Source organism: Schistocerca cancellata, chromosome 4 (genome assembly GCF_023864275.1).
Source record: "Schistocerca cancellata isolate TAMUIC-IGC-003103 chromosome 4, iqSchCanc2.1, whole genome shotgun sequence".
Classification (NCBI taxonomy): domain Eukaryota; kingdom Metazoa; phylum Arthropoda; class Insecta; order Orthoptera; family Acrididae; genus Schistocerca; species Schistocerca cancellata.
Window position 1 is genome coordinate 468,435,533 of NC_064629.1, and position 281,465 is coordinate 468,716,997.

Here is a 281,465-nt window from a genome sequence, read left to right on the forward strand (position 1 = left end):
TGGTGTGGGTGGATGTTGACTGCAGTCTAGGCACTTGACCCTCCCTGCCTGCCCTACAAGGGACAACGTGAAGTAATATTTAACTTACCTAATGTAACATAAATTCAGTCACCTGGTTTGTTTGGTTTTTAATTCTTTTTAAACTAGCATTCCTCATGTGCTGACCACAGTCAAGAATTTCATAGTTTTATAGCACGTTATTTACCTACATTTGGTTAATAATCTCTTAAAGGCTACATTACTCATCAATAAGAACAACTCTTACTGTAGAACCAACTTCGAAATTGTGGGGGAAAAAAGTTAGTTGTTTCATACATTTTGGTCAAGTAGATTAGCAGATATGTAACTTTTGAATGGAATTGGTGATTTTTTTCACAATTTTAAAGTTGCTCCCATAATAAAAGAAAATCTGTTTATATTGGCTGATGAGTATTATTTTAACCCCTTAAAGGGTTACTAGTCATTTTGAAATAACCTTGTAGAGTAGTTTTAAAGAGTTTGTTTAGTTGACAATGTGGGGCAAGTCATTTTACATTCACATCACAAATTAACTTGTACATATGGTTACACTCTGAACATTTATCAGTTTTTTGGATAAAAAGAAAGAAAAAAATAATGATATGAGTTAATAATTCCCACCCACAACCTTTTACACATTACAGTAATATGGTGATAGAAATTTTACTACAGAATAAATAGAGTTGTCAAGGAGAAACTTGCTCAGTTTGTTATCAAATTTTACTTTGCTGTCTGTCAGACATTTTACATCACTGGATAAGTAAGCAAACATTTTTTTCACAGCATTGTGCATCCCTTTTGTGCTAAACATAACCTTAATGTGGAGTAATAAGTGTCATTTTTCCTTCAGGTATTGTAATTATGTATTTCAATGTTCCTTTCAAACTGTAGTGGATTATTTCTAACAAACATACTGTGAAGCAGTAGGCAGAATGCCCAGCTTCTTCAACAGATATCTACAAGATGATTGTGGTTGTTCACCATATATTATTCTTATGGTACATTTTTGCACAATGAAGACTTTCATTCTTAAAGATTAGCTACCCCAGAACATTATTCCAAATTACATTATGGGATGAAAATATGCAAAATATGTCAACTTACTAATTTGTCTCTCCCAAAGATTTCCAATGATTCTAAGCACAAATGTGGCTGAACTAAGTTGTTTAGGAGTTACAAAATGTGTTTTTCCCAGTTTAAATTCTCATCAATAAAGACCCCTAAGAATTTTGAAGTTTCCACCCTATTTATTATTTCCTCACCATGTGTTGCACTTACCACTGGTGTAGTACCTCTAGATGTGTAGAACTGAACATGTTGTGTCTTTTTAAAATTGAGAGTGAGACCATTTACAGAAAACCAGTCAGTGATACTCTTACAAATTTTGTTCACCATTTCTTCTGTTTCTGTGTGTAGCTCTGATTGATGACAATACTAGTGTCATCTGGAAAAAGATTTTGCTTGCTGTTGTCACAGAGCCCAAAGCAGAGCTAGTGGAAATGGCTAGTACATACACTACTTGCACTGAAAATCATTTTTGACATTTCTTATGTAACAGAAAAAGTACTCAGTGATGAGTAAAAGTATGAACATCGAATAGAGTCATATCCAGAGCAGACAGATGATAGACAAGAAAGAGACTTCCAATTGGATTGGCTAAAGGAATACTCTTGGCCAGTCTATTGCCAACTACAGAATGGTGCATATGTTTTTCCACCTCTGGCCCTTTTGCAAGCAGTTGTTTGGCTAGGCATTGATTGATGGACTTGTTGGATGTCCTCCTGAGGAATATAGCACCAAATTCTGTCTAACTAGCACGTTCGATTGCCAAAATCCCGAGCTTGTAGGAGGCCCCTGCCTATAATGCTCTAAATATTCTCAATTGGTGGGAGATCCAGCAAACTTGCTGGTCAAGTTAGGGTTTGACAAGCACAAAGACAAGCGGTAGAAACTCTTGCTGTGTGTGGGCAAGCCTTATCTTGCTGAAATGTAAGCCCAGGATGGCTTCCCATGAAGGGCAACAAAAATAGGGTATAGAATATTGTCAATATACTGCTTTGCTGTGGGGTGCCATGATGACAACCAAAAGGGTCCTGCTATGGAACGAAACAGTACCTCAGACCATTACCCCTGGTTGTCGGGCCGTATGGCAGGTGACAGTCAGGTTAGTATCCCATTGCTGACTGGGGTGTCACCAGACACACCTTCATTGATCTTTGGGGCACAATTCAAAGCAGGATTCACCACTGAAGACAGTTCTATTCCAGCTAGTAGGATTCCAGGCAGAATGTGCCCAACAGCACTGCAGGCAGGCTTACTGGTGTACAGAGGTCAATGGTAGTTGGTGCAATGAGCACCATGAGTTAGGCCCCTTTTCTGTTGGCCATCTATTAATGGTCCCTGTAGTCAATGAAGCACCAGATGCATGTTGGATTGATGATAATGTTCAATTTGGGACTCTGAGTGCCTCTCTGATGATTGCTCTACCCTCACTTTCTGTCATCTCTCTAGGTCGATCACTTACTTCTTGACACTGTATTTGGCCATGGTTCACCAATCAAATAGTGGTATTGTTCCTATTCAAATGTTGAGCAGTTTGCTGATTACTCCAAATAGCTTCTTTCAGCCCAACTACACATTCTCTCTCAAATGCTGACAGCTGCGTTTGTTGTTCACGCACCCGTGTGCTAGGTATAGCTACTGTCCAAGTGAGTGCATGGAATGAAATTTGAAAAGACTTTATGTCCTGATATCAACGTGTCTGCTGTTTACTATCCTTGCCAGCTGTGCAGTGAATTATTTCTGCAGCATAACACATTCACTCTTCAGACAACAAAGTTTACAGTTTTGCATGTTCTGTCAATAACTGTATCAATATCAATTTCTGAGCAATTTGCATAGCTCCTTCATGAATTTGCCTAACTCCTTCATGATGCATAGTCTTTTGTCTTAGAGCATATAAAAAGGAACTATAAGTCTTCAGAAACCATTCTGCTAACAATTACCACAATATGGTAGTGTTAAAAAGTATACATTTCAAAAGTTCATATGAAAATCCTGGAAAGGCATTCAATATTGCACTCAAAACTGAGAAACTGAAGATGATTAAATTAAATAGAGAGCTGCTGATTCCTATAGCAAAGACGAACATGCTATGTGGTCAAGAAAGTATACCGTTAAGATGCCACCAAGATGATGGTACATTAAGTGAAAAAAATGGCCAAGGAAAATATTGAGCAATTTTGAAATTTTGCATTGACTCAGATGATTCATCTCTCGAAAATCATTTAGACACAGTGCTGAAAAATGCTACATATCTGAGCAAAACTACTCACAATTAGATGATTGGTTGTTACCATTCTGTCATAATGAGAAAAGTTCCTAACAAAGTCAAAGAAGAAAAATATTTACTGTCCTTGGTGACAAAACAACCAATGCCAGTGGTACAGAAGAATTCAGTGTATGTATCAGGTATTTGGATATACAAAATAGCACAGTACACGGAGATTTAATATGATTTCTGCATAACTGACTTCAATGCTGCTACATGAAGTGAACAAATCATTAAATAAAGTCAGCCTGCAAGTTGAAAATTTGAGATGCCAAGGTTATGATGGAGGTGCCAACATATCTGGAAAGTTTAATGGCATACAATCTACATCTACATCCATACTAAGGAAGCCACCTAATGGTGTGGCGGAGGGTACCTTGAGTACCTCTATCGGTTCTCCCTTCTATTCCAGTTTCGTATTGTTCATGGAAATAAGGATTGTCGGTATGCCTCTGTGTGGGCTCTAATCTCTCTGATTTTATCCTCATGGTCTCTTCACGAGATATACATAGGAGGGAGCAAAATACTGCTTGACTCCTCAGTGAAGGTATGTTCTCGAAACTTCAACAAAAGCCCATACCGAGCTACTGAGCGTCTCTCCTGCAGAGTCTTCCACTGGAGTTTATCAATCATCTCCATAACGCTTTTGCAATTACTAAATGATCCTGTAACGAAGCGCGCTGCTCTCCATTGGATCTTCTCTATCTCTTCCATCAACCCCATCTGGTATGAATCCCACACTGCTGAGCAGCATTCAAGCAGTGGGCAAACAAGCGTACTGTAACCTACTTCCTTTGTTTTTGGATTGCATTTCCTTAGGATTCTTCCAATGAATCTCAGTTTGGGCATCTGCTTTACCGACGATCAACTTTATATGATCATTCCTTTTTAAATCACTCCTAATGCGAACTCCCAGATAATTTATGGAATTAACTGCTTCCAGTTGCTGACCTGCTATATTGTAGCTAAATGGTAAGGGATCTTTCTTTCTATGTATTCGCAGGACATTACACTTGTCTACATTGACATTCAATTGCCATTCCCTACACCATGCATCAATTCGCTGCAGATCCTCCTGCATTTCAGAACAATTTTCCATTGTTACAACCTCTTGATATACCTCAGCATCAACTGCAAAAAGCCTCAGTGAACTTCCGATGTCATCCACAAGGTCATTTATGTATATTGTGAATAGCAACGGTCCTATGACACTACCCTGTGGCACACCTGAAATCACTCTTACTTTGGAAGACTTCTCTCCATTGAGAATGACATGCTGCATTCTGTTATCTAGGAACTCTTCAATCCAATCACACAATTGATCTGATAGTTAATATGCTCTTACTTTTTTCATTAAATGACTGTGGGGAACTGTATTGAATGCCTTGCATAAGTAAAGAAACACGGCATCTACCTGGGAACCCGTGTCTATGGCCCTCTGAGTCTCTTGGACGAATAGCGTGAGCTGGGTTTCACACTATCGTCTTTTTCGAAACCTATGCTGATTCCTACAGAGTAGATTTCTAGTCTCCAGAAAAGTCATTATATTCGAACATAATTCTACAACTGATAGACGTTAGAGATATAGGTCTATAGTTCTGCACATCTGTTCGACGTACCTTCTTGAAAATGGGGATGATCTGTGCCCTTTTCCAATCCTTTGGAACGCTACGCTCTTCTAGAGACCTACAGTACACCGCTGCAAGAAGGGGGGCACGTTCCTTCGCGTACTCTATGTAATATCGAACTGGTATCCCATCAGGTCCAGCGGCCTTTCCTCTTTCGAGCAGTTTTAATTGTTTCTCTATCCCTCTGTCGTCTATTTCGATATCTACCATTTTGTCATCTGTGCGACAATCTAGAGAAGGAACTACAGTGCAGTCTTCCACTGTGAAACAGCTTTGGAAAAAGACATTTAGTATTTTGGCCTTTAGTCTGTCATCCTCTGTTTCAGTACCATTTTGGTCACAGAGTGCCTGGACATTTTGTTTTGATCCACCTACCGCTTTGACATAAGATCAAAATTTCTTAGGATTTTCTGCCAAGTCAGTACATAGAACTTAACTTTCGAATAATGCAGCCTGAATCACTATCAATAGGCCTGCAGCTTGCCTGGTGTTCATAGTATGATGGGAGTTGTAAGTAATGTTACCAATTTTGTGTGTGAGTCAGCAAATAGGTTGGAACTTATAAAGCGAACTAGTCTTGAAAAACATCCTGAGGCAACGAAAGCTACAAAGTCTTAGTGATACACATGCTAGCTTGAAAGGGCTGATGTGCTCCTTCAATTGCTTTGGAACAGCTGAGATGTTTTTTGAGAGCATAGCACTCTTCAGTTCAAGACCTGTTCACCCTTATACTAAGCCCCATCGTAAAAACAGACAATCTGAACTCGATAGTGGCAGCTACACATGTTTACAGCAGCAACTTGCCTCATCCTATCTCATTATTGGGAGAAACAGCTCTTTGGAAGGAGCTATGGAGAGACAGGGAACACCTTCCCCAAGCAGCAGCAGCAGAGGTGCATCAAGAGACAAATGAGTTTACCCCAAACATAAAAATTCTTGCTACATTACCACTTAAACTAATGTAATTGTACCTTTGTGTGACAACGAGTAAATACAGGTTGAATGGTTTGGCTACCATGTATAATCACCAAGATATATCTGGCAGCCGAGAACTTGTAGAAGTCATTGAAGAATTTGCAAAAAGTTATCTGAGGAAACTTGCTATGCATTCAATGAGCAAAACAAAATTTTGTGTGCTTTTTTGGTGTTTATGTTGATAAAGCCTATATTTTCTCAGTTTTGAGGTTTCTTAATTATCTTGGCAATGCCTGTGTTAACTTGACACCTGGGTATTAGGTCATCTTTTGAAGAACTGATGATGAGGAGGAACATTCAACTGATGCAGCATTATGAACAAGCTGAAAAGTTGAAAAAAATCATTGTACAAATGGCACACGATTTTCAATGGGGCCCCTGTTTGTACTGAGTTTACTTGCAGCTTTAGAGTGCTTAATGTCAGGAGAAGCAAAAAAATTTCAAGAAGTTAGACTCCCCAACCAAAGGGTTTTTCTCATATCTGAGGCATGGGCCAGAAATGGAAAACCAGTGAAATAGAAAGGTTGGACTTTTGTTGCTTATTCATTAGCACTTAATGAAGGCACCAATATAACAGACTACATGCAGCTTGCAATATTTGTGTAGGATTTTGACTCAGAATTACAGGATTTTGAGGTGCTGTTGGATGTCATACCTACACTTTACACAACCACAGTTCATGATATTTTTGAGGTGGTGTGTGAATCTGTTGAAAACATGTGTTTGCCATGGGACAGGTTCTGGTCTGTGGTAACAGATAAAGCACCACAAATGATTGGGAAACAGCAAGGTTTGGTGTCTCACATGAAAGAAAAAATCGGGACCAACTTGCGAAAAAACATATCACATATACACTGTTTCATCCACCAGGAGGTCCTTTTCACAGAAAATGTGCAAATTTTGTAAGGCACCATGGAGTCAAGCACTGCCAAACCAAGGTATTGTTGCAAGATCTGGAAGCAGTATATGGTGACATACCATAACTCAGCACTGAAAAGCATTCTGTGTCTTCCTCCAAGTACCTGTATTTTGAGTCTTGTACTCAAAAATAAATGTCTTCTTTCACAAACGTAATAAAATATTAGTATGTTTCACTTTGACTGAACACATCCTGTTACAATACATTTGCTTGGTCATGGTCTCCTCACTACCTGGTTTGATATATACACTATGCTGATAGTCAAATTCCACCTATTTTCCCATCACTGCCCATATGCAACAGGCTCTGTAACTGCCACATGTGAGCAATTTGCACACCCCTGCCCAGCTGTGCCTGTGGGCACCAAGCTACTTGCAGGCAAGCACATTGGTATAGCTGTCTTAAAGTCTGTAAATGAGTCTGCAATCATGTTTGGCACTTTATTTATAAATAGGCTCTGTAACTGCCACATGTGAGCAGTTTGTACACCCCTGCCCAGCTGTGCCTGTGGGCACCAAGCTACTTGCAGGCAAGCACATTGGTATAGCTGTCTTAAAGTCTGTAAATGAGTCTGCAATCATGTTTGGCACTTTATTTATAAATGCCTGTCTTGAATGCATATTACACTTTCGCGGGATACCTCCTAATATAATGTCGGGCCTCCTTTTGCCTGATGTACTGCAGCAACTCAAAGTGGCATGGACTCAACAAGTTGTTGGAAGCCCCTGCAGAAATACTGAGCCATGCTGCCTTTGCAGCCATCCATATTTATGAAAGTGTTCCTCATGCAGGATGTTGTGCACGAAATGGATTCTCAGTTATGTCCCATAATTTTTCAATGGGATTCATGTCAGGCAATCTGGGTGGCCCAATCATTTGCTCCAATTTTCTAAAATGTTCACCAAACCAGTTGCAAACGACTGTGGCCTGGTAACATGACATTGTCGTTTGGGAACATGAGGTCCATGAATGGCTGCAGATGGTCTCCAAGTAGCCATAAACAAACATTTTCAATCAATTATTGGTTAATTTGGACCAGAGGACCCAGTACATTCCATTTAAACCCAGCCCACACCATTACAGAGCCACCACCAGTGCCTTTTTGACAACTTGGGTCCGTGGCTTTGTGGGGTCTGCACCGCAATGGAACCCTGCCATCAGCTCTTACAAACTGAAATCTGGACTCATCTGATCAGTCCACAGCTTTCCAGTCATCTAGCATCCAACCGATATAGTCACAAGCCCAGGAGAAGTGCTGCAGGCAATGTCATGCTGTTAGCAAAAGCACTCAAATCCATTGTCTACTGCCATGGCCCATTAACACCAAATTTTACTGCACTGTGCTAATGGATATGTTCATTGTATATCCCACATTGACTTCTGTGGTAATTTCTTGCAGTGTTGCTTGTCTGATAACTCCACACAAACACTGTTGCTTTCAGTTGTTAAATGAACATCATCAGCCACTGTATTGTCCATGGCAAGAGGTAATGCCTGAAATTTGGTATTCTCATCACACTCTTGACACTGTGGCTCTTAGAATATTGAATTCCTTAATGATTTCCAAAATGAAATGTCCCATGTGTCTAGCTCCAATTACAATCTGAACTCAAAGTCTGTTAATTCCCATGGTGCAGCCATAATCTCGTTGGAAACCTTTTCACATGAATTACCAGAGTACAGATGATAGCTACACAAATGTACTGCCCTTTTATGCCTTGTGTACACTATACTACCACCATCTATATATGTGCTTATCAGTATCTGTTAGTTTTGTCACCTCAGTGTGCTATATAACTCACAAAGACCAGTTTCAGCTTACTGCCATCATCAGATCTGTTACAGACCATTTAGTTGAAATTTTCATAAATAAACTAGACAATAAGAGTTCTGTACAAAATCCTGTCGTATGCATAAAATATTTACTAGAAATCCATGAGGAATGAGTGCAATGGAGGAAAAAAATTAAGTTTATATTGGAATTGGTGGAAGAGAGGAGCATAAGTTTTTTGGATCTCAGATTAACTAAAAAAGATGGAAGACACAAAATTAGCATATTTAGGAAGCCAACAGCTAATGACTTGATCATAAATGCGAAGTCCTGTTACCCTAAAAAGTATACAAGGACACTTTTGCAGCCATGATTAACAGAATGTTAAAACTGTCACTCAACTGAAATGACAAATCAGAAGCACTGTATGTTATTAAACAAGTGACCTGAGTGAATGGAAGTAGGGCCTGTGATGTTAAAACCTTATATAACAAACTTAAGTGAAGAATACATGACAAGAAGATAGTAGGTCAAGATGACAAAAGGTTTTTGACATGACAAAAGTGCACATTCTATAGAGCTGTGCAAGTTTTCAGAAAAACTAAGTTAAAATTGGATTTCAGACAAAAGGTGACAAGTGACTCTAGGATAAGCCACAAAGTTGGCAACAACAATAATAAATATTTGGAATCTGGGGTCTACAAGAACAACTGCCAGGACTGTAAAATGTTTTATGTTTGTCAGATGTGGAGGAATTCCTGAGTATACATGTACAGTCACATTCCATACACATTTGGACAAGTAAAAACATGTGGCAGAAAACATGCAGGATAATTTTGAAGCATTGCACACAGTACTGAAAGGATATCCCAACATTGTGGTAATTAGAGATGGAGCACAACCTTGGATTATGGAAGGCTGGGGAAGGAAGTCATCCCAGCATTTTCCTGAAGCAATAAAGGGAAATCATGGAAAATGTAAATCAGGATGGCTGGACAGGGATTGGAACCCTCATCCTCCCAAGTGTGCTAACTACTGCACCATTTCATTTGGTGCTTGCCATAGGATTGCAAACCTCCTGAGGCAGAATCACCACAGGAAAACAAAAAGTTCCAGAGTGAGGCCGCAAGGTGCCACCTCCTGGACAGTTCTCTGAATATTCTAGTCCCACTGAGACTTTTAGTTAAACAATTACTGTTTCATTTAACCACCATTCACACCATTTCATGTCTTATTTACTTTGTCATGCTATAAGGTTTTCTATTAGTAAACTGTGTACAACTTTTAACACCTTAGATGGATGGATGTATTAACAGACTGCTGCACAGTTTGGACACAGTGTATTGATGGTGTGTCACTACTTTCAGCAATGGTCAATAGAACATTCCCACACCCATAGACCAGGTTCTGGATATTGTCGTAGTATAGACGCATGTCAAGATAGACACATTGTGTGAGCAGTGATGGCTGGCTGAACATCATCCAGGGAAGAAATCTGGGACATGCTGCACTTTGTGTAAACTGTCTGTTTGAAGCAGGACTAAGATCACATGTTCCTCTGGCCAGGCTACTATTGGTATCACAACAACTTCAACCACAATTACTCTGGTGTCATGAAAGAGTTGACTGAAGAATGGAATGCTGCTATGCTGTCTTGTGTGATGAGGGTAGGTTCTATCAGTATTCAAGTGATCGATGTACGCATGTATGGCATAGACCTGGCAAGCGGCCTATTCTGGAGTGTATTTGCCCACAATAAACAGGTCCCATCCCTGATTTCATAGTGTGGGGGTCCCATGAATTACATCTCACAGTCCCATTTGGTGTTTCTTCACGGCAGAGTAACCAGTCCTCATTACATTACACTGGTTGTTATTCACCTGCTACTGCAATTTATTCAACATTAAGGTGATGTGCTTTTCAGGAGGACAATGCAGGTGTGTGTATGGCTGCTGTGATGTAACATACTCTTCATAGTGTACAACAACTGTTGTGGCAAGATCACTACATCTCTTGCCAATTAAATATGTATGGGACATGGTGAAGGGGAAACTTACTAAGAACCATTGTCAAACAGCAACAAAAGGTGCAAGATGCTCAGGACAATCTATTGCAGGATGCCATGTGACACCTTTATGATCATTTGCATGCAAGGATACACACATGCCTTGCTGCCAGAGGGGGGGGGGGGGGGGAGGGAGGGGGGATACACTGTGATATGATGCGGCTGTTGGGGTACCCTACACTGTGAGATGTGTGTTTCATTTGGTCTGAATTTGTTATCATATACTCATACAATCATGAACTACCAGCCACATCACTTGTCAGTAAAATGACCTTGTCTTTCAGGGTTTTGCATTTTTTTTTTCCAGCAGTGTATATAGTAATACGTGATCAAGATGGCCATTTCTGAATAAAGTGCGAAACATAACAGCAGACTCATTTACATACCTGTGTCTTCAGGCAGGACAGTAGTACAGGAGCAGCAGTAGCAGAACCTGTTACAATCATAATGGAGGCCACCCTGGATAAGGACAGTTGTGTAACAAGAATTTCTTTACATTTGTCCTAGGCATTCAGCACAATGGATCATGAAATATTTTTCCACAAATTATAGACACTGGGAATAAGAGGAGTAGCAAATAATTGGTATCAAAAATTTAGGAACACTGATTCTGTCTGTAAACAGGAAAGTACTGATAGATCAAGACTGTCAGATGCAACTGTGGAGCGTGTGAGGGAAAGTTTCACATGTATTCCAAAGAAATATACAGTCAACACAAGCCATGAACTGGGAACATCACAGCAAACTGTGTGGAAGATTTTACAGTGGTGGTTACATTTCAAACTGTACCATCTGCAGCTTGTGCAACAATTAAAGCTGGAAGATAATCGCCAGCACATTCAATTTCGCATCACATTGCAGGACACTTTTGAGAATGGGAATTTTACCTCCAAACTGATGTTCAGCAATCAAGCGCCCTTCCATTTATCTGGAAAGGTTAATTGCCACAATGTGAGAGTGTGGAACACTGAAAATCCTTGTGGCACACAGACAAGATTCACCAAAAATTAATGTTTTTTGTGCAGTGTCACAGATAAAGTTGTATGGGGTGTTTTTCTTTGGTGAGGAGACTGCGATGGCCACCTCTTACCTTGATATGTTGCTTTTGTGGTTGTTTCCACAACTGACCGCTGAGTCCAAAAATGCCAAATTCCAACAAGATGGAGAACCTCCTCAATACAGCATTGATTTTGTCGTTATGTAAAAAACAGACTTCTGCATCACTTGATTGGGCATAGTGTTGCAGATCATGTGGCCACATTCCCTTGGCTCCTAGGTTGTCTGTGACTTTTTCCTTTGGGAATATAGGAAGGACTGTTTAATACCCCTACTGCCAAGAACACTGTAACAGCTCAGAAAACACCTCACTTTCCCTGTAATGACCATTGATAGGATGTTACTACATAAGGTATGAGACAAACTTGAGTATGACTTGGACGTGTGTCACGAGACTTAAGCAGCAGCCACAGAACATTTGCAGAGTCCAAAATGCAAACTTGCTGAGTTTGCAGTTCTGTTCATGTATAAATCATGTTTGTATATGTAATTTTGGAAAAAATAGAGTTTTGCAAACGAATTAATCATTTACAATAGCTCTGCATATACCTGATGGAAACCACATCATTTAGATGATCAATGGTTGATACATAATTGTGAATATGAATGTAAATTGATAATTTATTGCTGCAGAAACTTGATAGTGTTGATATCAGAGGTGGACCTAATGACTGGCTAAGATCATACTTTATTGGCCGCAAGCAAGTGGTATAAATACTATTTCATGAATATAATAAATTAACTAGTCACTACTCTGATTGCAAAGGAGTAGTAATGTATGGTGTACTGCAAGGGTCAGTATTGGGGCCCCATTATTTTATTTACCGGTATGTAAATGATTTGCCATAAAATATAGACTGTGACAACACTATTTAGTTTACAAATTACACCAGCATCTTAATCAGTGGTAAGCCAACAGAGCTGCTTCAGAAAACACTATCAGAGACAATGAGTAGTGTAGCAAACAGGTTCAGACATTTTTCTTCTATCAAAAGACTAAACCTTGTCTCTGCAGCCACAGCTTCCTCTTTTCAGCAGTCCTCTCCATCTCTGTATATGAAGACCATCTCATCTCACTGGTCATATTTTTTTAATATAGGGTGTTCTCTGTTGTCCACTCATTTTCTTCCCAATAATCTCACCTTCAGAAATGTTTTGTAAAATGATATCATGTCTAATTAAATATCTAATGAATTTTGGTTTGAGATTGCCAACAATTTTGAGTAGTTTGTTCTTCTCTCCTATTTCTTGTCAAACAAACTCATCTGTTTTCTGGTAATTCAGGGGCGGGCAAATGCTGCTCGCGGCTCATGAGCACACAGCGCTGCACGTGTGCTGCTCGTGTGCTATCGTCGAGCGGGGCAGTGGCGACAGCCGGCAGGTTGCGGTAGTGTAGTACAGGCATTTTTTCTGAGTGCAAAAATGTGAAAATTTGAAATGTTTAATATCTGGCAGTATTCTTGCTGGTCAGTAGAAGTTTAGTATTGAACACCATTATAATAAATTTCACAAGGACGAGTACAATTTATTGTCGGATTCTGAGCAGATGGGGAAACTGACTGAGGTTAAGAAGAGCGATCTGACGATACTAGATGAATCTGACGTAGGGCTTACACATAGACAGTTTCACACATATTTATCTGAAATTGGGGAAGAGTATGGTGACATACCATACCACAGTCAAGGCTGCTGGCTTAGCCGTGGTAATGTAGTGAAAAGATTTTTTGAGCTGAGAATACCAATAAATCAGTTTTTAAAGGACAAAGGAAGTTACGACCCCAAGTTAGAAGATCCAGAGTGGGTTGCCGACCTTGCATTTTTAGTGGACATTACCGGACACATGAATGCATTGAACACAAGTTTGCAAGGAGACAATCAGCTAATCTGTGAAATGGCTGAAAACGTGCAAGATTTCACTAGCAAGCTTGAGCTGTGGGAACGACAGCTCTCGTCAGGGAATGCAGTGCATTTCCCTACTCTGTCTACTGTGCGAGAACAGAATTGCGAAAAATATGTTTCTGTACTTAATGCAATGAAAGAGGAATTTCTCAAGCAATTTGGGGATATATCATGTTTATCCCAAGCTTTTGAATGGTTCTCAAGACCATTTGCTGTTTCTGTAGATGATATTCATCCCAATTTGCAAATGGAATTAATAGATCTACAGTGTAATTTTCGTCTGACAAAGGCAAGTTCCTTTTTGGTAAGACGTGTAATAGACTTTCATGATGACTTTCCACAGCAAGAGTTTCCTCATCTCCATTGTGAAGCCACGAAGATAAAGTCAATGTTTGGCTCAACATACATTTGTGGGAGATTTTTTTCTGGTATGAAAATTAACAAGTCTCGGTTAAGAGCAAACATCAGTGATGAAAATTTACGTAACTGTTTGCATTTGTCTGTATGTATAAATTTTGTTCCAGACATTAAACGTATTGTAAACTCCACCTGTGATAATTAAATAAAACGTATCGTAGGTAATAGGTACTCTTTCAAACCATGATTTCTTTCAAGCACTCATACTAACCCTATTCCTTCATTCAATAAAGCAAGCTAGGAAACAAAACACATTACAGAGGAAGGAGCAGAGAGAGGGTATGGCTGGGAGGGAAGGGGAGAGAAGCGGGTGGCCAGCTTGCCCCTGTGTGCACTAAGAATGCCCGTTAACTGCACATGAGCAAGTGCACCGCACACGTGCAGGATTCCTACCCGCCCCTGTTGTAATTCCCTCCAGAACTACATTTCCATAACTTCAAGGTGAGCTTCCTCCTGCTTTGCCAACACTGACGTCTCACTTTCATATGTCAACACACCATACAAAGTTCCTTATTTATCTTTTCTTAGAGGGGAAACTGATGAGCTTGTTTGCAGAAGGTATTTGTATATTTATTGATGCACTCAATCATTCAATGTACAGAAGTGTACAACATGATATGGGACAATTCAAACAAATGGTATGAGAACATATATAGAAATAGCACTATTTCTTATGGTGTACTTCTCACAGAAGATATATTACATATGCATTCATAATAATACCAGAATAAGTTCAAATAATAATGCCAACCGTTAAACAGCAAAAGTTCATAATGGACAATAGGTTATTTCTAATGAAACAGTTTTATTTTGAAACGTAATAAAAATATATAATTTAATTTATGATATATCCCCTCCAAGAAAGTGTTGTATGCCATAAAAACAATGTTTTGTTAGAATACTTTCTACTTCTTCTGGGAGATGGCTGTAGAGTTTGATTCCCATACATTTAACACTACTGCTATACAGTGTAGTAGAATGGGGAACCAGTCTTAACAATTTTGTTGACTTTGAGTCATGATGGTGACTGTCCAGATTCCAGTGCAATCTACTGACGTTTTGTTTAATAAATCAGAGAAGTTCAAATATATATTGGATAGGGAGGGACAGTATGTTTAATTTTTTAAAGAGTGGTTCACATGTTTCTCTTTGCTTTTTGTACAGGATTATTCTGATTTTTTTCCCTTTATTCAGTATTATGACCCCAAAAAATAATTTCGCAACATAGTACTGAATGGAGAGCATAAAACATGCATGTCAATGTTCTGGCATTTAGCTTGTCCCTCACTGAGTGGAGCATAAAACCTCTTCTTATTTTTGAAAGCACCCTTGGCCAGAGCTGTTCTTCTTTTGATTTCTTTACACCTCTATTGTATTCTTCTACATTGCTACTGAGACAGCAAAATTCAATTAGTTCCTCAAGTTGCTCTCTGCTATTTCTTAAGTCAGTCTCACCTCCATCTCCTTTCTTGTCTAGAACCATGACTCTTGTCTTGTTGTATTTATTTTTAATTTCAGTACTGTTGTCTGTTTATTTAAGACCCTAAGAATTTACATTAGTTCCTTCTCTGAGTCAGCCACTATTGTTATGTCATGAGCAAATCTGGTGCAGCTAAATGCATACCAAAATTTTGAGTCCAGTCATTTCTTCTTTCATTGTTGTCATTGCCCCATCTATGAACACATTAAATAAATCAGGTGATAGATAGTACCTCTGTCTCTCTGCCCTTCAGATTATTACTTCTTTCTTGGCATCATTTGTGTCAAATTGAGTACTTTGACTTTTGTTTATACTCAAAATTAGTGCCTGTCCCTGCAGTCAAGTCCCACTTTTGCACATTGCTTTAATTAACAGGTTCAAATTAACAGCATTTTCTATCAAGGAATAAAATTGTATGATAAATTGTGCAAGCAGATGAAAAAGATTAATTTAATGCTTCTGTTTAAAAAGGCAGCTAAAAAATGCTTCATAGGTAATACGTACCATACAGTCAAAGATTACTCAGAGGTCCAAGAGTGGTTTTTAATCGCAAAACGGGATAACTGCAACACCTTGTCACATTACAATGCTTTTACAAGAAAATCATGTGCCAAGATCTATAGTGCATGATAGTAATCTCTCGTCATTCTCCTGCGTTCAACATCTCACTCATCGTGGGGGGACACTCAGTTTTTTTGGTGGACTGGGACGACATGAAGATGTGCATGAGACATAATGGTATGTTTATGGGCCTGGGGTCAGTTTTCCAAAATAAACTGGAGTTGGTACGCAGGGCATAAAAGCATGTTAATGGTTCAGGAGTCACCAGTAGCACCTTTCATGTGTAGAGCACTGAAGAGTATTATTATATTTATAACATAAAGTTATCTGGAGCAAATTGTCTGTATCTCAAAGTACATTGTACTGTAGGGACTGACCAAATGAAGCATTGCAACTGTTCATAGTCCTGAAGGCACCAGTGGGTGTCCTTAGGGTGTGCAGTGACAGTGTAGAGTGATGCAAAAAAACAGCGCAAAACAACTTATCTTGTGCAAGTTGTGTATGAACAAAGGAACATTGTGCAATAGGGTCAACTGGACAAGGCAGTGCAGATTTTCAGGCACTGATCTCATATTTAGGAGGCTTGGAATTTCTTCTCTGACTGGCCATCCTAATTTAGCTTTTTCCATGTTTTTCCTAAATCATTTCAGACAAATGTTGGGATGGTTCCTTCATCAAGACTGTGGCCTACAATCTGTCCTATTCTCACAAAGCATATTCATATATTCTATGTGTGCATAAATTTTTTGAGCTATTTAGTTTGATTGTATTTTGATGACAAATCTTATATCATTGTGATGATCCATTGATCATAAATAAATGAAATAAGATACTGACCTTATATTTGTAAGGAAAGAGTTTGCTCTGCCTGGCCATCCTGATTTAGGTTTCCTGTAGTTTCCCTAAATCATTTCCTTCATAAAGGCCACAACTGACCACCTGTCCTATCCTCAAACAAGTGTACTTGTATATTCAGTGAGTGTGTATATTTCTGAGCTATGAGGGTCGTCCACAAAGTAAGCTCCATTTCTAATTCTATCCGCAGCAGCACTATGATTGCAGTTCCGAGCATGCGCAGTAGTTACTCTGACTCAAGGAGAAGACGTGTACACCATTTTCAGATCGCTGCTGCTGACATGTGCTTTGTAGTGCTTCTTTATAATGTCAGCCGTAATTGAAAATGCCACCGTGTGTGAAATCAGATCTGTGATTCATTTTCTAAATGCAAAGAAACTAAAACCAATGGAAATTCTTTGGCAAATCTGCAAGGTTTTTGGACAAAATGCTAAGAGTGATTCAATGGTTAGAAGATGGCTCAGACTGTTCAATGAAGGACGTGATCAAGCGCACAATGGAGAACGAAGTGGACACCCATCTGTGGCCTATCTTGACACCTTGGAAAGTCATGTGCACCATTTTTTGGGACAGAAAAGGCATTTTGCTGATTGATTTCTTACCACAAGACCAAACAATCAATGCACATGGTTACTGCGAAAGCATTAAGAAATTGCACTTCGCTATACAGAACAAGGACCGAGGATTACTGTCAAAATGTGTTGTTTTTTTCTGCAATAATGTCTGACTTCACGCGGCGAATGCGACCAAACATCTCTTACAGAAATTTCACTGGGACACGTTTGATCATCTTCTGTACAGCCCAGACCTCGCTCCTAGTGACTTTCATCTCTTCTTACACCTAAAATCTGTCCTTGGTGGTCACCACTTCAATAATGAGGATGATGAGCTGAAAGAACATGTTACCACATGGTTGAACACACAGGCGGCAACCTTCTATGAAGAAGGCATACAAAAACTTGTTCCACGCTATGACAAGTGCCTACAAAATTTTGGAAGCTATGTAGAAAAGTAGTTTAACAGTTGTAGATTTTTGTACAATAAATATTTTTTCTGTATCTGTACACATTTGTTTTATATAACCAAACAGCACTTACTTTGTGGACATACCTTGTATTTACTTCCTGTTGTATTGTGATGATGAGACGAATGTCCTATCACTGTAAGATGATCCCTGGATGAATAAATAAATAAAGAGATGAGAGTCTATGCTTGAATATTTTAGGGATGTTTTATTCTTTAAGTTTACTTACAACATTCTTCATGGATTCCAGTAGATGGATTCCAGCAGAGATTAAGTGGCTTACACGGGATACACTAGTGGGGAGAGCTACATCAACTCACTGTTCGAGTTGGTGACCACAGAAACAGCTTTGTTTTACTTCAGATATAGTCACCAGATACAGAAGCATGGTACTTTCAGTTTGAGAGACTTATTGCGTTACCAGAAATTTATCTTGAATTAAATTTTGTGACATATTTGTATAATGTTCATTAAATGTACCAATCCATTTTGAATTTTAAACAAAAACAAACATTAACCACACAAGCACCATAAATCACTTTAAGACTCAGAAACAACACAGGCAACAGCAACAATATGAAGATGAGCATGTACATTTCATTTTTATCTAAGAAACTGCAACTGTAAGGTGGACTCTGATTAGATGTACTTTTTGTTCCAATTGATACATAGTGAGGAGATCCTAAAACCCTTACACATATTTACATTTAATAGGATATAAAACTTGTCACCAAATATTAAATGTTCAGTTCTCTTATATGCATGTGATAATTCTTAGGCTACTGTAGCCATGCATCATCAAATAAAAAATAAAATAAAAAACATTTTACAGAACATATTGGCAATGATTGTATTACTGCACAAAATTTGTGCAGGTGTTGGCTTGTACACAATATTCACATTATGTGATATTATTAATAACATACATGAATCACTGGCCGTGAAAGCCTACATTGTATGATACACAAATCAGTCGGTTCTGCTATGAAATTCATCATTGGAGAAGAAGGAATTGGCCACCAATAAATCCTTTAGATTGTTCTAAAACTAAACTTTATTATTAAATAAACTTTTTGTGGCTTCTGGCAGGTTACTGAAAATGTGTATTTCTGAATAGTGGACTTCTTTCTGAACCAAAGTAAGTGGCTTTAAATCTTTGTGAAAGTTATTCTTATTTCAAGTACTGATTCCATGAACTCAGCTGTTGGTTTGAAAGAAAGATATATTATTAACAACAAATTTCTTTAAGGAATAAATGTTTTGGGAACCAGTAGTTAGTATCCTCAGTTCCTTAAACAGCCCTCTGCAGAACATTCTTGAGTTCACATGACAAATAATTCATATTGCACATTTTTGGGCTCAGAAAACTTTATCAGAAAATAATCCCATATGACATTATAGAATGAAAGTAAGCATCTACATCTACATCTACATTTATACTCCGCAAGCCACCCAACGGTGTGTGGCGAGGGCACTTTACGTGCCACTGTCATTCCCTCTCTTTTCTGTTCCAGTCGCGTATGGTTCGCAGGAAGAATGACTGTCTGAAAGCCTCCATGCGCGCTCGAATCTCTCTAATTTTACATTCGTGATCTCCTCATGAGGTATAAGTAGGGGGAAGCAATATATTCGATACCTCATTCAGAAACGCACCCGCTCGAAACTTGGCGAGCAAGCTACACCGCGATGCAGAGCGCCTCTCTTACAGAGTCTGCCACTTGAGTTTGGTAAACATCTCCGTAATGCTATCACTGTTACCAAATAACACTGTGACGAAACACGCCGCTCTTCTTTGGATCTTCTCTATCTCCTCCGTCAACCCGATCTGGTACGGATCCCACACTGATGAGCAATACTCAAGTATAGGTCGAACGAGTGTTTTGTAAGCCACCTCCTTTGTTGATGGACTACATTTTCTAAGGACTCTCCCAATGAATCTCAACCTGGTACCCGCCTTACCAACAATTAATTTTATATGATCATTCCACTTCAAATCATTCCGCATGCATACTGCCAGATATTTTACAGAAGTAACTGCTACCAGTGTTTGTTCCGCTATGATATAATCATACAATAAAGGATCCTTCTTTCTATGCATAGTACATTAGCTTTTTTTATTTTTATATCACCTATGTCTAACAACATTTGCACAGCAAACAGATATTTGCTTAGGTGCTTCAGCAGTTCTGTAGCATGCTCTTCCTAGTTAAGGTGTGTTGGGCACCTGTAAGCTCCAAACAAACACATACTCCCAGTTAAATTTATTATAAAGCTGTAATCCCAAGAATTTAACACTGTCAACTTCTTCTTACATATTATAGGCATACACTAACAGGAAACTTTTTACAAGTACTGAACTGCATATAATATGTTTTTTCACGGTTTAGTGACCAAGACTTGGCTAGAAACCATTTATTGATGTCCATGAAAATTTCATTAGCCAAACTTTCTAAGGCTATACTTCACTGACTATTTATTGCAATGGTTGTACCATCTGGAGAAAAAAAAACACTTGTACATGTAGAAAGCCTTCTTGTATCTGTACCCTTTCACTTGGCAGAATTATTTTTTCTCTTTTCTTAAACAAAGGCTTAATTTCAGCATATTTCACTGATAAAAGACTGGTTCACAAATAACTTAAAATGTAACTTAACTCAGAGGCACACTGTTTAATCAACTTTATTGATATATTACCATAGCCACTAGAATTTTTTGATTTTATGGATTTTACGACTTCTACTGGTATTGTTAGGGTCCCACTCATATTATTTTAGATATTTGTAACGACTGGTCTGAGATATTCACAGGCAGTATCACCTTTTCAGTAAAAGTTATGAAGTGCTTATTAAAAAGTTCAGCAACACTGCAAACATCTGTTGCCTGTGTATCATTTTAATATTAATGGTGTGTGCTCCGCTTCATCTCTGGATCTACCAGTTTCTTTCTTCACTATATCACATACTGTCTTTATTTTGATATCTGATGTGACTATTCTTCCCAGATAATGCATTTGCTTTGATGTCCGTATTAGTATCATCAATATTTTTCAGTATGTTTTGTTATGTGGTATAACATCAACATCACTGCTGTTTCTGAGTAATAGATACAGTTTCCTTTTTTGTCTTAAAGAATACCTTTTTTCCTTGAGTAATCCATGGATTATTTATAGACTGCCCTAGTATGGCTTAGTTTTGGGGGAAAACAGTTTTCAAATAAGTTACGGATGTTTATTAATAAAGTGTTGCATTTCTCATTCACGCCATGAGAATTGCATACAATACTCAAATTCATGTCTTCCTGGAGTTTCCTAAAACAATTAATTTTTGCCCCACTGACTACCTCTTGAAGACAGATTAGGTATATTTTATATCCTGATCAGTATTAACACTTAGCAAATGGCATATCATTGTCTAAGTTTGTTCATTAGAAATTTCTATAAAGATATTATCAACGGCCGTCTTTGAGCCATTAGCAATTCTAGTTGAAAAGTTAACAGTATGAATTACGCTGAATGACATCTGGTGGATGTAAATGGAAAATGCCTGTATGGTCGCTCCTGCCAGCCACCGCGTCGAGTGTTGACTTAAAGTAGTTTATGCCGACAATAGCTACGTCATTTACAGTAATCTAGGTCCATTTGAGAACATGCGTGCTCCACTCTGAACAGGAATGTAACAAAGTGCTTCTCCTACAAAAAATTAGGAAAGGATCCGTTTCTTACAAGACCACTTGGGTTTTCAGAACTGGATTGGTACTTTAAAACGATTTGTTTTCTACATGAGTATTATGATTTTGGGAACTCGACTGGTACTTTTCTTGACGATGACGTGACTGGTCCCAGCGTGTTACAAACGTTCATCTAATGTGTTCTTCTGCTGCCTTGGTGGCAAAATTATTCTTCCGTATATAAGACATATCACGTGTACATAATTTTTGACAAGCCGTAGATCTTCGACCACATTGTCATACGCTTAACGTCTCGCTCATATGAGGAAGTTAAAAAACTTCTAGTTACGCTCTTATGCGTAATCGGAGATTAATGATGATCTTTGAGTTGTTTTGAAAATTTCATATTTATACGTACAGAAGACATCTACAAAAGGTAATTCTCGATTTTGTAAGTTAATATCAGGTAGCCATATATCCACGTTATTTAGACAATTTCGTTACAGTTGTGGACTGGGAGGTAGAAGCAATGTGTTTTTCATGAGCTGTGTTGCTGTTTATTTTGCAGGTACTACAACAATCGGCTCGTGAAGTTTTGAACTAGCTAAATAAGCTTTGTAACCACTTCTGACTGAACGTTGAGGATTATTAATAAGATAAAACTGCAACAATAAATTTATCGACAGTGTACACGAGTCAATAGTAATATCTTAGAATGTTTGTAAGTTGAATTCGTCTGTCATATGTTTTCAGTTTGGCTGCATAGAGCCGGCGTCGTTGTTAACGTTAGTAGTAACAGCGGCAATTCGAGATTGTTACATTCAGAAAGTTTGGTAAAGTGTGTATGTAAAATGTAAACATATGTGTGATTTTTTTCTACTATTACAAGGAATCATGGCAGAAATAAAATCGCTGTTTGTGCGAGTGCAATAATTGTCTTTGGTATACTGTTAGCTTCTACGGATTTAATTAAACAACATAGTCGACACAACGTTTCAGGTAAGACAACTAACTGTCAAGGAATAACAAAATCGGAAGCAAATTCGCTCGACACTTAGCCTTACTAAATTATGTGCGGTAGATGAAATGTTGAGAGTTAATGCATTGCCGTAGGTAAGGAGTCTGTAGAGAGACGGGTGGGGCGGACGGGTGGATAGCATGTCATCGTAACACTTCCAGTTTCCACCAAAAGCCACTTCATGTTGGGAAATACAAAATGCTATCGCTATATTATTAAACAGTTTCTTACTGTTGTATCAAGTTTTTAAATGCTGACATTAAAGCTGTGTAAGAGGAAGAGAGATCAATGTTAAGTGTTTGGCAAACCAACATTTGAAATTTCGCTTGGCAGTAAATTTTGTGAACGAAGAGAATCCAAAATTTGACGAACAACGGATTATGTGAGTTGTCGCAAACCTTTCTCTTGAATATCTTTTATGTATGACATATTTTAGGAGAAAATACAGTAATTTTGGGTTACCATATTATGGTAAAACCTTTCAGAGAATTCAAAGAAGCCAGGATTTCATTTAAAAATATCATATGGAAATGCAAGTTCCGTATTTTTTGGAATTGTATACCAAATATTGTAATCACTACTTCAATGGCTTAAATATAAACAAACAAACAAATTCAAACATGACGCTATCATTACTTTCTAGGCTAATATGTAAATGATTCCTGCACCCTTCCTGTAACACACAATTTGCTGTTCAAGTTTGTAACACGTTACAGCTTAAGGTAGCACTTCTTGAAGTAGTTGAGCACAAAGTTGCAGAGAATTGTGTCTGGGAAAATGCAGTGAATTATTCAATAGGAATGATATATTGTGTTACACTACATTGCCTCTAAATAATTCATTAACTATAAAGGTGTAGCAGTATATAGGGGGTGGCACAACTTTGCAGTGAATAAATTCGTGGCTAAGTGGAAGTGTACATATTGAAAATATAATAGTTGTCATATTAAGAAAAAAGTCATTTGCATGTAAGAGCATCAAAAAGAAACAAAAGGAAATATCAACATTGTAAGATGATGATTAAGAAATAATGACAATAACAGTGAGTTGTCTTGTCACATATATGTAGAAAGGTTTGCAGTCATCAGTTACGACTTGGTTAGAGGATGAGATTACATAGCTCTCCATTCACAATTACCTAACCTACAAAATTTCAATATCTGGCTGTAATGCTTTCTACCACAAGACTAGCCACTTTATAGAAGCACATTTGTCTCCCCAGATAGTAATTGTCAGCTGTGAAAACAATTATTTTCCTGTTTTGTGTATAATTAAATTAACATGTTTGTGGAAACTTTGCTGCTGGGACTCTTACCCTTGGAGTATATTGACCCTCTTTAACAACAAACATAACAGGCCCATTTATTATTTCATGGGATCAGTAGATTTTGCTGCTGTTGCAACTAACAGGGTTGATGGCTGTCATTTGTTTGTAGGCAGAAAACATTTAAGTTTGGAAAATTTTGTGCACTGTTCAGAATCTGCCCAACAAGTTGGATGTGGAATCCACTCTGATAGATGTAATAAACACTCTGTTGTCGAAACATATTTATTTCTCTTTAGTCATCCAAGAACCGTCTCTCAGTGATACAGAATTTGCGAGAGTAGCACAACGCAAATCAGTAGACAAAATTATGCAACTCACAATATAACTAACGTGCTTTATGATGAAAAGGGGGGGGGGGGGTAGGACAGGTAGTCAGCAATTGTAAAATTATTTTTGGAAAGTCCATGGGTCTCGTGAGAAAAATCAAAGCAAAAGCATAATTTCGATCTTCACCGCCATACACACTAGGACACCCGCTGATGACAAACAACACAACTGTTGTGCCCTTGAATCAACTCCATTCTCTCCACTTGGAAACTAAGTTAACGGACATGACTATAATGTATTTTAAATTTTGACAAGATTTCCTTGTGAAAGCAGTAAACCATAATCGTGCACTGAAAGGTGACAAGGTGCTGTAGCTAACCCCTTTCATTTATATCCGCTACTGAGTCTTCTAAATAATCTTTAATAATTGTGCAATATGCGTTCCTTGTGAAGAATGTTGTAGCTGCCTTTCTAAACGGATGTATTTTAGTAATCTTTTTTCACTTCATTTGGTTGTTTATTATTCGGTTTTATCCCCTGTTGTAAAATGCTGTTCTGAGAGGTTTTTTTTTTTTTTTTTTTTTTTTTTCCTCCCCTGGGAAAATGTAAGTCCAAACTGGCCTTTGTGACATAGTTATGTAGAGGATTATTAGTTCAGTATTTAATAATGTTTTCCCTGATATGCTCCGCAGATGGGAAGATGTACTCACTTGGTGAAGAAAGGATGCTCATCTTTTTAAATAGCTCTTGACAATGAGCCTGACTACTATTCCCAGTTGTTATTATTATGGCCTTTTTCTGCCGTTTAGAAACTGTGTCCATATGTTGTGCCTATGAGTCCCAGAAAAGAAACCCATAGTTAAGAACTGAGTGTATGTAGGCATAGTATGTTGCCACAAGACCGTAGCTATTACAGACTGATGATAACTCCCTAAGAGCATTACATGCTGGTGACATTATTTTTCCCAGTATGTTTTTATGTTTGTTCATGTTAGCTGACAGTGTCCATACCTGAAAACTTAGTTTTTGTTACACAGTCCATAAATTTATCATCTATGTATAAAGTGTCGGGGATGCTTCCCCTCTTTATGCTGAAGCCCATACTGTTCATTTTCTTCATGTTTGGTGTTAATTTACTACATGCTGCCCAATTGTAAACATTCTTGGGATGTGCTTTTTTTCCTAATAGGAGTTTTGATGTCTCATTGGTGACTATGACGTTGCTGTCATTGGCTACGAGAACTTTCTCTCTGTTTCTCACACCATCTGGGAAGTCATTTATACACTTATATGTTAAGAACAGAACTGGACCCAATACACTACCCTGAGAAACAACTATGTTTGTTCTTCTTGTTAGACAGTTGTTTTACTAAAAATTTACTATCAACAGATTTGTGAGCAGTCTCCACCTATCACACCCTGTTTTCCAAGTAAGACTGAAAGCACTCACTTGCTGTTCCTCTTATATCTGGCACTTCTAACTTGCCCAATAGTGTTTTACGCCTTGGTCAAGTTTAAGAAACTGCCCCTCTAATGGCCAATATTGCCATTTTCCACTTCTGAAACCAAATTGTGCTTCATTAAAGAGGTTGTATTTATTCACGTAACTTCTCAGTCTCTCTTTCGTGGTTGCTTCAGTTACTTTTTGAGAATTAGGACTACAGTGAAAATGGCTCGTAATCTTTAATTTTTTCTGCATTATCCTTCTTTTGTAAGGGCACATCTTGTGCATGCTTTAGGTACTCTGGTAAAACACTTGAACTAAATGACTTGTTTGTTTATGGGCATTGAATCACTCCTTCAGAACTGAGGCAGGAACCTCATCTATGCCTTCTGATGTATTTTTGGGATTGCTATACTGTTTTCCTAACTTCAAGCTCAGCTGTGAGAAGCAGCATTAGTGTTCTCCTTTTGTGAATCATTGTGGGTGCTACATGGGTTTTAGGCAGATTTTGCTGCAGCTTATTCACAGTACCAGAGAAGTAATCATTAAAAACTTTTATGAATTCCTGAAGACTTTGATTTGTATGTTGTTTATACTTCTATGCCTTTCCCCGTTTCTTGTTTTATAACAAACCCCACCTCTTTTCTTGTATTTTCTGCATTATGTATCATTTTGACATCGAATGATTTTTGCAAGCAGAACTCACTCACATGTTTTTAATGTACTTGTGACTGTACTCGAGAAACTGTGGATTAGTGCAGTGCTTTTGCAAAGATTTGAGGAATTTGTCATTGAGGACTTTCGAATACCCACAATTGCCTATCCATTTTCCTTAGCTGCTGCATTAGAAATGGTTACTTTTGGAAATGTCTCCTCAAAAATTAATTTAAACAATTTGCAGAATTTAGAGGACTTAGCATTGAAATTGCCTTCTGTATACACATGGTTGATTTGCCAATGCCTGTTAAGAGTTCTGCAGGTCTCACTGAACCTGTCTTCAGCTTTATCATCAGACAGTACTGATTCAAAATGCCAAGATCTCATATAAATAGTCTACAATTTTCCCTGTCAACATCCCTAAGTACATTTTCTAATGACCGAGCGAGGTGGCGCAGTGGTTAGCACACTGGACTCACATTCGGGAGGACTACGGTTCAATCCCGCGTCCGGCCATCCTGATTTAGGTTTTCCGTGATTTCCCTAAATCACTCCAGGCAAATGCCGGGATGGTTCCTTTCAAAGGGCACGGCCGAATTCCTTCCCTGTCCTTCCCTAATCCGATTAGACCGATGACCTCGTAGTTTGGTCTCTTCCCCCAAACCAACCGACATTTTCTAAAATTTAAGCCTTTTTTTAAAAAAATCCATTTAGCTGTGTTTATCATTTGTGCAATGCCAAAAGTGCTCAAAAGGTTTAGGAAGTTATCACTAACTGAACCCCCAACACTTGCATTAATATTCACATCTCCAAATATTATTATGTTAGTCTTTTTGGGGATGGGACACTTTTCAGGACTTAATTTGTTGAAGCAAGTGTCCACATTACTGTTATGTGAGACATACACACACAGAATGATTAATTGCTTATATACATCTAGCTTCGTTTCTTTAGTGGCTGCCAATTCAAAATGTTTATCTATGCCAGTTATTATCAGACTTCTCTAACTTTAAAATGTGTGCCACCCTTGATACAGATACGTAATCCCCCAATTTTTAAAGTTGACCTATAGTAGTGACTGGAAAATTCATATGATGTTAGCAGTGTATGCTACAGTTAATCATCTGTAACCAGTGCTCTGTAATACATACTACTGTGCTGCTCAAAGATTGTAATTCAGCTTCAAGCTGGTCACCTTCTTCTTATAATATGGGTCCACAGCCTCTACAGATCCTTTAAATGGTGTTATTTTTGCTTGTACCTGTAACTGTTCTATTGTGTCATCGCTCAAAAACTGAAATTGCAAGAGAACAATAAAACAGTAACTGTTGAAAGTGAAAATGATGGTGTTCTATTCTATTTGGAGATGGCTTGTAGTGGAAAAATGACGTGTGCAGTTCAGTTTTGGATTTTAAAAAGATGTGATTCACAACTACTTTCTTGCATTCATGTCTCACTGGAATTTGTGGTATATACATATGACTGTATTATAACCTGCAAAGGAAAATGTTACAGATCATGTAGTTGTTTGAGCTTTTTTAAATTTGTCAGCTGTTATGGGCCAGTAAAATTCAGATAGCTGAACAATAGTTCAGTTATTAGTGTGAGTATTGTAAGCTGCTGCTGTTAATATAGGACCGCACATCTTCACAGATTTTACCCAGTGAACTGAACTGTCATTTGTATTTCCCACTATAAAATTATATTTTATGTTGCTCTTAGCTGTCACACAGAGGTATTTGAGTGATGTAACTGACTTGTGACTTACTGGTTAACGGGCAGATAAAAATCAAATATCCCACAAAATCCCGCTTACCAAGTTTGAAGAACCAATCTAGGAACAGTCCTTAGATATTGCTCCCATACAGACAGCAAAAATAAAATTAGACTGCTTACAGCAGACACAAAGGCGTTTAAGCAATCATTCTACCTGTGGTCCATATGTGAATGAAACGGATAAAAACACCTGATATGTGGTAATGTGGTAAGTATCTTCTGCCATGCACTTAAGTGATGTGTGCGGAGTATAGATGCAGATATTCGTAAACAACAGACATTTGCACTTTCTTTTGCACTTGGTTATACTGTGTATATTTACATCTACATCCATACTCTGCAAGACACCTGACGGTGTGTGGCGGAGGGTGCATTGAGTACCTCTATCGGTTCTCCCTTCTATTCCAGTCTCGTAGTGTTCGTGGAAAGAAGGATTGTCGGTATGCCTCTGTGTGGGCTCTAATCTCTCTGATTTTATCCTCATAGTCTCTTCGCGAGATATATGTAGGAGGGAGCAACATACTGCTTTACTCCTCGGTGAAGGTATGTTCTCGAAACTTCAACAAAAGCCCATACCGAGCTACTGAGCATCTCTCCTGCAGAGTCTTCCACTGGAGTTTATCTACCATCTCCATAACGCTTTCGCGATTACTAAATGATCCTGTAACGAGGCGCACTGCTCTCCGTTGGATCTTCTCTATCTCTATCTCTGTAATTGTGAATAGCAACGGTCCTACGACACTCCCCTGTGGCACACCTGAAATCACTCGTACTTCAGAAGACTTCTCTCCATTGAGAATGACATGCCGCGTTCTTTTATCTAGGAACTCGTCAATCCAATCACACAATTGGTCTGATAGTCCATATGCTCTTAATTTGTTCATTAAATGACTGTGGGGAACTGTATCGAACGCCTTGCGGAAATCAAGAAACACGGCTTCTACCTGGGAACCCGTGTCTATGGCCCTCTGAGTCTCGTGGACGAATAGCGTGAGCTGGGTTTCACACTATCGTCATTTTCGAAACCCATGCTGATTCCTACAGAGTAGCTTTCTGGTCTCCAGAAAAGTCATTATACTTTAACATAATACGTGTTCCAAAATTCTACAACTGATAGACATTAGAGATATAGTTCTGCACATCTGTTCGACGTCCCTTCTTGAAAACGGGGATGACCTGTGCCCTTTTCCAATCCTTTGGAATGCTACATTCTTCTAGAGACCTACGGTACACCGCTACAAGAAGGGGGGCAAGTTCCTTCGCATACTCTGTGTAAAATCGAACTGGTATCCCATCAGGTCCAGCGGCCTTTCCTCTTTTGAACGATTTTAATTGTTTCTCTATCCCTCTGTTGTCTATTTCGATATTTACCATTTTGTCATCTGTGCGACAATCTAGAGAAGGATGCTGGCCTTTACCCAGACTGTGTACTGTTATGAATCTCCACTGATATTGCCTCTTTAAATAAGGTTTTTTGGCATTAATAAATATGTCATATTGCCTAGAATCCTCCAGTTGATGATCTTTGCGGGGCCTAAAATCTGTTAAGTTAGGTTTGAAGGAGATAATGTGGTTGTGGGTTGATGGAAACAATTAACGTGAATATGCAGCCTGGATTGCAGTGATGGACTGATCTGTAGTTAGACACTGAAATTCATTGTTATTAGTATTTCCTCCATATTTAACACACCTTTCCTAAGAGACACAAGATGAAATCAGTTATGTGTTTTGTACTAGAGAAATGTTACAATATTTTAGTAAATGTTATATACATATGTTGTTGTTTTTAAGTCCAATTGCTGGTTTGATGCAGCTCTCCGTGCTACTCTATCCTGTTAAGCCCCTTCATCTCCAAATAATTACTGTAATCCACATATATTTGAATGAGCTTATTGCAACTTCCTGGAAGATTTAAACTGTGTGCTGGACCGAGACTCAAACACGGACCTTTACCGTTTGCGGGCAATTGCTCTGCCATCTGAGCTACCCAAGCACGACTCATGCCCCGTCCTCATGGCTTTACTTCTGCCAGTACCTTGCTTCCTACTTTCCAAACCTCACAGAAGCTCTCCTGCGAACCTTGCAGAACTAGCACTCCTGGAAGAAAGGATATTGCGGAGACATGGCTTAGCCACAGCCTAGGGGATGTTTCCAGAATGAGATTTTCACTCTGCAGCTTATTGCACTTGTCTCTTAGTCTCTGAAATTATTATCCCCCACACTTCTTTCCAATACTAAATTGACGATTCCATGGTTTCTCAGAATGTGTCCTATCAACTGATCCCTTCTTTTACTCAAGTTATGCCACAAACTTCTTTTCTCCCCAGTTCTATTCAGTACCTCTGTATGTTACGTGATCTACCCATCTAAACATCAGCATTCTTCTGTAGTGTCACATTTCAAAAGCTTCTATTCTCATTGTATCTGAAATGCTTATTGTCCGCATTTCATCTCCATACAAGGCTACACTTAATCCAAATGCCTTCAGGAAATACTACCTAACACTTAAATGTATAATTATTGATTTAAATTTGTCATAGGTGTGTGTAATGTATACTGGTGACAAGTTACTATACCGTAGTAGTATATGCATTCAGTGCAGTTTCATTTGTTGAATGTATCACACATGTAATAAAATCACTCCAGTTCTTTTGTATGACTGTGTTGTGTGGACATTACCCATGTATGTCTGTGGAATTTTGCTTTGATAAGCACTTTCAGTGCAGGTCTGGTTTGAAAATGAACAGCTATGAGTAAAATTAGCCACCAGCATAAATTACACACAACTGTGATGAAAATTTAAATAAAGAATTATCAAATCTTAAGTTTCTGGTCATTCCCAATGGTATATTGTAACTGTACATCTTAAATTTATATTTGATGTTAACTAGCTTCTCTTCTCCAGAAATGCGTTTCTTGCCATTGCCATTTTACATTTTTTATCCATTCTACTTTGGCAGTTGTAAGTACTGGCCCCCAAAGCAAAACTCATATACTACTATTAGTGTCTCATTTCCTAAACTAATTTCATTAGCATTGTCTGGTTTAATTAGACTATATTCCATTATCCTTGTTTCCGTTTTGTTAATGTTCAACTTAAATCCTCTTTTGGAGACACTGTCCATTCTGTTCAGCTGTACTTCCAAGTCCTTTGCTCTCTCAGACAGAATTACTATGTCATTGGTAAACACCAGAGGTTTTGTTTCTTCTCCCTGAACTTTAAATCCGTTTCCAAAATTCTCTTTGCCATACATCACAGCTTGCTCAATGTATAGACTGTATAACATCAGGGGTGGAATGCAACCCTGCCTCACTCCATTCTCAACTACTGCTTCCCGTTCATTCCCTTCAATTCTGATAACTGTCATCTGGTGCCTGCACAAGTTGTAAATAAATGTCCAGTCCCTGTATTTTACCCTGCTACCTTCAGAAATAGAAACAGTGTATTCCACTAAATGTAGTCACAAGCTTTCTCCAAATCAACAAATGCCACAAACATAGGTCTGCCTTTCCTTAATCTGTCCTCTAAGGTAAGTCATAGGGTCAGTATTGCCTCACATGTTCCAACATTTCTGTGCAACCTGAACTGACCTTCCTCAGAGTAAACTTCTACCAGTTTTTACATTCTTCTGTAAATAAGTTGTCAGTATTTTGCAACCATGACTTATTAAAATAATAGTTTGGTAATATTCACACCTGCCAGCACCTGATTTCTTTGGAATTGGAGTTGTTACAGTCTTCTTGAAATCTGGGGAGATTTCCCGTGTTTTGTATATCTTGCACAACATGTAGAAGAGTTCAGTCGTGGTTGGATGTCAACAGTTCTAAAGGAATTTCGTGTACTCCAGGGCCCCTTTTTTTTCCCACACAGCCTAGCCTAGCCTAGCCTAGCCTTGCCTTTCAGTGTCCTGCCAAATTATTCTGGCATTATTATATTGCCCATCCCATCTACATCTACGTTCTCTTTTTATAATATTGTGTTAAAGCTGACTTCCTTTGTATAGCCCTCTAATATATTCGTTCCACATCACAGCTTTGCTTTTCTGTCTGAGCTCTTGATATTCATACAGCTACTTTTCTTTTCTCCAACAGTCTCTTTAATTTTCCTGTAGGTGGTATATATCTTCCCTTTAGTGTAATATGCTTCTAAATCCTTAAATTTGTTATCTAACCATTACTGCTTAGCCATTTTGTAGTTTCTGTTAATTTTGTATTTAAGATGTTCGTATTCCATTTTGACTGGTTCAGTTGCTACATTTTTATATTTTCTCCTTTCATCAATTAAATTCAATGCCTCCTGTGATATCTAAGGATTTCTACTAGGTTGTGGTTAACCTGTTTGATACTCTGCTGCCTTCAGTACTTCTCAAAGCTACCCATTCATCTTCTACAATATTGCTTTCCTCTGTTTGTTTCAGTCAATCATTGCCTACTGATACCTCTGAAACTCTCAACAGCCTCTGTTTTTTTTTAATCCAGGTCCCATCTCCTTAATTTCCTACCTTTTTGCATATTCTTCAGTTTTAATAAACAGTTCATAACTAGTAAATTATGATCAGAATCCACATCTGCCCTGGAAATGTCTTTCAATTTAAAATCTGGTTCCAAAATCTCTGTCTTACCCATATATAATCAATCTGGAACCTTCTGTTGTATCCAGGTCTCTTCCATGTATACAGCCTTCTTTCATGATTTTTAAACCTAATGTGAGTGATAATTAAATCATGCTCTGTACAACATTCTACCGGGTGGCTTCTTTTTCATCCCCCCCCCCCCCCTCCCGTTTTTGTACTATTGAATTCCAGTCCCCATCACAATTAAATTTTCATTTCCCTCAGCTATCTGAATAATTTCTTTTACCTCAGCATATGTTTCCTCTTCATCTGCAGAGCTAGTGGGCATGTGAACTTATACTGCTGGGCAAATGTGGGCTTCATGTCTATCTTGGTTACAATAGTGTGTTCACCTTCCTGTTCATAGTAGCTTACCTGCATTGCTGTTTTCTTATTCGTTATTAGACCTACTTCTGCATTACTTCTATTTGATTTTGTATTTATAACCCTGTACTAACCTGACCATAAGCCCTGTTCATCGTGCCACCAAACTTCACTAATCCCCACTATATCTGTCTTCAAACTGCCCATTTCCATTTAAAAATTCCAGCCTGTGTACTCAATTAAGGGCTGTAACATTCCATGCAACAATTTGTAGAATGCTAGTTTTGTTTCTCCTGATGATATCCTCCTGTGTAGTCCTCACCCAGAGTTTGAATGGGGAACTGTTTTACCTGTGGAATATTTCATGCAAGAGGATGCCATTATCATTTAACCATACTGTAGAGCTGCATGTCCTTGGTAAAAGTAACAGCTGTAGTTTCCCTTTGGCTTCAGCTATTCATAATACCAGCACAGTAAGGCCATGTTGGCTGATGTTACAAGACCAGATCAGTAAATCATCCAGACTGTTTCCCCTGCAACTACTGACAAGGCTGCTTGTCACTCTTCAGAAACCACATGTTTGTCTGAACCCTCCAAAGAAACCCCTCTGTTGTGGATGTACTCACAGTTGGACTATTTGTTATCGTGGAGGCATGCGAGCCAACCCACCTCGACAATGTCTGTGGTTCATGGGGCATATACCATATTTATGTGAATCTAATACGCCATTAAATGTGTTGTATACTTCAATTTTAAAAATTAAAATCATAAGAAAATTTGTTGGTGCATCACTGCTAGGCCAAATTTACTTTACGTAACATGAACTATCAAAATAACAATTATTGTTAAGTGATACAGTCATTATTAAAAAAGAATGCCTAACTTGATTACCTACATGACTAGCAAACAAACGTACCATAAATTACAGGCATTGGTCGTTATTATTCACTAATGTCATCATTACTGGAATCCTCGGAGGAGTCTGCATCACACACAGATTCATGTGCTCTTTCCCCATCATCCTTCACATCATTCTTGAGCACATCATCTACAGAGTAATTGAAATACAGCATTTCTTGAATGATTTTATGATCATTTTCTGCTTCAATGCTTTTCCAGGCAATCTAAAACCCAGTGTGCAATAATGTAGGGTGCAACAAATTAATTTCTCCTGTCGGAGTTAGTTCACAGTTTGGTTCACAAAAGCATGTTTTTTACTTTTCCTGAGCATAACCTTTGAAAGGTCCGTTTATACTAACATAAAGGTGTTGCAACACAGAAGTCATTCCTCCATTAATAATGAGAAGGTCATTGGCTAAGCTGTGGATCTTCTTTTGAAGTCGTCAGTGAGATGACCATGAAACACATCAAGACGAAGTTGGCAAAGCCCACTAGGACAGTTTCCCTACTTTTTGGAACCATTCAAGCATTAAAGTTTTAGGTATCCATCCCTTATCTTGATATCGAACAGTATCGTCATTATGGAACAGCTTTCCATTTCTTAGGGGTCTTGGGACTTGTTTTCCACTTGAAGAACAAGGGGAATTTACATCCATCTACTTTGATTACCAGCATACAGCTATGAGCTGCTTTTAAAACCCAGATATTTTGATGGTTTTGAAACCAAACTGATGTCTCATCAGCATTGCCTGTTTGGGTCATTAAAAAATTCTTCTCTTTCCAAGGTGTGGTGACATACTGCTGAAATTCTTGAGGCTTTTTTTCTCAAAATTGTGTGGAATCTTGTGGCAATCAACCCATCAATGACTGGCCTTAAGCTCTTGCCTTGGTATATTAAGAACTATAGCAACCCCTTTTGCTGTGTTTCTTTCGGTGTCACTAGGCACAAGTTGCCCATTCTTCTTCCTCTCACAGACAAATTCCAAAACTACTTCTTCAGGATGTCTTCTTTTGCAACGACCATTGAATTTCTTTCTGGTTGTGGTAGTTTCAGGAGTGACATCCCTGTAAATATCACACCTCATAACAGTCTCAATATGGTACAGGGTGAAACTTACTGGCAGTTTAAAACTGTGTGTCGGACTAAGACTCAAACTTGGGACCCGAGTTAGTCTTGGCCTGGCACACAGTTGTAATCTTCCAGGAAATTTCATAACAGCCCACACACCACTGCAGAGTGAAACTTTCATTATGGTACAGGATATCATCTTCCACCTCAGCCTCCTTCCGCAGGCCAATGATGAGCTCTGTGTCAATGTGGTGGAGCGACATGTGCATTTTGTCCATCATACCCAACTGGGACCAAAGAACAATAAGGTTTCTTCATGTTGGCCTTTCAAGACAATTCATTGCCTGAAAAAATCAATGTGATGGTGTATAGATATGGTGCAAAACCATATATTCCCCATTCCACGTGATGCTTCAAACGTCTTGAGATTCAGCCTCATGTCTTTGCATTGTAACCCCAGCCCCATCTCTAGGGATTGTGGACATCAGTTGCATTAGAAACAAACACACACACACACACAAACGAACAACTGTGTTAACTGCAGAGTGTGCCATTCCTCCTGTTTACCGGACTGCACCATCTTTCAAAGAGAAAAGAAAATCCAAGAATACAAGACTCCTGATCCACTCGCATATCTGGAGGCCAAGAAGAAATATGATTGAAACTTCCTGGCAGATTAAAACTGTGTGCCCGACCGAGACTCGAACTCGGGACCTTTGCCTTTCGCGGGCAAGTGCTCTACCAACTGAGCTACCGAAGCACGACTCACACCCGGTACCCACAGCTTTACTTCTGCCAGTACCTCGTCTCCTACCTTCCAAACTTTACAGAAGCTCTCCTGCGAACCTTGCAGAACTAGCACTCCTGAAAGAAAGGACATTGCGGAGACATGGCTTAGCCACAGCCTGGGGGATGTTTCCAGAATGAGATTTTCACTCTGCAGCGGAGTGTGCGCTGATATGAAACTTCCTGGCAGATTAAAACTGTGTGCCCGACCGAGACTCGAACTCGGGACCTTTGCCTTTCGCGGGCAAGTGCTCTACCAACTGAGCTACCGAAGCACGACTCATGCCCGGTACCCACAGCTTTACTTCCGCTGCAGAGTGAAAATGTCATTCTGGAAACATCCCCCAGGCTGTGGCTAAGCCATGTCTCCGCAATATCCTTTCTTTCAGGAGTGCTAGTTCTGCAAGGTTCGCAGGAGAGCTTCTGTAAAGTTTGGAAGGTAGGAGACGAGGTACTGGCAGAAGTAAAGCTGTGGGTACCGGGCGTGAGTCGTGCTTCGGTAGCTCAGTTGGTAGAGCACTTGCCCGCGAAAGGAAAAGGTCCCGAGTTCGAGTCTCGGTCGGGCACACAGTTTTAATCTGCCAGGAAGTTTCATATCAGCGCACACTCCGCTGCAGAGTGAAAATCTCATTCTAGAAATATGATTGTTTGCATCGTGACAGTCATCCTCTTTTGTGACAGTACTGTTGCCCTTCATGCCTTCTATGCCAACAAGCCCTTGGGGCCATTTGTCTACACCCACTCTCCTGGTGGTTGAGGGCCCTCTTCCTACTATTGTCGTGTCCCCCCCCCCCCCCCCCCAACCACTTCCCTTCCCAACCCCCAGAGAGAGAAGCAACACCACCTCAGCCGTCTCTCACCAGACCAGGAAGGGGTCCTTCAGAACATTTCCCTTCCAGGATCCTGCTAATCTGCAACCAGATACCAGCCACTGGCTGATGAAGCTGCAGGTTGCTGATCATAGGGCTTCACATTCTTCATTTCCCCCTGAAACTAGGGCAGACAAGCCCCCACTGATATTGAAATCATCGAAGGAGAAGAGGGGCAAAAATTGTGAAGTACACAATTTCACATTCCTGAACATTTAAAGGAAGTTCTCAATTTGTGTACCACTTTGAAAACTTATCAACATCTAACTGAATATTTGTGCAGCTTTTTCCCGGACATTACTTCATTATATATATCTGAAAAAGAGAGTGAGGCTACCATTAATGTTATCTGGTAGGTCATTAATATACAACATGAACAGCAACCATCACACTACACTTTCCTGAAGCTTGTCTAAAATTACTTTTACATCTGCCAGTGACTATTCATTCTAGATGACATGCACTCTCCCTCCTGAATCCAATTTCAAATTTTGTTTGAAAAACCACATCATGATATTTCTTTGATTATCAGTGTATCACTGAGTCAAATACTTCAAGGAATTAAGAAATTCTGCTTCTATCTTAATGCCTTCATTCCATGGTTTGAAAATGCCATGTGAGATGATGTTGGAATCTATGCTGGTTGGCATTAGAGAGATTATTATGGTTGAGATACCTCATTATGTTTGAGCTCAGAACACATTTGAAGATTTTACAACAGATGAATATCCAAAATATATCTGATGGTAGTTTTGCGAATTATTTCTGATACACTTGTAGGCAGTGTGACCTGCTTTCATAAAAGTACATGACATAGTTTGTTTCTTGTTCTAGGCATTTATAGTGAGGCACTCAGAACTAAAGTGGATAGAGTCCATAAATTATAGTTTGGTGCCAAGTTTACAGCTCACTGACACAAGCTGAATACTACAGTGATGTAGAATATAATTTCCTTTTTGTTGTCGAAATATGAAGACTAACTTAAATGTGGGTCATAATTTGAAACTTCAAAAACTACTACTAAGTGCCAATTCAACTGTAAACCAGAATTAACTGGACAGGATCCACATTGGCCCTGAAATACTTTTCACACAATGTCAATCAAATGAATAGGACACTGTGAAAGTGGAAACATTGTTTCTTATTTAACAGCTGTATCTTAAAATAGTCTAAATAATGCAAAATTAAGCTTTAAATGGTCTCATCAAAGAGAGATACATCATTATGTGATTCTGCAATTTCTTCATTCAAGTACTGGGTGATCAAAAAGTCAGTATAAATTTGAAAACTTAATAAACCACATAATAATGTAGATAGAGAGGTAAAATTTGGTACACATGCTTGGAATGACATGGGGTTTTATTATAACCAAAAAAATTGCTAGATACTTGAAAGATCTCTTACGCGCGTCGTTTGGTGAAGATCGTGTGCTCAGCCGCCACTTTCGTCATGCTTGGCTTCCCAGGTCCCCAGACCTCAGTCCGTGCGTTTATTGGCTTTGGGGTTACCTGAAGTCTCAAGTGTATTGTGGTTGACTGACATCTTTAGGGATGCTGAAAGACAACATCTGATACCAATGCCTCACCATAACTCCGGACATGCTTTACAGTGCTGTTCACAACATTATTCCTCGACTACAGCTATTGTTGAGGAATGAAGGTAGACATATTGAGCATTTCCTGTAAAAAAAAAAAAAAAAACATCACCTTTGTTTTGTCTTACTTTGTTATGCTAATTATTGCTATTCTGATCAGATGAAGTGCCATCTGTCGGACATTTGGTGTACTTTTGTATTTTTTTGGTTCTAATAAAACCCCATGTCATTCCAAGCATGTGTGTCGATTTGTACCTCTCTATCTACATTATTCCATGATTTATTCATTATTCAAATTTATACTGACTTTTTGATCACCCGGTATGTTTGTGACCTACTGACAGTTTCTGTATGTAGGCTTTTGAAATAGGTGTGTGTGTTTGAAGGAAGAAATGGTAAAAGTGAAAGTGTATTCATTTTATTTGCCTCGGTGTGACCTTTCTTGGAGTTTTGTACAATGAGTCTTGCTTCTTAACAGATTTAGAAATTTTTCATAGACATAGTTGCTTTTGAGATGACAATATCTGGACTTAAGGTGTGTGTTTTTTTTTATTTTATTTTTTTTTTTTAATAAAAAAGACACCTCTTGTGCAAACCTCGTGTACTTCATCTTTAACATCATGATGGGGATGACGTTCACCATTCTTCTTCTTCTTCTTCTCTCTTTCTCTCTCTCTCTCTCTCTCTCTCTCTCTCTCTCTCTCTCTCTCTCTCTCTCTCTCTTTTTTTGTGGGGGGGGGGGGGGGGGGACTATAATGTCTTCAATTTTTTTAGTTGGATGAAATTTCAGAGTGTGTTACTTTGACAACCATGAAAGGCTTTCTTGGCCACGTAAATCCAGTCCTCCGGACTAAAGATTTGAATACACTTTCATGATGCTGGTTCTATTACTCCATAATAATATACTATAGATGTTGCCAATTTTGGGTGATATCACTTATATTGTACTGCTGCAGAATTTAAACTGTCAAGATCTCTTTTCACATCCATCTCTTACAAAGTATAATTATTACAATCAGTTGCTGGAATCCCCACTTGAACTCCTTGGAATGTGCTTCCTTTTTTGCTGCCATTTTCCTAAGGGGTATCATTATTCAGTGTACGTTGGAAATGCCAACAATTAACAGACCTCTTTCTTTTATATCTTGCTGCATCCTGACGCTAGCCACAACAGGTGAAGTGTGTGTCACTGGTTCAGTTTTAATGGGAGACAGGGAGACTTGTTGTTTTTGGGGTACGGTGCAATGTAAGATAAAATTGTGAGAGTCGTATCCTGGCTGATGTAAAATGCTGCCCTAATTTCCCATAAGAAACTATAAAAGGACATCACGTGCCCTTTTAGTTACTATAGTGTTGCTATAATCAGTAATATCACAGTTTTATAATAAATCAACAGTTGCCATGTTGTGGTTGGCAGGAGAGCCAACACCGGGTTACTAGAGGAAGCTGAAAGGCACGCGTTTTAGCTCACGCAGGCTGGCGCGAGGTCTGGAACAGGACAAGGAAATAAGGAAATTAGAATTTAGAAAAAACGGACGTAGCTGGTGGAATACTTAACTTTAATCCATTAATGGTGAACGTCGCTCTTGACGGTACATGATTCAGTATCAATAGTAACTGGTAATGGCGCCTTGCTAGGTCGTAGCAAATGACGTAGCTGAAGGCTATGCTAACTATCATCTCGGCAAATGAGAGCATATTTTGTCAGTGAACCATCGCTAGCAAAGTCGGTTGTACAACTGGGGCGAGTGCTAGGAAGTATCTCTAGACCTGCCGTGTGGCGGCGCTCGGTCTGCAATCACTGATAGTGGCAACACGTGGATCCGACGTATACTAACGGACTGCGGCCGATTTAAAGGCTACCACCTAGCAAGTGTGGTGTCTGGCGGTGACACCACATTCCTCCCTCGCAAATCGGCATACGGTTGTGGCATAAGGCTTCCGCCCGCCATGGGGAGGACCCCATGTGGACGTATGCGACGAGGTGGGGAGCTTAACAACAGGCGAGGCTGTGCCACCTGCACCCTGCCATTCGGACCGCAGGGAGCTAGGAAACGCCTGAAAACCTGCTCCAGGGTGCACGCCAACATGCGGTGTATGCGCCCGCAGAGAGACAGGAGGGGCCGAAGGGTCGACCTCCATCGGGCCGGGGCACCCGACGGGCGAAGACGACATATGGTCCGGAACGGGCAAGAATTCCATGTCGGAGGACAACTGGTCACGGGAAGCGATCGGCGGCGCGTGACCCAGGGAGGCGCCCGGCAGTTGCAGCGACGCGTCTACTGTGGGCGTCGCCGGTGGGAGAACAGGCAGCGGTGGCGGCACGTCACCATGGGGCAAAATGGAAGGCAGCGTTGGTAATACCTGGGGCAGAGGCGAGCCAGTAGATGGGTCCCCAGGGCGCTGACCGGACGGCACCGTCGCTGAAAGCAGACGGGGAACGGCAGATCCCGTGCGACGACAGAGGCGCAGCTGATTGAGATGCCGACGCACCTCACAAGAGGCCCCCAAAACCAGATACATAGTGCGGCCGACGCAGCGAACAATGCGCCCTTCAAGCCAACGCCGTGAACCTCGATAGTGGCGGTAGTAGGCAATTTCGCCTGGGGCAAAAGCAGGTGTCTGCCGCTGCACAGGAACCTGATGCGGCGGATGTAGCAAAGACAAGGTTCGATGAGGGCGACCGTGGAGCAACTCAGCCGGCGAGCGACCATCTCGGGGCTGAGAGCGATAAGAGGACAAAAAGAGCAATAACGCGTCTTCCCGAGAATGTGACTCTTTCAACTTCAACATCTGTGACTTGAAAGTCCTGACCAATCGTTCAGCGGCACCGTTTGATGTGGCGAAAACGGCACGGACGTCAGATGTTGAATACCATTGGTCTTGCAGAATGACTGAAATTCTGCGGACATGAATTGTGGGCCATTGTTGGAAACAATAGTCTGTGGATGACCTTCGATGCAAAAGATAGCAGATAATGCTTGGATGGTGGCAGATGACGTCGTGGAAGACATCCGGACAACAAAAGGAAAATCACTGAATGAATCTACGACAACCAACCATCGAGCATTCCAGAATGGACCAGCAAATTCGATGTGTAAGCGTTGCCAAGGGGAAGTGGCTTTTGGCCATGCAAAGAATGTCCGTGGTGGTGCTGATTGTTGTTCGGCACACACCATGCAAGAAGAGCACATATTCGTAATCGCAGCATCGATTCCAAACCAAGTACAGTGCTGACCAGCAAGTTGTTTCGTTCTCACTATACCCCAATGTCTTTGGTGGAGAAGCTGTAAGACAGAGGACTGTAACGAACGTGGGACCACGGCCCTGGACTGATCATTATCAGAACGCAACAGCAGAACACCATGTCGTACATAAAGTCTCTTCTGGTGAGCAAAAAATCGGCGAACCAACGGATCCCCGATCCGTGACTTTGACAAGGGCCATTACGTAGCAACAAAACGCAGAACGGTAGCAAGGACAGGGTTGGCAGCTGTGGCTGTAGCTACGCGACGAAAATCAATCGGAAATGATTCAACCACGTCATCGGTTTCCGAATCAATGAAGATGCAAGCAAGTTCGGAGGAATCGAATGCTCTATCCTCAGCAACAGGCAAACGGGACAACGCATCGGCGTTTCCATGCTTAGCAGTGGACCGATACAAGATATCGTAGCGGTACTGCGAAAGGAAAATAGACCAGCGAATGAATTTCTGCACTGTACGTGGAGGTACAGGCTTGGTCGGATGAAAAAGCGATGTCAAAGGTTTGTGGTCTGTGATGATGGTAAAGTGATGAACATACAAGGAATCATGAAACTTTGTAACACCAAATACGAGAGCCAATGCTTCTTTCTCGATCTGTGAATAATTTCTTTGCGCAGACGAGAGCAATTTGGACGCAAAGGCAATAGGGCGATCGTGCGATCCATCTTTGTGCGCAAGCACAGCACCGATCCCGAAATCTGATACATCCACCATCAACAAAAGGGGCTTCTGGGGATCGAATGTCGTAAACCAAGTATTGGAAAGCAACGCCGACTTCAACTGGCGAAAGGCGCATTCACATTCCGTCGTCCAGACGAACGGAACACCTTTACGGCGTAAGCGATGAAGCGGAGCTGAAATGGAAGAGACATGTGGCACATATCTGTGATAATAGTTAATTTTTCTCAGCACACTCTGTAGCTGCTTCAAATTCTCCGGCGAAGGCAAGTCTTGTATGGCACGGAGGTTCTCGGGACTGGGATGTATGCCTTGGGCATTGAGTACATGTCCCAGGTAGGGCAAGTCACGAGCAAAAAACACACACTTGTCCTTCTGCAAGCGAAGACCATTTTGTCGCAAGACCTGAAATAATTTTCTGAGATTGGCTAAATGTTCTTCTTCCGTCTTTCTGGAGATCACAATATCGTCCAGATAGTTTGCTGCAGTAGGGACCGACGCACAAACAGTTTGTAGATATTGCTGAAACAATGCAGGGGCGGATGCACACCCGAATGGCAGTCGTTTGAATCGATACAAACCAAGATGCATGTTAACCCCCAAAACGCGCTGGGATTCTTCGTCCACCGGTATTTGCAAGTACGCATCTGCTAGGTCCAACTTCGAAAAATATGTACCCGGGCACAGTTTGTCAAAAAGATCTTCCGGGCGGGGTAAAGGAAAAGTTGCAATCACTAGTTGTGGATTCACTGTTGCCTTGAAGTCCACACAAAGTCTCAATTGTCCGGAAGGTTTTGGCAAAATTACTAAGGGTGATGCCCAGAGAGAAGCCTGCACACATTCAATTACACCTTGTGATTCCAAATCGTGTAATGTTTTTGCGATCTCATCACGCAATGCGTGGGGAACATTGCGCGCTCTGAAAAATTTCGGTTGCGCGTTTACTTTCAGTTCCAGATGTGCTTTATAGTTCTTAGCACAACCGAGGCCTGGTGCAAAAATGTCTGCAAATTCTTCACATAGACGAGAAATGCTGTCGGAAGGTACAGTCTGGTTCACTGATAGGACCTGATTTACTATAGACAAGTTAAACAACTGAAATAAATCGAAACCAAACAAGTTCACTGCAGAAGAACAACGAAGGACGTAAAGTGACACAAGTTTTGTTTGTCCTTTGTCTGTTGCAAGAAGGCTGCACTGTTCTAACACAGGGATCGCTTGACCTGAATAGCTAGTTAACTTAACATTTGCGGCATGCAACGGAGGTGTGCCCAGCAGTTTGTAAGTGTCTTGATTGATCAGTGAAACTGCAGCCCCGGTATCGAGCTGGAATGGTATCACTTTACCGTTAATGTCCAAGTCCACAAAAAGTTTATTGTCCTGCTGACAACAAGAACGACTGTCGTGTGCAACGTGAACTGACACTGGTACAAAATCACTTGCGACTTGACGGGATTTCCGGTGATGTCGACGCACACTATTTGTGGGACGAACACAATCACTGTTAGAGAGAGTGGCACTGGGCGGAGTGGAATGGACTATATGAATTTCCATGGGCAAAGTTTCGCGAGCCTGAGTATCCTTGGTTCGATTCCGATTCCGGCGTGAAGCAAAGGGCCTGGAACGATTTCGAGTTTCTGATCTGAGCTTTTTCTTGCAAACACTTTGAACATGTCCTTTTTTATTACAGTAAAAGCAAATAGCTTGGCGTGACGGGCAATTCTCACGCGAATGTCTAGTAGCACACCACGAGCATGATTTTAGCACTGCATTTGCTTGCCGGCATGGTACATGTGGCTGAGAGCCTGGTGGCAGCGGCGCGGCCGGGCGGGAGGGCTGTTTACTGTTCCGTGCAGCTCGCCCGGCGGGCCAGTTAACCTGACACACGGGTGGCGAAGTTGCAAGTGATTCCTGAGCAAAGTCAAGTGTGTCTTGCTGATCCAATATGTCCATCACTTGGTGGAGGGAGGGATTGACTAGTTTCAAAATCTGTTCCCTTATACGAACATCAGAAACGTTCTGTGCAATTGCGTCACATACCATAGTATCTGAATAAGGGAGTCCACATTGACACTCAAAAGCACAATCCCTAGTAAGGCCTTGCAAGGTTGCAACCCACTCCCTATTAGTCTGACCTGCCGTACGTTTTGTACGAAAGAAGGCATACCGTTTGGCAACTACATTGACTGAGTCTTTGAAATATGCATCTAATGCAGACAAAATTTCGTCATAGGACAGAGTTGCTACGTCGCGTCGGGGAAATAATTTGACTATCACACGGTATGTTTGTACGCCAACCGAAGACAACAAAAACGGCTGCTGCTCGTTACCTTGAATTCTGTAGGTGGCGAGATGGAATTCAAATTGGCGTGACCACTCCGTCCAGCTTTCCACTGCAGCATCAAACGGACGAAAAGATGGTGCAGCTGCGTGTTGTGGCTGCGTTAGCGGTGGAGCGGCAGCTGCCGCATTGTTTTGCATCGCATGTTGACCCTGGACGAGCTGCCCAAGGGCATCCAGTAAGGCCTGCGTCTGCTGATTCTGTAAGCGATAAAATTTGGACAGTACATCTGGAGATGGTGGCGAAGCCATTACACAAGTAAATCAGGGCAGTATAGTTAAGAACGCGGTATTGCCTCGTCGCCAATGTTGTGGTTGGCAGGAGAGCCAACACCGGGTTACTAGAGGAAGCCGAAAGGCACGTGTTTTAGCTCACGCAGGCTTGCATGAGGTCTGGAACAGGACAAGGAAATTAGAATTTAGAAAAAACGGACGTAGCTGGTGGAATACTTAACTTTAATCCATTAATGGTGAACGTCGCTCTTGACGGTACATGATTCAGTATCAATAGTAACTGGTAATGGCGCCTTGCTAGGTCGTAGCAAATGACGTAGCTGAAGGCTATGCTAACTATCATCTCGGCAAATGAGAGCGTATTTTGTCAGTGAACCATCGCTAGCAAAGTCGGTTGTACAACTGGGGCGAGTGCTAGGAAGTATCTCTAGACCTGCCATGTGGCGGCGCTCGGTCTGCAATCACTGATAGTGGCGACACGTGGGTCCGACGTATACTAACGGACTGCGGCCGATTTAAAGGCTACCACCTAGCAAGTGTGGTGTCTGGCGGTGACACCACATGCCATGTGTCAGTTCTGGAAATTGTGAATCTTGCAATCATTTTCAGTTTGAGCATAAGTTGTTATTCTACTCTAGGTAATTGGAAGCTACTATGCCAAAATCTCTTATACCTGAGTCACATGGTTCTACATATAATTCTTGACCAAGAGATGGTGTAAAAATCAATGAGCATCGTCATGTTGAAAAACAGCAACATGATACTGTCATATGAGAGGTAATGGATGATGACACGGGATGTCAGTGATGTACTGTCGTGCCTTTGGAGTTCCCACAAACCACAACCAGCCATTGCTTGAAGTTATACCCAGCGGTTCCCCTTACCATGAAACTAGGAGAAACACTACTGGGTTTTCCAGAACATTGAAACAAAGGGAACACAGGTTGCCATCATACTCACAAAACTATGGTCATTCAGAGTAGTGCAGAACTGTGGTTCATCATTGAACACAATGCTACGCTATTCATCAGCAGTCCATGCGTCCTGGTCATGGGACCACTTGGCCACTTGGGATGCAGCCATTTGTTTTGTGGTGTTAGCTGCAGCCAGTGCATGGGATGGTTATTCCCAATTTTGCATACTATTTGTCTCTGACCAATGGGGCACGATGACACGGAATGTTTCAGGGAGTCCAGTACTTAACGGATGGTAGGTGTAGATGAGAAGGGGTTACAGTGTATTTAGTGTACAATACGGCGGTCCTCCCTTGTTATGGTAAGTGGTCTCCCAGAACCTTGACGATGAGTATGCGTGCCCTTACATTCCCATGGAGTCCAACATTGGCTCACAGTCACATTCAGTTGCCTCACAAATCCAGATGTTGCACAATTTAACCAGCTGGCCATATGGAGACCCACAAATAAGCCTCTTTCAAACTGTCTCATAAGAGTATGCAGTGCCACATTGTGCTTCACAGTGATTACAAAACATGTGAGGCTGTTCGTGCCTGTTATATACCCTAGCATGTCTGGTAACAGCACTAATGCACACTGGTGACTGTTATACCTTTCACAGAGAATTACAACTCCAGTCATTTAAAAAATACTTGCAGTTGCAGTGGATATGTACAATATTGCATTGTCATCAGACTTAGTCCTCTGGGTGCTTCACTTTTATTTTCAGACAGTGTAATTTTTGAATTTGATCTTAAAAAAGAAGCCACATCAAACCTACACTATGTGATCAAAAATATCTGGACAACTGGCTGAAAATGACTTAAAAGTTTGTTGTGCCCTCCATCGCCAATGCTGGAATTCAGTATGGTGTTGGCCCACCCTTAGCCTTGATTACAGCTTCCACTCTTGCAGGCATATGTTGAATCACGTGCCGGAGGGTTTCTTGGGTAATGGCAGCCCATTCTTCACAGAGTGCTGCACTGAGGAGAGGTATTGATATCAGTTGGTGAGGCTTGACACGAAGTCGGCGTTCCAAAACATCCCAAAGGTGTTCTGTAGGAATCAGGTCAGGACTCTGTGCAGGCCAATCCATTACAGAGCTGTTATTGCTGTGCAACCAGTCCGCCAAAGGCCATGCATTATGAACAGGTGCTCGACTGTGTTGAAAGGTGCCATCGCCATCCCCGAATTGCTCTTCAACAGCGGGAAGCAAGAAGGTGCTTAAAACATCAATGTAGGCCTCTGCTGTGATAGTGCCACATAAAAGAACAAGGGGTGCAACCCCCTCCACAAAAAACACGACCACACCATAACACCACCGCCTCTGAATTTTACTGTCTGCACTGCAGACGCTGGCAAATGACATTCGCTGGGCAATCGCCATACTACACCCTGCCATCGGATCGCCACATTGTGTAGCATGATTCGTCACTCCACACAATGTTTTTCCACTGTTCAGTCGTCCAGTGTTCACGTTTGGCATTTACCGGCATGTTGTGTGGTTCATGAGCAGCTGCTCAACCATGAAATCCAAGTTTTCTCACCTCCTGCCTAACTGTCATAGTACTTGCAGTGGATCCTGATGCCGTTTGGAATTCCTGTGTGATGATCTGGATAGATGACTGCCAATTACACATTACGACCCTCTTCAACTGTCAGCGCTCTCTGTCAGTCAACAGACTAGGTCGGCCTGTACGCTTTTGTGCTGTATATGTCCCTTCATGCTTCCACTTCACTATCACATTGGAAACAGTGGACCTAGGGATGTTTAGGAGTGTGGAAATCTTGTGTACGGACGTATGACACAAGTGACACCAATCATCTGACCATGTTTGAAGTCCGTGAGTTCCGCGGAGTGACCCATTCTGCTCTCTCACGATGTCTAATGACTACTGAGGTCGCTGATATGGAGTACCTGGCAGTAGGTCATGGCACAATGCACCTAATATGAAAAAAAAAAAAAAAATAATAAAATATATATATATATATATATATATATATATATATATATATATATATATATATATATATATATATGACTCCTTACCCTCTCCCTTAAAACCCAAATCCTTTCGTCTTTCCCTCTCCTTCCCTCTTTCCTGACGAGGCAACCGTTGGTTGCGAAAGCTAGAATTTTGTGTGTCTATCGACCTGCCAGCGCTTTTGTTTGGTAAGTCTCATCATCTTTCATTTTAGATATATTTTTCCCACGTGGATTGTTTCCCTCTATTTATATATATATAAAATAGAGGGAAACAATCCACGTGGGAAAAATATATCTAAAATGAAAGATGATGAGACTTACCAAACAAAAGCGCTGGCAGGTCGATAGACACACAAAATTCTAGCTTTCGCAACCAACGGTTGCCTCGTCAGGAAAGAGGGAAGGAGAGGGAAAGACGAAAGGATTTGGGTTTTAAGGGAGAGGGTAAGGAGTCATTCCAATCCCGGGAGCGGAAAGACTTACCTTAGGGGCACAAGCAGGTCTGCTTGTGCCTGTATATGTGTGGATGGATATGTGTGTGTGTGCGAGTGTATACCTGTCCTTTTTTCCCCCTAAGGTAAGTCTTTCCGCTCCCGGGATTGGAATGACTCCTTACCCTCTCCCTTAAAACCCAAATCCTTTCGTCTTTCCCTCTCCTTCCCTCTTTCCTGACGAGGCAACCGTTGGTTGCGAAAGCTAGAATTTTGTGTGTTTGTGTGTCTATCGACCTGCCAGCGCTTTTGTTTGGTAAGTCTCATCATCTTTCTTTTTAGTTTTATATACATATATATAAAACATAGTGTATGTTAGTGCAGAACTGTGTGTAATCCTGTAGATGGTGGAATAGATTGTATATAAGCCTTGAAAGGAAGTAGCCAAGATGCATGATCAGCAAAACTAACTTGGCACTGTTCAGCCAGCTGGCTGTGTTTGAAATTCGAGTCAGCATCCATGAATGGGCAGACCTCATCACACATGATCCACTATTTCACTGACTTACCCATCCTGAAGTCAGGTCATCTTAAGAGGGCAGTCCATACCTTGATGGCATTCCAAGTCGCACATATGGCTCTGTGACAGTTTAAGTGGTGCCCCACTTTGAAGCCTTTCAAATAGTGAGAGCCAAAGCTTAGTGGATAATCAAAGAGAACTAGAAATTATCATACCACACATTCGTAGACCCTATCAGTCGTTCCAGTTGTTCTACAAAAGTATGGGAAGCCATTAGGAGAATTTCTGGTATATGCAGTCATTTACCTGTAGCAGCTGTGCTGAAGCAGGGGTGTCACCACACAATGGCCAGAAATGTCACCCAGGCAAAGACAGAGTATTTTGCAATAACTGCTGCCACTGACAAATACTGTGATGCTTGTAACATAAAAAATTTCGCCATATCACTATGGCGTATAACAGAAGGGGCTGTCTGTGGAAATAGGCTATTTCCCTATATTAGAAATATGGTTCAGGTTGTTGTTCCGAATTATTATGACATTCAAACATCATTTTTGTCAATATTCTCACAACTGCAGAGAGTCATCATGTTTTCCTTCAACAGCTTTATACATTGCAGTTTTACTCTTCATTCAGGTCATAAATTTAAACCACTGGAAAATGTTACATGTATAAAATATGTGGTGGACGCAGCAGAACCTTAAAGAACCGTGTGGTTATAATTAAAGTGCAGCTCCTCACAGAAGTCCAGTGTGGGCTGTAATTTCCGTATGGCAGTGAAACTTGGTGGATATGCTAATGCTTTAATGCAGAATTGATTTATGCTGGAAAAAAGTAAGTTCCAATTTTGGACACCAGATTCAAATCTGGCACTGTACACAGTTTGTAAGACATTGTGATATTCACACTTTCATTTGTCAAGCCAAAATATGGGTGAACTATTAAGAAGAGAGCATGCACTTTTAGTGAAACTGTTGTATGTGAATGGGAGCAACTACAATGCCACAGTCGAGAATACCACTGGCTGAGAGGTCTGAGGAGAGGCCCACTTTCATTTAATGGTTTAAGGATAAGGATGATGATGATGATCGAAAACACAGGTGAGCTGGGTGGCACCTGGAAGAGGATGGCATCTTATTGTGATGGAAGTTATTGACAAGGTTGCTGTTGCTATAACTGACCAAGCAGCACATGCCCCGTGTAGCGTTAGTGCTAGTGCTTGAGTAGTTTTGCAAGAATTGTCTATCCCACAGTCAACACTACAGAAATTTATATGGGCTATTTTACACTGGTACCTGTGCGAGATCTAGATAGTTCAGCAACTGAAACCTTATCATCTGCAGCAGCATTCTGAATTTTTTCTTTGGTTTATGGCACAGATCAAAGATGATTACTTGTGGATGGACAATATTCTATGAAGTGAAGTGACAAGGAACATTTTACATTACAGGGTACAGTGAATACACAAAACTGCCAAATTTGGGGGTGCTGTTAAAGTGAGTGTTTCACAAAGAACCATTGCATTGGCCATATGTGATTATGTGGTGTAGATTTACAAGTGCTTTTGTTTTTGGTCCATTCTTCTTTCTAGATAATACACCCACAGGGCCTGTCAGGTGTATTGTGAAATCTGTACATTATCAAGACCTCTTTGTACACCATGCTATTCCTGCTTTGGAAAAACACAACTATGTGGAAACTGCTGTTTTCATGCAAGATGGGCAACACCTCATGTTGCTTGCCCAGTGGAAGATCTGTTTAATGCAATCTTCCATGTATGTTGTTATCTCCAGAGGCTTTCCAGATGAATGGCCTGTAAGATCACCTGATCTGCATTCATGTAACTGATACTACTGTGAGCAACTGTTGATCACATTGTTTTATGGATGCAGCATCTCTGGTGCTCATGTTGAACAAACTATGTAAGCAGTGGTTAATAGTAAAATCAACTTTGCCTTTCTCACTTGTTTGATCTTTTCTGCCCACATCCCCTTCCTGATCCATCACATATGTAAACATTTCTATACATCTTTCATGCTTTCACAGTGCCAGATTTGCACCTTGTGACCAAAAATGGAACTAATTTTTTCCAGTGTAAATTGGTTCCACATTGATGCATTAGTTACATATCCCAAGTTTCGATCCAATACAGTAATTACAGCTCACACTGGACTTCTGTAAGTAGATGTACTTGAATTATAACCAGGTGGTATCTGTTGTTTTACTGCATATTTAACTGCTGCTGAAAAACTGATTCAAAAGTGTTTAAACAGGACCAACTTTCATTCTATCATAGTGCCCTGGTCTTCTTATTGCATTTTCTTGTAGGTTCCAAGCAGTGCTCATTTTTTTCTCTTTGTTGGGATGACACAGCTTTACAATGGGCTCAATACATTCAGTTGGGACATTGGTAAATTATTGTCTTAAATGACTTATTTGGGAAGAACAATGTGGCAGTAATTGTTAAAATGTTTCTCAGATTCTGTAAAGCAAGAGCTACATCAGCTATGAAGTACAGTTCCTTAACACCATCCTTGTGATTCATGTCATATTGATGAGATGTAAAATGAAGCTAATAAATGAAAATAGATGTTAAAATCTAATATGATGTAGAATTTATAGCTCTTAAATAACTGTATTATGAATACAGTAAACTTAAGAAGACAAGATGAAGTGGAAGAAAAAAATGAAACTTGCTCCAAATGAGGATCGATGTTACGAGCACTGCAAAAGAAGCCCAGCAAGATACCTATTACACTACAAGTGACAACATGTTTATATGAAGTATTTTCTTACAACAAAATGATCCTCACAGAAACACACACACAGTAATCACTGTCTCATTTGGCTATCTGTGGGCAACTTGCAACCACTTTCCGTGCGTCTTCTCATTCCTTTGAACACTCAGAAATCATTTTTCAGGAGTTTTTATAGGTTTATTTGTACATAGTGTACTATATATCATTTGTAACCCATTTTCCGAAACGTAAATTTGAAAACGAGATGTCACTGTGAATGAGCTACACAACAGTAGGAGCAGCATGCCATCCAATGATGTCACAGGCATCACATGACTCAACTGGAATGTTTTAGTGGGCTTTCAAATATTTGGACATAATTTCTGTGTTGTTCTTCTTTATTTTTATTACTGCAGGATTTATAATGAGAAAAGGAAAATTGAGCAGGTGGAGGTTATGACACACATACCGTATGATGAAGCTAAAAACAGCTTTCAAAGCTATGCAACCTGTAGTGTTTGCTAATTCTTTTGCATTGTCCCCATTAAGAAGTCAATCCCCAAGCACGATGCCTCAACACTAACCCAGACCACAGATTGAAGTAAGAGTGCATGCTCATGTCAGTGTGGCTGTGGGGGAAAAGCGCACTTGACCCCCAAAATGATTCAGAAGACTTGGAACCCTGGCAACATATCACTGCACACCACCACAGGCCCAGTAAGCAGTCCTCTCTATCAATGCAACCAACTCATCCCATAATTAAGTTAAAAGTCACACGACAAGTCATTCAAAATCAAAGAATGTGGCAGCAAAACCAATGGATCAGTGAGTACTCTTCCTTTCCGGTAGGGACTTAATAGTTGAGGGTACTGATATCCTCAAGGATGGACTGGAGAGCTGGGCATTATCTAATGTTTCCCCAGACTTCTTGGGTAAATCATCACTGTTGAGGTAGGAGGACAACCGTCACTAATCATTGGCTTCCTCAGGGACTTCCTTATTGCAGTGGAACTTAAATGGATACCAACCGCAGTTGGAAAAATTACAGTTCTTGGTACAGGAGAGACCATTCTGTGTCCACATACCAGAAACTCATTTTAAAGCCACCAACGCACCTGAATTAAGCAGCTACCACTCCTACGGGAAGGATGATTTTACAAGAGACAGGGCTATGGGTGGGTAGGCTGTTTCCATTGATAGCAGACACCATTCCTCTCCGGTCCCTCTTACCACAGTCACACAAGCTGTTGGAGTGGAAGTTCTCACACCAGTTCACATCACAGTTTACACTATATCTTCCACTTCACAAGCTGTTGGATCCAGATGCACTGTCAAAGTGCTTTCGGTTATTCTCTCGCCAATTCCTCCTCTTGGATGATTTTATTGCACACATTGTGCTGTGGGGCTTGGCTACCACTTGCTCCAGAGATCGTTTTGCTCCAGAGAACGTAGTGTCGAGCACTTCATCCATTTAGTGTGTATCTACCTTTTGAACTCTGGTCAGATAGTACAATTTTCCACTGCTACTGCTGCAGGGTCATCTTCCACCATTGACCTTTGTTTTTGCTCCCCAGATGCTGCAGACTTAGTTGAGTGGGACAGTCACATATTTGCATTTCAGTGACCCCTTTGCAGTGTAGATCCATCTGCTGACTGGGATGGTGGCCATCTGCTGACTGGGATGGTGGTTGACAGGAGACTACAAAGATGGATGCTTCAAAGGGCAAATTGGTTGTGATACAGTCAGCAAGCTGTCTTTGAACTAGAGGAATGCATCCACGAAATGGTGGACCATGTCACCTGTGTGATCTGATGAGATGCAGCTGATTCCATTCCCCAGTCTTGCTGCCACCTAAGATGAAAGTTTGTCCCTTGGTGGAATGAAGAAGGTTGTTCAGCAATTGGAACCAGTCGCACAGCTTTGCAGCTTTTCGAAAGTCGTACAGCTACGGAAAATCTTTGTGGCTTCAGGTCTGTGGGAGCACAAATGAGGCGACTGATAGAGGAGTGGAAGAGGAACTCCTGCAGGGAATTAGTGCTTTCCATTAATTGGCGCACATCCACTACACGAGTTTGGGACTCAGTTAGGTGGATTTCAGGCAAGGGTAGTACGCTCCCCTTAAGACCTTGCTGAGCACTGCACTCTTAGTTGAGCTTCAGATTAGAGTGCTGCAACGCTCCATGTTTGACCGGTCACGGCTCGCCTGTTGACGGGGGGACCGAGCCGCTCATGTCCGGCCCCATACGACTCGGCTCGGTCACGTACTCGCCCCATGTCTGATGTCCGGATTCCGGACACGCGGATAACCGAGCATGACCGGTCACCGCTGACGTCTCAACTCGCCTCGCCACGGCTCGCTGCTCTGTACTGTACAAATCCAACGCCTCTCTCTCTCTCTCTCTCTCTCTCTCTCTCTCTCTCTTTCTTTCTTTTAATTCAAAAGTAACGTTTCCAAGAACGGGTACGTTACACAGCTAAATTCACAGAGCACTTTCTTTTATAATATTTACTCCCGTCTTCCTAACGTCCGGGAATTTTGTTGTAAATAAAACATTGATCAGAAGAGACCAATCTGTGTTAATGTAATGAGATGTAAGTGTCAAATAGTGCACCTGATTATGCGAATCAGTCCACATATCAGCTATCGCAGCACATGTTTTATTAATAACTTCCGCAATAACAGAAGCCATTATACTGTTCCGTATTGCATCAGCTTGTTCTTTGACATGTCTGCTTATAGTAGAGGGATGTGGCATGACATCTGCCACGTTAACATTTCCATAATGCGCACCTAGATGTATTAATTCTTGGCCTAGTTCTCTGAAACCTTCACCGCAAACAGCATTAAAAGGTCTCATTTCTTTAGCACACATTGCAACACACTTTGCTGTAATACTATTTTTTATTACTGCCGGTTTTCCTGAAGGAGCTGTATCTTTGTGAGGTTTCTTGCAACTGTGTTTCTTTAAAAGAATGGTTCCCGATTGGAAACACAATAATGTGGAGCAGTTTATGCACGATACGTATCCAGTAGACGCACTGTTTTCGTCTACAACCACCAAAAATATGCTCTGTACTTTGCTTTTTAGACCTTCCCGTCTCTTCAGTGTGTAAACATTGATTTCAATCTTACGTTTTACTGCACTGGTTTCCTCGCACTGCATGATTGCAGAGAGAGAGAGAGAGAGAGAGAGAGAGAGAGAGAGAGAGAGACCACAAATGAGAAGCCCGTACTGGCTGCAGTCTCACAGGGATAATGACACGTGTAATGTGTTTGAAGTTGCGTGCTACGTATTCGGTCACGGCTTCTATGCTCGGTCACGAGAACTAGTGCGGACAGCCTATCCAGTTAGGGTGTGCTCGCCCCACCTCGTATTTTGTGCTCGCTTACTCGGTCATGCAGGACTCTACTTAAGATATTCAGTAGGCCTATGGAGATGAGGAGGCTCTGCTGCTTCTCGTGTAATGAGATGGCCAACAAGCTTACATTCCTCATGTGGGAATTGGAATCAGCCTTGTATGCAGCCAGACACACTGCTCGAGTACCGCATCAGATTCATTATCACATGTTCCTTCATCTGTGCCCTAGAGCCAAAGACAAGCTCTTTTCCTGTTTCAATCAGATCAGGTTTGATAGATAGTACATAGTCACTTGGAAGTAAGCAATATTAATTCCCTTATGGATACCAGGCAAGGATCATGCCAGCCCTAATCTGGATGTGTCAGACCTCTAGGATGGAACAAATTGCTGCCTTTATGTCTTCAGAGGCCAAAAGCGATTTAAAGCCAGACACAGTGCATGTAAACTTGTACTCCAGATTATGTTTTTACCACTCTGTTTTCTTCAATATTAAGTGCATACCACAGTTTTATTGTTGTTTTATAGGGATAGATCCCTGCAAGTAATGCCCTCAGTTATTCAACTGTTTTCTGTGACAGACATTTCCAAGTGCACCCTCTGGAACAATTTAAAAATTATGATGTGAGGTTACATGGCATTAGGACAGCCTTGGAGTGGATTAAAAGTCATCATGGTACAAGGTTTCTTGTGTGTGCTGCCTTGTTCAGTGTGCTACAAGTGGGCTACCAAATGTACCCAATAGACCAACTGATTCCGCTGATCCAGGACACCATACAGTGACACCAACACCAAGGGAGTTTTGCTGGAGGCCGGGGCACAGCAGGATACAGGGAAATGGCGTAGCCAACAAAGCAGCCAAAGAAGCATATCTGGATGACGTATGTTGATTGCTGTCCCCTTACAAGCCATATTCCCATTATCTGACAGAAGAATCGTGTCATTGGGAGACATCAAACTGTGGGGGCTCAAATCGAATGCAAAGGTGTGGTGGACTTCATGCCAGCCACACCAATGGAAGGTGGTGCCACTCACTGGGCTGCACATAGGACATAGCCCTTTAACATGTGGTTTCGTCGTCTGGCCAGGAAGATCTACCACTATGAAGTTCTTGGCGTGCTGCTTTCGGTTCAGAATATTTTGGCATTATGTGTTTTCTTTACTGACATCATGGCAGCCCTCGGTTTGGCTGAAGATCTGCTCACCAATTCTGACATCAGTGTCACAGGGGTTTTGAAATTTTGTTAGCTGTTGTTACATAATCCCAAAAGTGCTGGGGAGGGTACTTTACTTTAATGCTTTATAAAAAAACTTAGCCTGTGGGGGTAGCCTTTGTCTTTCCACAGTCTTTCTCCACCTCCCCCCCCCCCCCCCTCTCTCTCTCTCTCTCTCTCTCTCTCTCTCTCTCTCTCTCTCTCGCTCTCACACACTCTCTCACACACACACACACACACACACACACACACACACACACACACAAATCATTATCCAATGTGTGGTGCTTGTGGCGTACGGATCACAGTGCGCCACATTGTAGATGACTGTTTTGCACTCATCCAAGAGAGCGGCAGCTGATTTAATGACAGATTTGGCCACTGTTGTAACTGACATTCAGATGAATGTGGCCAGACTTTCAAGGTTTTGTGAAATTTTCCACTTGTTCCCTAAAATTTTAGGAGGAAGTTTTTAATGTGTTGTGAGAGTTTCTGGTCCATCCATGTTTTTTGTAAGTGATCAGCCAGTCTCATTTTCCTGTGTAATTATTTTACATTTCCTGTTGCATTACTTCTGTTTCTAATTACAAGTTTTGGAACATATGACCATTTTACACTATCATAGAGAACGTGAGATATTGCGATTGTGTGGGTGACTGAGTGTGATTGAAAGTGAGTGTAATTGTGTGTCTTTTTGTTACTTCTTTTATGATATTTGTCATTTTAACCATATTCATCCGTATATACTCAGTCATTTGGGTGAGAAAACCCACCAGTTTGCTGTGCTCATGATGTTCACATTTCAGTGGCACAAATTTTAATCCTATCTTTTATTTCCTGGTAAAATAAGATGCGCTTTTATTTGAGACTTAAACTCAAAAATTTAACTAAACTCTTGTGTGTGTTATATTTTGATAATGGATATGTTGTCACACTCTGTCACAAGGTTTTAAGGTGGTCTCATATGTGTGGTGCAGAGTTCCTGGAGTATCCATTTTTAGTTTAGGTTGCAACCAGCCACACACAGCTACTACATCATTTTAATAATTTTGCTGATGTTTTTGCTTTCTTTCTTGAATGTTTCAGAGTTGGTGGTGTGTCTTTAGTAACAGATGAACACCAATGAGCACCACTGTTCATAATAGAACATTGAAGTTGAGCCATATAATTGCCTCATTTTAGGAGAGATTTAACTTTCTCACACATAGGAAAACGAATTATTAGCTAAATAATTTTCCCTGTTTTATCAGCTTTCATCATCTTTCTTCAGTTTTCATGATCACTTGAGATACAATAACAAGTGATTCCTTTTTTTTTTTTTTCCAGATCATGTCTGGCATCAAGGGCAGCCAAAGTAATCTATCATCATCTTCAGCTCTGTCATCTTCCATGCAGCATGGAACATCTTTAACTGGTGGTGGAAGCAGTCTAGAGCATTTAAGTTGTGATGAAAGTAATACATCAGCAAGATCAGTAAGACATGCCAAAAGATGTCATTTTTTCCGTAATGCTGATGTATATTTCAAAGGAGTATCACTTGTTTTTCCTACAGAAAGGTATAGGTCATTTGAAAGTGTGTTTTCAGAGGTTACTCGTTCATTATCAAAGCATGTAAACCTACCGACTGGAGTTAGAAATTTATACTCCTTAACTGGAAAGAAAATCATGTCACTTGATGATCTGGAGGATGGGAAAAGCTATGTTGCAGCAGGATCAGGAGAACCATTCAAACGACTGAATTATGTTGGTGTCAGGAGAGGTGCTCATAAAACAAAGACAAAAAGTTTTCAAGCTAATGAATCTTTGCCAGTGAAACAGCATTTTCCTTCTTACATTTATCCTCGTGTTATAACTGTAGTGAGAAATGGTACAAGACCAAGAAAAATTGTACGTCTTCTAATTAACAAGAGGAATGCACCGTCTTTTGATCATACAATTACAGTTATAACGGAGGCTGTGAGACTTGATACAGGCCCTGTGTTGAAAGTGTATGCAGCTGATGGATCTCAGGTAAGTGTACTGTGATAACTTCATGTAACTATTTGAAATGTGTATCTGTGGTTCGGATGTAAATGCTGATTACTCCTCTGGTCTTCAGCAGTGTGGAATACAGTAATCTAATATCAGCAAATCTGCTCCTCTGTTGGTTACTGTTGCTCCATTTTATTTTGTGTAACCATTTAGTTGTGTTGTGGTGTACTGAGCAGGGAATGACTAAATGTTGTCTTCAGCTACAAATGCTTGGTGAAAAATAATGGCAGCCAAATGTGCTACCTTCAACTGTTACAAGAGTGTTTACCAGATAGCTTTGTTGCAAAACTTTTCAACAAATATTTCATAACTTTTACTGAAAAATGAGTTTGTCAGGCTCAGTATTTGTTGCCATAGAATATCTCAGACCACCATTACAAATAACAATATTACATTGCCAGGAGATGCGATGCATGCAGAGTGGCATAGTGGTTATCATTGCTCTGTGTTGGGCTGCAGGTCACCAGGTCAAACCTGTTATTTAGTACTTATCATTGCTGGAAGGTTCTTGAAATGTCTTATGTTTGTGTATTATGTGATATTCAGTGTTCATGTAAATAGTTGCTCTCTATCCAGGAAGTCAGTCCTGTTCTGGCTGTACATCTTTCATAATAAACGTGCTTCCAGTGCTAACGGTTGCACTTCACAGACTATTCATATTTGTACTGGAATGTGGTTATGACGTGACATTGTTCGGTGAAGATGCTGATTACTTCAAAACATCTTCGGCTCTGTGGCTCCAATTAGGCAGCATAAAAGCCATCTCCTATGCACAAACAGGAACCAGTATACAAGCCAACTGACAAATGTGTTAAAGTGTGTTCAGACAGCAGTTCCCCCCCCCCCCCCCCCCCCCCCCCAGGGGGTCCACAACTCTTTTGTGGATACGTGCGTAGCGAGCACGGGACCCCAAGCTAATGTGGCCCTCCTTCTTTTCCGGGCTGCATACCTTCCTTTTCCGCATCCTTCCCTATCCCCCATCTTCGCCCCCCCTCCCCTCACCTCTGGCTCTTTCCTTCCCTTTCTCCCCCTCTGGGAGTATGGTTTGTGCCTACGTCCGGAGACGGACGCTCGTAAATGTAATGCTTTCTTCGCCTTCTCTGCTTGTATGTCTTCAACCTTCCTTTGTCCTTCTCTTTTCCTTACCTCTTCTCTTTACCCTTTTCTCTGCTGCGGCATTTGAGACCTCTCTTCTTTCCTTTCCCTTTCTTTGTTTTTCCCTTTCTCTTTCTTCCTCCCTGTGCGTGTCTGAAGGCCGACCCACGCATTTTCGTGCGTAGCCGGTGACGGGGTAACGCGTAATTCCCCGCCCCGGTTAGACAGGTAGGACACGTACGTACCCCCTGGTAACATCCAGGCCCAGGGAGGGTTGATTACCCGAGCTGATACCTTCCGAAAGTGCCGATTGGTCCCTCCGTCCGTTTGTCGGGAGGTGTGACCTGAGGTGTGAACAATCACCTAAGGCGGGAGTGCCCTCAGAGAGGGCCCCCACAAGGGAGGAGCGCACCATCGGAGACGCCGGTAATCATGGGGGTTTCTTCCGCAAAGGTTTCATCACCTTCCACTATGTCTGCTCACAAGCGTAAGTTCACTGAGTCTCAGCAACAGACAGTTCTTCCATCGTTGCCACAGTTCCTTGTTGTTTCTCGGTCTGATGAAGGTCACGACTTCTCCACGGTCAACCCTTTCATTATTGAGAAAGGTGTCGACGCAATTGCAGGTCCTGTAAAGTCTTGTTCCAGATTACGGAATGGCACCTTGTTGTTAGAAACAGTCAGTGCCCTTCAGGCACAAAAATTGCTGCGTACTTCACTTCTCCACACCTTCCCTGTCCGTGTGGAACCGCACCGTACTTTAAATTCCTCGCGTGGAGTCGTTTATACACGGTCCCTCGATGGATTGTCTGACGACGAAATTCAGCACTACCTGTCTGACCAGGGTGTAACGGCTGTTCATAGAGTTATGAAAAGGGTTGACACGAACATCATTCCAACCCACACTGTCTTCTTGACATTTGACAAAGTTCAACTCCCATCCAAAATCAAAGCAGGCTATGAGATAATTTCCGTTCGCCCTTACATCCCAAACCAACGCGTTGCTATCGATGTCAGCAGTTCAATCACACCAGCCAGTCCTGTTCCAATCCGGCCAAATGTGTTACGTGTGTCAAGGATGCCCATGAGGGTGCTTGTCCACCTCCATCCCCTCACTGCATCAACTGTATGGCTGACCACACTGCTTCCTCTCGAGATTGCCCCATTTTTAAAGACGAAAAGCTCGTTCAGGAAATCAGAGTGAAGGAAAAGGTGTCGACCTTTGCTGCTCGAAAATTATTCGCCAGTCGACAGCCCACCGTGCCTCAGACAGGAAAATACAGCACTGTCCTTGCTTCTCCTCGGCCAACAAAGGAGGCAGCCACGCAGACTTGCGACCTCACCTATAGTGCCACGGTCGTCAGATCGGCCAGCGCAATGATCGCCCGTTCAACCTCACCACTTGAGCCTGCCCACTCTATGGCTCACCCTTCATCGGGTTCTGCTAAATCTCGAGCCCAAAAGTCAGACACCAAGACTTCGAAAAAAAGAGCATACTCGTGAAGATTTTTTACGTACCCCAACTTCACAACCATTGGTTCCTCCTTCATCTAAACATCATATTTCCAAGAAGGCTAATAAGAAACCCAATTCATCTCCTCCTCCGCCAAGGCGTGTCTCATTTACAGCACCACCTGGCGGAAGTCGCCCTCGGCCGTCTTCTGTGTCGCCGAGGCGCACTGCTGACGGCTGATCAACCGGCCGATCGCTGGTGGCAGGAGCTGCTCCTGAACAACCTATGGATCAGGATCTTCTGTCTTCGGCTGAATGCCATTTCATGTTGTCGGTCGCAAGCTCTGAGCAGTCGTTGAGTTGACGGCAACCTTGGTCACATTCCTCCATTTTCTGTTCACCCTATGTCCATTATCCACTGGAATATCCGCGGCATTCGAGCCAATCGGGATGAATTGTCGATCCTCTTACGATCCTACTCGCCGGTCATCTTCTGTCTTCAGGAAACAAAGCTGTGTCCCCATGACCGCTTTGTTCTCCCCCATTTTCAGTCCGTCCGATTTGATCTCCCCTCTGTTGAAGGCACTTCAGCCCATGGAGCACTTGTGATTCTTCTCCATGATACTCTCCATTATCACCCAATCCACTTAAACACTTCCTTCCAAGCTGTCGCTGTCCGTCTTTCCCTTTCTGGATATACCTTTTCTCTTTGTACTGTATACATTCAATCGTCCACACCAATGGCACGAGCTGATCTCCTTCATCTTCTTGGTCAGCTTCCACCCCCCTATTTGCTGGTTGGGGACTTCAGTGCCCCCCACCCGCTTTGGGGATCTCCACATCCTTGTCCACGTGGCTCACTATTGCTAGACGTCTTCCACCAAGCAGATCTAGTTTGCCTCAACACTGGGGTCCCTACATTTTTGTCTGCTTCCACGACAAATTTCTCTCATTTGGACCTTTTGGTCAATACTGTTCCGCTAGCTCGGCACTTCGAATGGTTCGCCCTTGATGATACACACTCGAGTGATCACTTTCCATGTGTCCTGAGCCTGCAGCCTCAACTGCCCTATATGCGCCCGCGACGCTGGAAGTTTGCCCAAGCCGATTGGACACTTTTTTCGTCTTTAGCGACATTCGATGACCGTCACTTTCCTAGCGTCGACGATGAGGTCGCACATATTACCAATGTTATTCTTACAGCTGCGGAACGTTCAATACCACACACCTCCGAATTGCCCCGGCGCCCCCCAGTTCCTTGGTGGAACGAGGCATGCCGTGACGCAATACGTGAGCGGCAATGTGCTCTTCGTGTTTTCCGCCACCATCCTACTTTGGCCAACTGTATCTGCTATAAGCAGTTCCGTGCGCGATGCTGTCGCGTCATCCGCGATAGGAAGAAGGCAAGCTGGAAATTCTTTATTAGGTCATTTAACACCTTCACTCCCTCCTCGGAAGTTTGGAGTCGGATTCGACGGTTATTAGGCGCGCCTAGTTTCTCCCCGGTCTCTGGGCTCACTGTCGCGCGTGATACGTTAGTGAACCCCGTCGCAATTTCTAACTCCTTGGGTAAACACTTTGCTGAGATTTCGAGCTCTTCAAATAACCCGCCAGCATTTCTCCCGAAGAAACGTGCAGCGGAAGTGCAACCTCTTGCTTTCTTCTCTCAAAATCGCGAAAGCTATAATACTGTTTTCTCCATGCGGGAACTCCAACATGCACTCTCTTCTTCTCGCTCCTCCGCCCCAGGACCGGATGGTATCCACATCCAAATGTTGCTGCATTGATCAACCCATAGTCTGCGTTACCTCCTTCGCCTTTATAATCGAATTTGGACCGACAGTACTTTTCCCAGATGATGGCGGGAAGCTATCGTCGTCCCTGTTCCGAAACCTGGAAAGGACAAACATCTCCCCTCTAGCTATCGCCCCATTTCTCTCACGAGTAGTGTATGTAAGGTTTTGGAGCGTATGGTGAATTACCGTTTAGCTTGGTGGCTGGAATCCCGCAGTCTTTTAACACCTGCCCAATGTGGTTTCCGAAAGCATCGTTCTGCAGTTGACCATCTTGTTTCTCTCTCCACTCATATCATGAACAATTTTCTCTGGAAACGCCAAACAGTAGCAATATTTTTTGATCTGGAGAGAGCATACGATACCTGTTGGAGGACAGGCATCCTCCGCACACTGTTCTCTTGGGGCTTTCGAGGTCGGCTGCCCCTTTTTCTTTGTGAATTTATGGCAGAGCGCACATTTAGAGTGCGGGTGAACACTACTCTCTCCCGTACTTTCTCACAAGAAAACGGGGTACCTCAGGGCTCCGTGCTAAGTGTTGTACTGTTTGCTATTGCCATAAATCCAATTATGGATTGTCTCCTTCCTGATGTCTCGGGCTCCCTCTTTGTGGATGATTTTGCGATCTACTACAGCTCTCAACGGACCAGCCTTCTTGAACGACGTCTTCAGGGATGTCTCGATCGCCTCTACTCTTAGAGCACCGAAACCGGCTTCCGTTTTTCTCCCAGTAAGACCGTTTGTGTTAATTTTTGGCGACGTAAGGAGTTTCTTCCACCCTCCTTACATCTAGGACCTGTCAACCTTCCGTTTTCGGACGTCGCTAAATTCTTGGGTCTTATGTTTGACAGAAAACTGTGCTGGTCCTCCCACATTTCCTATCTTTCGGCTCACTGTCTGCGATCACTCAACACCCTCCGTGTCCTGAATGGTACCTCCTGGGGAGTGGACCGCGTGGTCCTTCTCCTCCTCTATCGCGCCTTAGTGTGCTCGAAATTGGACTATGGAAGCATAGTTTACTCCTCTGCTCAGCCGTCTATTCTTCGTCGTCTCGACTCTATCCACCACTGTGGATTACGTTTAGTGTCTGGAGCTTTTTACACCAGCCCTGTGGAAAGCCTTTATGCTGAGACTGCTGAACCTCCGCTGTCCAATCGGCGAGCAGTCCTCCTGAGTCGGTATGCTAGCCATCTGTCTTCCATGCCTGCTAATCCAGCCCATGACTTTTTTTTCGACGCCTCCTTTGATGTAGGGTATGCAGGCCGCCCCTCCTCCCTACTACCACCGGGAGTCCGCTTCCATCAACTGCTCCATTCTCTTTCCTTCCGCTTTCCTAAAACCTTCTTGACAACTTGGGGTACAGCACCGCCTTGGCTCCGTCCCCGGATCTGCCTGCTCCGTTACCTTTGTCAATTTCCCAAGGATGGTACCCCTTCACTTGTGTATCGTCGGGCATTTGCTGCTCTATGTGCACAAATGAAGGAAGCCACATTTATTTACACTGATGGCTCGAAAACATCATTAGGTGTAGGGAGTGCCTGTATTGTTGGCGACACCCTAAATCAGTTTCGGCTTCCTGACCAGTGTTCGGTTTATACTGCGGAGCTTCACGCTGTTCTCCAGGCTGTCCACTACATCCGCCGCCATTAGCAGATACAGTATGTTATCTGCTCAGATTCTCTCAGCTGTCTCCTCTGTCTCCAAGCTCTTTAGTCTGTGCACCCTCTGGTCCACCAGATTCAGGACTGTCTGTGCTTGCTCCACCTGGGGGGGCGTCTCGGTGGCGTTCCTCTGGCTTCCGGGACACATTGGTATCTGTGGAAATGAGGCGGCCGATATTGCGGCCAAGGCTGCAGTCTCTCTTCTTCGGCCAGCTATTCAATCGATTCCCGTCGCCGATCTACAGAGCATTTTATGTTGTCGTGTTGTTCTTTTATGGCACGCACATTGGTCGACACTTCCCCATAATAAATTGCGGGACGTGAAAGCTCTTCCTTGTGCTTGGACCTCTTCCTCCCGAACGCGTCGTCGGGAGGAGGTAATTTTAACTAGACTCCGGATAGGGCACTGTCTTTTTAGCCATCGACATCTTTTAAGCGGCAATCCTCCCCCACTCTGTCCCCACTGCTCTCAGCTTTGGACGGTAAGACACCTTTTAATTGAGTGCCCCCATTTTACTCCGTTATGCGCCCGTCTACAGCTGTCGCCTGATGTATTGTCAATTTTAGCAGATGACACGTGCTCGGCCGATCGCGTTCTCGAGTTTATTAGTGCCAGTGAAATGACGTCAGTCATTTGAAGCTTTTTTTTTTGGGGACAACCAACCCCTTTCTGTAGTGGATTTTTAAGCCTTCCTTCTGCTTTTAGTTTCTCCAATTTTTTGAGTTTCGTTCCCACTGCTGCTGGTTTCCATTTTCAGTTTTTACTGTTTCCTAAGTCACGGACCGGGCGCTAATGACCATAGCAGTTTTGCGCCCTAAAAAAAAAGAGAGAGAGAGAGAGAGAGAGAGAGAGAGAGAGAGAGAGAGAGAGACAGCAGTCCTCCACCCAAATTCGAAAAAGTGCCTCTTTGCTGTCTAAGAAACAAACATTTTGGGTCATCTAATGAATGGCAATGGAATCCATCCCAATCTGTAGAAAATAAGAGCAGTCACAAATTTTCCAACTCCTCAGCACAATGATAATGAAAGAGATTTTCTCGGAATGTGTTCATACCACTGGCAATTGATAAAGGACTTTTTACCAAGACACATCTCTTGCAAGGAGTACTACTGCAGGGAGATACCAAATTTTCCTGGAATGAGTTGCAAAAAAAGATCTTTCCTTGTCCTTAAGGAAGCACTAACATTTTCTCCAGTCCTAGCATTGTATGATGAGAATGCTGAGACAACTTCACACTGACCTTAGCAGTTATGCAATAGATGCAGTTTTAGTGCAAATTCAGGAAGGTGCTCAAAAAGTGCCAGCATACTGTGAGTCTGATATACTCAGCAACCAATAGTGTGTGCCTTGCAGTTGTTTGGACCAATATCAAGTTCCAGCTGCATTTATTTGGCAAACCATTCACCATTTTGATGGACCACCATCCTCTATGTAGTCTGACTAGCCTGAAGGACTCATCATGTCGACTCGCAAGATGGGACCTGAGGCTTCAGAAGTACATCACAATGGGATATACAAGTGGGCATAAACACAAGGACCCTGACTGCCTTTCAAGGAATTCTTTGGTGGAACACAGCATAAGGGATGAAACCTGTCACTGCTACATTGTATGATATTGCTGCTGAACAGAGGGAAGAGTCAGCATTGCTGAAAACTATAGCAGCTTTGGAGGAGGAGGAACCAACCAAAGGAGAATTCCAATTCATTAATTAAGCATTGTATAGAGGGAGCTGTGATCCAGTATGCTATCCTGAAGTTCGTCAACGATACTGTGTCTTTGTGAAGATATAGATGTAATCAGATGCAGGAATCAGACTGGCCCAGATATCTACCAATCCATTAGACCCTCATATGCAGACTTGGTAATTCTGAATGCCACTGTCCTGTTTGCATCTGATCCTGAGGTCTATACTAGGAATTTGATCTTGCCCAATTCTTCTTTAACTGGTGTTGCCCAGACTGCAGAATCACATGAGCTTGCGGTTGCAGTAAGGGACTTTTTTTGACAGTTGGCAGGTTGCGCAGTTAGGTGTGCATGGTAAACAGCCCCTGATGCCCCGAGGGGTTCCCGAGGCAGCGTGAGTCGTGAGTCACCATGTGTTGATGCCACTAATTCCGTTGCATTGATGTGTGCACATTGCCTGCCTTTGACTATGTTTGTTGACCTCAGGTGGTTTGTGTCATCGCATCGTCCTAATTCCCACCCATGGTGTTTTTTCGGTTCTTGGTGGCACTCTGCTACTGCTTATTGGGCGAGCCAGTGGTCATGCCCTGATTCTCATTTGCTGCATGTTCAGTGAGATTTTCCACCCATGGAAGCCATGTGTGAGTTAAGCCATCAGGTAAGCCATTTGGCAAGTGTTTGGCAGTCAGTGAGCCACCAGTCAGTCTGGTGACCCTTTGTTTTCACTGGACTTCGGAGATGTCTGTGATGCCACTCACATGTCACCTCAGTGTGTTTTGCTGATATTGGTAATAGATGGGCAACAATTCAAATTTCAAATAAAAACGGGAGCAAAGTCAACCGCGTTAATTTGGACACATACAGGCTCGTGGGCTGCGACATCAAGTTGTCTTAAAGTAAACAGTATATTCCTTTGAGGGGGGGGGGGGGGGGGTTGTTGCCATCTCTGCACATAATACGGTAGTGGTCAGTTCACTGTTGGCACAGTGTGTTTTGAGGTTAAACAGTTTCACTGTTTTTGATTTCCACATAGTTGAAGTACATTTAGTGTCTCAATTGGTCCCTTTTCAAGATTTTGATTCCTTACTGCAGTCGTACAGACCGCTGCTTTGAGAATACATTGGGCCGGGCAGAAAATTGAAGGCACATATTTCTCTCAGCGAAACCTAAATTTTGTCACCCCCTCCAGACTTCCTTCTCCATGGATGAGGAGGGAAAAGCCAAGTTGCAGTGTCGGAAGGATGAAAGCATTGTTTCTCCTATTTTGTCGAGTCAGTGGGCCACTGTTTGGTGGCAATTCAAAAGCCTTACAGTGCAGTGTGCCTTTGTGGTGACTTTAAACAGATGCTTAATGTGAAATATGTCGTGGATTCATACCCCATTCTGCGGCCAGAGTTGTTGTTGAAGTTGTCAGGGACAAGTACTTTCTGTGCATTGACTTGGGCAATGCATACCGGCAGTTGCCTTCGGATGCATCTCCTTTTGGCTTTACTAGTTAAATCGCTTGGTTTTTGGAATCTCATCTGTGCCAAGAACTTATCAATGATATTTGGAGCAGTTGATTCAGGACATTCTCTGCTGTGTAAACTACCTTGATGACATTTGGATTGTGTTTTGTACTTGAGAGGGGCATTTACAAAACCTACAGTTAGTTTTCCAACATCTTCTGGAAAATGGCCTTTTTTGCAAGCTGGAAAAGTGCAGTTTTTGCTCCCCAAAAATGTGTTTCTTGAAACATGCACTTAGCAAAGGTGGCCTTGTCCATACAGACATACATATCAAAGCCATCATAAAACTGCCGGCAACCAAGAATCTGAAGGAGCTCCAGTCTTTTTTGCATATTACGCTGAGTTCATCTCCCACCCTGTGTACTTCTGCCATCCTCTTAACCGGCTTTACCAAAAAGTCATTAAGTTTGTCTGATCTGCGAGTTGTCAGTGGGCTTTAGAGTCCCTTGAGCAGTGTTTGTGTTGCTCCCTGTGTGGATTTTTTTATGCTAGGGAAGCCTTTAACCCTGGCCTTTGACACATCTGAGTATGGCATTGGTGAGGTTCTGTCTCATTGAATCCCCAAATGGCACCTAAAACCGAGCATAATTATTCACAGGTGGAAAACAAGGTGCTGGCCATTATTTTTGGAATTAAGAAGTTGTACTTTTTCTTGTATAGGGCAAAGTTTGTTCTCATCAGCGACCACAAACATCTGGTTCCCTTATTTGGCTCTTGTTCCAAACTCCGAGATAGGACTGGCCGCCAATTGCAGTGCTGGTCCCTTTTTTTCAGTAATTATTGCTATTGCATTAGTTACAGCTTCACTGCCCAGCATGCAAATGTTGGTGTGCTATCGCTACTGCCAGTGGAGCTCAATCCGGAATTCAGCAAGAGGCTCTCATGTTCATGTTGAATGATTGCTTGCAGTAAACCTTGTTGAATTTTCTGCTGACTCTGCAAAAGATTGCAGTGTCCACAGCCACCAACCTGTTTTTCCAGAAAATCATTTCTCTCTCTCTCTCTCTCTCTCTCTCTCTCTCTGTCTGTCTTCCATGATCAACTCACTGTTATTTAGGGCGTCATCTTGCTTGTCATGGAGGTTGGGTGGTGCCCCCCCCCCCCCCCTCCCAGCCCCCAATGCTGCATGTGTTGCGCTGGGGTATGACTCATGTGAAGGCATTGGCACAACATCCAGTCTGTTGATCAGCAGTCTTACCATGACATCAAACATCTGTTGAGAACTTATGGGTCCTACATTTTTGAGCAGCAGGAGGTTGTTGGTGGTCGATGCCTTGTCAAATTTACTGTATGTAGCCAAGTGTTCCTCCATTTCATTGACTGTCACTGTTTGTGTATTGTCAATCATTTTTGCCATCAAGGGAACCCCCAAGGACCCTCATATCAAATAACAATTGGGAGTTTGTGTCGCAATAGTTTGAAGACTTCCGTGTTTTCAACAGTATAAACCATTTGACTACTGCCCCATTTCACATGACTTCTTACTCAGAGGTAGAGCACTTCATGCATTTGTGCATATGTTCTGAATCAAATGAAGTGGTCCATAACTGCCTCTTCCCATGATGATGTGTTGTCGAGTTTTCTGGCCATGTATTAGGCGATGCCAGTTATCAGATGGCAGAATCTCCTGCATTTATTGCAGCCTGAGTTGCATGTTCTGGCACCACCCTGAGATTGCTCTTTGGGTTGGTCTTTTGACTGGTACCAGGGGTGGCTGCTGCATGCTATGACTGCAAAGGTCGGCAGTTATTGCTGATTTATGGGGGTCAGGAGCAGCTGACCCGTCTTGCAAATCAGTTGTAACTGCAACCTGTTGGGTTGTCACTGCCAGTCTTCTTCAGCCTGACAACAGGGTTGGTCGCAACATTGTTCCAGGTGTGGGCTCCTACTTACAGCAGTGTGCTTCCCCATTGCTGCCCCCGTCTCACCCTCTGCCACCCTCCCTTCACATGCGGCTTTGTGCCCCAAGCAGAACTAGCATTCCTTGAAGAAAGGATATTGCAGATACATGGCTTAACCACAGCCTGGGGGATGTTTCCAGAATGGTTTGCAGGAGAGCATCTGTGAAGTTTGGAAGGTAGGAGACAAGGTACTGGCAGAACTGAAGCTGTGAGGATGGGTCGTGAGTCGTGCTTGGGTAGTAGCTCAGTGGTAGAGCACTTGCCCACAAAAGGCAAAGGTCCCGAGTTAAGGATCTCGGCCCAGCAGACAGTTTTAATCTGCCAGGAAGTTTCAGGATTTTACTGGTCAGTCTGTGTCCGGGTCTCCTGTGCTCTCTCTGGTTTTGCACATGAAGTCATGACCCAAAGCTGGACATTTCCAGTGCTACATAGCCTTTTCACTGTGGAGGGACTCATACTGTCAATGGACATTACAGTGGAGGCAGATGAGCTGGCATGGTTACTGCAGCAGAATGGTGTGGGCAACTGTCCTGGAGGGGTACATCTGACATTTGGTATGGGTAGACCCACCGATGGAATGTTTACGTACCGGCAACGTGACAGTAAGCTGGATGAGGCAGTTCTGACTCTGGACCTTACCTTGTACTTTCTGCCATGCATTGTTGCTAAGAGTTTGGTCGTCAGCTGCCTATGTCAGTTGTGTGTTATGCTTATTCTTGTGCTTGTCTCTACATAGACTTTCTGTTTCCCCGTAGACTGAATCATACAGTGAATTTTCGTTTCCTCATATGGGGTTCATTTCCCCAGTTGTAGAGCAGCCATCGGCTGGTTCAGTACCTTGTGCCAACAGTGTTGTTTAGCAACATTGTCACGCCTGGGCAGATACTAAACTATGAACCATGTTCTGATATGCACTTTCCATCCCACCTGGTGTCTCGCAAGTTTCTAGTGCAGTGGTCAGAACTGGTTACAACACATTTTCCTCTGTCTCTACAGGAGACTTGTAGCAGGGCACACATTAAGTAATATCAGGTGACCGTCTGACGTAATGCACATCATCCTGTGTAATCTATTGTGTACCAGCAGACAAGTACGCATTACACATCTGAGATGAAACCATCGTAGGACGGAAACGGTACATTTTCAGACATGGGTTTCTATTCAAAATATTACATACTCGCTCTCCTCTACAAGTTGTTGAAGTTTGTAATGGGAATCTCTGAACATCCTGCATATGATGCATACAATCACTGTACACAGTGTAATACTACATCATCAGTGTCTAAGTGTTACAGAAATAATTTTTAGTTCTCTGGACCCGAGGCTAACATGTGTCAGTCTCTGGGAACTGTATCACATTTATCAAATACCTTTACCTTTTTTATTTCGCAAAGTCGTTTTCCTTATTATCTTTGATTTGCCTTCATTCAAGCTCATTTTTATTGTATTATGTTTTTCTGCCTCGTTACACACTGTCTTTTGCCATATATAAAATATGTGGAGCATGGTATTACACTACTTCAGATACTGAAATTTTTTTCAAGAACAGTGGAGTTTGTTGCAAACTGTGCTTCTTGATGTAATTGTTGCAAGACTTCTTTACATTACAGTCGAGACTATGACAAATTTCTTCTCACACATTTGTGCATCTGACATAGCAGTCAATCTGCAGTCACACCCATGTAGTTATTGTCTAATGTTAATTTTTTTTTGTTCAAGGTCACATCACATGAAGACTTTTTTAAAACAGAAGATATGTTTTTTGCTTACGGATTGGAGAGACCGAGTAAGAGAGATTTTGAGTTAGATTATGAAGGTAACTAAGAGTTAAAATTTTGTTGAATCATTTTCATTGTAAATTTGGTTTCCTGTGTTTTATTCTGTGTACTTTCTTTACATTTTTATTGTGAATTAGGCATATTGTACCATTCCAAAAAGTGTGAAATGTAGCTTCACAGGTGCAAACACTTAATGCATTGAAATGTTACTGATGATGAAATGAAAGCCTGCAAATGAAATAATTTGTTATTCTCACTCTGTAAGCTCCATCTAAAGTTTTAAATTGCTACTTATGGAGAAAAATCTGGAATTTTTTATCTTAAACATTAAAAAGAAGTAATACATTTCAACACTGCGTATTTGTTAAAGAAAAGTAAATATTAGTGTTGCAGTAGCAGGTAGCCCAATTACTTATGCTAAGGTGTCATAATAATTTGTTATTAACAGCAACAGTTTCTTTATAATAGTGAGAATGGGAATCTCATGGCTTGCACCACAGTGATAGGAGTTTGTCTGCTAATTATTGTCTTTGAGGAGGAAGATTGCTCAGGTAACTGAAACAAAATTTCATTCAGAATCATTATGAGCAAATTGTGTGACAAATATAGCCTAAGCAGTTGGCGAAATAGACCACTCAAAATGATAACATCTTTGATTTCTGGACAAATGCCATGATGTGGTGCACTGGGTAAAACACTGAACTTAGAATGAAGAAAAGCTGGTTTCAACTCTCCCACACACCCCTACCCTCCAATTGGTTTTACATTTTATGTGATTTTGTAAATGATCCTTTTAACAAAACCATGGGTAATTTTGTAACCCATTCTTACATCTCTTATAATGAAGTCCAAACAGGTAGCCAGTTTCTTACACCTGGCATTGTATTGTTTGGCATTTAAGTCATCAACAAGCATGATACCTACTTGCAAGATCTTAATTTTGCTACTCAAGGTAGCTGCAGTGTGATTTATTTTGCCAGGCTTGTGTGTGACTGTGTAATCATATTCAGACAATCGGGTATTCACTGAGCTCGAAGACCCACTGAACAGGTCTGCTGCTGAGATTGTTTAAGCTTAATAGTCAGTATAAAGGAGCATAATTCATCGATTCTGTCACAGTCTTGGCTGCAGATTTCTAGACCTGCATTATTGCTTGGGCATTTGTAGGACTCCCCTTGATAGGTCAGGGGTGCACTACCAATGGAAGCAGCTACTCAGGTAGCAGAGTATTTGGGGAGTGTACATGAGGTTTTTTTTAGGCTGTGTGGTAGTTTGAAGTACTATGATGAACACTCACCAAACAGTATGCAGCAAGGGAAGTCTGACAGCGTTCAGAGTAAAGATACTTTGACTGTCAAAATTGTATCAGTAAATTGTCAAAGTATTTGTAACAAAGTTCCTGAATTTACTGTCCTCCAGGAAAATTCTTGCACTCAAACTGTTATCGGGACCAAGAACTGGCCGAAACCCGGAGGAGGAAGTTGAGAGATAAGGTAGCGAGTTGTGGAAGATATATTGGAAAGACAGATTAGAGGCCATAGTAAGAGGAATGTTAATTGCAGTTGACAAAAAGGTAAAATGTGCTGTGACAGTTAGTCATTCAAAGTGTAAGTCAGTAAATACCCTGATCATGCAGTAATACGTGGAAATATCTTAGACCTTGTAGCTACAAATAGGCTGGACCTCATTGACAATATCAGTATAGAAACAGGGATTAGCTATCATGCTGTCGTCATAGCAACTATGGTTACAAAAGTTAATAAATGAGTTTAGAGTGCTAGGAGAGTGTTTCTGCTAGAAAGGGCAGATAAGCAGTTGTTAGGATCTCACTTAGACAGTGAATTAACATCACTTAGTTCCAGTAAGATGGAGGTAGAGAAAGTATGTTCAAATTTTAAGCAAATTGTAAGCTGTGATCTGGAGAATTACCTGTCTGGTGAGTGGATTACAGACAGGATAGACCCACCATGGTTTAATAATGAGTTCAGAAAATGCCCAGGAAGCAGAGGCTGTTGCCCTCTTGATTCAAAAGAGAATGCACAAATGACAAGCAAAGGTTAGTAGAGATTTGTGTGTCTGTGAAAAGATCAATGTACGAAGCATACAACAACCATCGCCATCATATCTTAGTAAAAGATCTGGCAGAAAACGTGAGAAAATTCTGGTGTTATGTAAAGTGGGGCTACGGCTTCCATCCAGTCACTTGTTCACCATTCTGGTGCGACAGTAGAAGATGGCAAAATGAAAGCCAAAATTTAAAATTTCACATTTAAGAAATCATTAATGCTGGAAAATCGTACAAATGTACTCTCTCATTTGACGATCAGTCTTCCAAATGGACACGACATAGTAATAAGCATCCCTGGCATAGAGAAACAACTGAAAGAGTTGGAAAAAGGAGTCACCATGTTTGGATTGAATAAAAGTTCGGTTTTTCAAAGATTACTCAACAGCATTGGCCCCTTACCCAGCTTGCATTTATTGCAAATCATTCGCCCAGCACAAAGCCCCAAGCGACTGGAAAAAAGCACGGGTGACCCCGCCATATAAGAAGGGCAAAAGACAAATATCCCTAACGTCGACTTGTTGCAGAATCCTTAAACACATTCTTAGTTCGAATATAATAAATTTTCTTGACACTGAGAAGCTTGTCTGCAAATCAGCATGGTTTTAGAAAGCATCACCCATGCAAAACTCAGCTTGCCCTTTTCTCACATGATACACTGGAAACTGTGGTTCAAGGGCAACAGGCAGATAATACATTTTTAGATTTCCAGGAAGTGTTTGACACGGTGCCCCACTGCAGGCTACTAAAGAGGGTATGAGCATACAGAATAGATTCACAGATATACGAGTGGTTCTAAGTTATAGAACCCGGTACATTGTCCTTGGACGGCAAATGTTCATCAGAGACAAGGGTATCCACATCAGGACTGCTGCAGGGAAGTGTGATAGGACTGCTATTATTCTCTGTATGAAAAATGATGTGGCGGACTGGGTGGGCAGCAATTTGTGGTTGTTTGCTGGTGATGCTGTGGTCTACGGGTAAGATGTTGAAGTTGAGTGACTGTAGGCCGATACAAGATGACTTACGCAAAATTTCTAGTTGGTGTGTTGAATTGCAGCTAGCTCTAAATTTAGAAAAATGTAAATTAATGCGGATGCGTAGGGAAAGTAAATCCATAATGTTCACATGCAGCATTAGTAGTGTCCTGCATGACACAGTCACATTGTTTAAATATCTGGGTTAACTTAGCAAAGCAATATGAAATGGAATGAGCATGTGAGGATTGTGGTAGGGAAGGCAAATGGTCAACTTATTTTCATTGGGAGAGTTCTAAGAAAGAGTGGTTCACCTGTAAAGGATACTAGTGACCTATTCTTGAGTATTGCTCAAATGTTTGGGATCCGTACCAGTTCAGAGTAAAGGAAGACATTGATGCAGTTCAGAGGCGGGTTGCTAGATTTGTTACCAGTAGGTTTGAACAACATGCAAGTATTGAGGTGATGCTTTGGGAACTTAAATGGGAATCCCTGGAGGGAAGGCGACATTCTGTTCAAGGAACACTACTGAGAAAATGTAGAGAACTGGCATTTGAAGCTGACTGCAGAACAATTCTTCTGCTGTCAACATGGCCTACATTGCACATAAGGAACATGGAGGTAAGACATGAGAAATTAAGGCTGATACAGAGGCATATAGCCATTCGTTTTTCTCTTGCTCTGTTTGCGAGTGGAACAAGAAAGGAAATGACTAGTAGTGCTGTGGGGTACCATCTTCCATGTGCCCTATGGTGACTTGCGGAGTATCTATGTAGACCCAGGTGGAAATGTAGACTGGTAGTTACCATTAACTGTAGTTCATATAGGTTGCACCAGAAGTCATGAAAACCAAAAATAAGTGACGGAAGTTCCTTTTATTGTGGTGCTTTAGTTTTGCTCAACTTGATTCAGCTGATGGATGTCCCTTTGATTGTCACCCATGGAGAGCGAAATAAAATGACAGGATGACAGTTGATTTGTTCATTTAACTTCTTTGTTCTGGCTCTCATCTGTAGTACATCTGGAACAACTTGGTGGAGCCATCCAGTGCCGCTCAGGCAAACCAGTAGACATCTGGCATTGCTGACAGCACAAAGAGTGAGGCTTAGCATGGTGTCACTCAAATGCCGCTTTCAGTGGGCTTGTGACTCACGGCAGGCTGCCCTGTCCCATGGTCAAACAGTGAACCCCATACTGCATTTCAGGATGTTTCTCCAGTGTCACAGGCTCGTGGAATACGTTGTGATACTGAGACAAGAATAATTTAGTACCTGAATGGTTGAGTACTTATACGCTCCAGACTATGTTCATCTTGGGCTTAAGCCACTTACTCTAAACACTTCAGTGGTGGCAGTATCGGCTGTTGCTACACCATGCCCAGCTAGCTGTGCTGTGCAATGCCTGTCGGCCGTGTTTTGCTTCGCAATGCGTAACACTCTCTCACCTGCCTGCAGCAGACTCTGTTGGAACTTACTTTTGTTATGGGGTATTTTTTAACTGAATACAGTCGATATGCTACATTACCCTCCTTTTTATGAAGATCTCATCCCAAGGATGTACCAAACTAGATTATCCTTTACACTAGAGTTTCTGGCAACCAGCCCTTCTGTTTTGCCCCTTAAGAATTATACTAACAATTGGTTTCATTAATTCTGTCATTTAATCTTACTCATTTCTACAGGGCCCCTTGTTCTACTCCTTTACTCAAACACCATGGACTTCATTTCATTACTAGGCTTCTTGCATAATAGCTTCTGTCTATTCCTATTTTACAAGTTAAAATGAATCAATTATCCTTAATACCACCCTCTTGTGTGTTCATCTCCCTTCTGCTGCATTTAAGCTTGGGGTATCCAATCCATTGCAGTCTCCAAGCTTAGCAAGTGCAACATTGAGTGAAGTGGAAGAGAGATGGCGTTATGGTACTGCAAAACAGACGAGTAGTGTTAAAACTCCCTTGTGCCTTCTTCTTTTCCCCTCCTACAACATTATTAACTGTCCGTCTAGTCACTAAAATATTTGTTCTCTTTCTGTAGTCTTGGCAGTTGCCGTACTATTCATTGGTTATAGAACATGAGTCATGTGGTAAGAATAATTTAAAGTCACAAGTAAATGTGATTAATAGTGAGAGCAGGCAAGATACCACATAGATGTATTACAGAAATGAAAACAAGAAATAAACTTGTGTGAACAGTATTGTAACAAATGAATTCAAGAATCAAAACTTCCAAAATGAAACACAACTTCAAATATGTTATAAATACTTGTTCTGATAGAGCACACAGATACTGTGTAATTGTGAAACTTTTCTTTAAATGCGAACATTTTTAAGGTTAGGCTTTACCGTGACTGTTACTGACATTAAATGAAACAACAAGTTCACTGTTACCGGTCACTGTTTTATTTATTTCCACGACGCGTTTCGAAGGTTTAAACCTCCATCATCGTGTGGATTTACATTAGTAAGTATTACATTTGTGTGTGTGTTGTGTTACGATTTTTGGAGGAACTTGTGGCACTGCCTTCAGTGATCACAGGTTCCTTTTGCTGTCGTAACACATCACATGTATACTGCCACATTTGTAAATGTGGCAGTATACATGTGATGTGTTACGACAGCAAAAGGAACCTGTGATCACTGAAGGCAGTGCCACAAGTTCATCCAAAAATCGTAACACAACACATACACAAATGTAATACTTACTAATGTAAATCCACACGATGATGGAGGTTTAAACCTTCGAAACGCGTCGTGGAAATAAATAAAACGGTGACTGGTAACAGTGAACTTGTTGTTTCATTTAATGTGAAACTTTTGCCTTCATTTGTTGCTGCATATGTGACAAACTACTATGTTTTCATCATTTCCTTGGGAGTGAGTACATTCACATTCATATGAACACCTAAATCGGGCCAGGAGGCATGTCTCGCTCACTCACCAGGCGTACAAATTAGGTGTGTCGATAAGCGATTCCTATCATATGACACACATACTGTCACTAATGTCATGTGTGACACACCAGACGTGTTTTCCGGTGGGAGGATACTGTTGAATTGTCGCCTTGTCATCAAATGTTTGCGGTTCCCATCTGAAAGCCATTTCCTTTCAGATTCTAATAGAGTAGTTGTGCAGAATAAGCTTTCATTATCGGTCCCTTCCTCACACCTCACTGTTGCAAATGGACATTACAACATGTCACAGACACAAATTTGAATACAGTGAAGAGCAAAAAAAGAAGGTTTTGAACATTACTTAGTTGTCAGTGACCATTTACAAAGTAAAATTAAAGCAATAACAGCCCCCAGTTGCAAAAATGAAGTCTTTTGACCTAGATTTCGTGACTATGAAGAGTGCCTTCATCAGAATCAAAACAGTCACTGGCATGTCATGTATAAAATAAATATCAAGCGATAAAGCTTTAGTCACAAATTTTTAAAATAGAAAACACAGAAGGCAAGCCACTACAGGCTGCTCACACATGTCAAGCTGCGGTACCTTCAGCTCGATTTGTGAGAGCAGCCCATAGTGGCTTGCCTTCTATGTTTTCTATTTTAAAATTTTGTCACTAAAGCTTTATCGCATGATATTTATTTTATACGTGACATGCCAGTTTGAGTGTTTGTCTTCTCATGAAGGCACTCTTGGTAGGTGCCGAAACCTAGGTCAAAAGACTTCATTTTTGCAACTGAGAGCTGTTATTGCTGTAATTTAAAAAGAAGAAGAAGAAGAAGAAGAAGAAGAAGAAGAAGGCGTGAGGGTGCTTTGAACACGGCTCGGCAGCTTTATGGTCCAGCTCTCTGAACACTTGACCATGGCATTGTGACTTTTCCCTGTTGCTCTATATTGCACTTCATGTGCTTGGACTGTTTATTGTTTCTGTTTTGCTTCTTCTTCCCTCCCCCCCCCCCCCCCCCCCCACCCCACACAGTTCAGTACTCCTCCTTCTTGTTTTCACGCTAGATCTGTGTTCAGTTTTTGATGGGCTGTCCACTTGGCCCTCTTACCACTAAATCTGATGGGGGTGCAATGGAGAGTTTCCCTTGTCAGCAGAACAAGTGCCACTGCAGTAGTTGGTATGACAATAGTCCATGTTGTCTCTTTCTAGTACTGATTTTCCTGTTACATGCTGCAATAAGGTTTCCAGGGAGGCTCGTCCCTCCTGCTGGTTCAGAAGCATGTTTATAGACTGCATTAGTTCTGGCCCTATAGTTTAAGCTGGATAGATATGTGGCAGGTAGCACTTCCATGTGCTCCTCTGGCCAATACAAATGAGGCTGCCAAGCATTCAGGTGAGTTACCTCTGAAATCCTGGTTGGCAGATGGAAAGTAGGCCCCAGTATCTCGCATGCTGTTCCATTTAATAACAAATCACTCCCGTTTAATTCGAACCTCTTCGTTGATGTTTGCTCGAAACAACTAGCTGCTACGACCATCTTGTCGAAGGTAGAGTGCAACCAGTACGCCTCAGCATGCTGAAGAGTACAGTTCCAGCTCAATGACTCCTGTAATGCATTCTCTTACCTCGTTTTGTCCCATTAGCAATTTCACAGCACATGAATCCTACACCTCTCTTATTACCACATTCGAACAGACAGCAATTTCCTCTTGGTGGCATTTTTGTAACTTTGCTTCCTCATTTTATACATAATGTTCCTCGTCTTTTGCCACTAACGATGGCCACTGTATTTTTATAAATTTCTTCCATATCCCCCCCTTGACAGAGCAACGTTGCTCTTGTAACGTACTCGTTTCCCCACTACTTTAATAGAAATGGAAATGTAAACTTTCGCACCCTCAGTAACTCTGGCATACCATTTCCCCATGTGAGACTTCTACTTTGGTTTGTAGATCCCTGATATTCTGATTAAGGAGAGACAGAAGGCAATTTTTATCCATATTCTGCTCATTCTATTTTATCCTTTGAATAGATACACTTTTCAAAAGAAATGAACTTAACAACTCTTATGGTTTTGAAGAAAAAATTTTTTTTATTCTTCACTAGTAAAGTGTACCTTTTTTTGTACATTAATTATTATAAAACAGTTCCTGATTGTTTGGTGGTTCCCAATTTGCTTGTAATAACTTATTACCACCTGCAGTACAAATTGAGCAACTTTCATGTTTCTAACCCCATTAGTTTATCAAATAATGGTACCTGAAAGTAAAACAAGAAAAAAATGTAATTTTGAGAAAAATCCATTTAAAGTTTAATATTGCAATTCCAGTATAATTATTGATGAGTATTACCTACCACCGCTATTTTCCTGGACCATACTGAGCATCATCTGAATCACAATGATCTTTTCTTCTCTTGGTTCCTCTTCTTTCCTATCTGGCTGCTTTTGTGCATTTTAAATTAGCAATATCTGCTTTGCTGATTCTCTCTTTATCTATTTGCACCAAGGATTTTGTGGTATTACCACTAGATTTTATGCCCAATAATTCCAAAACATCCAGTTTTCTAATTACACCATCATTGTAGCATAAAATAGCATCATAAACACCAAATTTGAGGGCTGTTAGCTGAACAAATACAGTTTTGGTAACCAGTTCCAAATGACATAATTCACACATTCATTTAAATTTTGGGTTTTCCCATGAAGACATTTCTTCAACAAGGTATCTTTACAAAGGTCTCTAAATATGGGTTTAATTTCATTCATTACTGATGCAGGTCAAGAATGTTTTTGGTCATAACTGGCACTTTTCCTGTACTTGCACAAAGTGTCAGGGTTATTCGGGCAAAAACCATGCACTGGATTTTCATTTGTGGAAATCTTACGGGAAAAGATAGCCCATACAGCTTTTTTCATGTTTTCTAAATTCCCTACTTTTCTTCTTATGGCCAAGCCATAATAATTCTGTAATCTTATCTATTTCAACATTTGTCAGGCGACCTTTACCACCTATCTTCTTACCATCTTCCAATACTATTTTTGACTTTTCTTTCGATAATCTTCTCAACCTGGACCCCATTCTCTTCCGGACATGCCCAATGCACTGTAAATTAGAAATTCTGACATTAGGGCCATAGGGTTGTTCTGCGCATACCCGGGCATAAGCCTTGCTGTCACCGTCCCCTAATTACTGTGTGTATCTGACACCTCTGTTTGCCACTGAACGATTACAAATCCCAAGAACTCCTGCTACTTCCATCCCACCACTTGGACCAGTATAATTCATCTGACAGTTACACTCATGCTCTTTCTCAGTTCCACTGCCACAAGTTTTACAGTACTTACTTAGAATCACTGCATCCATTACCTTGCCAGTATCAAATGATATAGCTGTCACGACACCATTTAGTGAAGTGTGTCCACATTTCTGCCAGTGGCCATCAAAACATGCACAGATATCACCACTGTCACTGTCATCAATTTCCTTTGAGTGCTTCTTCAGCTGCTCCCTTCATTGAGATGTTACAAACTTCAGCAACAGCAGTACCAATAACATTACTGTAAGTCATAAATTTTGCAGGAGGATTTGGAATGTCAAGTAATGCACATACGAGTTTGCTTACCTCCATCCCTTTACCAATAGATATGGGACCATAAACACATATAAATTATTATTTGCCATTTTTGATGTCATTGTTGTAGCAACTGCACCACATTTTGTACAACTCTGTCAGGTTTGACACAATGCCTTTACGAAGGTGCTGATTCTCACCCAAAGATACGTCACCACCACATATTCTGCACACAGTGTTTTTGGAAATGAAATCACAGAGCATGCCAAGGTTCATCATAATGTTTCCAAATGAATGTTCATCTCCACAAGCTGACTGGGAGAAAATGCCTTGAAGACACTCCAGTTTCTTTCTTGATGTGCTGATTTTCTTTATGTCTAACATTCTTGGGTCCTTTGACCCACTATCCTCATTTACCTTTACATATTTATTTCCTCTGAATCTTAATTTAGGCGAGGATTTCTTTATTCACGGCATTTATATGAAAACAAGTGGAACCAAAGAAAATAAAAATCAACACATTCTTCACTCACTACAAACTTCACTTAGTATAACCATTAATGCTTGAAAACAATAACAAACATGATTGGAAAACCGAGTATCGATAGTAGATACAGGGTAGGAAACATGAAACGATAAAACAATAGAAACATGAAATAATATACAGGGAGTATTATCTCTGCATGGCGCAAAAAGGAAGGCGTGGCATTTAAATGCCAGATTGCACACAGCGCCAGGAAAACCATCATATCTCATGAAAAAATTGTCATATTTATATAAAAAAAAACTGTTTCATGCAGGAAAGACCAGGCATTTCTAATATGCTACAGTCCAAAAATCGAATTTTTGAAGCCGACTTGCCTTCCGTCTCCCCTTAACTGCCTCTCTGTAGCTCTGGCATTACTTCTCCAGTCAGTTATCATAGTTGTCTTGTGTTACTCAACATGTCCTTCTCTAAACTTGCAATGTGCATCACTTACAGCCTTGTTCCATTTTGCCTACTGCTTAACCTCTTCTGTGGTGTCATTCACCCTGCAAATATCTTCATCAGCAGTGCCATATATTGTTTTCATAAGTTGACCTCCAGTATCGATCCAACGCCTCTTCCTTCGCATATTTGAAATAACCCCAAGTACCTGGGTCATCTCACTCTGAAATTTCTTACATTCTCCATGTAACCTCGGCACTTCCTTTCAGTATCCCATGCCTTTCCGTTTCCTGACGGAATTTGTTGAATGCTTCTTCCAGTCTTTTCATCTCATTATGCCTCTCCCATGTGTTGAATACTATCTATTTAACCTAGCGAAGACTGGTGATTACTACATCTACTAGCTTGGCGAACAGCAGCCCCCCTTCCAGATGCTAGTTCTGTAACCTTTGCACACCGACAAAGATCTATAGTCCCATTGCAAACCACGTCATCTCGCCTTCTCTGCACCTCACCTAAGCAAGAATACCTATTACTTTCCTCCCTCTTAAATTCATTGCTGCTTTGCAGCTGCTTATACTAACAACACTAAATTGGAGGAGTCAGCTGATAGGTATATCTGCTTAATGGAAGTCCCTCTAACTAAGGGCTCACCTTCAGAGGACATCATGTTTCCAAGTAGAGAAGGAATTAGCATATATCATCAAAATATAATAGGCATTAGAGATAAAGTTAGTGAACTGCTTATAGATGTTTACTCTGAAATTATTGGTATATTGGAGCACCACTTAAATAATTTGACAATTCAGAGGCTTCCTTTACCAGGATACAGATTAGCTGGCTGTTTTTAAGGAGTTTCTTCCACGGTGGGGGAGTGGTTGAGTGGCAGGATGTTCATAGCGCCGATAACACAGATGACAAATATATTGCTTTCCTTAACACATTTCTCATGTTCTTTGAGAGTTGCTTTCCATTAGAATGTTCTAAATGGGGTACTAGCAGTAATAGGCAACCCGGGTGGCTGACTAGTGGGTTAAGGATATCATGTTGAACAAAGTGGGAATTATATCAAAATGTTAGAAGTAGTCACAATCAAGCAACAGTAGCCCATTACAAACAGTATTGTAAGGTGCTTAAAAATGTTATTAGGGAGGCAAACAGTGTGTGGTATGCAAATGGAATAGCTAATTCACAGGATAAAATTAAAACAATATGGTCAGTTGTAAAGGAAGTGACTGGTCAGCAGAACAAGGTCAAGGATATGAAGTTACTGATAAATCAGATATATGTACAGTATTTAGCAATAATTTTATGAGCATTTCTGGTGAATTAAATAAAAATTTAGTTTCTATAAGTAATCATACAACTTTCTTGGCAAAGGCCTTTCTGAGATTGATGTCTACCGTATTTACTCGAATGTAAGTCGCACTCGAATCTAAGCCGCACCTGAAAAATGAGACTCGAAATCAAGGAAAAAAATTTTCCCGAACCTAAGCCGCACCTGAAGTTTGAGACTCGAAATTCAAGCGGAGGGAAAAGTTTTAGGCCACACCTCCAAATCGAAACACAGTTGGTTTATTGTAATATGAGAGAGTATTTAGGTCGAATAAATGACGATACAGCTACAGTAGTTTGGTTCGAGTCGTAAGCTTAGCAGTTAAGCTTTACCAGGTAGCCATTGCTATGCGTCAGGCGCTCCGTCCGTATTTATTCGGGTACCCTTCCTTTTTCACGTGCTTCGTCTGGTTTGAATTGATTGCTTATTTTTCTTTGATCTGATAAGTGCCGTTCTCTTCGTTATAGGTGTTTACGTCACTCTAAGCTGAAAATGCATTACTGTACCGTGTCATGCATTGTTTGTCGCATTCTGATAATGAGTGTTTACGGCCTGTCGCCGCTCGCGGCATGACTTGCTTTTGTGCGCACTACCGCCGCTTACAGTTTAGAGAGAGAGAGAGAGAGAGAGAGAGAGAGAGAGAGAGAGAGAGAGAGAGAGAGAGGAGTCGTCTCATTATCGAAACAATGGCAAGAGACTGCTATTTGTTGTTACTTACACTACTGCTTTCTTTGATAATGATCAACAAGAACCAAATAATAGGCTGCGTATGATAGAAGATGTTCTGAACGAGAGTTTAACGAAAATTTTTCTCCGTTTGAAAATCTTTGCAGATGCCTCTTTAGTACATTATATTCAGCACAGAAATTAGTCATCTTAGATTTAAAAATCTAGTCAATTGCCGTGCTTCAATTCTGACTGTATCACTATTAGGCATAAGAATAATACGAATATAAACATGACATGATATGTATATTCTTCCACGTTTGCTGTTGTCTCACTCTGGTTTCGTAGTTTATTAGGCAGACAGGATTTAAATGAGATAGCAGCAAACACGAAAGAATTCATGGCAAAATGTTTATATTCGTATTATTCTTATGGTGAAGATAATAATGTGTGTGATTCACAATTCATGAAAGTTCCTATTAGCAACCATCTTTTCTCACAGGTAGGAAAAAATTCAGAACGTAGAGTTGGCCATATTGACAAAGATCCCAAACGATCTCGCCAGTCGGATTTTCGTAGTACATTGAAATGCTGCTACATTCGAAGATGAACAATACGGAATTTGTATTTACTTCGTTGGATAATGTATGAAAATGAAGTGGTCGAAATTCGGGGCGGAGAAAAAAGCTCGTCTTCCACCTTTTTTTTTAATTTTTTTCACTGACGCAGAGGTTTTGGCGCCAGTATTTATCTTTGTGCCTGCCAAGCATGCCTGTGTAGCGCTACATATATTCGACCACAGAAGTTAGGTGTGGTGGCACCTACCAACATTTTTCAGAACTTCCGCTTACTTTGCACTCAATTCTAAGCCGCAGGCGGTTTTTTGGATTACAAAAACCGGAAAAAAGTGCGGCTTGGATTCGAGTAAATACGGTAAATACTCCTCTGTGATACAGACAAGGGGGAGACTGAGTCAATAATTAAATCACTGAAGCCTATGAACTCTTATGGATATGATGGAGTGCCTAGCTGTGCTGCACATGTTAGCCCCGTATTGAGCCATATTTGTAATTTTTCCTTTAGGAATGGTCAGTTTACTGAATGATTAAAGTACTCAGTAGTAAAGCCGCTTTATAAAAAGGGATAGAAGGATACTGTAGACAATTTTAAACCTATTTGTATGCCATTAGTGTTTCCTATAGCTATTGAAAAGACTGTGTATGTAAGGATAATTGATCATTTTATATCACACGATTTGCTATTAAATGTACATTTCAGCTTTAGAAGTCAGTTTAACAACTGAAAATGCTATAGTCTCTTTTCTCTTTTAGGTACTGGATGTGTTAAACATAAGGTTTCAAACGCTAGGCGTACTTTTTGATTTAACTAAGGCATTTGATTGTGTGGATCGCAAAATATTGCTCTAGAAGTTGGACCATTATGGCATACGTGGAGTAGCTCACAATCGGTTCACCTCTTACTTTAGCAACAGACAGCAAAAGGTCATTATTCACAGTGTTGAGAATGGCTGTGATGTGGGGTCTGAGTGAGGTACAGTCAAGTGGGGGGTGCCCCAGGGATCAGTGTTGGGGCCACTCCTGTTCATTATTTATATAAATGATATGCCCTCTAGTATTATGGGTAACTCTAAAATATTTCTGTTTGCTGATGACACTAGCTTCGTAGTAAAGGATGATGTATCAGGGTGTATACGATCCGGGAGATCCGGGAAAAACCCGGGAATTTTTTCGTTCGGGAGAAAACCGGGAAATACCCGGGAATTTTTTGGAATTCCGGGAACTTTTCCTTGTTTTAGTTACCAGTTAAATTTTTGTTATTTTAACTGGTAAGAACCAATACTCCAACAAAGGATATTACTGTATTCCACGTCTGCAGGATAATATTGCAGCAACAAAACATTAACAAGAGGAAGAAAAACGAAAATAAAACTAAAGCGGCAAAGGAATTGCGCCATATACAACAAAACACAGTGCTCATACAAGTGTCTGCCAACCAAAGTGTGTCAAAGGCTTTAGGAAGAATATGCAGTGCTTCCTAACAACAAATTGCCTCCGATGAGTGTGGCATGACAGCTGTTTACATTTGATTCATTTGAGCAGTTGCGGGCGGGCTCTTGCACATGCGCAGTTGAGTCGCCTATGGGTAGTACCTTCTTCCGCTTCTGGCTACAGATGTGTGGCTGAGCGCCACTATCTATCTAAATTGCTCCGGTTCGGAAATATCGTAGATCCAGGGCTGATGCACAGATTAGTCTGAGTTGTAGTGGAGAGGTGGGTAGTCTCCACGTGACCTGTGTTTACGTTTAGTGATTTTGCTGTTTCCTCTTCGTTTATTGCTCTCACATTAAATGAAGAAAAAAAAAACGGATTTCTGTGGCTGGGAGCTACCAAATTAATTAAAATACGTTCGCATAATTACGGAAGGCTAAAATACGTTGTTAGTTCCAGGTTTTATTTCCACCTTTCTGACAATCGAGCATTAATCACCTTGCAGAACAATGAAGTTATTTTGGTCGGTTTGCTAAAGAGATTGGGCTTTTATTAATATTTTGCGCTCAGGAAGTCAGTTTATTTTAAATGAAATGTTTAATCTCACACTGTTGGCTAGTTTCAACTACTCGCTGCATTTCAAGTGCACGTTTTCCATCTTCTAGCTCGTATGACATTATGTCATAATAAAGATCCAAACATGAGATAATACAGTACTGGTACTCTAGAAAATTTACTTCCGAATCTGGACATACGATTGTGCACTTTAAGCCAAATTACGCATTTTAGTATGGTTCACGAAATTACGATGCTCCTGAAGTATCCTTTGATGTCTTGTTTCTTTTATGACATAATGCAAGATCGCACGTACGAACATACGGGCTTCCTGCTTCATCGTAGCTGCGCTGGCGCGGTGACACCTGTTATCTGGCGCTCTCTGGCAACTGCTGAAACGAACCAGTTTCTAACAGGTCACGTGAAAATATTGTGAATGGTGGTTTGATCAGTGTTACTTTCAAAGTAAATTTCCATTTATGAAAGATGAACTATGTGCGAGAATGTACGATGAATTTCTTATCACAGAGCGTTTGACTCTCATTTAAAAATCAACTCTTTGAGGACGACCATCTAGGAGAATTTCGAGCCCAGAAGATCAGACATTTACATTGTTATTAAAAATTTTACTGGCACATTAGTGTGATGTACCTTAAAGTGTAGAACGCGCAAAAAAGATCATTATATGAGGAAGCTTAGCTTCTCTTGCAACTTATTAATTTTTGGGACCAATAATATATGTGAAAGCTTTGTTTTTCTTGTAGCAACACTATGTATATTAATTTAAACCATTAACTTTTCTTATTTGTGTGTTCGCGCTAGGTAAGAGTGATGTTGCTATTGGCCGACTAGATCAAGTGTCCAATGCTGTCATCAGCTGGCAAGATCACGTGACATGAGCTATGACTGGCTTACAAAACTGCGTCACAGTCTCGATTTTTATGCTTCGGATAGTAACATGCGGTGTTTGGTGGAACACAGAAATATGCAGCGTACATGTCGCTGCACATCAAAGATCTTTCCAAAATGTCGCCCCCCCCCCCCCCCCCCCTTCCCTCCCCGAGTTTCGTTTTCTAAAATGTCGGGAAATTCTACGTCGGTGTATAAAACCATAAACGTTCAAAGAATTAATAAGTTTTACAGTGCCGAGGAAAAGCATACTGTCACTTAACACGGAAAAAGTGTATTTTTGCCCGGGAGAGAGTGTATTTTCAACCGGGCAATCCGGAAAAAATCCAGGAATCTTTTTTCCTTGTCCATGTATACACCCTGAATTCTGCAATATACTGGTTTATGTCCGTCTGCCTATTCCTCCACTAATATCTTTCTGTTACTCTTCTGTTGGTAGATCTGCAACCTCCATGACACACTAGTATGTGATCATGAGATTCTTGTAGCACTCCACTCCTTAGCTTCACCAGTACCACTACCCACAGTCCCAATTCAGTTTCTTTGCATAGCAATCCATTGTGCATACAAAACTGTGACTCCTGAAAATACAGCTTACATTCATCATCAGCATTCATTTCCTGTGTACGGGCTTGGTAACCACCGGGTTCCTGAGCTGGGCACTGGTAAGCGCCACCAACCCTCTGTCACCGTATGCTCTGCACATGCTCCAGCGACCACCATAGGTGTAGCGGTGGAATGTTGTGTTTGGGAGAACGGGTGTCCTGGCTTCTCTGCCTGGACCGCAAGAACGCTACACACCTCTATAAAAGCTGCTCAACCTCAAGGTGTGCTACGTGCTGATGAGGTGAATGGCTGTTGAGGTAAAACAGTCTCTAGCGTGCAACCTCTGGGGCACCTGCCACACTCCAGTTGTATAAGGCTTGATCAGGCATGCAGGGCTCTGCCTGGATTGACAGTTGTTTCCCTAGCATCTTGTGGGATCAATATGGAGCAGTCTCTTGAAACTACTACTCCTGATGGGACGGGTTTAGCATCAACTCACTCACTGAAGAGAGCTCGTTTGGTCAGTCTTCCCAAAAAGAAGTCTCAGAATCATAGTAACAGGGTATTAGTGCGCCATAACACTTTCATTGTAATCAATCGAACAGGGAGACATTTGAGGTGGTCTCCCATTTCTATATTCACAAGGCATTGGAAGATATTGTGGGGTCTCGAAAAAGTGTCAAGCGACTTTGTAATGGAACACTTCTAGTTGAAACTGCTAATTCAACCCAAATATCTAAGCTCCTGGGCTGTAACGCAGTAGGTGACTACCCAGTCGAGTGTGAGTTGCATAACATCCTTAACTTTAGTAAGGGCATGGTTACCTGCTCTGATATAATGGAGGTGGACCCAACGGAGTTAAGTGAAGAATGGAAAATGGAAGTGCAGAACTGTATGAGGAGAGTCAATGGCAAATTGGAAAAATTGGAAACATTTATTCTAACATTTAGTACCCTGAAATTACCTGAACATATCCTTGCAGGCTATATCCGTTGTAAGGTTCACCCGTTTGTTCCTAACCCAATGTGATGCTACAAATGTCAAAGATTTGGCCATACCGTTAAGGAATGTAATGGGTGGACTATGGTGGCATTTGTGAAGGTTCAGCTCACGAATCGGGCAATTCTTCTACACTTCCTCCAAAATGTGTAAACTGCTCCAGGGATCACCCAGTGTGGAGCAGAAAGTGTGAGCTTTTCAACAAGCGAAGGAAAATTCAGGAGTTGAAAGTCAAGAGACACACAACGTATGTGAAGCTAAAAAAGCTTTCAAAGCTATGCAACCTCCGATTTTCGTTAGTTCTTTTGCATCAGCCCTTAAGACACCAATCTCCACATGTGATGCCTCCACACAAACTGAGACCACAGATTAAAGTACAAGCACGTGCACTTGTCAGTGTACCTGTGAGGGAAACGCTCCACTTGAAACTGAAGTCATTCGTAAGCCGTCAGCAATGGGCTTATCACCTACGCCAAATACCACTGGCCAGCATCAGAAGCCAACTGAGCCATACCTGCAACCCAGGCAACCACCTCCTCCCATCAGTAAATAAAAACGGCCTTCAAAAAGTAGTTCCAAGTCCAATGAAGCTGTACTTAAGCTTTCAGATCGGCGAGCTCTCTCCCCTCTGATGGGGACTATGCTCGCAGCCCAGTTCTGAGTCTGTGTGCAGAGGCTGGTGAACTACCACCCTGGATTCGGCGATACATACTTTTGACACAACAGGCACTGAAAATCTCAGCGTCACTACAGTCATTGACATTTAGTTTAGTGGTCCAACCTACCTTTGAACAGCTGTTCAGGAATCAGCTGCATGCGACCAAGCTATTTGTGATACGTACTACAGACTGTCTCAGGGATGTGGATATATCAGGCATGAAAATACACAGACAGGGATGGAATGCATTGCTGCCTTGGTGTCTTCAGAGGTCCACGCAGTACAAGAAAACTTGTACTCCAGATTATGTTTTTTACAACTTCGCTTTTGTCCTTTAAGTATTTACCACAGTTTTATTGTTGTTTATATGGGTGGATCCTGGCAAGAGAATGTCATCAGTTGTTTTGCTGTTTTCCCTGATAGGCCTTTTAAAGTGTGTCTTCTGAAACAATTTACAAATTATGATGTGGAATTATATGGCATTCTGATGGCACTGGAGAGGGTTCACGGACATCACCATACAAAGTTTCTTGTCTGTTCGGACTTGTTTGGTGCACAGCAAGCACTTCACCAAATGTATCCAGTAGACAAGCTGATTCAGCTCATCCATGATGCCTTACAGTGGCTCCAACACCATGGCAAGTAGGTGATCTTTTATTGGGCACCTGGCCACATCGAGATACAGGGCAATGGCATGGCCTTTTTGTATAGCCTCTCATGGTATCTGGAGGCTGTACAGCGAGGCCATAGAGATTGTGAAACACCCCAGAAATTTTAATAGGAAAGAGGAGGGCATGAAATTGAAAGAAGTGCAGAAGTGGAGTTTTTCTGTAGTCAGTAGCGAGCCAGGGTGTGGATCGGACATTCAACAAAGCTATGATCCCCCTTGAAAATGTCCTCCACAGATTTGGACGAAAAATTGGGTTTTAAAGTGAAATCCCTTCGACCGCAGTCTAATAGCTCAGAATATTTTATTAATTGCGAATATGCATATTGCTTCCGGCTCTGACATACCTCGCGTCTCTGGTTCTGTCAAAGCTTTGCCTTTAACATTCATTTTAAGGACTATCACTCACAAGAAAACAAAATACATTAACGTAATTCTTGTGTGTAATCGTGAGCTATCTCGACTACCAGCATTGCCTACCCATATGCCCCCAATGATTAAATGTGTAACATTCCATCACCTCTAAAACTAGACAAATCCATTGGTTCTCTACTCTCAATAAAATCTACTTTGACGGTCAAACCTTTTCTCCATGACCAAAATGCAATCAAAATCTTTTGTACTCACAGTACCATAGCTGCAGGTTCAGATGTAACTCTAAGAAGGCGTTGTCAGTGATTTGACACCAGTGTTGGATGATCCGTGGATAGTCACCCATGGAGAGTGAAATAAGACAGATGTATGGCGTTGCTGACAGCGTGAAGAGTGGGGCATTATTGAACACTGCTGTCAGCGATGTCTCAAGCTGTGACCTTGATGACAGCTCGGTAGCACTGCTGGCAATACTGCGGAGGCAGCTGTGATCTCCTTCCGGAGAGCGGGTGGCTCCATGCTCTGGTGGCGGCTGGTCTTGTGACTCAGGGCAGGCAGCCCTGTCCGATGGTCAAACAGCAGACTGCCTTCAGAGATGTCACTCCGCAATGTGTAGGCTGTGATACTGAGACAAGAATGTTTTAGTACAAGAATGGCTGAGTACTTATACGCTCCAGGCTATGTTCATTTTGGGCTTAAGGCATGTACTCTAAACACTTCAGTGGTGGGAAATGAGGAAAGACTTACATGTTTCTGCTAGAGTATTGCAGCGTTGGCTGTTGCTATACCACGCGCACCTGGCTCTGCTACACAATGCCTGTCAGCCATGTTTTGCTTCACAATGCATAACACTTTTGCCTGCCTACAGCTGACTGTTGCAGCCCACGTCTTCTCTGGCATATTTTTTGACCAAATACCATTGATACGCTACACACCACACACATGTGTAAGCAATAGGTTTTTCTTTGCCTTCTAGTATGTGCTTACATTGAAGTTGCTACAATCATACAACAAAATAAAATGTTGTCCAAAATCTAGATAAATCAAGGCAGATTAACTTTTAAGAATTTCTTTTAATTTTAAAATGGCACTCTTGGAGTCCACTGACGAGACAAGAGTAACGATTCTTCCTGGCAGATTAAAACTGTGTGCCGGACCGAGACTCGAACTCGGGACCTTTGCCTTTCTGCAAGGCTCATAGAAGAGCTTCTGTGAAGTTTGGAATTTAGGAGATCAGGTACTGGCGGAATTAAAGCTGTGAGGATGGGTTGCGAGTCGTTCTTGGGTAGCTCAGTTGGTAGAGCACTTGCCCGCGAAAGGCAAAGGTCCCAAGTTCGAGTCTCGGTCTGGCACACAGTTTTAATCTGCTAGGAACTTTCATATGAGCACACACTCTGCTGTAGAATGAAAATCTCACTCTGTAGACAAGAGTAATTCCCTTCTTTAATAATTTTCTGAGAGATTTTGTGGTGGCTGCATAGTTCTCCACAAAACATTGATGATAATTCGCTAACTCACGAAATGATTACAATTCTTTAACCAAGGCTCTTGTCTTACACCACACCATCAGCTGAAGTTATGTATCTTAGTACACTTGTAATTGCGAAGGTGAGCCAAAGTGTGATTGAGCTTTGATGTCTACACAAATGTAATACACCTTTTCTTGATTACTGGTTTTCTTGGGGGGGCTATGACTGTAGGTAAAACCAAGGGTTTGAAAGAAAGTTGAATCACTCCGGCTTCTTATAAATCTGAAATATTTTTCTCTACCATTGGCTGCAAGTGATAAGGTATGTGTGAAAGTTTCTGGGCTACAAGCCTAGCATCACATGTAGGAATTTCATGGTACATTTGCTGAAAGTCATTTCATTCCTTCACAGCAGATCACAAATTAGGCTAGAATGGGGTACAGTATATCCGAATCTGCCTTACAAAGATGTTAAAGTTTAGTTTTAATTTCTGGTTTCATAGTTGATGTAACTGAGGTGGAATTATGTAAACAGTTTTTTCAAGCTGTTCATTTGATCATCATTGACATTTGTTTTGAGTACTCTTCTGAGTATGGTATCGCAGAAATGTTAATGTCTCTGCTTCCAAAATGGTCTACACTCTGTGGCAAACGTGTACCTTCTTCTGACAGACTCATTTTAGGTAAACCACATTTCACATTCCTCTGCTTACCATTTGAAACATCATTCCTTGTTAATGGACACACTAAAAAAATATATCCTTCTAAATAATCTTTCTTCACCTCTATCCGATAGATTTTCCTGTTCCACCTGATATTTTCTCAGCTTCAGCCTCAGCATTGCAGTACATGGGTTAGTGGATTGTTGGGATGTGGCTACTCATTCTGGATTCCCTCACGTCAGTATAGTGGGAACATTGTCTAAAGGGTGAAAATTTAATTTGGACTTCTTATGTTTGGAAGTTAACTATGCCTTGGAAATGGCACAGGAAGCAGTTACCTAAGGTGGCATCAAAGTTGTGGTTATACTGCTATACCACTTAGTGTGAACCAGTACTACCATCTGTCTATTTCCAGTTGCACATTTTGCAAACGTATTGGGTAAACCACTTTTTTTCTGAATCCACCAGGTCTACAACATGGTGTTTGATTGTCTGCATTTGGTTTTACTGTGCAAAGTTAAGTTTGTCACCTGGGTGAGTCCTCTCTCATACTGGATCGCTTCGGGGAAGGAGAAGAAGGGGCGGTATCAGAGTCGCTCCTGTATTCACAGTCCTATATGCATTCCCCTTAGCACTTTAGTAACCTATTTAGTTAACCAAGTGATGCCATAAAGTCACAGTTCGCTCTTTCGTGTCCAATCTTTCTACAGTAGTTGCATGCCGATTCCAAAAATTCAGATGCCTTGCAAAAAGTGTAGCGCAGTTCAGCAGGGAATGCACATGTAATGGAGTTTACCATGGTGAGGCAGAAGCCAACTTGCTGGGCCTCCTTTGAAACCCAAGTCATATGGCATCCCTCTAAATCCTTCCCAGAATTTTGGTGTAGAGTAGAAAGCTTGACCCTGTAGTAGTTACCGCTATGCTTATCTTGATATCTAGACACTAGTCCTTTCACAGTGCCATCAAATACCTTGGGATTTCATAGTACTTCCACTGAATTTGCACAAATGTAAGCCTCTCCTTGCAACTTGACTCATGCTAACACTTCATCATCCTATGCCAGCATTTTGTAAGAAAATGTAGACACTTTTACCTGATTTACCCACAAAGGTGGGAACTAGAGGAAACAAGGCTAGTTGCAGCCACAGTGGTGCTTCATGGTGTCTTGTTCAGTAATGCTCCATTGAGGCACCTTTGCAGGCCTTCTTTCTCCACCCGAAGTTGCTCCGTTCTTGCTTGCACTTCTGTATCCATTTCTAGTGGGCCCTGTGACCTGGTTGCGGCCATCCCTTTAAACTGTCCATAATAATAATAATAATAATAAAAAGAGCCTTTGGCAGCAGCTCTCAGCTACATCGTTGGTAGAATTGGCCTGGCGTCATCTCCCTGATAGGTAAGCTTGTGACTTGCATCTGCTGATCGACAAATGGTGTGTCAGTGACAGTGAGATGGTGGTGGCTCCAGCGTTGGTGCAGCACTGGGTCACCATATTCATGATGTGGCATTGTACAAAGGCTGCAGAGGTGGCAGGCTAGTGCAGTTTAATGCCTGTGGCTTGGTATATTTATGCCTCAAGTGTACTAGCTGAAAATAGCAGCATTGCTCATAGGTGTAGGTGGATTCGTGAGCTGCTTAATGAAGAAAAAAGACATGGGCATGATCTTGTTGACACCTTAAAAATGGAGGATGGAATGGGATTCAGAAATTCCTTGCAGATGACTACAGGAGAAATCAGAATTTTTTCTGACACCCCCCCCCCCCCCTTTCCTATCCAGATTAGCCATAGCACTTTACACTCATAATTTGCTGCAAATTTTTGAACAATGGGCAATGAGTTTCTTAACTATGAAGTATTGTAATAAATATACCACTAACAGAAAGCCAGTTACTTCATCATGAAGCTGCACTGTGAGACTATAAGATGTCAAAGAATAAAATATTTTTACCAAGTAGTATTCTTGCAGTTGTCTCAGAATAATTGCATAGCAAAAAAGCAACATGCAATCTGAAATCTGTGGTTTCTTAATTTTTATACAAAAAGTAAAATGTTTTCCAAATACTAGTACAGCAAGGAATGCAGCTTTACTTTGTTTTTGTAAAGAAATTTTCACATTATTGTAGCAGATGATTTGACTTTCTGCTTTCCTTGAATCAAACCTAAATGTGGACATGATTCTTTGTGTGGTAGGGCAAGAAAGTCTACCACAAAGTGTAAGTGACAGAGACTAATGGGAATGATTCTGAACAATGACTCAATGCATAATAAGCTTTACAAGAGGAATGCTGTTGTGGGCTGTACATCTAGATTAGGTGTGTCCAGGAGGTGGTTTGGCAAGCATGAACATTGTGATAAAATGGGGTAGGCGGACAGTGGTATGTATTGTGAACTGTGCACTGTCTTTTGAGGCATAACCAGGTGTTAAATTTGTTGCAGCCTTTCTTGCAAGCAAAGCTGCCCATCACACTGTGAGGAAAGTGAATATTATCTTTAAAGGAAATATTGTAGCAAACTAAGTCTTGTAGCTTCCTATAAGGATTTTCGTCACCCTAAATTTCCTCGACATTACAAGTTTGCAACCACTGTACCCATATTTGAAATCATGACCTGTGTGTGCAACTATTCTTCTGCAATGAAAATGCTGGCTTGAAGCACACCTGGAATTCAGGTCTGTTCTTACTGTCAAGTAATTTTTAAATTCTAACTGTGTACATCATTTATGGGGATCTTTTTATGTTTGCTGTTCAGTGGCACCACAACTACGAATAAAGAACAAACTTACACACTTTCTTAATCTTACAAACTCAGAAATTTATTTCCAATAGTAAATGAAAGACAGTGCTGTAAATCAGCAATTTCTCACCCAATAGTCGGCACTGGGATATGAAAAATTTCCTTACCTACTTCTGTTTCTCACCTAACAATAGGAATACATTGAGAAAGCAGTGAAGTCAGAAGTACCAACAATGCATTCAGTTCATGTGCGTAAGGACTTCATTGGTGAGCAAATGACTTACTAACAAAAGAGCAACAATAAGTGAGCAGATCACTCTGTGGAGTGAATAATGAACATTCCACACTAAGCAAGTGGCTGGTTATGAATAATTTTCATTGCTGACTGCGTACGAATTTCAAATAATGTTAATACATTCACTGGCCTTCAGTGCATCACATTGTGTGTTAATGCTCATATTTTACAACTTTTGAATTTGTTACCTATCTAAAAATTGTCTGGTGTGGTAGTGATACTGATTTTTTTAAAGCAATTTAGTTTTGTGATTGAACCATAATTGAATCGTTCCTGGTTTTACCCTCCAGAAAATTTCATTTTACTCTTCAGCGGGTGATTACCCCCTGGGTTGGGGATCACTGCCCTAAATGATGCTTTCATTTTATTTAGGCCTACACTGGACCACAAAGTTCATAATTCTAGTGACCTTTCCTCTTAGCCCAGCACTCTCTCATCTTGGCGCTATGGGTGGTTTCGTTCCAGAATCCAGTTCTTTCCATTTCCCTGGATAGAAAATTAGCCTCCTTTCTCTCATTGCTGTTGAAATACACTCTAGATGTTGGCAGAGTTCCATGTTGTGTCTGACTGCATACACCATATTCGTTGATATGGCCCAATACTCTCCTGAGAATCTTTTTGTCCTTTGGTTGTAGTTTTCTGTGTTGTCCCTTCCTATCCATGTTTGGGCATTCCGAGGCGGACAGGAGTGAAGATGTCACTATGATAGTGTTGTCAGAGTTACAGATTGAGGAAAGGATGTAGACCTGTAATCATGCTTACAGAGGAGGATATGTTTTGTCCAGTTTGCTGCCTCTATTCATGGCAAGGCCCCCCTTGATTTGTGGCAGTGGTATTCAACCTGTGTGCTGCGGTGTCCTGGTGTGCCATGAATGACCACTTGGGGTGCCGTGGATTTGTTTCGTAGTTAGTGTCAAAGAAGATAGTTGTGCGAAATTCCATTACTGGTGTCGCATATGTGGTGTTAGAGGAATCCCACTCAGATTTTGGCCAGCCTGCGTAATCGGTTATAACTTTGAAGCCAAACTATCATGCATTACTCTTGGGACCAGTTGAGATTATTGTATTGTCAACTTTTTTTTTGTTTTTGCATTATGACTATAAAAAAGTTGATACAGGCAGTAAACTGTGGAAAAGTTGTTGAATTTCTCAAGCTGAAGTAAAAAGTGAGAACTTTTGGTAATGAAGATAAGAAGCAGGTATAGAAAATACGATGACAGCTACTTAGATTTTTGTTTCATGTGTACTGTTGTGAACAATGAAGAGTATCCACAGTATGTTTTCTGTTTGAAAGTACTTTCTGTTGAATATTATGCTACCTAGCAAATTAAAGCGCCATTTAGAAAGTATTCATCAGAATGACATGGTCAAGCCAAGAGGATATTTTCCAAGGAATCTGAGTCAAATAAAAAAACAAAATTTATCATTTTCTAAGCAGGCAAAAATCTAGAATAAAGCACTTCTAGCATCCTGCAACGCAGCTTACCAAGTAGCAAAATGTAAGAAAGCCCATAAAACTGCAGAACAACTAATTCTATGGTGTGCTAGTGACACCGCATCCATTATGCTTGGAAAGCCCCTGTCAAAACAGCTTTTGCCTATGCCTTTGTCTAACGCTGCAATTAGTTGTCAAATTCCAGATAAATGAGAGGATCATCATGAATAGATTATGGAAAAATTAGAGGGAGGAATTTTGGTTTGCAGCGTGATGAGGCCATTGAAAGCAAAAGAGCAGCTCATTTAATGTGCTGTGGTTTTTATGAAAAAGTAATGAAATGATGAAAGATCTCCTTTTTTGTACAGAAATAAATGCAGGTACAACAAGAACAGATTTGTTGGAAATAGTGGACAACTTCATGACAGAAAATCAAATTAAGTGTGACTTTTGTGTTGGTGTGTGCACTGATGATGCACATCCATGTTACAATGGTCTACAATCACTTATCCACAGAAAATCTCTTGATATTATGTGGACCCATTGCATTATCCATAGAGAAGTACTTGCTTCACAACATTTGAATGAATGATGATCTGAATCAAGTACTTCAAACAGTCATAAATGTGATGAACTTGTCTTCAGAAAGCTAGGTTTTTTAGACAAATGTGTCATAATATGGGGGCTGATCATACATCGCTCTTATTTTTACAGTAGCATTCATTAGCTTTCTAGAGGAAATGTATTATCATGCAGTTTTGAGCTTAGGCGAGAAGTCTATTCTTGCCTGGAAGCCGAAAATCAAATTGGTGCATGCTGAAAACTTTCCTGAAAACTGTGATAGGTCTCAGTGGGTTCAAAATTCCTTCAATGGTGATTCATCTCCTGAGTTCAATACTGCAGACGAGTAAGAGTTGATAGAACTTCCATCAGATTCTTCACTAAAAGTGAAGTTTTCTCCAGTGGCATTGCCAATGTTTTGGTATTCAGTAAGAAAAGGGCTTCTGAGTGTGAGCAAGAAAGCACTGAAGATAGTAGTTACTTTTGCAACCTCCTACCTTTGTGAGAGTGGATGTTTAGTAGTAGCTGTCATTAAAACCAAGTACGGATCAAGAGTTTATGTGGAGAAGGAAATGAGGATAGCTATATCTCATTTGGCGCAGATATTTCACAAGTTGTGTAACACAAAACAAGCTCAGGTGCTGCATTGAGGTGAGAAATACTTTATTGATACCTTTTTTTAATTAATTATTTCAGTTTTTACTAGGTATCTTACAAAGGAGCCACAGAAAAAACATAAAGTAAAACTTCAGTGATAGAGGTAACTGGGACTGAGTAGAGCTCAAATTTGGGAAAACTGGGATTAAACAAAGAGTGGCAATTTTAGAGAGATATTTTATTTGAAGATGGTTTCAGAACTTGATGTTCACACTATTATTACAGAAACAAAGTTATTTCCTCAGTTAATGTGTTACTTAGTTTGGTTTAGAAATTAGGTTGTAGCAGAAACTCAAACATTTACTGCAAATACATACCTATTATGTAAACTACTTTACAACTGTTGCTACTGTACATAGTTTATTTTCGGGAAAAGAATGTACAGTTTTTTTGTTTTGTGAAGAATGTCTGTTCTTAGCAGCTTAGTCCTGCCATCTTCGTAGAAGCATAACGTCGGCAAATGTCACCAGGTTCTGTTGCTCCATGTAGTGCAGTGCTAATTCTAATGCCACCGCTTCCTCACTATGACACACTTTGTTGGCACCAACATTGTCTTCTTCACCACTAAAATCTCTGTTCCCTTTATTTACCTTCTCCACAGTGTCCCTGTTGGTCCTTTCATAATAATATTATTTTGATTATTTTAACATAGTAGTCATCCCCTCAGGATTGCCGGAGCCTGAATTGAGAAGGTTTTATTGTAGTTGGTCAGGGGAGCCACAAAATCAAGAAGGTTGAAAATCACAGATTTATGGGATTATACATTCTCCAAGGTATTTGAAGGAGCTAGTCTTCTGCATTGGTGTGTTACCCAGTGGGATTGTGAAAACTGCATCCCTGATGATTATGATGCACTCTTGTCTTGTAGATGGTGATCTTCAACTGCCATGTGGTTGAGGTAGGCGGGTTGACAACTTGTTTCTCCTGCACTGGATGCCGTAATGCAGGGTTATCTGAAATAGCTAGGCAATTACCTACCAACTTGTCCTTTGAGTAACTTATTTTAATCAAGTCATCTGCATCTTTATCCATTTATGGATAACTTTCTCCAGCAGACAGTTGAAAGCAGATTGATTATAGGCTGCCTAATTTCCTAACACCAGTTCTGCTGTTGAAATTCGTTACAATTCTCCTCTGAACTTTACTTTGGGTGTCATATTAGAACATGTTGTTTTCGCAAGGTTCAGGATCTTGCTGTCTAGACCCAGTTCAGTTAATGTCTGGAAAAGGGAGCGTCTGTGCAACAAACTGTTGGTCTTTTGGAAGTTGATGAAGGTTGTTACATAAGATGAGACTCTTAAGTTGTAGGTGGGAATGGTTATGAGGTTCAAAGTCTGTTCTGCTCATGATCTAGACTTCAGGGTTTTCCTTCACTTCCTTTTCCCACTGCCCAATTCCAGTCTACCATTAGAATTAAATTTTCATTTCCTTTAATGATCTGAATAATTTCTGTTATCTCATAATACATTCTTTCCATCTGTGGAGATATTAGGCTTTTATATTTGTACCACAGTGGTGGATGGTGTTACAATGGGACAATTCCAGGAAAATGTAGTGCAGCTCAGAAATGCAGTATATTGGATGCCAAAACTTATGTGCAACATGTACATACATGAGCAACTGAGTTACAGATACCTAGTACTGGTAGCACCATTTCACCCTGATGTTAGTGGTGCCATGTTGTGGCTTGGACTCGCGCATCCAGACCACTGGGAGTCATCCTTAATCACAGTCCAGAGCTCCTAGATATTGGTTAAATATAGATCATAGTAGTTTCAGATGTCGCTGTATTAAGATTGATGGCAGAATGGTGTTCCTCAGGGCAGTGTTTTAAGTGTTACCCTGTTTGCCATGGCCATCAACAATATCACTTCTACAGTAAGGAGTCCTGTACAGTGCTCCTTATTTGTAGACGATTTTGCTGTTTTCTGTTCCTCCTCCAGTGTTGCAACAGCGAGCTGTCGGTTGCAACTTACAGTGTGGAGGTTAGAAGAATGCGCTGCAAAGATGGAATTCCAGTTTTCTGCAGGTGTGTGTGTGTGTGTGTGTGTGTGTGTGTGTGTGTGTGTGTGTGTGTGTGTGTGTGTTCATTTTAATCATTCTCGTCATCTTTTCAATTTGCCTGCCTTGAATTTGGGGGACACCATCCTACATTTTAGAGACACTGTGTGGTTTCTGGGCCTCATTTTTGACTCCCAATTGTCGTGGTTAACACACCTGAGAGACCTGAAAGCCAGAACCTCGAAGGCACCGAACATCATCAAGAGCCTTAGCCACAGGTTTTGGGGAGCAGACGGAGTGCATCTCCTTCAGTTTTATCGGGCTTTTGTGCATTCGCGGCTATGGTTCCAGTGTGTATGGGTCAGCAAGACCCTCTTACTTTTAGATCATTGACGCTGTCCATCATGAGGGGATTCAGCTGGCCACGAGTGCTTATTGGACCAGTCCCATACCTAGCGTCTGTGCTGAGGCGGGGAAACTGCCACTTACCATCCATCGCCAGCTCCTCATGGTGCATCAGGTGTGTAAGTTCCTTGCAACTCCAATTCCACCCGCACTCCATACTGTTGCTTGTCCACCTCTGGAGCACCTGTTTTCCAACTGTCTAAGAGCCATGATGCCATGCAGCATATGCTGGAGTCACTTGGTGTGGAGCCAGTACAATCCCAAATCCAAGGTTTTAACCATCTGCCACCTTGATTACTACAGAGGCCCAGAGTGATTTTAGATTTTGTGCGGTACAGGAGAGATAGCACCCCCTGCTTCCATTTTTAATGCGATATTCTCTGATATTTTATCTGAGTACCATGACCATATAACTGTTTTTAAGGATGGGTCTAAGCAGGGGGACTCTGTTGATTGCTCCGCCATTTTCCCACATCGTCTCCTCAAGGTCAGGCTGTCTCCAGAATTTACCATCTTCGACACAGAATTATGTGCGATCTTGCAAGCAGATGAGACATTCTCCTGGTGTTAGATTTCTCATCTGCTCAGATTCTCTGAGCACCCTTTACTCTTTCCAACGTTTGTATCCAGCAAATAGAGTAACCCAGAATATCCAGGATGCCTTCTTACAACTACAACAACTGGGGAAGGAGGTGTTGCTGGTTATCTGGGTACACTGGAACTGCGGGGAGTGAAAGAGTGGATTGAGAAGCCAAGGAGCCGTGTCGTGATCCTCTGGTATTTCGGTGTGCTATCACCCTGCATGCTATTATCTCGCTGTTGAGGTACAAAGTCTTGTCTCAGTGGGAAGACGAGTGGCTGGCAGTGACTGATAACAAGCTCCGTGTCATCAAGCCCACAACTTGGCCATGGAGTACTTCCTTCCAGCTATGTCTGCGAGATGAGGTCCTTCTTACTCATCTTCACATAGGCCACAGCCCTATGACACATGGATTCTTACTCCGTCAAGAAGAACCTCCAGTGTGTAGTGCTTGTGGCGTGCAGGGTACGGTGCGCCACATTTTATTGGACTGCATTTTATTTGCCAACCAGCGGACTGCGGCGGATTTACTGGCAGATCTGCCATCTATTTTATGTAATGATCAAATGAATGTGGTTAGGGTTTTAAAGTTTTGTGACTTGTCCAACGTTTTTAAGGTGATTTTAGGGAGATGTTCCTAATGTGTCAAAGGATGGCTGGCTCACCCTAGTTTTTTGTAAGTGGTCAGCCAGTCACCTTTCCCTGTGCTTTTCTTTTAGTTCTTCTGTGTTTTGTTTTCTCTGTGTTTTAATTTCTTGATTAGCACTCTTCCCTCCTAATTGGTTTTAGTGCATGTGAGAGTGATGTGATACAGAGTAAATGTGTGGTCATTTCGAGTACATGTGTGTACAACACTTTTAGTTCATCTCCACATTCATTTGTTTTCATAAGTGTAAGGGGGTGATGACCTCACCATTGGGTACCCATCAGATAAACACACACACACACACACACACACACACACACACACACACTGTATTTTGTGGACCTTTCTCCAAGAAGTCCTTGTTCTTAGCTGCCTTTCCTCTGATCGCTTGGGCTTAACACCTTTTTTTGTATTAGTGTTCTAAGGTTCTGACATGGGTGTGTATGTTCTTAGATGTTTTTGCGGCCTAAAACAAAAATAAACATCCATGAATGATATTATCGGTGTGCGTCACCAAGCCACTGTACATCCATTCTAATTTCATACCATTTCAGATGACATCCTGCTTATTGGCAGAGAGAGAAATTCTGGGTTCCTTTGCCTGTATTATACTAAAAAGATTAATGCGGGTGTCAGTAAGTGTAATTTGAGCTGAGGACAGAACCCTCTCTCTGACTGCAATAATGCTGTTGTGAGCAGGCCTAGAAATGTAACTGAGGCAGTGGCAGAGCATCTCTCCCTAGCCCAGCCAGATGGACTTAATATTTGATGACTTCTTTGGATCCATGTAGATGGAAAAGAGGAAAAAAAATTACAACACTGAAAGATAAATAATGTAGAGTAATGAAATTTTGAGAATACATTTGTCTAGGTAACATATTTCAGTGATTAATATGGCAAGATCACAGGTTAATGTAAGAGTGAGCTAAGTCATTTCAAATGTGAAATGCTGTTACATTAAAAATGGTGTAACTGCCAGAATGTTGAATGCAAGCATGCAGATGTGCATGCATTTTGTTGCGGTACAGGTGCTGGATGTCTGCCTGTGGGTGGGATAGAGTCCATGCCTGTTTCACTTGATTGGTCAATACAGGGATGGTTAATACTGGTTGTTGATGATGCTGGAGTTGTCCGATGATGTCCCATATGTGCTCGATTGGAGACAGATCTGCTGATCAAGCAGGCCAAGGCAACATGTTGACACTCTGTAGAGCATGTTTGGTTACAACAGTGGTATGTTGGTGAGTGTTATCCTGTTGGAAAACACCTGTGGAATGCTGTTCATGAATGGCAGCACTACAGGTTGAATCACCAGATTGACATACAAATTTGCAGTCAGGGTGCACGTGATAACCATGAGAATGCTCTTGCTGACATACAAAATTGCATCCAAAGAACATAACTCCAGGTGTAGCTCCAGTAATCTGGCACATAGACATGCTGGTTGCAGGCCCTCAACCGACCTCCTAACCAATGCACACCCATCACTGGCACTAGAGCAGAATCAGCTTTCATGAGAAAATGCAATAGACCTCCACCCTGTCCACCAGTGAGCTCTTGCTAGACACCACTGAAGTTGCAGATGTCAGTGGTTTGGGGTCAGTGGAATGCAAGGTACAGGGCATCTAGCTAGGAGCTGTTCTTGAAGTAACTGATCTGTAACAGATTTTTGTGTCACTGTGGTGCCAACTGCTGCTCAAATTGCTGCTGCAGATGCAGTATGATGCACCATAGCCACACGCCGAACAAGATGGTCTTCTCTCTCAGTAGTGCCACACGGCCGTTCGGAGCCTGCTCTTCTTGAGATCATACATTCTCGTGACCACCACTACCAGCAATCATGTCCAGTGGCTACATGCCTGCTGTATCTCTCTGCAATATCGCAGAAGGAACATCCAGCTTCCCGTAACACTATTACACAACTTTGGTCAAACTCGGTGAGTTGTTGATAATGGCGTCTTGGTCACCTTTAAGACATTCTTGGCTAACATCAACTCATTACATCCAATTTCATAGGTTACTAACGTTCACATCTGTTACAGCATCTATTGAAAGCAAACTTTATTTTCATCCTTATAGTGGCGCTACTTGCGCCACCCTTATGCGTCTAGTGCGAAATTTGATTAGACATCATCTTTCAGATATAGAAACATGCTTACCAACTTTCGTTTGTCGCACTACTCCTTCTTGGTGTTATGATTTTTTTGTCAGTATATGAAAGCAGGTGGTGATGGTGGTGGTGGTGGGGTGGTGGTGGTGGAGACATCACCATGTGCTGTGTTAAACAAGCTGTGTTCAAAAACCAAAATATTGTTCTCCATTGATCCAACAGAATCTAGTCCGATGGACAGTACCTTACACCTGAAGAAAGCTAGTAGTAATCCTCAGTCTGAAATGTGGTAGCAGATAGTTATCAGAGCCTCTCTTTGAGTGGCAATGTTTAAAAGACTTTTGAGGTGTCTGGTGAACCACCACTTCACATGAATAAACAAGAAAGAATTATTCAAAATTTGTAAAACCTGATTAAAGTGGGAAGAAAACATGGCCAGAGCTATCATTCCGCTTGATATTAGGGCCTGACATAGAATGTTGTAGCCAATTTAGTAGTAAGAAGTAATAATATGTTATGTACTAAGTAGTGTGACATGGTTTGATAGTCTTTTATGTTATTACTTCAGTATTGAGTAGAAAAATTGTGCCAATTACTGTGCAGCCATGTGGCTTATGCAGACATTTTCCAATAATTACTATCGTCTCGGAACTTCAGAACTAGGATTTTCACATAACTCTGGTTTTAAAATTCCTTCAATATCAGCTTTAACGATCTATATTTGATTCAAGGTCAGCAGTGGTGTAAGACATTTTCCAATGGGTCCTGTGGCACAGACATAGATAAAATTGTTCCAAATGGGTATGCTACTCTATTTTAGTTAAGAAATAAAATTAATTCTTTGTAAACAAACACAAAGGGAAAGTAAGAAAAATATCAGCTATTCATTAGTGACATCACTATTCAGATTCACTGCACATCAAAACACTCTCAAAGAACTCCTGAAAACCTCTTGGAACCTAATTTTTTTTTTAGAATTTATGACCCAAGCCAATTGAAGCATGAAAAGATTCAGATATTCCTTTTATTTTTAAGATACATTTAATAATTAAGAGTTGATTTCAGAAATAGGGAATTCAGATTAGATTTTTATGATGAAGTATATGTTAATAATTGTAAAGATAAGAAAAGTATTAAATGAGCCTTGCAAAGTGAAATGAGTTATTCAGTGACCAAAGTTATGGAAATTGGCTGTGTTTGGTTGATAGCAAACAGTTGTGTGTTTATTAACTTTAAAATATCTGAATGTATTGAATAATGAAGTTTTATTAATTTTAACTGTTAAAAAATTAGTGGCTTGCATAAAACATTTTCGTGTAACTTGGCTGTTTCATGTAAGTGTTAAATGACAATTGTTTTTCTGGAACTTCATTAACATTCTTTTATTATGCACATATTGTTCTTATGTTCACTTCTTATTTTTGAGTGTAGATTTTACTTACTGCAGTTGGTCTTTGGCTAACCAATTAGCCTCCTCCAGTTTCCTCGGTCCATGTATTCATCTTCAAACAGCCCCAGCGTACTCATATCCTCTTTGACCTGATCGGTCCATCAGAGTCGTGGTCTTCCCATGGTCTTTTGCCTCTGATATCTTCCTCCACTACCTGACTGATGATCTGGCTTTCTCAACACATTAATTCAGTCTTCTTTCTTTGATCACTGCCACAATGTCCACCAACTTGTATAGCTCCTGCAATTCACAGTTCTTTCTTTTCCTCCATTCATCTCCATCCATTACTGGCCCAAAAGTCTGTCTGAGGATGGCATTCTCAATTTTTGTTTTTATTTTAAATTTAATAATAATAACAATAATAATAATAATAATAATAATAATAATAATAAAATTCTAAAAATAAATTTGTAATTTATTAATTTTCTTTCCACTTATGTTATTTTGGTACAAATTGTATACGTGTGTATGAAAAAACTTATTTATGTCAGTGAAAATTAAAGACAGGTATGTGTGGTTGATCTAAACAGTTAATGGTGATGGAAATAGAATGTTGATATTTTTCTCTCTCTTGTATAAATCACTTTGAGGATTATTGTGAAGAAAGTTAGTAAAGGGGTGTGCACCCAGATGAATAAAAATGAAGATCTTGTTGAAAATCCCAGAACAGTGAATATTCAATTCTGCCTTAAGTGACCACCAGGAAGGTTGAAGGGTGGGGGCAATGAATGTAGTATGTATCCAGCATCAGAACTCTGAACTGTGACATGTACTCTGTAACTTCCCTAATGAGCCACTGAACTATCTGTTCATGAATTTTATAATCTTTTCCTTGATTAAAGCTCCCAGTGTAAAGGGGGGGAGGGGGAGAGAGAGAGAGAGAGAGAGAGAGAGAGAGAGAGAGAGAGAGAGAGAGAGAGAATTGGAGGGGGGGGGATTATATTGTGGAACAATGTCCTTTATTGAGATCTTGTATTAGCTACAGTTACTGGAAAAAATGTGGAATATTTCCAAAGGAGTTAGTTTTCTGGCGTTCTGAAAATTGTGGATGATCAGATGTTGCCATATTCAGATCATAGTGCATGAGTATTTTTGTATCAGATTTTGCACTTTCTGATTCCCTGTGTTTTGAAGCAAAGTTTAGTATTCAATAATTTGTCTATAAGGTGCATTTTTGTACATATTTTTTGTTAAATCCTCAAATTGAAATGTATCAAGAAAGTGCAATTTTTTTTTATTGTTGTGCAAAACCCTTGTAAGGCATTTGTCAGGAAGGAATTCAAAATACACCTTTTATCCACTGCATTTCAGTGCCAGATTTGTTTCTAACAAAGGTGAGGTGGAAAATAACCACAATTGACAGACTGATTTCCATCTGTTACAATAAATTCCCTAATTGCACCTCCCAAGATCTGGTGTAAGAAGTGTTGCAACATGTTGTGTTTCTGTTATGAGCCATATCAATTCCAGGTGCATCTGTGAGTGGCAGTTAACACCTATGTAATGCTTGAGGGGCAGAGAGGATGGGAGGGGGATTGATTTTAAATTTTGATGTTTCTCTGATTAATTTAGTTTTCTTTTTTCCTTTTTTTTAAGAACGAAAGTGTACTGAAAGCATAAGGAGACACTCACGACGTGCTAATATTCACCTGAAAAGTGAGCACGAGCGGAGCAGCAGGAACGTGGGACATGGTAAGTGTTTCATATTTCACTGAAATTTACTGTGCTTTATGGATAGTTGTACATGAAGTTGTCCTGTACACAGAAGCGTGAAAATGTTGAAGCATATTGTGCAGGAACGGGAGAAGTGGGCCCTGAAAAATAAACTGATCCAGTGACAGAATGTTGTTTGGGATCCCATAGTGAAATACTTTTACAGTATGATTTCAGAGTGCAGTTTCTCACTTTCTGCAGCATTTCTAAGGAAATGTAAATTTACTCGACAATTTCATACTTGGACACACTGCTGGTTTGCTTTCAATGCTCCCATTTAAAAGTGGAGGAGGGGGCGGGGGAGGGGGAGTAGTAGTAATAACAGAAACAGAAAAATCATAATTCTGATGCCATTATCTAATCACTTGCTGGATTGTATGTTGGCTACTCTGGAACTTGTATGTTAAGGTATCTGATGCCTGTAGGTGCAATAATGAATAATTAAGACTATCTCAGAATTACATCTGGATTGTTGCTTCACCTATTGTGACCGTATATCTATCTTCATATTATGTTACTGTAGCATGTTAAATGCACCCCTTAATAGTTTCATAATTTTGGCAGCCATATAATAAATAAATGTAATAAAATTTTGTCATTGCAGAATGACCTGACAAAACAATAGCTTTATATATTAGTGTCAGAATTTCATTGATTGTGATAAAATTAGATTGCTGTTAAAAGGATGCATACGTCATTCATAACGTGTTCCCAAACACAGTGTGTTACTTCATGTGTGTAGATTGCCAGTTTCTTCTGGTAATGATTTCTGGTATCCTTTATCTTACATATTGTGAATAGTTCCACGAAATTAAAAGTCAACACAGGTATCAATGTATATGACCAGTGGCAACCTCAGTGTGCTTTAAAAATATCTCAGTCATATAATCAGTGTTACTTTTAAGCAAACGAGGTGGTTAGGCTCATATTGGAGTAGACTAAGTTTAGTGCATGTCTGTCCTTCATGGTTTAGAATTTTTATGCTTTATGAAAATCACTGGATACAACCTATAAAATATATGCCAAAATCCTGAATTCAAGACTAAAAAATATGATGTAAAAACTAATATTTGAAGAACAATACGGTTTTACAAAGGGATGGTCAACTAGTGACAGTGTTTTCACGCTACAAGAAGTTATAGAAAGGAGATGAGAATCCAATAGGGAAACAACACATCTTGCTTTTGTAGATTTTGAATAGGCATTTGATAATGTGAACAGATAAATATTACCGAATATAATAGCTGAATGAGATTACCCATTGCATCACCAAGATTAAGTGATCAGTAACAAAAAGTATTTTTATATAATGACACTAGACAAAGGCTTCACAGCCAACATGCTCCATGAGTAGATGCAAGCACGGGCCTGTGAGCAGCAATTACCATACCCTTTCCATTCAGTCATCACAGCACAGGATAGGGAGGAGGTAGTTGTATGAAGACGTGAGAGAGGATACCAGGGGAGTGTGAAAGTCATTGTAAATGAGGTTTCACTGGTATAAATGAAAAGAACTAAAAACACAATCCTGCCACATCATTTCATTATTAAGTAGGTAGATATTTATTAATTAGACATTACACATACAATGATTTTTAATCAACTCTTGCACTCAAGATGTTCTTGCTTTTTTTCCCTTCTACAAGAGCATTGGTGTGCATTGTAGATGTTACATGTAGTTTAGGTTATGGTGTGAAAATGATTTACTCAAATGAGTTATAGTTCCTCATTGTTGAAAACAGTTTTTCAGACATAGGTGGAATGCAACATTGATATTACACCAGCAGCCATCTTGTGTAATCGAACAAGTCAATTCTATGGGAAATGCTTCTAGAAATCTAGAATGTTCCTCATTATTGAATTTCTCTCCTTTTCACGCTGCTGGTAAGTTACTGCGAACTGCAGATTGATGAAATTCACTTTAATGTTCACTGAATATGGAGAGGAGCACAGAGGAAAATCACTCTGCAGTGTTGTCATGTTGTTAAATGAAAACTGGAAATCTTCCTTAAGATTACGTATAATATGTGGATAGCATCTAAAATCTGTTAATATCAGAGTTGTTCGAAGAAGACAGTTTTAGAAAATGAGCTGCATTTCCATTGTCCAGCTGATTCTTACCCGAGTCGCAGTTTCATTTTGAAGCTTGAATGTGGCTGATGAAATGCAGTATCAACTGATCCTTATCCTGGAGTGTTAAGGCATTTGGATGATTATATGTAAGGGTAAGGAATAAAAGGGCTCTGTTTCCATGAAGACTTTCAGTTCAGGAACACACACATATCTATCTCATCTGAAAGACAAAAAATTAGATTTAACTAGCCCTTATTAAGCCAGTACGCCTTGTTGTAGTAAGGCAGACTTCTTTGCTAACTGTTGATATCTTCAAGAAAGTTTTTTAATTGGCACTGTTGAAGTCTATGCTCTTGTACACTATTAACTATGTGAATGAGTTTTCAAAGTGACATCTCTGTACGTACATTCTCCTCGTGAGTCATGCAGAGAACACCTCTGATTGAACGAGGGACTGGAAGTTTCTTCAAGTCCCGATTTATTTGCAACATGACTGGCGCTCCATCTCTAGGAACAAAAACTAATAATTTCCATGATAAACCTGTAGTTTTAAAGTTTCGTCATCGCTGTTAAGATTGTTCTTCATAGCTCCTGATAAGCACAGGAGCTCTTCTTGACCTCATGTCCAGTGTTTACACATCTGATAAAAATGGACAGCTGAGCAATTATGAACTCTTTGTAAAGATTTACAAGGTGACTGAATGTCATCTTGCCATATCATGTGTGTGTTGCATGATTCGTGTTTGATAACAGTACCTTGCAAAACTGAAGATTCCTCCCCCTGCAGATCAAAATGCGAAGAAATTGCCGGTGTTACGTAATGACGACTAACCTTTGCTGCTTAGGCGGACCCACTGACCATCCCTCATTTCACAGTTAACACTGTTCCTGTGTTATTTCGACCACAGTGTGCATGTGCTTTCCCATCACTCCCCACCACACCACAACTGCTCTACCAGTGAGCAGGAGCTTGGGCAGGCACAAGTGCTCATGCATAAAATTGTCAGGTTGTTCAGCCACAATGAAACTAAATGTAATCCTATATGCAAATGACCTAGTACTGACTACAGAGAATGAAGATGACCTTCACGTTGGAGTCTTAAAAGCTACAACAGATAGCCTTAAAATAAAAACTAAAATTGTCTGTAGAAAAAACAAAAGTGATGGCATTTCTGTGTATACAGCTAGTAAGATCAAAAGTTTTCCTTAATAATAAAATCTGGGAGCAAGTTAAACATCTTAAGTAGCTAGGATGGGATATATACATGAATACAGCCATGACATGGACCAAAAATTAAATAAATTTACTTCAGTATATGGAATGACTGAAAAAAATGCAGAATTAAGTCTGAAAAGAAACCCAGCTGAATTTTACAAAATCATAGCAGTACCAGCGCTTAGTTATGGCAGTGAATTGTGGGTGACAAGAAGACACCAAGAAAGTAGAATACAGGTTCAAGAAATGTTTCTTAGAAGAGAAAATATAAGGAAGGATGTATAAATATATTATCAAAATTTAAAAAAATGAAAGAACATAGGAGAAAATGGAGAAACACACATACTTTATGGATGGAGAAAGACTCCCAGTAGAGGCTGTGTGAGAAGAAATGTGGGAAGGCCGTACAAGAGAGAGAGAGAGAGAGAGAGAGAGAGAGAGAGAGAGAGAGAGAGAACTTCAGACAATCATTCTTTCCTTTCCACATCCTTGGTCAACTGAACTAGTTTGCCAGTGTTGATCTCATTGGTGGTTATTGCAAAACTGACATTCTGTCTTTGCTTGCTTCCTTGTATTGGTTGGGAAATTATAAAAGTCATTTTGTACTTAATTCACTGTGTTTCAGTATGTCTTACTTCTTGAGTTTGATAAGCAATCAGTGGCATTCTTAGGGAGCTTGCAGCATCTGGCATCTTTCCTTGTTGGTCACATATTCCCATTTATCGGACTATGTATGAAGAATTGATTGAATTTGGGAATGACAATATCAGAGGTCATACATCAGAATGTTTTCATATCTTCCACTGCACGTTATAACAGACCAGAATTACGGGGATCTTTGATCAACAGTAGATTATGATACTAAGCCTGTAGGACAAAATCTGCAATCCCATTCTTTTCTCAGCTAAGTTTTACTTCAAATTGCAAGTCTGGTGTACAAGAGGTGGCCTATGACATGGTAGTGTATTGTATGGAAATATTTATTTAAATTTCCCATGTATCCAGATTTTTCTGTAATGCTATGGAACATTATTTTTGTTTTTGATTTTAAAGAAAATATATTGTTGTACAAAATTCCATTTGTTTTGTTGGACTATAAATGGCATAAATTTCACACTTTGCAATATTTTGGGTTCAGAATTTCTTGTAGCATTTTATTATCTATTAAATCAAGAAGTGTTATAATTTTTTCAAAAGTTAATTCAATTTTTTGTAAAAAAAAAAGTCATATAATATAAAATGGTTATTATTTGAGCAATGTGGCATACACTGAATTTTTAACGAAATTCCATTTCAAAATTATTTACAATAATATTATTATTATCATTAATTCCCCATTAAGGAGAGCATTAAAACACAATCAGTATTCACAATGACAATATGGTACATAAATTGGTACATTTCAAATTCATGGCACATTTTTCTCTCTTTTTTTTTTCTCTTCCCAAAAACCTCTCATAAATTCACTGTGTTTCTTCTTCCTCTCTTCTGTCCACTTCTTTCCTGATTTCTTCTCTTTTGGTGTTTCTTCGAATTTCTGTTTGTTGATTTTTTTCTCTGTATTTTCCTCTGTTTGATATTTCTTCTGTGGAGATGTTTAGATTTTTGAGGTCTTCCATGGTTTCCTTTACCCAGTTAGTTTTCACCTTATTCGTCACCACTATGTTAAAAATCTTCTTGGTCAGCCTATTTTCATTCATCCTATGAGTGTGCCCATAGAATTTTGCCCTTCTTCTTCTGATATTGTATGTAATTGTCTCTGCCTGTTTGTACAATTCCTTTGTTGGTCTCTTTATCCAGGTCCCCTGTCTCTGAACAGGCCCATAGATCTTTCTCAGAATTTTCCTCTCTTGCTTTTCCATTTCCTTGATTTTAGTTCTTCCTCTGATTACTGTTGTTTCTGAGGCATACAAGGCCTCAGGTAAGACTACTGTTTTGTAAGGTCTTAATTTGGCATTGATGGAAATATTTCGTGTATTGTAATGGTTCCATGTAAGTCTGTATGCTTTTTGTAGTTTTGTAACCCTTTCTTCATTGGCTGTTGAATTCAGTCCTGTTTTCTGTATAATCTCTCCCAGGTATTTGAAACTTTCTACTTGTGTTATCTTTCCGTATTTTATCGATGGGCTTCTGTCTGTAGATTTTGTGTCCACGTACTGGGTTTTTTCATATGATATTTGTAGTCCTGTTCTGGTTGCGATTTCATGCAATATCTCTAGGGCTTCTCTGGCTTCTTTTCTGTCATTTGTAGTGATGGCTCTATCGTCGGCAAAGGCTAGACATTTTATGTTGACGGTTCTATTTTTCTCTCTCCCCATCTTTACCCCATTGACTCCTTTGTCCCACGTCCTGATTATTTTCTCTAAAACAGCATTAAATAAAATGGGTGACAGGCCATCTCCCTGTCTCACTCCTGTCTTGATTTCGAAAGATTCTGATATCTCGCCCATGAACTTCACTTTTGACTTTGTATTTGTTAATGTTTCCTGAATTAGTTTTCTGGTCTTATTGTCTACCTTCATTTCTTCTAGTGTATTAAAAGTGTTTCTCTGTCTATGGAATCGTAAGCCTTCTTGAAATCAACAAATGTTACTGTGGTGTTTCTGGACTTTCTCGTTGTTAATAATGTTCTCAGACACCAGATCTACTCACTGCGTGATCTTCCCTTCCTGAACCCTCCTTGGTATTCTCCGATCTGAGGTTCTAGGCGATTTAACAGAGCTTTTGATAGAATTTTGTATGCCACCGGCAGTAACGAAATTCCTCTATAGTTGTTAGGGTCTGTTTTGTCTCCTTTCTTGTGGAGGGGGTGTATTAGGGCTGACTTCCATTGTTCTGGTATCTTTTCTGTTTCCCAGATGTTTTTGATTATACTATGAATTTTGGGTGTAATGTTTTCATGGTCTAATTTCCAGATTTCTGCAATCAGTCCATATTCACCTGGTGCTCTGTTATTTTTCAATGATTTTTATTATTTTTACGATTTCTTCATATGTTGGGGGTTCAGAGTCCCGGTTGGGTTCTGGTTTTGTAAACTGTAATCTCTGTTTTGGTTTATCACAGTTAAGTAATGTGTCAAAGTATCTGGCTAATATTTCACAGTTTTTCTTCGGATTTGTCTCCAGTGTTCCATCTTGTCTTTTGAAGCATAAGCTTGGCGGCTGTTATCCTGTCATATTTTCTCGGAATACTCTGTAAAAATTTCGGGTGTTGTTTCTGGTGAAGTCTTCTTCTATCTCCTTCAACCTGCTGTTTTCGTAACCTCTTTTTTCTCTTTGGACTATTTTTGAAGTGTTTTTCTGTATCCTGTTGAAGTCCTCCCATTTTTCTTGTGTTTTATGGCTGTTAAATTTTTTCCAGGCTTGTATTCTGTCTTCTATGGCCCTGTCACATGTCATGTTCCACCATCGGTGTTTCCTTTTTCTCGGTGGCTCCCCCAATTTTATCAGTTCTTTTATTTTTTCTGACAGTTCTGTCCAGTTGTTGGTATTGATTTTCGTAATTTCTTCTATTATTTCTTTCTTGTTTATTTGTAGGTACTCTGGATCTGTTCTGAAAGGTCTGTTGGTTCTCTTGATTTGTCTATTGGGTATAAATTTTACTTTAATTTGGAGAAGGTGATGATCAGATTCGAAAACTCCTTTCCTTGTTCTTACGTTCAGTATTTCTCTGGTGTTTTTTGTGGATATTGCTATGTGGTCTATCTGAAATTCTCCTAGAGCATGGTTGGGGGATTTCCAAGTTACAAGTTTTCTGTGTGGTTTCTGGAATTGCGTTGACATGATTTTCAGATCAAAATTTCTGCAGAAGTTTATCAAGTTCTCTCCATTTTTGTTTGTTCTCATGTGGGCCGTGTGTTTCCCAGTCGTGTCTCGGAATTTTCTTTCCTTGCCTAACTGGGCATTGAAGTCTCCTAGTAACACTTTTATGTGATTCTTGGGGATTTTGCTGGTAGTTTCTTCCAGATCTTCCCAGAATGAATTTACAATCATATATAATTACCTTTATTTTTATAAATCTTGCTAACCTTAAAAGGCACGTTTTCGTTGTAACTGTTCACTCATCTATGCAGAAAACTATGTACATAAGTTTATTTCTGCAATTGCCAGTTGTATAACAATCTAGATCTTCATGTTGTAATAATATTGTTTTTCTTACATTCCAGAGGTAGGTAGTCATTTTCATGGGCTCGAGTAGTACAGTCATTCTCTAGATACGGACTTGTATCTTAATCTTTGTGCTGTGGTTGTAACAAGTGTGAAGTATGACTTATTTATCCTGGGAATGGTAATTCGTATTGAAAATCTATTCGCAATGCTTTACGAACTTGTTGATTGAGGACAGTGATAGATATAAAATCTGTGTGCGCTTGAAATAAGACTCTCTTTAATGTTGTGCAGAATACTGATGCATAAATTTCATTGTCTTGTCATACCTGGAAGGGAGATAAAAAGCTATTGTGATGAAAATGTGAATGAGTATCTTCACTAACGTTAGACAGATCTGTACTGGTACATCATCCCTAGACATGTAGTAGTTTGGAGTCAAAACACATTTTCTAAATAAAATGAAAAAAAGCACTGAACACATACAAGTACAGTATAGTATTACCAGCCACAAGCCAAGATCTGCTATTTCGCAGCTACCATGTGACTGTAGAGAAGAGCAAGTTGGACTTCAGATTCAATGATTCTGCAGCCTACAACTACATTTTCTCCATGTGGTAGTTGGAATTGGCACTGTCTGAGTTTCGTGATACTGCATCTGGTTACGACCAAATCCGGTACACTGTGTGCTTCAACGTATGCCAGCAGTGTCAAAGGAAATCCTCCTTGACTGTTTTAGTATGATGCGGCAGAAAGGTCACTTCCCCAACTCGTGGAGGGAGGCAATTTTGATGCCTCTCCTCAAACCAGAAGAGGACCACACCTGTCCGAGTAGTTACTGGAGTAATGCCTTGAAGAGCTGTGTAGGAAAAACAATGAAGTGAATGATCAACTGTGGACTGGTCTGGTTATCAGAGATCAAGCAACTCGTTAGCCTCTCTCAATATGGATACTGGAGATTTAGTGTTCTAAGTGTTACCCTCTTTGCCATAGCCATCAAGAGCATTGCATCTACCATACAGAGTCATGTACAATGCTCCTTATTTGTGGACGATTTCGCTGTTTTCTGGTCTTCCTCCAGCGTGGCAATAACAAATCATCACGTGCAACCTAGAGTGCGGAGGTTAGAGGAGTGGGCTGCAAAGAAAGGTTTTCAGTTTCCTGCAGAAAAGGAAGTGTGTGTGTGTGTGTGTGTGTGTGTGTGTGTGTGTGTGTGTGTGTGTGTGTGTGTGTGTGTGTTTCTCATGTTAATCATGTTCATTTTAATCGTTCTCATCGTATCCTTACTTTCCCTGACATAAGTATGAGGGAGACTATTCTACATTTTAAAGACTTGGTAAGCTCTTATTGTTTACTCCAAACTGTTGTGATTACCACACTCGAGAGATGTGAAGGACAGAAGCCAGAATGCACTGAATATTATAAATTGCCTTAACCATGTCTACTCCAGTTAAATAGGACTTTTGTGTGTTTACACCTAGACTGTGGATGCACATTGTACAGGTCAGTGAGGTCTTCTTACCTGAAGATTATTGATGCTATCTGCTATGAGGGGGTTAGACTGGTCTGTGGTTACTTATAAGACTAGACATGTGCCCAGTCTCTGTGCTGAGGCAGGGAACCGCCGCGTACCCTACTGTTGCTCGTCAGCCTCTGGAATGCCTTTTCTGCTGTCACCCACAAGCAACAATGCCATTTGGTATCCACATGCAACGTTTGCTGGGGTCGGTTGATCAGCAGAACAACCAATCCAAATCCAGGGTTTTAACTGCCTCCCGTCGTGTCTACTGCACAGGTCCAGGGTAACTTTACATTTAGTGCAGTACAGGAGAGACTGCACTTCTGCGTATGTTCTTAATTCATTATATATTCCAGCAGATAAGATAGTCCAGAATATGTAGGATACACTCCTCCAACTACAATGGCTGGGAAAGGAGGTGGATGTGTCTTTCCGTTGGGTACCAGTGTACATGGGTATTGCAGGGAATGAAAGGGCAGATGTAGCAACCAAGGATGCATGTCATGATCCTCAGTAGTTCACTGTGCCATCCCTCTGCATGCTATCTCGTCACTGCTGAGGTACAGAGTCGTGGGTCAAGGGGAAGACAATTAGCTGGAAGTGACAGCTGCATGTATTAAAGCCCACTACACGGCTGTGGGATACCTCCTTCCATCCTCAAAGATGGGATGAGGTCCTTCTCACTCATCTTTGCCACAGTCGTTTGATGTGTGGCTTCTTGCTCTGGTGCAACAACCTTCCAATGTGTTGTGCTTATGGCGTACGGATCACAGTGTGCCACATTTTACGAGACTGTGTTTCATTCTCAGAGCAGAGGGCAGCAGCAGATTTGTCGGCGGATCTGCCTTCTATTTTAAGTGACATTGAAATGAATGTGGTTAGAGTTTTAAGATTTTGTGATCTGTCCAACTTGTTTCCGCAAATTATTGTAAGATGTTCTTAATGTGTTAACAAAGGGACTGGCTCACCCATGCTTTCTGTAAGCAATCAGCCAGTTATATTATCCTGTGAGGAAGTGACAATGTTGTGAATATCACACACAATACTCTACAACACTAAAACTGCATAACCGATAGCATGTGGTAGTGTTGCTATCTTGTTTAGAGGAGCTAAAGCTCAGTTTGTTTGGCTGTTGCTAATGTATATTCTACATACACTATACACAATAAATTGGGTTGACTTATACAGTACTGTGTTCATGCTTTTCATTTATAAATTAAATTAATATTGTATATATAAAACACACTATGCTCCCCAGTAAACTGTATAGCTGAAAACATAGTTCTTGTACATTAAAAGAAAAACTGGAAGTGCTTTAAGCAGGTTGACAGTGGGAAAAGTGCTACAAAATCAGCTGTTGAATTTGGCGTCGGGAAAGCCACTATCAGTGACTGGAAAAAAAACTGTAGGAAAATCGAAAGCTTCTGCAATACAGTCAATGAAAAAAACTTTTTGAACAATGCCATAACATCACCATGTCATTGTATGATAAAATTCATGATACCACTTTCTTGTGGTTTACTCAGGAAAGACAGGATTCAAGAAAAGGCATTACAACTGAACAAACTTACGAATGATGCTCCAACATTTACTGCCAGCAATGGTTGGTTAGATTGTTGGAAGAAGACACATATTATATGACAATGATAAGTGTTGAAAAATTATTAGCTGTTGTTGCCACAGCAGATGCATTCTTAGATGAATTTGCAGACTTGATATCATCAGAAAATTACTGACAACAGCTGATGAAAACACTGACAAAACTGGACTGAATTTCAAAGCAATCTCTACAAAAAGTCTTGCTTGGAAAGAAGAATCATCTGCACCAGATTTTAAACTGAATAAATAATGTCTTACTGTTTTGGCGTGTAGCAATGCCGCAGTAACAAATTACTGCTCATGATAATTGAAAAGACTGCAATACCATGAGCCCTGAAAGACATGAATATGAATGCTCTCTCTGTTTATTACAAAAATCAATGTAAAGCTTGAGCTGTGTTCTGTTTAGTGAGTGGTTTGAGAACAAACTTGTTCCCTTTGTTAGAAGATTTAGTACAGAATATGGACTGCCACCTCAAGCTCTACTTTTGGTGGACAATGCTCCATTTTGCCTTTCAGAAATGCAGCTAGTCAATGGAGACATCCAAGCATATTTGTTGCCACTAGATGTAACATTTATTGTGCAATCAGTGGCTCAGAGTGTGTTACAAAACCTGAAATTGAATTAGAGGAAACAGCTTCTGTCGTCGTCGTCGTCGTCATCATCTTCAGCCTGAAGATTGGTTTGATGCAACTCTCCATGCTTCTCTATCCTGTGCAAGCCTCATCATCTCTGAGTAACTACTGCAACCTGCATCCTTCTGAATCTGCATCCTATATTTTATCTCTTCGTCTCCTACAATTTTGACCCCCCCACACACTTCCCTCCAGTACTAAATTGGTGATGTCTTGGAATATGTCCTACCAACTGATCCCTTCTTCTAGTCAGTTTGTGCCACAAATTTCTTTGCTTCTCAATCCTATTCGCTACTTCCTCTTCAGTTACATGATATACCCATCTAATCTTCAGCATTCTTCTGTAGCACCACCTTTCAGAAGCCACAATTCTCTTCTTGTCTACAATGTTTATCATCCATGTTTCACTTCCATACGTGGCTACACTCCACTTTCACTTTCACAAAAGACTTCGTGACACTTAAATCTATACTTGATGTTTACAATTTCTCTTCAGAAACCCTTTTCTTGCTGTTGCCAGTTCACATTTCACTCTGCATAACTCGATTTAATTCAGCTACATTCCATTATGCTTCTTTTGCTTTTGTTGATTTTAATCTTATATTCTCATTTCAAGACCCTGTCCATTCCATTCAGCTGCTGTTCCAAGTCCTTTGCTGTCTCTGAGAGAATTACAATGTCATCGGCAAACCTCAAAGTTTTTATATCCTCTCCCTGGACTTGAATTCCTACTCCAAATTTTTCTTTTGTTTCCTGTACTGCTTGCTCAAAGTACAGATTGAACAACATTGAGAATAGGCTACAACACTGTCTCACTACCTTCCTAACCATTGTTTCCCTTTTCTGCCCCTTGACACATATAACTGCCATCTATTTTCTGTACAAGTTGTAAATAGCCTTTCCTTCCCTGTATTTTACCCCTGTAACCCTCAGAATTTTAAAGAGAATATTCTAGTCAACATTGTCAAAAGCTTTCTCTCAGTCTACAAATGGTATAAATCTAGGTTTGCCTTTCATTAACCTGTCTTCTAAGAGATGTTGTAGTATAAGTAGTGCCTAGCATGTTCCTACATTTCTCTGGAATCCAAACTGATCTTTTCTGAGGTCAGCTTCTACCAGGTTTTCCATTCTTCTGTAAGGAATTTGTGTTAGTATTTTGTAACCATATTCACATCTGTTAGCACCTGCTTTCTTTGGAATTGGAATTATTGTATTCTTTTTGAAATGCGAGGGTATTTCGCCTCTTTCATACACCTTGCTCATGAGATGGAATAGTTTTGTCATGGCTGGCTCTCCCAAAGCTATCAGTAGTTCTGACAGAATGTCATCTGCTGCCTGGACTTTGGCTTAGGTCTTTCGGTGCACCATCAAATTCTTCTCGCAGTGTCATATCGCCCATCTGATCTTCATATACATCATCTTTCATTTCTATAATACTGTCCTCAAGTACGTATTCCTGTATGTACTCTTTACACCTTTCAGCTTTCCCTTCTTTGCTTAGGACTGGTTTCTGTTTGAGGTCTTGATATTCATACAGGTGGTTCTCTTTTCTCCAAAGGCTTCTTCAGTTTTCCTTTAGGTTGTATCTATCTTTCCCGTAGGGATATATGCTTCTAAATCCTTAAATTTGTCCTCGATTCAGTACTGCTTAGCCATTTTTTGCTTTCTGACAATCTCATTTTTTAGATGTTTGTATTTTCTTTCGTGTGCTTCTTTTAGTGCATTTTTATGTTTTCTCCTTTCATCAATTAAATTCAATATCTCTTGTGTTACCCAAGGATTTCTACTAGTCCTCGTCATGTTCTTCTGTATTCTTTTCCCCTGTTCTTGTCAATAGTTTGCCGATACTCTCTCCGAAACTCACCTTCTTGCAATTTCTTCAGCCTCAATCTACAGTTCAGTACCAATAAATTGTGGTCAGAGTCCACATCTTCTCCTGGAAATGTCTTACAATTTAAAATCTGGTTACTAAATCTCTATGCCATTATATAATCTTCTTTCATGATTCTTAAACCAAATGTTAGCAGTGATTAAATTATGTTCTGTGAAAAGTTCTAATCAGGCGGCTTCCTCTTTCATTCTTTTCCCCTGGTCCAAATTCACCTACCAGTTTTCCTTCTCTTCTTTTCCCACTATTTAATTCCAGTCCCCCATCACTATTGAATTTTTGTCTTCTTTAACTATCTGAATAATTTATTTTATCTCATCATACATTTCTTCAGTCTCTTCGTCTGCAGAGCTAGTTGTGTTGGGTGTGGGCTTTATGTCTATCTTGGCTACAATAATGCATTCACTATGCTGTTTATAGTAGTTTATGCACATTCCTATTTTCTTATTCACCCATTTGTATTTATAACCCTGTATTCACCTGACCAGGAGTCGTGTTCCTCCTGCCACTGAACTTCACTAATTTCCAGTGTATCAACCTTTAATCTGTCCGTTTCCATTCTTAAATTTTTTAATGTATGTGGCCGATTAAAGGATCTGGCATTCCAAGCTCCAATCTGTAGAACACCAGTTTCGTTTCTCCTGATAATCACGTTCTCTTGAGTAGTTCCCGCCTGGAGATCCAAATGGGGGACTATTTTCGCCAAGAGAGTTCCATCATCATTTAAGCATACAGTAGTACTGGATACCCTTGGGGAAAAATTAAGACTGTAGTTTCCCCTTGCTTTCAGCTGTTCACATTACCATCACAGCAAGGCTGTTTTTGTTGGTTTTAAAAGGCCAGATCAGTCGATCAACCACACTGTTGCCCTCACATCTACTGAAAAGGCTGCTGCCCCTCTTCAGGAACCACATGTCTGGCCTCTCAGCAGATACCCCTCCATTGTGGTTGCACCTACAGTACAGCTGTCTATATCTCTGGGGAATGCAGCAAGGTCCATAGTTCATTTGAGAGGGGAAGCTTCTTTGATTTCTAATGGAATGAGAAGACTGTTCCATAAGAGAAAAAATGAAAAAGTAACAATAAAGGACTTTGTCACATTTTGACTCTGCAGATGCCCTTGAATTGCCATTGTGTTAAGAACAGCAAACTGTTGCCACACGAACCAATACTGGCACAACATCGCATCATCAAGCATGTTTAGTTCTTTATGGCAACAGAAGATAACAAATTTTACAAGATAATGTAAGTGGAAATTATAGTACCGCCTCACAAACATTTCATACAGTACTGTAGTTACCAATGTAATAAACGATTCGTTCCTATAAATTGCTATTCAGTAATGAGTTCTTCAGTCCTACTGTATAATAAAATCCTTTCTTTAGAGTGAAAATAGGCTTTTGATTTACTTTTTCCTGCAGCCTGGATTTTGTTTGGAATATCTGAAATTTTGGATTTGTGGGGTTTGGATTAATGGGGTTGTATTGTATTAAAATTTTTGCGCATTACATAATTTATTTTAGAACTGTTATTTAACATTCTGTTTCCATTACTATACAACTACACATTTACATAGCTATATGATTAGTCTGGTGTGGCAGTTGAAGATAGCAAAACGAAAGCTGAAGTTGTAAATTTCACATTCAGAAATTGTTCACACTGGAGAATTGTTCAAACATACTGTCATTTGACCATTGGATGGACTGCCATATGGATGACGTAGTAATAAGCATACCTGGCATAGAGAAACAACTGAAAAATTTGAAAGCAAATAAATCACTAGGTCCAGATGGAATCCTAGTTTGATTTTACAAAGAGCACTCTATGGCACTGGCCACTTACCTAGCTTGCATTTATCATGAATCTCGTGCCCAGCACAAATCCCCACGTAACTGGAAAAAAGCGTAGGTGACCCCAGAATGTAAGAAAGGTAAAAGAACGGTCCTGCAAAATTACAGATCAATATCCCTAACTTCTGTTTGCTCGCAGAATCGTTGAACATATTCTCAGTTCGAATATAATAAACTTTCTTGAGGATAAGAAGCTTATGTCCCCAAATCAGCATGGTTTTAGAAAGCATGACTCATGCGAAACTCAGCTTGACTTTTCTCACATGATATACTTAGAACTGTGTATGAAAGGAAACGGGCAGAGTCCATATTTCTGGATTTCCAGAAAGCATTTGACTTAGTGCTTCATTGCAGGCTGTTAACAAAGGTATGAGCATATGGAATAAGTTCACAGATATGCAAGTGGCTCAGAGACTTCTTAAATTATAGAACCCAGTGTGTTGCTCTTGATGCCAAATGTTCATCAGGAGTGCCTCAGGGAAGTGTGATAGGACCACTGTTGTTCTCTGTAAAAATAAATGATTTGGCGGACAGGGTGGACAGAAATCTGCGGTTGTTTGCTAACGATGCCATTGTGTACGGTAAGGTGTAGAACTTGAGTGACTGTAGGAAGATACAAGTTGACTTAGACAAAATTTCCAGTTGGTGTGATGAATGGCAGCTAGCCCTAAATGTGGCTAAATGTAAGTTAATGTGGATGAGTAGGAAGATCAAACTGGTAATTTTCGGATACAGTATTAACAGTGTCCTGCATGACACGGTCAAGTCATTCAAATATCTGGGCATAATGTTGCAAATAGATATGAGGTGGAACGAGCGCATGAGAACTGTGGTAGGGAATGCGAATGGTCGACTTTGGTTTGTTGGGAGAATTTTAGGGAAGAGTGGTTCACCTGTAAAGGAGACTGCATATAGGATGCTGGTGTGACCTATTCTTGAATACTGTTAGTGTGTTCGGATTCTGTACTAGGTTGGATTGAAGGAAGACATTGAAGCCATTCAGAGGGAGGCCACTACATTTGTTACCAGTAGGTTTGAACAACCTGTGTTATGGAGATGCTTCAGAAACTCAAATGGGAATCCCTGGAGGGAAGGTGACATTCTTTTTGAGAAACACTAAAAAAAAATTTAGAGAACTGGCATTTGAAACTGACTGCCGAACAATTGTACTGCTGACAACATACATTGTGCATTTAGGGCCACAAAGATAAGATAAATGAAATTAGAGCTCATACAGAGGCATACAGACTTCTTTTTCCCTCACTCTATTTGCGAGTGGAACAGGAAAGGAAATGACAAGTAGTGGTATAGGGTACTCTCCGCCACACACCATATGGTAGCTTGTGGAGTATCTTAGTAGATGTATATATATGTAGATGCAAATTCAATTAACTATCATCACACTCCCACTCACTCTGAATTAGCGCTATTTTCACTTCTGTTGCCAGACGGTCTTTCAGTCATCAAATCTGAACCTAAACATATGATAAGGGGGCAGAGTCACATACACCATGTGTTAATAAATAGCATAATTTTAGTTTTGTGATGTATTTTAATTATTGATGTATTGTTTCTGTGGCAGAGATGGAAACTAGCCTAGTATTTGTGTAAATACGTTTGGTGGAAGCATCCTAAATGGGGTCACATTCAGGCAAGCTTCTGAAACTGCTTGAAAAAATATAGTCTGGAATGTGGATTTAGTAATGATCAGTAATCAGTTATTCTACTTGGAAATGTTTTTCACATAGTGCCCATTCAATTTATAACAAGGTTTTATGTAATTTATTTCCTGGTGCTTTGGCTGTCAGACTATATCATTTCCATTCTTCCGCACAGTATTTCAATAACTGACTAAGCTAACTTGCTAAGATGCTGCAAGCAGTAATTCTACATGCGCACTTGCTTTCTGCGCTCCATTCAGACTGTGAAGGAATGTTGGCAATGTCTCACTGTTTATATCAGAATTGGCTCAGTTTTCAGATAGGGTACTCATTTCATGACCTCTTATTGATGGAGAATTTGAAGTCAGTGTGACATCAGTCTCTTATTTAGGTAATTACTTGTGTAGTTGGAGGATAGGCATGTTAAGTATCTAGATTATCTCTTACATGTATGCAATATTGAGATATGGAAATTAGTGGGATATATATTTTAGGACTTTTATATATTCTTTCTGTACTTGACGAGACCATTCCAGTGACAACTTAGTATATGTCCTGAACCAAATGGAGTTTCTTAGCAGTGAAACACTGTTCACTTGTGAGTTAAATTGTGCTGAGTATTTTATACAGGTTAGTGGATCTACTAAATATGGTTATTACAGCAATATAATTGAATAAGTACACGTAGAATAACCACTATAATGTGAACACGGTATGTAAATTCCGTAAAAGTCTGTGTACATAGCTAGGCAAAGTCCAAACAAGTAACAAGTGTCCCAAGAGCAGAGTCAACTGAGCATATACATTAACAATAACAGAAAGCAGAAGAGAGCCCTTCATTCTGGGATTAAAATAGATAAGTTGCTAGTCTGACTTGTAATGTGACGCTGTCCTTTGGCTTTGTGTGCTAAACCTCAATGTGATGTTGCTGTGGCTGTTTGAGCATACTGCTCCTTTGCGGCCAGACCCGTGCTGCTAGGTGCTGGCGTGAGCAAGTTGAATCGTAACAGGAGCGAGTCAGCATCTCGTGCAGCAAGACACAGATGCAGTAGATATGGTAACATGGTGTCTACCTCTACCATGGGCTAGGCAACTGTGAGACAGTGCACCTCTGGTGTCTCTCCCCTGCAGTGTGGGATAGTGCGTGGTACCCAGGAAAGCGGCATCCATATCACATGGGGCACTTCGACAGGGGCCTTGACAGAGCCAGAAGTTCCTTGTCAGCTGCCACCAGAGAGTAGGGCCAGAAATGATCCTGAGGGTGATGACTCTGTTGCGGGTAGAGGCCAACAGGCATGACTATGACCCCAGTTGCGGGGATCATTAACATTGGAGCTGGGTCCATGGGGATGTTCAGGGCTCAGGGGAAGGAGCAAGAACAGGAACTGGCTCGTATGGCGTCTGCTGATCATCCAACACCACAAGTTGTTGCTGAAGCTCATCCACACCCGGCCCCTGATGTTCTCGTGAAGGGCTAGAAAAATCATTGGAGGAGGATGAAGTAAGCAAGTTTGCACTTGGTGGTGGAAGCAAAAACTGAGAAATGAGCTCCAAGTATGGAGTAGGAGGAGAGGGCCTGGTTATCTGGAGGGAGGAAGGCCAGGGAGTTCAGTGCAGGGGTGGAAGAGGCAATTTCCCCACCCATTGGCAGAGTTGATCGCCAGCTTGTCCTCCATCTGTAACGTGAAGATTCTCCAACCCCACTGGCACTGGATGACCACCTGGTTCCAGTGCTTGTGGCGGCCAAAAGTGAGAGACCAGGTGGGGAACCCTGGTGCCTGTCTCTTGTGATGGAAGTGCGTGGGATGGCCAAGGTGCAGTGGGTAAAGAATGTCTCACTGGAGAGAGACTGGAGCAGCCACCCATGGCACAGCATGTTCTGTATGTATACAGTAAATTGACACCATTAACAAGAGTCAGTCTGTGGTGCAGCACAAACCAATTGTGGATGGGATCTGAAGCTGTAGCCAGAGTCTGCTCCGGCCAATCCTGCTGAATATACAGGGAGCATGGACAACTTGAAAAACTGACTGATTGTACTGGTGGAGGCTTTATGTCGTATTGACAACAAGGATCTCTTCATCAAGCAGTAACTGTAAATATTCTGACAAATACACCTCCCAACCCCCCTCCCTTCCCTGCCAGTTTTGTCATAAGTTCTTCCAGGTGGGAAATGGGGTATGTATCAACCAGGCTACAAATTCACTGTCACCTGGCGGCACAGGCCTGTCGTAATAGAAATGAGGTCACATTGTGGGTTTGAGGCTGATAAACACTGCGTAATCTGTGGCCTTGCCTAGCCATGGCAAAAAAAAAAGACTAAATATTTGTGGCGCAGGCCATCAAATTCTTGATACAGTATGAGGTTGGGCACTAAATGTATCAAATCTGTGACCATGAATCCAAACACTGTGGAAGCATCCAAACCAAACAAATTTTTGATGAAGGCACTGTCCACCACTAGGAATGTCAGTAAGCACGCCACTACATTGGATATCAGCTTCACCGTAAACAGGCCAAGAATTGGTTTGTTCATTTATTTACACGTCAAGTTCCATGGGACCAAATTGAGGAGCGAATCTCCAAGGTCATGGAACGTGTCAATACATGAAATTACAACATAAAAGTAATAACAGATAAAAATAAAATGTTTATGAACCTGAAAAAGTCATTCCATAAGTTTAAGTAAACGCAGTCAACAATTCAACAGGAATCAGCTTAATTTTTCAAGGAACACCTCAACAGAATAGAAGGAGTGACACGTGAGGAAACTCTTCAGTTTCAATTTGAAAGCGCATGGATTACTGCTATGAGTTTTGAATTCGAACCGTAGCTTGTTGAAAATGGATGCAGCAGTGTACTGCACACCTCTCTCTCTCTCTCTCTCTCTCTCTCTCTCTCTCTCTCTCTCTCTGTGTGTGTGTGTGTGTGTGTGTGTGTGTGTGTGTGTGTGTGTGCACTCGAGCACGCGCGCGCACACACACACACACACACACACACACACACACACACACAGGGTGGTCCATTGATAGTGACTGGGCCAAATATCTGACGAAATAAGCATCAAACAAAGAAACTACAAAAAGCGAAACTCATCTAGCTTGAAGGGGAAAACCAGATGGCGCTATGGTTGGCCCACTAGATGGTACTGCTGTAGGTCAAACGGATATCAACTGCTTTCCTTTTTTTTTTTTTAAATTAGGAACCCCAATTTTTTTATTACATATTTGTGTAGTACGTAAAGAAATATGAATGTTTTAGTTGGACCATTTTTTTCACTTTGTAACAGAGTCGCTGTAATAATCACAAACGTATAAGTGCATGGTATCACGTAACATTCTGCCAGTGTGCACAGTATTTGCTTTGTGATACATTACCCGTGTTAAAATGGACCGTTTACCAATTTCGGAAAAGATCGATATCGTGTTGATGTATGGCTATTGTGATCAAAATTCCCAACGGGCGTGTGCTTTGTATGCTGTTCGGTATCCTGGACGACATCATCCAAGTGTCCGGACCGTTCACCGGATAGGTGCATTATTTCAGGAAACGAAGTGTTCAGCGACATGTGAAACGTCAACGACGACCTGCAACAAATGATGATGCCCGAGTAGGTGTTTTCGTTTTAGCTGCTGTTGTGGCTAATCCGCACACCTGTTTCATTATGCGAAAATGTGAACTCCAATGTATCCCACTCTCTTGAGCATTCACTTAAGCCTCTTCTTAAGGAATGCAGTTAAAACTTGTATTCATTCAAACCATGACCATGAAGAAAATTTACTTCCTTATATATGTCAGTAGCATAAACATATGCACTGTCACATATTCTACTATTTTAAACAATCACTTAAACTGTTTTTGGCATAATGCAGGCTTTAATACTGCATGCAAGTAATTGTTATTCTAAAATAAAGCAATGTCTGTGCAATGTTATATAAATATGTTACTGTACTACTGTAATTGCATCAATTGACTTGTCCTATATTACTTGTACACTAGCTGTATAATATGTAATCAACAGGACCAAATAAATAAATAAATAAATAAATAAAAATAAATAAGTAGGAGACAAATTGCGCGAGAGTCAGGAATCTCAAAAACGTTGGTGTTGAGAATGCTACATCAACATAGATTGCACCCGTACCATATTTCTATGCACCAGGACTTGCATGACGATGACTTTGAAAGTCATGTACAGGTCTGCCACTGGGCACAAGAGAAATTATGGGACAATGAAAGATTTTTTGCATGCGTTCTATTTAGTGACGAAGCATCATTCACAGACAGTGGTAACGTAAACCGGCATAATATGCACTATTAGGCAACGGAAAATCTACGATGGCTGTGACAAGTGGAACATCAGCGACCTTGGCGGGTTAATGTATGGTGCAGCATTGTTGGAGGAAGGATAATTGACCCCCATTTTATCGATGGCAGTCTAAATGGTGCAATGTATGCTGATTTCCTACGTAATGTTCTACCGATGTTACTACAAGGTGTTTCACTGCATGACAGAATGGTGATGTACTTCCAACATGATGGATGTCTGGCACATAGCTCACATGCGGTTGAAGCGGTATTGAATAGCATATTTCATGACAGGTGGATTGGTGGTCAAAGCACCATACCATGGCCCGCACGTTCACCGGATCTGACGTCCCTGGATTTCTTTCTGTGGGGAAAGTTGGAGGATATTTGCTATCGTGATCCACCGACAACGCCTGACAACGTGCGTCATCGCATTGTCAATGCATGTGCGAACATTACGCAAGGCGAACTACTCGCTGTTGAGCGGAATGTTGTTACACATATTGCCAAATGCATTGAGGTTGACGAACATCATTTTGAGCATTTATTGCAGTAATGTGGTATTTACAGGTAGTCATGCTGTAACAGCATGCGTTCTCAGAAATGATAAGTTCACAAAAGGGAAATGTATCACATTGGAACAACCGAAATAGAATGTTCAAACGTACCTACGTTCTGTATTTTAATTTAAAAAACCTACCTGTTACCAACTGTTTGTGAGCCATATGTTTGTGACTATTACAGCACCATCTATCACAAAGCGAAAAAAGTGTTCCAACTAAAACATTCATATTTCTTTACGTACTACACGAATATGTAATAAAAAAAATGGGGGTTCCTATTTTTAAAAAATGCAGTTGATATATCCGTTTGACGTATGGCAGCACCATCTAGCGGGCCAACCATAGCGCCATCTGGTTTCCCCCTTCAAGCTAGACAAGAGGTTCGTGAACTTACACCACTTATTGTCTGAACTGCCCATTTCTGAGCCAAAAATATCCTTTTAGAATTGGAAGAGTTAGCCCAAAAAACAATACCATATCACATAAGTGAATGAAAATAAGGAAAGTAGACTATTTTTCGTGTCGAACGCTCACTCAGTCCAGATAAAGTTCGAATAGTAAAAATGGTGGCATTAAGTCTTTGAACAAGTTCCTGAAAGTGGGCTTTCCACAACAGTTTACTTTCTATCTGAACACCTAGAAATTTGAACTGTTCAGTTTCACTAATCATATATCCATTCTGTAAAATTAAAATGTCAGGTTTTGTTGAATTGTGAGTTAAAAACGAAAAACTGAGCCTTACTGTGATTTAGCGTTAGTTTATTTTCTACAAGCCATGAACTTAGATCATGAACTGCACTATTTGAAACTGAGCCAACGTTGTACACAACATCCCTCACTACCAAGCTAGTGTCATCAGCTAACAGAGATTTTTTTGAGTTAACCGCAATACTAGAGGGCACATCGTCCATATGTGACTGCCCTGCGACGGACTCTTCAGTTACCAGAATTGTTGCCATTAATTTTAGCTGACAATGCCTCATCTTCTAATTTAGTTTTACATTTTATACATGATGGTGGGTTTTAGCATTCTGTATTAGTTTTAGTGCATGTCCTTTGCCCTTTTGTGTTCTGCACGCTAATGCTTTTAGGGTGGATGTTTTAATGTGTTGCAGAGTTGCTGGCTTTTCCTTTTTATGCTCGTGGACGGCCAGCCATGGTCATCTGCTCTCTTGTTTTTACCCCTTTTACCTGTTTCTTGCTTCCCTCTGTGGTTTTGTTTAGGGCTGAGTGCACCCCACTCACCAACGGCACTCTGAAGACTGGATGGTCACCCTTCCAAGTGCTAGCCCAGCCTGACAGCGCTTAACTTCGTTTCTCTGATGAGAACCAATGTTACCACTGCAGCAAGGCTGTTAGCGGGCAGGCCAATTGGTCATATTTAATAAAAGAAAAATAAAATAGTTTGGCAGGAAGATGGCCGTGTGGAAGTTTGTCCTCAATTGCCATGTTTGTGTGGAGGGCTGGGCTGTTGCACTGCCATGACTTCTGGCTGTAAAGGGATGCTGGAACGTGTACGTCTAGTGTAGTCTAAGTAGATAGTGGCCGCATCAGCCCAGGAATTTGATGGGCCTACGGCCTGAGAAGCTTCAAATGCTTGCGCTACCTTAAGCACATTGAAGGAGGGGGTTTCAAACTGCAGTGTTGGGATGCTTGGTCATCCCTCCAAGGAAACAAGCTCCGGGCAGTAAAACCGCTCCCAACTGCTTGGACAACCTCCTCCCGACCATCTCGGCGAGAGGAGGTCCTTCTGACCAGGTTGCGGATTGGGCATTGCCGGTTTAGCCACCGATACCTGCTCTCCGGTGACCCAGCCCCGCAGTGCCCTTGTGGTCAGGCATTAACAGTGCGCCATGTTTTATTGTCGTGTCCCCGCTTTAGTCAATCTCGTGTTGTCCTGTCCCTGCCATCTACTTTACCGGATATTTTAGCTGATGACGCTCGAGCAGCTGCTCGTGTTCTGCGTTTTATAACTTTGACTGGCTTGTCCAAAGACATCTAACTTTTTTACTTATTTTATCTGCATCTTTGTCAAGCCTTTCTGACTGCAGTGTTCATTGGTGGACCTTGTCGTGAATGATGGTGTCTGTGTAAGATTCCATTGACTGAACAGTAACAAAACAACAGTTTCAACTACAACCTTGCAACCCTGCAGCCAAAGTCCAATAACATTGATGGGGCTGCTTCGTGCACTGATAAAACTCCACTCTCAGGAAAATTACATTAGTATGTTTATGATAATAGGAAGTCAGCAAATGACACATTTCCTCATATGATAGTGACAGGACCTTGAAGGGGGGCTAACTTTCATACAAAATTGTACATTTGGGAAGAGATCCATAACAGAAAGAGCACTTCAAGAGTGACAGCACCAGTTTCTTCATAAGCTGCAAAGTGTGTTGCTGTAGGCATTTCTCACACGGTCCACTGTCTACGGCAGCTTCATTGTAGGTGGTGGATAATCTGCTAAATACTGAGGCTACATTAACAGGCCTGTCGACACTCTTGTCTGACATGGCCATGTATTCCTGCTGCTGCTGCTTTCCAGCTGGTGCTGCAGTGAACTCGGAAGAACAACCTTCAAGAATGTGCAGTTTGACATTGCAACTTCGAAAAACGCATGAAAATAATAAACTGAACTTGTCATCACTTACTAGTAACACACACGTATAAGTATGCATAAAATAACTGAATCACTTTAATGAGAACACAGTTTATAAGTTCCACACAAAGTCTGTGTACATCATTAGGTAGAGTCCAAACAAGTAACATACATCCTGAGTGCTGAGTCAACAGAGCATATGAATTAACTACAACAGAATGCAGAAGAGTGTGCCCTGCTCCAGGATTATAATAAATGGGTTACTAGTCAGACTTGATAAGTGAAACTGTCTGTTAACTGCATGCACCGAACACAGCATGCTGATACTGTTGCTGTTTGATTGTACCACTAGGTGCTGGCAGGAGTGAGTTGAATAGTAACAAGATGACCCGCCGCCTCGCATCTTTATCTTCACAGTGAATAGGTGCCGGTGCAGTATATATGGTAACATGGGGTTACCACAGTTATCACGTGTTATGTCTAGCCATTACACATTCTCTATTTTCTAAACATTAATATGGTCCTTTGTCTAATAACTGGTGTGTGTGTAAGCCAGTGAAGTGAAATATTCTTTTTATTACACTGTTAACTTCACCAGAAAGCAGGCATAGACCATTGATTCTGTAAGTATTCAAGGATGTCACTCAAAAAATTTGTATGTTCTGTGTTCTGTAGGAAAATGAGTATAACATGTAGAAACAGTGTGCACACATTAAAATATTAATGTGGCTTTAAGGCCCAGCTCCCCACCAATCTGGGTGTGAAATTACTTATTACAGTCTTCCTAGTTCACTAAATCCAATCTGCTGTGTTCTTGGGTCACAGTATATGTCTGTCTCATGTTTATTTTAATGGTCTTTTGTTTTACCTAATAGACAAGCTTCTGTTAAGCACATTATATGACAGCTCTTAGGCCCAAAGGGCCGTTACATCAAAATAAATACAATATAACTGCTTTGGTATAGATCGTGGTTGTGGCGGCGGCGGTATACAAACTTCAGATTCTAATTGGTTCAGTAGCTCAGGTTCACTTAAGTCCATGGCAAGCTACATCAGTGAACCCTCCACTTGTGCAGCTGATACAGGCCTTGATTGGCAGTCAGTATTGTGAATAGATAATATAGGGAAACTTAAACCAGGGCTTCATAAACAGCTGATAGATGGCTGTTGCTGAGATGTGATTGTGTCCATGGGCAGAGCTCATTGTTGTAACACCATGGCAGATGAATAGCTACATAGGCAAGCTGGACCACGCTGGTGGCTGTATGCCCCCAGAAGTCTCATTAGAGGCTGTTGTGCCAACAGTTATTACCAGTAGAAAGGGTAACTAAAGTAACTAGAAAGATGTAGGTGTTCAACAATCTAGATAAAGAGGTAGTTGTGTCATCTATCAGTTAGGAACTTGACACATTTCTCTCTGGACAGGAGTACATAGAAGAGCTGTGGATTATGTTTAAAAGAATAATTAATCATGCATTGGATGCAGAGCGATTCATGACGAAAGGGTGGGGTCCTCCATGGTGTAAATTCACTGTAAAGGAACTTATAAAGAAACAGAGGCTGCTACACAATAGATGTAAAAAAAGGCATAAGAATATACAGGGTATTGATTGGCGATTCCATGTTGTCTTGTGCACTACGACCAGATAACAGGTATACTTGAAAAAAGAGACAGCATTGGTTGTATATTTTTTACTATCGCAAAATCGATTTTCTGTCACTGAGTGACCATCTTCAGTGCTATGTTGTATAACTTAAATTAGGATGCACTGTTGTCACTAAGCTTACGGCAATCACATAGACTCAGTGTATAACTTAAATTAGGATGCACTGTTGTCACTAAGCTTATGGCAATCACATAGACTCAATGTGATTGCCGTAAGCTTAGTGACAACAGTGCATCCTAATTTAAGTTATACAATATAGCACTGAAGATGGTCACTCAGTGACAGAAAATCGATTTTGCGATAGTAAAAAATATACGACCAATGCTGTCTCTTTTTTCAAATATACAGGGTGTTACAAAAAGGTACGGCCAAACTTTCAGGAAGCATTCCTCACACACAAATAAAGAAAAGATGTTATGGGGACATGTGTCCGGAAACGCTTAATTTCCATGTTAGAGCTCATTTTAGTTTCGTCAGTATGTACTGTACTTCCTCGATTCACTGCCAGTTGGCCCAATTGAAGGAAGGTAATGTTGACTTTGGTGCTTGTGTTAACATGCACTCATTGCTCTACAGTACTAGCATCAAGCACATCAGTGCGTAGCATCAACAGGTTAGTGTTCATCACGAACGTGGTTTTGCAGTCAGTGCAATGTTTACAATTGCGGAGTTGGCAGATGCCCATTTGATGTATGGATTAGCACGGGGCAATAGCCGTGGCGCGGAACGTTTGTATCGAGACAGATTTCCAGAACGAAGGTGTCCCGACAGGAAGACGTTCAAAGCAATTGATCGGCGTCTTAGGGAGCACGGAACATTCCAGCCTATGACTCGCGACTGGGGAGGACCTAGAATGACGAGGACACCTGCAATGGACGAGGCAATTCTTCGTGCAGTTGATGATAACCCTGATGTCAGCGTCAGAGAAGTTGCTGCTGTACAAGGTAATGTTGACCACGTCACTGTATGGAGAGTGCTACAGGAGAACCAGTTGTTTCCGTACCATGTACAGCGTGTGCAGTCACTATCAGCAGCTGATTGGCCTCCACGGGTACACTTCTGCGAATGGTTCATCCAAAAATTTGTCAATCCTCATTTCATTGCAAATGTTCTCTTTACGGATGAGGCTTCATTCCAAAGTGATCAAATTGTACATTTTCACAATCAACGTGTGGGCTGACGAGAATCCGCATGCAATTGTGGAATCACGTCATCAACACAGATTTTCTGTGAACGTTTGGGCAGGCATTGTTGGTGATGTCTTGATTGGGCTCCATGTTCTTCCACCTATGCTCAGTGGAGCACATTATCATGATTTCATACGGGATACTCTACCTGTGCTGCTAGAACATGTGCCTTTACAAGTACGACACAACATGTGGTTCATGCACGATGGAGCTCGTGCACATTTCAGTCGAAGTGTTCGTACGCTTCTCAACAACAGATTCGGTGACGGATGGATTGGTAGAGGCAGACCAATTCCATGGCCTCCACGCTCTCCTGACCTCAACCCTCTTGACTTTCATTTATGGGTGCATTTGAAAGCTCTTGTCTACACAACCCCGGTACCAAATGTAGAGACTCTTCGTGCTCGTATTGTGGACGGCTGTGATACGCCATTCTCCAGGGCTGCATCAGCGCATCAGGGATTCCACGCAACGGAGGGTGGATGCATGTATCCTCGCTAACGGAGGACATTTTGAACATTTCCTGTAACAAAGTGTTTGAAGTCACGCTGGTACGTTCTGTTGCTGTGTGTTTCCATTCCATGATTAATGTGATTTGAAGAGAAGTAATAAAATGAGCTCTAACATGGAAAGTAAGCGTTTCCGGACACATGTCCACATAACATATTTTCTTTCTTTGTGTGTGAGGAATGTTTCCTGAAAGTTTGGCCGTACCTTTTTGTAACACACTGTAGATAATAGAGAGGTGCTGAATGCAGCTTGTTTGGTTGTTAAGAGAGGAATGTGTGAAGCGATCAGTAATTACTGTAATGGAATATTATCGAAAGATGTCTCTCAAAACCCAAAGAAATTTTGGTCATTTATATAGGCTGTTAGTAGCACCAAAGTTTGCATCCATACACTGTTGGATTACATAGGAACTGAAATTTAGGGTAGCAAAGCAGAAGCAGAAATGCTGAACTCCATTTTTATGTTCCTGTACAAATGAAAACCTAAGAATATTACCCCAATTTACCTTGTGCACCACTGCACAAATGAGGAGAATGTGCAGCTGAGTTAGCCTCTTTTTGTACTATAATATATTGTAGAATCTCTTGAATAAAAGACTGTCACCAGGTCACACCCATCTTCAAACTGGGTAGCAGAAATGATCGACAAAAATCTTGTCCAGTAACTCTGACATCCATCTGTTGTGGAATCTTAGATCATATTCTGAGCTCAAATATACTGAGAGGTATCTTGAACAAAATGACCTCATCCATGCCAACCAGCATGGATTATGAAAACACCAGTTATGCGAAATCCAACTTGTACTTCTCTAACATGCATCCATGAAGCCATTGATTGAGGTAGTTGGCATGACACAGAATCGCTATACTTCCAAAGAGTATTTGACTCAGTGTTACACCTATGCTTATTGTCAAAAGTACAATGTTATGGGATATCAAGTGAAATTTGTGACTCGACAGAGAATTTCTTTGTACACTACAAGTTTATGTGGATGCTGTGTCATTGACATACATAAAATTAAGACAAGACCCAGGGAAGTGCATTTGGACCTCACTGTTACATTGTATATTAGTAGTCAAAAGACAGTGTTAATAGTAACTTCAGATTCTGCAGAATTTGCAGTTATATATAATGAAGTACCGTCAGAAAAGAGCTGCACAAATATTCATTCAGATCTTGATAAGATTTAAAATTGGTTTAATTTGATCTCCCAGCTCCCCATGCCTATTCTTTTACTGTGTGATTTTAATGCTTGTAACTCTTTATGTAGAAACTCTGAAGCCACTAACAGTGATGACTTCTTAGAGATATTGTACTAAAGTCTTGAAATTTGTATACTGAATAACAGCTCCCACACTCATTTTATTACAACACTTGGATCATTTCCAGCCATCGGTCATATGGTCTGTATATCTAATTTTTAGTAATCTAGTTAACAGAAGGTTGACCATGATCTTTGTGATACTGATCATTATATTATTGTTTTATGACCCCCACACTGATACTCAGATGGATATCCCATGTTGGATTTTTAAGAATGCTGACTGGTACACTCTCAGCATTTCCCTAACAGTGGATATGCCTCTCCATGTGTCTATTGAGGATGCCATCAGACACAAAACCACCAAGAAATAACTTGACAAACTAGCAATGCCACGTTTGTCAAAGTTCCCCTCCCCAATTGGAGGCCAGCCCCGTGTGCACATACATCACCCGGACCATTAAATGCCTCAGAAGGGTACTTCAACAATGTAAGCACCATTTGTTGAAAGACACTCTTTAAAAGTCTCTGAGCCAGAGCCTGTTTATCAAAAGGGGCTGCTGGAAAAAAGTTTCATATCCACCATTGGAACTTGTACTTACCTCCCCCCCCTCCAAACCCTTCTCTCTCTCTCTCTCTCTCTCTCTCTCTCTCTCTCTCTCATGGGCCAAACTCCAGTGTACTCATGGTCAGCACAAAGAAACTGGTATTCAGGTATGTGTAACACTGGAGTAGTGAAGGCTTAACTTAGTGTCATAACTGATCAACTGGCGTACTTCATTAGAGCATCAGATCTTGACAAGTGTTGATCATCTCGTGCACCAGGAGTTCACTGTTAGTGTGGTTTTTACCTGTCATCAGCACCCCATCAGATCCTTTTCAACCTTTTAACCCTATATTAGTTAAAAGTTAATTTCCCTGTGCGTGAAAGTAAGTTACTTAAATTCTCCTCCTTGAATCTGGAAGGACCATATGCGTTCAAGTAACTTGTGTAGTGTTTCTCCCACCAGCTGCATGGGAAAGATCTTGGAGTGCCTTTTCTTGCTGTTTAAATCTGTACAGCTCCTCAATCATTTTGCATGGATTTAGAAAATATCTTTCCAACATTAATAACCTGATACTATTGGAAGCTGTGTGTACAGCAGTATTTCCTGCATGGGCAATACCCAGTAGGCATTTACTTAGCTTTACAGCAGGCTTACAGTACTATTGGAAAGCACAAATTGATGTGTTGGCAAATGTGCCAACACCTTGTAGATAGAGGAGGCCGAAATGCACGCTATAATCTAACGCAGACGGGCGTGAGGTCAGAAACAGGATACGTTATGAATGCTATAAAGAAAAGTACGTAGCTGCGGTTATACTTAACTTTTAATCCATCATTTGTATACAGCATTCTTGATGATACAAGTGAGACTCTCTATAGAAATGGTTAATGGTGCCTTGCTAGGTCGTAGCCATGGACTTAGCTGAAGGCTATTCTAACTATCTCTCGGCAAATGAGAGAAAGGCTTCGTCAGTGTAGTCGCTAGCAAAGTCGTCGTACAACTGGGGACGAGTGCTAGTACGTCTCTCTAGACCTGCCGTGTGGTGGCGCTCGGTCTGCATTTACTGACAGTGGCGACACGCGGGTCCGACATGTACTAATGGACCGCGGCCGATTTAAAGCTACCACCTAGCAAGTGTGGTGTCTGGCGGTGACACCACACAAATCTTCACAGCTTCATGCATGAAATTTCTAGGGATGTTCTCTCTTGTGTTTTTATGAGCCTTCATAGTTCCACATTATTTTAGATACAAAGTCATGAATGCCATGTTTAATCACTTCATACAACAAAACTGCCTGTCAAGGTAATGTTTTAAGTGTGACTGTTTCGCAGTGACTATCATCAGTAACACATCCATGGTTTGAAGCCTGCAATTGTTCCATATTCATAGATGCCTTTTCAATTTTTTATCCATACTCCATCCCTGCAGCAAGCATGAAGCGTCTGAAGGTAATTAGATTGTATGAAGGCCAGACAGTGAAACACTTTTTACATTTTTGAAACAGGTTTTAAATTCTTGACAGAAAAATCCTGTCCATTCCTTTTGACCATTCTGTGAATTTGTAGTATTGTATGACTTGGAGTGAATGCATACCACTTCAAATGTTAAAATTTCTGTGAGGTTATTGAGCCTACTTTCGATCAGAAAGTTGCACGGTACCATGCCAGTGTGACTGCTGAACTTGGTTCCTCGAAGTATTTGATATTTTAAGATGAATTGTGCATAGGTCAGGGAGAGGAGACCAGTCTTGCTTGTTTCCGTTCCATAGAGCATTTGAATGATCCTGATTTCATTAAGGAAGCATTGTGTCTGACTCCACTCCATCATCATATGTGAAGGTACTGGACACGGTCCACCATGAGAAAATTAGACTTGCAACAGAGTAATTTTAGGAGTAGCTCTATTACCAGCTTCTTTGCTGAGACTGGCAAGTCACCATTTCAAATCAGGTGGTTAACTCTTTATACAGCAAAGAATATAGAAAATATACTCCATACCCCAGGTGCCTGTACACTATACTACTGCTTGGTCACCTAAGGAGTAACTTTATGGTAATTATCATCCAGCACTAAGGGCCTTAAGGATTTATTTAACAAGCTATCTGATAGGAATGGATGTGGCAACTATTGATATTTATACCAGGATGGAATAATCGCCACCTTGATTTTGTAAGCAGCTTAGATTTTTTTTTTTTTAATTTGCACATTTTTAGAAAAAAAGGTACTGTAAATGTGATTTTTAGAACTGTTTTATAATGTTGCAAATGAACATTGTCATTTTAATGTTAAAACAGGATGGATCCCTTTGTTCATCGTGGCTTTCCATGATAGTGGCGAAGGATCTGCCTACCATATCTAGGACACCCTTTTACCAGAACAACATAGAAAAGAGGTTGAATTCTGCTGGGCAAGTCGAAATTAGGGGGAAAAAGTTGATTTACTTAAGGAGGCCTGGGAGAGTGACGACATTTGCTATACAGGCAGTAATCTTAGTGTTGAATGTCCTGCACCAGTGAAATGAAGTAGTATGGTCAGAGGTGAGATAAGAGAAATTGTCAACTTTGAAACCCATTATAAATTGTTGGACTTCCACCTAAATTGAAAATTTTAGTGACTGTGTTATCTGGTTTTTCAATTAGTGTCCAGCCAGTGATGCATTTGTACTACAGTTGGTTAGTATTTCCTGTTGAAGTATTATCATCATAATAATATTTAGTACTTGGCATAGTTTTATCGCAAGTCTGAGTTTTTGTACATATGTTTGATCATATGTCTTCTATTAATTATAGTGAAATTTTAAACTTCTGCCTCTCCCAATCAGACAGTTCTCCATGAACTTATTTGTGCTAAGGACCTCGATGTTGAACATACAAAAGCTTAATCAGCAGCACCACCACCACCACCACCACCACCACCACCACGAGTAACAAGAAAGAAAAACTGCCCGTATAACCCCAAATAATTTTTTTCTTCACGGAAAAACTACGATTGATATGTTAGCCTGCTGGTATGTGTGATAACACATTTATTTGATTGACCTATTGCTGTGAGCTGTGGTGAACTCGGTACGGCATAGTGCCTATTGTCGTTGGCATGTTATTGGTTGCCAGTTCAAATCCAATCACCAGCAATTTTTTGTTATTTAGGATTTATCGTTTCTGAAATGTTCTTGAAATATCTTATGTTTGTAATGTTTGTATATTCTAGAATATTCTATACTTTTATAAATATTTACACACTCAGTCCAGGAGTTCAGTTTTGTTGTGGCTGTACATTGGTTTCAGTAAACGTGCTTTGATTTCTAAGTGTTGTACTTTACTGATGACCTTGCTTTGGGCTTTGGACTTGATTGTCTTTTCAGCATGATATTGTTATTTCACGTTTCCTCTTCCTGTTTTCCATCCTGCAAGATTTATCCACTGAAGTGCCAAAAAAACTGGTATAGGCACGGGTATTCAAATACAGAGATATGTAAACAGGCAGAATATGGTGCTGTGGTAGGCAATGCCTATATAAGATAACAAGAGTCTGATCCCCTATATTTAGATGAGTGTGAAGGAGCTCTTAATGTGGTACAGTTTTTAAAACCTACAATGATGTATTCCCATTCAGTTAAATATCAGATGAATAACACCAATACTGTGAAAATATGGAATGATGGAACATCAAGATCATTCATTGATATATACTGTCATTGTGAATAAATCTACATTAGTCTGTAATTTCTACCAAATTAATAGCCAGTTGCCAATTGCAATAATACATTGATAACTTAAATTTTGTTCTGACCTCATGGCATTTTCTATGTACTAATGTGAAATTCTTTTACAGTATGTGAAATGCCAAACCCCATTCGCCAGCCTCTAATAAAATCTAAGAAACGGAAACAGCCATTATCGCACAATACTGAATCAGGACCAGTGTATCCACCACTGATTGAATCTACATATGAGATGGGACCGATAATTGGTGAAGGGAATTTTGCCATTGTTATGCAGTGCCGAGAAAGGTATCTGATTTAACTTAGCTGTAATTCAGAAAATTGTTATCATATGTAAATTTAACTTCAAATGAATTTAGACCATAATTAAGATCTATGTTACATATTGCTAATATCACTATTCAAATAGCTTATCATCTTCATTATAGAAATACGATTTATACAAGTACTTTACCTTTCCCGGTTTGTGGCTTGCAGGACAACTATTATTTCTGTACAAATAAAAAATGAAAGTGTTTTCTGTAAACACAGTTCAATTTTGTTCAAGTTTGTTAATCTTCCAGTAATATTCATGAGATTATACAGAAAAACTGTACAGCTTGTACCCAAAAGTATTTGCCACTTACACTGTTCTTTTTGTGTGTTGTATTCCTAGCAACCTCTTAACAATTTTATTATTTTCATAAGAAAACTTATTCACTTTATTCCAGATAATATTTGGCGTTTGCTTCAATTTTAGCCATGTAATCCAGTTATTTTGTTATTGAATAATTGATATATGTTGATATTTAACATATTTGATCTCTCTTTGTTTTATGTCATTATCCTTGTAGTTTGTGAAGTGAGCTAATAACAGTAGTTTAAATAAGTACAAAGAAATGTGTGATGTAATGTTTGGTAGCTAATTTTTGAGTAAACTGAACATATGGCTGTTAAAAGAAACATTGGATGGGTAAAATATGTGCACATGTTAAAGCAGTGAATAATAAGGGTAACTATAATAACAGGGACAGCTGCCAGATTCTGGCAAACTATCCCCAACAATAGCACTTCACAACCAAAGTTTGTGTTTAAACAAACCATACTCAGAACTTCATGCTCATGTCCACACATATAAAGTATGAAATGAGGGAATTCATCTAGTAACTAGAAAAAAGGGAGTGGGGTCTGGGAGGGGTAGCAGGAGGAGGAAATGACCTTAAACAGAGTTAAATACTGGAAGCAGAAGGGCAAAAAGGTGCTTGATGAGGTAGTTAAGATCGTTCATGAAATTTTGGTGTCGGATAACTTGAAAGTTGATAAGAGTCCATTCTCTGCAATCGGCCTATAATACAAGTGACTTCTACTTTTTTTTAACTAAAGAAGGAATCAAAGTAAATCTTTTTTCACATTATTTATTGATTCTTGGAAAACATTGAATTTTTTTTTAAGTCACCATTAAGCCCTCAAAATGTGAGGAGTTAAAGTTGCTCTGGTCAAAATGAGGTGTATCTGTGATGGAAGTCCTGCAGTCTGCAGATCTTATCTGAAATAAAAAACACACAATTTGCTTAACATATAAAATACTTTGTGTGGATCAGAAGCACAGTTCCTTTTCTTTTTTTTTTTTTTTTTTTTTCTTCCAAGTTTATTGAAATAATAAAATGGCAGGTGTATCAAACAAAGATGTAGTTTTGTTGTGTGTTTTTGGTCACATTTTTTGCAATAATTAATGAAAAAATTAGCCTATTACTCCTTGTAAACAAGCCCTAAGAGTAATTCACCCAAATTTCAGAAAGATATCTTTATTAGAGAGCCCATAATCCATTCTGTTATCCTAGATATGGCGTATTTTGAGCTGAACATGCATCAGAGCAGTGTATGTATACACAATTTTGTGTGTAACCCACAGTTGAGGCCCAGTTATCCTGTGCTTTCCAGTATGGGTTGTTTTGTATTATAACACTTAAAGATATCTCAGATTGTGCACAATATTGCATTTTATGATGTCAATCTATCAAAATCACCCATTAATGGTGTAGGGAAACACAGACCCCATAGTGGAAAATATTTCATTTTCCCCTCTAACTGTATTGCTTCAAAAATATGAGAATTAGAATGAGATTCAGCAATGCACCTTTTGTTACTGTGTGATAACACTCATATTTGTAGCAAAAACTTTTGTGTTGCTTACTTAGTTGCTTCCTCTTTTGTATGCCGGTATAAGTTGCCAAAGATTGCTACAAAATAAAACAGTGGATCAAATAGAAGTGCTCCCTTATGAATTCTCTTACCTTGCCATGTTCCTTCCCAACTATTCAGTCGTTGCCTGGGAGTGGTTTACCATTTTATGTTCAATTATCTATTTTAATAGAAACTTCTTCATTTAATGAAGCTCTGTGACTAATTACTCTTCATGAATTTTGAGAAGTTCCACAACGTATATTTCCTAATAACTATATGTTATTGCTGAAGTAAAATATACTGTAGTTGTGCTGTCCTGCATAAGTTCATAGCCACCAAGTGACAACAACCCAGGTTGCTTGTATTGCTCTTGGATGTCCAGCCAGGTTCAGTTGTTGTTGAAACAAATGAAAGAAATGTATCTTTTGCTCATCTTCAAGTGACACCTGCAGACTAAGCATCTTTGGCATGTCATGCTGCTTCTTCTTCTTCTTCTTCTTCCTGTTATCGCTAGCCACTTCTTCCCTTGCTGCCCAACCACATGCAGCATCTGGTAGAGTATTGCAGGGGACTCGGGATCACAGAATGCTGGGCACAAACTTGGTCCATAAGTGCTTCTACAGTCGCTATATGGCATGATGGCATGGAGGCCACTCTTGCCCAGTGTTATGAGTACAGTTCACATAGTGCTGAGCTCCACACTTTACTCAGAGTGAAGCCACTGTCCCTATCAATCAGACTGTTGGCCTCTCGTACTCCAATAGACTCCTTCAACACACTATTGAAAAATATTTATTTAACACTTCCATTTGTTCATATTTTATTCAGTCCCCAGTAGCTGTATAGTTTTATGCAACTGTGAGTTTGGCATATCTGCTGTTTTTCTGACACCTTCGTTAGACTAAGTGCCCAGTCTGCCCAATTTATGCGGTATTACATTTACATTGAATATGGAAGATGGCCAGTTTACGAGATCCCAAATCACAATAGTGCCTTCTAGTGCTCATGTTTTTGGAAGTGGGTGTTAAACACATTTAATGTTATGCTGAGTCAAGATTTGGCCAATTTTATTCAATATTTTACTGGCATATGGCAAGTGTGCCATTGTCTCATTTTCAACATTGCATTCTGTTTGTTAGGCCCCACCCTCTGCCTGGAGGTACATTGGATTTGTGTTTCATTATGTATGTTTTTCTTGAATACATCCTGAAGGTGTTTGAGCTTTGTTGGTAAACTTTCTTTTTTGTCGGATATTGCATGAGCCTTGGGGGGCAAGTGTACATAGAACACACTCACACTATGAAAGATGATGGCAGCTGCAAGTGTATTAATACAAATCTGTGTGTGTGAAAGGGGGAGGGGGGGTTCTGTACACTCTGTGTCCCATAATGCCATCCACTTTGTGCTTGATCAGGATATCCAAAAAGAGAAATTTGTCATTCTCTTACTGGAAGTTCAGATGTTGGATGAACTCTTGAAATACTTCACACCTTTGTGGCCACACAACAGATGTCTCATCGACATACCTGAAGAAACTTGGGGGGTTCAGTGCAACTTCTTTCAGACCTTCCCCTTCAAAATCCTCCATGAAGAAGTTTGTCGGTACCTGTTATAGAGAGCACCCGTGGTGATGTCATCCACTTGTTCATAATAGCCACCATTTGAGAGAGAGAGAATGTAGATGTGTGGACAGGTTTGAAGAGGTTAATCATTATGGGGCTGAACTTACCCCAGATAAGCTTGAAGGGATCAGAACATGGCACCCTGGCGAAGAGTGAGACTGTGTCAGAGGTATCAGTCAGATCCTGATTACAGAAGTGTAGTTCTTGCAACCATTGAATGAAGTGTACTGAGTTTCTTATGTGGTGCTGACATTTACTGACAAAGGCACTTAATACTGCTATTACAGCTTTTGCCAGCTGATATGTAGGTGTGCCTTTGTTGCCATGGAGCAGTAAAAACTGTTGATTTTCTGGGACAGCTTAAGATCACACAACAACCAAAGTTTCTTTCTCAGTGCCAAAATATGTGGGCAACACAATTAATGTACAGATGGTCACTATTGCACATGGAGCATACACTGCAAATTGTTACTTTCTGTCAGTCCTACATGCGGAACTACTTTGATGTGTATGCAGTTCGTATGTCCCGGAGTGAAGGATCTCACAAGATACAGTTTAAACACCACTTGGGAAGATCCTCTGTGTTTAAACTAAACTGATATTTTATAATGCAACACTGTGTGTGTGTGTGTGTGTGTGTGTGTGTGTGTGTGTGTGTTTTTCGGTGCTTGGTAAGGTGTTACTTTGTCAGTGGGTGTAAGTAAATGGTTCTTTTCTGTCTCAAAGACTGGTAATAATCATTTTTAATTTAATTTTAGTAAATTTAATGATGTGTAGTAATTTATGTTGCATTTTTATCATAACTGATGGTACTTCATATACAGTCCTTTCTAATATTGAATATTCTGTCATCTTTACAGGGCAACAGGCCAGGTGTATGCACTGAAAGTTATTGACAAATCCAAATGTGCAGGCAGAGAACACATAATTGATAATGAAGTAGCTGTTTTGCATAAGCTATATCACCCAAACATAATACATCTCGTTACTGAATTCTTCACTGATTCATTCTTATACCTTATCATGGAATATGTTGAGGTAATTGGTTTTTACATTGATTTACAAGAACTGTTCATTTCAGTTGCCATAAGCTTGACACATTTTCTTTCTTTTCAGACCAAGAGTAATTACAATTAGCTGGCATAGCATATGTGCTAACTGTAAACGGTGTGAGTGAGTGAGTGAGTGAGAGAGAGAGAGAGAGAGAGAGAGAGAGAGAGAGATTCTTGAATATTAACAACTGTGAACTATTTCTCACCATAACTTTGTGACTTTGGCTACCTTCATAGAGTGCAATATTACAGTTTGCTGAGTAGACTAAAACCGAAGGATATAGCTCTCAGTGATTTCATATACAGAAGTCATTTCTAGCAATTTTTTGTACATACATGCCCAAGAAACACAACATGGCCTCCTTAAAGTGTGGTCTTCTGATTAATGCTATGGTCTCCAAAGTGTAAAGCGCATCACAGTTATGTATTTAGTACCATTTTCCACGGGAAAGTTTGTAATGAATGGAGTAGTTGTAATTGATGTTCTGAATGGAAAGGGAAATAATGTTAGTAGGACCTATCCACCATCCATACTCAAGATGAAGTGCTAATATTATGTTCATGGGAGAGTCAAAATTTGTTAGCTGTTCTACAATGTATCTACATAAAATGATGGGTGGACAAGTACATTATTTTTCACCATGTTATTGTACATCAAGCTTGCATATTCCTACCAAGAAACTGTTCTTGCGAAGCCACTTTTGACAACTTTCTGCACCTCCACATCTGAGGAAAATAGATCACCTCACAAAGCATCCATGAGTAGTTCAGGCAAACAAGCCATTTGCGTCTTCCGACATGCAACATCTGAACTATATGGGTTCGCAAGCTTCTGGGTGAAGGCCAAAAATGGGAACTGGTTTAATGGCTGCTTCCTTGTGCCTTAGCAACAGGTACGAGGTACTACTCAGTGTTGATAACAAAGTTAAATCAGCATGTCATGCCACTCTTGTTGAGCTAGTGCCAGATTTTTCTGCACAGTCCAGACAAGCACAGGCAGTGGATATGCTGGTCATTGGAAACACCAATGTCAGGCAGGTAATGGAGCCAGTCAGCGAAACTGCAAGCATGTCAGAAAAGAATGGCAGTGTGCACTCGATATGTTTTATGAGAGGACTTGTCAGAGACATGGAGGAGGCTCAGCTGGTGGGTGTCAAATGCACTGGGTGCAAATCTTGGTTTATTTTAGCACAAATGATGTCAGCTGCATGTGTTCCGAGGCTTTCGTTTCTTTTGAAGTTGACTGGCTTGGTGAAGGCAGCTGTTGGCAGTCCTCTGGTTTAGAGCAGAGTGAAAGGTCTAAACCAGAGGTTTAGATGATTCTGCGATAATATTGGATGTGAATTTCTAGGCCAAAATCCAAACTAGTTCAGCCACATTATTCCCAGAGAATGTTTGTTCTCATGATCAGAAACAGAAATGGTTAATACAATGGAGGATCGGACAGTAATGCACAATGGTGTTTTTTGATAGAAGCAAAGTGTAGTTTGATGTTTGTAGGCCAAAGTGCATAAACAGAGTGAAATTCACAAGGACATAAGGGGCATGTATGGGGATGACTGTATGGACCGTAGCAATGTCTCCAGAGGGCCGTATGATGCTTACTGATTCACCACGCACTGGGTAGCCGGTCTCAGCTGCAACTCTGCAGAATGTTGGAGCAATAGACACGGCAATTCTGAATGACCAGTGTGTGCAACTGCAAACATTATTGCAGCAGTTAAACTTTTCCTATTGTACAGTATTCAATATTGCTCACAACATTAATTCTGACAGTTTTAAACTTCTTCATGCTGATGCTCACCTCAGTGTTGCTGCTCCTGTTCATGAGAAAATTGCCGAATCTTGGTGGAAGTTGCTCCAGCATCCACTATACTGTCCAGATCTTGCACTATCAGACTTTCATCTCTTTTGATCCCATGAAGAAATTCCTGTCTGGCAAATGCTTTGCAACAGATGCGGAAGTGAAATCAGCAGTCTGCAGATGACTATACTGCAACCAAATGGACTTCCTATGAACAATGCATATTGACACTGGTACCACGATGGGAGAAATGTGTTGAGAAGGTTAGTGACTGTGTGGAAAAGTAGGTAAATGATGTACACTATGTGATCAAAAGTATCCAGACACCTGGCTGAAAATGACTTAAAAGTTCGTGGTGCTCTCCATCAGTAATGCTGGAATTCAATATGGTGTTCGCCCACCCTTAACCTTGATTACAGCTTCCACTCTCGCAGGCTTATGTTGAATCAGGTGCTGGAAAGTTTCTTGGGGAATGGCAGCCCATTCTTCACGGAGTGCTGCATTGAGGAGAGGTATCAGTGTCAGTCGGTGAGGACTGGCACAAAGTCGAAATTCCATAACATCCCAAAGGTGTTCTATAGGATTCAGGTCAGGACTCTGTGCAGGCCAGTCCATTACAGGGATGTTATTGTCATGTAACCACTCCGCCACAGGCCATGCATTATGAACAGGTGCTCAACCGTGTTGAAAGGTGCAGTCGCTATCCCCGAATTGCTCTTCAACAGCGGGAAGCAAGAAGGTGCTTAAAACATCAATGTAGGCCTGTGCTGTGATTGTGCCACACAAAAGAACAAGGGGTGAAACCCCCTCCATGAAAAACATGACCACACCATAACACCAATGCCTCCGAATTTTGCTGTTGGCATTACACGTGCTGTCAGTCAACACACGAGGTCGGCCTGTACACTTTTGTGCTGTACGTGTCCCTTTACGTTTCCAGTTCACTATCACATCAGAAACAGTGGACATAGGGATGTTTAGGAGCGTGGAACTCTCACGTACAGATATATGACACAAGTGACACCCAATCTCCCACCACGTTCGTAGTCCACATAGTGCCCCATTCTGCTCTCTCATGATGTCTAATGACTACTGAGGTCACTGATATGGAGTACCTGGCAATGGGTGGCAGCACAATGCAACTAATATGAAAAATGTATGTTTTTGGAGATGCCCAGATACTTTTGATCACATAGTGTAAGTTCTTTTTTAATTTTTTTGTTTTGTTTCCTATTGAAGTTTTTGGTAATAAAATCATTGTGTGTTACTTTCTGATCTCCCCTTTTATGATATTAGTAAACTGCAGGAGTATGTATGGGAAGGTATCAGAATTGTGCCTCTTATTGAAGTTAATATTGCTGCAGCAGTATTAGGAATAGATAGTTGGTTTGAACTGGTTGTGGATAGCAATGATATTCTAAATACTGATTGGAATATATGTTACAAGGATACATTAGATGTCATTGGTGGCAAAATATTCTTTGCAGTAAAGCGTTTGGTAATATCTACTGAGGTTCTTAGGGGTGCTGAATATAATTATCTAAGTGAAATTACGAAACAAAGATGGGGCAAATGTGGTAATTCAGTGCTTTTATAGACTTCTTTCATCAGGAGCTGCAGTGGCAGAGTGCCTCAAAGAGAACTTACAGAATGTTGTGAATTAGTTCTCTGCTCACTCTATTGTAACAGAGGGAGACTTCAATTTACCATCTATAGAATGGGAGAAACATGCGATCATAACTGGTGCCTGACATGTGACTTCATTGTGAATGTTTGAGCAGGCATGTAGTTAGACATCAAACTTGTGAGGCTAACATCTTACACTTCCTAGGAACAAATAGACCTTCAATTTTCAAACCAGATGATGTACAATAGGATATTTTTTATCATAATTAAGCGTGTTGTAAGGAATGTTTAGAAAGGTAGGAAAATAGTTTTCCTTAGCAAAAGCGACAAAATACTAATGAGTATCTGAAGAGTCAGCATCATATATTCAGTTCTGAGGATAATGATGTGGAGCACAAATAAATAAAATTCACAAGCATTAGTTACTACACCTTAGACAAATATGTTCAGAACGAGGTTTCCAGGCATTGGAAGACCCACCATGGTGTAATAGCCATCTTAGATAGCCCTAAAGAAACAAAGATAACTTCATCACAGGTTTAAGCAAAATCAAAACCTAGTTGACAAACAAAAGCTGAACAAAGCAAAAAATGAACGTAAAAAATGGGGAAATGAGAGACGTGTTCAATCAATTTGAAAGTTAAATTTTGCCAACCAATCTGACGAAAAACCCTAACAAGTTTTAGTGTCTTGTAAAATTGGTAAGCCTATCAAAATCATCGACTCAGCCACTCAGTCACCACACAGGCACTGAAACAGAAGATTAGAGAGAGCAGGCCGAAATACTGAATTTGGTCTTTGAAAACAGTTTCACTACAGTAGATCGTAATAAGGTCCGTCTTTTCACTAATTGCACAAATGTTGAAATGGCACATATTTAGGTAAGTAACTGCAGAATGGAAAGCAACTTTAATTGCTTTGTAGTGGAAAGGCATCTGGATTAGATGAGACACCTGTAAGGACACTACAGAAATCATGCAAAAGAACTTCCTGCCCTTACAGCAACACTTCAGCATTGGTCAGTGGAACAATGAAGGGTATTAGGGACTCGGAAAAAAAAAAAGCACAAGTCATTCCAGTTTTCAGGAAGATTCATAAAAGAGATGAACATAATCACAGGTCTATATTGCTTACATTCATGTCATAGATTAAGGGAACATCTTTTGTGCTTTTGGAGAAACAAAATCTGCCATAAAAATAGACATTGGTTTCACAGATACAGATCTTGCGATACTCGGCCCTGTGTCTGTTGTCAATGAAATCCATAGTGCTGTTGATAATGGTGCTCATGTTAATGCCATGATCCATGATTTCAGGAAGATATTTAGTACAGTTCCGCACTGTTGTTAAAGTTGGGGTGGGGAATATGAGCTTACCGAGTATTTGACCATATTTGTGAATGGATTCAAGACTTCATAGCAGATAGAATTTAACGTGTCGCTTTTAACAAAACTAAACAAAACTAAATAAAAATATATGAAGGTAATTTCAAGATTACCCCATGGGAGTGCAATAGATCCACTGCTGTTTACAGTTTAAGTTAATGTTTTAGAGGATAATGTTGGATAATGTTGAAAGCTCCGTGAAGTTGCCTGCAGATAATGCAGATGTCTATAACAAAGTATCAATGCCAGAAGACTGTAACGAACTGCAGAACTGGTACAGGGACTGGCAGTTGTCCCTAAATGCAAATAAACTAAATGTAACATATTTTACAAATGAGAAGAAATAAAATTAAACTCCACTATTGGAAAAAATTCCAACACCAAATAATACCATATTTACTCGAATCTAAGCCGCACTTTTTTTCCGGTTTTTGTAATCCAAAAAACCGCCTGCGGCTTAGAATCGAGTGCAAAGCAAGCGTAAGTTCTGAAAAATGTTGGTAGGTGCCGCCACAACTAACTTCTGCCGTCGAAGATATGTAGCGCTACACAGGCACGCTTTGTAGGCACAAAGATAAATACTGGCGCCAAAACCTCTGCGTCAGTAAATAAATTTAAAAAAGGGTGGAAGACGAGCTTTTTTTTCTCCGCCCCGAGTTTCGACCACTGCATTTTCATACATTATCCAACGAAGTAAATACAAATTCCGTATTGTTCATCTTCGAATGTAGCAGAATTTCAATGTACTACGAAAATCCGACTGGCAAGACTGTTTGGGATGTTTGTCAATATGGCCAACTCTTACATTCTGAATTTTTTCCTACCTGTGAGAAGAGTTCGTTGCTAATAGGAACCTGATGAAATGTGAATCACATACAGTATTCTCTTCACCATAAGAAAGAATACGGATATAAACATTTTGCCATGTATTCTTTTGTGTTTGCTGCTATCTCATTTAAATCCTGTCTGCCTAATAAACTACGAAACTAGATTGAGACAACGGCAAACGCGGAAGAATATACATATCGTGTCATGTTTATATTCGTATTATTCTTATGCCTAATAGTGATACAGTCAGAAACGAAGCACGGCAACTGACTAGATTTTAAAATCTAAGATGACTAATTTCTGTGCAGAATTTGATGAACTAAAGAAGCGGCTGCAAAGATTTTCAAACGGAGAAAAATTTTCACCTAACTCTCGTTCAGAACATGTTCTATCATACGCAGTCTATTATTTAGTTCTTGATCATTATCAAAGAAAACAGCAGTGTAAGTAACAGCAAATAGCAGTCTCTTGTCATTTTTTCGCTAATGAGACGATTCCTCTCTCTCTCTCTCTCTCTCTCTCTCTCTCTCTCTCTCTCTCTCTCTTTTTTTTAGTTGTAGGCGGCGGTAGCACGCACAAAAGCAAGCCATGCTGCGAGCGGAGACAGGCGGTAAACACGCACTATCAGAATGCGACAAACAATGCATGACACAGTACAGTAATGCATTTTCAGCTTTGAGTGACGTAAACACCTATAACAAAGAGAACGGCACTTTTATCAGATCAAAGCAAAATAAGCAATCGATTCAAACCAGACAAAGCACGTGAAAAAGGAAGGGTACCTGTATAAATACGGACAGAGCGTCTGACGCATAGCAATGGCTACCTGGTAAAGCTTAACTGCTAAGCTTACCACTCGAACCAAACTACTGTAGCTGTATCGTCATTCATTCGACCTAAATTGTGTATCTTATTACAATGGACCAGCTTTGTTTCGATTTGGAGGTGCGGCCTAAAACTTTTCTCTCCTCTTGAATTTCGAGTCTCAAATTTCAGGTGCGGCTTAGATTCGGGATTTTTTTTTTTTCCCTTTATTTCGAGTCTCATTTTGCAGGTGCGGCTTAGATTCGAGTGCGGCTTAGATTCGAGTAAATACGGTAATTCATATGGAGTAATGAAGTTTTGAGAATACATTTGTGTAGATAACAAATTTAAATGATTAATATTGCAAGATCACAAGTTAAAGTGTGCCTGAGATAAGCCACTGCAAATGTGAAATTTTGGTATACTAATAACCAGTGTAACTGCCAGATTTTTGAACACAAGCATGCAAATGTGCATGCATTGTGTTGCATAGGTGCTGGATTTTATTTGTGGGATGGAGTTTCATGCCTGTTGCAGTTGGTCGGTCAATACAAGGATGATTAATGCTGTTTCTGGATGACACTGGAGTTGTCGTCAGATGGTGGTGTCACATATGTGCTCGATTGGAGACAGATATGGAGATTGGGCAGGCCAAGACAAAATGACACTCTGTAGATCATATTGGGTTACAACAGTGGTATGTGGGGAGTTTTATCTTGTTGGAAAACACCCTCTGGAATGGTGTTCCATGAATGGCAGCACAACAGGTCCAATCACCAGATTGATGTACAAATTTGCACTCAGCGGACTGCGGCGGATTTGCTGGCGGATCTGCCATCTATTTTATGTAATGATCAAATGAATGTGGTTAGGGTTTTAAAGTTTTGTGACTTGTCCAACGTTTTTAAGGTGATTTTAGGGAGATGTTCCTAATGTGTCAAAGGATGGCTGTCTCACCCTAGTTTTTTGTAAGTGGTCAGCCAGTCACATTTCCCTGTGCTTTTCTTTTAGTTCTTCTGTGTTTTGTTTTCTCTGTGTTTTAATTTCTTGATTAGCTCTCTTCCCTCCTAATTGGTTTTAGTGCATGTGAGAGTGATGTGATACAGAGTAAATGTGTGGTCATTTCGAGTACATGTGTGTACAACACTTTTAGTTCATCTCAACATTCGTTTGTTTTCATAAGTGTAAGGGGGTAATGACCTCACCATTGGGTCTCTCTCTCTCTCTCTCTCTCTCTCTCTCTCTCTCTCTCTCTCTCTCTCTCTCTCACTGTATTTTGTGGACCTTTCTCCAAGGAGTCCTTGTTCTTAGCTGCCTTTCCTCTGATCGCTTGGGCTTAACACCTTTTTTTGTATTAGTGTTCTAAGGTTCTGACATGGGTGTGTATGATCTTAGATGTTTTTGCGGCCTAAAACAAAAATAAACATCCATGAATGATATTATCGGTGTGCGTCACCAAGCCACTGTACATCCATTCTAATATCATACCATTTCAGATGACATCCTGCTTATTGGCAGAGAGAGAAATTCTGGATTCCTTTGCCTGTATTATGCTAAAAACATTAATGTGGGTGTCAGTAAGTGTAATTTGAGCTGAGGACAGAACCCCCTCTCTGACTGCAATAATGCTGTTGTGAGCAGGCCTAGAAATGTAACTGAGGCAGTGGCAGAGCATCTCTCCCTAGCCCAGCCAGATGGACTTAATATTTGATGACTTCTTTGGATCCATGTAGATGGAAAAGAGGAAAAAAATTACAACACTGAAAGATAAATAATGTAGAGTAATGAAATTTTGAGAATACATTTGTCTAGGTAACATATTTGAGTGATTAACATGGCAAGATCACAGGTTAATGTAAGAGTGAGCTAAGTCATTTCAAATGTGAAATGCTGTTACATTAAAAATGGTGTAACTGCCAGAATGTTGAATGCAAGCATGCAGATGTGCATGCATTTTGTTGCGGTACAGGTGCTGGATGTCTGCCTGTGGGTGGGATAGAGTCCATGCCTGTTTCACTTGATTGGTCAATACAGGGATGGTTAATACTGGTTGTTGATGATGCTGGAGTTGTCCGATGATGTCCCATATGTGCTCGATTGGAGACAGATCTGCTGATCAAGCAGGCCAAGGCAACATGTTGACACTCTGTAGAGCATGTTTGGTTACAACAGTGGTATGTTGGTGAGTGTTATCCTGTTGGAAAACACCTGTGGAATGCTGTTCATGAATGGCAGCACTACAGGTTGAATCACCAGATTGACATACAAATTTGCAGTCAGGGTGCACGTGATAACCATGAGAATGCTCTTGCTGACATACAAAATTGCATCCAAAGAACATAACTCCAGGTGTAGCTCCAGTAATCTGGCACATAGACATGCTGGTTGCAGGCCCTCAACCGACGTCCTAACCAATGCACACCCATCACTGGCACTGGAGCAGAATCAGCTTTCATGAGAAAATGCAATAGACCTCCACCCTGTCCACCAGTGAGCTCTTGCTAGACACCACTGAAGTTGCAGATGTCAGTGGTTTGGGGTCAGTGGAATGCACACTACAGGGTATTGGGCTTAGAGCTGCCCTTGAAGTAACTGGTGTGTAAGGGTTTATTGTGTCACTACGGTGTCAGCTGCTTCTCAAATAGCTACGGCAGATGCAGTATGATGCATCAGAGCCATATAACAGAAATTGTGGTCTTTCTTCTTAGTAGTGCCGTGTGGCCATCCAGAGCCATGTTGTGACCGTACATTCTCGTGATCACTCCTGTCAGCAGTCATCTGCTGTGTGCTACATTCCTCCTTTCTAAAATATTCCAGAAGGAACATCCAGCTTCTCGTAGCACTATTACATTAGCACATTGAAAGTGCGTGTGGTGTTGATAATGGCATCTTTGTCACCGTAAAGGCATTCTTGACTAACATCAACTCAGCATGTCCCTATCTCAAAGATAACTAATGCTCGCAATCGTTACAATGTGTATTTCAAGCAAACTTGATGTGTATCTTCATAGTGGCACTACTAGCTCCGCTCTTATGCAGCTGGCGTGAAATTTGCATAGACATCGTATTTCATGTGTAAAAACACATCTAACAACTTTTGTTCATGTCGCACAACTCCTTATAGGTAGTGTGTTTTTTTCCGCCATTTTATTTGTAACAAATTGCTGGAAACAGTAACTACTGCTAAATACCTAGGTAACCATCTGGAGTGAACTGATGTGCAATAACCACATAAAACAAATAGTAGACAAAGCAGATGCTAGGCTGAGATACACAGGTAGATTCTTCAGGGAATGTAATTAATCTTCAAAAAAAGTGACTTAAAAAACTCTTGTTTGACTATTTCTGGAGTATTGCCGATCAGTCTGGGACCCTTACATCATTGAATTACTAGAAGGGACAAGCAATATCCAGTGAAGAGTAGCACATTTGGTCACAGGATCATTTAGTCAGTGTGGGAACATTATGGATGTGCTCAACAAGCTCCAGTGGCAAATGCTACAAGAGAGGCATTGTGCATCACTGAGAGGTTTACTATTGAAATTCTGAGAGAGTACATCCCAGGAAGAGTTGGGCATCATATTATTTCCTTCCACATATGTCTTGTAAAAAGACCACAATGAGAATATCCAAGAAATTAGAGCTAATACAGAGGTTTACCAATAATCATTCTTCCCACATGCAATTAACAAATGGAACAGGAAATGGGGGATTATTAGTGGTACTAGAGGTGCCCTCTGCCACATACTGGAAGTGATTTAAGAGTGTAGATGTAAGTATAGGGAGTAAGATCTGAGCTGTGGGGAAAGTGTTCCAACAGCTCAAAACCCAATTTCTTAATAGTTTCAATGGTACGGTGGGCCATGGGCATTGTTGCGCAACAGCAACATTTTCTTTCACAATATATCTCATTGTTTGATGTGAATGGCTGACTTAAGCTTCCAGTACGGGTCCATTTGCATCCCAAAAAATGATTAGCATAACCGACCTTGTTACCTGTTGAAATGGTCAAGCAGTTGTTGGCAGATGTCGGCATATTTGTCATAGTTCTTAAGTAAGCTGGCTTGGTAACTATAGTGCAGAAACTTTATGGAAAAAAGTTCATTATGATTAGTGTGATAGGCAGAACCAGGACTGATGTCCAGAGAAGATGCTACTGTATCAGTCGTAACTTGAGTCTCCACTAAAACCATCTCTTGGGTGTGCTGAATCTGGTGGTGGATGTTGATGGGCATCCAGCTCTCTCTGTATGTGTCAAACTTCTTTTGCCATCTATGTTATGTGATACAGCAATAACCCCGTATAAAGTCTATGATGAATTTCAGCCCCTTCATCCCTTCTGACCATATAAATATAATTAATACATGTTGTTCCTCTTTGGTGCAAACTACTAGTGGAATGTACATGTTAATTCTTGACAGAATCCATCTGAAGTGGTCGGGGTTGAATGGTGTGTATGTGACTGCAATATGCATGTGCAGAAGGAAGGTTAAGGATTTAAAGGTGTTTTCTGATGAAAGTTTAGCTTAATTTTTGACTCTTCCTTGTACATTTGTGTCACCACACTCAATTGTCATCATACTCCATATAATACTGTATCAAGGATAATGAATTGTTGGACCACATGTTAGTACTACAGGCTTCCTGGATGAAACTCACCAGCAGCAGAGATTTGTACTCCAGTGTTATTCATGGTATGATGAATCCATAGTGCAGCTATTGCTAGTCACCAGCCAGCAGTGCGAGTTAAACATTGGCTGTTTTAGAGAGATCTAAGTTGGACCTTCTGTCTGCAGACAGTTTTAGCCCATTGTCTGAATGATTCATTTCAGCAGTACGTATTACTAAGAAGTAATAATAAGTCTAGAACATTCACAATGTTCATGTGAATGGTTTGTTTTTTACCAGTGCATTCATGTTATGTGTTCAAGTGAATAAGTCCTGTATGATGGGACAGATCAAGGTGGGGAGGGGCAGGGGTGGCACTTGTTAGAGGCACCCAGCCTTCTCAAGGACAGCAGACAGTGATGACAAGTAAATAGGTTGTGGGGATCTTGGGGCTTAACTGTCCAAATCAAAAAGATGGTAGACAGTTCTATATATAAAAAGAACCTCAACTGCAAGTACAAGTGGCATTCCATATTGTTTTACACTTTATTTTATCCATGGTACGTCATTTGACTCCTCATTACAGTTGCAAGTACGTAGTAACTCGGTCTAACCATAGATGGCAGTACAATTACTAGAAGTGTAATCCCCTGCACAGTACAGCCCATTTTCAAAACTGTGTCATTACGTGAGTGGACAACATGCAGTATGATAAACAAAAGAATGGAACTGGATGATATAGTTTCTGTGGAAGGAGGATGTAAACAATGCAGATACTCACAGGCAGTTGGTGGCAGTGTATGGAGATTATTCCCCATCATGTAAAGTGCTCTTGCAGCACGACAACACTTGTCCCTGTATGAGTTGGAAAACCACAGCTGCCATCACTGAAAAGGGATTCCATGTACGCCACACCCACCTTATTCTTCTGACTTGGCCCCTTCTGATTACCAACTATTGGGGGCCATGACAAATCTTCTGCATGGACATGATTTCACAGACTTAAAGGAACTGTGAGCAGCTGTGTGTAATGGGTGTAATATGATCCATAGTAGTAGTTCGAGGAGGGCCTCCAGAAGTTAAAGGGGTCAAGTCAGGAGAATACAGTGGGTGTGGCAGTACCTGGAATGCCATTTCATCAATGGCAGCTGCAGTTTTCTGACTCATATGGGGAAAAGCATTGTCATGTTTACAGAGCGCTTTTTGCGATACTGCATATCCACTGTGTTTGCACCCTCGTCCTGCAGAAATCACGTTGTTCGGTGCTGTCATTTACAATCACATCCCATGTTGGCCCCTCATACAATGACAGCAGTTTGGAAAATAGGCTGTACTGTGCAGGGATTACAATTTTAGTAATTGTGCTGCCACTTACTGTTAGACCTTAGACCAAAGTACTACGTACTCACAACTGTAATAATGAGTCAAGTGACAAACCAAAAATGATGAGAAAAAATAAAGTGTAAATCAGTATGGAATGACCCTCGTGTATACTTTCTGATATGACTGTGAAATCAATAATGTTTCTTAAAGAAAAGTCATAATTCATCACCAAGAGGTGACAATAAATACTGCTTTATTACAGCCAGTCCATCTTCATACCATTGCCATGCAGTTCATAATTGATGCCATATCTTAATAACTGTGCTATCTTTTGTTACAATAAATAAACAAACACTGTCTGAGTAACAGCATCTTTTAGTAATGACTACTGGTTTCAGCAACCACTGTTGACAACCTGCACTTTGTGGCAGCAAAGCTAAAGGCATTCTGCAGCCTAGATTGAAACTGGTTGCTGTCAGTAAAAGAAGTTAAAATCCAGACAGTATTTGTTTATTCATCGTTAGGTATCCTGCATACCAGGACAGAGAATACGTTAAATGCATTTCTTATTTAACTGTCAATATAATGCTATCTGGTGTACATGCTCATGAAGACTCACATAAATTTCACATGCTCACATAGTGATGTAAAAACTCTTTCATCAATTAACGTACCAGCCATCATAAACCACTGAAATGAAGTAATAGGACTGACATAATGAAATATTTATGTACATTGCATTTAACAGTGGTAACTGTCATCGTGCAGTGAAATATATTACATTAGCAATAATAAAATGCACCAAACACTGTAAATATCCCTTCTGCAGTAAAGTCTGGTTACAACATTCCATTTGGAGGCACTTGGAATACCGACATCTAAACAGCTGATTAATGTTTACAAGTTGAACCAAAGATGATGCAGAGGCCCTGCATACATCAATATTTACACAAAAATCCCAGTGAATAATATCCTTAAGAATGTATTTTACGTACTATACGTACTGTAATATGACCATTTGTGACTGTCGTACATAAATTTAACGATCTGCACGTTGTATGCAGTAGCATATTATACTGACAATTTATTTGGATATAATATGCAAATAGTAACTTTCTACATTTTTTATATGATGTATTTTCTGTACCATTAAGTAGTTTTCAAGCCACTGCAGGATCACCGGCAGATAGAGGCATTACAAGAACGTAATCTGGACCATGTGGGACTAGATGCTGTGGTGATGGTGCTGGTGGCAATAATGGAAATTTAGTTACTAGTGACAAAAAGTTACAAAAGAGAAACAATTGGTATGTTTTGAGTACTTACAATGCACTGCTTCATCCAGAGAAAATCCATTCTATAAATGCACATTTTACATTTCGTACAAACAACCTGATTTAGCTGTGAAAATCATAGATATCACACTTTGCTATGTCACGATCTTTGACTTGAGATGCATTGCATTGCAGAGTAAATATTTGAAAGGATAGATAATGAATGCACATGAACTGTGCAAGCTTCAAATGCATTCGTATATTGACAGTACCTGTATAATATGGAGTAAACATTACACAAAAGATAAAGAAAGTGAATTATTTATGACACAAAGAATTGGCTGAGAGTGATGATTGATTGAAATCAATGGGGAAAGCTGATAATTTGTGCTAGACTGGGAGTCAAACTTGGTTCCCCTGCATACTAAGGAGACACACTGACCACTAAATCATCTGGGCACTGTGATCATTGCAACTGCACAGGCTACTCTAGCACGGCTCCCATCAGACAAATTCTGAACTTGTCCACACACTACTTATGTAGTTCTCCTTGCCCATTATCTTCATTACTCATGGCATTTTTCTGAGTCTTGTAAGAGTTGAGCCTGTTGTGCATTCACACTGAAGAGATCATTGGCCGTTCTCATCTGAATTTTATATATGTGGTTTCTGTTCTTTTGGACAAGTGGCGTGTCGTCTTTTGGACATGAATGAGTTACTACCATGTGTGACCAAACTTTTCTTCATTGGGCCATGACAATAAAAATAATAAAGAGCAAAACAGTTTTGAGTAAACAGAAAGAATGCTATAACTGTTACATGAATTGGAGAATATTAATTTATACAGGAGGATGAGCATGTATTCTTATTGTCTTTTTTGGTATTTTGTGCCTGGATGTCTTAGAAATTCTGGAAGAAATAGTTCTGTGTCAATTCACTTTGTTAAGGACTTTTTGTGGTGATTTTAGCTTGTGAATGTAAATCTCTTACTGTTTAGAGATCCATCTGCAATCTTTTGTGAGTAATATGTAACATTGAAAAGTTATCGTTGATCTCACCTGCAGACTGTTTGATGGGCCATGTGTTATGTATAACTGGACTTGGTCAAGAGTTTGAGTCTGAGGGCAGCCATATATTCTTTGTAGCACTTTTCAAAGTTTCTCCCTGTTTGCTCATTATAGAAGCAAGAACAAGAGCATGAACATTTGTGTGTCAGACTTTGGTGCCACTTTGCAGTGGGTATGTTATTGAGAACAATTTTATTTTCTGGTTTATGTGTATGGAGGATATTTTTATATTGTGCAATCTGAAAAGGTTTACAAATTCGATGACACTTTATTGAAGAATGGAGAACTGTCAGATTTTGGCATTAATTTTTTTAGCATGCAATGATGATGGTTGTTCCTTTAATGTACATCGAATTTGTTCAATTAGCGTGTTTGAGGGGACGGATTATATCCATTATTTGTGTGCTATAGTTTTAAGTATTTTCATTTCATTACATGCATCCGCTACCCTGATGAGGATGTGCAGTGTACGTATCACAGATGACCTAAAAAAAGTGATCTTACATTGTTTGGGTGTCAGGAGATTTTGTTAATGGCAACTTCATTGGTTGTGGGTTTTCTGTGTATTTGGAAGTTATGCTTGTTATTGTGACTGGAAATAGTATTATTAAGGAAGTAAATTCCTTCTGTTGTTTGATGTTTGATTGAATTTGATTCTTCGGTGCATTTATTCACTTGATCTGCTAGGTTACGTAGTTCTTCTTGTGGGCTATTGAAAAATACTACTGTCTCATAAACATATCTTTTATAATATAAGGGGCATTCAAAGAGAAACAAGCCAGAGGCATAATTACAGAAACCAGTACCTGTATGTTAGAGGCATTGACCGTGGCTGTTGAGACACTTGTCGCACTGTGACACAATGCAGTGAATGGCTGTCTTATAAAATTCCTGGAGCTGCCATGTTAACCAGTTCTGCACGTACAGCTGGACGTCTTCACCCGAGGTGAATCATTTGACCAAGATGGCTCCCTTCTGATTCATTTCCTGCAGCACGGGACAACAGTGAATGCCCAGCGTTACTGACAGACCTTGACCACCCTTCGCCAAGCGATCAAATCAAAACAACCAGGCAATCTCACACGTGGGGTCATTCTGCTCCATGACAATGCAAAGCCTCATACGGCCAGCACAGTCGTGGCACTCCTGCAGAAATTCAAATGGGAGGTTCTCTGCCACCCTCCATACAGTCAGGACCCCTCTCCCTGTGATTAAGCCAATTTTGATCCCCTTAAAAAAGCTCTAAGGGGCAAACAATTCACCTCAGACAACGACGTCCGACTGTAAATGCGGAACTGGTTAACATCCCGGGAATTTTATGAGGCAGCCATTTACCGCCTTGTGTCATGGTGGGACATGTTGAAAACCAACTGCAGGGTGCCGTACAAAAGGTGCAGTCCTGGTCTCTCATTCATGGCTTCCATACTTCCATATTTCAGCCATCAAGTTTTGCATCATGCTCCTTCTCTTAACAATTGTACTTTCTGACCACAACCAGAACTCTACCTCGAAAACCAATTGCACAATGTCATGGAGTCTTATAGCTTTTTGGGGCTGGTCTTCAATACCTCTTTGGCATGGCTTCCACATCTTTGCCAACTTAGACATACATGTTCATCATACCTTAATACTCTTTGCTGCCTTGGTAACAACAAATGGGATGGGGACTGCTATACTCTTTTGTGACTTTACAAAGCTCTGATCCTGTCCTGTCTTGATTATGGGAGTCTGGCAGATCCCATGGTATTGCCTTCAGCATTGCAGATACTGGATCCAGTAAACCATTGTTGGATCTGACTTGAGCAGACCAGCCTTGTGACCAGCTGACTCACGGAGGATCCAATCTCTTACCGAGTTGCCAACAACTGCTGCTCAAGTATGTGATGCACATTCGCTGCTTTCCTGAGCACCTGCACTACCAGATCCTTTTTCCTTGTAGGACGATTCCCCACCCACAAGAGAGACCGAGGGCTGGAGACACAATCACAGTTTGCATATAGTGTCTCTGCTCTGCACTCCGATCTCCCCCAATGTTGCCTTCTATCAAGGAGCAATTGTCTATGCCTTCATGGTGTGTACCCCATCCTAGGATCTGTCTTGACCTATCCTTTGGACTGAAGGACTCTGTTGAACCCATGGTTTTTCACTGCCTGTACATCACCGTCCTTGATGCATTTCCGGGTTTCGGAACTGGTATGCACTGATGGCACCATGGCTGAAGGTCAACAGTTGAACCAGTTCTGCCTACACAATGCAAGGTGGAGTGAACTACGCACCTTGCTAAATGAACACAGTGTGTTCATTTTAAAATTGATGGTCTGGCTTGAGCCCTCTGTCTTGTTCATTCTTGCACTGGCAAGACCTTAATTAGCTTCAGTGACACCAATCAGGTGAAAGATGAGATCCGACACTTCTTCAGTAGCATGGTGGCAGGATGGTATGATATGGGCATGCAGAAACTGCTACAGTGTTTACAAAAATGCATCCATTGAAATGATGTTTACATGAAAAAATAGAAAAATTTTCAACTTTCAAAACTATGTACAATTTATTGTAAAAAAACATTTCTTTTTATTTTTTAAAAATTGGAGACCTTGCTTTTGAGATCACCCTCGTAGTAACTTCATGTACAGGATGACAGTTATTGAGCCATATGAAATAAAATCGTCATAACTTCTGAATAGTTTGCATTAGGGTGTTCAAACTGCACAGTTGGCCGCGGGGAATGGTGGGAAGTAGCATGCACATGCATGGTTTGGTTTAGCAGTGAAGCCCACTTTTATTTGGATGGGTTCATCAATAAGCAAAATTGGTGCATATGGGGGACTGAGAATCCACGTTTTGCAATCAATAAGTCTCTTAACCCTCGACGGGTTACAGTGTAGTGTGCAGTGTACAGTCACGGAATAATTGGTGCAATATTTCTTGATGGCACGGTGGTGAAGGTTTTTGAAGATGATCTCATCCCCATTATTCAAAGTGATGCTGATTTCGACTAGAAGTGGATCATTCAAGATGGAGCTCGACCCCATCAAAGCAGAATAGTGTTCGATGTCCTGGAGGAGCACTTTGGGGACAGCTTTCTGGCTCTGGGGTACCCAGAAGCCACTGGCATGGGCTTCAATTGGCTGCCATATTCTCAAGATCTGAACACATGTGACTTCTTTTTGTGCTGCTATATTAAAGATGAGGTGTACAGTAATAACCCCAAAACCGTTGCTGAGCTGAAAACACTGTTCAGGAGGTCATCGACAGCATCGATGTACCGACACTTCAGCGGGTTATGCAGAATTTCGCTATTCATGTGCACCACGTCATTGCCAATGATGGCAGGGATATCGAACATGTCATAACCTAAATCCTAATATCTGTAGTGATGTTTACATGTTGAATAAAGGGTGTGCACACCATAGTTCGTAATTAATTTACGTTTTTTGTCATATAGTTCAGTAATTGTTACCCTGTATTGTAAGTCGAAAGACATCTTGTATGTACCTGTATGTGTATTGCATTGTGGTTATCTGATGATGGGCCACATCCAAAAAACGTTATGAAAATAAAGTTGTTCGATTAACATCTAGTGACTACTTTTTATGACCTATCAGCTGTCTTAGAATCACAATAAAAAAAAAAAAGAATGAATTAGACATTTAATTTGTGTAGTGTCGTTGTGTGCTCATTGTCTATATAAGCAAGGAAACAGCATCTATTACATTTTAAATTCTTCAGTCAATTCACATTAGTTGTACACCATACCCAACTGTTGTTTTAATCGGTAAGTGCAGTAATTTCCAATGTGTGTGCCTATTACCATTAACACTTTGCTGTCCACATGTCTCATACAAATTTATTCACTTGGTGCTGGCAGCACTAATCCGGACTACTTGCCTTGGCACCGGCTGTTCTTGACATTATCAGGAGATTATAAATTGTTATGTTTTACTAATCTCATCATTAGTTCTCACAAGTTCTCAACCCCATTCCCCTACTTTCATGAAATTTTGAAGATATACATATGTAAATAAATACAAACTTTGTTTGTTTCATATATTTGTTTATTTGCATTGTCTTTGGTACTTAGTATTTCTCGTTCACATGATATGCAGACAAACAGTCTCCAAGACGTAATGTAACTGTGCAAGACTTGCACATTAAGTTTTGTTTATTCGTTTCGGAAATACATAGACCTATTAGTTGGTGTTGCTTTATGTGACAGGAAAGTTTGTCAACCAGATCGTGATGAGACGTATGCGATGTAGCGGCAACCTCCAAGTTTTGCTCTGTGCATTCATTGTAAATAATCATATCGTCTCTTTCATCTGCCATGATGAAAGGGCACAAGTACTTATAAAAACAAAAAAACTTGTTGATGTGTATAACTTACTGTTACCTAATCAAAACACCAACAGAATGCAAAAGATACTAAAGTGCTGTCGCCGGCCATGGCGCAACACTATGCTCATGACACCACTATGGTGTCGCAGGCCACTGAGCGATACCATGCTCACGACACTACTTTGGTGTTGCCGGCCGTTGACCGCTATTTCGCGCACAACACCACTGTGGTGTCACCGGACAGCAGAGTGTTAACAACATACTATGCACGTACATATTTTCCTGCATATTGCATATTGTCAGCCTACATATTATAGGTTCACTATGTTTCATATTTCCATTGAAGAATTAGAATGTGACTGTTAATCCAGGCACAAATTATGCTAAGCTAACGACATCCCATACATATAAAAATACTTTCTTGTATTCCACTTATATTAAAATTGAAGTGTATTGTATTCCTCGAAGGTCACTGTAAATTGAAAACAATGTGCACACAAAACATAAGGTGTGGATTACTTCAAATAAATGAAATGCATAAATGTAAGTCGCAGCACTTCATTACAGTCAATACTAATGTTGTTGTAATACATATAATATGCTATTTCATGCAACTTATAAATCATTAAGTTTATATATGATTTTCATGTATGCTCGTAGTTCCATATGATACATAACTTGTACAATCCAAAGGATATTATTCACTGGAATTTTAGTGTAAATATTGATATTTGCAGACCCTCTGTATTATCTTCGGTTCAATATATAAACTTTAATAAGCTTTGTAGATACCAGTAATCTGTGTGTCTCCACAAGGAATGTTAGAACCAGACTGCATATGTAGAAAGAAGATTGACAGTGTTTGTTACATTTTATTTTTGACAGTGTGAATATTTTAGCACATGACAACAGGTAACACTTTTACATGCATTATATCTTTTTTGTTGTATGTATGAACACTATAAGTGGGGCACCACTCTCATAAAATACTATTTCTGTAAGATGGGTTACTGCTTAACTTTGAATTTAATCTTAAGGTGTGCTACAATGCCAGAAATCATTGATCTTGAAAATTACACAGTGATCAACATGCTGAAAAAATATTTCTTCCACTAGAAATGCATTTCACTAATAACTCCTTAATTGTGCTTTACAATGTTTCATTGCTGCATAAATGCCCTATGGTATGAGGAATGATAATATTGCTTCAGAGGCAAAGTTTTGGGTAAGTTACCAGATGCATATGTTTATATTGAGGAAAGGCAATGATAACATAGCTGTTCTGTTTCCTAAACCAAAATAAATGTCCAGGAAGTATTTAACAACAGCTGTCGTGTGTGGGGAGTCAGTGTGTTATCAGAGATTTTATAAAGCTTCATGACCTACAAGAATTGTATAGAACATGAAAAAGTTATACTTTCTTTCAAAGTTCCTCCAGTGTGTTTCTCACTGGTTCCTTAATAAATAATCATATTGCTTGTAGACGACAGTGTTCTGAAAAGGATAGATTGCTACTCACCAAAAAAAGATGACAAGTTGAATTGCAGAGAGGCACAATAAAAAGACTTTTACACATTGAGCCTTCAGTCCAAGCCTTCTTCAGAAAAGAGTGCACACATATGTACACACAACTCGTACACACAGGACTACAATATCTGTCTGCTGCGGCCGAAATATGACTATTACGTTACATAAAATCAGCAGGAGTGGAATGGGGAAGAGGGAAGGATAGCAGGGTATGTTTGGGGGAGAGGAGAACACTGTATTGTGTGGTAGAGTGTGCAGGGACTAGATGGCAGCAGGAAAAGGCTTCCAGGCACAGCATCTGGAGGTTCTAAGGTCGGGAGGGGGACAGAGAAGGGGAAAAGACAGGTGTGTGCATTGGCAGAGAGCAGTGCACAATGAGGGTAAGGGGATAAGAATTGTGAGGTGATTAGACAGAGGGAGCAGAAACTGTTGGGTGGCAGGTGTGGGGGCAGTAGGTTACTGTAGGTGGAGATCAGGATAATTTCGGGAGCAGGGAATGTGTTGTAAGGATAACTCCCATCTGCATTCAGAAAAGCTGGTGGTGGAGGGGAGAATCAGAGTGGCCCTGGTTGTGAACCAGTCATTAAAATCAAGCATGTTACATTCAGCTGCATGTCAAGCCACATGGTGCCCCATTTTGTTTTTGGCCACAGGTGGTAACCATTCACTCTGGAGGACAAGTGGTTGGTAGCCGTACCAATATAAAAAGCTGTGCAGCAGAACTGGTATATGACATGGCTGCTTCTATGGGTTGTCCGGCCTGTAATGGGGTAGGATAACCCTGTGACAGGACTGGAATAGGAAGTGCTAGTTGTTCCAGTTCGGTGTGCTATTGTGTGACAAGACACATTCCTTTGTAGCTGGTTCTTGGCAGTTTGTGGGGTTATGGCACAACAAATCTCTGCGGACTAGGTCTGGGGGAAAATGGCTGTTTGTGAAGAACTATGTGAGACCCTAAGCATTCTGGGCAAGGGAGTTCTTGTCACTGCAGATTTGCTGTCCCCAGGTGGCCAGGCTGCGTGGGAGGGATTTTTATGGTGTGGAAACGATGGCAGCTGTCGAAATGCAGGTACTGTTGGTGGTTGGGAGGGTTTAATGTGGACAGAAGTATGGATGGATCCATCACAGAGGAGGTGGTCATTGTCCAGGAAGGTGGAAAGAGTTCAAGAGGACCAGGTGAAGCAGATGCGAAAGAGGGTGTTGAGACTGAGGACTGAGGATGTGGTATCTTGGGCACGGGTCCCAATCATGAAGATATCATCAATGATCCTGAACAAGACCAAGAGTTTGGGGGTTTTGGAGGCTAGGAAGGTTTCTTCTTGATGGCCCATAAACAGGTTGGCATAGGAGGATGCCATGTGGGTGCCCATTGCTGTGTCATGGATTTGTTTGCATACCTTCCCTTTGAAGTAGTAGTTGTGTGCTAGGAGAATGTTAGTATGGTGTCTGAGTAGTGAAGTAGTGGGTGTGGACACATTTTTCGACCTGCCAGTTCTGCTACAAAGAGTAATATGATTAAATTTTTTCCATCCTTTTGGTTACATTCAATAAAATGAGGATTGGTCAAATTGGTTATGGAATTTAGCAAGTTGCAAGAATCCACTTATGTAAGTAAACAGATGTTATGTAGGGCAGACGGCTAGGGCAAGTAAGTGACTGTTGAACACAGGGCTGTTAGCGTTTGCTGTACATCTTCCCTTTCAGTGTTATAAGTCTGAACCTCAACTGTTCTCTTCTCCACTCAGGGACCCAGCCAATGATGACTGGGTATGGGCCTGGCAATCACAGGGTTCCCAAGTTGTTGCAGTTAAATCCAGTGGAATCCATACATGGAAAATGTTCACTGTCTGCCATAGAGTCAAAATGGCACCATTACTATACAATGACTTTGATTTTATAATAATTCTGTGAAACGTATGAAGTCCAGTCACGATGTTGAATGATCGCTTTTAGCATTTGTGGGACTCTGTCAATTGCACAGTCGTTAATACAAACAAGAAATTCTTTTGAAGATGAAAGATCGTATTGATGCCCAGCAACCACCACAAAAATGTGTATTCAGAGAATTCTTGCACTTGCACATTTAGCATTCTCTTGCAGTTGTTTTGGTGGCCATATCTGAAATCTAACTTAAGTGCTTGTGTGTCAGGAAGGTTTGCAGTGCAAATATCTCACCACATAACCCAGTAACAGAAGGATCAGTGAATGGTGACCTGTCAAAAGATATTTTTAGTTGTAATTCTGGCTCTAACAACTGATATAATTGTAACACACAACTGTACTACATCAAACAAGAGACTGAATGACAGTCATTTGTAAGTATTTTTTCCAGCTATGCTCATTACAAATGAACAAAAAGAGTGAGGAGATTAAGGGGTGTGGGTAAAAGAAAGGTGTGAAATTTCATTGTGTGTGGTTTCACTATTACAATCATACTTAAAGAAAGTAACGTGATACCCACTGATATGTATACTAGAGTGTGCCATACAAATTATACTTGAACAGTCCGTGAGAAGCAACCACATAAGGGCCTGAGCGAAATCTCGTTAAACCTTGACAATCGACATGCTAATAAGGCAGTGACAACAGTTTTGCGTGAGGGGTCATGAATACAATTTCTTACCCTTACATATTATTGTCCTGAATGGGCCCCTTATTTATTACTCTCTGCTTTTTAAAATAAGAGAAACTATTGTTGTGCAGTTGATTTGAGTTCTCAGAAGTGGCAGTATATACTTCCAAAGCTTTCCTTTAATGCTGCTAGGAGGCGTGTTACGGAGTCTTTAGTGAGTGGTTTGCAAGTCTGTGTATGACGTCAAGAGTATGAGTTGTGAAACCTTTAATTTAATGGTAGAACTTGTAAGACATCCTGATTGAAAGTAAACTATGTAGTAGATACGTGCAACTGACAAGAACACTTCTCAAATATCAACAAACCTGGAATCTTCCTGAGAACTTATTTAAGGACACTTAACACTATGCTATGGATAATCTTAATATAGTAGCAGAGTTTTGTACTGGTCTGGGGGAGATCTTTTGATAGAACTCTGCTACAGTAGTGATAGAAGGTTTCAAAAATTGAGCTTCTGTTAAGGTACGTACAGGCAATGCATCATTCTCTCATCTGCAAGTGCAGACGCAAGGGAACAAAAACATTAGTCAGAATTGGCACTGTAATCCATATGGAAAATGTCCCATCAAGATTTTTATGTTTTGTTTGAAAAATTGAGTGTTTGTATTCAAGCAAGGTATGGCTGTGCTGAATCCACTTTCTCCAGAGCTAAGACTGACAATAATGCTTTATTGCGTGACAATTGATGATTCATATGAAAGGTTGAGCTGTGTACTGTGTGTTTCAAAGCAAACCATTTTAAAAGTCAGACAGCTACCCCACATAAATGAGGGATGAGACTGTTGTTCTTGGACAATTATTTGTATAATTTTCTTGGTGTGTAAATTTTCATCTTTCAATAGAAGCTCAAGGTTTTGAGGAAGATTTGAACCAGAAGAAAGTTTGCATAAAATATGTTCATCTGCTGCTCTAAACTTTCATATCTATACTACAGTAGTCACATTTTCTAATTGTGTGCTTTTTAATGTTTTTAAGAAAGTCTGAAGGGTTCTGTCTTTTGTAATTTCTATTAAGCACATGTTTTCATGCCATGTAAAGCACGGAAATTTGAGATAAACTCTTAATTTTTATGAAGGTAGCCTCAAGAAATACACAAAATGTTTGGAAAGGGAAGGGGAAACAAAATAAACTTCAGACTATTGGGATATTGCTACAATAGTGTCTGTAGAGAGATGCATAACCATGCCTGAGCAATTGGTTCTGCGCAGAGAGGCTGAGAACACAGTGTGGTATTACTAGTTTGCTCCATCTCTCTCTTGCTGTCATAGTCTCACAGCACTTGCTTCACTGTCCTCTCGTGGCAATCAAAGACACTGATGCAAAATCCATATGTAAATTAGTTGGTATTAATGACAGTCTTGAAACAAGCAACCACAATGCATTACACAAGAAATGTATTCTCACAGTCACCCATGGTGAATACTGTACCAAATAGCTCCCATCAAATGCATACCAACATACAAATTATTGTTAAATGTTGGACCTACTCTTTGAAACACACAACACATGGAAGTAATAAAGTGATGCTGTTGGCTGACATGACACACAGTACACTTACATCTGTCACTTCCCAATTCCCCACCATCCGCCTACTTACGTGCACATTGTGAATGCCCTTTGATAATATATTTATGTAAAGATTTGTTGAGAAAACTGTATAGTGTTAAGGCTTTGTACTGTAGGTCTGAGCTAAAATAGATCATGCCAAAACTAGTTAACAAACATTATTTTATTTGTAATTTAGAGTAAGCAAGTACTTTTACTTGTTGTTTGTTTTTAGGTCAAGATGTTTGTAGCCCAAACTCTAAATATTTGAGCCCTGCTTTTCATTTATAGGTTTGATTACTTTGTTCAGTTGTATTTGATCATTTACATTTGTCCTGTGTTGTTTTCAGGGAGGTGATTTATTTGATTGCATAACAGCTCAGAGAAAATTCAGTGAAAAGGAAGCTAGCTTCTTGTTAAAAGATCTTGCCAGTGCTTTACATTATATCCATTCAATGAATATTGTGCATAGAGATATAAAACCAGAAAATTTATTGGTAAGTTGTTGTTTTATGTACATAAATAATAAAGGAATTTATATACTGTTTATGAGGAATAAGATAAAAAAAGTAATAGTAGGTTACTTTTCTGTCCAGTTTTGGGTGACAGAAACATTATCATGGATTCTGAGGTGTGGAGTAACAACACATTTTTCTTGTACACAGAACTGTGTCAGAGTTAGAAATCATACCACCAAAATGTTCTGCCCAGTTAAAGACAGAACCCCAAAGCTTTGTACCCTGATCCGACACAGAGTTGTCAAGTCACTTCGGAAACAGAATACTGTGTCATTCTGAGAACACTAGTGATGGTCAGAGAACAGTGTGCAATTTGGAAAGCAGGAATTTTAGGTTATTTTGATTGTTAAAATGGATTGTAACTTATAAAATGAAAGAACTTTCCAGTGAAGTGGACATTTAAACAGTCAGTAGTGGATGGATACAAGTAATTGTATCAGATATAACTTACATTTAGAGGGGGCTTTCAGAAAATATATGTAGTGATTACAGTCAGCTAGTGGGCACAGCCAACACTCATTTCATGAACTTCCCAAGTTCAAGCTTCCTTTAAACACATCAGCTAAACGTATATCAGACAATTGAATGGGGACACAGGTTGTATAAGGGGTAATCAAATGAAAAAGGGCAGGTGGAAAAAAGTAAGTAAACTGTTTATTATTTCAAAAGTAATTGTGCTAATTGTTGTTACATTTATCCCACTGTGAACCAAGATGGTCAGTGCATAGTGGGTGGGTCCAAATGTTGCCAAAATCATATTGAATAGGTTGCAGACGTTTCACTGGGAAGCTCTTACACATCCTCCACCCAGTCCCCATCTCTCCTCATTCAATTTCCATAATGACGGTGTCCTGAAGAACATCATTTGTAGCCATTGATTTGCTTTGGATAAAGAGGTGCGCACCTGCATACAGTCTTGGTTTTGTAGGCTACAGCAAACATTTTGCACTATGATGTCACCATTTTCTGTCAGTGGGATAAATGTATTAACAGTTATGGCTATTACTTCTGAAATAGTAAACACCTTACTTACTTCTTCCATCTGTCTTGTTTTCTTTTGACTGCCTCTTGTATTTGTTAGAAGAGAAGAAATTTTCAAAACGTTGTCACCTTTTCATCTTCAGAAAGACTCACTCAATATAACAAAAGTTCTAAAGTTGCTTGAAAGGCTAAGGATGAGGCTTTCCTGATAAAGACTGAAACTTTGTTCCCAGCTACGTTGCTTCCAGTCTTGAACGACCCAGTTGATACAGAGTTAAACAGCTTAAAATACAGCAAAGTATTTGTTACGTACAAAGATACATTAGTATCAGTGTTGCAGTAGAAGTGGAAGTTTCAGGGAAAGTGTTACATTACTGGTGATGGTGCACCTTCACTGATCCCCTTAGTGGAAGTGGATTACTGATTCCAGCTTTGCCAGACAATACACATTCACTAGCGATAGTGTACTATCACTAGTCAAGGTATACCTTCACTGCTGAGAGATATGGAATGTGAACCGTGGATGCAATAACAAAAGAGAATCATATTTTGAAAGTTGTTTTTTTATGAGCTGCTATTTGAAAACATAGTCATATTACACAAAATTCCTTCATTGCAGCAAGGACCTGCTCCATGACACTTAACAGTTGCACAACACATTTTTCTTTCTGCAAAAAGCTCTTCATAGTTTGTTTGTGCTGGCAGTTGCATTTGAAGACTCACTGGCCAATTTCCATTGGCTGACAAGGGGAGGCCACAACGTTTGGAACGAGGATTTACTGCAAACTTCGTACACTCGTAGCACTCCATGATGACAACAAAATGTGTAAATTTTTACCATGAAGCGGTAGCAGCCGAGTGGTTTGCGTTCAAGCCCCGTAATCGATGGATTGAGTCCCATTCGTCAGTTTTTTTTTAACAGTCGTTTTCTTTACTATTTATATTACAATTGACATAATAGGAAAAATACGTGTAATTGGATGAACTTTTATTAAATTTCAATGCTATTTGGCAGTCTACAAGTTTTTATTATCCCAAATAATATAATATTCATAACTATCGACTAGTAAACGACCAAACACATAAAGTGATACTGAAAATGTATGCTTGTTTGTGTTTTGAGAAGTCCCTTATACCTGGAAGGAGCCTGAAACGACTTGTTACCTCCAAGTTTTGACTGGCACAGATGGCTTTCGAAAGATGTACAGTTAATCGTCACTTTCGACATTACGAGTACAAGTTGCAGGATGGTATTTTTCGTAAAAACGTGGAAAACATAAAGTTAAATGGCACCAGCTGCATTGAATAAATGCTATGTTTCCACATACGCAAGGTCTTTTGAGGTTTTCCCTGCAAAAAGAAACCTCTCTTTCTGACAATAATTTGCAAGCAAACCGTGCATAACGAAGCATTTCCTTAAATATCGGCACTGATAATTGGTCATGCAGTATCCGCTGTATTTTAATAACGTCTCCACGAGAAGCAATTTCTCATTCTCTTTCAATTAAATATGAACAATTTTGAAGACATTGACAAGCATACATTTTCAGCATCACTTTATGCGTTTGGTCGTTTAGTAGTCGATAGTTATGAATATTATATTAATTATGATGATAAAAATTTGTAGACTGACAAATAACATTGTTAATTTAATAAAAGTTCATCCAATTACACGTATTTTTCCCATTATATCAATTGTAATATAAATAGTAAAGAAAGTGACTGTTAAAAAAAAAGACCTGATGAACGGTACCTGATCCAGCGATTATGGGCTTGAACGCTAACCACTCAGCTGATGCCACTTCATGGTAAAAATGGCCACACACAGGTATATATTTGATGACCAAAATTATCTTGTGACTTTCTCAATAACGCGTGAGAAGTACGTGCTATGGCGTAAACATTTTGTTCTCCTCGTGGAGTACTACTGGTTGTCGGTTCGGTCGCCACATAGCAGCCGTCAACTCGGCGCAGCACGCTACAACACGCGTGGCACACAGCGAGTACCACTTGCGCCGCACACGATGTCAACAACTGGCGCAAGTGAACGCGTCGTCGCGGGGTTAGCGGCAGCGTACATACCACTCTCGATGCGGATTACCCTGGCGGCACTGCCCTTGCCACCAGAGTGAGCATCCGTATAAGGGTGCCATCTACCAACACACTGATTGGTTGGACCTGCAGATTTAAGCGAGCTCCCTGAGCCCGTTTATCCAGTTCAATCTTCGCCGATGACTGTGTTACTACCTGGCTACTGGATTCACGATGACCGAACCGTACTGTGGCCTCCCTGGCTGGAAACTTGCAACGCGTTGGTATTGACTGGTTGGCAGTGGTTTGGACTTGTATTCTCTACTAGTGACTCTGATTTCTCCTTGGCGCTACAGCCAACGAAGTGTTGTTTAGTCGAACTTAAGTTTTGTTTTGAGTGACAGAAGGTCAAATAAATTTGGTTATCACGGAATATTTGTTGTGTTATAGTGCGGTCATAACACTAGTGTACGAAGTTTACAGTAAATCCGCATTCCAAATGTCATGGCCTCCCCTTGTAAAACATCACAACTGTCTTCAGGGCAACAGTTTTCTTTACTGGAACTTCCTCCTTGAAAATTATTCTAAGAGGGTGAGTACTGAACTGGGACTGGAAACAAAATGTTGTTACAGTCACATATTGTATCGTCTCATTCCAAAATACTTAAAAACAATCAGTTTATTACCTTGTGTAAAGCTGGCTCATCACACTATCTCTCGACCTGATGTGGTAGAAGCCTTCAACTATTGTGTCGAGGACAACACCCAAGATCGATCTTTCATCACCTTACTCAATTGAAGATGGGAACTGGAACTCTAATTGTACATCCTTCTTCCACCGGTGGCAGATGACGATCTGAGCACTGCTGCATTCTTTGTGCTTGTTCTTCTAAGCACTAGTATGTATCAGTGGTGTGTCTTTTAACTCATCTAAATTAGTCAGGCAGTATACATTATTGTCTGGAACACATTCTTTCTCTCTGTTCTCGACCGCTGTTCCAGTTAGTATGTTATCCTCTTGCACAGGTGATCTGCTATGATCATTGTCCTGCAATGTTTCAGTCCCTTTCTCACTGCTAATGCTCACTTGATTAATTCTATTTTCAAGATCTTTCTCAGAGTGAACATTCATCAATGTTTCAGGTGATAAACTTGAAGAAGACAAACCATATTTAGGAGGGTATCCAAAAATTCCTTCAAATGGAGACCTTTTAATTCTGAAATGTACAGTGCTGTTCTTTGTTAACTGCACAAACCTTTGTGCACAGCTGCACTCCATAATGTTGTGCTCTGGCATCCCTGTAGTTACGATATTTTGTGTGTCTTGATTTGCTCCCTCTGTGCTGCCTTGACTCTGGGTATATCTAGGTTTACCATGAACATTGTTAAAATTGGACAATAGTTCAATTCAGCTGCTCATTATTTTGTTAACAAATTCTCAGCCATTGTCTGACTGAGCAAGTGCCTAACAATGTAAAAAGGTCAATAATGTTATTGCATACCAACGCAGCAGTTTTGGGGTTCAGTGGCCTGAGAACAAAGAATTTAGTGAAATGATCCTGATAAACCATTATGAATTTATAGTCTCCATCTGATTGTAAGTTGATGAGATAACTTGATATCTGCACTATAACTCTTTGAACAGCATGGGCTTCTCTACTATTATGAACTTTTTATTTTTTATAAACAAGGGTCACATAAGCTAAGGTAAATCTGGAGGTCTCTGTATGTTATATTATGGTACTTTGATATTAAACATTTTGTTATTCGGTTGCATCCACCGTGGCCAGTCATTACATGAGCATCATGCAGAATATCTTAGGTTGTTTTTTTTTTTTTTTTTTTTTTCATTGTAAGCATAGTATTAATCTTGCCTTCTTCAGTAACATGTTGTATTAATTCCATTATTCCATTCATTTGAAGCACGTCCTCTCTCTTCAAAAACTTGCGGTCATTACCGTCCCTCATTTGTTAAGATTTTTGTGATTTAACCTTACTGATCAGTGACTCATACTTTCTTTGTCCACTAAGACAACACTATAATTAGGGTATCCCCATTCCACTCTAAGATGCTCGTAGAACTTCAGTGACCCAACCGTAGCTGCATAGCTGTATAACATAACACTAACCAACTGACAACAATTTCATTCATGGTACCATTGCCGGACGCACCATTAATAATCTGCTCCTCAACACATCCATTAAGTGTGGCCAGTGATGGTACACGTTCATAATGCGTGTATGGTTTGTTTTTCCAGTGATAAGCTTTCACAGGTCATTTTAGTGATGGTATATATTGAAGTGACAGAAGTCATGGGATACCTCCTAATTATCATGTCGGACTGCCTTTTGCTCGGTGTAGTGCAGAAACCCAATGTGGCATGGACTTCACAATTCATTGGAAGTTCCCTGCAGAAATATTGAGCTGTGGTGCCTCTGTCACCACCCATAATTGCGAAAGTGTTACCAGCGCCATATTTTGTGCACAAACTGACCTCTCGATTATTTCCCATAAATGTTTCATGAGATTCATGTCGGGCAATCTGGATGGTCAAATCATTTGCTCGAATTGCCCAGAATGTTCTTCAAACCAACCATGAACAATTGTGGCCTGGTGATGTATGCTGTCATCCATAAAATTTCCATCATTGTTTGGGAATGTGAAGTCCATGAATGGCTGCAGATGGTCTCCAAGTAACCTGCACACTCATTTTCAGTCAATGATCGGTTCATTTGGACCAGAGGACCCAGTTGATGCCACATAAATACAGCTCCTGCCATTATGAAGCCACCACTAGCTTGCACAGTGATAACCTGGGTCCATGGCTTTGTGGGGTCTGCACCAGAGTCGAACCCTACCATCAGCTCTTACCAACTGAAATTGGGACTCATCTGACCATGCCAACCAGTATGGTCATGAGCCCATGAGGATCGTTGCAGGTGATGTTGTGCTGTTAGGGAAGGCACTCAGGTCGGTCATCTGCTGCCATAGCCTATTAATGATAAATTTCACCACAATTTCCTAACGGACATGATCGTTGTATGTCCCACATTGATTTCTGCAGTTATTTCACGCAGTGTTGCTTATCTGCTAGTACTGACAACTCTATGAAAATGAAAATGCTGCTGCTTTTGGTTGTTATGTGAAGGCCATTGGCCACTGTGTTGTTGAGGGTCTGAAATTTGTACTCTGGCACACTCCTGACTCTGTGGATCTTGGAATGTTGAATTCCCTAATGATTTCCAAAATATAATGTCCCATGGGTCTACCTCCAACTGCCAGTCAACATTCAAAGTTTGTTAATTCCCATTGTGCAGCCAGTGCACTGCCCTTTTATAGCTTGTGTACATGATACTACCATGATTGGTACCTGTGCATATTGCTATTCCATAACTTTCATCACCTCAGTGTACATGCACTACTGAAGATTGACCTTCCCTGATCATCCACTTCCACTATAACACCAATAGCAACAAATTTTATGAAGACTGAGATGCTGATTGTGTGACACATGTGGAACAATATTGTGGAAAAGGTGAACGGTAATCTTCAGGAAAGGCAAGTTGACTTTAAACAGGCTCGTACTTTACGATTACACACTATTGAGTAATAAAGTTAGATGCAAGAGGGTTGACTGAAAAGTAATGCCTCCACTTTCATAACTCTTTTACAGTTGGCAGCATTGGTATGTGGCAGGTACTGGCTTGTTGCATAGCCTCTTCTCTACAGCTCCAGGTGGAGGAATCCTTAGCATTGAATGGTTGTGTTGTTACACTGTAAAGTATGGAACCCTGCGCAGATGGTTGGTCAGTGTGATTTAAGCAACATGCAGTCATTGAATTCTTGACAGCAGAAGCTGTCACCCCGAAGGAGATTCATCAGAGAATGAAAGCAGTTTATGGTGATTGTGTTGATGTAAGTACTGTGCATCGATGCGAGTACTGTGCATCGTTGGGCGAGTAAGTTTAAAGATGTTGAGACGGGAACATCTGACCTGTGTGACAAACAGAGTGTTGGACTGCCTGTGACGGCAACCACCGAGTTTCACAAGCAAAATATTGACAGATTGATTCAGGAAAATTGTCATATCACCCAGAAAGAAATTGCAAGCACAATTGGCATTTCACAAGAACGTGTATGTCACATTATTGCTTTGCTTGGCTATCGGAAGATCTGAGCACGATGGGTACCCCAGATGCTGACTCCTGAAATGAAAGTGCACAGACTTGAAATTTGCCAGGAACTCCTCTCACGTTCTGAGAATGAAGCTGATGCCTTTCTCCATTCAATTGTGACATCATTATGCTTCTGACGAAGACATTGAGAGAACTGTGAGACTGTGGTAGTGGAAACAGTGTGTCGACTTCTTCCGTGACAGCTTCAGAAAACTTGATCATAATTGTCTGAAATGTATTCAATTGGCTGGTGATTATCACATTCTAAGGATTATTTCTGCATTTGATTTATTAAAATATTCCCATCCAAATCCAATTAACGAAAGTGGAAGCATTACTTTTCATTCAACCCTCATAGCATGTAATACCTTCTTACTCCCTGAAGACAATGACAGCATGTTGTGGCATGGATTTCGTGAGATACTGAGTGTGTTGGGGAGTCATCCTGATTCATGGTAACTCAACCGCTACAACCCGTGGCTAACAGTGATTACTCAAAGATCCATCTAAAGTGCATATATTTGGGTTCATTGATATTCATTAATTTTGTTCCATTGCATCCCATCTTCAGGGATGTGAAATGAGTCAAGGTGTGCATAAAGAAAAGACAAGGAAACTATAGGAACTTTACTGCTTAAGACTATTCATGTCATGCATATGCCAGCTAAATTAGAATCTAGTTCATTAACAAGAAACCTGCTATTTTGAAATTATCTTTTGCGGCATGAATTGTATCTGATAGTTGCTGTTTAATGGTCATCGATACATTAATATTTGCTTGATTCCATTGATATTTTGTGGATAAAATAATTATCTACATCTCTGTATAATAAGTGTTGTTTACAGTATATTATTACTTGTCTTACAGATTTACAATGAACATTGCTACTTACCATGTAACTAACAGTGTTTTTAAATTCTTTGATCTAGATATTTAAATAATTTGTAGAAAGAGTGGTGTATGAGTTATGTTTTTAATTGTCCACATTTTGTTGGCCTGTCCCCTTTTAACTGTGCTCAGGCAGACGTTTATGCTGCCTGTTACGCTCCCTGCCCTTTTAACAGATGACACTGCTATGGCAGGCTTAGTTTTGCGTTTTATTTGGGCAGGGGGTTTTATCACTTGGTCTAAGTGTTTGTCGTTTTGTTGTGTTGAGTCTGGCCTTTGGCCTATGATTTTAGACTGGTTTCTTTTTAGTGTGTTTCTGGGCGGTTGGCTTTTCCTTTTTTGTCTCTATGGTCGGCCAACCACTGTCACACTCTGTGTGATTTTAATTCCTTTTGTCTGGTCTCTGTCTGAGTCTTTCTTGACCTGTGTCGTCTGTTGTTGATCGTTTTTCTTCTGTGTGGGTGATTGAATTTTTTGGAAAAAGGGACCGATGACCATAGCAATCTGGTCCCTTCAATCCCACAAACCAACCAACCTAGATATGCAGCATGATTCCTATTGAGAAATCCTTAGTCTAGTCACAAATTTTGCTTGATACCCCATACTGTCATACTTTTGATAATGAGTGTAGCTGTGGAACTGAATCACATGGTTTTCTGCCTCTTAATTCCTTCCAAAAAATGCCACCTTTTCTTAAGATGCCATTCACAGGGCTCATTAAACAAGCAACTTGTCCCATGACTACTTCACTTGCTAATTGTATGCTATGATCGTCAGCCGCTCTTCACCTTGAAAACCCCATGAGGCAAGTGATATCAACCTTCTAGACTGTCTTAGGGCCTCTGATTACATTAGCCTAGAAGATCAGTTACTTGTTCATTGAAATGGAGAAGTGCAAGGAGATTATGAACTGTCCACAGTTAAACACGTAAAATCTTAAGGAACCAAGAGCATGCACTAACTGCTGTGGTGGAAACACATGAATAGAGATAAAACAGCAAAATAAGCAATATTTACTGTAATCTAACTGGTTTATCACCTGCTTCCCAATCCCTACTGTCAAAACCACAAAATTCTCAGCCCCAGAATAGTTACTAACAATGTTCCAGGATTTATGTCAATGTTCACCTTCTCTGCAAAACTTTGAATATGTCAGCTCATCAAGTTATCTTGCCTTACCCTTTATTTAGGTCCTCCTGACCATGAAATTTTTGCAGTGATGTGGAAATGGAAAAGCTACAGTAACCAAATTATCATGTCGTCTGTTATCATGTTAGAGCTCTCTGAACTTGCTAAGCTTCCACAGTATGCTGGCAGGAACATCTGCAAGCCCTAAGAGTTCTTATGTATTCTTCACAACAGCAGCCACCTGCAAAAAATATGGAGCCAACCTCCTCTCCAATTCCTGTCAATAGTTTCCTCTCAGTTCCCCAGACATCAGTTGCTTTGTCTCCTATGTGGTGAATCATGTATTACACTGAGAGTCCTCTAATTGAAAGAATGGATGCACATGATGCAGAAGTAAATTCTTGCATTGTCAGATGGCAGTAGTCAATGGCAGATGTATCAAGGACCCTATTTCATCCCATGTAAACCTTCTACCATGAGAATATCTCCTGCTGCTGCCTGAACCAAGCTTTTCGGTAAGCAGGTTGCATCACCTCATGCGGTGTTTCACATACTCTCCCACCCTGCCATCAGCATGTACCAATATGTACTGTGGCTCATTGGTGTAGGCAATCTTTCTCCATGCTTGGAGCTTCTAATTAAGATATTCTGAACCAAAGCCAATTTCTGTCACCTGTGACATGGTGTTCAGAGATACCCACGTGAAAAGCAAGAAAATAAAAATTTAATTTCCTGTCAACAACAGAGTCATGAGAACTGGTGCACATCTAGGTTGAGAAAGGATAGAAAGGGAATTGGCTGTTTCTTTATCAGAGGAAGTATCCTCGAATTTGCCTTTGTAGATTTAGAAACATCATAGAAAACTTAAATCTGGTTGGCTATTTTGAACTGCTGTCCTTCAAAATGCAAATCTAATATCTTTCCACTGCATAAGCATATGAAATGGTGGCTTCTGTACATCATAGTGGAATGTTGCCTAATGATAGGGATGCTCGCCGGCTGTTGTAGCACAGCATAAAATTTGCTAGTAACTTGCTATACTGTGGTCCATCTATTCAGTAGAGTAATCTGTGATATGAATATTTGACAGTGACCCATCTTCAGCACATTGTTGTCCATTACAGTGAATTCTGATGAGATGATTTTCTTTGATTCAGATGGTGCTACATGAAGAGCCTAGTGCCTGTATGACCTTGGTGAGGTAATGTTTCATCTGTATGGCACTCAAGGCCCTTGACTTACTTACTTGACTTATTTTCTTTTGCTCGTATGCAGAGCTTAGGGCTTCAATGAGGCTCCACAAGTGCTCTCAGTTGTGGATGGAGGATCTTCAACTCTGAAAATGTTTCACCTTCCTTCCTGATGTCCTTGGCCTTCCACATTTCCTTCTATTCTGTGGGTTCCAGTAGAAAGCCTGTCTCTTTAGAGCATCCTGGCATATTTGAAGGGTTTGTCCGATCCAACACCACTTCTATCTCTTGATTTGAATGGCAATAGGTTCTTCTCTCACTGCTTCAAGAAGTCTTAGTTGTGTATAACATTTGACCAAAAGATTTTAAGAATTTTCCTAAGACATATATCGAGGGAGACTCGCAAGCTTTTGGCGATTCTAGAGGTAATCTTGAAAGTTTCACATCTATGCAGCTGCATTGCTTTCATGTTTGCTCTAAATATTTGCAGTTTCATAGGTATGGATATCTCTCTTGCTCTCAATAATGAATGAGGCTGGATGTAGACCACATTCACCTTTGTGATTCTTGCTCTGGCGTCGGCAGCTTCTCCTCTGTCTTCAGTAACTACACTCCCAGTGTATGTGAACTCTTTCACCTTTTCAACATCCTCATTGCTCACTCGTAGCTTTGTCATATCTCGTGTATTTATTTTCGTATTCTTTGTCTTGATGGAATTCAATTTCAGCCCAACAGTTTTGGCTTCGTGTTAAAGATCCTGCAGCTTTCCTTGCATGTCAACATGGTTCTGCAACAAGAGGCAGATATCATCGACAAAATCAAGGTCTTCCAGTCAGTCACACGGTCCACATTACGTCCTTCTCTTCTTCTCCACCACTTCACTTCATTCAGTACCAGTAAGACTGTAAGTCTCCCTAATAACCTCTACTATGTTTTGTGGTACTGTGTACTTTCTCGAAGATTTCCGCATATGACTTGGAGTCATAAGTTGGAGACCTTTACAAAGTCTACTATAAGATCTAAAGACTAGTGGTGGGATTTATTTGCATGTTCGTTTGTAGCTAAGAGTGTTTATGTGACCTGTACAAGAATGGTTACTTCTAAAACTGGCTTGCTTCTTTCTTACCTGCATTTAAGCTTGCACTATAATTTTATTAAGGATTATCCGTGCCCACACTTTGCTTGGCAGTTGACAATGTCTCCGTTTTTGGACAGTTTGGCATGGAGTCCTCTCCACTTCTGTGGCACGCTTTTCAAGGTCCAGATCTTTGTGAAAAGAGGGTGAAGAAAATCAGTGGTTGTGTATGAATCAGTTGTCAGAAGTTGTGGTGCAATGTTATTTGCCAGGCCTTACCATTCTCTTAGACACTAGACTCGCATTCGGGAGGACGACGGTTCAATCCCGCGTCCGGCCATCCTGATTTAGGTTTTCCGTGATTTCCCTAAATCACTTCAGGCAAATGCCGGGATGGTTCCTCTGAAAGGGCACGGCCGACTTCCTTCCCAATCCTTCCCTAATCCGATGAGACCGATGACCACGCTGTCTGGTCTCTTTCCCCAAACCAACCAACCAACCTTACCATTCTTTAGATGCTTGATTGCTGTCTTGATCTATTCCTTTGAAGGTAGCTCTGAGCTAATCATATTTCCTACCATTTTGAGATCATCTTCATTTTTGGATTCTCTTTCTTGTTCAGACTTTCCCTCATCATCTGTATCCAGCCCTTCCATAAAGTGCTTATGTCATCTTGGAAAGTTGTGCATCATCATTGGTGAGGAGATGCCCTTGTTTGCTTCTTTCAGGTCGACTGCAGGTGACTTTCTTTTTGCCAGAGGTCATTGTGACATCATAGATATGCTTCTGTTGCCAGAACTTGCTGCTATCTCTGCCTTCTCAGCCAATTCTGAGACCCACTTCCTGCAATAGTTTTAGTACTCTCACCTCTGTGTCTTTAGCTTTATATTCATCCTGTAGATTAATCATCTGGAGCCATGTTTTGCTACACTTCAGTTTGTTTTACTTCTCTTCATTGTTTGATACAATTCCAGGTTGCTTCTGACATCCATTGCTTTCCTCTTGGGTTCATCAATCCAACAATTTTTTCAGCTGTGCCTGTAAAGACCATTTTTGCCTTCTCCCAGTGTTTGTTGATAACCAGTTTTTCATCCACGCAAAGGCCCTCAAACCAGTCCTACTTTTGTTTTTCAACTTTTCAACATCAAATGCCTTTCTTTGAGTGTGGAAACATTTTCTCATTGCAGCTTTCTTGGTGTAGTTGTGTGCAGTCATATTTGGTAATCACTGCCTCTGTCTGCTCCCCTACAGTTCCTCACACCTATAAGGGATTTCCTCCACTTCATGCTGATAGCTAGATCGTAAATTTGATTCTGAGTGTGAAGAGTTGGAGACAGTCATGAGATGTTCCAGTGAGGGAAGACCGTGCACCAATAATTAGATCATTATTGGCACATAATTTACAAGGAGTTATCCATTATTATTAATGTTGCCTGCTCTGTCTTAACATTTTTCAAATTGTGGCACGTGTAGAGCCTAGTGCCTGCATGACCTCAGTGATGTAATGATTCACGCATTGGGCACTCGAGACCTGCTCATGATGAAGTGTGCTGATTTCCATCTGCCTGGTCTGTTTTCCATCCAACCGCCATGCTGATGGCCAGCGCACAGTCTGTCAACATCGGTCGTGTAACTTGCTGTACTACTCCATTTACCATCGTGACAGGAGATGCTCCAACACTGACTATTTTGTCAGTTCTATTGCTCGCAAGTGTTTATAGGATGAATTAATCTGTCTGGCCCTTAAATTGTTTCAGGTCTGAATGAACTGTTGTGTTAGCCACCCAGATTTGAGAGAGAATGGCCCTATGTATTGAGGGGGAGGAGGAGTTGCAAGGCAGTTACCTTAACAGTGAAGTTAGAAATATTTAAAGGATGCAAGAGATTCTTACTCTTCAACTTGTTTCCAGCAGTCTGGTGATCAGTCAGTCATGGGAAAGCAACACAAGCACCACCACATGTAGTTACTAATGCAGTTCTAAAGAGGCACCTGTGAGGGTTGTACCAAAAGTAAGGTTCCCATATTTTTTGCAAATAGAAAACATTGTTTATTGTTATTAATGTGTACATCATTGAGAAGTGTACACTTTTGTCTATTTTTCAACATAGTCTTCATTTTTTCCGACACACTTTTGAAGACGGCACTCCAGCTTTTGTATTTCTAAGTTGAAGAAGTCTCCCACCAACACATTGAGGAAGCGTGTGCTAGGACTTCATCATCACTCTTGAAGCCACCTGAGTGTTCCTTTAGCTTGGGGAAGAGGTGATAATTGCTGGGGGCTAAGTCTGGGCGGGTTAAGTCTGGGCTCTACGGGGGATGGGGTATAACAGTCCACCCAAATTTCTTCAAAAGCTCCTGTGTTTGACAAGCAGTGTGGCGTCGAGCACTGTCGTGAAGAAGCACTACTCCCTCATGCAGTCATCCTCTCCGGTGATTCTGGATTGCTTGGCAGAGTTTGGTCAATGTTTCACAATATCTGTCTGAGTTTATTGTCATCCCAGGTTGCATGAAATCAGTGAGGAGTACCCCCTTCCGATCCCAAAACACAGTCACCATAACCTTTCCTGCCGACTGCATTTGTTTGAATTTTTTTGGTGGCAGTGAACCGAAGTGACACCACTGACGAGATTGTTGTTTTGTTTTGGGGGTGTAATGAAACACCCACATTTCATTTCCTGTGACAATAGAGTCCAACAACTTCTCCTTGTTGCCTCCTCCCTCACATTGTTGAAGAAACTTGCGAGCACAGTCAATGCATTGCTTCTTGTGTCCGTCAGTCAGCAGCCAGGGCACCCAGCAAGCACACACCTTGTGATAACCCAATGTTTCAGTTAAAGTTCTTTCAATTGTGCTGTGGGAAGCTTCAGGAATGCATTCAACAAGTTCACAGACAGTGACCCTCCAATCTCTGAGCAGCTCACTGTTGATCTTCAAGAACAATCGAATCCGAAACAGGTGGTCTTCCACCCTGTTGTTCATCGTGAACTTCTGTGCGACCCTCAGCAAAAGCCCTGCACCATTTGCGGACGTGCTGAATGGACATGCACTCTTCACCATAAACCTCAGTCAGTTGGCGATGAATCTTCACGGACAGTAATTTCCTTGCGTGGAGAAACTGGATTACTGCTCGAACCTTGCACTTGTCGGGAGTGGCAATCAACACTTCCATCTCTGATGGCTGTGAAGCCAACACTGAGTGATGTAACAAATCACAGACAGGCAGGCTTGAGAGTGGGGGAACCACTGTGCATGGCGCTGTTGTCGGATTTAGCCTAGCACCTTCCCCTTAGGCTGTTGCTCATTGGGAACCTTACTGTTGGTACAACTGTCATACTACAAAGCCTAAAATCCCCTTCAGACTGTCAATTGTAGATGTTATTAAAGGTGCTACACATAAACTTCCCAGCCGATGGATATTGAGTTTATAAAGAATGAAGAGATCGGGTGCAGTGCCATTTGTGTTGAGTTGTGAAGTCGTGCACAGTCTATGGGTATAGATGTCTGCCTGACACAAGCATCACAACATTGAAGCAGTTCAGTTCACCACAGTAATAGGCTTTTCCACCTTACTGAAAACATAATCTGAAGAAGAATGTTGTCATCAGTCTGTAGTAGTGTATAATGAATCTAGGATTTATGTGATGGAAGTGAAGCTTCGGGCACTGGAAAGACCTGTGTGTGGGTTTATATAAATAACATTTGAAGAATTCTTGTGCCCCTTTGTGAAGGGATTATAATCTTCACAAAAAAGATTACATAGGGTGAAACGGCTATATTTGTAACCGACCCACGCCATCCTCTCTTCCGCCATCAGTTTCACAGCATTTACTCGTACAGTGTTTATACATGCACAGAGTGGTAATATGATCTCTAGATGCCCCCCCCCCTTCCCCCTCATGAGTACATTTACTTATTTTCTTCTTACACAATTCACCTTGTAAGAGATTTTAACACACACAGTGTGTTTTGGGTTTCTGTGCGCCACCCCCCCCCCCCCCCCTCCCTCCCCCACCCCTCCTCCTCCTCTAAGGGGTTGGATGGCTTTGCCCCCCTACTTTGTGATAATATTTGTAAAAAGGAATGAAATTAACATTGTAATTTAATATCTTGCCAACAGTAAGATATTTAAAGCCATAAGAATATTACGTTATCAGGAGGCACTTCAGAACTGTTTCTGGCTTATTCTCTGCCGATTATTATTCTATATTTTGCACCAGAGTCTGTCACAAACTACTCAGGTCACACTTGCAAACCACATAGCATGTGGAAACAAAGATTTACATGATTTTAAAAAGAAACTAACCAATTTGTGTGAATTGTTACTAAGGGTGAGATGCAGGTGTAATCCTTTGTGTGAAATACAAAATAGCTAAAGTGTTTTCTGGGCTGCAAAAGAAGTTTTCTTCTTTATCACTTTGAAAGGATAAAACGATGAGTGATAGCTGAGTGGTAAAATTTGAAAGAAAACCATTAGACTTCCATCACATTTCAACAGGGCGATGCATCTGTTCACAAAGTTGTTTGGGGAGTGGGAAAACTGGGGGATTGGAAGTACTAAATATCCAAGCGGTTCTCTGGATTTGGCATTCTCTCCCTTTCATGTGTTGGGGAGGGGGTGGGAGCAGCTGGAAAACACTTTGGAGGCTTTAGACAGTTGCAGTTCAGTAATTGCATCTACTCAGTGCAGAAATGTGAAATGAATTCATTGACCTACTAGGAGGCTGTGTAGAAAAATAAGTGTATTTTTCTCCTGAAAATCAGACTTTCATTGTCTTTTTCACCTGTCCCAAGTACACACCACAATCTCACTGTTGAAGGTAGTCAGACTCGAATAAGTAACTATAAGTGAGGATAAGTAAAGTTAGTAAGAAACCTTACACATTCCTGAACACTCTGTCTTCATATAGGACACTATTTTGTGGTGGATGGGTTTGTGGTCAAGTTAGGTGAACCTTTGCCATGAAAGGTAGGTGTAATAAAAGTAAAGGTTTAACCAGTTATGTGTAACTGGTGGTTTTAATATTTTCTGGCAGTGCAGTTAAAGTACTGGATGTTTCTTAATGAGTATTATTTGATTTAAATGTCCCATTGAGAGTCACAGTAACAGAAGTTGATTCATATCCTCACACATCTGGGAAAATCTAACACAGATGAAGTTTAGCAGATCTCCAACAAGAGTCATATGTAAGGTATTCCCAAAGACATTTTCTTTTAAAGAGAGCTATCTAATGTTTGTCACTTAACTTTTATTCATATGCTGCATATGCCATTCAAGTGGTATTAAATTGTGAACACATCCAAGACTTCAGTATGCAGTGGCAGAGTTTGAATTGAAGTTCGGGGAACTCGTGGTTCCAAAGCTGGGGCCTGATCAATGTGATCACTCCGAATATGTTTCAGATGCCACTGTGGAATACAATGGGAGTACATTAGGTGTGTCAGAGAGCAGGGAGCTTCCTTTAACTGCATATATCACAGTGATCATACAGAACTATCTAAAACCCCCAAGTCAAAAATTAGCTATGCACAAGTGAGATAAAATAACTATTTAGTTGAAACAGTCACTAGTGGGCAACATCTGGCTCGGCCCGAAACACTAGAATTGTATAAGATTTGCTCAAGTATTAGAGGCTGTTGTCTGTGTCAACTTTATCTACATAGCTACTCACAGAAATAAAATGTATGATGCAAAAGTAGGTAACTATGTGTGTTGTAACTATATACTCTACCAAATCTCAACTTTAGGGAAGGTGTTGTGTCGTGCAGATACACTACCTGATCAAAAGTACCTGGACACACATTAGTGGACATTAATACAGGCTTGTGTCTGCCATTCATCTTGACATCTTGAACTCTGCTTGGGACATTTTAAGTGAAGTTTCTGAATGCCTGTGGCGGAATGGCAGACCTTAGTTCCTCAAGAACCAAACCCAGAGAAGGTAGTGACGTTGAATGCTGAGGTCTGGAGTGAAGTCAACATTCCAACCCACCCCAAAGGTGTTTTACTAGGTTCAGGTCAGGAGTCTGGGCAGGCCAGTCCCTTTCAGGTATGTTCTGCCCACAAACCAGTGCCTCATAGATGATGTTTTATGACAGGGTGCAGTGTCATGCTGATACAATTGATCATCATCTCCAAACTCTCTCTTACTGTACGCGGTACACAATACTCTAAAATGTGTTCATATCGTTTTGCATTTAGCATTTCCTTAACAACAATAAGGCGGACCACACACTAACCACAAAAAGCACTCCCATACTCGACACCACCTCTGTACTTCACTATTGGAACTACACATAACGGCATGTAATGTTCTCCAGGCATTCGTCAAACCCGAACCCTACCATTGGATAGTGTGATTCATCACTCCAAATCACTCGTTTCCAGTTATCTGCTGTCCAGTGGTGTTGTTCTTTACACCATCTTAACTGTCATGTAACATTGACTTCAGAAATGTGTGGCTTATGAGGAGCTGCTTGGCCATTGTACCCCATTCTTTTTAACTAACTACACACAGTCATTGTGCTAGCTGGACTACTGTTAGCACTTTGGAACACACGAATGATTCCTTCCTCTGATTTCACATGATTTTGTACAACCACCCACTACAGTGCATGAGGTCTGCCAGATCTTGGTTTAAGTGGTTTCTTCACATTTCCACTTCAGTAACATCGCCAACAGTTGACTTGTGCAGCTGTAGAAGACTTGAAATGTCCCTGATGGATTTGTGCTCAGATGACATCCAATGACTAGTCAGTATTTGAAACTACTGAGTTCTTCTGACGAACCCATTCAGCTGTTACTGCTTTTCTACTGACAACATATGAGGGTCATTTTTAGAGTAAGAACCGATTGGTAATGGAGTAAGAGAAACTTTATTGACGAATGTAAATTGTATCACAATTTACAGTAAGCGAATATTTTCACTCTTCAACTTATTCACCATGCATATTTAAACATTTGTCAAGTTGTGGCACCAGCTTTTATGTCACAGCATCAAAGAACTCTGCCGACTCACTATTAAACCAGTTAGTAACAGTTTCTGCCAACATGTCGTGATTTTCCAAGCGCTTTCCACCAAGGAATTCCTCCAGTTTTGGAAACAGATGGGTTTGATGGTGCTAAGTCAGGGCTGTATGGTGGATGGTATAGTAATTCCCAATTAAACTTGTCCAGCTGCGTCTTAGTTCTTGCTGCAACATGAGGCCAAGCATTGTCATGAAGTAGAACAATGCCACCAGGGAGTATTTCCCACTGGCAATTTTGAATAGCTTACCTGAGCTTTAATAATGTTTCACAGAACCTCTCAGCATTTATTGTCATTTCTCTTGGCAAAAAGGCTAACAGAGGAATGCCTTTTCCGTTCCAAAAATCCGTTGCCATGATTTTCCGTGTTCAAGGTTCTTGTTTGAATTTTTGTGGTTACCTCGGGGAGTTTGAATGGTGCCACTCACTGCATTGACGTTTATTCTCTGGAGTGTTGTGCACAATCCGTGTTTCATCACTGGTTACAATGTAACTCAAGAGCTCGTCACCATCCTTGTGATAGCACTCCAAAACAGACAAAGAATGCACCATTGACTTTGTTATGCGTTCTTCTGTCAACATTTTCAGCACCCATCTCTTACACATTTCTTTGTAGTGAAGTTTGTCACTAAAAATGTGAAAAACAACTGATCTTGAAACTTCTGGAAATTTCTGATGCAGGTTGTCAATAGTGAAGCACCTGTTTTGGCAAATTGTCTCATCAACTTTTTCGTCAAGCCTTCATTGATGACAGTAGGCCATCCATATCATTGTTCTTTATGAACATACGCCCTTCCTTCATTAAACAGCTTACACCATTACCGCAAATTTCCATCATTCATTACACCTGCACCATAAACTTTGACAAGCTGTCAGTGAATTTCAGTGGGACGAACCTGTTTTGCATTTAAGAACCGTATAACCGAGCACACTACACAGTCGGTGGTATTATTGATTGACATAGCAACAAACAAAGCAGTATAACCATACAACCAACATGGGCAGAGACATGAAACATAATGTCGGTGTAGTGAGAGACTGGTCAAGAGTGGCCAACAGTGAAGCGAAGTCGCATTACAGGATGTGCGAGCGTGGTGCACTATCGATTCTTACTTTAAAAATGACTCTCATAATATGTCCTGCCTTCTTTTATACTGGCGGGTCTGCCTCTTGTGCCATATAGTAGTCAGTTACACATTGCATATGGGTGTCTGGATTCTTTTGATCAGATAGTATACTTACTACTTACTGCACATTGCCTTATAACTATTTCATGCAAGGGATAGGTGCCTTTTGAAAAATTGGGAGAAATGCAGAAAAAATGCACACTGTACTTGGCAAAAAAAAAAAAAAAAAAAAAGGGGGGGGGTTAACTGTTTGGGCACACAGTCAGTCTGTAGTCAAAATAATATATATTTGGGAGAAGGGCACAAAGCAGGTATCCTACTCCAAATCCAGGAAAATTCACCAGCTCCAAAAATATTATATGTTTATATCCTTAAATCCGTGGTCAAAAAAGATGTACGATTGCTCAACATGAACTGTACAATATGAAGCTTTTATGAAAACATACATATATAAGTGTTCTTACAAACGTGGACTTTTGAGGTAAAACATCCATTAGTTAAAAAAATAAGTCATGAAATTATCACAGCTCAAGGTTTAAGACATGCAGGCAGACGGAGAACAAGCAAGTTGATTACCACGAGTTGCAGAGATACCACAATGCCCAAGGGGAAAACAAAACCTAATCATAAAACAACTGAGCACAAAAAGAGCCAGATTCAAATGTTGACAATTATTCAGTGGTCTTATTAAAGTTAGGAGAAGACCAACATGATAACATGGAGTGTGAAGTCTGCTACTTCCTCCACCAATCCTTAAGCCTTCACAGTGTAACCACCTCAAGGAAAAGAGGTTTAAAAAACGAATAAATAAATAAATGCAAATCCTCAATAAGATGGCATTCATCATTCAGTGTGTGCATCCCCAGAGTTGTCATCCCCCACATTAGAGAGACCACTCTTGAAGTACTTGAGAACATGATTTGCAGTCAGTTGAAAATCGTACCTTTTGAGGACACCAAAAATTCTGTTGCCTTGGATTGAGACTGTTCTCAATTTATTCTGGAGAGTTGTGGAAATGGTGAAGGCAACTAGTCTCACTTGTGACATCATTCTGAGGACTGATTCGGGTCTGACAAAATACCATTCGGTTTCCAGCTGGGAGGCAAAGTTGTGATACCATGACCCAAGTGTCTTACTTTGGATTTTTTATCAAGTTGATAAATAGAATTTTTCCTTTGAATTTGTTGAATGCTTCATGCATGGCTCTTGATATGCTAATTTTGGTTTTATTCAGCTTTCGTTTGTCTCAAAGGCTTTGTCACACTTTAATGAACAATGAGGTTCTCATTGCTTTCATAGCAGCTTTGTAACACATCTGTTAAACCATGGCAGGTCTTTGCCATCTCTCACAACTTTGCTCAGGACATACCTGTCTAAAGCATATATAAAATACTCTTGAACTTCATCCATTTATGCTCAATTCAGGATAGGTAGTAGGAGTAATCCACTTAATTACTGGCCCATATCATTACTGTCGATATGCAGCAGGATTTTGGAACATACATTGTGTTCAAACATTATGAATTACCTCAAAGAAAATATTCTATTGACACACACAGTCAGCATGTGTTTAGAAAACATCGTTCTTGTGAAACACAAGTAGCTCTTTATTTGCATGAAATATTGAGTGCTATTGACAAGGGATTTCAGATCGATTCTGGATTTCTGGAAGGCTTTTGACACTGTACCACACAAGCAGCTTGTAGTGAAATTACGCACTTATGGAATATCGTCTCAGTTATGTGACTTGGTTTGTGGTTTCCTGTCAGAGAGGTTACAGTTTGTAATAATTGATGGAAAGGTATCGAGTTAAACGGAAGTAATTCCTGGTGTTCTCCAAAGTAGTGTTATAGGTCCCTTGCTGTTCCTTATCTATATAAACAACTTGGGAAACAATCTGAGGAGCCACCTTAGGTTGTTTGCAGATGACGCTGTCGTTTATTGACTAATAAAGTCATCAGAAGATCAAAACAAATTGCAAAATGATTTAGAAAAGATATCTGAATGGTGCGAAATTGGCAGTTGACCCTAAATAACAAAAAGTGTGAGGTCATCCACATGAGTACTAAAAGGAACTCGTTAAACTTTGGTTACACGATAAATCGGTCAAATCTAAAGGCCCTAAATTGAACTAAATACCTAGGAATTACAGTTATGAACAACTTAGATTGTAAGGAACACATAGAAAATGTTGTGGGGAAGGCTAACCAAAGACTGCATTTTATTGGCAGGACACTTAGAAAATGTAACAGACCTACTAAGGAGACTGCCTACACTATTCTTGTCCGTCCTCTTTTAGAATACTGCTGCGCGGTGTGGAATCCTTACCAGAGAGGACTGATGGAGTACATTGAAAAAGTTCAAAGAAAGTCAGCACGTTTTGTATTGTCACAAAATATGGGAGAGTGTGTCACTGAAATGACACAGGATTTGGGCTGGACATCATTAAAAGAAAGGTGTTTTTCGTTGCGACATAATCTTCTCACAAAATTCCAATCACCAACTTTCTCCAATGAATGTGAAAATATTTTGTTGACATCAACCTGCATAGGGAGAAATGATCACCACAATAAAATAAGGGAAATCGGAGCTCGTATGGAAAGATATAGGTGTTCATTCTTTCCGTGCACTATACGAGATTGGAATAATAGAAAATTGTGAAGGTGGTTCGATGAACCCTCTGCCAGGCACTTAAATGTGATTTGCAGAGTATCCATGTAGATGTAGATCCTGAAGATGTATTTGTCATGTTGATTGTTCAGGTAACGTAATCTGTTTTTTATCGCTCTTCCTGAATGGAAATATCATATTATCTTTCCTTAATTTATTAGTTACAGCAATATTCACTGTTGCTATGATGGCCTTATGAGCTCCGATTCCCTGATTTGTGCCAACTGAATCTAAAAGTTTTGGTCTGTTGTTGACCAGGAGATATAATATGTTACCTTCAGAACTCATTTCTCTGGCTATCTGATCAAGGTAATTTTCAGATAAGGCATTTAGAACAATTTTACATGATACCTTGTGCCTACTACCCACATCAATTGCTCAAGTCTCTCAGTTTTAAGTGGGTAAGATGAAATCTCCACGTAATACTGTAACATGACCAGGAAATTTACACATGACCTTTCCCAAGTTTTCCCTTAAATGTTTCGCCATTATTGCTTCTGATTCAGGGGATCTATAAAGATGTCTGATGACCGAGTTTTATACACCTGTAACATTTACATTCACCCACATTATTTCGCATTTCTAATATTTACTAAATGATGTACATTCCCTTCTTAATTCAGAATTTCATTGCTATTAATATCTGATTCCAGCCTGCTTCCTATTCCTGCTATTGTGTGTTCATAGTTACCACTTATAAGCAAGACCCATTTTAGGACTTTTTCATATACACTCCCACAGTTAACTAATACTTATTAACATTTTTTGTCTGTGATGTCCAGTGATGCACATTATTCTCTTTAATTATTGGAAACAGTATTATTCCCTGTTTGAAATCGGTATATATCTTATCAGGCCTGTGGAGGGATTTCTCTAACCCAAAACACCCGCAAGTGTGTGCCACATGTATTCCACTGCTGTAGTAGCCATTTCCTGTGTGTAGTGCTAGCATGACCTATTAAGAGGGTCCTACAAATTATTCAGACATAGCAGAGGTTGAGAAATGTGCATCCAGGGTAGTCACAGAATTATCTGAGCCTCTAGTACAAGCAGTCCAATTGGTTGCAAACCAGAAGCCTTACGATCAGTTCTGGGAACAATTCTGCAGAACACTAGCTGGGTTTCCATCCTGTGTGCGAGACTAGCAGTAGCGGATCATGGGCCTAAATTCTGGAGAGACCAGGAAACATATTGGAAAATCCTTTTTCCATCCCTTTTAATGTACATATACCCAGCATTTCTAACAATGACAATGTCCACCAACAGAATCCTTGCTACTACTACTACTACTACTACTACTAAGATGATGACATTTATTACTACAGTGACTGTTTACTGCTAATAATAATAATAATAATAATAATAATAATAATGACGATGAGGATTACTACAATGACTGTTTATAGATGATGATGATGATACTCACATTTATTTACAAATGAAATGGTAGACTGGGCATTTGAGCATTGTTACTTGAAAACAAGTTAACTTGATGATCTTTCTCCTTTCTGAAATTTTTAGATGACACTGTCAAACCATATGTCTCAGCTTTCAAGTAAGCACAGTAGTTGTTTTTCAACTAAGGTACAAGCTAGAGCTGATAAGCAATCTAGACCCATACTGTTCCTCATATAAATTTTTACATGTCTAAGACAAGAAAATCTCCTTTCAACTAAGGCACTTGGTGCAGGAATGATAGCAATTAGACAAAATAGTTAGAAAGCTTGTGGAAGAATTTAGTCTGTTTCATTCTCGGTTATTCTTTTGATTACATATTCCAAACCGACAAAGTGAAATGTTTCTATATGCTGGGTAGAAAATAAAGTCTCCAGTTCCACACACAACTGCTAGCAACTGAAGGACACACCACATGTTTGTGGTAAGATATCCACACTGGCTACAGGAAAATGCTGAGAGTAATTAGTGAACTGAGTAGTATCACATAATTTACGGAATAGCAATTTACCACAACGTGAAAATCTTGTGTCCAGTTGTGTTATAGTATTATCCAGTACGTTGGTTTGTATTTTGACATCAGTGGACTGCCAGGTGTATTCAACTATCATCTCAGCTCTATTCAGGGAAGCTTCAGGTTGCATATTAGTTGAAGTGTTTCATGTAAGTTATGCACTCTGAGACGGCATTGTTGCAAAACTGTGCATCATTGTTTTTTTTTTTTCTGAAGAATTTTGAACAGCAGTTCAGTCTTTAAAAATGTGATTTGAACATCAGAGAATAGGGGGGAAAAAGTCAAAGTCAAGGTTAGGGGGCTAGTTTTGAAACCACAGGCTTCTCTTGTAGTCATTGCACAAGAGTCTGGACTTTCAATCAATTAGTTTTCGTGGGTGGCAGATATTATTTTGGCAGAACAGTTCCATTTCATTTCACTGTTTGAAGGAGTGTGTTTACCAACAATACTGTCAAGAATTACTGTGCATTTGGAGGACCAGTGGAAGAAAGCAGGAATACCTGGAAGCGTGGAGAGAAAATCCTTATTGGTTTTATGCAAGAACTAAATTTAAACAATGTGTGAAACAGTAGGGCAATTTCATGGACCAGAATGGAAGCATAATCACAGTTTTGGGCCACCAGCTTGTTCTTCATATCATAATTGTGAAACACATGACTCAGCACAGTGAATAAAATAGCAGCAGTTCTATCTTGGCTAATTCGTGGCAACCAAGAAAATGTTCTTGAAGGTTGCCATTGTAGTCCACTATCCTCTAAACAATAGAGCATTGCGACTTGTCTGAAATGTCTGTTGCTTTGTCTGTAGTGCATGCCTAAAATGAGGTTCTATCCGAACTTGAATGTATATATTCACAAATATTCTCGTTTATACATTCAGTCAGTTTGTTCTGTGTAGGTTTTGAAAATCCCTGGAAACAGCCCATTTTCTTTCAGTGTGCTTTCAAATCCTTATTTCTGTTTATTGCAAGTTTAGAAACGGCTCTGAAATTTCCAGGATTCAGGGAATCTTCTGTCTCATGATGATCTCTGAAAGTTAACTCTTGCTTTCACAAAAAATTTGTGATGCAAATTAGAATTTTCAGGATCTCTCTATTTGGTTACACTTCATTGATGTGTCTAGTTTTTATCAGTTTGTGATGCTCATTAAGTAGCTATAAAATACTAAAAACTTGTTTGGGTAGTTCTTTAACCCTCGAGCAGACGTGCCTATTTATAAAGTGTGCCATCCACAAATAACATTGTCCTGTACTGTTGTTGTTGTTGTTGTTCAACAGTGAGCCTGTAACTATTCCTTCATTGTTGCTTCAGGTAACAGAGTGCTAAGTTTTGCTGTCATATGTCCAAGTGAGCAGCAGTAATATAAAATAGAGAGAAAGCTAGGTGAGAAAAAATTCACAATCTGTGCAAGAAAAGACCCAAATTCCAAGCTACCTGCACAACCCCTGATGGGGCAGTTATCTAAGAGATAATTAGCAGTTAAATGAGCATTTTGTTCAATGTTTTGAGTAGGCCATTAATGTGGGGTAACACTTGTGCTCACCAGTAGTGATGTAATGAAACACTATTTTAGTATCGTTTGATTAAAAAGTGATTTAGCTCATAATGTAAGTTTATTTTACCACTGTTTAAGTAAACCAATATTAAACTGCTATTTTGCCCGTATAGGTTTACCTTGGTAACATAAAGACAGCATATTTTATATGTGCACAAAGTACACTGTGTGCTCGCTTGTGATATAAAAAAGACGTGCTCACTCTAGAGTTAAATGAAATAAAACAACTTAGATGATCTTCAGAAGAAGCAAGCCATGCTAAACCTTTACACAGATAATCGATACCCTCAGCTGACCATACAGTTTTTCTTGCACTTAAGAGAAAATATGGCCAGTAGAATAATTTTCCCCTTGTATGGCTAGCAAAAAACCATCTGTGCTGCACATAATATGAACTTTTGAATGCACATGTTTGAAATTCATTAGTGTATCTTTTTTGATTGACTCAATTATTTTCGAGAATGTAGATAGTAGTGAAACTGATCTCTTTTTTTCCAATACCGTACGCATTACCTTTCTTAAGTAAAGCACAACTTGTGTATGCTTTAGGCACACTGAAAAATACCTGAATTCGAGTACTCGTTTATTATTTTTGTTAATATGGCTTGTATCTCCTCTGTGCACACCGTCATAACAGACATTTTAACATGTCTGTGCCTGCTGGCTTCTTATTTCTTAATTTCTGTATTTTCTTCTTGACTTTGAGCTGTGTTATGGGAAATATCATCATTTGGCTTACTGAGTAAGTCATTATGGTGGCTACATGTGTTGCAGGAAGATTTTGCTGCAGCTCCTCTGCAGTACAATAGGAAAAAATTCAAAATTTGTAAATTCCTGAGGATTTTCTAGTGTTTTACCCTCAGCTTTGTTTTGTATGTTTTTACACTTTTCTACCTTTTCCAGTTTCTTGCCATGTGACAGCCCACACTGCTTTGATTTTATTTTCTACATTATATATTATTTTTCACTGAATGATATTTTTTGGCAGCAAGCAGTACCTTCTGGGGTATATTTTTTATATTTGTGATAGTAATCCAAGCACTGCGAATTAGTGCAGCGCTTTAGTAAAGAATAGAGAAATTTAATTTTGTGGGGAGACATTTTAATACCTGCAGTTAACCATCTATTTTCGTTAGCTGCTGCTGTTTAAGTGGCTACTTTTGCAAATGTCTCCTCAAAAATTAATTTAAATGACATCCAGAATTTTGAGAATTTAGCACCTACATTCTTTTGTATATACACTTTTTACATGTTAGATTTGCCAATGCCCTTGAAAAAGTATGTATTTTTCATTCCGGGAAGATCATACTGTAGGCCTGCAGTTTTGAGAGTTTTACCAAGCTTGTCTTTAACTTTGTTATCTGACAGTAACGATCAGAAAGGTCAAGGTCCCTTAAATATTTCAGTTTTCCCCTGTAGAAATCTGCAAGTACATTGTCTGAAATGGAAGCTGAAATCTCGTAGCCGTGTTTATCGTTCGTGTAATGTCAGAAGTGTTCAAAACATAATTACAAATTTCACTCTTGACACCTATGTTAATCCCCCCTGCGGGTCCGGGGGTTAGAATAGGCCCGAGGTATTCCTGCCTGTCGTAAGAGGCAACTAAAAGGAATCCCTCCCCCTCAAGGGGGTAGTTTGCACCTGCATCCAGAGACGGACGGTTCCACGACTTATATTTGTGGTCATTTTGGTTTTTCACTTATTCTGGTTTCTTCCTTCCTTTGTTTCGTTCCTTTCTTTGTCCTTCTCCCTCTCATTGTCTTCCTTACTTTTTCCCTTGCCTTCTTCTCCTTGCCTTCTTGTCCATCCTCTGGTCTCCGCCTCGGCATTTGAGACAGTCTGTCCTTTCTCTCCCTTCTTTTTCCTCTTCTTCTTTCCTCCCTGTGCATACCTGAAGGCCGACCCTCGCGTTCACACGCTCAGCTGGTGACGGGGTAACGCGTAATTCCCCACCCTGGGTAGACAAGTAAGGCACACACGTACCCCCTGGTAAAGGCCAGGCCCAGGGAGGGGTGATTGCCTGAGCTGACACCTTCCGACCATGCCGATTGGTCCCTCCATCCGTTTCTCAGGAGGTGTGACCTGAGGTGTAAACATTCACCTAAGGCGGGAATGCCCTTACCTCCCCTACAAGGAAGGAGTGCGCCATCGGAGATGCTGGCAATCATGGGGGATTCCTCCGCAATGGATTTCTCTTCCTCTCTCTCGACTTCTGCCCAAAAACAGAAACTTGACCAGCCACCAGTGACAAAAGTACTACCGCCTGCCCCAAAGTTCCTCGTACTTTCTCGATCTGAAGACAGAAAGGATTTTTCATCTGTCAACCCTTTTGTTATCCAGAAGGGCGTAGATGCCATAGCCGGATCTGTCAAGTCTTGTACCAGGATGCGTAATGGTACTTTGTTATTAGAAACTGAGAGCGCCTTTCAGGCACAAAAACTGCTTCGGGCAACACTCCTGTACATGTTCCCTGTCCGGGTGGAGGCTCACCGCACTTTGAACTCGTCGCGTGGTGTGGTATATACTAGATCACTCGGCGGATTGACTGTCGAGGAAATTCAGTCGATAGTGTTCAGCTGCCGTCACGCATCAAAGCAGGCTACAAGGTTATTTCTGTTCGCCCCTATATCCCGACACCTACGTGCTGCTACCAGTGTCAGCGTTTTAATGACACTCGCCAGTCTTGTTCTAATGCGGCTAAATGTGTCACTTGTGGCAGGAATACCCATGAGGGTGACTGTCCACCCCCGTCTCCTCGTCAGGGCGACCATGCAGCGTCCTCTTGCGACTGTCCCATCTACAAGGATCAACGCTGTATACAGGAAATTCGGGTCAAAGAGAAAGTGTCCACCTTGGCTGCCCGCAAGCTTTTTGCTAGTAGGAAGCCCACGCTGCTCCCAGCGGGGAAATACAGTACTGTCCTTGCCTCTCCTTGGACTACCAGGGAGGTGGCGACGCAGACATGCGATCTGACCTTCAGCACTACGGTCGTTCGTTCGGCCAGTGCTAAGATCGCCTGGTCAACGTCTCCTCTCCCTCCCGTCACCCCTAAGACACAAGCACCTTCATCAGCTTCTGCCAAGACGAAGACTCGGAATTCAGATGCACGGGCCTTCAAGAAGGAACCGTCCCATGCAGACTTCCTACATACCTCAAACTCCCAGCCATCGACCAGTACTTCCACTAAACGACCTTCCAAGAAGGCTCATGGGAAGCAAAGTTCTCCTTCTCTGCCACGGCACGTTTCTTCTCCTGCACCACCCAGCGGTTGCGGCCCCAGGCAGTCATCCATTTCACCTGGCCATTCACCGGCGGAGGAAGAGCTCCCCCTCCTGACCATCTTCACAAGATGGCCGACGAACCTATTGAACCAATGGACGATAACTCTCCGCCTATTGATAGCGGCGGAAGTGCTCGCTCAAAGCCAGGCCCTCAGCGGCCTTCGAGGTGACCCTTTCTTGCTTCTCCTTTTTCTTTTTATTCTCACGATGGCACTTCTTCATTGGAATATTCGCAGCATTCGCTCCAACCGAGGGGGGCTTACAGTTGCTGCTCCGCTTGCACTGTCCGCTCGTCGTAGCTCTCCAGGAAATGAAGCTACGCTCATGCGATCGTATTGACTTGGCACACTATACCTCTGTGCGTTTTGACCTACCGCCTGTGGCAGGTATTCCAGCTCATGGAAGGGCTATGTTGCTGGTCCGGGATGATATTTACTACGATCCCATCACATTGCACACCGGCCTGCAGGCAGTTGCCGTCCAAATTACTCCCCCCACTTTTACATTTTCCATTTGTACCGTTTACACTCCATCGTCGTGTGCTGTTACTAGGGCAGATATGATGCAAATTATTGCTCAGCTACCTGCACCATTTTTGTTAACTGGAGACTTCAGTGCCCACCATCCCCTTTGGGGCTCTCCAGCATCCTGCCCGAGGGGCTCCCTGTTAGCAGACCTTTTCAACCACCTCAATCTTGTCCACCTCAATACTGGTGTCCCTACTTTTCTTTCGGACACAACTCACACCTATTCCCATTTAGACCTCTCTATATGCACTACCCAACTTGCTCGCCAGTTTGAGTGGTACGCACTTTCTGATATGTATTCAAGCGACCACTTCCCGTGTGTTATCCATCTCCTGCATCATACCCCCTCTCCGTGCTCAACTAGTTGGAACATCTCCAAAGCAGACTGGGGGCTCTTCTCTTCCAGGGTGACCTTTCAGGATCAAACCTTCGCAAGCTGCGATACTCAGGTCGCACACCTCATGGAAGTCATTCTCACTGCTGCTAAATATTCCATCCCTCACACTACTTCTTCTCCACGTTGCGTACCGGTCCCCTGGTGGACCGCAGCATGTAGAGACGCTTTACGTGCTCGTCGACATGCTTTACACACCTTTAACCGCCACCCTATGGTGGCGAATTGTATCACTTATAAAAGATTATGTGTGCAGTGTCGTCGTGTTATTAAAGAAAGCAAGAAAGCCAGCTGGGCTGCTTTCACAAGCACCTTCAACAGTTTTACTCTTTCTTCTGTTGTCTGGGGTAGCCTGCGCCGGCTACCTGGCACTAAGGTCCACTCACTAGTTTCTGGCTTGACGGTCACGAATGACATCCTTGTTGCCCCTGAGGATGTCTCCAATGCCTTCGGCTGCTTTTTCGCAGAGGTTTCGAGCTCCGCTCATTACCACCCTGCCTTCCTCCCCCAAAAACAGGCAGAGGAGGCTAGGCCACCTAACTTCCAATCCTCGAAACGTGAAAGTTATAATGCCCCATTCACCATGCGGGAACTCGAAAAATGCACTTGCCCAGTCACGGTCCTCTGCTCCAGGGCCTGATTCTATCCATATTCAGATGCTGAAGAACCTTTCTCCTGCGGGTAAAGGTTTTCTTCTTTGTACTTATAATCACATCTGGATTGAGGGTCATGTTCCCACATGCTGGCATGAGTCTATTGTTGTCCCGATTCCTAAGCCGGGGAAGGACGAGCACTTGCCTTCCAGTTATTGACCAATCTCGCTTACCAGCTGTGTCTGTAAGGTGATGGAGCGAATGGTTAACTCTTGTTTGGTTTGGCTGCTCAAATCTCGACACCTACTTACCAATGTACAATGTGGATTTCGTAGGCGCCGCTCTGCTGTTGACCATCTGGTTACCTTGTCGACCTTCATTATGAATAACTTCTTGCGGAAGTGCCCGGCCACGGCTGTGTTCTTTGATTTGGAGAAGGCTTAAGACACCTGTTGGAGGGCGGGCATTCTCCGCACCATGCATACATGGGGCCTTCGCGGTCGCCTCCCTCTTTTTATTTGTGCCATTTTAATGGATCGACAGTTCAGGGTACGTGTGGGTTCTGTCCTGTCCGACGCCTTTCGCCAGGAGAATGGGGTGCCACAGGGCTCAGTTTTGAGTGTCGCTCTCTTCGCCATAGCGATCAATCCTATAATGGATTGCCTCCCAGCTAATGTATTAGGCTCACTTTTTGTGGACGATTTTACCATCTATTGCAGCGCGCAGCGTACATGTTTCCTGGAGCGCTGTCTTCAGCGTTGTCTTGACCGTCTTTACTCTGGGAGTGTCGCCAGTAGCTTCCGTTTTTCTGCCAAGAAGACAGTCTGTATTAACTTCTGGCGCTACAAAGAGTTTCTCCCACTGTCCTTACAACTCGGTGCCGTTGCTCTCCCATTTGTGGAGACAACAAAATTTTTAGGTCTTACGTTTGACAGGAAACTTAGCTGGTCTCCACATGTGTCATATTTGGCTGCCCGTTGTACTCGTTCTCTAAATGTCCTTCGTGTTCTCAGTGGCATGTCATGGGGAGCGGATCGAACCGTCCTACTTCGCCTATATCAGTCAATCGTCCGCTCAAAGCTGGATTATGGGAGCTTCGTATACTCCTCTGCACGACCATCCATCTTAGGCCGCCTCAACTCCATACAACATCGGGGTTTACGTCTTGCGATCAGAGCGTTCTATACTAGTCCCGTCGAGAGTCTTCATGCTGAAGCCGGTGAATTGCCACTAACCTACCAGCACGATATACTGCTTTGTCGGTATGCCTGTCAGCTATTGTCACTGCCTGACCACCCGTCTTATCGTTCCTTTTTTGACGACTCTCTCAACCGTCAGTACGGGTTGTATGTCTCTGCCCTGCTACCCCCTGGAGTTCGCTTTCGTCGCCTCCTTCAGCACCTTGATTTTTCACTCCTTGCAACCTTTCGAGTGGGCGAGAGCCAAACGCCACCTTGGCTCCAGGCTCAGGTTCACGTTCACCTTGACCTCAGCTCGCTCCCAAAGGAGGTTACCTCCGGTTCGGTATACCGCTCCTGTTTTGTCGAACTTCGTTCGAAGTTTATTAATACGATTTTCATTTATACGGATGGCTCTAAGACCAATGACGGTGTCGGGTGTTCTTTTATTGTCGGGGCACACAGTTTCAAATACCGGCTCCATGGCCATTGTTCGGTCTTCATAGCTGAGCTATTTGCCCTCTACCAGGCTGTTCTTTACATCTGCCACCACTGACATTCTGCTTATGTCATCTGCTTCGATTCCCTGAGCGCCATCCAGAGCCTCAGTGATTCGTATCCGGTTCACCCTTTCGTGCACCGGATCCAACGCTCTCTTCAGCAGCTGGTGGACGACGGTTCTCCGGTTACCTTTATGTGGGTTCCTGGCCATGTCGGTATCCCTGGGAACGAAGCTGCAGATGCCACGGCCAAGGCTGCGGTTCTCCAGCCTCGGACAGCTTCTTGTTGTGTCCCTTCATCAGATTGTAGCAGGGTCATTTGTCAGCGCATTTTATTGCTGTAGCATGCTGATTGGGCTGCGCTTACGGACAGCAAGCTTCGGGCCTTGAAACCTCTTCCCACGGCTTGGACGACCTCTTCACGCCCTTCTCGGTGGGAGGAGGTCGTTTTGGCCCGGTTACGAATTGGACGCTGCCGGTTCAGCCATTGCCATATGCTGACGGCTGCGCCGGCTCTGTTCTGCCCATGTGGGCAATTGCTGACAGTACGCCACATTTTAACGTCCTGTCCGAATTTCAATAGACTGCGCGTTGATCTTGGCCTGCCACGTACTCTGGATGCCATTTTAGCGGATGACCCGGGAGCAGCTGCTCGCGTTCTTCGTTTTATCAGCTTGACAAACCTGTCTTAGGACATTTGATTGTGCTGTTTTTTTTTTTAATCCTATGCCTGTCTATATCATTTATAGTATTGTCCCTTTTAGTTGCTGTTTTAACCCTGTGCCTCGCGGTGCATTCCTAACGTAGTCTGGGCGCTCATGACCATTGTAGTTGTGCGCCACAAAAAAAAAAAAAAAAAATCTATGTTAATATTCTTGTTTCCACTCACTCACACTCACACACACACACACACACACACACACACACACACACACACACACACACACACACAATGATCACTTGTAGTTGTGTAGTTTTGTTAGCTAAATGACTGCCAACCTAAAATATTTATCTGCACTAATTGTGATCAGATCTTCTCCAACTTTAAAATGTTGTTACATCTTAAATAAATGTGTGATCCCTCACTCTTTAAGCTCAGTAGCAACATGCAACTTTATATGATGGTAGCACTATATGCTGTATTTCATTGTCTCTACACATATACTCTGTAATGCATTCAACCACACTGTTCAAAGGCTGTAATTCAAATTCTAGCTGGTGTACTTTATTTTTAATAGACTTCAAATTTTGACTAACAATAGATAATTACAACCAAATTTCTGCAGTGTTTGTGCAGTCTGGTGTGGTACACTCTATCTTCTGTGTACTAGTTGAAGGAACATCTGAACTGGTAGAGATATTTTAAGGGATTGGAGCCTGTTGTCATGGATTGTCCTGAAAATGGCCTAGTTCTCCTGCCCAAGACGAGTATTTGACCATGTGTACAGAATGTGGAGTGGGATGGGTGAGTGTTGGAAGGGAGGTGGCAAAATAAGAGAAATAATTAAAGAACACTTGGAATATATTGTCAGTGATAGAATAGATAGAATACAGAAAGGTGTCACCATGGGGTAGAGGAAAAGATTGACTGCCAATCAAGGGATTTTGTTAAAAACAGTGAAGGGATGAGAAACGAGAGGTGGAGGTTCACGTTCACGTGGCTGGGGGCTGGTCCTGGCAATAAGAGGCAGAGGCAGAGGCAGAGGCAGAGGTGAAGGCAGACACCAGGCATCATCAGCTCTGACTGAATGCTACAATGGAATAGAACATCTCCTCTGTCTCAAGGCTAAAAACCAAGAGAGCTAAACCACTGTGCTGTGCACCTAATGATCCTCCAGCGACAACACATGACGTCTCTAGACGTCTCTTCCACTTTCCCTTTTGGTTGAAACGATGATGTGTGTAGGCCAGTCTACTCAGCAGACACACCAGTAAAGTGGTGTGATGTATTAACATACTGGATTGAAGTGACTCTGTCCTGAAAGGCAGGCTGAGATGTTATGTAGGCATTGTTGAAGTTGTACGGGGAGAGTACTTGAAAGATTCAATGAAAAACATAGTTAGAAATAAATCCCTAAATATTCCTTGACTGTCTGTCACCCTGTATACATGTGTGGTCTCACATCCATCTGCTATACCCTCGCTACGAGTACCAAATTCCCTTTCCCAATACTATAGAGGTGCTGATCATGCCTAGTATAGCCTCATTTCGCGGTAGTCCCCAATGGCACCAGTGCAGAGGATGCCCAATCAGCAGTCATCAACAGTACCTCCAGCTTCACATTGGCTAGCAATACAGCACTGTGAAGATGAGGTGAATCATGCTGCCACAACATCTCAGTCGTGCTCACATTGGTGCCACCAATTAGGGAGGCTATCTTACTCAGGTCACCACCTGTGTAGTAAGCCCTGTTTCCTATCCAAGCTGTTTCCTGTCGCACCTGCTATCAACTTTCACGAAATCGTTATACAAAGACCTTAAGTTCTCATATAATGTGATTCAGCCCACCACTCAGCTTTAAAATGCTGGTGACTTGTTACTCCTATTGTCATGTGTCTTGTCACTGAAGCCTTACACCTCTGCCATGACTGCCACTTAGCATCAGTACTATCTTCTCCCTAACATTTGTGCTTTTCCTATTCTTCCTACTCACGGGCAGAGTTTGTTGCACATTTCCCCTACTCCTACACTATTGTGAGGCACTTCTCTTCTCAATTCTGGCAGCTGGAACCTGTTGCTGATGAACGCAACAAAACTGTGAGACCTGCGAGACTTCTTACCAACTGCCAATTCCCAAAACGGCCGCCCCCCCCCCCCCCCCACCACCACATCGCTGCCTTCCTGCATCCTCATTAGCTGTCTCCTAGCTTGATTCAGTTCTACCTAAATGGCACAGACCTTCCTTTCCATCTCCTCTATTACCCTATTCCCACTGCATGTTTTGTGTTCTGAGGAGAGGGCCTGAGTGACCACTCCAGTGTTCTTCCCCATTACATTCTCCCCAGCTTACAGAACTCTACATATTTTCTAACTTGGGGAGATCAGTATGATATGTAGCCCCTATGTACTGCAATCAAAACATCTAAACATTGTGGTGTGGAATCTGTGTGTGTCTATGCATTGCTAGAAAATCTCCCTATGTACAAATTTTGAGAGTCCAGAAAACAAAAGTAGTTCCTGATGGACCACAATATGGAAATTGTTGACGAACTTTATTGTAAATGTGTTTCATGGGTAGTCATATAAACATGCAGGTCTGATAAGTTGGCTTGTGCATTCCTCAAAGCGCCTGGGTATTGTCCTGCTGAAATAGGGCATGTGGATTTGCCTATAGTTTTGACAGTACTTAGGATTATTTAAGCTCCTTAATGTTGTTGTTGTTCTTGTAGTTGTTATTGGTTCAGCTTGGTATCAAAATAGAGGAGTGAAGATGATATATCCCTCCAGTCAATGGTCCGTTTGTATTAACAGAATTATTTTTGCTGCATAGTTTGATATTGACGTGTTAGAAACTTTATAGTACAGGAGGAGATGAAAATTAGCTATGGTGAGTGTATGAGGTATACTTGGACAAAATATTGTGTTAATGTTTATTTGTTCCTGAAACACTGATAGAAAGTTAAAAACAAAATCAGAAACTTATTATTGTATTAATTATTTTACAGTCTGACTTATTGAAATATTATTTTTGTAGGTGGCAACAAATCCCAGGGGGGAAAAGGTACTGAAATTGGGAGACTTTGGACTGGCATGTCACGTTTCTGGACCATTGTACACTGTTTGTGGGACACCAACATATGTAGCACCAGAAATCCTTGAGGAAAAGGGCTATGGATTACAAGTAAGTAATGTCAAATGATTATTGAGGTTAATTAGCACAATAACATTGTTTGTTGAAATGTGGTGCTGCAGGTGTCACATCATCAGCCACTGGAATGTTTCAAAACTGTACGATTGATTGAAGTTTTTAATATTTGTAAATCTTGTCTCTGCTCTTTGGCATGTGTATTGAATAAAACTTTCTTAAAAATACTTCAAAAAAAAGTAAAAGGGCATCTGGTAGTAGCAAGCTAACAATTTGAAGTCAGCGTGGAATACTAAAAGTGGTGCGCACAAGGACTCTTTCATAGTAGGCTTCTGATATAGATACCTCTGTCCGAAGACCCGATGTGAGTTCTTTTCTATTCTGTGTGTGGATAATTGTCAAAAATATGTCTGCATTGTGAATAAATAAGCAGTTACATTGCAACTGAGGAAACATGCATCCATGGCCCTCCAGCTTGTGCATTTCTATATTTCTATGGCATTTTTATGGGTTCCAGACTATGTTGATAGAGCTTTCAAAATGACGACAACCTAAAGTTAAATAAGAAATGACCTATTAGAAGTGTCTGACATGGCAAGGGAAGCTTTCTTTGAGGTCACTGAAGGACTCTTTTCAGCAACAATTTTATGATCCTCAGTTGGGTTTTAATCTAAAGTCACATGAAATATAGATTGAAATACAATGAAACTAAGCAAATTTTAAATGTCCTTCAACTAGCCAGCATGTTTCAGTACGATACCTTTTACTCTTTTTGTCTCCTATTTGTCTCAGCATCGTTAGCAAGTTTCCCTATTCATTATATCATGTGTTAAAAGGGGGGAGAGGCTATTGTTAATATGCAATATTTAGGGAAGCCTTAAGTGAGCATAGGGTTTGTTATTCATATGTTAACATCAGTTTATTAGATAACTGGTTCTTGAACCTTGATCATTATGTTTAAAAACCCAGTTAGTCAGTCCTCTGTAACTGTGTGGTAGCTGTAGGCGTGAGAGTCATTGATTTGCAACTGATGTCTATTTGTTATGTTTGTATGATACAGTTTGTGCAAAACTGTGATTTAAATGGATATGTTTAGTGTACTCATGTCTGCTAGTAAAGTTTAAATTCCTGTGAATGTCACATGTGAACACTATTTCACTGACACTTGCACAAATTCTTAAGACATTCAACTTGTATGCTATCTTGGTTATTGTGTGTGACACACAGTATTTAAACCGAGCGAGGTGGCACAGTGGTTAGACACTGGACTCGCACTCGGGAGGACGATGGTTCAATCCCGCGTCCGGCCATCCTGATTTAGGTTTTCCGTGATATCCCTAAATCGCTCCAGGCAAATGCCGGGATGGTTCCTTTCAAAGGGCATGGCCGACTTCCTTCCCTGTCCTTCCCTAATCCGATGAGACTGATGACCTCGCTGTCTGGTCTCCTTCCCCGAACCAACCAACCAACCAACACAGTATTTAAGTACTGAAGTGGAATTCTTGTAATTTTTGCTCATTAGATATTTATTTATATTTTTTGGCACATTTTGGGGAATGATTCCCATTTTCAACTGCATTTTCTTTGTGACAAGTGGTTAGTAATGTAAAAGGAATAGGGATTGGCCAGAGTTCTGTGAGAGTTGGGTGGCTGGCAGAATACAATTATGTGAGGGATGGAAAAGATTGTGAGAAGGATATCTCTAATCTTCAGACATGATCATAGTCAAAGCCCTGCCAAAAGACATGGTTCAGTTGCTCCTGTGCGCAGTGATACTGGGTGATGGGGAGGGGATTTTTTTTGGGTGGGGGGGGGGGGGTTATGTTTCCCTTTTGTTTGTGGTGGTGGTGGTGGTGGTGGTGGTGGTGGTGGTGGGGGGGGAGCATTAGGGATTTGTGAGGATATTGTATGGGAAATCTGTTGGCAGCTTAAGTTTGGGGAATAGTGCTGTGTGTGAAGGCCTTCGTGAGACTTTCAGCATATTGGGCAAGGTAATTCTCGGCACTGCATCTACAGGTTGTCATCCTAAATGGGAGCAATTTCTTACTGTGGAAGAGATGACAGCTGTCAAAATGCAGGTAGAGTCTGCGCAGGATACGGTGGTCAATTCATAGTGGCCAGTTTTCAGTCAAAGCACAGGATGAGGGGTGGTTGTTTTTTTAAGGGGAGGCCGACAAGCGTTTTCAACCTTTCAGGTGGACAGTGCTGACAGAGTTGAGGCACATGCTTTGTAATCTTTCTCAAGCGATTTCACGGAAACTATTGGGTAAAAAAATTGACTTTACTTATAGGTTATACGTCAGATTCATGATGACATGCCCACCAATTCGTTAATTATATTACAATGAAATCCAGACCTGTAGCTGGTGAAAGGTGTTGATAAATGTCAACGGGGGCAGATACCATCTTCATAATTCATTAATGGTCATAGTTACTGTGATATTGGGTGGCAATATCTATCTGTCACCAATCTCGAGAAAATTGATCTAACGTAGCACACTTATTTGCGATCGCACCTTGCCAGTGATAAAGTCAGGGTGAAATATGCACAACATTCCTCATATTTCATAAATGGTTTCAGATATTGAAGTGAAATTTTGGCACATGACACCACGCAAAGAAGATAGTATTTTGTCATATCTTTAGTATGTAGAACTTCATTATCCACCATGTTATTCCAATAACTACAGACTTTTTCAATTAAAGAATGTAATTTTTAAGGGCCACAATAGCTGGTGAAATGAGAAATGCTCTGGGTTTTGGAACAACATAAGTGAAGACACTACACTTATTTTTGTACTGAGGATGTCAATTTTCATAAGGTACTGACTGCCTGGCTGTACTTTTCCTCAAATCCTCACTTAGTAAACCACGGTTTCAGAATTCTCTTGCAGTTGTGTCTGCACACCATGTTAGTGAGGTGAGACTGTGTAAACTACACTGTGTTTTTGGGAAAAAAAGGCAAATTTAAGAATGGCAACCACAGAAATGTGTAGGTTTCAAAATTCCCCACACATGACACTTCTCTGGAAGTTACAAATGGTTAACAAGCCATACGAAAATAAATTGCTATATTTTTATCAGAATTCTTTTTAGATACCAACCAAAGCAGAGGTGACAGTAGAACTTTTTGAATGGTCACCATTCAAATGTAGACATGGAGGAGCCTGACTTAATGTTACAGAAAATGTGAGCATAGGCTTCGTTTGGAATGGCACTTCCCCTCCAGGGCTCAGCATTTCCCCTACAACGTCTGCCTGTAACCCCAACCACCATGACTCTCCACAAGCATGCTTTGGTGTCTGCGCAGCATCTACTGGCCATGGCATTCTGTGCTGACTATATTCTGATTTTTAGTGGGCTTGGTATGGACGAAGGTATGGATGCAGTCATCATGGTGGTGGAGGACAATGTCCAGGAAGGTGGTACGTTGGGCTGAGGAGGACCAGGTAAAATGGATGGGAGACAAGGTGTTAAGACTCTGGACGAATGAGGATAAGGTCTACCAGAACTTTCCGTGTCATATTTGCATTGGTGGATTTATTTGATTTGTCACAAACTGTTTCAGAATTCATCAGAACTGAGTTAGGGAATACCAAAAGACTCTAAAGGAGTGTGGAGCAGCAAGGGCAGAGCCCACTCTTCCCAGTAGTGTGTCCAGTGCTTTAACAGCTGGATCCCTTCATTCAGTGAGCGTCTTACAGGATATATGGTGTAAAATAATTTTGTCATTATTTAGGTAGAAGGAGTGCGTCCAATAAATTACTCATTACAATAGTAATAGGTAGATTGTTATAGTATATTTGCAGAAATGATATTTTGGGAGCAAGTAGGTAAATATTCAATCATGTATACTGGAAGCAGTTTATGGAAAAACAGCAGCCAAATGAAGGTGTGAAAGTATATGTAGCTGGAAATGTGGCATTGAATAATTGTTCCTTTATAGTGTGATTAGGATGAAATGAACAAGAATCATTGAAGGAATATTTGCATTTCCATAAGATAATTATGTAACCCATTATAGAAGAATTTTCTAAAATTGTTATTAGCCGTCTGTGTAAAACTTGAGCTTTTAAATAAACAAGATATGATTTTTCTTTGTTGGACTTGGAATGTTTTGAAGTATAATTAGATTTTTTTAAAAATTCTTTTTAACCCTTTGACTGCTGTTGACGGATGAACTTGTCATGCTCTTCTGCTTCTCACAGTGCTGCTGGTGGGTTTAAGCATGGTCTTTGGATGTTCTTTGAGCACTGTCGACTGGGGTCTCCTTGCCATTCCGTGAGCACCAATGATGAGTATCATTGCGCCTCCACAGAGGTACCTGTGTTCTGTCAACAAATTTAAGCATACAGTGAATTCCCAACCTACATGTCAGCATTTCCCACAGTTGTGGCTACTAAGTTCTGTTAAGGTACTTCGTTGTGATCTCATTTTGCTACATTTGCCTTGACTTTGTCTTAGTGTTCATCAGGATTGGCATCACAATGTTTGTCTAATTAACTACACTGCTATGGAAGAGAGCGTGGAGATATTGATGAAGAGCAACAGTTTGGATGGATTATTTGATGTGCAAGTGATATTCCCTCCACAGATTCTAAAAGCAACATTCTTAAGCAATCTATGTCAGAAGGTGCAACACAAACAGTCTTATGTTCCAGCAAGAGATGTAATTGATAGTTCATCTGAATCCAAATAATGTAGATGTGATAGTGAAACACTTAAGAGGAAAACACAGTTGAGTGACACATTTGATGATTTGCCTTCAAGACCCAAGTGTCAATAGGGGAATGATCAAACCATTATATCATTCGTAGTGTTATATTCAACAGATGGTACTGTGCTAAGAAATACACAGACTGGAGGTTTGAAATGAAATGCTGTGATATCCATTTCATTTGTAATGTACACTAGAATAAAAATACAGTGTCCGAATAGACAAAAATAATAACGGCTCATCTGTTTATGATGAGGAACTGTTCATATAACATCAGAAAAGGTTCATACACCTTTATTTCCATTAATGGTTTTATTGCACAAGTGCACAAAAAACTACAATTTTTGTAAATTTCTGTAAACTGTTTGGGCCAATACGCATCTTGTCCTCCATGGCTGCCTATGCTCAAATTTTTGTGCCCATAAACACACAGGAAGGGATGAATGTTTCGGATTATAAATAACTGATTTCGAAAGCTCAATTGAAGTTACGAAATATTACCAACTGTACCACAGAACTATATCATCCATTTTCAGCAGACAGGAAGTTGCCGAAAATTAAAGAAATGCGTTAGCAAATTTCCTAAGGGGATGAGAGCTGTTCAGTAGATGTACTATTTATGTAGTATTCATACTAGAGACAGACAGTCTGTCCTCCTCCTGCCATTAAGTAAACAGTTAGCTAGCAAAAAAGCGTTCCTTAAACTACCAAATAAGTTGCATGGCACAGTAAAAGTGAAGTTAAAAAGGTTTCAGTGTGGTTCACAGTGAACTCCAGTAATTGAGAACGATGTCCCCGACAATCGGTGTATTTCATTCACTGTATAGAATAACAGGAAGCTCTTGACTACATAATAACCTAAAAGCAAGCTGTGTCTCTGATAGCTTTAATCCATCACACATGTCAACATAGTATAATCTGCACACAAACAGAATGTAACCATGAGTGTGTGGTCCAAAAATACCCAGTTAACTAAACTCGAATGTGTGTGTTTCTTTATTTTGTGGAGCGAAGAATATACGCAGTATAGTTGGTAATATTGAATAGTAGCTGTGAAGGAACACACAACAACTGATGTGTATTGAAAGCAGCACATATCTATTGGAATGGGTTACCAGAATCACAATAGAAACTGTTGAAGGAAAAGCCATCTTTAAATCTCTGCGAATTTGTAATAACTATTAAATTGCTGACAACCCTCAAAGTTGGAAACTAAATTTTACACTTACAATCATTTTCATATTGGCTACGACAAATCTTAGTGACAGAGAAATTGCAGCTAGCACTTCAGAAATAGTCAGCACATGGGGAGGCAGGTCATCCGGGTGGCTCTAGCACAGGCAGAAGCCCAGATGCAGCTACTTAGTGCAGTTAGACACATAAGGCAATAATGACACACTGCTCAGCTCAGCATATGCCAAGCATGTCTGCAGCAGCCAAAGGGTTAGTAAAATATAGAATTATTAGAAATTATGAAATATTTGTTATTTTATTTTCCAGATTGATGTTTGGGCAGCAGGAGTGATATTGTATATTCTGTTGTGTGGTTATCCTCCATTTGCGAGTCCTACAGGTGATCAAGAAGAACTCTTTGACCGTATACTGTCAGGAAACTATGAATTTAGTTCACCATATTGGGATGATGTATCAGAGCTTGCAAAAGACTTAATATCTCATATGCTTCAAATCCAGCCAGAAGTGAGATTTTCAGCTGAAGATGTATTGGATCACCATTGGATAAGAGTGAGTATCAACTTTTTAGATACAGTGAAAACCATTTATCATGAAACTGAGGGTTCCAAAATATATTTGTATGTTAAAAGAAATTTGTATAAAAGAATACATGTGGTGGAAAAAGTAATAATTATACTGTATTTTCAATCTCGTCATATTTTATCATAATACAGTAATTAGATTTCCTGCTACAATTTACTCTTGCAGGTACGCACTGTACATTGAAAGTCTACATACAGTGTACTGTTGTTTTTGGGGGAAAAGTCTGTTGCTTTTTGCAGTATCTTTTTTCAATATGAGATTTTCGCCAAATGTTTCAGTATGATCCAGTATCTTAATTAGCTGCGCCCCTCTGTTGGAATGGGTTACCAAAACCACATCAGAAACTATTAAAGGAAAAGCCATCTTCAAATCTCTGAAAATTTGTAATAACCATTAGTTTGCTGGCAACTCTCAAAGTGAGAAACTAATTTTTACATCTACAATCCTTTTCCTATTGGTGATAACAAATCTTAGTGACAAGGAAATTGCAGCCAGCACTCCAGAAATATTCAACACAGGGTGATGCAGATCATCCTGCATTTCAGATGTAGCAGGGACAGAAACTTCAATGTTGATTTCATCATCAAATTTGCATCATTGTCTATGCTGTTCTGAGCTCTGAATGATCACCAAACTTTGTCGTTATCGGCACTGTACACTTACCATCATAGATTGCGATAACTTCATCCAATGGCTACCAACTAATGTAGAAACCTTACCATATACTTCATTTAATATCGACTCAGTTTCAGTATGTTGCATTTCTGGAGGTGCCAAAGAATGTGCTATTTTGAAAAAGCCTGCATGGGGGAAACATGTTTCATTAGTAGTAGTCATATTCCATGCTGAATTTAACATGTGGCTAATAAACTAACAGGGAAAAGCTTTCTGTGCCTAGATTCTGAGTAAATATTTATAGAGCAGTAGCTTTGTTAGGAATGTTAGTAGTCCTGATCACAATCCAACAGTAACTAGATAGCGGGTTTTGTTGACTACCAACCATCTTCTGATCTAGATAACAAAAAAAAAAAAAAAATCCCTGTTCAGCTTGGCAACAGTTTGTAAGAAGCTACTAAGATTTTTAAAAACTTAAAATTGTAAGAAATATTTAAAAAATTGAATTCATTAAAACCTTTGTAATCCTCAGTTTAGATTATTTAGTTTGATGTTCCAGTGATCATTTTGCACAATAAATTGTAACAGTGTGGAACGAGTCATTTTACATTTACATTGCAATACATTCACATTGCAAATGAATTTGTTAACATGGCTGGATGCTGAACATTTATAAGTGAGTTAATCATTCCTAACCACCACCTTTCTGTCAGACTTTTATATCACTGGGTAAGTTATCAAAATTTTTTATTGCAGCATTGTGCACCCCCCCTTTTTGTGCTAAACGAAGATCATTTTCCTCCTGGTATTATCCCCTCAAGTGTCCCACAGCTCTTTTGTGGACAGGTGAGTGGCACACACGGGGCCCCGAGCTATTGCAACCCATTCTTCCTTCCCGGGCTGCATTTCCTTCACCGTGTCCCTTCCTCCCCATCCTTGCTCCTTCACTGCCCCCTCCTTCCCCTCTCTGTGTTCTACTTTATGTTGACCTGGCTATTCACATGGTTCTCTTTATTCCTTGTGAATTTGTTTATCTTTCCTGTCCTCTTTCATCCTTTTTGGCAGTTTGGTCCCCCCTTGGGGTTTGACCTCCACTTTTAAATTTTTTGTCTTTAGTGTGAACCACTTGTGGAAGAACTCCATCCCTAGCATTTACAGCGTGGACTCTTGTCCCCAATTTCCTTCCCCTCTTCAGCGCCATTCCACGCTGCTAGGTCACTAGCATGTGTAGCCAGTCCATGTCGTGGAGGCATTATGTACCCATCTGGCTGAGCCTTCTGACAACACAGGGATCACACTACTGATACCTGATCTGTTGCCTCCCTGCATATGCCAAGGAGTGGCTGCTTGTCATTCTGGAGCATTGGAACTCCTGGCAACAGCTGCCATGCCAGATGGCCCTTGCTGTGGCTGGGTGGCACCCATGGGGAAGAGCCTCTGGCCGTAGTGGAGGTATCAGGGCAGATTCTTGGTGCATGAAGCATACCAAGCTGCAGAAATCTGGGCGTTCTCAAACAGTCGTCTCTGAGTGGTAAAAGATCATTAAGTGCTGCCTTGTATGGCCCTGCAACCTTCCCTTCATTGGCTACATCTTGAGAGGAGAGCCAGGATCACCATCTTGGGATGAAACACTTTACCAGCTACCTGGTCTGTACTAAGACAGAGGGGCACACATTCACGGCTACAAAGCCATTGTTTTCTGTGGAAAATATAGAGGACAAGTTTGGCAAAGTGGAGTCTCTTGATAAGATGCGGTCAGGCTCCCTGTTGATCAAAGCTGCTTCTATCACCCAAACAGCAGCTCTTTGTGTTTGTGACATCCCAGTGTCTATTACCCCTCACCAGTCTTTGAATGTGACCCAAGGAGTGATTTTTCATAAGAACCTTATCCTGCAAACTGATGACGAACTCCAGGCTGATCTGGAGCAATGTAGCATTCATTTTTTAGATGTATACAGAAGGGTTGTAAAGACAACTGTATTGATAGTGGTGCCTTTATTCTTTCTTTCAAGGGAGATACCCTCGCAGAGAAGGTCGAGGGTATGTGTTATCAATGTCATGTGAAGCCATATGTCCCACCACCCATGAGTTGCTTTCGGTGTGTTTTGGGCATATATCTTCCCACTGTATGGTGGACCCTCTGTGTGGTGACTGTTGACTCCCACCCCATGAGTGAAGTCCTGTGTTATGCCACCTGTGTTTGTACATTGTCATGCCCACCACTCTACCCGCACGTCAGATTGCCCAGCTTAGATGTGAGAAAATAAGATCCAAAAAAAAAAAATAAGAGTGACTCCATGCAGTTCTCTTCCTTACGCCCTCCCGCTCTCCCTTCCCTCTCCCTTGCGGCTCCCACGCCCTCCCCTCCAGGTGCCGCTCCCCTTCCCCTGCTGAAGACGTGGCCCCCCTCTTCAGCATCCGCTGGTGATGGGGCTCCCTCTCCAGTCTCCGAAAGAGGAAGAGGAGGAGGAGAAACATAAGTCCCAGGACAAGCAGTCTCCTCCTTCCCCCCCTTTCCCCCCAGTGCTCCCAGAGGTGCTATCTCCCCCCTCACAACCTGTCTGACATCTTATGTGTGGATATCACCCCATCCTCATCAGTGACGACCACTGACCCTGTTACATGACCTCCCCTCAGCTTCTTTATGTCTAACCTGGACATTCGCCACACAATAATCCAGTGGAATTGCAACGGATATTACTGTTACCTACTGGAAATACAACTTCTTTTCTTTTAGTCTGTGTTCTGTCTTGCTCTTCAAGAAACGCACTTCCATGATGAGCGCTCTCCAACGCTCCATGGTTATCGGGCATTCTGTCGGAACTATGATGGCCCCAATATAGCATCTGGGAGGGTGTGCACTTTGGTTCACACCGATGTCATTAGTAACTGTATCCCATTTCATACCAACCTGGAAGCAATAGCGGTATAAGTGCAAATGCCCCAGCAATCACCATTTGTATTGTGTACTTCCTTATGTTGACCTGCCTACCTTAATACAGCAACTCCTGCCCTGTATCTCCTCCTCAGGGACTTCAATGCATGCCACTCCCTGTGGGGAATGCCACTTTGACGGGTAGGGGTTTTCTAACGGACCAACTTATTCCAGACTTTGATTTCTCTCTCCTCAATGACAATTCCCCTACCCACTTCAGTGCTGCTTGTGACACCTTTCCTGCTATCAATTTCACAATCTCCTCCCCTGCTCTCGTGACTTCTCTACATTTGTCACCACATGATGTTCTTTATGACAAAAGAACATCATGTGGTGACAAATGTAGAGAAGTCACGAGAGCAGGGGAGGAGATTGTGAAATTGATAGCAGGAAAGGTGTCACAAGCAGCACTGAAGTGGGTAGGGGAACTGTCATTGAGGAGACAGAAATCAAAGTCTGGAATAAGTTGGTCCATTAGCCGCCAATTCGTCTCCATGCTCAGTGCGTTTTGGAGTTCAGAAGTAATCTGTACTGATGGCTTGATAGTTGCTGGTCACATTGGCCTCACTTACATTCACGTGGGATGTAATGAACTCCTCTTATTGCTGAATGGCTGAAGTGGTTTCAGTACAGAGTTGGTAGCCATCTCTCATGCTCTTGAGCTTATCCATTCCTGAATTGGTGAATCCTTTCTCATCTGTAGTGACTCTTCAAGCAATTTACAAGCATTGAGGCTTGATCATTGTTACCTTCACCATCTATTGATCCTCACTATCCAGGATCCCCTTTTTGTTCTCAAACAATGTGGACACTTGGTGATCTGGACCCCAGGTGGTGTTGGGATCCTGGGGAATAAACTCACTGTCAGGCTGGCCAAATCGTCTACCAGCAAGTTGCCTCTTGATCTTTATTCTGGAATCTGACCTTTGATCAGTATTATGCTGTCAGGTTCTAAGGATTTGGGATTCAGAGTAACATACACCATCATTTCGAAACAAACTACAGGCAGTAAAGGAGACCATGAATTTGTGGATGTCCTCCATGTGGGCCTCTCACAAGGACTTTGTCCTTTCCCGGCTCAACTTTGGACGTACTTGGCTGACTCATGGTCGTATCCTCTGTTGCGAGCATCCATCCCACTGTTGTGGTGCCTGTGTGACGGTGATCCACATTTTGCTGGATTTTCCCAACATAGCCACCCTGTGGTGGACTTTATCTTCCTCACTCACTACCCCTGGTGTCAGCAGACGATGCCTCAATGGTTGATCTGGTCTTACAGTATATTTGTGAAGGGAGTTTTTATCAGTCTCTCAAAGGGAGGGCACCTCAGCCTTGTTGGCCCATTGAGAGGTCGGTAGGATGACCTGTTGCCACCTCTGTATAGATAGGCAGTGGCTTTTTAGGCTTGGTGGTCTGCCTCAGTCCCCTGTTGTTTTGCTCTTCTTCCCCCTTCTTGCATGTTCTAACTGACTTGATATTATTTCTCTGTTTTCCGTCTGCTAGTCTCTTCTGGGTATTTTTGGGTGGCTTGTTTCTGTTAAGTGGCTGGGGTATGTCCCCCATCTCACTTATGCCTATGGAGCCTCTGGCTTCTCCCTGGATGGGGCACCTCTCTTTCCTTTCCCCAATTTTTTATCCCTTGTTCTTTTCAGTAGGCTTTGTTGATCTTCGGTAGAGACCTTGGGGTTTTCTTTCCTTGGCTTTCAAGCACTGGGCTCTTCTTTGGCATGTAGTTTTGTTGACTTGACTGTTCCAGGTAGGAGGGCCTGATGACCTCGTAGTTTGGTCCCTTTGATCATCAGTCCAACCAACCAGCCTTCTGGTATTGTAATTATATACAACATAGATCCTTTTTAATTGCAGTGAGTTATTTATAAACTTCATGAGGGAATAAATATACTGCGAAACAGAAGTCAGAATGGCCAACTCCTTAAGTAGATGTCTACAAGTTGATTATAGATGAGCACCACATATTACTATCACAGCACTTTTTAAGCAGTGAAGACTGTTTCTTAAAGATAATTACCCCTGAACATTATTCCATATGTTGTTCTGGTCTTCAGTCCGAAAACTGGTTTGATGCGGCTATCCATGCTACTCTATCATTTGCGAGCCTCATCATCTCCAAATAACTGCTGCTACTTAAATCCCTCTGAATCTGCTTATTGTATTTGTCTCTCGTTCTCCATCTACAAATTTTAGCCTTACACTTCCCTCCAGTACTAAATTGGTGATCCTCTGATGTCTCAGAATGTCATGTCAACTGATTCCTTCTTCTAATCAAGTTGTGCCACATAGTTCTTTTCTCCTCAATTTTCTTCTGTACCTAATTAGTTATGTGATCTACCTATCTAATCATCAGCATTCTTCTGTAGCACAACATTTCAAAAGTCTCCATTCTCTTCTTGTCTAAATTGTTTATCTTCCGTGTTTCATTTCCATGCGTGTCTATACTCCATAAAATACTTTCAGGAAAGACTTACTAAAACTTAGGTCTATATTGGCTGTTAACAAATTTTTGTCCTTCACAAACACTTTCCTTGCCATTGCCAGTCTACATTTTATATCCTCTCGACTTCAGGTATCATCAGTTATTTTGCAACCTAAATAACAAATCACATCTTCTACTTTTAGTGTGTTTATTTTGTAACCTGATTCCCTCAGCATAACCTGATTTAATTCAACTACATTCCCATTATCCTTTTGACAAGTCCTCTGCTATCTTTGACAGGACTGGAAGGTCATTGTCAAACCTCAAAATTTTTCTCTCTTCTCCTAGACTTTAATCCCTACTGCATATTATTATTATTCAGGGTGTATACAACCCGGGACAACCGGGAGATCCGGGAAAAACCCGGGAATTTTTTCATCCAGGAGAAAACAGGGAAAAACTCAGGATATTTTTAGAATTCCAGGAATTTTTCATTGTTTTAGTTTTCAGTTAAATTTTTGTATATTGACTAGTAAGAACCGATACTCTAACAAAGAATATTACTGTATCCCGCTACTGCAGAATAATACTTCAACAATAAAACACAAACGAGAGATAAAAATGAAAATAACTAGAAATTGCAAAGGAAATGCCCCATATACAACAACCACCACACACAGTGCTCATGCAAGCGTCTGCCCATTGAAAACGTGTCGAAGGCTTTAGGAAGACTAAGCAGTGCTTCATAACAACAAATTGCTTCCAATGAGCGTGAAGTCACAACTGTTTACATTCAATTTGTTTTAGCAGTTACGCGCGGGCGCATGCGCAGTTGAGTCACGTTTGAATAGTAGATTCTCCCGCTTCTGGCTACAGGAAGTTGGCTGTTGGCTGTGCAAGCAGTCGCAGCAAGCAGCTAGATGCTACTAGGAAAAGGGGGCGCCAAATTCATATTCTTGAGGAAAAAAAATTGTTTCACAAAGCCCCTAGCACCCAGCGCACGTTTGTCTATCGATTATTCATATGATTTTGAAATGCTTCCCTGTTGGTTTTTGAATATTTTTGAACACATTTTAAGTTGATTTCTGAATGAACTTATGATTCAACTTTTGAATGCATGTATATTGTACGTGATGTCTCTGTCGGGAGAATCCTCGTTGCATCTAGAAATAAACTTTCCGCAGACGAAAAGAGGACGGGGCTATACAAGCTGAGGGAGTAAAGCCGAAAGGATGGATGCCAATCGCTGTGTGATTAAATGGTTGATTGGGTTTGCAAATGATCAGCATTGTTATAATTACTAGTGAAATCCATAGATTCAGACTACCAAAATGGAAATAAATGACTGACAGGAATAACAGGTGAGAAAGATTCCATATTATCTTCTCGGTGCATCCAAGAAAATGAAATTTTGACAGAAAATTTTGGGCCAGATCGCTACACTAGTAAGGACCAATAGGACAGTCCCCGGCTAGCAACCGCGTATATTCTATTCAGGAAGTAACGCGGAAAACGTGTTGTACGAACACGTAATAACACCTAACCGGAAAATAATTGCAGAATAATTAAACCTGTGATTCTGGCAAGGTTAGTGAAGATAATCGGCGAACAAATTTTGACAGTGGCAGCAATAGCTACAGAATTGGTGATGACAAGACTATTTGTTAGAATGAGAAAGGAGAAGAAACAGGGACATCACACAAATTATGGAAGAATAAGACGATTCCAAATTTATATAAAAATTTCGTAATACTACTTTTCGATCTCATGCTTGAGAAGCTGGTGCGTATGAATAAAATGTGAAACTATTTCCTAACATAAAGCATTTTGCTTGTAGTAGGCCTTATAGGCATTTGACATTGGTACTTTGTGGATTATATTCTGTTGTGTTATAGAAATGGCAATTTGTGCCAAAACAGTCTCGTTTATTTGGTGTGTTACAAAATTGCTGCCATATTAGAAAGGCCTATTTCGTTTTATCTAGCAGACAGTGACAAAATAGACGTAATCAGATCAAGAAACCACACCAGTCTTGGGTATTATGTGTATTAATAGCTTTTTCAGTATTAGATAACAACATTTCTATTTTTCATGTAGCAAAATGTTTGACGAACTTCGATGATGTAATAGATTCTTTCACAGAAAGCTGCAGCAAGATTAGAGAGAAAAAATGCTAGGAGCTAAGGTTTGAAAAAATGTGTAATTTCTTGCTTATCTCTTGTCAGTATTGGTTTTATATATCCTATATTTAATTTTATGTCACACAAAACAGCAAGTTATTAACTAATAGGCAATCAAGAGTTCAGATTTTCTGAAGAGTTCTTGTTCTCTCGATTACAAATAATCCCATCCGCTATTAATTGTGAGATTTTTTTTTTTTTTTTTAAGAGGGGCAGGCTGTCAAACCATCCGACTGGGAGCAGGAGAGGCATCACAGGACATTTCAATTTCCATTCTCCTGAATGTAGTTTGGACGTGCGGTAGAAAAATGCTTTATGAAGAGGCAGGTCACTGCACTTTGGCATACTGAAGACCAAATAATGTCTTATATTTCCTTGAGTACATATGTTTTATGTTTCAGACTTTTCAGAAAGTTGTGCGCTACAAGATGAACATATTTTGAAAATTCGATTTTTTTTAGTATTGACCCAGTTCGCAAGTGTCGTAGATCCGGGGTTGATGTGCAGAGCAGTCTGAGTTATAGTGGGTAGTCTCCACGTGGCCCGTGTTTACATTTAGTGATTTTGCTGTTTTCCCTTCATTTATCTCACGTTAAATGAAAACAAAACGGATATCTGTGGTCGGGAGCTATCAAGTGAATTAAAACACATTCACATAATTACGGTAGGCTGAAATATTTCATTAGTTTTAGATTTTATTTTATTTCCACCTTTTTGACAGTAAAGCATTAATCGCTTTGTGGAACAATGACGTTATCTTTGGCTGTTTGCTAGAGAAATTTGACTTTTGTTAACCTTTTCCGCAGAGACAGTCAATTTATTTGAAACGAAGTATTTAATTCCATATTATGGGCTAGTTTCAACTGTTCGCTGCATTTCAAGTGCATGTTTTCATTTTCTAGCACGTATGGCATTATGCCATAATAAAGAACCAAACATGATGTAATGCAGTACTGGTGCTCCAAGAAAATTTACACCCCGAAAATCACACTGAAAAGTTTAATATCAGGTCGAGGTCTAATTCATTGGAAATCTGGACATACAAATGTGCCCTTTAAGTATGCACTTTAAATATGCACATTTTAGTGTGGTCCACGAAATTCCGATGCTCTTGGAGTATCCTCTGATGTCTTGTTACTTTTATGACATAATGTATGATCTTTCAATGTTTTAGAAGTACTTACATACGGGCTTCCTACGTCATGATAGCTACCCAAGCGCGGTGTCGCCTGTTATCTGCACTCTCTGTCAACTGCTGAAACGAACCTATTTCTTAACAGGTCGCGGGAAAATATTGCAAATAGTGGTTTGAAAAGCGTTACTTTCAAAGTAAATATTCTTTTACATAAGTTGACCTATGTGGAAGAATGTATCATGAATTTATTAAATCACAGAGCGTTTGACTCTCATTTAAAAATCAACTCTTTGATGACGAGCCATTTAGAATAATTTCGAACCCTGAAGATCAGACATTAATCTCATTATTAAAAATTTTACTGGCACATATGTGTGATACATGTTAAAGTGTAACACGCGCAAAAATGATCAACAGTATATGCAAAAGCTTAGCTTCTCTTGCAGCTTATTAACCTTAGAGACCAATATTATATGTGACAGCTTTGCTTTTCTTGTAGCAACACTATGTATATTAATTTAAACTATTAACTTTCCCTGTTTGTGTGTTCGCGTTACTTAACAGTGATGTTGCTGTTGGCTGACTACATCACGTGTCCTATGCTCTGAATATCCGCTGTCATCCGTTGGAGAGATCACGTGACATGAGCTACGAACAGCTTACAAAAGCACATCGAAATCTCGATTTCAATGATTCGGAAAGTAACACGCGATGTTTGGTGGAATTCCAATGTATACTTTCGTAATACGAAAATACGCAGCGTACATGTTGCTGCACATCAAAGATACGTCCAAAATGTGTATTTTTCCCTGAGTTTCGTTTTCGAAAGTGCCGGGAAATTGTACGACCGTGTATAAAACCATAAGCACTCAAAGGATTGATAAGAGAAAATATACTGTCACCCGGGAGAAAGTGTATTTTTAACCGGAAAAGCCAGGAATTTTTTTTTCCTTGTCCACGTATACACCCTGTTGTTGTTGTTGTTGTTATTATTATTATTATTATTATTATTATTATTATTATTATTATTATTATTTTCCCATTACTGCTCGCTCAGATTGAATACTGTCAGGGATAGGTTACAACCCTGTCTCACTCTCATCTCAACCACTGCTTCCCTTCCACACCCCTCAAGTCTTATAACTGCCATCTCATGTGTGTGCAAGTTGTAAATAGCCTTTTTCTCCCTGTATTTAACCTCTATCTTCTTAATTTCAAAGAGAGTATCCCAGTCAATACTGACAAAAGCTTTCTCTATGTCTACAAATGGTGTAAACTTAGGTTTGCCTTTTCTTAAGATACGTTCCAAGGTAAGTTTTAGGGTCAGTATTGCCTCAAGTGTTCCTGCATTTCTCCAGTATGGAGTCTGATACTCCACCAGGTCAGCTTCTACAAGTTTCTTCATTGTTGTATAAAGAATTCATGTTAGTATTTTGCAGCTGTGATGTATTAAACTGACAATTTGGTAATATTCACACTTGTCAGCAATTGCTTTCTTTGGAATTTGAATTATTGTATTCTACTTGAAGTCTGAGGGTATTTCACCAGTCTTATCCTTCTTGCATACCAGATAGAAGAATTTTGTCATGACTGGCTCTCCTGAGGTTATCAGTAGTTGTGACTGAATGTATTCTACTCCTGGGGCCTTGTTTTGACTTAGGTCTTTCAGTTCCCTGTCAAGTTCTTCTCACAGTTTTGCATGTCCCGTGTTCTCTGTTTATATATTACATTTCATTAACAAGATATTACTAAGTGAGTGGTACAGTGTTTTGCCATTCTTTTTGTGGAATGGCGTGTCGTGATTTGAGGGTCCCTCTGGCAGTTAAGTTCCTGTGACCACTTCTTAACTGTGCAGCATTCTGGCAGTCACACCAACAGAGGGCACTGGTTACTTATTATAGCTTGTTGTTTCATCCATTTGGCTTCTTTCCCTATTTGTTTTATAATTTTGATATTGTTCTGTTTGCTCCATAAGCGTTTTCTTATGTATATCATTATACCGTATTTTTATCTAAAATTCACCCCAAGAGCGCATAGGAAATATTGTCACTTAGCTACCATATTTCCTTTTTAACAGTCTAACTTTAGTTGTGTTTTTAATTTATTGCATTTTACTATTGGTGAGCTCACTATAGGCTTTACATATTGTATTCTTTTTATTCCATACCGTACAGTTATTTAACTGACAAATATGTGTACACCAACATTAGCAGCATCTAATGAGCTTACGACACAAAAATTTTGTGGTTACTGTATAGCAGTTTATGAACAGTACTGCTGTTACCAGGCCAACTCCGTTGACACTGTGGCCTAGTGTATACAATATTTTAAATGTGTACAACAGTGCTAGGCTGATTTTGTGTTTATCTTTTGATGATGCCACTATGGCTCCATTGTATTAGGACATGTTTTTAAAACGGATGTTCCTCATCATGTTAAAGCACATTTTCCTTGTGTATTCAGTAATACTTTTCATTAAGACCAATTTTATTGTTTTAAGATGTAGACAATCCTATAGCTATACCTGTGTTTTTTTCCATGTTTTGCTGCACATCTGAAGATGGTAATTGCTGACGGAAACTGGTAGTTTAAGGACCTTACAAGTTCGTGGTCATTTATTCTGTATCTCCCTCTCCTCTTCATCTAAGTCCTTGTCCATTTCTATAATATTGCCTTCAAGTTCATCTCCCTTGTACAGACCCCCTATATACTCCTTCCACCTTTCAGCTTTCCGTTCTGTGCTTAAGACTGGTTTTCCATCTGAGCTCTTGATACTCGTACATTTGTCCTCTAGCCATCCCTGCTTAGCCATTTTGCACTCCTGTCAATCTCAATTTATAGACACTTGTCTTCCCATTCACCTGTTTAATTTGCTGCATTTTTATATTTTCTACTTTCATCAGTTAAATCCAGTACCCCCTGTGGTACCCAAGGAGTTCTACTGGGCCTTGACTTTTTACTTATTTAGTCCTCTGCTGCCATCACTGTTCCATCTCTCAAAGCTACCAGTTTGTCTTCTACTGTATTCCTTTCCCCTGTTTTAGTCAACCTTACCTAATGCTCCCTGTGAAACCCTCGACATCCTCTGCTTCTTTCAAATTATCCGGGTCCCATCTCCTTAATATCCTACCGTATTGCAATTTTCTGTTTTAATCTACAGTACATAACTAATAAAGTGTGGTCAGAGTCCACATCTTCCCATGGAACTGTCTTAAAATTTTAAATATGGTTCTGAAATCTCAGTCTTATTGTTATATAAATAAGCTGAAAACTTTAGGTGTGTCCAGGTCTCTTCCATATATACAACCATCTTTCATGAATCTTAAACCAAGTGTTACTGATGATTAAATTATGCTCTGTGCAAAATCCTACCAGGTGGCTTCCTTTTTCATTCCTTTCTCTAGCTCGTATTCACCTACTATTTTTCCTTTTCTTAATTTTCCTAAAATCAAATACCAGCCCCCTGTCACATTTCTTGTAACTTATCATGCATTTCTTTAACCTCTTCATTGCAGAGCCAGTTGGCATATAAACTTGTACTACTGTGGTGGATGTGGGCTTCTTGTACAGTTAGCTGTGATAATGCATTCAGTATGCTGCCCGTTGTAGCTTACCCACATTTCTGTTTTCCTGTTCATTATTAAACCTACTCCTGCATTACCCCTATTTGATGTTGTATTTATAATCCTGTATTCACCTGATCAGAAGTCCTGTTCCTCCTGCCACCAGACTTCTCTAATTATCTCTATATATAACTTCAACCTGTCCATTTCCCTTTTTAAAGATTCAAACCAACCGGCTCATTTAAGGATCTAACATTCCACACTTCAGTCTGCAGAATGCCACCTTTGTTTCTCCTGATGATAACATCCTCCTGAGTAGTCCGTACCTGGAGATCCAAATGGGAGACTATTTTACCTCAGAATATTTTATCCAGGAAGATGCCCTCATCATTCAACAATACTGTGGAGCTGCATGCCCTCGAGAAAAATTATGGCTGTAGTTTCCTCTTGCTTTCACCCATTCACAGTACCAGCACAGCAAGGCCATTTTGATTGATGTTACAAGGTCAGATCAGTCAATTATCCAGAATGTTGCCCATGCAACTACTGAAAAGGCAGCTGCCCCTGTTCAGGAACCACACGTCTGACCTCTCAACAGATACCCCTCCATTGTTGTTGCACCTATGTACTGCTATCTATATTTCTGAAACATGCAAGCCTCCCCACCAGTGGCAAGTTCCGTGGTTCATGACATTATTGAATTAAAATATGCTAAATATATCAACTTACTGATATGTCTCCCCTAAGATTTGCAGTGATTTGAAATGCAAATGTGTCTGTACTGAGTTATTTTTGGAGTTCAAAGTTTCCCAGTTTAAATTCTCATCAGTATCTAAGGCTTTTGAAGTCTCCATCCTATTTATTATTTCCTCACTTTACGTTACACTTACCATTGGTGTAGTTCCCATAGATGTGCAGAACTGAATATGTTGTCTCTTTTTAAATTTGAGAGTGATACCATTAGCAGAAAACCAGTCACTGATACTTTTAAGAACATTTTTCACTATTTCTTCTGTTTCTGTATTTATGCTTGGATTGATCCCCAGTCAGAATAATTTTCCTTAACTACAGTGATTGATTTACTAAGTACAACTTTACTGCATTCATTTGGTTAGGTATGACGTTATCCATCTATCCCATAAAACTACATTTTCTCTAGGAGAATACTGCGATTCATGCAATCAAATGCCTTAGATGGGTCCCAGAATATACCATCCAGTGCTATTTTATTATTTAATGCTTGTAAAATTTGGTGAATGAACATATAAACAGTATTCTCAGTAGAGAAACTCTTCTGAAATCCAAACTGTGATTAGCTGAGGATGTTATTGTTGCTTGGGTGAGATACAATTATAGAATACATCACCTTTTCAAAAAATTTGGAAATTGATATCAGCAGTGAAACAGATTGGTGGTTATTGACATCTCTCCTATCGTCTTTCTTAAATAGGGTTTTGACACTGGCATATTTCAGTCTCTCTGGAAAAATGCCGTGAGTTAGTAATGCATTACATATTTCAGATAAGATCAGGCTTGTTTTATGGAAACAAATTTGTAGTACTTCATTGGAAATACCATCAGAACCAGATGAGCATTTATTTTTAAGAGAATATATAATTTCCTTAATTTGACAGGGAGAAGTTGCTGATAAGTTCCTTTGATTGAATGTCATGAGAATTGTTTTTTCAGTGTGGTACTGTGATTTTTCTGTTGAACTGTTTGTCTCTGTACTTTCTACTGTATTTAAGAAATGATTGATAAATATATTTACTGCATGTGACACATCATTTATAGTCCTGCCATTCAGTTTAATAGTGCTGTTATCCTGATTTGTGTCTGGTTGTCATGTATCTCATTTTGCTGAATGCTAAATAGACTTATTATTGTTTTCTGGCATTATGTGCATGTTTCTTGATTTTTAATAATTTTCCTTAGTACCTTTGAGTAGTTTTTGTGTGTGCTACTACAGCAGGATCTGTACTTGTTCTTGCCAACAGACACATTTCTATTTTCCTTTCACAAGATGCTTTAATCTTTTTTTTCTTTTTTACATGACTGTTTAACATTTTTTCTAGTTTTCTTATGTGGAAAGCTATTTTCAAATAATGGTATGATATATAATGGGATAGAGTAAATTTTGTGTTGGCATTTGGTTCATTACAGATTTCAACCCAGGTCATCTCTTGTGAACTATTCTTAAAAACTTTTTTCCTGGAGTCATTAATTATTCTAACTGATTTCCACTGAGGAGTAGCCATGCTGTAAAACACTGTTATTTATCCTAACCAACTGTGCATCATGATCAAAGAGTATTTGTTGCTATTTTCTTGCTTTGAGCTTCACCAAAGGAAACATTATCAATTTATCCACCCCTGTTGGAAAGTTAATTACTGAGCTCAAATTGTAGGATCTAAATAATTTTTCCTGTCTGAATTCTCTAGAAAAATCTACATTGAAGTCTCCACAGACTATGAACTGCTTGCTGCTGTCTGACAGATGTCAGCAAGGAATCAAGATTCTTCGTAAACAGCACATTACCCATGATCTACATACAGTTATAATTAAAAACAGACTCTTTTTCGGTCTTACTTCAAATCACACAGTTCTATCTCTTGGTCACTACAAAATTTACTTGTCTCATTATCATTGAACTTGTGTTCTGTGTGAACATAGTAAGAACTCCCCCTTTTCCTGTATTAGTTCAACACAAGTAAGCTGCTAGAGTGTAATCTCTTATATGTTACTTATAGCTAACAATATTTATAGAACGTATCAAATGAAGACTGTCTATGACTCTGCAAACTAAATGTAGTTCTTGACGGAGTATTCATGTCAACCAGAATAGAAATCAACATGAGACACGTCCTGATTAAGTTGAATAAAGTCCAGGCACTAATGGCCAGTAAGTATGTGTTCAGTAATCAAAGTTGTTCCATTAAGTCAAACAATGGGGGAAACAACAAATTCACAGTTGATAGCAGTATGCACACAGTAAACAGTCACGGCTGTTGGAGTCCACAGCTAGAGGCGAAAGATTTCCCCCTGAATATGATTACAACTTGGATGACAATTTTATTGGGTAACTAGCAGTAAACCAGCCAGTTTCATTGGCTTTGAAGACATCTTTCACACCACATTGTCCTAGTATTATATGCAAAATAGATCACTACAAATCAGTAGTCATAGTCTGTAAAACTTTGTCATCTTCACTACAAACATTTTTTGATACTATACCATTCCTTTTTTTGAAACATCTTTCAACCAGCCTGAATTTGCAGAAAATACAATAGCCATTTGTTTTGAAAGTTCATTAGCCCTTACCAACAATAAAGGTTCTGATGATAGAGCGTTCTGAGACTTGACTTGTTACAACAAAGTAAACCAAATAAGCAATTAAGTCTCTACATCATGGTGTTTGGGCCTTCTTATATTTTTCTTGAACATACTGCACTGAGATGTTGCCATAATTTGATCTCTCTTTCATTATTGTTGACGGTGTAGTGTTAGCAATGTCAGACTTTTTAGAGATTTTTGTTAATGATCTCTACTTATCACCTGCCTGAGTTTCTCCATTTTCAGTTTAAACAAAATAGTTGTTTATTTTTGACTTTATTTCTCTCCCATTGTGTGAAAAATTGCGGTATCTCTATTTAAAAACAAAAACTACAAAACAATTTTGACACAAAACTCACAGATTTCAACACACAATGCACCCATAACTGATTCCGAAAACTGGTAGTGTTTTGACTATGGCAGCAGTAACGGCTCAAGAGTATACATGTTCACAAATTTTTCAGATTCATATAAATACGAGAGAGTGAAATTAATAGCGTCTGCTGTGTAACAGTTATGTTTATCAACACATTTATACAACTACAGCCACTTGCAGCAATAATAATAATAAGCATACCTTGTCTGAAGAAAGAAAGAATTGTTGTTGTGGAATTATGTTGTTTTGTACGTAATTAAGTACAGTTTAGGGCAAGAACAAAATAATGTTTAAGCTTTCGATACTTTCTGTTTCATGTTTTTGTGTAAGTTGGAGCATGTTTTTTTAAGCACACAGTCATCGATCCCACATTTAAGTGAATATCAAGTAAACCAGGGAGACAGCTTTTCAGGATTGTTCATATATAGAATGTGGGCCTACAGCATGTATAAACCTGACCCACCATAAGATTAACAGATGTCAGAAGCACGAATAAATTGTACATGTTCACAATCAACAATGGTACACGTCATGGTTCTCGGTGTGTCAAATGGATTACTGTATGATAAAATCCAAAACTTAGTATACTGCATCTCACTCAGAATCCCACAAAGTATGTTTTTCTATCAGTATACCTATAACACATACTGATGTTCGATCTAATTTTACTATATAGCGAGTAAATTGGTATATCTGAGGAGTGTGGTACTATCTAGCCCAGATCACATCACATGTCTTGCGGGATTTATGCCAAACAAACGGAGAAAAAGTCTGCTGCACTGTGCAACCACCTGGTGGCATTGACCTAATCTTGTAGGGGCTAGCTGTTCATGCCGTAACCATCCACATTGTTTCCAAATCTGTATGTATTTGGCCCATAAGGCAATTATATCATGCCAGTTGTGCTTACGCAAAAGCTCCTTAACACATGCACTATTGAGGGTGTGCTTGCAACACAAAGGCCGAATTTCACACAGTGTAGAGGAGTAGCCGTGCAGCATAGCACAGTAGATTTTGTGCTGTCTATTTCAGATCACAGCATCTACATTACATTTAATAACACTCAAAGAACAATAACCAATAAATACGCAAGGTGTCAAAAGTTAGGGTGCTTGCATGCTCTTGTGCTCTTACACAACAGCTACCACCGAATGGCAGTACCCAAAGACCAGTGGTAACGTAGAAACAGTAGAAACCCTGTTTACTTTGTTTGGTGTAAAATAAATAAATGAATGTTGACGATGTTGAGATGATGGAAAGCAGCTATATTTGTTTATCTACTGATGTTTGTTTTGTGTTAAAAGAAAAAAAACAGTGTGAAAAATTACACAGTATTTCATTGGGACCTCAGCATTATTTTCAGGTTACCTGATATTTCATGTTTAGCATTTTGTGCTAAATGTTTTTCATTGTTTATAAAGCAGGGGCAAGTCACTTGAACCCTAAGAGGGTCCCTCTCAACCTGAGGTCTGGGTCACATGCCTCTCTTTTTCTGACTCAGTCTATCGCTCTTTCTTCCTTGAAGAAGGAACTAACAATACTGAAAGCTAGATATATTGTTACACTGTGTCAGTCAGTATACTCACCTTGTAATTTTGCAAATTTCTTGTGACATTAATGACTACTGTTTTACAGGTTGCACAACTAGATGAATGTGTTGAAGAACTTCAACTTGATGACGGTGTGGCTGGGGCTGTCAGTAGGTAATGTCATTCAGATAAATTTCTTTTTCTCATCTCTCAGTATTTGTGACAAATTGTTGTATAATCAAGTTATATGGGAACTTGTTTTATTAATGTTTACAAACTAGGTAATAGATCTGAATGAATGAATGAATGTAGATTAGAACTTTGGTTTGGTTTGTTTCCCTACAGCTCAGCTCAATAGCTATTATATGGAGAACAGACTCACTCATCATAGAGAGAAACACTGTGAATAATAAACTAAAATTACTTAAGAGTTGATCTTGTAAGCTAGTTGCTTTCACAAATTGCATAGGTATATGAAAATTGTGTGTTTCTTGTACTTAACGATGTTTTGTTAATTCTTATTTTGTCATTTTACTGCAATCAGAATTATCTACTATAAGTTCCTTGTTCCATATATCTTAAATTAAGCACAGTTAGGGTATGGCTGTTAAAGTTATCCGAACTCTGATGCAGTTGTTTGAAATATGAAAATAATGCATCATTCATCCTATTATATATGTTCAGTACCTATATACAACCTCTGACAATAAAGTTCAATGAATGGAGTCAGAATGGTCGGTTGGGCAACACTGGCGACACAATGCAGCACCTGCATCGCGACCAGTGTCGACAACCTGCCCCCACCATAGTTCAGTTGAGCATCGTGTGTGTTCCATGTTAGACCCAAGCACAGCTTGGGACACATCCATCGGTAGGTTGATGTGGATGTGCAGTGAAAACATGGCCATATATGGCGCTGGTGTGGACACAGGCAGCAGTTCATTTGTATAAGGGTGGCAGCAGCAGCAGTCATATGAAGTCACCATGTGGCAACTGCATAGGAGCAGTGAGCTGAAATCTCCTGGACATTTAATCACATGATGTGACTAGAAGTTTGAGAAAATTTTATTACTAATTACATTCTGGTAAACATTACTAGCTCCCCTCCTTCCTTTTTTCCCCTCCTTCCTTTTTTCCCCTCCTTCCTTTTTTCCCCTCCTTCCTTTTTTCCCCTCCTTCCTTTTTTCCCCTCCTTCCTTTTTTCCCCTCCTTCCTTTTTTCCCCTCCTTCCTTTTTTCCCCTCCTTCCTTTTTTCCCCTCCTTCCTTTTTTCCCCTCCTTCCTTTTTTCCCCTCCTTCCTTTTTTCCCCTCCTTCCTTTTTTCCCCTCCTTCCTTTTTTCCCCTCCTTCCTTTTTTCCCCTCCTTCCTTTTTTCCCCTCCTTCCTTTTTTCCCCTCCTTCCTTTTTTCCCCTCCTTCCTTTTTTCCCCTCCTTCCTTTTTTCCCCTCCTTCCTTTTTTCCCCTCCTTCCTTTTTTCCCCTCCTTCCTTTTTTCCCCTCCTTCCTTTTTTCCCCTCCTCAAATTGAGATCATGATTCGTATTGGAAAGCACATTTCTGGGCCAGCATAATGACCCTCTGATACCTAAGGAATGGTCATTTAATTGGTTTCAACAATATTACTTCATAGAAAGTACTGGCACTTGATTCCACAGTTGAGTATGTTGCTTTAAATCTTTCATCCCTCAAGATCCAAACAATTATTGAGGCCGAATTAGTAAATAATTATTCTTCTTGTCTGTCCCAGACATACTCCTTGCCACTCCTTTTTTACTTAGTTAAGAATGTTCTGTATGATCCCAGTTCATTTGAAGTGAGCTAATGGCCTACTGTATATAAGCCATGTGACAGCTGCACTGAAGTCACCAGAACATTTTTACTACACGAATTTAATGTTTGGGAGACTTTCCTGCACATTCTATTAAGTGCTATGTTCTTCCCTGCAGGAGCTCCACATACAGTCTCATTTCATTAGGCTTTTGATCTGGGAAAACAACCCAATTTGCAGTTTGCCTGTGACATGAAGGAACATGAAAAATTGATATTCAACCCATTCAGAATTCTAGTGTTGTTTTCATGCTACTGCTTGTCAAATAACTGTTGCCTCATATAATATGTTGTGTACATATACTGTTCCTTGTGAAAAACCATACTCTGGTGTTGATAATAAATAATTGTTTGCCAACAAGCACTGCTCATGGTAACACTTCTCTGTGATGATGATCATCCTTATTTTCAATGTCAGCTGATATGCATGGTGCTCATAAACAGTCAGAGAAGTGTGTAAGTGTTTTGCAGGGTAGGTTGTACTGAGAAACAATTGTTCAGAAAAAAAAATATGCCTTGCACTGTTTTAGAGTTAATTAGCATTGACGTTATCCAATCCAATGCACAAATTCAGACCGACAGATATGATTAGTGTCAGTTAGTCTCATAGTGTAGTAGATGGTGCATGAGACTGCTCAGCCTTTGGCTTGGGTTCATTCCTTACTATATCGCATGTCCAATTTTTGTATCGCTCTCTTATTTGGTTTTTTTTAATATGAAACAAAGAACATGTTTGGTTGCACTGTCTCTGGTGGGCCACTTGAATCTTTGTGCACAATGCCCTGATTGGCTAACTTCAATGCTAATTAACTCTGAAACACTGCAACATTTTAAACTTTTTTGATAACAGTTATTTCTCGGCACAGCCTACTCTGCGGTACCCTTACAAGCTTTTCAACCTGTTCGTGACCACCCTCTATGAGGTCTGATCAAAAAATTCCAAAACTTTGTCTACAATATTTATCTTTGCTTACCTTTTACTTTTTCTGCATGATCTCCTTCGAAATAATCTCCTCCGCAATTGATACACCACTCCCAATGTCATTTCCACTTCTGGAATCAATCTTTGAATGCCTCTTGCTGGATCACATGAAGCGCTGTATGAGAACTTTCTTTTATCTCATGTGTCGTTCCAAATCTTCCTTTCATCAGGGTTTTCAACTTTGGAAATAAAAGAAGAGTCCACAGTGGCCTGGTCTGGAGATTATGGAGGATGATGCAGCATAGCAATTTCATTTTTTGTGCGATAGTCACACACCAACAAAGATGAATATGTGGGTGTGTTATCATGACGCAAGAGCCAGTGTATTGTCTCACCATGTTTCAAGCCGTTTCCTTCTCACATTTTGTCACAGGCGTCACAAAATATCCCAATAGTACAGCGATTTAACAGTTTGTCCCTTTGGGATGAATTAACGATGAACAAATCCTTCAGAGTCAAAGAAACTATTGGTTGGCTTTGACATTTGATCTTACCTGATGAGCTTTTTCTGGTCTTGGAGGACCTTTCCCAACCAGTTGTGAAGATTGAACCTTGGTCTAAACATCATAACTGTAGATCTTCGTCTTGTCACCAGTTAAGATTCTCTTAAGGAACATCCCATTCTCATTTATGCAATCCAAAAGCTCTTCACAGATTGTGAGGTGAAGGTCTATCTGGTCTTGACTCGTGAGCCAAGGGACAAACTTGCGGCAACATGATGCATTCCAAGATGCTGTGTCAGGATTTCAAGACATGATCCAACTGAAATGTTACATTCTTCTGCAATCTCTTGGACAGTCTGTCTTTGATTGGCATGCACAATTTGACTGACATTCCTGACATGAGCGTCATTGGCAGACATCAAAGCGCGTCCTGAACAAGGGTAATCTGTAACTTCCATCTGGCCATTTTTAAACCACCAATAACACTGAGTACAGCTTAAGCACTCATCACTATAGGCTTCCTGCATCATTTTGTGTGGGGTTTTCTTGCGTTTCACAGAAAATTTAATACTGACGCATTCCTCCTGTAAGTCTGCCATCTCAGAATTCAAAAATTGTGTGACAAAATGTTCTACTCAATGCAGCACTGAATAATAACTAATAGACATACAACAATGAAACTTCCAGCAATTACACATTACACACAGGTGTGTGCAGGGATGCCAACTGCATTTCACTCCAACACACCATTGGCACGAAATTACTAATGTTCCTGAAGTTTTTGAACAGATCTCGTATATCTCCCCGGGTACTGAACCAGATGACACTATTATCATATCTGTAGTGTGTGTAGCCATGTATGGAAGTGAAACATGGACGATAAATAGTTTGGACAAGAAGAGAATAGAAGCTTTCGAAATGTGGTGTTACAGAAGAATGTTGAAGATTAGGTGGGTAGATCATGTAACTAATGAGGAGTTATTGAATAGGATTGGGGAGAAGTGAAGTTTGTGGCACAACTTGACTAGAAGAAGGGATCGGTTGGTAGGGCATGTTCTGAGGCATTAAGGGATCACAAATTTACCATTGGAGGGCAGCGTGGAGGGTAAAAATCATAGAGGGAGACCAAGAGATGAATAAACTAAGCATATTCAGAAGGATGTAGGCTGCAGTAGGTACTGGGAGATGAAGGAGTTTGCACAGGATAGAGTAGCATGGAGAGCTGCATCAAACCAGTCTCAGGACTGAAGACCACAACAACAACAACAACAACAGTAGTGTGTGAAATTTTCTTACAGTTTTAGACATGTTTAAATTTCAAAACATCTGTACAATATTCTTACCTTCAGTGTGAGCCCCATACCAAAGGAACTTGCTTTATATCTTGAAGATGGTGCATTATAGCATGAATTCCTGGTGCCGTAATATCCATACACTTGCCTATTCTGTGGAAAGTCATGTATGTCCGCCTCAAGTATATATGTAACAACAGTAATGTTTGCTGTCATAGATGAGGTTGGCTCCTATCACGTGTATACCAAATATTTGTTGTTTGGTTGTGTTTCAAGGCTAAATTGTAATTTTGTGACTAAGGCATAGACAATGATCTAGAAAGTACAACTGACACTTCACACTGCTGATTCTTCACATCATTAAAGTGGAATGCTCTTTAATATATTTGATAATGATGTATAAATAGACATACATGGAAGGTGGCGTTAGATGTCCGATCTTTCTTTCAGGTATAATGCTTATAGTGTGTGTGTGTGTGTGTGTGTGTGTGTGTGTGTGTGTGTGTGTTTGTGTGTGTGTGTGAGAGAGAGAGAGAGAGAGAGAGAGAGAGAGGGGGGGGAGGTTCCTGGAGATGTCATTGTTCATTGCTCTCTCTCTCTCTCTCTCTCTCTCTCTCTCTCTCTCTCTCTAAGTGCTTCTGTATCTCGGTGATGTAATAAGGAGAACCTATATCCTGGTGTTCTAAAGTGTAATCTAACTTGTTTTTTTCTTCCAAACAGGGTATTTGGAGAATGTCAGGATAAGCAACTACAGGCAAAGACAATTATTACCTATTGACCCTTGAAATAGGCTTCTCAATTAAAATAGACTGCAGTATTGCTTACAGACAGGAACACAACATGGAAGATAGCCCAAATTTTCCACACTGATCTTCGTGGAGAAGCCTCTATGCAGATAGGTCAACGGTGTGTGTCCCATCAACAACATGACAGTATTAACAGATTATGTTATTTGATCTGATGTTTTCGCAGCATATTTCTAACTTTTAGAAGTTTTGCGTGTCCACGTGGGTCACATTGTAAGTTTCCATGATTTTTCAGCCACCAGACTTTTTGCTATCTAGTAGTGGTTTCAGATAACTACTGCTCCACTTTTGTGGACATCCTGTACATGTTGACTATTAATCCGCTATCACTCCACTAGTGTCACTGACCACCAGGGCTTTCAGGCACCAATCAGTAATCTTAATGAACTGCTTGCTGATCTGAAATTGTGCTGACTGTGTTGACAAAATATAGTATTGATTAGTAATCATAGTTGTTTTCCTGATTTTCAAGCCACTCCAATGGTGCAATTGTAGGTGTGCTGTAATTGTCATGTCTGTAACTTAAAGCATAAGACTCAGTATATTCAAGAATATTATGTTGTCTGAAATTCTATCCTCATATGGATGATACAGTAAAAGTTTGTTAATCTGGCATCTGACAGTCAAGCACATTCAGTAATCTTGCTTCACGAGTCGGACAGCTTCTGTTATGCACCAGTTGTGTACAGCTGATTAAAAAGTGATGTTTTAAAGTTTAATCACATTTAGTGCTGTCCTATGCCTCAACTACAGTAGTGCTGCATATTGTCGTGGAGATGGTTTCTCAGCCAAGCACCTCTCATGACAAAGTGAAAGTCAAACATAAATATGGTAGCTTATGATACACCAAAAGCTTGTAATCATTAATTGGATTGAGAAAGGTGAGAGTAGAAATAGGATTATTGAAGAATTTCAGGCTGGTTCTTCAATAATCTATGGTGTTAAAGTCAACTTTAAAAGGTTGCTTTCTAGACAGCTGCTGTAAAAGACATTGAATCACAGAAGACTTTGTAAAGTCCCAAACTAGATCAGTTGGATGGAATTGTGTACTAGTGGTTGTGTGCCGAAAGGTCTGAAGGGAAACCTATAACTGGTGCATGATTATGGAAAAAGGTAAACAGGTCCATGGTGATTTGGGGCTATCAGAATCTGAAAGTGTATTTTCTAACAGTTGGCTATACTGATTCAGAGCTCGTCCTGAAATTCAGAAGTTTGATGCAATGCATAGATGACTTCAGAGTTGTTTAAGGACAACTTTTTTATAAGAAAAGTGTATTTTCCTGTTGCTAGATAACGGTACAGCCCACCCTCCTGCATCTGAATTGATCTCTGGCAGTATATTCTCCACTTATCTTCCAGCAAATGTTACTTCCCTGATCCAGCCAACGAATTTAATTTAATTTTTTTTAATTTTTTTATTTTTTTAATGTTAAAGATGCTATTTTTGGAACCAGTTTGACATGGAATACAGTTAAGCCTGCTGCTCTGTGGAAGGCTTGGCGAAAATTCTGGCCAAAAGCCTGTGAAGAAGAAACAGACTCCACTATTATAATCGAAAATGATGCTGTTGTTAAACTATTAGATATTGTTCAAAATAAAATAAGAAATTTACCACAAGATGAAGTTTTGGACTGCATAGGCATTGACAATAAAGAACTCGTAGTCAAAAAAATATCAGATGAACTGATAGTAGAAAGTGTGATAGGGCCACAACGAGAACATCAATCACCAGATATCAAATCCGATGAAGAAGAAGGGGATGATGCAACAAACTCAATACCTTCACTTACTTGGGATGAAGCAGCTGCCGCTATTGATACATTTGTAAGATTTACTGAAAGCAGCAAATCGGACAGTATTGCAGAACTCGTGAACTATATGCAACGAGTTTTTGAAGGAAAAATTGGACACAAGAAAGCAAAAGACATTAGGTCTTATTTCAGTTGAATAAAATATAGAAGTACTGCATGGAATGTGGTATAAAACATACATAGTACTGTACTGCAGTATAACCCTATTGAACCATGAATTTACTTTCAAAACTTTTTCTTAAGAATTTACTTTATTTACTAGCGATTCCTCAAGAACATTAACACATTTAATCACACTATGTGAGTGTGGAAGTAGTTGCCAGGGAGTAACTGATGAAATTAAAATGAAATTGCTTTTAACAAATGAGAATTTATTCCTAAAAGGCTCTTTTTTTAGAAACAGCTGGAAAATTATAGAGGCAGAAAGGAACAAATTTTTGAGTGTATGAGCTTTCAGGCTGAGAACCTTGCCACTCCCTTTTGACACGGCCGTAGTCATGACCGCTCACAACAACCTCTGAAAGACTACACAGGTGTAAATCTGCAACACACCAGATTACCTTAAAGTAAAAGTTTTAACAATTCACACAAGCACACAAACTATGCACCCCATAGGAGGGATGGAAATGGTCCCAAACATTAAAATTAAAAGATTAACTTGCCACCGAAGGTGCAACTTGATTTTAACTTGTAAGAAAAGTCTTACGGTGGAAGGGTGGCAACTTTATATACTAAAATGACCATTTAAGTAAAAGCCCATGAAATGCAATCTTACATAAAATTATTCAAGGTTGGCCAAACATGCTCTACAGTACACATATACCACCTCTCAAGATGGTAGGCAAGATAAAAACATATTTCAGCAATTAGGCCGTTACACTTCAAGCAATAAATTCGTTAACACACCGAATACAGCAGATTGATAGGGAGATTACCGAACAACCCGAACTGCAGGTTTCTCTAACCTGCCCCTACTCCACAAGGGAAAAATGGACCACCCAATTCATAAATAACCACCATCCTGCGGGTGGGCAAACGGGGAAGAATGGTGGGACGACCCCAAAACAAAGCGGCTGGTGACCTCACCAAGAAAACAAGTAGAACTTGATAAGTAAATGAAACGACATATCTCCCATCACTTAACTTATAATAAACTGCGATTTCTGGCGAAGACCTGGTGCAGCACCCCCAAAACGCTCTCGCGAACCGTCCACTGCCAGCCGCTTCAACAGACGCAGGAAGGTGCGCCGATCTCCCATCTCACGGTGTCGCAGCTGACACCGGCCAGACCGATGTCGTGGGTTGACTCCTGTTGCTCTCTTGTCGGCCGCGAAGCCACTACCCCTCGCTATACGGCACAGCCCACTGGACTCACGTGGCGACTTCACATGCTCCGACGCTCAAGGCGACAAGTCACCTTGTGTCTCAGTGCGTGACTGACCAACCAATTGATCCAACCGCCAATGACCATTGCCTGAGCAACCGGAGCAGACTGGTGGCCTAACGCACAGACTCAGATGCAGAAACTAAGCCCCGACTAGGTGATAACTTGTTGAGTTCTCTCACTGCACCACAAATTCGGACGAGAGACAGACTAGCAAGCTGGGGACGAGAGACTGACCCCAGACTGACTCCAGACTCACCCAGACTGACCCCCTGGCGAGCTCATAGCGCCCCTTAAATGCACGTTAACAGGCAACCTTTCCCCTTTCCCGCCAGAGGGAGACACCAAAGCTGCGATTGCCACAGTGGCACCACCACCAGAAACGAAGGGCGACTGCTTCACACAACGTGCTGTGGCGCGCTCTTCAAAATAGCAATTTTTACCACAGCTCACCTATGCTGTCCTGAACTTAACATAAAACCTTAAAATTACATTACAGGATGTATGCAATAAAGTTTTTAATTTGTTCTCTAGAATGTTGTTTTGTCTAGTATTGTACACTTTTTGTGGCTTTAATGGAAGCAGACTCTGTGCTATAAACAATCAAAGATTGGTCACCCATTGTTTACCTTGGGTCTCACCCTCCATACACTGCTTTTTTTACATGGCCGTCAGTAATCCGGCAACGTCGAGTTCCCGAAGGTATTGGATTTGCGATTTTCTATTGTACCAGAGTTTCTCATATCCTTAAATTTATATAATATGAGACATCTTATGATCTAATTCGACTAAACAGTTTAGGATGTGATTATGTTATGGTGATACAGCAGTAAAAATTATGTAAATTGAGGAAATATTTTGCCAGAGAAATGCAAAGTGCTAAACTGAAAATATTTAGTGATGAACAAAATAGTGACACTGAGGCACACCAGTGACATTAAAAATTGAGAACTTTAGAATTCAGCAGTAGCTGACCAAAGCCTCATGTATAAGCACAGAACAATGGTTTGCTGAAACTAAAATCTTGTATCATGTTTCTAAAGACTGTGATTCTGCTATTAAAGAGACTCTAAAAATTAGAATGTGTGAGAACACTTTAGGCTGAGACAGAGGATATAATTTTAGTGGTTGCATTGAAGTAAGGTCTCAGCACTGTGAAAATACAGAGATATTCACCAAATAGTTTACATTCATAGGGGAGCGGAGGTGCCACCAGTTCAGACATGATTTGTGGCAGCGTGGCATAATAATGAAGTACACTGACCAATGACAAGCTTTCTGTGGGCTATTAAAAGACACCACAGCAGCAGGCATTGCAGTCATTTGCTGCTGACGAAAACAATGCTGGTGAGTGTCAAAAACTTGAGTCTGACCAGATTTGTCTCGGATATAAAACCTAAAATATTTTCTTCAAAAATGTCATCATGAGAAACTTCATTCTCACTGTATAACAACTTTATTTGTGGTTGTCTCGTATACATGACTATCCTGCAAACAAATTTTAATTGATTTCTTCAGCTTCAATCAGTATCGTAGATAAAGGTGAGAGACTTAAATGTCTCTGGAAAAACTTAATTGTAAGGTCTATAAGACCATCTGTGGTACAGGACTTCCCCATTATGTCCAACGCTGGGGTGCTGTTCCAGTGCTGAAGAGCCCTGATGATAGTGACAATGTAGGGGGAAAATAAGCTTGAGATATGAATTTAAGTTTGTGTTGGCGAGGGTACTCGACTTGGGTAGTTTTTGCAGCAATGTTAAACATAAGGCTTGAAAACTCTTCATCCACAAAGTGCATTTCATTCATACCAACAAGTATACAATGGTAGATCATATGTCATACTTTCTATTTAGTGAACATCACATGCATGGAGATCATCAGTATTCATAATGGCCCTTCCCTTTGGGTTTTCATAAAATATTTTCAATAAGATTTTTATTATGCATTTGTGGAGTGTATCCAAGCAAAGAACTAAGTGAAGTTGTGCACTGGTCAGACACTGTACTCTACTGGAGAGGACAGCAATTCAGATCCACGTCTGGCCATTCAGATTTAGGTTTCTGTATTTCCATAAATCACTTGTAATGAATGCTGGGGTATTTCCTTTGAAAGGACGTGGCCACTTTCCTTCCCCAATCCAAATCGTCACTCTGTCTCTAATGACATTGTCGCCAATGAGATATTAAAACCCAATCTTCCTTCCTTCCAAACAAACAAACAAAACTTGCTCTTTGAGCAGTAGACTTACTACTTACTGTCAACATAAAATGTAGTTGTTTTTCTTATTACAAACATTGTTGTTTCAGGCACAATATTGTGTGCAGAATTAATAGTTTCTAAAATTAGTGTGACCTTCCTTCCTCCCATCCTCTCACTTGTGCATGATGTGCTTTTCTTCTGTTGCAGGTAGCAGAGTTTGAAAGCACAAGGAAAAAAGTTTCACACTGCGTATACATCTTAAAGGAAACCAATTATGTTTTACATACATGTCACATTCGGCTGTACACAAGATATCAAAAGACAGTACTTCGTAATTGAAGATAATAAAAGTGAAAGAAAGGAGAATAATCTTCCAGTGCTTCCAATCATTTTGATATTAACAGTCTTCTGGTATTATATTGATTATGAAAAATTTGAGGAGGTGGAAGATGAAGCTTTAGTCTGATGACTGATCAGGATTATAAGATACAGGCAAACGTGTGTAGAGAAAAGTGAATAAAATTCAACTATCTTGACATCATTCTCCATGAACATGACACATGAAAGAAAGAAAGAAAGAAAGAAAGATGGGAAATTAGTAAATATTTTTAAATAGTTGTAACAAATTTATGATTATTTCTTAAAGCTTAAGTAATGGGTAACATTTTAATGATACACTGATTACTCCAGTAGTAACACTTTAATTATTTCCAGATTCCATGGATTGTAATTGTGAGGTCCAAGTATGATGTAGAACAAGTCAGTAGTACAATTATATTAAACTTTCTCAGTGAAAAATATGACACTATGCTGACGTGGTCGTCACAAGTTTTACATAAAGTGATTGAAAAGTTGTGCTGTGGCTGGATTAAATGAATGGGTGTTCACTTCCCTTTGGTTTTGATATTTGTATATTCTAAAAACATTGATATTCATCACTGCCTGCAGAAAGTCACAATCTTTTTATTATAAAAAGTAATTACCACATTCTATAGTAGACTGATTAGACTTTAATAATGGAGAAGCTAATATGACTGAAGTTTCCGTGTTAAAAGCTGATGTTTTGAAGGCCGTGAAATGGTAGACGTTATATTAAAGTGATTGGAAGCAGCAGTGATTTTGTAAGTTTGACTTCTGCTTTTTTATATAAAATATTTTAAAAAAGAGCCTAAATAATAGACTGGTATAACAGTGAAGTTACATGACTTCAGTGTTAAGTGTAACTAAGGCATAATAAAAAGTTGCATGTTTAAAATGCCATATACATACAGAAATTTAAGTGTGCTGTCACTTCTTATTTGTATTCATTTAAGTGGACTGACACCTCAGACACATTTACATTTTAATACATTTTCATTTAGGTACATTTTAAACAATTGGGTGAAATTTATTTCATTATGGACAGTAGAATTTAATTATTTTTATACAGTTAATTATTATATGAGCAATACTAAATATTGGCTGTGTGAACAATGTATATTGAGTGTTCATTGAGATGTGTGAAATACCGTGTGTTGTAATGATTGTTAACTTGGCGCCAGCTACGATAGTGCTTTATTTAATTTATGATGTGTAAGGTAGAAAATAAGAGTAGTCGTTAATAGCTGTTGAATGTAAGAAATTAAACATGAAAGAGGACAGCTGTTATTACAGGCAAAGGCTGGTGGTTATGCAGCTTTTTGCTTTGGTGATGTTTGTACTGAGCTATTTGACGAAGCACCTGAACTCATTGAGGAAGCTCGTAGAAATACTTTTGACATTTCAAATGGTGTAGCATATTCTTTTGCCCAACTGTTGCTAGAGATTAACATGTATGTAACATTGAACATACTGAGTAAAGTGCTATTATCACTTTTTCACTGATTGTTTATCCAGTCAGTGTTTCGTTCCTGTTAACCAAACTGCCATTTCAGCTTTTGCCTTATTATTATTATTATTATTATTATTATTTATACTTGTATTTATCTCTTCAAATATTAAACCTGTGATAGTTTTTTTGCGTAATGAATAGTATTAAAATTATAATTTTCATTCATGTTACTGTCTTCTATCTATTTTTATGTATCTTGAAATTGTAATCATGGTTTGTTATATCAACTTTTTATGATTTCGTAACATTTCTTACAGTATTAAATTGTTTATTATTAGCTTTATAGTTACATTTTATGAAACGTGAAAAGTTTTGTCATAAAGGAAACTGTCTTCATTAAACTATAGCAGAGAAAAGTCCAGAATTGCCATCTAACCCCATATATCTTCAGGGTATAGTCAGTCAGAATATACTATCTGTTTATAGTGTTATATTGGTAAGACTGTTGTTTATCCTAATTCTGTTTGTCCCAGCTATGCAAAAGAAATATGAAGAAATAAGTAAAACTAATACCTTTTTATTCACTACCGCATATATAGTAAATGAGGGGGAGAGAAGATGTCAGAAATTAGGGTTTGAGGTGAAAGGAAATTAAAGTACAGTTTTTATGTGTGAAGCCATTTTTGGCTTTCAGTTAATTTATTTAATTTCTGTCTGTCTAAAAATTATTTTAATGTTCATTTTTGGAACTTTTATAATGTCCTTACACTATAAAAACAGTTTTCATAAATGAAATTTAGGTAAAAGAAATGTAAATGAATATTCCCCCCCTTTTATGCCTCTATAAAACTGCAAATCTGAATCTACAGCATGTACTTCCATCTTTTTTGTCATCTCCAGAATCAAACACACACAGGCTAAAGGAGTCAGATAAAGACTGTGTGGGTAATTGGCTACTATAGTTGTCATCCTTGATCTTCCCTTTTTTTTGCCACTCCTTTCCTGTTTCATCTTCCTCTGTCCATCTTCAGCCTTCTGTCCACTCATTTTTTACAATGCACCTGTTTCTTCATCTTTGCTTCCTCTATTTTTCTAATCACTTCACCCTCCATCCATCTGTTCTACCACTGTCTTCTATCTGCTACCCCACCCTCTCCTCCACTCTTCTTCCACTCACTGTTTCCTGTATCCTCCTCTGCAACTCTTCTTCCATTCATTTGCTTCCTCTTTTTCCTGTCTCCTCATGCTGTCCCCACCTATTTCCTCTTCCCCCTGCCCCCTCACTCCTCTCCCCACTCTCTTCTCACTTCTCCCACCCCTTTTGTCATACCTGTCTGTGCTCTTTCCTCCTCTTTTTCTGTCTTGTACCACCTCCTGTCTCCTCTATTTCCCAATCATTTTCCTTCTTTTCCAAACTCCTTGTCACCCCCCCCCCCCCCCACTCCATGTGTCCCTCCTTCCCCACACTGTCCTAGTGCCGTGTGTCCCCTGCCCTATTGTATCCTTGCCATCCTCTGTCCCTCTCGTGGATGCCAACCATGAGCTTTCAGATTAAGGTTGCCTTGCCTTTAAATGCAGGTACAAGAGTGTCATTTTTCTTAAAATAAATAAAAATAAAGTCTATGGCACAAGCCTGTGACTGGGCTATCGGCCTGACTGCAGGTGCAGGGTGGCAGGCCCATCACCATAGCTGCCTTTTACCCCAGGAAAGAACCCCTGTACTCATTTGATAGCAAGCTGGGTGGATCCAAGGCTGTCCTGGAGGGACTTCTACCTGAAACTTAACCCAGGAGCTTCAGGGCTGAAGTCTAGTGCCCTATTCGCTAGACCACCTCAGCTACCTCATTTTTGGTATACATTCAAAATCTTGAAAGTTATAACTGAAAATAATGGTTTAATAACTCTAATATCCTCTTCGGCATAATTCAAATGTCAAAATATATGCAGTTTTAAAGCAATCAGTGAAATCCTTTTAAAAGCTTGTATTTTAAGTACGCATGTCTATGCAGCCTAGTGACATTGATTTGTGTAATGTAAAACAGAAAAAAACTGCAGACACTCATATAAAAATGATAAAACATAAAATTTGTTATGAAAATTCGTGGCAGATTAAAACTGTCTGCCAGACAGAGACTTGAATGTGGGACCTTTGGCTTTTGCGGACAAATGCTCTAGCGACTGAGCTATCTAAGCACGTCTCACGACGCACCCTCACAGCTTCAGTTCTGCCAGTACCTCGTCTCCTACCTTCCAAAGCACTTGCCTGCGAAAGGCAAAGGTCCCGAGTTCGAGTCTCGGTCTGGCACACAGTTTTAATCTGCCAGGAAGTTTCATAACAGTGCACACTCCACTGCAGAATGAAAATTTCATTCTGATAAAATTTGTTACCCTTGAAAAGTTCTTATTTCTTCAGGAAGGTCATGTCTTCCTACATTTTGTTTTGCATACGTATAAGAATTAATCGTGTACTTCAGCATATATGCAATTGGCCTGAAAGTTCTTGAAAAACAATCTTTTGCCTCATCATATTCACTCCCTGACAATATACTGTTCCAAGTGTACATAATTAATGCATTTCTGTAATAGTTTTGATTAAGATCACTTTAAAAAAAAATCCTTTAATAATCAGCTTTATAATGAGGAGTGGAAAGAACATTTAATCCAAACATAGGTAGTGCATTAAATACACTCTCTCCATTACTGTCTTTGTGTCTCCGAAACTCGTGAACATAAACAGAGTTCATGGCATTGTGTAGTATGATTATACTATGTCACACCTTTCATTGTCTGCCCTGAAAATTTCTTAGTACACAATCACTGAGAAAACCTAAAGGATACATTTGCTGAAGTATATTTGTGTTTTTATGGTTTTGTTTGTCTGTGACCCCCTGTTCGTGAAACTGGGAAACCATGGGTTCCCCACAGTGTAACCATGAAATAGACTGCTATATAAAGGATTCTTTTGTGTTGTTGCTCAGTAATTAGTAAATGTATATTAAATAATTGTAATGAATTTATTTTATTTTGTAAGTGTGAGTAATGTGGAGTTCAGGTACATTTGCATACCTAAATGTCTTCACTTGGTTACTGGGTGTAATTGTTGTGATTCTGTCATATGTACCTGAATTTGGGTATGGTTGGTAATGCTGAAGTCCCCCAGACCCCTTCCCAGGCCTTGTTTCCCTCACCTGTTTATACCGTTTCTCTCCCTCTGCCCCTGCTCTGCTCCATATGCAGTCTGTGCTCTGCCGTCCTTATTGTACAACCTTTACCTACCAAGGTTACTTTAGTGTGAGGGACTATACATACCATATGAGTCTGTGGCCAGTGATGTGTGTTAGAAATGATTTTATTGCTGAGGAGAGAACACGGTATTTCAGTTTCCTCTTTGGAATAAAATAGCTGTGTCATCCCTCCCCCCCCCCCCCCCCCCCACTGCAACGTCTCTCTCTCTCTCTCTCTCTCTCTCTCTCTCTCTCTCAGCTTCCCCCTCTCCAGGTAATGCCTTACACTTGCAAATTTTTAGGTGTTGAGATGAAAGTTCCAATGGAGGCTTTGTCATCCACTCTGATATGTATATATCTCACAAAGTGCACTATGTTGTATTTATTGAAATGTGCCTTAAAATTGTGGTGGGAACTTGATTTGTGCATTACATCTGCAGTGAACTAATGGTTTTATTTCTCTACCTCGTGATTTTTAACATATCTTGACAATATTTTTGCCTGTTCATGCATTATTTTATGAAACCATCTTGTCACTAATTGTCATTCTTATTGTAACTACACTGGAGAAGATACAGCAGAATTTAAATGTTGTATCCCTTCATTTTACATTGAGTTATATGCATTCTGTTACTGCTTTGTTTATAATGTAGTGTAATTTTTTAAAAATATGGTATGGAAATTTCTGAAAGAATGTAAATAATTTAGAAATGAAGGTAACAACCCTCAGAATAGTGGAAGTGTTGTTGGCTATTTTTTAGCTAGAGCACGTGGATACGCCCCCCCCCCCCCCCCCACTCACACTCACACTCACACTCACACTCACTCTCTCTCTCTCTCTCTCTCTCTCTCTCTCTCTCTCTCTCTGTATAATTTCATTTCTTCTTTTACTTGTTTACATGTATGCACATGGTAGACTGTGTGGGATAAAATGTAAAAGGTTGACAGAAATCTCACCAAAGCATAGTTCCTTTTGCAGTTTTCCTCGTCAGTATTCACACTACATGCTCCTACATTGAAATTCCCAGCCCCATGAAACATAACCATCATTTATAATTGTGAGTTTGAACAGAATTTCAGTTTAAAGAGCACTTTATTCATATTTTCACTCTTGCTCATGAAATTTCAGTTAAAGTTTACTCGTTGAATCTTCTGAACTAATTTTCCTTTCCATGTTGTTCTCAGGGAAATGTAAAACTCAGGTTTTACGGTATTCATTAATCTTGCCATAATTTATCACTCGTGGTACAGATGTGTGTGTGTGTGTGTGTGTGTGGGGGGGGGGGGGGGGGGGGGGGGAGGGTTAGTGTGGGAAGTGGTTGCTTTCAAGACATAACTTGGCCAGTTTGAAAATGTATTGTTAAACATATCTGCAGGAGGCAATAACCCTCTCCACCAGCCTTGCCATTGTATTGTGTATTTAACTGCCCATATTTTCCATCCAGCTACTTGGAATATTCGCTATTCATTGTAACAATACTCTTGCTGCCTGTCCCTCCCCATCCCTTCGTGCAGGTGCATAAACAATGTAGTCAGCATGTGCCTGTTCTACCAAATGCAAAATGTGGCTGTTGGAGGCTTAACAATTAAAGTTATGTAGATAAAATTGGATTAATGTTTGCCATGATATGTACTCGTAAGGAGTTGCATACGCACAGTACATGTATTATCTACTAACGGCTAGCTGATTGAGTTGAAATGAAATCCATTTGTCAATTTCACATCCCAGTGAATTGTTTTAAACTGGCAGTTCTATGTTAAGGGGTATCATAATGGGGTTGATCTTTCTTACAAAACATTTCAACTTGCAGGAACAGGAATTACTTATTTAAGTGTGCTAGTGTGAAGTTAACGTAGTACACTTGTACTCTTAAATTTACTTATATGGGCTTCTCTGCACTTTCCCTTGGCTACCAGAAATCAAATTGCAATAGTAAGGAAATTAATGCATGAGATTTTGTACTTGTACACTTATAAGTGTATAACACATGAGCAACTACAGCTCTCAAATATATGGCATAGTTGTCAAAGTTCTTTGATGCAAAGGAGATGTGATTTTCAAGAACTTGAAGGTGTACATTATGTCTGAGAAACATTTATAGATTTCTGTGCTTCTAACTGCCCAGGTCCGTTTTTATGTATTAATGCGCACTTCATTCTTCAGCAAAAATAGCATCACAACAGGTGTCTTCCAGAAAGTGATTTGATATTTACAACGAAGAAATTGATGAGTGAGGAGGAAAATTTGTCTGTTGTAATGGCAAACATAACTCTTATTGGTAAATGTTATTTGAAAAAAAAAAAAAATTTAGTTAAGATGTTGCATGTGTTGTAAATGTTAGATAGAGATCTGAATGTTAATTTTCTCAACTTCTGGCATTACCTTACTCTTAAAATTCTATTGAGTGAAGTGTATTAGGTAGAGCATGATACTTTACGGAATTTTATGTTTAAAAAGAAGTGCAATTCATCATATTCCCTCCAGTGTGTAATGCAGCATTTGAAGTTCCTCAGACAATCCATGAGCTTAGCTGCATTATAATTTTGCAGTCTGAAGCATACTTTTAGGCTCATTCTAGTGCTTTTATATGATGAATCTCTTAATAAAAATCTTGTTGTTAAATCTTAACTAATGAATGTATTACTGTTGAATGTAAGTAGGTTCTAATGTGTATGTGCACCTGCTGCAATATGAAGGACTGAATTTTTGAGTCCCATCTTACCCATGAACACACAAGATTATAAAGAATTGCGTCCTTCCATTTTGTAAATATTATATCATTATGGAAAACTAGACATAGCACTGTATAGAGTGAATTAATTATGACATTTTCCCTATTTTAATTACCCATAGTTGTCAACTAATTTGAAATTCTGACCAGTATCATTTGAAATATACATAAAACATATTTTTTGTTTCTTTTGTGCACCTTTTTGTAACATTTAGGTTATAAATAAACCTTACTGATTATGATTGTAACTAATTAGCTTTAAGTTGGTATTCCACTGTGAATTTGTGTTCGAACTAAATGTGTACATGGTACTCATAGCTTACTGCTAAAAGTAAATTCTATGGCTATCATGCAGCTTTGGCTGGAAATATAAAACTTAGAACACACAGAAAAATTTGTAATCAACGGTATTTCCTATTACATGACAGTTTTTTAAAGCTTTACAGATGACACAAGTATGTTACAGTATTTTATTATTGCCTTGACAAGTTATCGTGCAGAAACAGTGCTTACTGGAAACAAACTAATGAAATTACTGGCTTTTTATTCTTTAAGTTGTTGTTGTTGTGTAATAATAGCTGTTTACTTTTTGAGCACGTGCAACCAAATTAGGACTTATGCTGTTTTTAATTTTTTGCAGCATGTGCATTGACCATTGTGTGGAACCATTTTCTATGACATATCACATTTATATGCCTGTAAGACAAGTGATATTACGTTTAGTAATGGAATACTGTGCTTTAGCTTAGAAAACCTTTGTCATGTTTGTACATTGAGAAGATGTTAGTTTATTAATGCTTAATTGAGAGTTCCTGTAGATCTGCTAATTATTCTTGCTGCTGTTCTTGAACTCATTAGTACAATTTGTACACCAAAGCTAATTCTGTCTAGTCACATTATTCTGTCATTGTTAATGACCAGATCTTCAGGAACTAAACTTATTTTGAATGAACTTGTGTGTGTGTGTGTGTGTGTGTGTGTGTGTGTGTGTGTGTGTGTGTGTACACTGAAGCATTTAAACAATATTTTGGACATGACATTATCTGTATTGCAATAAACATATTGTACACTATTGTACAAATAAAAGTTTATATGCCTTCTTTCTATGATAATTGTCATTAATTATTTAGTCTTTAACCACTCTTTTTGTTATTTTAAACCTTCTGTCAGTGATGGTACATAGTCTTAATACATTAATGGTAATATGTTTAAATAGAAAACTCTATATACGAGATCTATTAAAAAAATTCTGGAACTTTGTCCTCAAAACTTTCCTACACTTACCTTTTACGTATTGTGCATGGTCTCCTTCCCAATGCCGTTTCCACTTCCAGAGGCAGTCTTGGTATGTCTGTTGCTGGATCACACAAAGTGCTGGTGGCAAATTTTCTATTATCTTGCCTATCATTGTCCTTTGTATGGGGGTTTCAGCTTTGGGAAAAAAAAAAAAGCCCGCATGGGTCAGGTCTAGAGAGTGCGGAGGATGAGGCAGCACATTGATTTTGTTTTTTGTGCAATAGTCACACACCGATACGGAAGAATGTGCGAGTGCGTTATTGTGATATGAAACCCATGAATTGTCTCACCACATTTCAGGCTGTGTCCTTCTCACATTTTGTCGCAGACATCAGAACATGTCCTGATAGTACCATCAATTAACAGTTTGTCCCTGTGGCATGAATTCATGACGAACTAATCCTTCGACAGACGTCCAAGGGCATTCAGAATGAGGTTCATCATTAACTTCCATCTGACCATTTTTAAACCGTGTGAACCATTCGTAACACAGAGTACGGCTTAGCGCTCATCACCCTAGGCTGCCTGCATCATTTGGTGTGTGCCTGTAATGGTTTTCTTGTGTTTCACACAAAATTTAATGCAGACACATTTCTCCTCTAACTCTGCCATCTTGAAATTTGCAAACTGTTCGACACAATGTTCTACTCATTACAGCACTGAACAATAACTAACAGACATATAACCATGAAACTTCCAGCGGTTGCACATTAAACACAGACGTGTGCAGAAACGCCAATCATATTTTCGTATTTCACTCCAACACACCATTGGTGCAAAATTATGGTTGTTCCAGAATTTTTTGCACAAACCTTGTATATCAGAAAAATTGATTTTTATAAAATTTAATGACACAGCTGTGTATGAAAAAACACAAAAAGGTTGAAATGATATACAAAAACTTCATAAATCTAAACTTAAATACCATCAAGAGTCTAATGCTTGTTTCAAGCAGAAATAAAGTGGTTTATTTGGTATGAGAAGTTACAGACTAATAGGCAGTGTCTCTCTCGTGAAATAATGAAGAAAAGAAAATAATGATATTACAGTGTCTCGGCTACTTACTACATTTGTAAGGAACTAATTAATTTTGTGACAATGCCCAGAAGTAAGGGCTAGGTGATGCATGAATAGTGTGTGAATCATGTTACACATTGTATATTGATTTATTTACCTGGGCAAGATGAACTGATGGGCTATAAGATCCTCTATTATATCTAACCAGACATTCTTTGTATTTATCATTACGATCATAGGTCACACGTGTTATAAGAGGTATTACATCTAATGGGGAATCCAAAACTTCTAAATAGCTAGAACGTAAATAGTGAAAACAGTCGTATCTATAACAAAAAAAAAATGGTATTTGTAGTTCTACATCTCTAGAGTGAATATAAAGACACATTAAAGGCAAGTAGATTGAAAAGCATGTAGCAAGAAATTTGATAGAAGGGTTAGGAGAAGGAAAGAAAAACACGATCAAAAACAATAGTGGGTGAAAAAAATTGGCTAAGCAGACAATAGCAACAGAGTAGTTCGCAAACATAAATATAGCCAAAGCCTTGCAGACAAACAAAAATTACACGAAGTGAAATTTAGTGTGAGGAGGGCTATGCAAGAGGCGTTCAGTGAATTCGAAAGTAAAGTTCTATGTACTGACTTGGCAGAAAATCATAAGAAATTTTGGTCTTATGTCAAAGTGGTAGGTGGATCAAAACAAAATGTCCAAACACACTGTGACCAAAATGGTACTGAAACAGAGGATGACAGACTAAAGGCCGAAATACTAAATGTCTTTTTCCGAAGCTGTTTCACAGAAGAAGACTGCACTGTAGTTCCTTCTCTAGATTGTCGCACAGATGACAAAATGGTAGATATCAAAATAGATGACAGAGGGATAGAGAAACAATTAAAATCACTCAAAAGAGGAAAGGCCGCTGGACGTGATGGAATCCCAGTTCGATTTTACACAGAGTACGTGAAGGAACTTGGCCCCTTTCTTGCAGCGGTGTACCGTAGGTCTCTAGAAGAGTGTAGCGTTCCAAAAGATTGGAAAAGGGCACAGGTCATCCCCATTTTCAAGAAGGGACGTAGAACAGATGTGCAGAATTATAGACCTATATCTCTAACGTCGATCAGATGTAGATTTTGGAACACGTATTATGTTCGAATATAATGACTTTTCTGGAGACTAAAAATCTACTATGTAGGAATCAGCATGGGTTTCAAAAAAAAAATGATCATGTGAAACCCAGCTCGCACTATTCGTCCACGAGACTCAGAGGGCCATAGACACGGGTTCCCAGGTAGATGCCATGTTTCTTGACTTCCGCAAGGCATTTGATACAGTTCCTCACAGTCGTTTAATGAACAGAGTAAGAGCATATGGACTATCAGACCAATTGTGTGATTGGATTGAAGAGTTCCTAGATAACAGAATGCAGCATGTCATTCTCAATGGAGAGAGTCTTCCGAAGTAAGAGTGATTTCAGGTGTGCTGCAGGGAATGTCGTAGGACCGTTGCTATTCACAATATACATAAATGACCTTGTGGATGACATCGGAAGTTCACTGAGGCTTTTTGCGGATGATGCTGTGGTATATCGAGAGGTTGTAACAATGGAAAATTGTACCGAACTGCAAGAGGATCTGCAGCGAATTGACTCATGGTGCTGGAAATGGCAGTTGCATCTCAATGTAGACAAGTGTAATGTGCTGCGAATACATAGTAAGAAAGATCCCTTATCATTTAGCTACAATATAGCAGGCCAGCAACTGGAAGCAGTTAATTCCATAAATTATCTGGGAGTGATTTAAAATGCAATGATCATATAAAGTTGATCATCGGTAAAGCAGATGCCAGACTGAGATTCATTGGAAGAATCCTAAGGAAATGCAATCCGAAAACAAAGGAAGTAGGTTACAATACACTTGTTCGCCCACTGCTTGAATACTGCTCACCAGTGTGGGATCCGTACCAGATAGGGTTGATAGAAGAGAGAGAGAGAGAAGATCCAACGGAGAGCAGCGCACTTCGTTACAGGATCATTTAGTAATCGTGAAAGCGTTATGGAGATGATAGATAAACTCCAGTGGAAGACTCTGCAGGAGAGACGCTCAGTAGCTCGGTACGGGCTTTTGTTGAAGTTTCGAGAACATACCTTCACTGAGGAGTCAAGCAGTATATTGCTTCCTCCCACGTATATCTCGCGAAGAGACCGTGAGGATAAAATCAGAGAGATTACAGCCCACACAGAGGCATACCAACAATCTTTCTTTCCACGAACAATACGAGACTGGAATAGAAGGGAGAACCGATAGAGGTGCTCAAGGTACCCTCCGCCACACACCGTCAGGTGGCTTGTGGAGTATGGATGTAGATGTAGATGTAGATGTAGATGTAGATGTTCTTGCTTTGTGGATGAGCACAACCGGTTTACTACTGCAGATAAGTGGGACGTTGTGTTGTTGTTACAGTGAGATGATGGGTACATCATCTCTAATGTGAGGTATTGGAGGCAACACACACTGATGAAACAATGAAGTATACATAGCATACAATAGTAGGGCAATGTGTCTGGCTGCAACCATTCCAACTAGGCCTATGAAACACAGACTTGGCCAAATAGACGAATGTTGCAGATGCAAGGCACACAGCAAGTTATAACATAGGCAGTGCTGAATTAGATTGTAATAGTGAAGGTTCAATAAAACTTGTGATTGCTCACATTTGCATTTCGCATTCTGTGTAAAATATGTTCTGAAACCTCTGAAGGGCATAAAGGCAAGCAGAAGTCTTCTCCCACATGGTGATATTTTTCTTTGCAGATGAGGTGCTCATCTAAAGCTACAGCCCAGTTCACTGTTTTCTGATGTAGTATTGGGATACCATCAAAAATAGGAAATAATTGTTTGCAGAATTCAGAACTTACCAGTTTCTGATGGGATAATAAAATTACTGGGGACTTCTTCACATTTAGTTTGCCCAAGGTTTTGCAACCACCTGATCACTGAAGGTAGATTCTCATTCATCTGGATGACAGCGGTATTGGTGTCCTCAATTCTGATACTTAACAAAGTTTGGAGGTCATCAACAAAGAAATGATATTTACAGAATGGAACTGACAAAATGTTGTTGACAAACTGAGGTGAGGCGACAAAAGTCGTGGGATAGTGATATGCACATATACATATGGCAGTAGTATTGCTTACACAAGATATAGAGGGGCAGCACGTTGGTGGAGCTGTCATTTGTCCTCAGGTAATTCCTGTGAAAAAGTTTTTGATGGTACTATGGCCACACAATGGGAATTAACAGACTTCAAATGGGGGTAGGTAGCTGGAGCTAGGTGCACGGTACATTTGATTTCGGAAATCATTGGGGGATAATTCAATATTCTCTGATCCACAGTGTCAGAAGTACTGGGAATGGCAAATTTCAACCATTACCTCACCACGGACATTGTATTGGCTTTCACTGAGTAACAACATTTGCATAGAGTTGTCTGTGCTCACAGATAAACCACACTGCATGAAATTAACACAGAAATCAATGTGGGACAGTGGTGTGGGCTGTGTTTACATGTAATGGACTGGGTTGTCTGGTCGAACTGAGACCATTTACAGCCATTCATGGACTTCATCTTCCCAAACAATGATGTAATTTTTATAGATGACAATGTGCCATGTCACCCACCGGGCCACAATTGTTTGCGATTGGTTTGTTTGAAGAACATTCTGGACAATTTGAGTGAATGATTTGGTTACCCAGCTCACCCAAAATGAAACCCATTGAACATTTCCAGGACATAAATGAGAGGTCAGCTGGTACACAAATTCCTACACCACCAACACTTCCGTAATTATGGGTGGCTGTAGATGCAGCATGCGTCAATATTTCTGCAGGGAATTCCCAGTGACTTGTTGCGTGCATACGACATTGACTTGCTGCACTATGCCAAGCAAAAGGAGGTCCAGCATGATATTAGAAGATATCTCATGACTTTTGTCACCTCAGTATACAAGGCCAACATAGTATACCCTGTGACATCTCTGAGACGCTGTGATTCCAAGATGACTTCTCATTCCCACCGACAGTGTTTTTTAAGTAGCTTACAAACCATTTTAGTGTACAATTAGAAAATTTTAGCTGACACATTTTTCAGTGGTAGTTCGAAGCTGAATGTATCAAATGATTTGGCAGAATCCAAAGCTCCAATTGCATGACGCTCTTAAGGTTTGGACCACTTTAGCAGCACCTCAAGTGTATGTTTGGAACTGCAGACTGGTTCATGTTGACTGATTATATGATACATGTGGTATATTTATAGTGTGAATCTGTGCATGCACGCTAGATGGAAATTATGCACAAAGTTGGAAGCAGGGTGTTTAATTCGAATAATTGTCTTTCAAGAAACCAAAAACTTCTGATAGCTCAAGGTTCCTATTTATTAAGTAATTGTTGTCTTATGTAGCTATGACAGAATTAATGTTAATTACTGTTTTGAATTATAGGCTCAGATGTTTGTTTTATATTATGGCATATGTTTCCCCAAAGATATTTAACTAAATTTATGTTTACACAGCATTTTGCATGTGGAGGACGCAATTGGTTTTGGAGCTACTGGCCTGACAGTGTCTAGCATGGAGATGACCACAAAAAGGTAGAAGTTATTGACTTCAATCCTGGATCAGAATAAGGGAAGATGACTCGGGATACATTCTCTATTAATGAAGGACTTTAGGCCAGAATATCTCCCTCCTAGAATGGTGAAATAAAGCAAGAGATGAAATGAAATGTGAACGTTAATCAATTAAGGTGCTACATATACAAATCGAAAATTGTATGTGTAATCGAAAATAAAAGATTGTTAACATACCTTATTATGGCACAATACGATGAGAAGGAAGGTTGCTACTCACCATATAGCGGAGATGCTGGGTCGCAGATAGGCACAACAAAAAGATTTTCACACTTTAAGCTTTCAGCCAGTGGCCTTTGTCAACAACAGACACACGTGCGCGCGCGCCCACACACACACACACACACACACACACACACACACACACACACACACACACACACACACGACTACACTCTCAGGCAACTGAAACCACACTGGCAGTGTGGTCTGCAGTCGTGTGTGTGAGAGTTGCATTTGCGTGAGTGTGTGTGTGCGCGCGTATGTGTGTCTATTGTTGACAAAGGCCATTGGCCGTAAGTTTTAAGTGTGAAAATCTTTTTGTTGAGCCTATCTGTGACACAGCATCTCCGCTATATGGTGAGTAGCAACTTCCCTTCTCATAATATTGTTACATTCCATCCTTGAATTTCAATTGTTTGATCTTATTATGGTACAGTGAGTCATGAGGATCACACAGACACCTTTACACGCTATGTGCCTGGATTAGGATGCTAAATGCTTGTACAGTCCATTCCATTCCTAGAGTACGAAGCAGTTATTACAAAGAAAACTTCTCACAAACAGCTTACGTAAAAGAAAGACTGCTGGTAAAAAAAGGCATTTTTTAAAATTACTGCATTTATGAAAATTTGTTCACTGAAAGGTACGCAAAAGTCTCCTATAAGAAAACCTGAAGTTAGCTGCTGGACACAGATGCCAGCTGTAACAGCAGATTGTACACTAACAAGCACAAAGCATAAAATGACTGCCCACTCCTGTGCATGTTCCCGCTATTGTTGTGAAGGAGTTAAGAACTGGTGTCCGTTAATGCACGCACATAGTGCATCTGCTAGAGAATTCAATATCTCGAGGTCCACAGTGTCAAGAGTGTGCCGAGAATACAAAATTTCAGGCATTATGTTATCTATGGGCAATGCATTGGCCAACGGCCTTCACTTAATGCCCAAGAGCAGTGGCGTTTGCGAGAGCTGTCAGTGCTTACAGACAAGCAATACTGCGTGAAATAACTGCAGAAATGAATGTGGGATGTATGAAAAAGATACCTGTTAAGAAGTGCTGGGACATTTGGCGTTTATGAGCTATGGCAGCAGACAACCGACGTGAGTGCCTTTGCTAACAGCACATCACCTGCAGTGCCTCTCGTGGGCTCGTGACCATATCAATTGATTCCTAGATGACTGGAAAACTGTGGCCTGTTCAGATGAGTCCTGATTTCAGTTGGTAAGAGCTGGTGGTAACGTTAGTGTGTGGTGCAGACCTCCATGAAACCACGGACCCAAGTGGCCAACAAGGCACTATGCAAGCTGGTGGCAGTTTCATAATGGTGTGGGCTGCATTTACGTGGAATGGAGTGAGTCATCTGGTCCAAATGAATAGATAATTGACTGGAAATGATTGTGCTGGCTACTTGGAGACCATTTGCATCCATTCATGGTGGATTTTAGTCACCCGACATGAATCCCATCGAACATTTATGGGCCGTAAATGAGAGGTGAGTTCGTACACAAAATCCAGCACCGACAACACTTTCACTATTAAGGACAGCTGTAGAGGCAACATGGCTCAGTATTTCCGCAGGAGACTTCCTATGATATGCTTGTGCTTGCCACGTCGAGTTGCGGAACTGCGCTGGGTAAAAGGAGGTCTGACACAATATTAGGAGGTTTCCCATGACTTTTTGTCACTTACTGTAGAAAGCAGCTCTAAACTCCTGTGAATCAGCACATGCACACTAGACGGTGATAACTCACTCTTGTGCAGAAGAGGGTACTCAATGCACTATGTTTTCTGTTTTTTGTGGTGGTTGTTGTCACCTGTGCAGCTAATGCCAGATTTTCTTATTGGAGATTTTATGCATTTTGTAGTGATTAAATTTTCATAAATGCAGTAATTAAACAAAAGCAATATTTTTTGCCAGCAAACTTCTTTTTCATACACGCTGTTTGCGAAAAGCATTCTTTGAGCTGATTGCATCTTATCCTAGAAATGGAAGGGACCAAAGAAGCATCAAGTGTCCTAATCCAGGCGTTTAGTGAGGAAAGGTTTCTGCATGGTCATCATGACCAGCTGTAATACAGTAAGGTATGTCGGCAATCGTTTGTTTCTGAAGAAATATGCATGTAACTTTAGATGTGTGATTTTGAATTTGTATATGTAGTGCTGTGATTGGCAAAAGGTTTGATTTGATTGCACTTTTTTTTATTATAACGATTGTTCACCTTTAGGAGAGCGATTGAACTTGAATTCATAATTTCATCTTCGGATGTTTTTCTTCTTTGCTTCCCAAAACCTCCTCATCCTCTCAGAATGCTCCTTCTTCCATTCCTCTGTCCATTTTTTACCAGGCTGACGCGATGTTCTTTCCCCAAACTTCACACTTGTGATTTTATTCCGGCACTCGGTGCGATCTTCGAGATTTTTTATGTTGATCTGCTAGATCCCTCTGTACTTCTTTCAGCCATTATGTGCCACATTTACTCCTTGTTATAATATTGAATAATTTCTTTGCTGTTCTGGAGTCTTCCACCCTGTAGATTATTATTATTATTATTATTATTATTATTATTATTATTATTATTGTTATTATTATTATTTCAGCAAGCCAAGAATGTGAAACTGACTATAGTCGGGGAGAGAGTCCAGTCACACAATGAATAAAGAAGTGGTTTAATTGTTATTTCCAACCTGAACAAACTGCCTAAAACATTACTGTGTCAGTCGAGTGACTTCTTTCCTGTATGATCGACAGCAGCTTGTCGAATTACCCTCCTCCATTCTTACGAAGTTCAGTAATTCCTGCATATTGCTTCAGTTCCTTATTAATAGGGAGTACACGCCACTACTTCCACCCCTTGTTTCCTGCCTGGATTGGACCCAATAATGTTGGTTTTTTGTCGTCGTTATCCTGCCCTAATCCTAGGTTTTATAGATGATGTCAGGGCAATAGCTCCAAAAACAACTGCATACTCATTGTGCAAAATGCTGCATAAACATAAATTACGATGAACATATTTTTTACCCATACCAATACTGGTACTTCAGATCAGTAAGAGATCAACAATTACGTAATAAAGAATATTAACAAAAAATAAAAGCAATTAGTTAAAAAATAGGGACCTTGAGCCTCTAGAAATTTTTGATTTGAGCGACCAGTATTACAAGAAATCAGACAGTCCATTTTGAGATTCGTATTGCCTTCTCGTGAGCACGTGTGGATTAGTGCCAGGACTACCCTGCAAGCATCGTGTAATCGGGTGACGTTACAAAGTCTGCGGTAAATGCGATTGAAGTCTTTCTCGGCATATTCCACTGATGAATTCTTCTCGGGTTATAACCCAAGAAGAATTCATCAAAGTCTGCGGTTCCGAACATGTACACCAGGGGCACTGCTGCATAGGTAAACACCTGGTATCGTGTAATGCGAATATACCTTGTAACGGAACTGAAATGATGGTGGGCTGACAGTAATTTGGAGCCCGCGCGTCGGAAACGGGCGCGCTGGTGTGAGACTGCCAGGGAGTGCACCCTGATGCCATCTATTGGCGAAACTGGGAATTAGCGCTACCTGCCAGACAATGCACTAAGCTCTCGGAGTCAAATGTATTCTTTTTCTTGGTAATTATAAGTTATTACTGTATAATTTAATGTTGTAAAGCACTAGTAGTAAATCATTATGACTGGTATGAACTCCAGGGTAATAAATATAAATATTCTTAAATACTAAATGATTTCGGTAAAAAGGTGGTAGAGGAACGCCCCCACTCTTGGTGATACGAGTGTAGCTAGGGGTAGCTGGAGACACAGGGACTGAACAATGGAATGGCCTGGGGAGTGTTGACGTGATCGGACGTGTGTAACTGTGCTCACGCAAAAGTGATTGTGCAACAGAGAAGAGGCGAATATCGTCGCCGTTTTTGGAGTGAAACGCGACGAATGGTTGTTGAAGCCGCCTCTATGCCACTGGGGCTGATTGTAAGCGTTCCTGCACCAAGATTTTATGGTGGACGTGCAGTAGCTTATACGAGTGCTACAGCTTGTAGTTCCAGCCGCCATTAAGGGCATGAGGCGTGAAGAGCTGCGTTAGCCACATGCATGTCACCACCAGCACCGACACGTCTACCCAAGGCAAGACTGCTTGCAATTGTTAAGTCGAACTTTGTATACATGTAAAAGGAGAATACCAGTTTTCTTTTATGCAAGTGCAGAGGACAGAATATAGTAATGAGTAAAATTACGACGCATGTTGTTCATTGTAAAGTGTAGTAACCTCAAACATAGTATAGTGAAATCAGACTGAGGCCACCATCGCCTCTTTCATTTACAGTTCTTTTGGTTGTAGAATACTTTAGCGTATAAGAATGTTGAAAAGAGCAATGGTCACACCAGAATGAGTCGCCTATTTATAGTTACTTAAATTTTTCTGAGTAACCTTTCAAGTAAAGTCACTTAACTAATTCTGTATCAATTGTCCAAAGAGTAATATCCAAAATCATTAAATAAGTTGAAGGATAGAATTTTGTTAACCCAAGTTGCATAAACTGTCTTGGTAGTAATTACCAAGCCAACTCACAGAAATTGAGAGAGTATTTGCTTTGTAGAATCATCTAGAATGATCAGAAATAGTAATATTCAGAATTAAGTTTAAATTCAACTCAAGCCATTTCACTTTGAAATGAGCCAAAAATTGATTTATTCTTTTGCTCCTTCAGAGCTGGCGACCGTAGTTATAAGTATTTTCAGGAGGATTCGACGGTAAGTCTGCTGCTCTCGTCGTGCTGATAGGATTATCCACTGCTGCTAGCAGTGGTCATTGGATACATAAGCTCACTACCAAGTTAAGTGGGTCAGGTAGGCAGTGCTACCGTGTGAACTGTAGGGCACTGTAGGCCGTGGATCGAACCCGTTCAATCATCACAGCTCTTAGGGAAATAGTCCGGTTAGGAGTGTACTAATCATTAGGTAAATACTGGCGAGTAACGGTCAAAAATGTATACGCAAGTGAATTTAGCAAGGTCCACGTAGCACCTAGTTAATGTGGTGCAATGGCGAGAGTAGGAGTGGAGTAAAAGTGCGCTGAGCTTGTGGCAGCTGTGCTGTATTCAAATATTATCAACGTGAATTCACTACTACAACTTACCATTAGGACTGAGCTATTTACAGTTAAAATATGTAGCAGTAAGCGCAAAGGCATGACAGCTACAAGTCCGTATTGGTTTTATACATACGGAATTAGGAAGCGGGTCATTCCGTCAGTGGAGGGGGTTAAAACAACCGAGTCAGTTGAGAACATACCCCAATTACTGATGGAAAGATTCGGCGGTTCGGTCGCATGTGGCGACCGTGACAGGACTTACCAAGTTTGTAGAATAATGGCTGCAATAAAAGTGTTTTATATAAACTTGTAGTTTCAAGAAAATTTAAAATTCTGTTGTAGACAAATATACCACAATTGGTAAGTTCAAGACGACAACCTACAAAGCAGCAAAAGAAAGTCCAATAGTAGGTGTTAAACAAGTAATACTTGGTTTAATAAACATTTCTATTAGGCACGAAATACAGCAGCATAAGATGGAGTCAAATAGTAACAAGCAAGACGAAAAGATTACAAGGTCAGACCCAGAATTAGGGACCATAGATACTGTTGTAGGGTTGGAAAATCTTATAGATGAATCCACACCCATAAGACAGGAGGAACGGGAAGTGAAACCAAAGGTAGTGAAAAGTGAACCCAATGTATCTGTGGATGCAAGTCACAAGGGAGAGGATATGGAATTAACAAGTTTGTTAAATACGATGATGGCGCAAATTCGAGAAGGGAATGCTAGTTTAAAAGCAGAAATGGCTAGTCATATATCCCAATTGGATGAAAACCTATCTGGTAAAATAAAAGCCAATTTAGATATTTTGAATACACAAAGCCAACGTATCACAGAGGTAAACAAATCAGTAAATAGCATTAGGGCTGAAATAACAAATGTTCAGAGAAAAGTCACAGAAATAGAGAAAAGATTTGATACCGAAATTCAGAGAATAGAGAAATCAGTGGAACCTTTGGTTAGTGAAAAAATTAGAACCGATAATTGAAAGTAAATTACAGGTGATAGTACCAGTTGTAAAGAAAGAGATTGTTAAAGAAACGGTAGCTGATATTGAAACACTGCGCAATACCATGTTGAGTTTTGATGCATGTGTGCAGGAGCAGGAAAATACACTGCGTAATGAGATAAAATTGTTAAGTCACAAGTTCAGAATCAGACGTTTCTTAACTGTAGTGGTATCCCATTGGTAATGCAAAAATCGGAAATACTGAGTAGGGAGGAAAAATACGATCCTCAAAAGAAACAAGGTGGATGGCATCCAATGGATTTTATAAAAAATTGTGAACGTGTCTTACCAACAGACATGTCGGATAAAGAAAAAATTAATTTAGTAATAGACGCTTTAGCAGGTCATGCTAAACGTTGGGGATTGAATTTGGATATCGACAATTTGAAGTTTACACACTTCAAAGAAAAGTTCCTTGAGGAATTCTGGGGCACACAACAGAGAGATAGGTTGTGGAGAGAATTTGTTGTCGCCAGAATGCCAGAACATGGGCGTGAGCTCATAAAAGAATACTGTGAAGGATGGTTCAAGTGTTTGGAGTATCTTAAAGATCGTAGATCAGAATCGGAGATAGTGTGGGAGTTGTGGAAAAAGCTACCTGACGATTCAAAGCGTTATGTAGGAGGCACTCATCGAACATTCGATGAATTTTTAGAGAAAATCGAGAATGAAGATAGGTGGCGTGAAACTAGAGAGTTTTGAGGTTTCAGAAATCAGAATGGAATAGTAAAAGGTGGTAGGAATGAACCGCAAATTAACGTGATGAGAGGAAGAGATCAAGGAGGTAACTCTCAGCGAGGGAGAGGACACTATCAGGGAAACAGGATGCATTATCAAAATCAGGAAAACTAAATATCGCGCAGGTCAAGGGCCTAACGCGCGCGGAAAGAAAGAAATGGCCCAAATATAGGGAAGATCGGAGTAGTCAGTACTATAGTAGGATAGTGCGTCGTTCGCCTGAAGAGCAGTTACATAAACGAAACTTTGCGAAGTATAATGCAGGGATACAAACAGAGGAGAGAGAGCAGGGAGGAATTATTAAGGGAAATGAAGTAGGAAAAGAATATCGGTAGGATGTGAAGGCTCACGTGAATGAAATAAGTACAATTCGAGGTCAGAGTGACGAATTGATGAAGGAAGAGTCAGAGAAGGCGTTGTTTGTCGGTAGGGATGGCAAATGTGCAGAGAGGCAGGGGCAAGGGAGGAGTGAAGTGACTTATGGTAAAAGGTTCGTACGAATAGTTGACGAATCGCATCGAGAAGTAATTAAAGAGGAAAGGGTGGACAAGAAAAAGGGGCATAGTGCATAGACGCATGCCGATTCAGAAATTACCTCGTATGCAGAATATGTACATCAGCTCAAAAGCCAGCCAGCACAATTAGAAAGATCTTCCACTCAAGTGATTAATTCGGACCCGAATATGACAGTGTTAGAGAGCCATACTGATTATGATGTGTACCTAGTGATAGCAAGAGTACATGACTGTGATGAAGATTCTTTTAAAGAAATTAGATAAAGTGTATCTAACCAAGAGAAAGAGTGTTGTGATCCCTGTAGTACTGAAGCAAATGAGTTGAGTGAGACTGGAATTCCATTAGTAGGGGAAAATAATGAAAGTAAGAGTGGCGAATGCACTATCCAACAAAGGGAAAGTAGAGAAATGGATTATAATTTGTGAGAATTATTTGAACCCGAAGGAGGTCATATTTCTAAGGAGGAGGAATTATCGTCAGAATCATCAGAAAGCATCCAGGGAGAAAAAGAAGTAGAGGAAGTTTCCGATTCCACAACCGAGAGTTCAGGCATGACAGATTCGAATGAGAACGAGATGGCATTAAAGAGCCTAGACGAAGGACTATTGGAAAAAGTGGTGAAAGAATTTAGGATGAAAAGGAGAAAGAAACCTCCAGATGGAATGGTCAGTATAAAAGCTGGAAAAAATAATATGGCAAGACTTGGCGGTGGAAAAGGATTTATTATGGGAAGGTAAAGAAAGTATGAAAGAGGACAATAGGATGCAAACAATCGTACCCATTAATGTATGTGGGTACGATTTATATGTATTGTTGGATACGGGTGGTCAAATAAGTGCTATTTCGCACGCATTTTTTGAGATGATCAAAGAGCAACGAGGAGTAGTCATGATGCCAGTAACAGGTGTTAAAGTGATAGGGGCGACAGGGAAATGTAGTAAACCTGTTAAACATCAAGTGATGATGGAATTTAAGATAAAAAACAAGCTATTTTCGAATGCATTTTTAGTAGTTCCAGAGCTCAGTGCCGAGATCATTTTAGGCATTGACTGGTTAATAAAACAGAAAGTAATTATAGATTGTGACAAAGGGATAATAGTTTCTAAAGTTGATAGTGCGGTATTAGAAATACCATTTGAATCATCTAGAGTAATGGAAGAGAACCAGCTGAGATGGGTAGAATTTAGAGATGATCATGATTCAGGGATAGGTCAAAAATTCGATTGGTTTCTGGTGAGGCAGATAGTTGAAGATGGAAATAAGGAAACACTCCTTCAAAATGTAGTGGATAAAATGGAAGTACTATCTGATGCCCAAAGGGAGGATCTATGGCAAATTCTGAAAGAAAATCAGGAGGTATTTTCGGACAAACCGGGACGAGTGATAAATTATGAGTACTGCATGGAGGTAGAGGAGCATGAACCTTTCTTTAAACCACCATATAATGTACCCTTGTCTAAGAAAGAAGCAGTTCAAAAAGAAATAGATAAAATGGTTTCATGTGGGGTCATTGAACGGAGTTCTAGCCCATATAATAACCCATTGGTGATAGTAGGTAAGAAGGATGGAAGTGTACGAATAGTGATAGATGCTCGTACTCTGAATAAAGTAGTGAAGAGGGAGTTGGATCGTCCAGAGAACATAGATAATTTATTGCAGAAGTTTAATGGTGTAAAGTACATGACTAGTTTAGACCTAACTGCAGGATACTGGCAGATCCCATTAAGTGAGGAGTCTAGGAAGTACACGACATTTTTATTCAATGGCAAATGCTACCATTACACAGTGGTACCATTTGGCCTAAATACTTCCATTTCAGTGTTCATTCGGGCTTTAGACAAAATTTTAGGGAGTGAACTTAGTTCGCTAATCACAGTTTATGTAGATGATCTGTTAATTGCTACAAGGACATGGGAAGAGCACATGGAGTTATGCGACAGGGTGTTCAAAGCTTTAATTAAAGGAGGAATGACCCTGAACCTAAAAAAATGCGAGTTTGTGAAGAAAGAAATAAGGTTTTTAGGTCACATAGTAACACCAGAGGGAATTGAAAAGGATCCCAATAAAGTCAAAGCAATAAGAAATTGTCCGGCTCCCAAGAATAAAAAACAACTAAAGTCATTTATAGGACTTTGTTCCTTTTATCGTAAGTATGTGGATGATCAGGTGTTCAATAGCCCACATCTGAACAACCTACTGAAGAAGAACAGTGTGTATATATGGACTGAGGAATGTGAAACAGCATTCAACCAGCTAAAAGACAATTTGGCTAAAAACATAAAGTTATGGCACTCTGACCTGTGTGAACCATTCCACATGGCAACAGATAGTTCAGATTATGGATTGGGAGTATCCATATTTCAGGAGGTAATGATAGGTGGGGAAAAAACTCATAGACAAATAGCATTTGCGAGTAGAACCATGTCTAAGTATGAAAGAAACTATACAGTTTCAGAGAAGGAGGCTTTAGCTATAGTATGGGGTTTTAGGAAATTTCAACTTTTCTTATGGGGACATAAGACTGTGGTCCATACAGACCACAAAGCTTTAATATTTTTGAAGGACTGCAGATTGTTACATAACAGGTTGACCAGATGGGCGCTGTTTTTACAACAATTTGATATAGAGATCAAGTATGTTAAAGGGAAAGAATATGCAGTACCGGATGCTTTGTCGAGATTACCGGAAGGATGTGACACACTAGAAAGTGTAAAGAATGGGGAAGATGTTTTTGAGGTGAATTACTTCAAAAAAGCGGAAGGAAGAGAAAAAATTAGGGAAATATGTCGGAATATGTGAAGATATCAAAGTGATGATGATGCACTCAAGTCGGTAAAGGTCAAGTTTGACAATCCGGACGCAACTAACATAAGGGCTTCATATAAAATACATAAAGGTGTACTGTATCTTCAAAGATTAAATAATCCAGGGAAGTGGAGAGTATGTTGACCGGAACAACACACTGAAGTGCTGATAGATTATGTTCACTTGGCATATGGCCATTGTGGTGCACGGAAGTGTATAGATAAGTTAGATGAATGCATTACCTTTAACAACATGGCACGAAGGGTAGCACACAGGATAAGATCTTGTGATCTATGCCAAAAGGCGAAAGTAACAAATGCAACTAATCAAGGGCCCATGCAATCAATAAAACCTGATGAAGTATTAGAAATAGTAGCAGTAGATATCTTTGGACCATTACCGAAAACCATGGGGGGTTTTGTGTACATATTTGTAGCAGTTGAACTTTTCTCAAAGTATATAAAGCTATATCCCTTGAGAAAAGCTACTGCCAGAGCTGTGTATGATAAAATGGTGTGTGATTATTTTGTGAAAGTAGGGAAGCCGAAGAGAATACTATCAGATAATGGTGTTCAGTTTTGCTCAAAAATGTGGAAGGATGGGATAACTGAGAAACAGGTAGAAGTGGTACATATCTCAGCTTATCACCCATCAAGCAATCCGGCAGAAAGATATATGCGTGAGATAGGTCGGTTATTTAGGACGTACTGCCATAGTAACCACAAGAAGTGGGGCATGTATGTGAGTGAATTCGAAGAAATCATGAATTCATTAACAAATGAGAGCACTGGATTTACTCCAGAAGAAATCCTGAAAAAGACAAGAAGTAAAAGTCTAGTAGAAGACCTACTAGAATTTCCAGATAGAGTAGAATTAGATTATGATAGTAAAAAGAACTTAGTAAAAGACAAGATGAGAAAACAAGCAGATGCAAGAGTTCGTCGTCACGACGAAAAAGTAAGGAATCCTAAATTCAAAATAGGTGAACTCGTTCTTGTAAAAACACATGAAAAGTCAAGTGAAATTAATAACGAGATCAGCAAATTTAAATATATATATAATGGACCATTTAAAATAGTGTCCATACCCAATGTGAATGCTTATTATTTAGAGTACCCATTAACAGGCAAACGCCTGGGAGTAAGAAACATAGTGGATCTCAAAAGGTATGAACCACGAATTCTACCAGATTGAAAATAAATATATAAATAAATATTAAAGTAAACCAATATGTAAATAGTTTTGTTTCTTTTGTTCTATGTGAAAGGTAAATGTTCACTAAAATATATTGCAGTATTCTAATGAAACTTCTAGTTTAAGTAGAGACTAAACAGACTGGAAAAGGCTGAGCTTCTAAGAAAGCCTTAATAGATGTGTAAATAAGTGTAGTGGAAGAGGTAGAAATGTGAGGAGGTAAAGTGAAAAGGACGGGCTACAAAGTAATAGGCGCATAACGTGTGTTTTACTTGCCTGAGATAAAAGAAGTGTATTTAAAACTTTGTAAAAAAGATGTTTAAAGTGTACTGTGTTTAGAAGTAAGAAAATTGGAAAGAATATATGTAAATCATTTATGTAATGTTTAGCAGGAAAGAGAGAAAGAATTGGTGTTTAATTTTAAATATGTAATATAAGTATCGAGGTGTATCGGTAAGAAAGGGAAAACCCTTGGTAAAAAGCTTAACGAACATTTCAGATTCATTATAGGAGAGACTTCTTATTGAATTATCACTGTAAGATACTTCAATAAGAAGTGGGGCATGTGTAACGGAACTGAAATGATGGTGGGCTGACAGTAATTTGGAGCCCGCGCGTCGGAAACGGGCACGCTGGTGTGAGACTGCCAGGGAGTGCACCCTGATGCCATCTATTGGCGAAACTGGGAATTAGCGCTACCTGTCAGACAATGCACTCAGCTCTCGGAGTCAAATGTATTCTTTTTCTTGGTAATTATAAGTTATTACTGTATAATTTAATGTTGTAAAGCACTAGTAGTAAATCATTATGACTGGTATGAACTCCAGGGTAATAAATATAAATATTCTTAAATACTAAATGATTTCAGTAAAAAGGTGGTAGGGGAACGCCCCCACTCTTGGTGATACGAGTGTAGCTAGGGGTAGCTGGAGACACAGGGACTGAACAATGGAATGGCCTGGGGAGTGTTGATGTGATCGGACGTGCATAACTGTGCTCACGCAAAAGTGATTGTGCAACAGAGAAGAGGCAAATATCGTCGCCGTTTTTGGAGTGAAACGCGACGAATGGTTGTTGAAGCCGCCTCTATGCCACTGGGGCTGATTGTAAGCGTTCCTGCGCCCAGATTTTATGGCGGACGTGCAGTAGCTTATACGAGTGCTACAGCTTGTAGTTTCAGCCGCCATTAAGGGCATGAGGCGTGAAGAGCTGCGTTAGCCACATGCATCTCACCACCAGCACCGACACGTCTACCCAAGGCAAGACTGCTTGCAATTGTTAAGTCGAACTTTGTATACATGTAAAAGGAGAATACCAGTTTTCTTTTATGCAAGTGCAGAGGACAGAATATAGTAATGAGTAAAATTACGATGCATGTTGTTCATTGTAAAGTGTAGTAACCTCAAACATGGTATAGTGAAATCAGACTGAGGCCACCATCGCCTCTTTCATTTACAGTTCTTTTGGTTGTAGAATACTTTAGCGTATAAGAATGTTGAAAAGAGCAATGGTCACACCAGAATGAGTCGCCTATTTATAGTTACTTAAATTTTTCTGAGTAACCTTTCAAGTAAAGTCACTTAACTAATTCTGTATCAATTGTCCAAAGAGTAATATCCAAAATCATTAAATAAGTTGAAGGATAGAATTTTGTTAACCCAAGTTGCATAAACTGTCTTGGTAGTAATTACCAAGCCAACTCACAGAAATTGAGAGAGTATTTGCTTTGTAGAATCATCTAGAATGATCAGAAATAGTAATATTCAGAATTAAGTTTAAATTCAACTCAAGCCATTTCACTTTGAAACGAGCCAAAAATTGATTTATTCTATTGCTCCTTCAGAGCTGGCGACCGTAGTTATAAGTATGCTGCTAGCAGTGGTGATTGGATACATAAGCTCACTACCAAGTTAAGTGGGTCAGGTAGGCAGTGCTACCGTGTGAACTGTAGGGCACTGTAGGCCATGGATCGAACCTGTTCAATCATCACAGCTCTTAGGGAAATAGTCCGGTTAGGAGTGTACTAATCATTAGGTAAATACTGGCGAGTAACGGTCAAAAATGTATACGCAAGTGAATTTAGCAAGGTCCACGTAGCACCTAGTTAATGTGGTGCAATGGCGAGGGTAGGAGTGGAGTAAAAGTGCGCTGAGCTTGTGGCAGCTGTGCTGTAGTCAAATATTATCAACGTGAATTCACTACTACCTCTTACCATTAGGACTGAGCTATTTACAGTTAAAATATGTAGCAGTAAGCGCAAAGGCGTGACAGCTACAAGTCCATATTGGTTTTATACATACGGAATTAGTAAGCGGGTCATTCCGTCAGTGGAGGGGGTTAAAACAACCGAGTCAGTTGAGAACATACCCCATTTACTGATGGAAAGATTCGGCGGTTCAGTCGCAACCTGTATTGTCTTATTGTCTACATTATTGTATTACACTGGCTTTATAACCCGAGAAGAATTCACCAAAGTCTGCGGTTCCAAACATGTTCACCTGGGGCACTGCTGCATAGGCAAACACCTGGTATCATGTAATGCGAATACACCTCACTGCCTGTTACTTCAGAAATGGTTCAAATGGCTCTGAGCACTATGGGACTTAACATGTTACATCACAAGGGATTCTTATTACTGATTATCTTTGTTGTCTTTATTGCAACATTTGCAGTGTGACAGAGTCTGAGTTTGAAGGTTCTTGTGGACGATAGTTCTTTGCAGTATTGGTGCTGACTGATGCGGGAAAAATTTCATTTGGTGCAACAACCAAAACCTGAAAAATAGTTTTTGATTTTTGCCTTTTCGACACCCAAGCTATGGAGAGTCTTCCACAGAGTTGAGAGACTTGCACTGTTGCACTTCACAGAACGAATGTAACTGACTGTGGCATTGCACACATGATGTGCCCTTTCTGTTGGTGCTCCACATTCCTCCTCTGTACTATCACAGTGTTTAGAAATAGAAACCTTGTCACATTATTTAGATAGCTACAGATATGATATTTTCCAGACTCACAGTATATTGTGATTGTTTGATCACCCTATACATATGTTAGTTACTGTTGTATGTCAACAGTATGTTTCTGGACATTGGTTCATATTAAAACCATTATTTACAAAATGCCTTTTCCCTTCTTTATACCTGCCACATAGCTAACTTTGTTGACCAAAGCTTCGAACATAGCTACCCTTGTAGATACCACAGTGTATAATCCATTGGATTCATATTCCACAAGAGTGGGATGCAAATTCCCACCCAGTTATCTTGATTTTTGCTTAATACAAATACCGGAAAAGTTTCTTTGAAAAGACCATGGCTGTTTCTTACCTTAACTTTGTTTGACAGGACTTACACTCTGTCTTTAAATGACATTGTCATCTGTTGAGCCTTAAATCATAATCATCCATCTTCCTTTGTTATGACTGTAACATGTCACCAAACATAGGTGTCAAGCTGCTTCATTACACTGGTCAACAGTAAAAATCTTTCTGACGTGAAGAGAAGTAATTCTGATTCATTTTATCATACGAAATTTTCCATCTGGAGATTGTGTTGGCCCATCTGAGCACAGCAGTGAGGGGTTATGCGTAATTTTCATAACTAGTTGGGAAATTTGAAACCTATAGATAATTTTAGTGCAGTTGAATGCAAGAATCGTAAGTCATGTTTATTAGTCCGTTAGTTCGTAACATGTTCCATCGATCATTTTGCACGATAGATCGTAATGATGTGGAACGAGTCATTATACATTAACATCGCAAATTAATTTCTACATATGGTTACATTCTGAACATTTCCTTTTTTCTTTTTTTTTTTTTTTCCAGAAAGAAAAAAATATACAGATGTGATTTAGTATCCCTACCCACCAGTTTTTACACATTACAATAATAGAAATTCTTCTACAGAATAGATGGCGGTGTCAAGGAGAAACTTTCTCACTTTGCAATCAAATTTTAGTTTGGTGCCTGTCAGACATTTTATATCACTGGGTAAGTGATCAAAAATTTTTGTTGCAGCATTGTGCACTCCTTTTTGTGCTAATGTGGAATAATGAATTTCATTATTCCTTCTGGTATTGTAATCATGTACCTCATTCTTCCTCTTGAACTGCAGTGGATTATTCACAACAAACTTCACGAGGGAATGACTATACTGTGAAGCAGTGATCAGAATGCCCAACTCCTTAAACAGATGTATTCAAGATGATCATGGGCGAGCACCACGTATTCTCATAGCACGTTTCCCCCCCCCCTCCCCCCCTCCCTCCCCTCCCCCCCTGAAGAGCGGTTACCTCAGAAGAATTATTCCATATGACTTCATTGCATGAAAATATGCAAAATATATCCACTTACTGATTTGTCTCTCCCCAAGATTGCTAATGTTATGTGAAATTTATCATTCTTGCAAAAGTCTTGTGACATTCAAGGTGCATACCTGTTTCAGGGATTGAATTATATTGAGTTGCTCTTTTCGTTTCATGTTATGTGCAATCCAAGGTGCCACGTAATTGTCAAAACTCTGCTGACAACTTTGTAGTGAATGGTCAGGTGACATTTTCTCACCAGAAAAATTGAATTATTCCAGTGATAAAGACAGCATACAATCTGCAATACATGAACTGTGAACCTATGTGGATGGTTAAATGAAAAAGTTTTGTTAATGCTGCTTGTTGTCTCAATGCTGTGGAGAGAGCCTTCAAATCACGTAAACAGCTGATGTTTCTGCATGATACCCTCCCTCCAGCATGGGATGTCCTGAAAAAAGAAGTGGACTTAGAGTAGGCCTACCCCACTGTCCCATCAGCCATTTAATAAGTGCCACATGGAGGCAACCTGCCTGTACCACTAACTCCGTAAGAGTACACTCGTCAGTCAGAAACAGATGAAGACTGTGGAAGGGAGAAATGACCTCATTCTTCGTATTCAAAGGATACTGAAGTTGTGCCTGAAAATGAATTAACCAGTGAACCACAAAGGTTTAGTTAAACCAAACTAAGTGATTTAATGAGAGACTGGGAGCATTCAAAAGACAAGGCACAGCTTCTGGCATCAAGGGTTCAAGAACTTAATCTTCTACAATCTAATGTCAAAGTGTCCATGTACACTTGGAAAAAGATTTAAGTCAGTACTGTGGAAAGGAAAATACTCTTGTTGTCTTTTGTAGTGTGAGTTGTTTTATGACAGCTTTACATTTGGTGTACAATCCAAATGACTGAAGCCTCTTCAAAGCTAAATTTAAAAGCTGTGCTTTTACACAACAATAATTCTCTCCCTCCAGTTCCTACAGGTCATGCTGTCCATACAAAAGAAACCAATGAAGAAAAGGAAATCAATTCTGACTGCAGTTAAGTATACCGACCATCAGTGGCAGATCTGTGGAGACCTGAAGGTCATTGCAATGTTGTTGGGCATGCCGTTGGGATACACAAAGTATTGCCGTTTCATGTGTCAGTAGGACACTTCGGCTCGGTCAGTAGTCGTCAAACTTTTTTTCACAACAGACAATACCGACATTGTGTTAGGAGTCTGCAATACACCAGCTACACTGATTATCTAAAACATTACAATCACCTGCTCAATAGCTTGTTTGTCCATGTTTGGAACAAAATACATAACTGATTCTCTGTCAGGAATCTGACCGTTTGTTGGGAGATTTGTGGAGGTCTGTGGCATTAGATGTCTACGCACAGATCGCATTACTCGCGCAAATAACAGGCCGCCAATTTATGTACGCTGCGATGACTCCCAATAGCAACCCAGATGGGTTCCATACAATTTACATCAGGCAAATTTGGTTGCCAAAACATCAACGTGAATCCACTATAATCCTCCTCAAACCACTGTAGCACGGTTCTGGCTCCGAGACACAGGTAGTTATCCTGCTGAAAGATGACATCACCGTCAGGGAAAACATCAAGCCTGAAAGGATGCAGGTGGGTCACAGCTGTCAGCGTGTCTTTGATTACTACCCTACAGGTCCCATTCAAGTGGAGGAGAATGTCTCCTGTAACATAATACTGCTCCCACCAGCCTGCATCCTAGGCGCGCTGCATGTTTTGACCTGCCGTTCACCTATTATGACTGCGTTTGTGAAGACAACCATCGACCTATTGTAGCAAAAATGTAAGTCACCCGAAGAGCCGACACGTTTTCATTGATCAACGATCAGATCCCGATGGTCGCATGCCAACTGTAATCATAACTGACAGTGTTGTTGAGGCAACATGTGAACATGTAGTGGTGGTCTGCTGCAGAGCTCCATGTTTAACAATGTACGATGAATGGTGTGCCCTGGAACACTTTTGCACCAGCATTGTGCTCTTTCAGCAGAGATCCCACAGATCACTATCCATCCTACTTTACAGAGCAGACAAGCCTCCAAATCCCACATTCTGTGAAGAATCATGGATGTCCAACCATTTAGAGCCTAGGGAAAGTTTCACTGTCCCTCTTTCTGTAGATGCTCACGGCAGTAGCATGTGTACATTCGACCATTTTACCATTTTTGATATACTCTTTCACAGGTTCTGCATAATAATAATCATCAGCACTTTTGTCAAAGTCGCTTATCTCAATGCATTTCTCCATTTGCTGCCCATATCTTTGCTAGGATGATCCCCTGTCTGTGTCTGCACTGCTTACATAGTTTTGTTACCGCATCGCGTTTCCACAACGCCCATAGGTGGCATCCAACATCGCAGTGGACTGTGGTCGTAATGTTTTGGCTCACCATTTTATAATGCAGGTGCGATAAGTTGGTCACCAACCCAAGACAGCTTCGGTTTGTTGGGAGAATTTTGGGACAGTGTTGTTCATCTGTAAAGGAGACTGCATAGGTCACTGCTGCTGCCTGTTCTTCTGTACTTCTCGAGTGTCTGGGAAATGTACCAGGTCGGCATCATTCGGTATACTTTGTGTCGACTGTTCCCTCTTTCACATTACTTCCACCCTCATCTACCCCAAAGCTATGACAATGTAATTTAATAACTGTAATTGTTCTTATATCCAAATGCATTATGCAATATGAGAAACGATCACAAATGTTTACTAAATGTTTTGGATGCCGCTTTTCTTCTACTCAATGTATTTTATTACAACAGCCTTAATTTCAACAAATAAGTACCACATTTAAAGCTGACCATCTCTGTAATGCATATTCACAAATCTACATGACTTCCATCTCAAAATCTATACAGTAGCAGCTCATCACTATGAGTCATGTACACCCATGTCAGTACTGAAAGACTCCCTCCCCTCTCTGTGGCCGCGCTACTTACCCCTCTGCCCATGAGGTAAATGACCATCTTTACTTAGCACACACAAAATTAATCATATCTTAAATTATTGTTGTGTCTGTAATTATTTTTGTTTGTTACTGATCAGGAAAACTACGCTCTTAAGAGGCTGTTAACGTTTCTTGATGTTTTTGAACTTAGATATTATTAGATACAAATTATTATAAAATACAGCCGGAACTGCAGGTCACACAGATACTTGATTCGGGTTACATGCAGTTTGACGATCACGGGGCTAGGTCATCTCACCTCAGGGTAAAGGCCTGTTACCTGAGGAAGAATCTCTGCCCTAGAGAAAAAAATGTCCAGCATGATCATCGTGTAAAAAAACCTTTTGTCCCATCTATGCATAAAACTCTGATTAATGAAGAATTTTGTAAAGGGGATGGAACAGGGCAGAGAAACTTTTAAGTACCTCTGGGGACTATTTGCACAGAACAAATGATTCAAATGGCTCTAAGCACTATGGGACTTAACATCTGAGGTCATCAGTCCCCTAGAACTTAGAACTACTTAAACCTAACTAACCTAAGGACAACACACACATCCATGCCCGAGGCAGGATTCGAACCTGCGACCGTAGCAGCAGCGCGGTTCTGGACTGAAGCACGCAGAACCACTCGGCCTCAGCGGACGACTGCACATAACAGTGATGCTAAAGTTATAGAAGGTATCTTCATTGACCTGCAGATTCATTATCATCTTAAAGATAATGATTTTCTTCAAGTTCTACAGGGCCATGAGAATGCGGCATGTGAAGCATTTAACGAAGCAGTGAGCTGTAAATGTAGAAAAATGTAAGTTTATGCTGATGAGCAGGAAAAACAAACCCGAAATGTTCATGTACAGAGTTAGTAGTGTTCAGTCACGTTGTTTAAATATACTGGTGTAACTTTGCAAAGTGATTTGAAATAGGACAAGCATGTGAAGACTGTGGTAGGAAAAACGTGAGACAGCTTTTGTTTTTTGGGAGAATTTTGGGACAGCGTTCTTCATCTGCAAAAGAGACCGCATACAGGTCGCTGCTGCCACCTATTCTTCCGTACTTCTTAAGTTTCTGGGATATGTACCAGGTCGGATTAAATGAAGATAACGAAGCCCTTCAGGGGCGGCTGCTATATTTAGTACTGTTAGGTTCGAACAACAAGAAAGTGTTACAGAGATGCTTCGGGGATTCAAAGGGGAATCGTTGGTGGGGAAAGCAACAATCTTTTCGGGGAACACTTTTGAGAAAATTTAGAGAACTGGCATTTGAAGCTGACTGCAGATCAATTCTACTGCCGTCAACATACATTTCATGTAAGGCGCACAAATATAAGATACAGGGTGACAGTTACTGAATTACATGAAAAAAAGAATCTTAAATTAGTTACAAACTATGGTGTGCACACACTTTATTCAAGATGTAAACATCACTACTGATATTCGGATTCAGGTTATTACATGTTCAATATGCCTGCCATCATTGGCGATGACGTGGCGCGGATGAATAGCGAAATTCTGCATGAACTGCTGAAGTGTCAGAACATTGATGCTGTGGATGACCTCCTTGGCTGTTTTCAGCTCATCATGCGCATACTAATTCCCATAATTCCCTGTGGTCAACCACTCACTTTGAACGTCCTAACGCAAAGCGTTCAGAAGTTATGATGATTTTCTTTCGTAGGGTTCAATAACTCTCACCCTGTGCGAGAAATTAGGGCTCATACGGAGGTATATACCTGGTCGTTTTTCCCTCACTCTATTTGCAAATGGGAAGGAAATGAAGTGACTAGTTGTAATACAGAGTACCCTTCGCTTGCGGACTATGTATGTAGATGTAGAAGTATGGGAGATAGGAGGGATACATACATATAAGGCTGCAGTATATTCCTAGATTCATCATTTAAAGCTGGTTCTTGAAATATGGTAAGCAGGCTTTCACGTGATAGTTTGAGCCTATTTTCAAGTGTCTGCCAGTTTAGTTTCTTCAGCATGTCCGTGGTGCTTTCAGACAGATGAAATTAACTTGTGACCTCATGTATACGTTCAATATCTCCTGCTAGTCCTATCTGGTATGGGTCCCACACACTTTACCAATTTTCTGGAATAGGTCAGGAGTGATTTGTAAGCAGTCTCTTTTGTAGATTTACTGCATTTCCCTAGCATTCTATCAATGAACCACAGTCTGCCACCTGCTTTACTTCCACCTGAGACCACGTGATCATTCCATTTCATATCCTTACAGAGTGTTACACGCAGGTATTGGTACAGCTGACCAATTACAACTTGTTGATATTATAGTCATAGGATACCACAGTTTTTCGTTTTGTCAAGTTGTTATGGGACACCCTTTTCTAACATAACCTTTTTTTATAGAAATAACAGATACCATGTATATTATCGATTCTTGTGTATGACATTCTCAGCTGTTTCACTGAAAGACTTTCATTTGCTTTTGTATACAGTGTACTATATTTCAGACTAAAATGTATAAAAAGAAATTAAGTTGTTGCAATCGATACAGCTAAAATTATTTTTCCTTTAGAAATATCTAGTATACTTAAAATTCATATTATTAATTGTACAATCAAATGCTAATTAATAAATTCATTTCTGGATTCATTTATAAAATAATATTATATCTTGGCAAAGATTCTTCTTTTGTCAAGAAAGTTTGTAAACTCTTTTGCTTTCTAAACTCTTTGCAATATTGTGAGAACCGCAGAATGTAGTAGTAGTGGCCATGTCTCTGATGCAGACAGACGTATTTCTTTTTTATGATAATCAGTAACGATGTAATTTGGAATATTAAGTGGAAATTGTAAAAATGGTGTGATATTTAATAATGTGACAAAGAATAAAATTCAAGAAATATAAAGGCAAATCTTCATCAGTTATTTAGTCATCAGGAACCCACAACGTTAAATGAAAATTTCAGCTGCAAGAATGTATCCCTAGATGCAAGACTTGGAGCCAACAACAAGAGAAAATGAAGAAAAGTATAATGTTTTTCTCTTTGTATATCTTACCCCTCTCGAAGCTTTTAAAAATAATGGAGGGAGTAAGCGAAATGCAATGGTGTTGTGTGGGAGAGTGAGATTACAAAGTGCATAATTTTACATTTATGAACATCTAAGACAAGCTGCCCACCTTGACAGCACTTTGAAACCTTATGAAGAAGTGATGGGATATTTGAAGATTTTTTTTTCAGGTTGTACCTCATTATAGATAACAGCATCATCTGTGTAAAGTCTGAGGTTACTATTAGCATTGTCTACAAGGTCATTAATATCATTAATATACAATATGGACAACAGAAGTCCCAGTGCACTTCCTTTGACCATGCCTTAAGTTGCTTCTACATCTGTCGATGAATCTCTATGCAAGAAAATATTGTGACCTCCATATCAAAAATCCTCAATACAGGCACATATTTTGTTTTTATATCCCATATAAGTGCACCTTTGTTGATTATCATTGGTGTAGTACCAACTCAGTTTTTCCAGAAGTCAAGAAGTACTGCATACATGTGAAAAAAGTACACATTAGGTTTCGCATGATCGATGTGTTTAGAATCCATGCTAATTGGCATGGAGGAGATCGTTCTGTTTGAAACACCTCATTATGTTTGAGCTCAGAATATGTTCTAGGGTTCTACAACAGATGGACATCAATGAGATAAGATGGTAGTTTTGTGGATCACTGCCGGCTGGAGTGGCCAAGCGGTTCTAGGTGCTACAGTCTGGAACCGCGAGACCGCTACGGTCACAGGTTCGAATCCTGCCTTGGACATGGATGTGTGTGACGTCCTTAGGTTAGGTAGGTTTAAGTAGTTCTAAGTTCTAGGGGACTGATGACCTCAGTAGTTAAGTCCCATAGTGCTCAGAGCCTTTTTTTTTTTTTTTTTTTTTTTTTTGGATAACTTGTTATCCTTCTTGGAGATGGGTTTGACTTTTGCTTTTTTTTCCATCACTGGGCAGAGTTTGTTGTTCAAGGGATCTAGCGAATATTATAGCAAAACTGGTGCTGACTCAGCTGCAAATATCGTATAGAATCCGACAGGGAGTCCATCAGGCCTTGGATCCCTGTTTAATTTAGCAATTTTGGCTGTTTCTCAATACCACTGACATATCACTCTCCTTCGCAGTGGTGCTAGATGTCAACTGGGGAGGTACATCTGTATCTTTCTTAGAAAAAGTACATCTGAAAATGGAATTCAGAATTTCTGTTTTTGCTTAGCTACCCTCGAAATCCTGTGTCTCCACGAGTGTCTGGACACTAACTTCAGTGCCAATGACAATTTTTATATATGACCGAATTTCTTAGGGTTTTGTGGGAAATCTTTTTATAAGATTCCACTAAGGCTGTCATTGAAGGTTTTATGCATTAGCCTATTGACAACCAAATGTGTTTCATGTGTGATCTCTCTATCTATGACCCTATGCTTTTGTTTACACATACAGTGATCAGCCAGAACATCATGAGCACCTAGTACCTTATAGCCAGTATGTCCACCTTTGGCATGGAAAACAGAGACAACGCATCATGGCATGGCAACAATGAGGCCTTGGTAGGTCACAGAAGGGAGTTGGCACCACATCTACACATACAAGTCACCTAATCCTGTAAATCCCAGAAAGTGGGTGATGAGCTCTGACGCCACATTCAGTCATCTCCCAGATGCATTCAATTGGGTTCAGATTTGCAAGTTGGGGGTTTAGCACATCAACTGGCACTTGCCACTGCATTCCTCGAACCACTCCATAACACTTGTGGCCTTGTGACGTGGCACATTATCTTGTTGAAAAATGCCACTACCATCGGGAAACATGATGATACAGGATTTGGGCTGGAAATCATTAAAAGAAAGGCTTTTTTCGTTGTGACAGAATCTTCTCACGAAATTCCAATTACCAACTTTCTCCTCCGAATGCAAAAATATTTTGTTGACACCGACCTACATGAGGCGGAATGATCATCATGATAACATAAGGGAAATCAGAACTCATGAAGAAAGATATAGGTGTTCATTCTTTCTGCATGCTATACGAGATTGGAATAATAGAGAATTGTGAAGGTGGTTCGATGAACCCTCTGTCAGGCACTTAAATGTGACTTGCAGACTATCCATGTAGATGTGGATGTAGATCGTCATGAAGGGGTGTATGTGGTTTGCAACCAGTATACGATACCCCTTGGTCATCATGGTGCCCTGCAGGAGCTCCACTGCACCCATAGATACCCATGTGAATGTTCCCCAGAGCATAATGGAGCTGCCACCAGCTTGTCTCTGTCTCACAGTACAGGCGTGAAGGAGCTGTTCCCCTGGAAGATAATAGGTTCACGCCCTCTCATTAACACAATGAAGAAGGTATCAGGATTCACCAGACGTTGCAAAGCTCTGCCACTACATCGATGTCCAGTGCTGATGGTCACGTGGCTATTTCAGGAGTAGTTGACAATGTCGTGGTGTTAACATTGGTACATGCATGGATCATTGGCAGCGGAGGCCCATTGTTAGGAGTGTTTGGTGCACTGTGTGTTGAGAGACACTAGTACTCTGCCCAACGTTAAAGTCTGCTATTTCCGCCATAGTTCTCCACCTGTCCTGTTTTACCAGTCTGCCCTGCCTACGAAGTCATACATTTCTGGGCGTGGATACCCAACCTCACGACTCATGGATGAGATTTCACTGTGATTTCGCTACGTGTTGAAGACACTCATCACGTCTCTCCTTGAGCACCCAAAAAGTTGTGCAGTTTCCGAAATGCTCATGCTGAGCCTCCAGGCCATCACAATCTGCCCTTGGTTAAACTCAGATAGATCACGCGCCTTGCCCCATTGAACACACGGACAGCATGCTCGTGCACTACATGCACAGTGCATGTGTCTAGCAGTCATTCCTTGCCAGGTGATGCTGCTATCGCCTGGATGAGTTTATATTGATAGTAGATCATAGATCGGTGGTCATAATGTTCTGGCTGGACAGTGTACAGCAGTCATCTCCTTAGAAATTTACCATGGAGGGACTTTCCTATCATGAACTGTTGTACTAGGTTGGTTACTTAGTTACATTTTCCATAGATTATTTGAACAATTCCTTATTTGTTGATGTGGAATGAGTCAGTTCATGGATATTTATACATGATTATTCCAACGTTAATGAACAAATTATTCTTTTAGTCCTACTCATGCAACTAGACTTACAAGCAAGGGTTTTTTCTTCAGGCTACCAATTTTTAAACAGAGATTTGTGCATGGAATAGAAGGAGCTCCCCAGAAGAAATTATTTTAAGTTAGACTTAAAATTTGGTTTGCTACCTGTGAGACATTTTGTGTTATTGGGCAAACGATCAAAGGTATTTTTGGTTGCATATTGGGCTCCTTTCTGAGCCACTGAAAGCTTTAATAATGGGTATTAAGGGTCATTTTTCCCTTTAGTGTTGTGGGTATGGCCTTCAATGTTCTTCTGAGATTGCTATGGGTTCTTTATGATGAATTTCATTAGTGAACGTGGGTACTGTGACGGTGCATTTAAAATGCCTAGCTCTTTGAAGAGGTACCTACATGACATCTGTAAGTGAACAT

General features: G+C 40.3%; 1 protein-coding gene across 1 annotated transcript; it reads left to right on the forward strand.

The window, feature by feature from the left end:
• The first annotated feature begins 22,042 nt into the window (after positions 1–22,042).
• On the forward strand, positions 22,043–243,171 carry LOC126185020 (serine/threonine-protein kinase GL21140). The gene is made up of 12 exons (XM_049927744.1): positions 22,043–22,101; positions 22,234–22,664; positions 57,356–58,039; positions 70,874–70,970; positions 106,687–106,782; positions 139,829–140,006; positions 144,364–144,541; positions 169,664–169,810; positions 205,815–205,961; positions 212,143–212,385; positions 230,622–230,689; positions 241,464–243,171. The coding sequence occupies exons 3-12, from the start codon at positions 57,359–57,361 to the stop codon at positions 241,465–241,467; spliced, it is 1,839 nt and encodes a 612-aa protein (XP_049783701.1). The 5' UTR covers positions 22,043–22,101; positions 22,234–22,664; positions 57,356–57,358; the 3' UTR covers positions 241,468–243,171.
• The last annotated feature ends 38,294 nt before the right edge of the window (positions 243,172–281,465 follow it).

Bases quoted from the DNA above. Each gene is read 5' to 3' on its own strand.
- LOC126185020 (XM_049927744.1), top strand. From the start codon at position 57,359: ATGTCTGGCATCAAGGGCAGCCAAAGTAATCTATCATCATCTTCAGCT. The intron at 106,783-139,828 runs GTAAGTGTTTCA...ATTCTTTTACAG, and splicing joins CAGCAGGAACGTGGGACATG to TATGTGAAATGCCAAACCCC. The intron at 212,386-230,621 runs GTGAGTATCAAC...ACTGTTTTACAG, and splicing joins TGGATCACCATTGGATAAGA to GTTGCACAACTAGATGAATG.